General features: G+C 44.8%; 5 protein-coding genes and 2 long non-coding RNA genes across 21 annotated transcripts; 4 read left to right on the top strand and 3 right to left on the bottom strand.

The window, feature by feature from the left end:
• Nucleotides 1-7,720: 7,720 nt before the first annotated feature.
• HELT (helt bHLH transcription factor) lies at nt 7,721-9,542 on the bottom strand (the record flags this gene model as incomplete). 2 transcript variants are annotated; one of them, XM_081128562.1, is made up of 4 exons in its annotated part: nt 7,721-8,220; nt 8,640-8,736; nt 8,981-9,085; nt 9,516-9,542. In XM_081128562.1, the coding sequence occupies 4 exons, from the start codon at nt 9,540-9,542 to the stop codon at nt 7,721-7,723; spliced, it is 729 nt and encodes a 242-aa protein (XP_080984688.1). The 2 variants fall into 2 exon arrangements, with proteins under 2 accessions (XP_080984688.1, XP_080984689.1); XM_081128563.1 differs by having other exon boundaries at nt 7,721-8,217.
• A 25,325-nt stretch (nt 9,543-34,867) lies between these two features.
• Nucleotides 34,868-102,402, top strand: LOC308550652. Its single transcript, XR_013997941.1, has 4 exons — nt 34,868-35,034; nt 95,538-95,657; nt 99,809-100,157; nt 101,334-102,402. It is a non-coding gene; the product is annotated as an uncharacterized lncRNA (long non-coding RNA).
• A 2,081-nt stretch (nt 102,403-104,483) lies between these two features.
• Nucleotides 104,484-162,964, top strand: ACSL1 (acyl-CoA synthetase long chain family member 1). 5 transcript variants are annotated; one of them, XM_081124663.1, is made up of 21 exons: nt 104,484-104,666; nt 123,312-123,538; nt 134,077-134,191; nt 137,891-137,955; nt 140,527-140,628; nt 142,392-142,491; nt 142,713-142,891; nt 146,772-146,804; nt 146,951-147,002; nt 147,741-147,814; nt 150,342-150,419; nt 152,278-152,412; nt 153,785-153,919; nt 154,523-154,618; nt 155,255-155,327; nt 156,860-156,948; nt 157,967-158,083; nt 159,587-159,730; nt 160,670-160,771; nt 160,867-160,938; nt 161,324-162,964. In XM_081124663.1, the coding sequence occupies exons 2-21, from the start codon at nt 123,344-123,346 to the stop codon at nt 161,462-161,464; spliced, it is 2,097 nt and encodes a 698-aa protein (XP_080980789.1). In that variant the 5' UTR covers nt 104,484-104,666; nt 123,312-123,343; the 3' UTR covers nt 161,465-162,964. The 5 variants fall into 5 exon arrangements, with proteins under 5 accessions (XP_080980789.1, XP_080980786.1, XP_080980788.1 ...); XM_081124660.1 differs by lacking the exon at nt 150,342-150,419 and adding an exon at nt 150,201-150,278 and having other exon boundaries at nt 104,488-104,666; XM_081124662.1 differs by lacking the exons at nt 104,484-104,666; nt 150,342-150,419 and adding exons at nt 118,418-118,812; nt 150,201-150,278.
• Nucleotides 162,965-168,536: 5,572 nt separating this feature from the next.
• On the bottom strand, nt 168,537-171,496 carry LOC308553798. The gene is made up of 3 exons (XR_013998287.1): nt 171,219-171,496; nt 169,952-170,535; nt 168,537-168,602 (listed from the first exon to the last, which is right to left on the bottom strand). It is a non-coding gene; the product is annotated as an uncharacterized lncRNA (long non-coding RNA).
• Nucleotides 171,312-193,838, top strand: CENPU (centromere protein U). 3 transcript variants are annotated; one of them, XM_081130101.1, is made up of 13 exons: nt 171,312-171,549; nt 174,957-175,005; nt 176,660-176,777; nt 179,855-179,960; nt 181,362-181,422; nt 181,932-182,159; nt 184,944-185,010; nt 186,112-186,220; nt 188,939-189,017; nt 189,233-189,280; nt 190,296-190,357; nt 191,327-191,483; nt 193,595-193,838. In XM_081130101.1, exons 3-13 carry the CDS (start codon nt 176,735-176,737, stop codon nt 193,706-193,708), a joined length of 1,074 nt encoding a protein of 357 aa, XP_080986227.1. In that variant the 5' UTR covers nt 171,312-171,549; nt 174,957-175,005; nt 176,660-176,734; the 3' UTR covers nt 193,709-193,838. The 3 variants fall into 3 exon arrangements, with proteins under 3 accessions (XP_080986227.1, XP_080986226.1, XP_080986228.1); XM_081130100.1 differs by having other exon boundaries at nt 171,544-171,693; XM_081130102.1 differs by lacking the exon at nt 171,312-171,549 and adding an exon at nt 172,198-172,512.
• A 217-nt stretch (nt 193,839-194,055) lies between these two features.
• PRIMPOL (primase and DNA directed polymerase) lies at nt 194,056-229,195 on the bottom strand. 8 transcript variants are annotated; one of them, XM_081130096.1, is made up of 15 exons: nt 229,099-229,195; nt 227,518-227,684; nt 225,896-226,001; nt 223,734-223,972; nt 221,138-221,235; nt 220,072-220,201; nt 216,387-216,534; nt 212,076-212,372; nt 205,257-205,419; nt 203,407-203,495; nt 201,502-201,591; nt 201,316-201,424; nt 197,051-197,133; nt 196,920-196,966; nt 194,056-194,452 (listed from the first exon to the last, which is right to left on the bottom strand). In XM_081130096.1, exons 4-15 carry the CDS (start codon nt 223,923-223,925, stop codon nt 194,204-194,206), a joined length of 1,695 nt encoding a protein of 564 aa, XP_080986222.1. In that variant the 5' UTR covers nt 223,926-223,972; nt 225,896-226,001; nt 227,518-227,684; nt 229,099-229,195; the 3' UTR covers nt 194,056-194,203. The 8 variants fall into 8 exon arrangements, with proteins under 8 accessions (XP_080986222.1, XP_080986221.1, XP_080986218.1 ...); XM_081130095.1 differs by having other exon boundaries at nt 225,863-226,001; nt 227,560-227,684; nt 229,099-229,171; XM_081130092.1 differs by having other exon boundaries at nt 227,560-227,684; nt 229,099-229,171.
• A 60-nt stretch (nt 229,196-229,255) lies between these two features.
• Nucleotides 229,256-244,384, top strand: CASP3 (caspase 3). The gene is made up of 7 exons (XM_081128873.1): nt 229,256-229,355; nt 235,206-235,272; nt 237,240-237,364; nt 240,417-240,545; nt 240,899-241,074; nt 241,355-241,475; nt 242,607-244,384. The coding sequence occupies exons 2-7, from the start codon at nt 235,220-235,222 to the stop codon at nt 242,834-242,836; spliced, it is 834 nt and encodes a 277-aa protein (XP_080984999.1). The 5' UTR covers nt 229,256-229,355; nt 235,206-235,219; the 3' UTR covers nt 242,837-244,384.
• Nucleotides 244,385-263,564: the final 19,180 nt, after the last annotated feature.

Here is a 263,564-nt window from a genome sequence, read left to right as displayed (position 1 = left end):
AAAATGCCTATTCTAAGCTATCCCTTACCAGGATCATACTTAATTTCTGATCAACTAGACCACTGGATGTGATGATGACAGTGATGGGTAATTATAGTGCTATTTTAAATGACATTAGGCCAAAAGTGCATTCAGGAGATAAAAGGTGACATAAAGCTACATTTCAGAATTTTAAATGAGGTCTCACTGGAACAGTTTAAACTTTAAGGTTAATTGTTTTTCCTTCATTATGATTGAGAATGATATTTGGGAAACAAATGAGGAAGAGGTTGGGGTATCTTGAGTGAAGGAGGAACGTTCATGAAGCTTGTTTTAAAAAGAATTTAAAAATTACTCAGTTTATGTGTGTGCATGGACTATCTTTCAAAGGGTAAATAAAAATAAAAACAAAACAGGAAGTAGTGGTTGGTTCCTAGAAGGGGCACTGGGTGGCTGGGGACAGAGGTGACGGGGGACTTTTCACTATCTACTCCTTGTACTTCTAACATTTTATACCGTATACATGGATTAGCTATTTAAAATTTATTTAAAAATTAGTGTGTGCATAGAAAGGTTTTAAGGGAACATATCCAAAATCTCAGAGCTCACATCCAGATGGTGGGAGTATAGATATTTTGGTATCCTCTTTATACTTTTCATTGTGGTTCCAGCTTTCTACAATAAGCATATATTGCTTCTGTAATTAGTTTGTAAAAGTTATTTTTTTTACCTGAATTTTAGAGACTGTACTTTGGGACATCCAACTGCCCAATTTTGAGTCCTGGGGGACACAACTTTACACAAGAAGGGTATTCCTAAACTTAGATCCAACCCATACTGTTCTAAGAAAGTGTAGGAATATTCCTGATTGTAGCAGCTGTTGAATAGAAGAAAGGGCACTGGACTTGGAAGCATATTATATATTGTTCAAATCCTAGCTCTGCCACAAAATAGCCTAAGTGGGCAATGGAAGACCTGACAGAGAACTTGGACTTTATCCTGAGGGTAATGGGCAGGCATTGAATAATTCTAAACAGAGGAATTTCAGGTGTGTTTTAGGAAAAAAATCACCCTTGCTGCTATATTGAAAATGAATTAGAGGAAGCAAAAATGGAGGCTGGGAGAGTTGGTGGGAAGCTGAAAAGGGACATTGGCAGCCTGGTCTGTGGTAAAAGAGATAAAAATGAATGGATTCAAGACATAGGAGGTAAAATCAACAAGACTTGATGACTGTTTGGGTGTGGAGTTTTGGAGAAGGGTGAGAAGCTCGTCAAGGGATAGTGGTGAATCAAAGGGCAACAGATTGAGTCTACCTGGAGTGGGGATAGATCTGGAAATAAAACTAAAGTGGTTTCCTTTCTATTGCAATGAGGTGACTTTGCCTTGATTGAGGGCCTCAAGAGAATCCTCAGGATAACTGGATCCCACTGTACAAGAGAAAAAAAAAGCTGGTGATCAGGGCGGGATGGGGGACAGGTAGAGAAAGGAGGAGAGTAGGGGAGGAAACATTTATGTTTTGATATATTTATTTGGGGAGGAAGAGTTTGCCCAATAATTTTCTCTTCTATAGCTCCAGGGTGACCGGAAGACCCTACAGAGGGCTAAGGAGCTAGATGTTGATAGTAGTGGCTACCTTTCCTCCCCAGAGTTCAGATCAGCGCCTAAACTCAGCAAAGTCCTTAATGAAGATGAGGTTTGTCATGTCTTGTCAAAGTATGACCGGAAGTTAGATGGAAAAATAGACCACAGATCTTTCTTTTGTGGAAGAAGCTTGCAAACCACAGCCAACACCTGATGCCCTAAACCTTTACCAGGAGTAACATAAATCCATCATATATTCTCTTTACCTACATCACTTTGTTGTTACCTACAGGACTGACCTCACAGAAAGTCATTCAGTGCTTTGTGGGCGTTACTGTTTCCTAAACTCCATGATCCAATCGAAAGCTCTTTCAGCTTTCCTGGTGCCTCTTTTTGTAATACATAATTGAAAAGATTTGCAAGTGTTGTCTTACTGATAAGCGTTCTTTTTATACCAAGGAAACAGGTAACACAATCCTACTTTCAGTAGTGTTTAGAAATTACCTTTTGACTTTCGGTTATGTTTTAAGCAATTCTTCGCTCAACTTCTCCCTCCTGAAATTAGTGACAAACAGTGAACTGCTTTCCCCTGCAGTCTCTCCTCACTAGGTACATTTGGGCCATCATCAGCCTAGGGCTTAGGGTCAGAATAAATAAGGATTATTCAGTTCTAATTTGACAGTTCTAGGGCTTCCAGAAATATGGTAGTCAGAAAGTTTCATTGTATTTGTAAAGCTTTAACTAATACATATTATTGACTCTTAATTTCAAGCTACACATAATAAATGAGACTAGTTGGGAACAGAGAAGCGAAAGGTGCCCAGGTTCCCATTTCTCTTGAGGCCCGTTTACCTTGCACCCTCTCTTTATATCTCAGCCCAGAGCTCCTGCCCCAAGTTCGCCACTGCCGTCTTCTTTGGTTTTGGTAACTTTCCTTGCTATCTCCACGGCGCCATGCAACGCATAACACTGTCTGCTGCTTCTCTAATGCTTTGCTTCAGCCCTTCCTACTGGATAGAGGGTTTGTCAAAGATTATAATGGGACAGATTTGCGGACTTTCATAATGATTGCCACTTATCTTCCAAGTGAGCCAGAAATAGGGGGATCTGTCCAGATCTATCCTAGTAGTTCTTTTCAGTTGGGCAGCCCTTTCCATGTGCACACATGTGTACACCTGCACACACATGCAGGCACGCCTGGGCTTACCACTTGATGCGTGCAGGCAGATGCCTGTGTCTCCCTTCCTGGCTACACACATGTAGGTGCCCAGGTCCTGGGGTTTCAAGGGTGTTCAATAAATGAAGTCATTTTTTCTCCTGTTGGTGCTTAGAATAATTTGAGATGTAGGTGTCAGGTGGAGATAAAAATGTCTATTTTGTGACTGATTGGAGGGTGTGACTTCAATGTGCAAAGAGAGTGAGATTGTAACATTTCACATTGGATTAAACTTGCCCATTAAAAACACAGGGAGAGCTAGAAATCTTCCCACCAGCCCAGCAGGGAAGGCTTGCTTGCTTCCTGTGGGCAGGTTTGCATTCACAGAGGAAGCAGCTGAGGTGAGCGTGCCTGGGTCTGCCTTTCAAACACTCTGACTAGGGAGCTGAGGAATATAGTAGGACTGCTGAGAGATGTTAGGAGTTATTACTCCAGTAATCTCTGTCCACATGGGACGCATACATATACATGGATAAACTCTTACACCAGGCCCAAGGTGCATGGAGATCAGATGTCTGGAGCCAAGCAATCAGAACATGAGGTAGAATGAGAACCGAAGCCAAGTGAGAAAGGGAGGGAGAGCTAGGGGACAAGCTCCAGAGCTGGACACCTGCAGCTGAGCCTTTACCTACACCAAGGCTTGGATCTGGAGCCAGGAGGGGAGCAGGCAGCTGATGAATGGAATAGATAAAAAGAACTTGAGTGGGAGGAAATTAGGAGAAAGCTGAGATGAGCATAAAGCTGCCATAGAAAGTGTAGTTAATGAATATTGCATTGGTTTATTCTTTCAGTAAAGAAATTGCAATGGCCAAGATTTATATGTGATTAGGCATTAGAATGTGTACCTGGAGAGACAGTGTAGGAGTGCAGGTGTATGAGCGGTTGTCAGATAACATGAGGCCAGATTCCATATGTCACAAAGCAGAGAGATGGCCCTCCGTGGTTACTAGAGAGGCTCTGACTACCAGTCATAACTTGGAGTAGGGTTCACAGCCCCCAAATTGACCACAGGATGAAGTTAGAGCTCCCTGCCCCCACTTGCCCTACAGGAAGACTATTGACTTGTTCCAGAACAAGCCTTGGGGTGTAAGAACAGGCCCTGAGGTTTAAAACCTTTTCATGATTTGCTATCCATTTTGTTTTTCACTTGGAGGTGGCTCCAAGGATCTGCCTCTTTGGGAGAAGGGAGGAGGGATAGATCATTACAATAGCAAACAGGTATTGAACATTTACTATGGACCAGGCACTGTTTGGAGGGCTAAGAATGTACCGGTTCACTTAATCCTCATAGCAGCCCTACGAAGTGTACATGCTTTTAATATCTCCATTTTAAAGATGATGAAACGGACATGAAGAGGCTTAGCAATTTGCACGTGCTAGTATGCAGCAGAGCTGGAGTGCAAATCCAGGCAGTCTAGCTCCAGAATCCACACTTTGAACAACTGAGGTGGCAAAAAAGAAGGTGGAATCAGCCTAGTATTGGAGCTTTCCCATGTAAAAGGATCAGAGCCTCCATTAGGCTAGTTCTGAATTCATATCCTGCATATGGGCTCTACATTTAGCTGGGCCTGCAGTTAACCACCTTAACCATGCAGGCCAAGCATCGTCTTCTGCTCAGACCATAGGTAGATGTTTCAGGGAGAGGCAGGGTCCTTGCTCCCTCTGACAAGTCCTCAGAATGTGTAGATTACTCAGCAGATGTCTAGGTGGCTGTACAAGTACTTTCTAGTCTCTCCTGAAGTGGGGAGGGGCAGGTACTGAGGGCCAGAAACAAGAGGTCTAGGGGAGACGCAGAATTCTACATGGCTCAGCACTGTTAGGCAGTTCATTCAGTCATTCCACAAATACACTGTACATTTATTGGGCTTCTAACTGCATGGCCCATCTTGCCTTCCTTTTCTTGGTGTGTTACTGTATGCAGACACCATTACCAGGTTTCTTGGAATACATACTTCTGGGGCGTCAGTTAGGCGTTTAGATAGCTGCTCCTCCACTTTCCTTGCCTGGTATCTTGCAGCCTGACTGGAGGCCCCAGTGAGATGCGCGCTGTGTTAGGCTTGGGAGCACAAGTGAGCTCTGTATTACCGCCTTTTCGCCTGGTGCCTGGAGTGCCTGGAGTGCCTGGAGTGCCTGGAGTGCCTGGAGTGCCTGGAAGTGCCATGGGGAGCCCTGCAGAGCCATGGGGACTGGCCCAAAGCACCAGCCCTCAGCTTTGTTCCTCAAGCCTCTGGAGAAAACCTTTGATTTCATGGGGTGATTATTTTTATTCTTGCCCACTCAAGGATGAAGCCCAAGAAACCAGAGGTTACCGCTTTCAGAGGCTTCACAATGGGTCACCTCCAGCCAAACCCACTGGTTTTTGTGTTTTGTTATTTCTGGGTTTGGTTGAGCCTCTCTTGGAAACCATTACTATACAACTTACTTAAAAGAAAGAGTGGAGGGGTTGGTCTAAGAGACTCAGACAGAGGGGGAGGAGCTGGGGGAGCTTGGGACACCAAGGCTGGGAGTAATGTCTTGTCAGAGAAAGTATGGGAAGGACACACCAGAGTCGCAATCTGATTTGCATCAATGCCATTTTGTAGTGACATTTTTAATCTTTTGCAACATCAAACTACTCCAAGTTTGACTTTTAGCCAAGCCTTGAGAATTGGGACTTTGGATGAAGGTTTCAGAAAAAGTCAACACACACACACACACAGAGAAAGGGGGAGAGAAAGGGGAGGGAGACTTTTATCCTAAAGTCATTGTGAATCCAAAGCAGGGCTTAGCCTCCACAGTTAAATGAGAAGGAAAATCGAGGGTACCAAGCATTCGAGGTACAAAGACTGTCATGGGCCAGTGGAAGTTTGCAGAATTACATGTAAATGACCGCAGTTTTTACTGTGGTGGCCCTGTGCATTTTCAGAGCTAATCCCAAAGAGAAAATCTACTTAGCAAAGGAAAGTTTTGTCTAATTTGGTTAACAGTTGAGAAGCGACAAAAATGCTGAATATATTAATAATTTATACTTACAGGGTAACACTATATCTTTAATGCTTCACTGCCAAGGGGATTCAGATGGGCTTAGTGCTCAGAGGAAGAGCCTGAAAGGCCTTCTTCATATTCCGCACCCAGCGCTGATGAGAATGGGTGTAAGACATGTGTTCCAATAATAGGCGTCATGCAGTCTCCCATTTCTGCCTGATTTGTTTCCGTCCATATTGCTCAGTGTACATTTGTTATCCAGAGGCCTCCTGGCTTTACACCCGCCCTCCTGCTCCAGCTGTGGCAGTTCATAAGGGAGGAGATATTTGTCTACATATCACAGTTTTAGACAAGCACTGCGGCAACATGGAGCGCATGCAAAGAGGATAACGACTCACAGTACCGCTTCTAAAGCTCTTAGGTTCCCCCTTCCCCCCAGACATACACATTTAATTTTCAGTTTATGGGAGATGCAGTGTAATCAGGTGATTTGTTTAGTCCTCTCTGTGTATAATCGACGGTTTACAAATCGCAGGTCGGCCTGTTTCATGACCCCGCTAAACAGCCTGGGCCAGAGCTCCCTCACCCTGTCCACAGGAATGGAATGAGCTTATGTATTGTCCTCAGCTAACCTGGGAGGAGACAGATCATCGCAGTTGAGCTAAATGGCCTCGAAACAAGAAAACCTGCTACATGATTTCGAATTGTTTATTTAATGTGCATCAGAGCTAAAGGGAACAAAGAGAAAAGATGGGAACAAAGAAAAGGGTCAATGAAGAGAAAAAATTTAAATCCCCACAAACACAACTTCAGCTGGTTGGACACCTTGTTGAATTTTACCTGTTTACATAAAACAAATAATGAGGCTTATTTTGCTGTTTGGGTCTTAGAAAAATGTGATCTTAGTTCGCTATTTTAACTGTATGGCTGTTTTGTGGGTAAGGTGCAGATCCAACTGGAAATGAAAACCATAGTCCCTTAAAGGTACCAACCAAGTCTCCCCTAGACCCCAAACCTACCCATGTTCTAGGTGGAATGGAAAGGTTAAAATCCCCCCATCCCCACCCCAGGGAGGGGAAACCTTTTCTTGCCAGGCTGAGAACCTGAACCTTGAACCAGCCCAGCGTCTGGACCCCAAGCCAGTGGCTGCTTAATGGGGATCTGCAGAGGAAACAGTCTGGTGGGGGAGCTCACCTCCTAACCTGGGTGCTGGGTGGTTCACGCTAAGCTGAGCTGACCTGTGTGTAAAAGGCAAGGCCAGTTTCCCTAATCCTCCTGCAGAGAGGAGTTGTCCTCTAGAGATTACAAAACAGAAGGATGCTGTTTTTAAGCCATAACTCAGAAGTGACTTCATATATATATATTTGCAGAGAGGTGTAGAGGCTGTAAACTTCGTCACCCATCCCGCCGGCCTGAGTGTCTCTGCGCTCCTGTTTAGAGGGCACTTATGTCCTGGGGCATTGTCTCAGGGTAGGAAGGGGGCCAGTCCGCCAAAGCCAGTTTGGGGCAAGCCCTTGGATTTGCATTTTCTGAGAGCCAATAGCCATGCTATTTGTGTCTGCCCTTCCCAGAGGAAACAAGAGGTGCGTGGGGTACTGGGGGAATGCAGCCTCAGGGAAGCCGCAGAATCCCTTCCCCAAGCCACACCTTCATTTAGCCCCCCTTCCCCCCCTCAGACTGCGCAGCTCCCCCCCCCTCCCAAATCACTGAGAGCCATTACCTTGGCCCCTGTGAGCCTCTGGACCTCGGCATCTCCGAGGGCATGGGCTGTGGAGGCCCAGAAGGTAACAAAGAAATCCATCTCTTTGGGTCTTTAACAGAAAACATTTATTGCCAGGGGGAGATCTTCAGAAGACTTAATTTGCACTTCTCCTTCCCCCACCCAGCTATTTGTCGGCACGATATATACACCTGTACAGTATTCAATATCTCTCCTAAGCAGCGCCCGAGGCCCAGAGAAACGGGGCGGGCGGGCAGGGGTCAGAGCACTTGGGGATGCTGGGGCGGGTGCAGGTTGAGGCCGCTGGGGTGGGCGTGGCCGATCAGGTTGAGGTAGTGCCGGTCCAGGCCCTGCACCGGCGCCAGGAAGGGGCTGTGCTGCTGCGTGGGGCTCGGGAGCGGCACGGGCGTGCTGGGCAGGTAGGGCAGCCCCGGGCTGCGGGCCGTGCTGTGCGGCCAGGGAAAGGGCCCGGGGGCCGCACCCTGCGGGAATACGGAGGCCTCACCCGGGCTGTGGCCCCCGAACTCGGGCCCCGCTGGGTGCAGCTGATAGGAGAAATCTGGCTCCGACAGCGACCCCAGGGGCTGGAAGGCGGGCTCGGCGCCCAGGCGGGCCTTGGACTGCAAAAAGGCAAGGATGCGCGCGTACTTGGTGTCCTTGGTCTCCATGCGCTCCACCGTGGTGAGGTAGTGCACCAGGTTCTTCATGCACTCGTGGTAGCCGTAGTGAAAGTAGTTGGCAAACTCCGCTAACAGTTCTGCTGGAGAGGCGAGAAAAGCCACAGGAAGGAAAGAAACTGAGTGGCCCCTTCGCTATCGGAACCCGAGGCGGGTGCCAGGCATCTCCCATCACACTTTCTGGACAGAGTTCCCATTTGAGGTGCGCGTTCCCTCTCTCCAGGCTGGAGACTGGAAAAAGCGCAAGCAAAAGACCTCCTTTGCCTTAAGAGGCTCACTCTGCCCCCTCCCTGCCTGAGAGAAGAGGCAACGGAACCAGGAAGCCCCGAAGCCCGTTCTTCAGGCCTGCCCCCCTTAGTTTTTGCAGGACCCCAACCCGCGCCAGCTCTGGTAGTGTCCAGAGCGGAGACCTCTCCCGTGCGCCCCTTCACTCCTACGGCCAACCCCAGGTCTCTGGCGCACGCTCCTTGCCCAGGTTACCGTCTGCCCAGCCAGCGCCCACCGTTTTCCCTGCCCCGGGGAAAATCAGCCGAGTGCAGCGCCCTCAGGTACTGAACAGTCATCTCGAGGATCTCCGCCTTTTCCAGCTTCCCGGAACTCTGCAAAAAGAAGGGTTCCGCACAGGGGCCCGGCAGGCGCAGGCCAACCCCGGCGGGATGGGCGCACGGTTTCATCTGAAGGGGACTAGTCCGCAGGGCGCTGCTGTGGATCTGCGCAGCGGCTGCCTGGGACTCTGAGCGCGCAGGCCCCCGGGACAGGCGGTCAGATTCCCGGCATCTAGGCCGAGCGTGGCATCAGAGGATCCCCAGCACCTAGTACCCTATTCTCGGCGCCCGAGGTTACCTGCTTTGCCAGGGCCATGGGCACCGTCTTGCCCAGCTCATTCAAACAGCGGTTAATCCGGTCCCGCCTCCTCTTTTCTATCACTTTGTGTGAAACGCGGGTTCTCTGCGAACAGAAATTTGTCAGTTTCGGATCGAAATCGCCACGGCAGTAGCTGCCTGCCCAGCGTCTTCCCAGCTCCCAGTGCCGCTCAGGAATCCGCCCGGGAAGGAGTCCCTGCCCCTTCACACTGGGATCTAACGAGCTCTGCCCTCTGACGCCGGTGCTGGCGCGCGCTCCCCTTCCAGCCGCCCTACTCTCTGGGCTACACCGCCGACCTGAGCGCCAGGGCGCTGAGAGGTGGCCACTAGGCCTGGGCTCCTCCTCGGTTCAGGAGTCTCCTCTATCCTGATTCTCATCCCAAACCACTGAGAATTTCCTTCCAGGAGAAGTCACGCGTGGTTACGTCCCTGCCGTCGGCCCGGCCAGGTGGCCGCTCTGGAGTCAGCACCCCCACCGTTAGGGCGCAAGAGCTGTCCAGCCTCAGCGGACTCACTTTGCGTTCCTTGAGCTTGTCTGACATCCTGGTGAGAACGCGCCCTCGGGAGAGGCGGTGGCGCGAGGCACCGGTCCGCTGGCCACCTCGTGTGCCCCTTTAGTGCCCCAGGTAGACTGCAGCCTCCCAGCTCCGAGGGGCTGCCTTATAAAGCGGTCATCTAGGGCTCCAAGTGCATTCACGGGCTGAATTGCTCCATAGGATTAGGGAGCTGCGTTTGGGGGACGCATGCATTCAAGAGCAGTTTTAAAGAAGTTAAGAAAAAAAATTTAGCAGCCAAGGGGGGCGAGCTGGGGGCAGATCAACTCTGTTAATCCACGTGGCCCTTCAAAGGCCACGTGATCGGCGGGGAATAATATTTGCATGGCAACAGCCCGGCAGGAAAAGGAGGCGGTAAACTGGGGCGTGCGGCGAGCGGGCGCCTGCAGCAGCCACAGGCGCGGCGCGCAGGGGCGCAGCGGCCGCGGGCACCGGGGGGCGAGGACCCTCACAAAACCGTGTCGCCTCCTTTAGTCCCACCGCCGAGTCTCACACGATTGCCTGTTTACAAATCCCAGCAAGACCGCAGGCCCAGCGCCGAGTGCGTTTTAAAGCCTGTCCAGAGTCATTAAAGTAATTAAGCCTTTAATAGGCTGTTCCGCTGGGTTCAAGGGAGAGCTCTCGGAGACGGAGGCGCCCCGTTTGTTCCCAGGCTTTTCTCACACGACTTGGTGACATGTCCATCTCCCCCCTTTTTGTTTACACCGCTTTATTTGTCCGGACATCCCGGCAGGTGTGGGGCTGCGGCTGGCACACGAGGCTCCCGCCTCGCCTCGCCCCTCCCGCCGGTCTTTGGCACGCGACGCTGCCCCCTACTCCCTGACCACGCCGCTGGCTTTCTCTTCTCCCCCCCTCGGGCTCTGTTCGCTGGGGGAAGAGGCTCAATTTGTAGCCTCCTACCCTATGCGAAAATGTCCATTGAAAAGTATGAATAGTTTCGTTGGGCTAAATTTTAATAATAACCAGAGGGCGGGAGAGGAGAGGCCGGCAGGCAGGCGTGTGTGTGTGTGTGTGTGTGTGTGTGTGTGTGAGGGTGGTGGTGGGAGGATTGGGGGGCAACACCGAGAAGAGTAGGCCGAGAAGAAAAGGGGGACTGCAGCTGGCCCAGGCGAGCATTATGCAACGTCACCTGCGAGAGGGGGCGCCTACAGACCCCTATTCATTTGCCTAATTTTGGTCAATTTAACAAACTTCAGGAGAAATTATTGTGGCTTTGTCAGAGAGGGTGAAGCCTTCTGATCGAATTAACAGCATGTTTTGATCCGGTAAATGTCATTAGAAAGGGAGAAACAATCGCGCTTAGAGGGCTCTGAGTAATGCGCCCAAGTGGAGACGCCAAAGCGCACGGCTCACAAAGGGAGCAAGTAGCTGCCACAGGGAACTTTTGTACCCGCCCATCGCCCAAGTTTTGACACAAAAAGGCATTATTTCATACTTGAATACGTTTAATCCAACGATTGTCTATTTTCTGCAAACATATTTTCACAGCATTGTTAACTTTTTATGTCCCCCTTTAGCGGGCGCCTTTTCTTAACGTTTGAGGGCGGAGAGCGCAGACACTTTGGGCATCAATATTTGTCACTGAAAAGGGCTCCGTGAAGTTAGGGAAGTTGATCTCTTTTTTATGTTTTTAGAGAGCGAATATATGGGGGAGGAGGAGGGAGGGAAGGCACGAACAGAAACCAGAGAGAACATTTGCTGGACGGGCCGAACGGGAAGGAGGGGGGAGGGGGCTCTCCACCGCCTGCGCCACTGCGGGCAGCCGGGCCCAGCGCCTGGGGCCTGTCCCCCACCCACAGGGCTCCCTCTCATTTGCTGCCTTGGAACCGCACTCTGGGGGCTCCAAGCTTGCGGAGTGAAGGTGGAGGGGGAAACTTTCTTGCAGATGTAAACTATAAAAATAGCTTTTGTTTGGTGCCCTGCTCTGGAGCCACAGAGCTCTCGCCCCTTTCTAATCTGCTCCATCTGAGAAACAAGACGCCTCCTTAGACATCTTTCCCTCCTTTTCTGCTTCCCACATCCCCTTCAATTCTCTCCACTGTGCTGAACTATGGCAAGGCGTGGGGCTCTCCTCTTAGGTGTTGTTAGTCCTTGGCAGAGGTGGCTAGGGCAGAGCCCTGCTCTCTAGTGGGAACCAGGGAGCTCCTAGAGCGCAGCGATCCCCCCGGGGTGCCTGGCCCTGGGAAAGCAAGCAGCCTACCTGCCACCCGCCCACCTGGAAGGTGTGGAGCTCCCCTTGCACTCCTAGGGTGTACCTCTCTGTCTTGCTTTCAGTCTCCTCCTGACATTTCTTTTCTACTTCACGCCAGATTGGACACAACTCGGCACCCTCCGCAGGTTGCTCTGCCAGCCTCCTGTGCTGTCTCAGGGGTTGTCGATTTCAATATATTCACTCTCACACAAAGGGATTAAACAGGAACCCTTATCCAAATTAACTAACGTGAATGGGTAAAATGGAGCTCACCCACTTCTCACCCCCACCCCTTTTTTTAAGCCAGCGGACTAGGAGTTGATCCTCTTATTGCCAGTGTTAACCACCAGCTGCAGGCACAGGCACCTTCCATGGGCCAAATTTCATTCTGTGGGAACTATTGAATTTCCTGTGTTTGCCTGGGAGCTGGGCTCCAGAGCTTGCCCAGGGCTGCAAGTACCCCTCTGTTTGGGGGGGGTGGTGAATTGAAGGTAAGTGTATGGGTGGGGGTGAGGTGGAGGGGTGCACATCCTCATTGTGTTCTCTTGGGGCTGCAGCTCTTCCTGGGAGACAGAGAAGCCTCTTCTGGTTCTGGTGAGGGAAAGGATGTGTTTCATTTCTCCCGTAGCAGCCTGAAGGCTAGAATAGCGCAGATAGAAGGTGGGGTGTGTGGATCCTCATGGCCATCTCTCCTCTTTAACCCTCCTCTTCAGGATGGGAATACAGTGCTCCCTGATCTTGACTTTGTTTTTGCCCCAAATGAGAGCAGAATAATGAAGAGTGGTGGTTGCTGGAGCCAAATAGTCCTTCAGATTTCAGCTCTACCACCTACCAGGGCAAGACTTTGGGCTGGTCACTGAAGCTCACTGTGCCTCAGTTTCCTCTTCTGTAAAATGGACATAATTACTGTATCTACTAGGTCATGAAGTGGCCACTGGAATGAAGTAAGCAAACAGAGGCAAGGCACTCAAAACCAGGCTTCCCTACCCAATGAATGGTGCTATTTTGCATGGAAATCTCTTCTGCAGTGGTTATAATATAGTAGTATTTTGAGGGATTTGCACTGTTGTAAGACATTTTCATTCATTTCACATTTTTATCTCATTCCTAAGAAAGCTTCACTCTCCCTGAAAGAGCCACAGTAATTTCTTAAATTGACCGAAATTAGGCAAATGTACCTTTGGAAGCCCCTCTTGCAGGTGACATCACCTAGTGCTTGCTGGCCAGCTGTGTTCTCCCAGTGTGTGTGAGCCTGAAAAGGGCTCTAAGTGCGCAGCCTCTAACGTCATAGTCATCTCAAAGCCCATAATGGGCACTATTCTCAGCATCTGTAATCAAAATCAGCTAGCATCAAAATCAAAGCAAAGCTGGGAAGTAAGACTACTTAGAAATTAGACAGTACTGGTTAAATATTAGTCTATGTTTGGACTCCTGGAGAAACAGGCAGGCAAAAAAAAAAAATCACTGCATTACAGAGGGAGACAGTGCCATAAATACCCTATAAAATATTGGAACAAGCAGTGCTAGAAAGCCCCCTTTGCTTGTGGGAAGCCTTTCAATCCAGGCAGTACAGCCTGAAAGTCCCCACCATTGCTCTCCTGCTGTCATTCTGGGGTGGTCATTCCTACCTGGGATTTGCCCATCAGGTAGCCATGAGCTGTTCAATACCAAATGGTAGGCTCCAACTTGGCCCAAGCAGTGCTGCTCAAGCTTTGAAGTACAAGCAATCAACTGAGGAGCCTGTTCAGTGCAGAGTCTGATGCCCTTCTTCACGTTTACACTGCTCAGTGTGGTTTTGTTGAAGGGAGGAAAACTGGGCAGGAGCTTCCTGGATTGTTTTGGCCTCAATGTTGCAGCTAATTCTGCAGGCAAACTCTCAGAAGGCCGCTAGGGTCATATTTCACCACTTATTTGTGGACTTTTAAAAGAACCAGGGGAAGTGTAAATATAGCCATGGAGAAAGACTACTTTTAGGGAGATTGCAGGATAGATGAAGGTGTTGCTTTCTGTCTTTTTTTTTTTAAATGTTAACATCATTTAGAAATGTATTACAGATGCTGAGAATAGTGCCCATTATGGGCTTTGATTATTCTAGGCAACAGGCTTTCTTTGGGGGCTGATAATTACCACTCCTTGTTCTGTGTTAGCCTGAGCAACCATCCAGAAGTGCCTACTGAGGAGTTTTGGCTTAGAGTTGAGTTCTTTTTACAGAATAAAGGTTTTTATCTGCTTTACAGGGCAAATTTGCACAGATAACTAGACATATATGTTACTGAAAATAAGACACACTTGCAATAAATAACATAGAGCTTGGGGAAGAGATTCGGGTTGAGGAGAAATGTAGTCACGGGAATGTTGGTAACGGGCTCCACCGTATGGGCGGCAGTGAAGTAGCAGACTTAGGTGGGGAGGTGCCCAGTCCCTGCAGGCAGGTGAGGGACAGGCTCCCCCCACCTTCATTCATTCACCTCCCGCCTCTAGCACTTCCTCTGTGCGGGCACTGGGCCAACAGCATTGGAGCCCCTGAGGAGAAGAGAGTAGAGCTTTTGGAGGATCTCTGTTTCTACAAGTGAAAAAAAGGACCTGACTAAGGAGGTAGCCCTGAGGCCTGACCCCCATCCCTAATTTGCCTGTTCGTTGGTCCACTTCCCTAAATTTATTCCCAGTGGCTTGGACTTTTAGTTCACTTTGTTTCTTTACATTAATCTTACCAATTAGACATTGATTGGAGGACTCATAAATCCTCTCCTATAGGAACTTCGTTGCCTCTGAGAGCGCTAGGGACTCTCATTAGGGTGAATTGATATACACGGGTTTTGTTCCTCTTGAACACCAAATAACGGAGGCTGCCCAAAACAGGAGTTTTGATCAAGATGGAGTACTTTGTAAGACCTGGTGTGTTTGTTTCCTGTGGCTACCATAACAAATTACCATCCTCCGGGTGGTCAGCAGTCTCACAATCTGAGGTCAGAAGTCTGAAGTCAGTGGCACTGGGCTGAACTCAGGTATCACAGGGACACGCTTCCTCTGGAGGGTCTAGAGGAGAATCTGTGTTTTGCCCTTTTAGCTTCATGGCTGCTAGCATTCTTTGACTTCTGGTCGTGTTCCTCCAGTCCCTGCCTCCCCAGTCACATTGCCTTCTCTTCTGTGTCCGATCTCCCCTGCCTTTTGTAAGGATACTTACAGTTGCATTTAGGGGCCACCTGGATAATCTTCCTGGCTCAAGATGCTTAACTTAATCAAATCTGCAAAGTCCTCATTTGCCATATAAAGTAACATTTATGGGTTCCAGGAATTGAATATGGGTGTCTTCTGGGGGCCATTATTTAGCCTCCCATACCTGGTTAAATGCCTTAGTGGAAGCTCAGATAGCACCTGTGCATTCACTGATGCCTCTACAACAAGGCCACCAGGAGGGGGCAGAGGCAAGGGCAAGAGGAAGTGGGAGAGAGGGTCAGAGGAAGACCTGTTCTGCTTCCCAGTTTAGCAGAGCTAAACCTCCCCTCCCTCCCTTCCTTCCTTCTGCCTCTTTCCTTTCTCCTTCCTTACCTCTCTTGCATCACAGGACCCCTTGCTCCCAGGCCTCAGAATTGAAGCTGATGTGATATATTTATGCTGCACGATGAGTCAGATAATCTGTAGTTTACTAATCTATCACCCTCATTACCATTTGCTTACACACACACACACACACACACACACACACACACACACACACAGGCTCTAGCTACTTAGGACCCTGTCTTCTTCTCCCCATTCTTTCCCAGTACCCCCCCTTCTCCTAGTTGGCTACTGGTCTTTTGAAAATGTCATACTTGTGTTTGCTGGTACTTGTGGTTTAAACAGGTCTGGAAGGCATGGGTGGGTGTTGGGTGGGGAGAGGTTAACCAGAGAACTTCTATGCACATATGCATAACCCATGGACACAGACAATAGTGTGGGGAAGGCCTGGGGGAGGGGCAGGTGTAGGGTGGCAGGGATCAATGGGGAACAAAAGGAGACATCTGTAATACTTCCAATAATAAAGATACATTTAAAAAAATAAAGAGGCCCGGATATAAATTCTAACTCTGCTTTTAGATGGTCTTGGACAAGTTGCTGTACCTCAGTTTCTGCATCTATAAAACAGAGATGATGGTACTTCTTAGGCCCATTGAGATGACTCATGAGGTAATATTTGGTAGTTCCTGGTATAATGTCCACACCATAGGAGGTGCACAGGGGCTGAGGTTTTAAGGCGTTGATTTGGATGAGAACTTGCTCTATTCCCAGAGCAGTGCTCATATAACAGTTGGGAACAGAACCTAGCTGCTGCCTTTTAGTTTATTGAGTGAGTCATACAATAGGGAATCTGACATAAGCTGATGGGGGTACAATGGTAGGAGAAACTCAGGGAGGACTTCCTGGAGGAGATGATGCAGGAACTGAGTCCTGAAGGGTGAGTGTATTAGCTTCCTAGGGCTGCCATAGCAAATTACAGCAAACTTGGTAGCTTAAAACAATGGAAATTTATTTTCTCACAGTTTTAGAGGCTAGAAGTCCAAAGTCAAGGCGTCAACAGAACCGTGCACCATCTGAAGGCTCCAGGGGAGATTTTCTTCCTTGTCTCTTCCAGCTTTTGGTGGCCCCACGTTCATTGTTTTGTTGGCAGCATGACTCCAATTTCTGCCTCCATCTTCACATGGCTTTCCATGATCTCTCTTTTCATAAGGACATTTGTCATTTACTTTAGGAGTGGGTGAAGGACCTCAATGGGGCCTTAGAACCTCAGCCCCTGTGCACCTCCTATGCTGTGGGCTTTATACCAGGAACTACCAAACATTATCTATGGAGTCATCTCAGTGGGCCTAAGAGGTACCATCGTGTCTGTTTTATAGATGTAGAAACTGATGTACAGCAACTTGTCCAAGACCATCTGAAAGCAGAGCGGGTAAAGGGCCATCAGAAGGAAAGGAAGGAAGCTCAGAGGGCTCCCGGGATTTGTAGGAGCAAAGGTGCGCATGGCTTCAAGGGGGAGGAGATGCCGGGCAGGGTCTGATGCAGGAGAGATCTGGAGATCTTTATATTCCACAGCCCCCTGGGGACTGAACATGGAGGGCTTCATCAAACACTGCCATTTCTGAAGAGTAGGAGAAACAGAAAGGGGGGCTCACTCTTTCCCTGACCTGGACTGTGAAGATTTGGGTGTTTCTCAGCTGATGAAGTCACACTGCTGCCAGAAAGACAGTCCTCTGAGTAACTTCTGGCTGGAGTTGTGAGCCAGAAATCCGCACACAGCTCAGGCCACTGGCGCCTGTGTGGGCTGTGCAATACTGTCCTGCTCTTCTTTCTCATAGGCCAATAACCATAATGCTCAACAAGCAACACCCTGTACCTCTCAGGCACTGTACGGGTCCTGGCACTGAGTGCCATGCAGATCTGTGCTCATTTAACCCTTATAACAATAAGATACGTATTATGTTTATTTTAGAAAAGAAACAGGCCTGGGGGATTCAAGGACACTTAAGGGTATGTAACCATTAGCCGGTGTAGCTGGGTACAAACTGAGGCAGATCTGATCCAAAACTAGTGCCCTTTCCAGCCTCGCTGCAGCCTTGGTCCCATGGAGATTAGAAGTCCTGGGAGGGATGTCTCAGACAAGATCCTCACCCGCCTTTCAAGGACCTGGTGCAGCTGCTGCTTCACAAAGCAGGGGAGCAATTCTCAATATACCCAGTGACCCTGTAGAGTCACTTTCCCTCTTATAGCCCCCAAAGGTGCAGGCTGCCTTTGAGCTCAAGTCTCTCCCTCAGTCTCGCTCTTCACATTTCTGCAACTCCAGTGAATAACAATGGCTCCCAAGCTCTTTTACTTATGGGAAGCCTTTTGACAACACACATTCCTCAGTCCCCTTCCAGACTTATTAAAAAGAATCTCTGTGGGTATGGTCCTCAAATCTGTGTCTGAGAGAGAGAGAGAGAGAGAGAGGGAGGGAGGGAGAGAGAGAGAGACTAAGAAAGAGACTCCTCAGGTAATTCTGATGTACTGGTCCATGGTCTGGCATTTATTGGACACCACTGCTATACAATAGCTTGTCAATAATGTGAGATTATGTCATGGTTATCTGTAGACATTAGATTTTGGCAGATGGATAGGATAATGAACATGCATAGGTATTCTGATATGTTTTTATAAGGCAGTCTGTGGCCTCTTTTTGTATTATGACAGATTGACTCCCTCACCACTTACCTTCTTATTACTTTGCCTGATTTCCAAGGCTCATTTTGAGAAGGTAAAAGGAATCAGTATTATGAATTTGGGAGCAGAGCAACACACCTAGTGCTAAGACTCTTCAGGATGTGGGAGGATTTGGATGGATAGAGGGGTGGCTGGTGCCCTCTAGTGGATGGAAGTGTTCAACACCTAAAACAAGGGCAGACCCACCGGAGCAACTTAGAAAGAAACTGGATTCAGCCTTGAATTCACTGTTGGGAGGCCGACTGTGTCTGGCCAGGGCAACTTGCCTCTCTAGCTGCAGTATTTTTATGTATAAATTGGAAGAGTTGGACAACGATGTCAGTGAATGGGGAGTCAGCACGTCCAGTGGGCGGCCCGGTGGGGAGAGTCATGTGTGAAGTCTAGGCGAGGGGGCAGGTGTGACAGCCCCGCCCATCACACAGTTCTGCTCCACTGGTGGTGGGCTGTTGGGACAGGGACCTCGGAGTCTGGCACAGTGCCAGCATGGAAAGAGTTCAATAAATGTTTGTTGAGGGGGGAGGGCAAAAGGAAGAAAGGAAGATCGGTGGACTTGCTTATATTGGCTCAGGAGGTGGCAGGTCAAGGTTCAGTCTTGTGAAGTGGAGGGCACTGCAGCCCTTCATATCAGAAGCCTGACCGAGAGGTAATGGCATAGCCGCTGTGGGGGTCACAGTGTCCCCCCACCCCAAGGATGAGTACACACCTGGATTCTGACTCCAGAGGCTTGGAACCCACCTGAAGGCTTTTACACTCAGTTTAAGTCGGTTTCCTTCTGCCTAATGGAGCGGGGCAGGGGTCAGTGCAATGTGGTTTCTCTGGAGTGCAGGTTGTGGGGAGGCAGGTTGTCCTGCCAGGGGCCTCCAGCAACTTCAGACCAGTCCCTACTGGAGTGTTTGGCAGAGTAAGTGGAAAAAGCTCTGGTTGCCAGGAGACCTGGCTCTCCACTGACTTGGCTTGACCTTGACAATCCCTTCCCCCTGTGGTTTCCTTCCCCACCAATAGGAGCCTTTAGGGTGGTTGATGGTCACAGCCAGAGGCTTTTTGCTCTACCTGATTCCTCTGCATTGATGTGACCCCCAGCATGCCTGGGAGAAGCCAGCAGGGGAAAGATACACACAAAGAAAGAAAGAGAGTGGGAGAGTATGGGAAAGGTATTAAAAGAGGAGCTGACAGAGGAGAGAAAGGAGAAGAAAATATATATAAGAAAATGTATATAAGATTAGCAGATTTTATTATTTAATTCCACAAACATTGGCTAAGCACCTCTTTTTACTTGGTGTGATGGTTAATTTATGTGTCAACTTGGCTAGGCCACGATACCTGGATATCTGGTCAAATACTAGTCTAGATGTTGCTGTGAAGGTAATTTTTAGATGGCATTAACATTCAGCTCAGCACACTTTGGGTAAAGCACATTACCCTCCATGATGTGGTGGGCCTTGTCCAATCAGTTGAAGGCCCTGCAGGCCAAAAGGACTGAGGTTCCTTGAGGAGGAAGAAATTCTGCCTCCAGGCTCTATTGGATGAGAACTGCGACGTCAGCTATTCCCTAGGCCCCACCCCTCAGAGTTTGGACTTGCCAGCTTCCACAATTGGGTGGGCCAATTCCTTAACACCCCCCCCCCCGACACCCCCCCCCACACACACCCACATCCACACACACACACACCCCTGTTGGTTCTGCTTCTCTGGGGAACCCTAACTAATACACCTGATACTCTATTTGCTGCTAGGTAGAGTAGTAAACAGACCTGAGAGGCTTGGCTGCTTGTATCTCTTGCAGTAAGGGGTTACAGGTTCGCCGCTAGACCAGTGGGTGGTGAATGGTGGAGACATGAAGGAAGGGTGGTTGGGGCAATAGGGTGTCATCAGAAACGATCTTGAGGAGGCGATGGTTTGAGGTGCACCTTGTGTGGTGAGTAGTGTTGGCCAGAGAACCAGGGCACAGAGATGCTTCAGGCTGAGGGAGTTTTGTGAAGCCTGGAGGCTCACAAGGCCCCTCTTTCCTGGGTAGACCCAGTTCACCCTTCACCACCATGTTCAAGGTGCCCTTTTCCAGGAGTCTCCCTAGGCCGCCTCTGTCCACCGGGCTGGCTCAGGTACTCTTTCTGTGTGCCAAAATACGGCACTTTAAACTGCATCACGTCCTCCTATTGGCTGTCTGTCTTATCCACTAGACTAAGAGGCCCTTAAGATTAGGCTTCATGCTAATCATATTTGAACCCCCAACCCCAAGCGTATTGCCCAGCATGGCGTGGTCCCTCAGCACATACTTGCCAAATGAGGAGGAACCATGAGATTATACGAATCTTGGACCCTGACACCGGGCTGCCAACACACAGTGCCAGAGAGTTTGGCATGGGCGGCATGTGGGACAGCTTGGGAAAGAAGAAAAGGCCACGACTGTCAGAGGAGATTCTAGCATCCTGGGTAGGAAGTTGCGAGCCTAGAGTAAGGGCTTTGAATGTCGAAATAAGAAGAAGTGATCATAAGAGAAGCAAGAAAGGAAAGGCAAAGCTTAGATCACACATTTTTTGGTAGAGGTGGGGACATTTTTAGAGAATATCCTGCATGAGTTCAAATATCCAAGACACAACTGCATACCACATGCTATTGGGAATATCTGGTTATAAATTCTTGAATTATTTTTGGTGAGGAGTTAAGCTTCTATATCTGACACTCCAGTGACATTGCTGTGAAAGGTATTTATCATATTTGTGGCAAATACAGTCTCCTTTATTTGGGGGAGATCTCCATAATATGAATTCTCCTCCTGAAGGTAGAAACAAGAATTCGATATCCCAGTTTCCCTTGAAGTAAGGGCACAGGAACTGGCCCAGGTTCTGTCAGTCAGACTCTTATCTGGAAGAAGGCAATGTAAGAAAGGAAAGCCATGTGGAGTCTCTTTCTAGGAGGGGTGGTGTGGTGTGGAGCAGAGACAGGCAGCTTTCAGAGCAGCAGTGGCAGGGGTCCTGATGGGTCCTGCATTCCAGTGTCACGGTGCGAGCCTCGGGGTCAGTGCCCACGGTGACAGGGTCATGCCTGAGAGAAAGCTTGTGGGGTCAATGGATGTTGTTTTTGACTGCAGAGCCCCCCTGGGCTAATTCTTTGCCTCTCCTGAAAATGCTATGAGCTACTTAATACCCTTTGATAAATTTGTTTTTTGTTTAGACTCACTAGAGTGCATTCTGTTGCTTGCAACTAAAAACCCTGACTGATATGATTGTTTACCTGTAATATAGGACCTAAGGTGTTTAGAAGATACCACGCCTGTTCTCATTTATATCTCAAGTTTCTAACACATGCCTGGTACCTAGCTAATGCTCAGTAGATATTTGCTGGGATTATTTTAACAGCCCCCGCCCCCAGCCATTCCTGGGGAGCTGTCCCTTCACTTTCTGTTGCAAATAGAGCATCCAGGTCAGGGTTTCAGATCACAGATCTGCACCCTCAAGACATTTTAACGGTGCTCAGACACACATTCCTAATCCCGATCACTATTTTAGACCTGTCCAGCACCGCCTCCACATGATCTTTCACCTGCTCCCGGAAGTGTTTTGGTGTCTTACTTCACAAAGAAAATAGCACAGCTCGCATGACCTCTCTGCCTCCTGCTCTCTACCCACACACACGCCTGTGTTATGTTTGCGGTCGCCTCCTCCCCATCTTTCCGATACGGAGCCCCCACTTCTCCCAAGGCTGACTCCTTCCCGCACCTCTGCGCTGGATAATACCGACTTCCTGCCCTTGAATTTGCCCCGTTAGTTACCCCTTCTTTTCCCATGTCATCGCCTCCCTGTGTGCACTCGCTCCTTCCCCTCAGCATATAATAGACACACTCAATTGTCATGTCCCGAAACAAACAACAATAAAAATCCTTCTCTCGCCTCTGCTCGCCTTTCTAACACCTATTCTCTCTCCAGCTCTTAGCTGAGCACCTACCACGACGGGTCCATCCTCTGCCCACACTAGTCTCCTCTTCCCTTTTGGGGTAACCCCTCTGAAGTCCACTTCCCCCCGACAGACAGGAGCAGAACTGCCCAGACGCCTCTGCTCAAGTCCACGGGCTTTCGCTCCTTCTGGCACTGGGCACAGGCCGCACCCTCCTTCCTGGGGCTCCCTGCTCACTTGGTTTTCGTGACACCGCTTTCCTGGTCTCCCTGTTGTTTCTGGACTCTTCTCACTCTCTTCTGTGGATTTTCCTTTTTACCTCTGTCTGTCCTTTAAATATAAATGTTCCCCAGGATCTGTCCCCTGCCATCTAAGTTCTTTGCTAACTCTTCTGCTCAGCTTGAGTGATTTCATTCACTGACAGGTTTCAGCTGTTACCTACATGCTCAGTATGCTAAATGTCTCTCTCTTTCTCCGGAGATCTTTCTCTTGACCTCCAGACATGTGTCTGCACCTAGGCCTCCGGGCAGATCACACTCAGCCCCTGAGGACCTGACCATTTCCAGAGGCATAACTAGGGGCAGTATGTCCATCCTGTTCGCCTCTTGGTGAATTACAACACTGCAGGCAGCTGCCCAAACAGATCAGAGCATATTGCAGGAGCTTCCTTTCCCACACTTCCTAAGCACTGCTGATCCTTTTTTAAAAACATATCCACCCTGCCCTCTAACCACCCTCCCACCCCCAGTCCCACTGCCAAAATCTTGGTTCAGAAGCAGTGAGGCAAGCTGTCCTGCCTCCATTTGCTCTCCCTCCGTGCCTACCTCCGGAAAGGGTCCAGAAAGATCTTTGTGTCCCACATATCAGATAATGTTGGGACCAAAGCTTAGAAAGTCCCTTCTGTGGCACCCCATGCCTCATAGAGGTCCCTGCTGAGCTGCTCGCAGCCTCACTATCTTCGCTCCAGTAACACCGACCTGAGACTCTTTCTCTCCTGGTCCCCATAGCAAATGCTTTCTCCTCCGAAGGACCCAGCCCAGACGCGCCTTCTGAAGGCGCTGAGGGGCTGCCTGGCAGGCCTCTGCCACCACCCGTGATCGCACCTCCAGCCCAGCCATTCTCTTGCAGGACCCGCGCTGGCCTGCAGGCCTGACAGTGAGTCCTTAGAGCAGGTGCCGCACGTGTCTACACTTTTGCCCTTTTCTCACACGGTGCCTGGTGCTAATGCTCAGGAAGCATTTGCTGGGGCTACCTGGACCACCGCAGCCCCTCCCCTAGCTGGGTAACTGTTCCTCATTTTTCTTTGCAAATGCAGCATCCACATCAGGGCCGCAGATCACAGATTGTCTCTTTTCCTCATCACTTAGGTTTCTTCCCTCCAATCTCCCCTTTGAGACAAATCTCTCCTCTTTTATGTCATGTCTTGAATTTTTTTTCATTGTGTATCTTCTCGACATCTGGCTTGATCTGAGACAGTGGACTCTGGGACCCTCTGAGCAGGCCCCTGCCTTGCGCTGAGTCAGAGAGGAACCCGACACCAGGAGGGTTGAATTGTGTCCTCCAAAAAGATATGTTGAAATCCTAATCCCCAGTCCTAATGCTGTTTGGAAATAGGGTCATTGCAGACGTAATCAGTTAAGATGAGGTCATACTGATGGGCCCTTTATCCGATATGACTGATGTCCTTACAGTAGTTCCCCTTTATTCAAAGAGGATATGTTCCAACACCACGTGGGTGCCCAAAACCACAGCTAGTCTGCATGTATATACACACAACCCCAACACACACACTCTGTTTTTCCCTATACATACATACCTATGATAAAGTTTAATTTATATATAGGCACAAGAGGAGATTCACAACAATAACTAACAATTAAAACAATAAAATATGGGTGACTTGAATACCAGCACTGCGATACTGCAACAGTTGACCTGATCACAGAAACGGCTACTGAGCCATTAACGGGCAGGGTGCGCCTGCAAGTGGAGACGCTGGGTGAAGGGAGGATTCATATCCTGGGCTGGATGATTGGGATGTGCGAGCTTTCATCATGCTCCTCAGAATGATGCACTGTTTAAAACTTACAAAACTTGTTTATCTCTGGAACTTTCCATTTAATATTTTCAGGCCATGGTTGACTGAAGGTAAATGTGGTTAACTGAAAGCAAAACCGTGGATAAGAAGATGACCGGAAGGCACAGAGAGGATACCGTGTAACAACGGAGGCCAATATTGAATGGAGTTTCACAGCTGCAAGCCAAGGGCTGCTGGCAACACCAGCAGCTAAGAGAAAGGCATAGAACAGACTAGAGCGAGGCCCTGCTGACATTTTGACTTCAAACATCCAGCCTCCAGACTGTGAGTAAATCTCTGTTGTCTCACCCAGTTTGTGGTAATGAGTGTTATGACAGCCCTAGGAAACTGATATAGACAGGAAATTAATGTCTGAGGCTACATGCTTCTTCTAATAAAGGTGACACATGGGCTCATCTTTGGCCTTGTTCATGGCAGTATCCTGTTAACATTTTGGTAGTTCAGCTGCCCCCAGGGAAGGAGGCATTAGTAATAACACATGGGAGCTCAGGGCTGAAATGGGGGCAAATCAATTGTTTGTAAATTATGGTCAATTCATACAAAAAATGGTGGGTCTTTGCCAGTGATGCCCTGCTGTGACCAGGTACCTTTCTTTGTGAAAGTATGGAGCAGATGTCTGTTGATTTTAGGTAAATGCAGTGAAAGCTGATTTACCAAACTTTGATTTTGTGGAAATAAAACTTACCTAATGATCAATTCATTAAATTCACCATATTTGCTGATTTACCAAATTTATCATTCATACTGAATAGGAATGACTTTAATACCAAACAGAGCTTTCTAGAGAGATTGAGTTAACTGGTTTTCAGCCTTTTTCCACAGTATTGAAGTTTCAGTTTCTTGAAAGTTAACAATTATAAGGCAATATAGTCTCCTTATGAATAAATATATTTAGGAAGCATTTATAAAAACCATATAGCAGTTTATGAAGTCCATGATAAATTGTAGTACTTTTGATAGTTTCAATAGCTTTTGAATCTGTGTTATCATTTTAGTTATAAGCTAGTCATTTCGTTGTGACTTAGTTGTAGGCTTTTCATCGAATGTTTCTTGTGTGTTTCACATTTTAGATTCTTTTTTTTTTAAAGGTTTTCACAAATCTTTTTTAAAAAAATTTAATATATCTTTATTGATTTCAGAAAGAGGAAAGGAGAGGGAGAGATAGAAACATTAATGATGAGAGAGTCATTGATCGAGCCCAAAACCCAGGCATGTGCCCTGACCAGGAATCAAACCCCGATCGCCTGGATCCTAGGTCAATGCTCAACCGCCGAGCCATGCCTGGCCGGGCCACATTTTAGATTCTGGGAGTCTTTTTCTTCTGCATAAAATATAAGCCAACTATTCATTTGATGAAATATTTCAGCAAACATATGAATCAGGGGGTATCAAAAGGCAATGGATTAAGCTGAAAATAAGAGAGAAAATTCAACTTGTCATTAAAAAAATTTTGTACACTTGAGAAACAGTCAACACTTGTAATTTGAAATATACAAGGAATTACTCCCTGGTGTGTATCCTAAATCCCCAAGACCCTGGAATATACAGAACTTTGAGTGGGCTGTGGCTAGGGAAAAACTAAAGCTAAACTAGAAACCAAAACCAAATTTAGATTCAGGAGACAGATTTGAAGGCAGTGTAAATCCCATCATAAGAATATTTTGATGAAGGGTGGTAGAGAATGCTGGCTGGTAGCTTTCCAGTCTCCTTTAGGTATGGCCATGGGCAGGGTTTCTGGCCAGAGGATTGTGGGTCACTTGATGGGTTCCACTTGTGGGCCTGGCCCATAAAATGTCCCCTGCCACTCCTTCCAGTTTCCCCTTTGACTGGCTCCAGTGGAGACCAGCCTCAGGGCAACTTTGGAAGGATGTTTTGAAGATGTGGATCCACAAGATGGAAGGGAGCTTGTTTCCTGTGGCTCCCCTTGGAGGAGAGCTGCCTGCCAATCAGGGACCTGTGCTTCCAATGTAGCCAAGCAGAAATAGGCTTGTATTGTGTGAAACCAATGAAATGGGAATCGTCCATTATAGCAGCATATCCTGACCGCAACATAAAGATCATAGAAATTAATTTTAAACACTGGTCACTCTGAATGATCTTTTACGATGTTACCTTTTTGCTCATCTTTGATAATAAAACAGCCAGCCTTTGCTGACTGTTTATTCCAGGACAGGTACAATACCTCATGCTCACCAGGTCCTCGAGTAGGGGATGTTTCTACCCTCTTCTCCGATGAGAAGGCCGAGGCGGACATGTTTAAGTAGCTTGCTGTGGTCACAGAGCTCGCAAATGACAGAGCTGCATCCAAAACGGGCAGTCTGGCCCTGCAGTCTCCTCTAACTGCCTGTTGGTGACTGTGAGAATTTCCCACGAGACCCCTGCAGGTCTGATGGGCAGGAAGAGCGTCCCAGTGCTTCCGAATGCAAGTCTTGGGCAATTGCATTAAGAGATTTAAATTGTGCAGCTCAGCACCCTCACTCTGATAGTGGCATTCTGGTCCCGGTCTGGGGGCCTGGAGGAGGTGGATCCCTAACTTACGCACAGGGCTTCATGGATTTGTCCGTCCCGCAGGAGAAGCAGGAGAAAGGCTGAGATGCAGTGTCCTGGGAGTTGCTGTGGTGACATTATTTACCCCCGTCCTGTTTCACTCCTCATGGTGTGATTAAATCTAGAGGGTCAGCGTGATTTTTCAGACTTTGCTTTAAACCAGTTCGATTAGCATCCCTGACCTATCTGGAGCTTGGGCAACTCACTAGCCTCCTCTCACATGCTGAGCAGCTCACAGATAGTCACCTCAGATGCCATGCCCTCCCCTCTAGCACCAGCAAACAGCAATGGTGTCCCAGAGCTGGATTTTGCCCACTCATCCGAATTAAATATTGCCCAATATCCTATCTTCAGTGAACAAAATATCTAAGCCAGAGACACTCTTTTCAGCTGCCTTGGCCTCTAAGAAATTCATTCTGCCTTGAGATGTGTTTTGGTGGTTTCAGGTGAAATAATTCCCTGGGCCTCAGACTTGGTGGTGGGATGTTGTATTGTGAAGTATCAGTGCAGGCTGTGCAGGAATGGTAACGATGTCTGAAAGTATTCTGGGACATGTGGCAGAAAATACCCTGGAAACGCTGAAGTGTTTCCTGAGAAGTGCGTCCTGTTCCCAAGCAGACCTAACTTGCTTGACTTGCATTTTGCCCAATGGCTAAGTTGTGATGCTGCCAAGGAAAACCATCATTGAAGGCCACACAAGTGAGGCGTGGTGCCATACATCCATCCCTGCCCCCTTCTTGCAACAGGGACAGATTAAGGGCTCTGCAGGAGGCTCCAATGTTCTGTCTGAACAGAAGCCCAGCCCCTTCCACGTGAAGCTGTGTCAGAGGGCAATGCTTGGAGGAAACCTCTGGGTGGCTGCGAGCAGTGTGGGGTGACTGAGCCTCAGCCCAAGCCTGTCACACCACCTGGCATGCTGTTGCCAACATTCACCTTATCTGGGTGGCACAACCTCCTCAGGGTGAATTGGGATGTTCTCATCAAGCTGATGTAGATTAATTTCCTCCTGCTACTGTAACAAATTACCATAAGCTCAGTGGCTTAAAACAACACACATTTGTTCTCTTCTGGTTCTGGGGTGAGAAATCCAAAATAGTTTTCACTGGGCTAATGTCAAGGTGTGGATGAAGTCTGATTCCTTCTGAAGGCTCCATCAGAGACTCTGTTTCCTTGCCTTTCTCAGTATCTAGTGGACACTCGTGTTCCTTGACTGTGGTCCCTTCCTCTGTCTTCACCATCATCACATCTCCCTCTGCCTTCCCTCTTATAAGGACACTTGTGATTCTATGTAGGGTCCACCCAGATAATACAAGATAATTTCCCCTTCTCAGAATCCTTAATTCAGTCACATCTGTAAAGCTCCTTTTGCATATGAAGTGACAGTCACAGGTTCTGGGGATTATGACATGGATATCTTCCAGGGCCATCATTCAGCCTCCCACACTGGGCCCAGGTGGACCGCCCTCCACCGATGCAGACTCAGTTTATCAAGGGAGGGTTTATAGAGATACTCTGTTACTTTGGGTCTTTCAGGAACTATTCAGCCTCTTTCGGTGGGAATACATCTTTCAATTCCACTGCTACTATCCCTGTAACACACACACACACTCACGTTCTCACATGCACACTTTCATTACTTATCCCCAGAAAGTCTGTCTCATTGGTTACACTCTATGCTAGTTTATTTCCTTGAGTGAAAATAACAGGATCTCTCAATAGAGCTGGGCTGATTCAGGGACCTTCATCAACCTCAATGCTGCGTCGAGGGAACAGCATAGAAAACACACCAGGATGCTGGATTCTAGCCCTGGTTCTGCCACTAACTAGATGTCTGATCTTGACTGAGCCATCTAATCTGCCTGGCTTAGCTTTTTAGCTTCTATATAGTAAATTTGTCTACAGCTGAATTCCTCCAAAAATGTGGTCTATAGAACAGTAGTTGCAAGAACAGCTATGTGGGGTGGGGAAAGGGTGTACAAGTCAGTTGGGAAAATGTTTTAGCGTGAGCATATCTCCAGTCCTCCTGGAGAGCCATATGTACTTATGTAGAGCAAAGGCTCAGAGAAGTCCTGCATGAACACAATTTGATAACTCTTAAACCTACTGTGTCTGGTAAAAAAAGCAACCTTGCTTTTTTTTTTTTAATACTAAAGAGCAGGCTTTGGGAAATACTCATATGATGGTCTCTAGGGAAATCATGAATCCTGCCCCTTTAGGATGACTTTAGAAACTGAGACATTTTGCCAATAAACTGGCCCCTGGAAGAATAAAAAAAGCCCCATGCTGCCCTACTGGGCCCCCTGGAGGCTTTGTTCATCTTCATCATCAGTTTAATGGGGGTGCCAGCCCAAGGGCTAGAACGTGTGAGCCATCCCTGACAGTGAGGTGGCCCAAGAGGGGGCAGACTTTCTCCCTGCCACCTCCCCCTTAACAGTCTCTTTTAGGCCCTGAGTATTTCTTCAGTCTGCTAGGAGTTTAGCCCTGGGGATGAAGGCAACAAAGGAGACCTCAAGAAATGGAATGTTTTTGGAGAGCAATGACCTTCATCTCATAGGCAGCAAAAGGGGAAGAAACCTCCAGGCACTAAGCTCACAATAGGGAGATGTGTTTCTTTTCTTGGCTAATCCTGTGAGGCAGATATTATTATTATTCCCCAGAGAAACGAGAAGCCCAGGGTGGAGAGAAGCCCTGATCAAGGGTGAAGGCCCCATCCTCCAGAATTTTGGACCAAATAGCAAAGCACTGAAAACTTTTCTAATATTGCTATTGAACACAAAGAATTAACATGCCACTGAATCTTCTCTCCACATTTTGACATTCTAAAAATAGGTCAACTTTACCAGTCTCACCCCTTGACTCTCCTCCTCCCCAGCTCTTCTCCAACCACACTGCTGGCCTCCTCACTGGCCTCTGAACCTGGGGTCACCTTTCTCCCTCTGGCCTCTGGACCCTCGCACAGGCGCTCCCCTGCTTGGAATGCTCACCTCGCAGAATCTACCTGACTGGCTCCTCTACCTTCTTCAGGCCTCTGCTCAAGCATCATCTTCTCAGGCCTTCCCTTACCACCTTACAGTTTAGGAGACAGCCTCCTCCTGGTCCCCTTCACTGTGCTCTATCTTTTCCTTTAGCGCTCATCACCTTCCAACATTCCAAACTTGATCAGACTCTATCCAAGAAACAAATGACCTCCTATGAACTGCCTCTCCCCTTTCCTGGGGACCCTCTCTCTTCTGCTCTCTCAAGGACATCTGGGGGTCTCCTTGTGACTGATGCATGCACAAAGCAGTGACTTTTAATATTTGTCACATTTACATGTTGTATTATATGACTTTTGTGAACGTTAATGTGGGAACCAGACTCTCTACCATTGGATATGTTGGGTTATAAATATCAGGGGTTTCTTCCTGTTTAGAACGAGTTCCTCTCAGTGGACTATTCTAACTTTGCAACTAACTAGCTGTGATGTTGATCCAATCACTTAAGTTCATTTGAGGGTTGGTTTCTTTGCCTGGAAGTGGGTGGGTATAGATTAGATAACTTGTAAAGTCTCTTTTCATCTGAAAAGTCCTTGACCTACTCTCTCTAGCAAACAACCTTTCTTTCCCAGCATATCTCCTCTGAGAGGTCAAACCAGCAATTAACACCCCCCCACACACATACTTTTTTGCTGGTAAAACATGAATAATTCATAAGTGGGCTTGCAGAGTGGGAGTGGAGAACCCTTTGGCCAGTTCCCCCATGGCCTATGTGACTAGTGCTCACATACCAGAAAGGTTACCCAGGACAGATTCCAATTTTCTTTCACATTCAGCCTCCAGCATCCAAGATTTCTAAAAAATAATCCATTGTGGGCAAAAACTAAAACCATTTCCATTAAAAACTGGAACAAGACAGGGATATCCATTTTCACCACTCTTATTCAATATAGTACTGGAAGTCCTCGCCATAGCCATCAGACAGGAAGAAAACATAAAAGGTATCCAAATTGGAAAGGAGGAAGTAAAACTGTCATTATTTGCAGATGACATGATATTGTACATAGAAAACCCTAAAGACTCCATCAAAGTACTGCTAGATTTGATAAACGAATTTGGCAAGGTAGCTGGATACAAAATCAACATCCAGAAATCAATGGCATTCTTATACACCAACGATGAACTTTCAGAGAGAGAAACTAAAAAAGCAATACCATTTACCATTGCAACTAAAAAAATAAGATACCTAGGAATAAACTTAACCAAGGATGTAAAAGTCCTGTACTCGAAAAACTACATGACACTGAAAAAAGAAATAGAGGAAGATTTAAACAAGTGGAAGAATATACCATGCTCATGGATTGGAAGCATTAATATCATTAAAATGTCCATACTATCCAAAGCAATTTATAAATTTAATGCACTTCCTATTAAAATACCAACAGCATATTTCACAGATCTAGAACAAACATTTTGAAAATTTATATGGAACCAAAAAAGACCCCGAATACCTGCAGCCATCTTGAGAAAAAAGAACAGAGTGGGAGGGATCACATTACCAGACTTCAAACTGTATTACAAAGCCACTGTAATCAAAACGGCCTGGTATTGGTACAACAACAGGCATATAGATCAATGGAACAGAACAGAGACCCCAGAAATAGACCCACGCCATTATGGTCAGTTAATATTTGACAAAGGAGACAAGAGTATCCAGTGGAGTAAAGACATCTCTTCAATAAGTGGTGCTGGGAAAATTGGACAGATACATGCAAAAGAATGAAACTAGACCACCAACTTTCACCATACACAAAAATAAACTCAAAATGGAAAGAAGACTTAAATGTAAGTCATGAAACCATAAAAACCCTGGAAGAAAACATAGGCAGTAAAGTCACAGACATCCCATGTAGTGGATTTTTCACTGATACATCTCCTAGGGCAAGAGAATCAAAAGAAAAAATAAACATATGAGACTACATCAAACTAAAAAGCTTCTGCACAGCAAAAGAAAACAGCCTCAAAATACAGAGGAACCCCACGGTCTGGGAAAACATATTTGCCAAGGATGTATCTGATAAGGGGTTAATTTCCAAAGTGTACAAAGAACTCACAGTACTCAGCAAGAGGAAGACAAACAACCCAATTAAGAAATGGGCAAAGGACTTAAATAGACACTTCTCCAAAGAGGACATACAGATGGCCAAGAGACACATGAGAAAATGCTAAGCATCGATAATCATGAGAGATGCAAATTAAAACCACAATGAGGTATCACTTCACACCTGTCAGAATGGCTGCCATCAACAAATCAACAAACGACATGTGCTGGCGAGGGTGTGGAGAAAGGGGAACCCTAGTACACTGCTGGTGGGAATGCAGACTGGTGCAACCACTATGGAAAACATAATTTTTTCCTCAAAAAATTAGAAATGGAGCTGCCATTTGACCCAGTGATTCCACTCCTAGGAATGTATCCTAAGAATCCTGAAACATTCCTCAGAAAGAATATATGTACCGTGATGTTCATAGCAGCACAGTTTACAATAGCTAAGATCTGGAAACAGCCCAAGTGCCCATCAGTAGATGAGTGTATAAAAAAGCTGTGGGACATTTACACCATGGAATACTATGCAGCTGTAAAGAAGAAGAATCTCGTACCCTTTGGGACAGTATGGATGGACCTGGAGAATATTACGCTAAGTGAAATAAGCCAGGCAGCAAAAGACAAATACCACATGATCTCGCTTATATGTGGAATCTAAAGAACTTAATAAACTGATGAACAGAAGTGATTCAATGACATGGAAGCATAGATGAGACTGACGAATGTCAGAGGGATGGAGGAGGGCGGGTGGGTGGTGGGGGAGAGAGTAACCAAAGAATTTATATGCATATATCCACAACCCAAGGACATGGACAATGATGGGGAGAGGGATTGGGGAGGGGGAAGGGATGGGGTGGAGTGGGTCATTGGGGAGAAAAAGGGACATCTGTAATATTTTAAACAAACAAGCAAACAAAAAAATCCATTGCATGATTATACAGAGTGGGGCAAAATAGGTTTACAGTTGTTCAGATGGAAAATAATACAATAATGAATCAATAATAGCACAAGAATAGTACATGATGTTTCGTGTACTCACAACTGTAAACCTACTTTTGCCCCATCCTGTACCTCACGAATTTATTTATCATTTTAGAGCTGGAAAGACTCTTAAAGATAGTGTAGTTCAGTGGCTTTACTTGACAATCAGGAAGCTGAGGTTTGGAGAGGTCGAGGGCCTGCCCTCAATGGGTGGGAGTACTCGATGGGGCACAGCAAGGACCAGAATTCTGTTCCCTGAACTCCGGCTGAGGCTGGTTCCTCTACCTCCTGTTGCTTCTATTTTACCAAATGCTGACCCTGCCCCTCAGATTATGAGATGTCTGAAAATACTTTTTGGGGATGATGACAAAGAACTTTGAAAGGAAGAGTGTATTTATTTATTTATTTATTTATTTTAATTTATCTTTATTTTTGAGACTGTTACAGGTGTTCCATTTTTTCCCCCCAATTGACCCCCTCCACCTCGCTTCCACTCCCTCCCCAGGCTTTCACCTTGTTATTAACTGTGTCCATGGCTTCTGCATATATGCATGTAACTTCTTTGGTTAATCTCTTCCCACCTCCCACACCCCCTTCCCTCTTTCCTCTGAAATATGATTGTCTGTTGCATGCGTCAATGTCTCTGGATCTATTTAGTTTGTCAGATTCTTTTATTCATTAGCTTCTTCTTAAAGAAGACCCTTCAACTTTTCCTGTAGTGCTGGTCTGGTGGTGATGAACTCCTTTAGCTTTTTATCTGAGAAGCTCTTTATCTGACCTTCAGTTCTAAATGATAGCTTTGCTGGGTAGAGCAATCTTGGTTGTAGTTCCATGTTTTTCATCACTTTGAATATTTCCTGCCACTCCCTTCTGGCCTGCAGTTTCTGTTGAGAAATCAGCTGACAGTCGTATGGGTGCTCCCTTGTAGGTAACTAACTGCTTTTCTCTTGCTGCTTTTAAGATTCTCTCTTTGTCTTTAACCTTTGGCATTTTAATTATGATGTGTCTTGCTGTGGGCCTCTTTGGATTCCTCTTGTTTGGGACCCTCTGTGCTTCCTGGACTTGTAAGTCTATTTCTTTCCCCAGGTAGGGGAAGTTTTCTGTCATTATTTTTTCAAATAGGTTTTCAATTTCTTGCTCTCTTTCCTCTCCTTCTGGCACCCCAATAATACGAATGTTGGGCCTCTTGAAGTTGTCCCAGAGGTTCCTTATACTGTCTTCATATTTCTCTATTCTTTTTTCTTTTTGCTCTGCTGGTTGGGTGTTTTTTATTTCCTCATGTTCCAAATTGCTGATTTGATTCTCAGCGTCCTCTACTCTACTGTTGATTCCCTGTAAATTATTCTTCATTTCAGTTTGTGTGGCCTTCATTTCAAATTGGTACTTTATTATGTCATCAGTTTTCTCAGTTATTTTCCTAATAGTCTGCTTAAACATCCTTATAAACAAAATTCTGAACTCTGTATCTGTTAGCTTGCTTGGATCTGTTTCATTTAGTTCCTTTTCTAGAGATTTCTTCTGTTCTTTCCTTTGTGACATGTTTCTTTGCCTCCACATTTTGGCTGCTTCCAGGTGTTTGTTTCTATGTATTAGGTAGAGCTGCTATGTCTCCTGGAATTTGTAGAGTGGCTTTGTGTAGTAGGTGTCCTGTAGGGTCCAGTGGCTCACCCTCCCCAGTCACGTGAGCTGGGCCTTCTAGGTGCTCCCCTGTGTGGGCTATGTGCACTATCCTGTTGTAGTTGAGCCTTGGTTGCTGTTGGCATCACTGGGAGGAATTGACCCCCTGGCCAATCGGCTATGAGGACCAGCTGCAACTATAGCCAAAGAGCTGCTGTGCTGGAGACACCCCTGTGGAGCAGGATTACTTCAGTGGGGCTTTGGTGTTCACCAAGTGTGCCCCTTGAGTGTGTCACTCGTGGATATGGTAGGGCTGTAATACAGCGTGTTCGAGTCTGACTACCAGGTGCACTGTCTCTGGGGCCTCCCAGGAGATGCAAAGTCAGCCTCTGCCTTGCCCAGGGCCACCCAGCATGAGCTACTCAGCAAACCGTAGTTGGCTGCTACTTATGCTGGGCTTGGAGGTGTCCAGGAGAGGCCCAGCTATGAGCCAATGCAGCTGCCGCTAGTGCCAGGCCTGGGGCCACTTATCAAGCCGTATGGGGCAGCTGCTGCTTGTTTGAGAGATTTTAGGAAAGTCCTAAGCATGAGGCTTGAGAGGCCACTTGCACAGAAAAGCCCCTGGAAATGGCCTGGATGAGCTGCAGGTGGGGAGGGGCGGGGCCTCCAGGAATCAGGGGGTGGGGCCAAAGGTGTGAGTCAGGTGCTGGCGATTCACATATGGCCCCTGCCTGCCGGCTGTGAGCCCTGAGGACTTGCCACAGGAGCCATGGCCTCCGCCAGCCCTTCTGCCTGGGAGGAAGCCGCCCTCCAGCTCTAGCCCGGATCTCAGGCAGGTTAGTTCCTCCCCGAGTGTCCCATGTCCCTCCCAGGCTTAACCCGCGGCACCGGGTGTGGGCCCGTGGCAGCGTCTCCGGGCTCCAGCCCGGATCCCCCTGTGTCTCCGCCCCTCTTACCAGTCTCTGTGCTGCTTCAGGTCCCTGGTTGTGGGGCTTCTGTTCAGCCAGATTTCAGGAGGCTCTGAGTGATGGTGGTTCTGTATTTTAGCTGTGACTCTGATGTGGTTGTGGGAGGTGGCGGGTGCAGCTGTTACCTACACCGTCATCTTGTTTCTCCTCGCTTTGTTTTTAAATATGCACTCACAGACCCAATGTAGGTGAAAGGGCAGCCAACACCAATTTCCCTAGAAATGCCCAGTTTAAAAAATGTGGTGAGGGTCTGGCCTGTGACATTCCATCTTTAATGACACAATTTACAAACCCTGAGAAGTAAAGGAAGGAGAGTGAAAGACTCAACGTAGTATTTGTCGCCTCAGAGAGTGTGACATTTCAGTTTCTCAAGATGGGTAATACTTGAAATTTGCTTAGTAGGTCTTAAATTATGTCTTCTCAACACCCCCCCCCCCAAAAAAAAAACAAAAGACAATGGTAGCTATGTAGAGACAGTGGATACATTAATTAGCTGATTTTGGTGATCATTTCACAATGTATATTTATCAAAACATCAAGTTGTACACTTAAAACACACAGTGTTTATATGTTAATCAGACCTCAATAAGGCTTTTAAATAAAAGGAATCTTCTTACTGCCTCACTGTTGTATTTCATCACTTTCATCACTAGGTGTCCCCCTGGCTAGCAAACTGTACTGAGAACGCTGCTTCCCTGCACATCCTTTTTGGAGTGAAGGTAGAAGGCAAGAGTCTGCAACAAATCCGAGGCTTTCCTGCCTCATAGGAGGGGCAGAAGGAGGGCGAGAGAAGGGCTTTTGGAGGGACTGTATGTTCTGGCAGAACCGTTCTTTAACATAGAGGCAGAGCTGAAGGTTCTGGCTGTAATTAGAAGGAACAGATTAAATGTGAAAGGAACACTCAAAACCTAATTTCCACCACAGGAAATGAGCATGGCCCAGAATAGACACCAAGCATGATTACACTGCAGGATGGGCCTCTGGAGAGGAGAGTTGGTACATACCCAGCGGGGAGCTGCTCTAGGGAGATACTCGGGCCAGATAGATGGAGTGTCCTTTGCAGGTGATGCAGAGAAACAGAACAGTATGTGTCTTTCTGGGTGGGTTCCTGCCTTACGAATCTGTCAACTGAGCTCACAGAGTCTGGAGTTTGTAACTTGCAGAAACCTTATTTTCTTTAATCTGGCCTTTTATTTTGATATTTTATTTGACTCAAACTGGCCTCACCTAACGCCCTGACTCACCCACCTCCCTCTCTGTTGCTTAATCATTAAGCCCTCAGGATAGTGAGGTTCTGGTCAGCATGTAGTAGTCTTGAAGAAATAAGGTCCTGGGTCTGTTGACCTCTGAGACAGAGTTTTCAGTTTAACTAAACATAATATCTTGGCCTCAGCTGTGTTTTAGCTCCAGACCCAGGAAAGTAGAACTATCCCACAGAACAAACCCTTGTGAAACTGGAAAGATCAACTCCATGGCTGACATCAGGACCAAAGGCAATGATCATTACCCCCTACCCCAGCGCCCACCAGTCAGTAGAGACCACATCCTAGCTCTGTTAGTCACCATGATTAATGATTTCCCCCTATATGACCCATCCCCTGGAAGCCACGGGGGAGCCAGGTGTTTGAGCTTGAATTACCTGTGGCTCCGGGCATGGCGACATCTCCTTAAGGAATCCTTACTTTCTTGGCTGCAAACTTCTGTTATTGGGCTTTGGTGCGTGCAGGCAAAGGGACCCCTTCAATTCAGTAACAAAGTTTTGGCTAAAATAAATGACAGAGATTTATTCAAGGGTCTTAGGGTTTGCACACTGGAAACACAACTAGGCAATACCCAGTATTCCAAAGGAGAGAGAAAATTTGAGGGTTTTTACAGTAAAACTGATTTCTTGAGAAAAATCAGTTCTGCATTCCTGATTCCCAGACTGGTCCATGGTGGTAATTGTCAGATGTCCAGTGGAACATTTTCATACTGAGATCATTGTGTAGGTTTGGGTATGTCCATCCATTAACATGCAATGCACTGATGTGTATCTAGGATCAACGCAGGAGTGAAAAATGTAAAGAGTAATTATTTCCCTATCTCTCAGCCCATGTGAAGTTAAAAATTTAGCTTGACCATAGTGACTCCATTTTATTTCACTCGAATCCAAAGTCATTTTTCTGACTTAATGACAAGTTTTTAGGGTCCCAGCCCCCGTACTTAATCATCAGTCAATTGGCTGGATCACCTGGGCTCCGGATGTCTCTGCTTTGTGGGTGGAATTTAAGGGCACCTAGTAATGAACAGATCAAGCCCAAGATGGAAAGATTCAACTAATCAAAATGCCATTTCAAATGAAAACAACTCACTGAATTTTCCTTCCCCGGCCAGGCTCCTTCCCCTTTCTGTAGCCACCCTTAAACTGTAACAAGTTACTGAAAGACAGACATCTGGCCTTGAGCAGAGCTCATGCTGCACTGTCGGATATAAATTATAAAGACGCGTTCTGGAGCCAGTGCGGTAGCCAAGAGTCCATGCATTGGGCCTCGGTCTGGACATAGCCTCTCTGAGGCTCAGTATGCAATAGGATTTGGTTTCCTATGACATGTGGTAATTCCACGATCTTCAGAAGTTGTGATGAGAGTTCAGTAAGGTAATATAGGAAGTGTCTGGCACAGAACTACCCCTGAAAGGAGTCACTACCCTTGCACCTCTTCAGTGTTTGTAAAGAATTACTTTTCTTGTTCCCTGTCCTGGCCACATGGCACTGCTCAAACCTGCACACATGAGAACTGATAATATCAGGCCAAGCACTGCGTATGGCTCCCCCCCACCGTGCTAGGTGGTATGCCCTGGGCACACACTGTCCATCCCTAGGAGCTCAGAGTCTAGAAGGAGACACATGGAAACAACATGCTCCCTTGCCTAGAAGGTACCCTTATTTATCTGGTAAACACACTCATCCCTTGTCCCTCTTGAAGCCTTCCTAACTCCCTTCCAGAGTGCCCAGAGCCCCTCTGCCGTACACTCTGGAACCGGGAGTTTGCTGCAGCACTTTAAGGGAAAGCTAAATTCCCCGCCTGCATCACGGCCAGCCCTGAGGTTCTCATGATGTGGAGTCCACCCTGGAGTCCACATGTCTTGCTCCAGTGATCCTCTCCTTTATTTTACACGTACCTTCCTCCAGCGACGACCAAGCACCAGGACTTGTTTGGCACCAGACTCTTCACTGACCTGCAATAAGCTTTCCCCCTTTTCCCAGGACCTGCCCTGTCCTGGGGTAGGGCCACTCCTTGCTCGCAGGACTAGGCAGGCACCTTCTCCAGCCTGTAGTTCTCAAAGGAGCCTAGTTGGGTGAGTCCCTGTGGTCCTTGCTTCCGGCAAATTCTGTCACTAAAGAAGAAAGAAAACCCAACCCATAAATTTCACCTCTTTTTGCTGCAACCAATTTAGACCAGTTGTGGAACTCTTTTGACAGTTTGACAGTCAGGTAAAGGGATTCCAGAAAAAGCCCAATAACTTGTCAGTTGACTTCCCCCAATACTCATGTTTCAAATGGTTAGTTTTAGTGTATATTTCAAGCAATTAGATTTGAAGGCCTAAACTAGCAGAAAATTGGTTGCTGAGAACAAATAAGTACTGTTTTACAATTTGCCCTGATGCAGAGACGAGAGCCTTGGCACTTTCTCTTGCTTATCCAGTCAGTAAACATTTATTTAGTGCCTGCTATATGCTGGCTACACAATGGTAAATAAAATTGTACCTGACTCTGGATTGCTTAGTATTTTGCATCCAGAGAGATGACAGCTCTTATTCAACAAATCACACGAATAAATGTAGGCAGTTACATCCATTACAGATTGAGATAACTCCGAAGGAAGGAAACACAGTTTCATGCAAACAAATGACCTAGTTTAGAGTGGGACTCAGGAAGAGTTTGGACCTTCTTATATCTGGAGTGGAAACTGGGATACTCAGACAAAAACAAGAAACTAAACAACAGAGCTATTTTTTCCCTTCAGATTAGTAAATCTTCCTATTGTAAGTGTAGTGCTATTTAAATATCAGCATAAGTCAAGATTCCTATAATTTCTCCATCCCCAGCAGGTCCTTGCATGCTCAATGGAAATAACCTCTCTAAGCAACTGGCTAAGGGGGACTTTGAAATAACCAGCTGCTCTCAAAGCACAGACCCCTCCACTTGGGCCCTGCTAGTTGAAGTCACCCCCTAACTATTTCTGACAGGGTGATGACAACGTGCTGGATATGGGCCCAGCTCTGGCAGGCAGGCGTGCATGGGAACAGCAGGATGAATTAGTGTCCCCTGTTATCTAGGGAAAAGGTTAGATGCTGGCTGCTATCTAGGTAAAAGGTTAGAATAATTTCCTTCACTCAAAGTTTTCTGAAAGTATGTAGGTAACTGGCTGAAGTCAAGATAACTGTTCACTGGTGACTGAGGGAGTCATGCGGTCTTTGCTGTGTACCATTTATACAGGGTATCCCCCCAAAATGTATACATACCGTAACAGCTGATATCTGAATTTTGAAAATGAAATGTATTTTAATACACGCTGCCTTTATAATTATTCAAAGTGTGTGCGTACTTTTAAGGCAGTAGGAGTAAGACAGGGATATCGATTAAACCAAACCAGAGCTATATGAATATATTACTGCCTGAATACTATGCTCAGTTTTTAATGTTAAATTAACATCTGGCTCACAGATATTTAGATACCCCCCAGATATTCTACTGAGTCAAATCTCTAGGCACCAGGAAGTTTAGAGTGGAAGGGAACATGGAGTTGAGTTCATCTAACACTTTCTGGATTTGGGGATTCAGATTGATAAAGTTCCAAAAAACGATTTGCGAGACCTATCTAGAGGTTGCCAACATTTTATTTTCTCAACAAAGTAACTGAAAACACCTAGTAGTTACTGTCACCCCCATGATGTGACATTAAAGTGACTATAACAAAATATAACTTACTGTTTTAATAGATAAGTTAGATTTATGAAAAACTCATTGTATTTGGGGGAGGGGGTGTTTCCTCCTTTCTACAAGGACCTGTGAAATATGAAGACTTCACAGTTCAGCACCAGTTCTTGCACTAGGATTTGAGAAGCTCTGATGGAATTCACGTCTCCCCAGATTCCACAAGTTAGGAAACCAAAGTGAGGCCCCACGTGACCAGAATTGTTGCCCAAACCCAGGCACCAACTCACAGCTGGGAATAGTCCTGTTCAGGGCTCAGCCTTTGAGTCCAGGCCCAATGTGCTAGGGCTTCCGTGAGTCCCTGCAGGGGCCTTTCCTCTCTGTGTATATTGATGGGCAATGTACTGCCCGGGACGCTGGAAGAGGATGGATGGGGCAATGCAGTGAGAAACGGGCTGCTTCCTTCTCGCTCCTGCCCTCTGGTTCCTATATGCCTCTTCCTTGTGCCCGCACCCCCTGAGCTCTTGTAATCCTTTAAGTAGGCACATAGATTCTCAGGCCTCTGGGGAATATTTTGTGTACTACACATTTTTTGTAACATCTATTCTTCTGCCTCCACTCTCCTCTAAAAGTCTTGCGCTTCATAAATTGTGGATTTTTACTGCTGATGTTGTTAGAGCATTGAATATTACTTTAGAAGCACCCTACTGTGTTCTGGTATGTTCAGGGTTTTGTTGCAAAGCCAGGGTTTAATCTAAAATGAAGTGAAGTTTCTCTTGTGCACAGTGCCAGGTATGATGCAAGTAGAACACTTCATTTGGGAATTTTAATTTTAAGCAACAGAAATGGACTGGTTTATTATAAAAGAAAGGGACTTTCTGAAAAAGGGTATTGGGTAGTCAACAGAATGGCCAGGAGGGCTGGAGAATCAGGCTGGAAGACTGCACAGCCAGGAACAACTGCCAAGGTCACCCCTCAGATCCTCTGATGCCACTGGGGGGACTTGAGTCTGCAACAGTGCTGGCTGAAGGGGCTTCTGGAGCTCGGGCCATTGCCACTGCCTGTCACTGCTTCTTCACATCAGTAGCTTCTAGTCAAAGCCTGGGCTACAACCCTCTGGTGGGCAGAGCCCAGTCATTGCCTAGCTGCCAGGGAGCCTGGGAAGGCAAGTCTCTGGCATTTTCTTCCTGTACCATCCAGGGCACACTTTGCCTCAATAGGATGGGAGACTCCTGAAATGTAAAAGTTTAGATGCTAGGCAGCCAAGAAGAATAACAGGCAGATTATTTCCTTTCAAATTAACATCTCAGAAAGTTGGAGCAGCAGCAAATCTTTTCGATAGTAGTAAACAAAATCTATTGTCATGGGTCCAGGTTTGACAGGCATTCCAATATTTTTTCAGGATGGGAGAGTCCTGTCCTAATAGAAACTGTTGCTGGCACCTTAGGGAAACTCTTAGGCACTTCATGGTTTTTTCAGGTGGATGTGCTAAACCCCAGAGCCCTGCCAAGGCCTGCTGAGAGCTGATGGGGTGTCTGACATCCCCAGGCAAAGTGGGGGTGTGGAGTGGACTCTCCAGTGGAGGGTCTGCTCAGGGCTCGTGAACCACGTGGGGAATTCCCCTTGTGGGATTGCCCTGCAGCACGCAAGCTGTTCTTTTGCTTTCTCTTGTGCAAACCCCTTTAGGGCCACTGTAATCCAAATGTGTATTTCCCAGATTTCTGGGTGGGGCCTCCAGTCAGGAGGAAGGCAACCTGGGTCTTTCCAAGACAGGGGATTCCACTAAGAGTTGACATGGGATCGGCCTTCCCAAACCTTTCTGCTAAGAAGCTCCTGGAGGCTGACAGTGACCAGAGCCCGAGGGAGAATCAGCATTTCTTTGAGGCAAGTTTGATCTGTCACATCCATACAGATGTGATAGTGCACCAAGGCCTGCCCGTGCTCGGCCAGGGGCGTAGAGCCGGGAGGGTTTACTCTTTGCCATTTGGAAGTTGCCAGCGGTTTTCTGCACCAGAGGTAGAGGGTCAAGGTGCCCCCGGGAGAATTATTTCATTTTGAGAAGATCCATCAGGCGGGCCTTTGGGTCACAGGCACGTGAAGCCAGCGCCGTGCTTGGTGTTCCCAGAGGCCCTGAACCCCGAGGGCAGTGAACTGCACGCTGCAGAGTCAGCAGAAATATCTTTCCTCTCCCCACAAGTGTACTTAGCCTGATTGGGAAATGTTGTTGGTCTAGGGAATTGCTCATGCGCCTTTCAGTCCTGGCGTGTCACTGGAGAGCTGGAGCCACTCTGGACTCTGCCCGAGGGCCTGGGGCCTGGGCCCCGGCTCCGCTCCTGTGGGGGGCAGGGGGACAAGATCTGGCCCCGTGCAACTTGGATTGTTTTTCCTTTTACTGAAGTAAAACAGACATACCATAAAACTGACCATTTTAACCTTTAAGTGAAGTGTTGTTTACTCACATGATTGTGCCACCACCACCCACCTCCAGAGTTTCCTGATCCTCTCAAACTGAAACTCTGTCCCCACTAACTCTTCACTCCTCGCCCTCCTCCCCCAGCCCCTGGCAACCCCAGTCCCCTCCCTGTCTCTATCCAGGTTCCCAGGAGTGAGAAAATGGGCCGCGGAGCCATGAGAGAGAGGCCGAGGGGAATCCCTGCCTTGAGGAGGGAGTAGAGGAGAGGGAGTGGGCGTGAGGCCGATGCCCTGAGCGAGAGGCCTTCCAGGTGCCGTGACTCGGACTCCTACATCCTTAACTCAGACACAGAACCCTAACGGCACGAGCAGGCATCTGTGACGGCTCGATTTCCCCTCAGATTCTCTCTAATTCCAAGACCCATTCTCTCACCCCTGAGTTTGGGAGTAGAGAAGCTAGACAGATTGCTGCCATGTAGCATAACTTGATTTGAGAATCACGGTGTAATCCAGAATCCCACCCAACGTGCGGAAACTGCCTCTGATAGCAGAGACCCTCCCATCTCTGTTCTAACATCACAGAAGGTGGAAAAGGCACCCATTTCCGTGATCTCCCTTCACTGCAGATATCCTCAGGAGGGGGTGACACATTAAAATGCTGTATTCAAGCAGAAATGTTCATCAGGCCCTTTCCAGGAGACACTGGGCCAAGAGCATGAGTTTGTAGTGAGCCAGGGTAAGAGAGACCACAGGCAAGGTGATATTTGGAGAAAGCAAGTTGGTATTTGTACGCGCTAGACGGCATGATTGCGATACGTCACTGACTCCGGGTCTCGCTGTGTGGGACTGTGGACAGCCGTGGTGGGAGGACAGGAAGTTGGGAAGGGAACTAGAAGGCTGGGGATCAGGCGAGGAGGGAGGGGGCTCCCCCAGAAATCTCTGCCCTCTCCACTTTCCACCCACCCGCCCCTCTGTGAGAGCCAAGGAAGTAATCAAGACCAGCCACAGCCACAGTAGCAAACAAGCTTTCGCTTACAAATTGCCTCCAAATGGCCCAAGGAGTGTGTCCAGGCAGATGTTAAGTCATAGTAGAGCTGCCGGCACACCAGATGCAAACCACGTTCAAATACATCTGGGGCTGATCTGTTACGCACACTGAGTGACAGCAGGGAAATCCTGGTGCAGGCTGTGCCGAAGTTGAAAAGTGACACCAGTTGGGATGAGATTGAACTGAAGCAAGGGCTCTGCCAATTCAGGACAGAAACAGTCTCCCCTCCCTTACCCCTTCCTTTCTTCTTTGAGAAAATCAACAAAATTTATGACTCTCTAGACAGATGAATTGGGGGGCGGGGGGGAGAAAGAGACAACACAAATGACCAATATCAGTATTGAGAATCTATCACTACAGATTCTAGAGATATTAAAACAGTGGTTCTCCCCTGGGGCTGACTCTTCCTCACCCCACCTGCCCCTGAGGGCGTCTGGCGGTGTCAGGGCTTGTCTTGGGTCTGCATAACTCTGCCCTGTGTCATTCTGTGCTGAGGGGCTCCTTCAGAGTAAGACTGTTGGCAGACTTACCCGTCTCTTCCACACAGGGGGAGGCTGATTACTACTGTGACTGTTCACTATAGCAGACCCTTGCCATCTGGGGACCTAACGTTTGTGTTTCTCACTGGTTAAGAACAGTCCTCTTGGGAGAACTCACAGGTCACGATCACACTCATTCTGCACCTGAGGAAGATTGAAGTAATTTTTTCACTTAAGGGAGCCTGGGGGTGGGAGCTCATTCGTCCCCTTGAAACGCTGTCAGGGTTTCCTGTGGGTCTTCCTTTGTCCTCAGCTCTCTCACCCTGTCTTCTCTCTTCCTCCCGCATGTGCCCTTCCTCAGCCTGTCCCCAAACTCGAACCCACCCCCCTCCCTGGAAAGCCCCCTCCTCTGTAGGAAGCAAAGGGCTTCCTACCCATCGCCCTCCTGCGACTCGCACGCTCTGTCCCTCGGCTTCTGCCAGACCGTAGGGAGAATGTCCTCTGCACAGGCTTCTGCGGCCACACGAGCGTGAACTTGCCCGAGTCCCAGTGAGGGAAACAGCAGAAACTTGACCACAGTTTGTCTTCTTTTCACCAGTGATGGCTGAGGCTGCTTTCCTCCTGAATTTAATGGAAAACGAGCTTTACCAACACATGTGAGAATTTTCTTCCAAATATCAATCCTCTAGTCTCAGGTAGAGAATTTATGTTCCTCCTGTGAGTATAACTTTGACTCTACACATTGCAAAAGAAAAGCCCCTACACTGTGGTGCCAAAGGAGCACCAGCCTCCTTCCTGGGGTGAATCTCATCGCAGGTGCCTGAGCCATCTGGGTGGGGTGGGTGGCGAGGGAGGCCTCAGCGAATCCCATCATACTGTAAGACTTGGCGTTTTTCCTGTTTGGGAGATCGTTGCTTCTAGAATGTAACTGTACCGGGAGCAGACGGAACTGAGGAGGTAGCAAGTAAGGGCTGGCGGTGGATTAAGCTTAAGGGAAGCTGTTCCCGGGCAATGGACATAGCCGGGCCCAAGTTACTGAGCTCAACATGCAGGTGTGGTGTGGAGGGAGCAGCCAGTGGGAGGAGGGGGGGGAGAGCTAACGTCGGGAGGACTGTCCGGGAGAGCTCAACATCTGGGAAATCCCTGCAGTTACCCCAGGGTAAAAACTACATACCGGATGCTTTGTGCGTTTATTTCAGTTACTCCCTTGGATGTGCTCCCAAGGTGCAAAGAAAATTTCACTGGTTTGAGGTCAGGAGGTTTTTCTTTATGGCTTTAAAAGTTTTTAATAAGATGGAGTTCACATTCCAACATCAAAATAACTTTTTCCCTTCATTAGGACTCTGTATTGTTGTTATTTCAGTGTTACTTCTTTTCTTAAGCAGTCACATTAGTTGCACAACTGCAGGCAGAGCCCGTAGCCTCCTGGACCTGTTGTCTCACCACTTAGTGGGGGCAGCGGGGGAGGGCATGGCCAGAGAGCAAAGGGGACCCGTTCCAGTCTCACCTCTGTCCTCAGTTAGCCGTGTGATTTTGGGGGTGTAAATACTTGTAGGGCAAAGTAAGTGGGCTTTGTTCCCTCCTGGGAATAACCCCTCAACATGTCAAGACCCTACTCTGGGTCTTCGTTTCTTCTTTGTAAAGTTAGGGGCAGAAATAGAAAATCTGAAGGTATCCTGAGCTTCTGTATCCCCTCATGAACAAATTTCCTTTACACTTGCCCGAGGCAAGCATTGCTCCCAAAAGCACACATGCGGACACTCACACCCCACTGCCCTCTCGAGCGAGGGGAAGCAGCGGTGCCTAGAGAGCTGTTCTCATGTCCCACGTGGCGAGCTTGCAGGTCTGGAGGTGCATCTGAAAGCAGCTCTAACCCCATCGGCAGCACCTGTGAGGCCTGGGGGAGAGGAGGCTTATGGTTGACACACTGTCACCTTACATACATGGTGACTTCCAGAGAAGGAGAGCTTCTAACACTCCCCTCTCCTGAAATCCCTCTGAAATTTCAGCAAAGGAGATTTCTTAAAGGCGTGGGGAGAATGGGAGAGGAGAGAACCTTGGCAAGCTTTTGGAACCTGGAAAGCAAATAAATGATGCGAATTGACTTAGCAGATGGAAGGAAGCCGGATCCCAGCTCAGCGATGAGGAAAGGGGATTAGCACCACAAATCCCCCAAAAAGGCTGGGAATCGGTAACACCGAACCCCTCGGGAAAGGGGGCCCCGGCGGGGTCTAAAGGAGGAGGACTTGTTGAAAGTGTTCGAAGGGGCAGCTTGATCCCCCAGATCACCTTCCCCATGTCATGCAGTCAGACAGCAGGCTCCTTCCCACTCACAGACCTTAGAAGGTTGGTTGCCCTCCACAGAGGCGAAGCAGGGCTCTAGATTGTGGGTGGTGGGCGGAGTCGGAGTGGGAGGGAAAATCAATACATTCTCATTGAATTCTGAGGCCCCCAGGCCTCCCCACCCTCCCATGCCTCCGGGATGCTGGCAGCAGGCATGTCCCCAGGAGGAGACTGGAAGAGCCCTTTGGGGAATCTGACCAGCCCAAGAAGAGAGTCTTCTAGATTCTGATGAGTTTCCCAGTGAAGCAGCTCAGCCAGGTCCCCCTAGTGTGAAGTTTGCTATTGAATAGCCCCAGGCACTATTTACTCTTAGAAGCATATGACCAAGGATTACCACATGGGAGGCAAACCCTGATGTGAAAGAGCCCAACTAAGGCAGACCAACATAAAACAAAAAAAGCAACCTGAGAAAACCTGATATTCAGAGAGAAGAAGCTTTTAAAAAACCTACCAGTTATATCTTCAGGGATATAAGAAAAGACATTTCAACCGTGAAATGGTAACAATGATAATAAAACAGAACTTTTAAAGAAAAAGGAGCTTTAAACACTTAGAAACATGATAAACGATATTTGTAAAAACCATAATAGCCCTGGCCGGTGTGACTCAGTTGCTTGGGGCATTGTCCCATCACATACAGGGGGCAACTGATCCACGTTTCTCTCTCACATGAGTGTTTCTCTCTCTGTCTCTCTCTCTGTGTGTGTGTCTCTCTCTGCTCTCAAATCAATAAAGAAAAAAATGTTTAAATAATAAAAAAATTTAAAAAACATAATAAACCGGAAGACAAAATTGAAGAAACCTCTTAAAAAGCAGAGCAAAACCCAAAAATCATGTAAAAATAAAATTAAAAACCAGAGGACTAGTATTGCCTCAGGCAAAGGAAACAAAAGAAAAAATAAACAAATGGGACTACATCAAATTAAGAAGTTTTTGCACAGCAAAGGAAACCACCCACAAAATGCAAAGACAACCCACTGAGTGGGAGAACATATTTGCCAACACATCTGATAAGGGGTTAATATCCAAAATTTATAAAGAACTTATAAAACTCAATGCCAAAAACCCCAATCCAATTAAAATATGGGCAAAGGACCTGAACAGACACTTCTCCAAAGAGGACATACAGATGGCCAATGGACATATGAAAAAATGCTCAACATCACTAATCATCAGACAGATGAAAATTAAAACCACAATGAGGTATCACCTCACACCTTTCAGAATGGCTCCATCAACAAGTCAACAAACAAGTGTTGTCGAGGGTGCGGAGTAAAGGGAAGCCTCGTGCACTGCTGGTGGGAGTGCAGATGGGTGCAGCCACTGTGGAAAGCATTATGGAGTTACCTCAAAAAATTAAAAATGGATCTGCCTTATGACCCAGTGATTCCACTTCTGGGAGTATGTCCAAAGAAGCCTGAAACACTAATTCGAATGAATATATGCACCCCTATGTTCATAGCAGCGTTATTTACAATAGCCAAGATTTAGAAGCAGCCCAAGCGTCCATCAGTAGATGAGTGGATAAAAAAGCTGTGGGACATTTTCACTATGGAATACTACTCAGCTGTAAAAAAGAAGGGACTCTTACCCTTTGTAACAGCATGGAGGGACCTGGAGAGCATTATGCTAAGTGAAATAAACCAGTCAGAGAAAGACAAGTACCATATGATTTCACTCACATGTGGAATCTAATGAACAAAATAAACTAACAAACAAAATAGAAACAGACTCATAGATAGAGCAGACTGACAGCTGTCAGAGGCAAGGGGTGTTGTGGTGCTGGGTGAGAAAGATGAAGGGATTAAGCAAAGACACTCAAACTCCTAGACATAGACAGTATGGTGATTACCAGAGGAAAGGGGGTTGGGGGAAGGTAGAAGAAGGTATAAGGTAGACGAAGGGGAGATAAATGGTGATGGAAGGAGACTTAACTTGGGGTGAACACAATACAATATACAGATGATGTATTATAGAATTGTACACCTGAAGCCTATATAATTTTATTAACCAATGTCACCCCAATAAATTCAATTAAAAAATAATAAACTAGAGGACTAGTCCAGGAGATCTAATATTTAATTAATAGGGGATTCAGAGAGAGAAAGAACAGAGAAAAGGAGTGGAAGAAATCATGGACAAAATAATCCAAAACAATTTCTCAGATAAGAATGGTGTAAGTTTCTAGATTGACACACAGTAGATAAAAACATATACAAACCACAGCATGTCATTGTGAGACTTTAGATCTCCTGAGATAGAGATCCTAGTAGATTACAGGGAATCAAATTTAAATACTCTCTGGTTTCTCAACAATAATGCTAGTGGCTAGAAACAATAAATCAATGTCTTCAAAATTTTGAAGAAAAATCACTTCTATCTTAGAATTCTATACATATGTAAAACACCAATTATGTATGGGGATTGAATAAAGAGATTTTAGAAAGGCAATATTTCAAAATTGCATTTTTCCACGTGCCTTTATCAGAAAACTACTAGAGGATGTGCTTCACTAAAACAAGGAAATAAACCAAGAAAGAAGACATAAGATACAGGAAACAGGAAATCCTACACAAGAGAGAAGTGAAGGGATCCCCAGGAAGATGGTGAAGGGACATATCAGGATGACAGTTCACCAGATGCTGAGAACAAACTGTCCAGACTGGAACATGTCAGAGAACCTGGGAGGCACTTCTTCAATATGAGCAAATTGATAAAATACGTGGCACTCTGAGTACCTGGAGAGGAAGTTTATGTAATTGAATGAGAGTTTGTGTTTGAAATAGTGATAAGCAATGACAACAATAGTAACAGTAATAATAAAAATTATTGTCCTGGCCCTTGTCTCTCAGTGATTAGAGTATCGGCCCTCGCACTGAAGAGTCCTGCATTTGATTCCCAGTCAAGGGCACATAACTGGGTTTCTGGTTGGCTCCCTCTCCTAAGTTGGGGCACCTGTAGGAGGCAACTGGTCAATGTGTCTCTCACATCAATGTTTTGCCCTCTCTTTCTCCCTCTCCCTTCCTCCCTCCCTCCCTCCCTCCCTCCCTGAAAAGCAATAGAAAAAATATCCTAAGGTGAAGATTAGCAGCAACAAAAAATTATTATCCAGGGAAACAAAAAATTGTTCAGGATGGGAAAAGTCATCGTGATTTACTGCGTGGCTTAATTCAGAGTAACATTTACATGTTCATAATGATAGAAACACCAAATAAAGATCTAACAAAAATTTTATCTGTATGGGAAGAATAAAGGGATGGGAAAGGTATGTGTGTGTTGCATAGGGATAAGGGGAGTATTACTTCAATAAAAATTAAAATAAAAAAGTATAAACAAACAGAAGAAAGCCCACATGGTGTGTCTCTCTGAACTAGTAAATTAAACTGTGTGATAAATGTTTTATAGCATGTGATTTCAACCAGTATCCTTGAGGCACTTTGAGCTCAGAGACAGAAAGTGCTGTTTTTAACCGTGAAGGGAAGCTCAGCAAGGGCTTTGTGATAGACACAGAGGAAGTGGGAGGCAGCACCTTCCCAGAGGTGGGGAAGTCACACTGGATAAGAGGCACCATTTTTATTGCTGATTAGATTCCAGGTGCAACCTGAAATTTCAGTTTTTAATGTGTACGTGCGATGATACTGAGAAAGAAACCTTGAGAACTAGAAAAGATGATTGAACAATTAAATTGACATTAAAAGATTAGCTGATTCTTTCTTAAAAGCAGTGTATCTGCAACTTCCAATTTAAACTTTCTGATGTGGAACGAAGCCAAAAGTAACATAAAGAAAATATTGAGCTCAAGAGTGGTGACTTGAAATTAAAAAGTGTCGACCTGTTAGTCACCTTTCCCCACTGATTTCCACTTTCAATTGCATATATTCTAGTCTTACCCTATTTTTGATGTACTCAGGTGAGAAAGGTTTCAACAGTGAATAAATAAACCTGCTAAAACAGACTCAGGGGTGAGATGGAGAGCAAACTATTACATTCCAACACTTCAAATGAGTCCAAAGAATCAGCTGCTAAATATGAAATGGACACCTGAACCCCGTGAGAGTGAACTGAACACACATTTTCAAGGAAACAGGAAATGAATTCAAATAATGCAACTAATCCCCAAGCTTCCTCCCCCTCTGCCCCCCCCCCCCCTTTTCTAAAACCCTATTTTGGCTTCAAGTTAGAATTTAATTCTAACTTGAACACTTTAATTTCACGGTGTAACATTCAAGCTTTGGTAACCACCCAGCTGTACTTAAGCTAGCTGGTCAATACACCAAACACCATTAAGACTTCTCATTTGTATTGTTAAAATCTAAAACACCGAAGAGATGAAATGTCAAGATAGTCCTTCAATTAATCACACAACCTCAGGGAACTTTGAGTAGAGTCACTATGGGCATTTAAATTGTGAAAACCAAATGTGTAATTTATGCAAAAGTAATCACAGTAGTTTCTTGGAATAGAGGTGAAGTTTTCTGTTTTTTATTGACTTCGTTTTTTAAAGTTTATTTTTAAATTTACATACAGTAAAAATCCACTCTTTTTTGGCATATAGGTCCATGAATTTTAAGACATTGTCAACATTAAAGATTAAACAGCCAGTTGTTTTGCCAGCAAAACAGGTTTATTTGGGAATAGCAGAGGATTGCAATCAACGCAAACAAGCTATAGCAAAGACCACAGGCAAGTCCAGCAAGCAAGGGAAAGGAACATTATTTTATAGAGAGAAGGGAGGAAGTTGGGAGGGGTTGTTTTGAACGAAAGCCTATTGGAGGAAAGTGAGAGTTCAGGGTGATGATGGTTTTTCATTGGCCAAGTTGCAGGACAAGTAAGGAAATCTTCCCTCCTCCTGCTGGAGCCATGAAGTAGTATTGGCTGACAAGGTTGTCTCCTCCTGTCCAGGTCTGTAATTGACAATTCTTCCTTTTGGGGTCTGTAATTGACATCCAGTGGTGGTACATGGGGGCTCCCCTTTAGCCTTCCAACTCCATTTTAAATGAAGTTTCCCTTTATTTATTCTCACATGTATAGATTCATGTGACCCCCACAGCGACAGTTCCATTATTCTGAATTCCCTCATGTTGCCCCACATGTAATCCCTGGAAACCACTGATCTGCTCCATCTCCCTGAAGTTTTGCCTTTCCCAGAATTCCATATAAGTGATATAATTTAGAATGTAGCCTTTTGTGCCTAGCTTCTCTCACTTAGCATAATGTGTTTGAGAGTCATCCATGTTGTTGTCTGTATCATATATGTGTGTGCACTCATGCATGTGTTTATACATGAGCGTGTATAAACTTTTCATTTTGAAATAAGTATAGAATCACAAGAAGTTGCCAAGATGTACCAAGTGGTTCCCTGGACCCCTCAGCCAGTGTCTTACAGCAGTGTCTTCCATAACTATAGTACAAGGCAGGTTTCAAGAAATTGACACTACTACCGTGTGTGCCATTCAGTCACATGCACAGACTCGTGCAGCCCCCAATTCAGCCAGCACATGGAGCTCTCCCCTCACCACATGTATATCCCCAGAGCCGCAACTCTTATATAGTCACCACTCATGCCCCTCCCACCCATGGTAACCACTCATCTTTTCTACAGCTCTATCATTTTGTCATTTCAAGAATGTTACATAAATCGAGTCATACAGCATGTGACCTTTTGAGATTAGTTTTTTCACTCAGCGCAATGCCCATGAGAAGTTGTGTTATCAAAAGTTCATTCCTTTTTATTGCTGAGGAATATTCCATTGTGGATGTGTGACGGTTTGTTTACACGCTCACCTGTTGATGAACATTTGGGTTATTTCTAGTGTTTGGTAGTTATGAATAAAGCCTCTACAAATACTTGCATATAGATTTTCTGTAAACATAAGTTTTGTTTTTCTTGAATGAAACCTAGGAGAGGAATGGTTGAGTCATATTGTAAGTGAATGTTTATCTTTTTAAGAAACTGACAAACTTTTCCAAAGCGGTTGTGTCATTTGATTCCCAGCAATGCACAAGGACTCTAATTTGTCATTCTTTGTCCTTGCCAGCACTTGGGGGGAGTCTTTTTGGGGGGCAGAGGTTGTTAGCCATTCTAATAGATGTGAAGTGGTATCTCATTGTTTTAATTTGCATTTATCAGGATAGATTTGGATACAAAAGAAGAAAACTCAGTCTGAAGAAACATTACTTTGATTTCCCTACAAATCATAGCTTTGTATTATCATTTATCAATGAATCTATAAAAGATCACAGAGACGGGGCCCAAACCCTGCCTTAGGAACCTGAAAATGGAAATTATGGAGACAGTTACCTTCTCTTTTAAATGATTGACAACTACCACTGTCAACTAGTCCCTATGCCGAATGAAAAAAGTTAATCTAGTCGCCATTAATTACCTCAAATAAAAAAGCAAGTTTTCTTCTCACTTCATGCAAAATGTGTATCACAGAAGCATTGTGTGGATGCAAATTGTGTTCCTTGAATTTATTTTTAAGAGCACTGAGAATGCTGTTGTTTTAAGGAATTCCCAGTGGGATCCATTTGTTAAAAAGGAGTCAACAGGGTTTAGTGGAAAGTGCACTGGGGTGGAAGTCTGGAAGTCGTGCTACCTGGTGCTAATGTGTGACCTTGAGCTGGCCTTGGAAACCTCAGTGAGTCTGATCTCTGCAAAGGGAAGGCTTGGCCTCACTTCAGCCACGGTTCCTGGTGCTGGGCAGTGAGGGACCCCTCCTCCACTCCCCTACTCCCACCCATTCCGGAGTGCCCCCTGCATGGGTTTTCTCCCTCCTGTAAGTTTTGGGGTTTTCTGTGATCTGAAGAGTTTGGACTGAAGAGATCAATGAAAAGCTTGGGCGGCTTCATGTAGTGGAAAGAGTGTGGATCAGAAGGGAGTCAAGAGGCCAAGTTCACCTCTTCTACCTGACCTGTGGGCTTTGGTTTCCTCATTCATTAGACAGAGTTTTCTTCCTCCTCACAGGGTACCAAGATTCTAGTGATTTCTTCTGAGTTTGGGAAGGGACAGCCACATTCCATCCCAGAGGAGGAGGTGAGAGGAGGCCTCCTCTCTTCTCTAGTTCAGAGTAGCTGCCGCCTTCCCTTGCTCTCATCCATGTCCAGGAACTGCAGGCACATGACATTGTTTGCAGGCTTGTTCCTGAGGAGACGGGCAGAGCTGGCAGCACTACTGGCAGGAGCCTTGGGACTGAACCTAGAGGGGCCAGAGCCGGGGGAACAGGCTGGAATTGAGCTGCTCCCATCCTGCAGGTCAGTGCGGGAGGGAGGCCAGACCAGGCTGTGGCAGGAAGTATCAGGTGCAGGCAGACAGCTCTGGGTGCTGGATAAACAGGCAGCATGCCCTCACCCTCACTGCATTATCAGGGACCATCCCTCCAGATGGGCCCAGGGACTCTCCAATAACTGGCAGGGGGAGTGTCTTGAAATTAAAATGGGCATGGTAAGTGCCATTCACATTAGTTAGAGGAAGGCACATTCCTGTGTGAGATCAAGACTGGCATCCTGAAGCAGGTGGGCCTTAGGGTGCTGAAGTGTACTTCAGAGCAAGCCCTGTTGTGGTGGGGAGACTGGAGACAGCTCTCCCCAGGCTCGCTGTCTCCTCTCCTCTCCCAGAACATGAGCTTATCCCAGCCCTGAAAAAACAGCTGAAGCCAGACACACGCACACCAACAGGTGGCCACAGCCCCAGGCTACAGTTTGCCAGATCCCATGGGGACTGGAGACCAGACTCCTGTGACATACATCGTGGGAGGGGCTGGATTTCTCCAGAGAAGGTTCTGGCCCCTCGGTGGGATGGGATGTACCTGTGGGGAAACAGGAGTAGGGTGTCACCACAGGTAGAGAGATCTGTAGGAGAAGCCAAAATGCCCTAAGACATGCTCAGGTTGAACACGCTGGTGGGCTCCTCCGGGGAAAAGTGGCCTTCTCAGAAGGAGGGAGGCACCCCACAGACAGCAAGAACTTTAGGAGTCCTGCCCTTGTGGCACTGAAGGCAGGTACATTCAAGTGAGCATGAGGGGACCCTAGTTCTCCTGCCCTAATTCTGTGTGGCTTTATGCCTGGGTACTTTTCCTTAGTCAAAGTCAACCGGCACTGTAGCACCTTATTGAAAACAGAGTTATCTGTGTGTTCCTTTATTCCGGGTGGGTCTCTGCCATTTCCTCCTCTCACAATGCTCAGTGACTTACTCTATCGCTTAATGCATATTAAGTCCCAGCTTCCCATGTATCAGTTAGTAGATTACTGTAGATCCTTATCTTGGGGGAGCCTGAGAAGTGGTGAGATCAGAGCTTCCAGGATTGTTGCCCCTTGACTTTCAGGTAACACATCAAAGACAGAGTTATCCTTGGAGTTGTCACCTGCTCATCTCCTTTCATCCAAGCCAAGGAATGAAGACATCCACTTAGCAAATGTTGAGGCCAAGGTGCCTTTGAAAAGTTGTGCAGTAGCTTCTCATGCTCCCCAGCATCCCTGTTAGAAGATGAGCTGTCTCCCGGCAAGTGCTGTTAATAATGATGGTAGTCTCCACCTCGAGGAGCCCGGCCTGGACATGTACCCTGGGACACGTAAGCCCAGGGCAGTGTGCTGGGGGCCGGGACGAGAGATCCATCCCTAGAGCCCTGTTGCCTCTTCTTTCTGCTTGAATTTCCTTTTACTTGAATTATTCGTGGAGTCACAGGGATGTTGAGCGGCTTCTCCAGCCCAGCTCTCTGGAGTTGGGTGAGGTTACACCAAAGTCCTAGCAGAACCACCTGCTCTTAGCGTTCTCCAGAGAATAAGGCCTCATAACCCCCCCAGACCTGCACGCAGACACCCGTTGCTGTGGTTGACTGTCACACAAGACCTGTTGCTAGGTTTGTCTATCTTCTCTGGCATGTAAACCCTTTCGAATGGTTCTCAGGTCAGTTTTCCACCTGGCATTTTCAGCGGCTAACTGCGTTAACAGTCAGGTGGAATCACCTCTGCATTAAGGTCCTGTCTTGCACTGAAGCCTAGTGGGCTTTATGTTTTACAGAGTCACAGGCAGGCCTCCTCTTTTGTGGGCCATTTGATTGACGGATCCTCCTCAGTCTTCTCTCCACATTAGAGTTTTATTTCTTTCTCCTTGAGGGAGGGCCCCGAGCCCGTGGGAGATGTAGCCAGAGGGGGAGTTCTGTCTGGGAAGAAGAGGAGTAGGAATGTTTTCCCTTAGTGACTAAAGCAGGGGCCGCCAAGTTCCATATTTCATGGGTCCAGGGTCAGCACACACCCAGGAGGTCGGTCTGGTTCTGGCCATTACCAGAGCTGTAAATCTAGACTTTGCACGGCTCTCAGTTGGCTTCTTTTATAGAGTCCTTCCAAGTCCAAGGCAATGCCAGGGAGGCTGGGACAGGCCCTGAGCAGACCCAGCCCTGAGTTATCCTGGGAGCCATGGCAGCCTCCTAGGGAAGCCTTCCAGTGAGGGGCTGCTCGCCCGCTATGGGCTCATTTTGGAAGAGGTCCCACAACCCATCCCTCGTTTCTTCAAGCACAGATCACGTCCCTGAGAGGCACCTGCTGAGCCCCCAGGTCACCCACCGTGCTGGTCAGTGTTCTGGGATGCTCTGTCTTCAGGATGGATGAGGTCTGGCTCTATTTTAAGGAACTGAAATGTGTCATTTAGTTAAAGGATATGATACAAATGGTCCTTCTATGGGAGCATGATTAAGAAGAGGCAGTTAGGGTAAATTTTTCAACTCTTGAGAGATTGATGTAGATGTAAAAAAAAAAAATCCTAATTTCCCTCATTTTCCCATTGGTGACGTGCATGGGCAGACATGCTACTTTTTGCTGCCTCCACAGACAGAATGCCACCTGTGCATGGGGTAGGGGCCTTTCTCAGCTACCTGTGCCCCAAAGTGAGGAGGCTGCGTCTCTGTGTGGTGCTGAGTGACTGGCTCACCTACCCCAGTCTGAGTGCATTTCAGAATTCTTTGAGTTTGGTGCCTGAATTTTTGCTTGAGCAGCAAGGCATAGCTGAGCTCCCCCTTTCAGCAGGCACCCCTCAGTCAGGGGATAGAGTCCTTTCTCTGTGAAGAACCAGACAGCAGGTGTTTAGGCTTGTGGACCGTACATGCTCTGTAGCAGCTACTCAGCTCTGTGGGGATAGTGCTGGGCAGGCGGCTGCGCAGAGTATGCAAACAAAGGGGTTTGGCTGTGGTTCCAATAAACCTTTATTTACAAAAACAGGTGGCAGGCTCAGGAGTCAGAGATGAGAAAGTTTCTTCACCCTCCTTTGCTATTTTCAGGTGACGCCTGGTGATTATGTGTTTGTTCATTCAGACATTCGTTCAACAGATGCTTACTGAGCCATCTGCTACCGTGCCAGGCTCCTTTATGTGAGTTTGGGAGACAACAGAGGCCAGAATATACCAAAAAAAGAGTGCCAGAAATCCTAAACATGTAAGAAATTATAAAAGACATCTTTCTAGTTTTAAAACAAAATAATTAAAACAAAAATAATAATATACTGCTAGGTTTATAACATATGTAGAAATAAAATGTTTGACAACAGTAATCCAAAGGACAGGAAAGGGAACATGGAAGTACATCGTTTAAGTTCCTCTCATTACACATGAAATGGTTTAATATTATTGTAAACCCCGGAGCAATCACTAAACAAGAAAACCAAAGGAGGTATAAGCATTTGCCAATAAAGGAGATAAAATAGTAAAAATACACTGCCCTGCCGGGCATGGCTCAGTGGTTGAGCATTGACCTGGGATCCAGGAGATGCTGGTTTGATTCCTGGTCAGGGCACATGCCCGGGTTGCATTGCGGACTTTATCCCCAGTCGGGGGCGTGCAGTAGGCGGCTGATCAATGACTCTCTCATCATGGATGTTTCTATCTCTCTCTCTCCCTTCCTCTCTCTGAAATCAATAAAGATGTATTTTTTTAAAAAAAGTAAAAATACACTAAATTAACCCAGAAGAAGTAAAGCAAAGAACAGATGGAACAAATAGAAAGCAAATGATCAAAATGATACCTTAAGATCGTACACAGTAGACTTGAGGATAAAGACTATGACGAGGGTAGAGAGTATCCCATACTGATAAATAAGTCAGTTCAGCAGGAAGACAATAAATGAGACAAAACATGCAGAAACTTAAATAACCAGGTTTCAGGATGCGTGAGACAAAAACTGATGGAATTGAAAAAATAAAGAAATTCTCAGTTTTAGCCAGGAACTTTAACACTCCTCTCTTGATAACCATAGAACAAGGAGACATACTTCAGAAGGGACACAAGAAAACTTGAACCATATTATCAACCAGCCTGTCTTAATTGATACAGAGTGGGCCACCCAATAACAGCAGAATATATGTATTTTCAAAGTACATGAAAAATTGACTAAGTAGACCATATGCTGGCCAAGACAAGTCTTGATATGTTTAAAAGGATGGAAATTATACAGAACACAGGAGTGGGCAAAAGTAGGCTTACAGTTGTAATACAAATAAGTAATACAATAATTAACAAATAATAGAGGAATAAACTCTAAGTTTCATGTACTCACAGCTGTAAACCTACTTCTGCCCCACCCTGAATCTTCTCTGGATTTAAATTAGAAGTTAGTGATGAAAAGGTATATGGGCATCCCTAAATATTTGGAAATCCAACAACTCCTTTCTAAATAACCTAAGGGCCAAAGAAGGAATCACAAGGAAAATTTTAAAATAGTTTGAGCTGGTAATAAAAGTACTATATATTTCAGTTTGTGAGGTGCAGCCAAAGTAGCGCTTGGAAGGAAATGCATAATTAATGCTTACACTAAGAAGAAAGTCTAGAAGGATTTAAACTTCTACCTTATGAAGCTAGAAAAAGAGAAGCAAAAAAACCCACCCAACTAACTAGAAAGAAGAAATATTACAGATGAGAGCAGAAGAGGGGCAGGCACTATTAGGGGGGAGATGGTGGGGTTGTCATGTCCGTGTGCCGTACTTTGTTGGCTGGGCCTCTGGGCTGTCACTTGGTTTGTGGGTGCAAGTGACCCTCTTCCTCCTGAGCGCTGCTGAAACTCTGCTGTGGGCTTGTGGAAAAGGCCAGGTCATAAGCTGCAGATGCGAACTGTCTGGATTCATGGGAAAGACTGGGCACAGTTCACAGAGGACTGCTGGTTGCCCTGGCAACCGAACAGTCCCCTAGGATAGGGCTCCAGATAGACAAGAGGAGAGGACACCAGGGCCAGCGTCTGTAGGATGCTGTTTTCCGTGCCCAAGCAGCCCCTGATGACAGCCACAGCTAAACAGGATCGCTAGAGGCCGAGCTGAGGAAGCCGTGTCGCACTCAGCCCCGGGCCAGAGCCAGCCTGCTGTGACTCGCTGAGAGCCAGGGCATCGCACCTGAGGGGGCTGTGCAGGCGGATGCTTGGTGCGGGACTCAGCTCTGCTGCCACCATACTCTGTGATTTCAGGGAAACTACAGACCTCATCCTGCCTCAGTTTCCTCATCAGTCACATGAGAATAAGAATATTGGTTCCTCCTTTTGATAAGGCAGTTGTGGAAAGCAAATGTGATAATAACCGGAGTGGTGCTTGGAGCGCGCAAGTATAATTCCCCAGACACATTGTTGCATCCTCTGTGAGCAGAAGTGGAGACTCAGGATTACTGAGTTCATTAATTCTGAATTTAAAAATGTTTCTTACCTCCCCCCTGCCGAGAGCTCAGATATCACCTATGTGACTAAATGGCTTCATGGTTTTCTTTCTCATGTGAGGTCTTGTTATGGATATATTAGCTTAAGAGTTTTCTAATCCCTGAACCACAGTCTCAGACTAGAGGTCAGCAGAATAAATTCAGTTTGCAAACAAAATAGACTTTGACTCCCATAGTGTTGTGGTTGTTTTTAAACTTCAATTAGCTGACAATAAAAATCCAGACTTTTAGCTCTGTTAAAAAAAAAAAATAAAAAAAAATTAGAAGATCTGGCACACTTCTAGAAATGAAATGGTGAATGAATGAACAAATAAAAGTTCTGTAGCCAGTAGTGGCACTGTCCCCGAGCTACCGCTGTGCAGTCCTTGGGGACATCCCTGGTACCTTCTCTCATTGGGTACACTTCTTGTTCCTGTAACAGTCGGCATCTAGAATGAGGAGGAAACATGTTTAAGACATGGGGCAGCTTCATTGGAACATCAGCATCTGGCAGCCCAGCCGTTATGGGAGATACGATGCTGAAACAGATGAAAGTCGTGCTCTCTCTTGAGCCCAGATCCAAGGCAGGGGTCTTTGATGGTGGCACGGAGTGGTCCCTGGTGTACTTACCAAATGGGCTCCATGTGCACAGGCTGATAGCAGCTGCATCCATTGCTGGATCCTATGACCCCTTTGGCGAGCTCCCTGGCCCTGGCTGGCAGTCCAGTTAGAGAATTCAGAGAAGAGAGGCCCCATGTTGGCACTGGCCTGGGACCTAGCAGATCAAAACACTAGCTGTACCCCCGGCTTTCTAGAAACTGCCTACCTCTTCGCCAGGCCTGCTGTGGGCAGGGTCTCCTGCCAGCTGCACACACAGAGCAAGGAAATTCTGGGAAGAAATCAGACCCTCTGTGCACTTTCCTCTCTTGCAAAACATAGGCCCCATTGGTTCCCTGGGGGCTCTTTTGCTTCATCAAAACTGTTCCTTACTGGGTGAAGGAATTAAGCAAAGGAAAAAAAACAAAAAAGAAAGACTCATGGGCACAGACAACAGTATGGTGATTTCCAGGGGGGGGGGCAGAGATGGCACAGGGCAGGGGAGGTAAATGGTGGTGGAGGGAGACTTGACTTGGGGTGGTGAACACACAGTATAACATGCAGGTGATGTGTTATAGAATTGTACACCTGAAACCTATATAATTTTATTAACAGTGTCACCCCCCAAAATTCAATAAACCTTAAGAAAAACTGTTCCTTATCTGTTTGGGGACAGGACTGCCACCACCATGGCACTGTGCTAAGACCAGAGCCGCATACACGTCTAAAGGCTTCTGCCCTCTGACTGCCCCTTGGGTGTCTCACTGCTTCCTGGGACTTCCTCCAGGCTGTCCACAGCAGCCAGTGAGCCTTCAAGGGGCTGGAGAGAGGAAGTACACTCCCCCCTTTCAGAACAGGTTATTTCTTCCCTTGGGCTATTTGTCCAAACCCACGTATGAGCAGGAGCATCACAATATGTTCCCAAGAAATGCCATAGCAACCTGGGGATAAGATCCTGGCGGAAGAGCTGGGTCTGGCTGAGGCCACGGAGGTAGCCTCCAGGCAGCGGTGGTCTGGGTGATAGGAACGGGCTGATAGAGGCCTTTCTCCTTGTAGGAGAGTCCAGATTAGACCTTTTTATGTGCCTCATTTGCTGTCATTATGTTGTGTTTTTGTTTGTTTGAATGGACGAAGGGAAGAGAACAGAACGATGTTTAGTTCTTACCAAGGTCACCTGATTCAGAATTTAGCCCTGAGAAGCAGCAGTGTGCTTTGGCTGGCTTCTCAGCATAAGGCAGGCGGTGGCGGAGGATGTGGGCCATTCACAGCCAGCCATGCCGGTCCCCTGGTGCTCCGGTCACCCTGCCGCCCTCGGCTGATCCCACTGGGGACACCTGCCCCCTGACTAGAGTTGCTCACACAGGCCAGCCACCCATGACTTGCAATGGCTCCGGAGGTGTCTGTTCTCTCCTCTCCTGCCTCATCAGTACTGGCTTCCAGATATCTCCAGTCTGTATAAAAACTCCCACCACTCCAGTCTAGCCTTTACAACAGGTTCCTTGTCCTGGTGGCCTGAGTCCCCAGGCAAATCATTCTTTAGTTTTGCTTTGTTTAACTGTTTACAAGAACTCTTCTCCCTGGGGTACTTGGGCCCACCACTGGGACGAGTCAGGGCACATCTCCCACCCATCGCCTTGCAAAGACTCGGAGTCCAAGGCCAGCTCTGCAGCCAAGCCTGGCTCACTTACCATTCCCTCTGCACCTGCGGGGAGTTTGTCTTCTGGGGACCTTATGTTTAGACCCTGTGTCTGTCAGGGCTCCCTGAGCCCATCAGACATTTCTGCACGTGTCAAAATCCTGGCTCTGGACAGGATTCAAGTTCCTCCCTGTGGACCTTCAGGCAAATCAAGGGTGTGGCTAGACAGTTGCTCAAGTGCCCTTAACAGCCCTTGGTTTTTAGGAGCTTGGTCTGTCCCTAGCACCTGGGTTGTCTCCACATGTCCACCTTTCAGCATAGGAGAGTCTCAGCTTTGGCTCAATCAGAACCCTGTTCCTGGAGCCTCTATGTTTATGTGATAGGGAAAACTGCCACCCTTTCCCACCTTTTACAAGAAATGGCTCTGGAGTCCTGACACACTCCTAGGGGATGAGAGAGCAGACGTTAGAAGGGAATGACGTTAGTGATTATGGCAGCCCTTAGAAGGAGAACATCAGAAACCAAGGCCCCTCTGCCTGATAACGGGGACACGCTGACCTTGAGGGCCCAGCTCATTGAGGAGCTCCTTAGTATAGCTTTCAGGTCTCCAGGAAAAGTATCTACATTGGTCTCTAAGAGATCAGCAGTAAAACCCTAGCAGGCCTGCAGCCCTCCTGGCCCTTTGTGGGAGGCAGAGCACCAGAGTGAGTGTGCAGTCTGTGGGAAGGAGGGGAGTTTTTGGGTGGATGGGGTGAACTTACAGAGACACTGGAAGAAGTGGGGCTGGGCTGTGTTGGAAAGGGCGGGATATGGATGCAAATCGGAGAATGAGAAACCCAGGTATGTAGGGGTAAGAAATGTCCCGGGCCGCCCCCCACAGAAGACTAGGTTTTGAGGGGCCATGAGCAGGACTGAGTCTTTGGGTACAACCTTAGGTAACACTCACTCTCTTACAGTGTAATTCCTCCTTTTTAAAAAAAGTTTTGTGGGGTCTTTTTGTAGTAAAATATATATAACATAAAATATAACATTTACCCATTTTTAAGTGTAGAATTCAGTGACAACGAATTCATTCACGATGTTGTACAACCATCACCAGTATCCATTTCCAGAACTTCCTTCATCCACAGCAGAAACTCTCAACCCATTAAACTCTCCGTTTGTTCTTCTCAGCCACTGGTAACCTCTGTTCTACTTTCTGTCTCTATGGATTTGCCTGCTCTTGGTACCTCATATAAATGGAATCATACAGTATTTGTTTTTTTGTGTCTGATTCCTTTCACTTAACGTAATGTCATCAAGTTTCATCCGTGTCGTAGCAGGTACAGAGTTTCCTTCCTTTTTAAGGCTGAGTAGTATTCCATTGCAAATACCACATTTTGTTCATCCATTCATCTGTTGATGGACACTTGGGTTGCTCCACCTTTTGGCTATTGTGACTAATGCTGCTTCGTACAGCATTTGTTGAAATTCCTTTTACAGCTGCCCTCACCTCGAAGTCTGGCATGCTGCTTCTGTGGAGATGGAAAGGGTCAGGTTGCAAAGGGAGGTCCTAGCCCTGCACCCCACCCAGTACCTACTCCAGGCTCTGGGTGGAGGGGACCACAGCTCAGAGTCCCTCACAGCAACATGGGCAGAGGTGGAAGCCCATGGTGGCAGAGGATGTTTCAGGAGACAAAGTACGGCCAACCTTCTGATTACTTTTCTGTGTAAGAGAATGCTGCCCACCCCCCGGGGGTAGCCTAGTCCACATCTGTTTGGTGATTGCTTTATAGTACATAGAAAAAGTGAGGAGAGGTGTGAACCAAAACGTTTAGTGTTTATTTTGGAGTTATCGGTGATATTTGCTTTTATATCAGATAAACTATTTCCATTTTTAAAAAATTCCAGTTTATTACTTGATAGAAAATAACAAAATATTCTATTTCAGTGCTTGCATTCAACATATAAACATTGTCAACACTCCAGTTCAACCCTCCTTTCTCCTCTCTGTCCAGCAGGAAGTTTTTCTGCGTCAGGATTTTATTAAGGTTCCTTGATGTCGATCTTTTTAAAAAAACATATCGTTATTGATTTCAGAGAGAAGAAAGGAGAGAGAGAGAGAGAGATAGAAACATCAATGATGAGAGAGTCATTGATCGGCTGCCTCCTGCACACCCCCCACTGGGGATCGAGCCCGCAACCCAGGCATGTGCCCTGACCGGGAATCAAACCTCGATGTCCTGGATCATAGGTCAGTGCTCAACTACTGAGCCAGGTCGGCCAGGCCTCAATGTCAATCTTAAAAGCAGTGAGTCTGTGGCATCAACTGAGCTTTCATTGTGTGCATGATGCTGTGTCAGGAAACTACAAAGAAGACAGAATATATTCATACTCTTGAGTTATTGTTATCAAAAGCAGAGTAAATCCACATAATATAAAATACAAGGTCTCAAATCAAATTTCCATCAACCTCAAAAGAACTGGTTCTCTCACATGCTTTATGCTTGGGAGGTGGAAAGTCTTGTGCACCCCCATGGGCACGGTGTCCTCGGGTGCAGTCTTAGGGAGACCCAGAAGGCCCCTCTTTCCTCCTACTCTGCATGCCCCAGACTGGACAGGAGCACATCGTCACCTCAAATGCTTCCATGGCAGGAACTTAGATGAGTGAAGCAGGCAAGGGCGTAAGATGGTGACCATGTCATTTCTCTTCCAAAAAGAACACTTTAAAGAGTAGGATGGGGTGCTGCTACTAATTGCATGGGGACAATTGGCATAAACTGGAACCACCCAGGCAAATCAGTATGTGAGCTTCCCCTGGATGAGGCGAGAGGGGTAGTGAGAGGTACCCCTTCTCCAGAGGTAGTGAGATCCAACAGTCTTTAAAACGGGGCCACGCCAGACAAGCAGCCACCAAGAGCAGATTTACAGCGTCTGAGAGCAGATTCGTCTCAGCAGGCCCTAAGGGATAGAGCAGGGCGTCCAGCACATGCCTCCCTTCAGGCGTGCTGCGGAAGCGTCGCAACGGACACGTGGGTAAACGCCACTTTCCTTTCCATTGTACTTCAGAGTGGGAGCGACTAAAATGTTCACTAATGTGAAATGAGTGGGGAAATCATGGTCTGTTCATATTAGCTTTTACTGATAATGTCCTTAAAGCTTTTTCAGTGAGATGGACAAAAATCTCACAATATAATGTTGAATCCAAAACAGACTACAAAATGACATATATAATATAAACCCAATTATGTGACATATATATACATATATATTATACACACATACATATATAAATATGAAAGCAAGAAAAAATGTATAAAAGTATAATTTGCCCTTGGGAGACGGGGTGAGAAATGATTTTTGTCTTTTGAAAATTTTCCATGATTTTTTGTTGTTACAGTAAACATATATTACATAACCAGAAAAAAAAAAGCATGTTATATATGTGTATTAAAGCAAAATATACATGTATGTGTTTATATATTCTGTTTTTCCAAGTGGTTTGTCTGGTGCTACCCAATCTGGCCAGAGAATTCCCTGTCATCTTCTTATGCTTGGCCTTGATGGTCACTGCTCTCAGGGTCATAGAGGGCCCATGGAAGAGCCAAAAAGAATCCTCAGAAAATAGGTGCTCCCCCAATTCTCTGCCTAACCTAGTGCCAGGAAGGAGAGGGTGCAATCTTTTCACGAGACGAGCAGGAGTGGCTGTGCCCATACAATGACAATTTTTTCTGCTATTGCAAGATCTTAAAAAATATGCTGAATCTGTTTTCTGAATTACTTCCTCTCTGCCCCTCCCCATTCCACTTTCATTTGGGGGAAGGTTTTTGTTTTTTGTGTTCAAGGGAAATTCTGTTGGTTGGATCCTATTGCCTGGCCACAAAGGGGAACCCCTTCAAATCTCTGTCCCTGTGGTTCCCTGAGCAGGGAGTTGGGTAGGAGACTGTCACCGTACCATCTAGGAAGAGAACCCAGTGTTCCCAGTTCTCTTGTTTGGATTAAAAACATCACACAACAGAGAGGCCGTCAGAGGTGCTGTGTTCTCTTTGGATACAATAGCAGTGTTTTCTTCTCTTATTTTCAGGCTTTGAGATGATATAACAGCATTGATTTTCTTACCAAATTTACAATTTGGGGTTTACCATAATTTATACTTTGATAGATTTTTTCAAAAGGAAGGAAGGAAGTGATAGATGATTAAATCAGAGACAGGGGAAAATACAAGTAGAGGAGGAGACCAGAGGGAAAGCTCAAGCAGAGTGCACGTGGGGAGGCCCTGCGGAGTTGGAACGGGTGGGACACTCAGCCAGAGCTCCATAAAGGTTAAAGGGATTCCAAACAGAAGATTCGCCTTATAACTGGTTCAGTGCAGAGAGAACCAGGAAGCGATCTTGCTTCATGGTTCTGATCTAATCATTTCAAAGTACTGTCAGGAGGTAGCTGATGCTGTGTGGAAACTGCCAAAAAATGGAAAAGAGACTGAGAGAGCCTGAATCACAGCCTGGGGGAGAGCTGCCCACCTACCAGAAATTTCTATTAACTATTTGGGGGGTTTTGTGTTGCAGCAGTTAACCTGCCCTAACTAATACACCCCGAGAACTTAGGATTGCACAGATTGGTTTCATTGCCTTTTATATGTTTGGATAGCCTCTCTTCAATTAGAGTGCACGTTCCTCTGGAACACATTTAAAAAAAAAGATTATATCCCCAGAGAGCCTAGCATAGAGCCGTGCACATGGTGAGCCGTCCGTCAGTAAATGCTGAATGATGGATTCAACAGCTCCCCCTGGGATGAAAGGGAGTCTCTGTGGCTTGTTTCCAATGGCAGTTAGTATAGGGCTATGTGCTATTGGTTACTTTTAATAAAGGCTTTGCTATTAAGGAGCTTGAGACCCAATATATTTCTGGAGAGTGGAGATCTAGGGGAAAGAAATGATACAGGTATGGCCAAAAATCCATTTAGAATTTCACTGAGAGATACTTACCTCTTTAATCCTGGAGGTTATTGAATGTAACAGAAGTTTCGTAGAATGGAAACAGGACTGTGACTGGGAGAAGGCTTGGGTCTCTTGGCCCAGCTGCCACAAATTGTGTGACTTTCAACTTCCTTGCTCATGAGATGAAGCCAGTGGTTCCCAATGGAAATTCTATGCATTAACGGCCCATTGTCTTCCATTCGATTATATATCTATATGTTCCCCATGTGATTTTGATACACAACCAAATTTGGGACCACTGGCCTAGGGTATTCCTACCCCATGAGTCTGTCTTTTATAATGTAGAAATATAAAGTTATATTTCTGACCTAAGGTTATAGAACTTAGACCTAGAAAGAGACATAGGATTGACCAATCCATTTCTTGGGGGGGAAAAAACAAAAATGAACAACAAAAAGAATACCTTTTGGTAGTCCAGAAATAAAATGGAAAAATAAGCATGATTTAGGATGATTGGGTAGAGGAAATATTTTCTTTGACAGGATATTAGAGAATTTGTCAAGAGTTATGAAACAGAGAAGGCAAAGGTTCCATTGCAGGACCTTAATAAATATTTGTTATTTAACCAATCGATTTGCTAATTCAAGCAGAGAAGGAATTTGTTGCTGTTTCACAGTCAGAATTTCTATTTGCCCTGCTCAGGATAGCAATATGCTTTGTGTTCCCCTAAGCAACCCAAACTCTCTACCGCATTATTCAAACAAACACCCCAAAGGGTTTCATGTATCCTTTGGCAACCAAAGGTAGAACTTCCCGCTTAGGCTTTTTTCAGACAGATATTAACAGCTACTTTTAGTTATTGAGAAATATTACACGATTCATGCCCTGTGCTTGACAGAGCAGGTTTAAATCCTGGACCCTCAGAATTTCAGGCAGAACTCCTTCCCTTTGGGGTGGCTTCATTCCCTGCCCCTGCGTGGTGGAATGGTGCCCTGGCAGCCAGAAGCAGGCACTGGGCCCCTTTTCAGGAACTGCCTATCCCTGGGAGGGTGTCTAACACTAGAAAGTTAGAGATTCAGCCCCACAGGTACTGAAGTGGTTGGCAAGAGACAAACATAGATATTCAAGTTTAAGAACTAGGGCAGAACCCAATGATTGGGTCAAAGATAGGGTTCACTTAGGGAGTGAAGCAAGAGCATCCGAGGCAGGGGCTAGAAAAGGGTGTCAGGGTGTTGAGCTAAAACCACGGGGCTGAGGGCAGGGTTGGCCCCAAAGGCTAGACAGGGGTCGAGTCTGCAGGGTCAAAGGTGAAGGCTGCTGCTAACCCTGATGAACTTCACACTGACTTTTAGCCCAGTGTTCTTAAATACTTATCTATTACAAATTCGGTAGATTGAGGGACTTTTCACCCTTTTCCCTAAAAAGCACAAATGGAAGAAAGGCTACAGAGAGAAGATTTGATTCACTCCTGCTGTGTTTTGACAGTTGCATGTTGGAGAATTCAAGCAAAAGTAAGCCCCAGCCCTCAGATAGATCCTGCCATGGCCCAGCTTCAAATTCATCGTAAACACTAGGAAACTGGGCACTTACAAGTAGGACATACATCACCCTTTTAAACAGTCAAGCAGGGCATAAAATGTGGGACTCGGCCAGTGAGGTAATTGTCCTGTATACTCTTCCAGTTCCAGGAGGGTTGAGACCCGCCTCTGTGGCAGGAGAGATTGGGGGAAAAGAAACACTGGTCTTGGAGTCAGAAAACCTGGGTTCCGATCACAGATCTGCCATGGCGATTGCTCTGGGCAGTGCCCTCATCTAAGTCCTGGGGGCAGCACCCCCAGAGAGGAGGACAATTAAGTGGGATTATACCTGCAGGCTCACTGAGGGGAGGTACAGAGAGCTGTTTCCCTGTATTTTAAGTCTGTAACCCCTTCTTTCCCAGCTGCTTGGGTATTCTTGGCTGAGTTGAGGAGTGAGCGCTCCGCTGCATTTGGCCTGTCCAGTCTGAGCCTCGGGACTGCTCCACTGTGACTCGCCTTGTGTCCGATCACACCCACCCTCAGAGCAGGAGAGAGAGGCCCAGATCCCTCTCACTGTCCACGCGCCTAAAATTACTGGGATCAGGTCATAGCGAACTAGAACTGAGGGAAGCCGTTGAGACCCATGAGAAGAGGGTGAGTGGGGTTACGTGGAGTCCCCCGGCTCCTTTGTGACTCTCCCATTACAGACTCTCATCTACAGTACACCTGGGGACACAGCAACTAGTCACCCCTGGGGCCAGGTAGCTCAAGCTGGACTCACTCTGGAAATTCTCAGGACATTGTCGTCTGGAATGGACAAGGAGCTGCCATGCTAGAATTGGGATGGTCCAGCACAGGAATCAGAGCAGGTCCCGTGGGCAGCAGAGCCAGAATTCAAGCTCCAGTTTGCTAGAGAGCAAAGCCCATGCTGTTTATATGAAGCCACATACCTCCTTGTCAGAGGCAAGGCCCAGGGGCCAGGGCTGTGTGCTGCAGCTAAAGATTCAGAGGCTTACAGTCCATTAGATCAAGGCCAAGAGTACAGTCCTGACAACTTAGACCTTCCTTCCTGTCTTCTCCTCCCTCTCCTCCCTCCTGTTCCTTTGTCAATCGGGGAGACCCCCAGAGAGGAGGGGGAGTGTGGGCTGGGTCTGGAGGCGCACTCCGAGACAGAGGCTTGTAGAACAAACCAATGAACCAGAGCCCCGAGCACAATCCTACAGGGAGTCACTGAACGCGTACCACCAAGCCTTGATGTAGACAGCTGGCATCTTCATTAGGGAGCAGGATATTCACCCAAATGTTAAATGACAGTCGGTGCTGTATGTGACAAGAGGCCAGAAGGAGAGCTCTGGCAGTGAGGGCTCAGTTGCCAGTTGAGGTCAGAGGAGTGTGGATGAAGGAAAGGGCTCCCCAGAGGCAAGAGGCACAGGGGCTCCGGCCCTTCTTCAGCCCGTACAGTGTCTGGCTCCGGGTGTTTGTTGAATGAATAAATGAAAACTGAAGGGTGGTTTGAATTCCAACAGGAAAAAAGTGAGTTGAGATGACATCCCAAGAAAGAGGAAGAGCACCAAAGATGTCTTAGGGACAGGAATAAATGTGCAGAGGGAGGAAAACACCGTGGTCCATGTTGGGAGGGAGCGGGGAGTAACAGTGGGTAGTTGTGTGGCCCTGACAAATGGGCTTAAGAAGTGTTTGCTCTGTCCTGTGGGCACACACATCTTGCAAGCTCTCTGGCATCTCCACGTGGTTGCCTAATAAACATCTTGCTTCAGGCTGAGCCCTTGATCTCCACCCCCACCCCACCCCCAAATCCCAGTCTTCCACGTTTTAGTTGAGGGCAGCTCCATCCTTCCACTGGTTCAGGCCCCAAACCTTGGAATCATTCTTGACCCTTTCTCTCACAACCTACATCCAGTCTGTTAGGAAAGAAGATTGACTCTACCTTCACAATCTGTCTGCATTCTAGAATTTAACCCTTTTCGGCACATCCGCTCACCACCCTGGTGCAGGCCCCATCCCCTCGGGCCTGGATCACCACTGTGGCCTCCTGGCTGACCTCAGTTTCACCCTGGCTGCCCGAGCCTGTTACACAAGTCAGATCATGTCACTCCTTTCGCTCAAGCGCGTGGTTGGCTGACGTCTCTATCAGAGTGAAAGGCCATCATCCCCACCATGCCCTCTAAGGCCTGTGCTCCTGTGTACTTCCTCAACCCCCCTCAGCCTCAGCTCCTTGTGCCCTTCCCTCCACTCTTCCCTCTGCTCCAGCCCTGTTGGCCTCCTCGCTGGTCCTCAGATGCTCTGGGTGCACTTCTCCTTCAGGGCCTCTGTAATTGCTATTCCTTCCCCGCATATCAGTGTGGCTTCTTCCCACCTCCTCCAGTGTCACCTCCCCTTTCCTCACCATCTAACCTGAAGTTGCATTACCCCTCTCCCTTGGCACTCTTACCCTTTCTGGATTTATTTACCTTCATAGACTTTGTTATAATCTGGCATGCTGCATATTTATGTCCATCTCCTGCAACTAGAGTATAAGCTCCATGGGGACCAGAATTTTGGTGTTTTGTTTATAGCTGTGCATCTAGCCCCAGAACAGTGCCTAGCACAGTAGGAATTCGGTAAAGCTATGATGAATCAATGAGCGAGTGATAGAAAACTTGGTCAGTGAGAATGTTAAAAGCAAACAACAAGAACAACCATAGTAACACCAAAGCTTTTTAGTTTCAGCTCTCGTCTGCTTTACTGTTTACACTTCCCTTGGGTGAGAAAGGCTCCCTTAGCTGTGTTTCATCTTCCGTCTTCTCCCTAGTCCCCACAGTCAGATGGTGGTTTTACAGTTTGGTTGACAGAGAAAAGGTTTTAGATGGTGTCATGAGTTGAATCGTGTTCCCCAAAAAAGATATGTCCTGCCCTGGCCAGTTTTGCTTATTGGTTAGAGTGTTGGCCCGGGGACCGAAGGGTCATGGGTTTGGTCCCCAGTCAAGGACATGTACCTCAGTTGCAGGCTCGATCCCTGGCCCGGCCTGGGTGTGTGCAGGAGGCAACCAGTTGATATGTCTCTCTCACATCGATGTTTCTCTCTCTCTCTCCCCCTTCTCCCTCCCCTCCACTCTCTCTAAAAAAAAAAAAAAAGGCAATGGAAAAAATATCCTCAGGTGAGGATTTAAAAAAAAGAAAGGAAAAGATACGTCCTAACCCCCAGTACCTCAGAATGTGACCTTATTTGGATATAGTTTTTTAGAGAACTAATCAAGTTAAAATAAGGTCACCAGGGTAGGCCCTAATCTAATAGACTGGTGTCCTTATCAAAAGAGGACATTTGGACATGGAGGTAGACGTGCACAGGGGGAAGTTGGTGTAAAGACACACAGAGGGGAGACGGCCTGTGCAGACGGGAACAGAGATTGAAGTGGTGCTGCCCCCGTTCAGGGATTGCTGGGTCCACCAGAGCTCAGAGAGGTCCCGGGGCAGATTCTCCCTCAGCCCCCAGAGGAACCAGCCCCGCTGACTCCTGATTCATCTTGAACTTCTAACTTCCAGAAAGACACGAGACAACAAATTTCTGTTTGCAGCCGCCCAGCGTATAGTTCTTGTTACAGCAGACCTAGAAAATGAACACAGATGGGATGGTTCCTCTTGGCCAGGCAGTCGGCCTGATGTGGGCAGAACACAGAAAACTCGCCCTGCTGCTGACAGATGAGCTGTGGAGAGGGCCTGGGGTTAACATGGTAGGATGTGGGCTGACTTGGAGGGGCAGGAGAGCCACCTAAGGATGGGTGGGCACCGCAGACCAGGGTTTTGGTTCTCCCCTCTGCATGTCTGGCCCTGTGCTATGGGCAAACCACTCCACCACCGAGGCCACAGCGTCACCTGCAGAGGGAATTTCTGGAGTGGATCTTGTTCACAGCTCCAGTGAGCACTCCTTGCTATGAGTCATGCTCAGAGCTCTAACAGCTGCAGAAGGCAAGAGGAGAGGATGTTTGATTAAACGGTGACTATGAAAACACTACCAAAATCACTTAATTTGCAGAGCCCAACTAAACAATTAAAACACTTTGTATGTTACCCTAAGCTGGCTTTTCATCAGCATTTATTTCCAGCCTGGGCTGATGTCACTGATGGAATGAATGGGGAGATGAGTCAGCGCCTGTGTAGGGTGATAGGCCCTCAGTGGTACCTACTAAATTAAGGGAGCTGTAGCTTCTTATGTTCAACTAAAAAGCAGAAGTGGAAAAAAGAAATCAAGGGAAGGAAGCAGCCCAGAGGAAGATCATTTTTGGTTTGTTAGGGAGTAGATTTGTGCAGAGGGGCCCCCAATAACACAGACCTGGCAAGCTTCTTGTCAACTCTGCTACTTCAGTCCCAGCAGAAGTGTAGGTTGAGTTAATTGCCCACATCCCACTGTTAGAGTGGCCTGGCCTGAATAAAGGAAATAAGCTCAACTGGAAGCTAAAAATCAGGCTATTTAGCTCATTAGTGAAAAGTTGTACAAACTGTGGTCCTTGGGCCACCTGCTTCTGAGTGATCGGAAATACTTGCTAAAAGAGTAGATCCCTGGTCAGCCTTTATATCCACTGAGTTTCTCTACACATCTTTTCACGTAATCATTGTCCATAGTTACTGACCAAAAGCCATGTGCAGTAGGTTCCTACATCACTGCTCTGTAGGAACCTCCTAGCTCCTCTCATCCTGACTTTTAGATTTCTTTTGTGTTTTTGTTTTTTTACTGTCTTATGATTTTAAAAAAATGTTTTATTATGAACATTTTCAAACACAGATGAAAGTAAGGAACTATAGTCAGTAATATTGTAATAACTATGTAGGGTGTCAGATGGTTACTAGACTTACTGGGGTGATTACTTTGTAAGTTATATAAATGTCTAATCACTATATTGAATACCTGAAACTAATATAATGCTGTATACCAACCGTAATTGAAAAAAATTTTAACTAAAAAGAAACATGAAAGTAGACAGAATAGTGAAGTGACCTCATGTATCCATTATCAGCTTTAACTCATCAACTCATAGCTAATTTTGTTTTATCTGTGTCTCCACTAATGTCTCCCCACCTCTGGACATTCCAGACATCCTGTATTTCATCTGTAAATATATTTTATATGTGTCAAGAATTCCTCCTCCCCTGGTAGATGAGCAGCCCATAGAAGAGGGGGCTTGAGAGGCCCCTGGGGTGGGTGGCCAGAGAGCATTTTAGAGGGAAGATGGCTCCACTGGGTGTCCGCTGCGTCTCCTTGGGGCTTTCTGGGAATCTATGAAGAGTGTACCAGGCGCATCTCAGGTCTCTCTTGGCTCTAGACGCAGTGTTGTCCTGCCTCCTGAAGGGACTGACCCTGCTGGGCTGTTGGGAGGACCAGCTGTGAGGGCATTCACACTGGGCTGGGGAAGAGGAGAGAGACATCCTGGCATGGACACGGCAAGACACTGGGGGATGAAGCACAGTTTGGTACAAGTGAAGGGCTTTATGGTTTGAATATTGTGCCAGACTTTTTCTGAATTTCATTGGCATTTTGTCTTCACTCCCTTGCCCCATACAAATGCTTAATTTCAAAGAGCATCCACTCCTCTGCAGTCCTCAATATCTTGCCTAAATGGAAGTAAAAACTTCTCTCTCCTTTTAGAGAAAATGATGGCCAGTGGGATATAACAGTTTCTGTTTTTATAGAGAAAACCCAAGCTCTTCATCGACTGCGTGATAAAATGCTACTTTAGGCTTTTACAGCCACGGTAGGCTCTGGTGCGCAATCCCCTACAACCCCAAACAGCCGTCAGTCCGTTGTGCCACTGCCCGGGCCAGCTGGGTCTGTAGCAGACAGTGAGGCAGCCAGAGAGCTCCCACCGCGCTGTCAGTCATGGGGGTTTCGGGGTAAACCACACGCCCAGACCGCAGGCCCCACAACAGAAGTCATTTCATCACCTCAGAGGGAGAGTTTCCTCCTAAGTTAGAGGGGCTGTGTGACGATTAGCAGCTCCATTGATCTTTGGTCCAGAGAGCAAAGGGCTTCTTGCTGTCGGAACCGCTTTGCCTGAAGTTGCCAGTTTCGCATTCTGATTTCTACTCTAACCCATACCCAGTAGCAAAGGTCTTTTATCATTAGGTAAACTGTTTAAAAGAGCTATTCTTTCTTCAGCATTAGGACACCATCCTGTTGTCTTGTGAAAGACCATGGTTTCTGTGGAAGGAGCAAAGGGTTGGGAAACAGGCTCTGATTCCAAGGCCTTGTCAGTGCCCTGCTGTGCGGCCGCCCAGGCGCTTGGGTCCCTAAGGACACGTGGTAGAGGCCTCTTGGATGAAATCTGCCACTGTGCAAGGCACCCCAGAAAAGGGAAGAGGCACCAGCTTCCGTTTCTCTTGTTGCTTCTTTAGCAGCTGGATAAATTGGACCAGAATAAAAATGTGGAAAATGTAAGCAAAGAAATGTAAATCATAACCTTTTCACCCATCTCATTGACAGATATTTCAAAGAATGATGACACCCTAAGTTCGCAATGGTGTAGGGAAAGGGGTCGCTGACACTGGGAGTATAAGTTGGCGCAACATTGCTTTATTTTTTTAATCCTCACCTGAGGGTATTTTTCCATTGACTTTTTATTTTTAAGAGTAGAAGGAAGGGAGGTAGAGGGAGGGGAGGGAGGGAGAAACATCAGTATGAGAGAGACACGTTGATTGGTTGCCTCCTGCATGTGCCCCACCCGGGCCTGGGATCAAACCTGCAACCCAGGTGCATGCTCTTGACCGGGAATTGAACCCTCGAGGGGCCCTTAATCCAAAACACATGCAGGAGAAGGTAGGTATGGCAGCAGGAGAGCTTCTGGAAGAATTCCAAGCTCAGAGTCGAGGGAAACGGAGAAGTAACCCAGTAAATAAGCAACTTCACAACTGAGCACTAAGCGAGGTGGTTCCTCCTTCCCCCTCGGTGTGGAGCAGCAGCAGCAGCAGTTGAGCACCAGCTACAGCAGGCTGGCCAGGCAGGACCGAGGGGCTGTGCCACTGTCCTCAGAGAGGCCTGAGACGCTATTAGATGTCCAAACGGAGTTGTCAGATAGGCAGTTGCAAATGTGATTGTGGAACTCGGGAGAGGTGGGGACCGCGGAGACAAATTTTGAGCTATAATATGTAGGTGGTATTCAAAGCCATGAGATCACCTTGGGAAAGAATGCACATGAAGGAGAGAAAAGGGCCCAGGACTGAGCCCCTGGACACCCCAGTATGTGGAAGACAGGTTTTATCTATGGACACTGGGTTATATGCTATTGTGTGTACTCACATGCATGCAGGGGATGGAACCAGCTATATTTTAAATGGATAGTGACATGGTGATGAATCTGTATGCATATGAGCATATTTGTGTGCATCCATGTATGTGTACGCATTTGTGCAGATATCCACAGGCACAACACATATGTGCATCTGCTGTATACACCCTTTGTATACACATGAAAAACACACATTGAGATTTATTAGAAAGGGTGGTATGAAACAACGAAAGTAAAATTGCTTGGGGCATTTACAATTATAATGAAAGGGTGTGATGTAATGTGTGTAGGAGAGAGTCTGCTTATTCAGCATTTAGAACAGTAGCAGGGGTTGGAAAAAGGTTTCCCAGATTACTTCTAAATTTGTGATGTTTTACCTTGAAACAAAGTATTTGAGTTTGTTTAAGCTGAGAGCCTACGTTTGAAGAGAGCACTATCTAATCAAATTGTTCTGTTATTTTCAGGGGATGGGAGGAAAGAAAAGCCTAGAGCAGAGCTATGTTAATATCCTCTGCTCTTAATGTAGAATACCCTCCTCTACTTTACTAGCTGGGCAAGAGGGTTGTGATGGCTGTTTTATGTGTCAGCTTGGCTGGGTCATGGTGCCCAGATATTTGGTCAAACATTAATCTCAATGTTTCTTTGAGGGTGTTAGGATTAAATATATATCTAAATCAGTGGACTTTGAGTGAAGCAGACTGCCCTCTATAAGGTGGGTGGGCCTCATCCAACCAGCTGAAGGCCTTAATAGAACAAAGACTGACCTCCCCCAAGCAAGAAAGAATTCTGCCAGCAGATGGATTGAATTGCAGCATTAGCTCTTCCTGGGTCTCTAGCCTGCTGACCCATTCTTCAGATTTTGGATCTTCCAGCATCCATAATTTCCTGAGCCAATTTCTTAAAATAAATGTCTTTTTATAGTATATATAGACAGATAAAGATATGTATTTATATAAAGATGTATCTTTATATCTGTCTATATTTTATATGTGTATGTATGTATCCCCTAAATTGACTTGGAATCCTTGCATATTTTCAAACTGAGGGGTAGATGTTACAGAAATACATGTATTCATGTACCTGCCTTGGGAATAGAGGTCAAAATGCCTTCTCTAGAGACCCTTTTGTGGATCCACTTGCTCATTACTGCCTTTGTACACTTTCCTGGACTGTGCTCTCTATTTGTGCACTAAAAACCAGGCCGGCAGCCTTGCTTCTAGTCTGTTGGGCACTTCCTGGATCTTGGATTCAGCTTAACCACCTGAATCACTACACACAGCTATGTCTTCACACCTTTACTTAGTTCCTAGAGTTTGCACTTGCTTCCATCTCCTAGTCACTGGACTGGGCCTTCATGAAGATAAGTAGCATTCACTCATTTAGTCTTTAATCAGACTCCCAGTCCCAGTCAGTCTAGGTGTTCTGCCCTGTTTTCCACCAGTGACCATGGGTGCCCCAAATCTTACATGAGTTTTTCCTCATTGTCATGACAACCTTGAAAATTGACACTTATGTGTCCTTTGCTTTAATTTCTAATTTAGTTCATATGTTATATTCTATGATGCAAATTTGGCCTTAATATGGACAAAATATTACAAATAGGAAAACTACAAGGTGTCCCCCAAACATGTATATGCACTTTGAATGATTATAAAGTCAGTGTTTATTAACATATAGTTCATTTTTCAAAATTTAAAAGAATCTACAGAAATAAATAATTTTTGTCAATGCCTGTTTTCAAACTGATGACCGTTCTGGTCCAGGCGGTGCTGATAACGTGAAGCAATGGAATCTCAAACATCAAGAATCATTTTGTTCAGTATTTGTGCGCCCTCAATTCGTCAACTGTTGCTGGATTTGTACCATAAACTTTATTTTTTATGTATCTCCATTAAAAAAGTCTAGTGGCACTTAAGGATAAATTTTCCTTGTTTAAAGCTTAGTCTGGCTCCATCCATTGTTTCGAATCAGTTAAACCTGAAAAGGAATGAAAATTGAGTTATCAGCTATTTAAAGTCTGTATACATTTTTTGGAACACCTTATATTTGTAAAAATTCAATGCTAAGTACGTCATCACATACTTCTGTTCACCTTGGAAGGTAGATTTGAGGCCTGAGAATATGAATTAAATGAATACCTGCCCAGTACTTAACCTTTTAATAATACAGAACCAGACATGCGGATTCTGCTTGAGTCAGCCGGGGTCAAGTCAGGAGACACAAACCACTGCAGTTATTCTAACAGACAGAATTTAATATGCAGTATTATTAACTGGGTAACGGTAGTAGATTCCTGTTGCTGCTGCAACAAATCACCACAAATTTTGTGATTTAAGACAACACAAATTTACTACCTTAAAGTTTGGAAGGTCAAAAGCCCAAAATCAGTTTCGCTGGGCTAACACCAAGGTGCTGGCAGGATTGTGTTCGCTCTGGAGGCTCTAGGGAACAATATTTTCTTGCCTTTCCTAGCTTGGAGAGGCCTCCTGCGTTTCTTGTCTCCTCGGCCCCACATCACTCCAACCTCTGCTTCCACTCTCATGTCTCCTCCAATTCTGACCTTCCTACCCTCCTCTAGTAGGGAGCCTTGTGATCATTGGGCCTGTGCAGATAATCCAGGACAATCTCCTAGCCTCACGATCCTTAACTGCAAAGTCCCTTCTGCCTCGTAAGGTAACGTATGCACTGGTTTGGGGAATTAGGACGTGGACATTTTTGGGGGACCATTTTTCTATCCATCAAAGTAAGTGACAAGACAAAAATAGAACGCTAAGGTATCACATTTTATAGACTGAGCAACTGCAGGAAGCAGCAACCCCCTAGGGTTCCCACAAAGGGAAGCTGTTCGAATGTTTAAAACTTCGGAGCTTGGGAGAGGGGCCCCCAGAGCAGAAACATCGGCCTCTGAAGACAGGGCTGGGCTGGTGTCCAGGAAGGAGCACAGTGAGGCTGTTTCCCTAGAAGTTAGGGAAGCGCAGACTCCTGCCTCTGGGATGAAGTACCACAGAGGGGGAGGAAGCCAGGCTTCAGATGCTGATGCTGCCGGGGCACGGAGCAAGCAGAAAGCCGGGGGAAGCCACGGAAAGGCGCAGGCCCCTTTCCTTCTCTCCTCCCAGTCTCCTGCAGCGCTCTGTTGGCATTCTGAGGGTGAGCCAGCTGGCAAAGGAGCACGGGATCTGGAGGCCTAGCCCCGGCCTTGCAGGGCAGAGCCCAGAAGGTAAACAGAAAGCATACCTCAACCTGAGGGAAAGCAGAAAGCGTAAGTCACCCAATTGTTCTGATTGTTTCCTTGAAACATGAGCTTTTCCCTCGTCATTGGTTTTTGATAATGATGCAGTTTCAGACATACGTATGGAAATCAGTGTTTTTTGATATAATCTAGGTAATGCAGCAATTACCAAACTTTTTAGAAAGGATGCTCTCTTGATTTGTTTGGTTTTATGGCACCCCTCGTGATCTCTAAAAATCCCTTCTGCTATGTATTTAGTTTTTAATTAAATCAAATTAAAACCATTTGTTTGTTTAAGGATTTCATGCCATTCTTTGAGACAACTGCAGACAATTTAGGATAACTGAAAACAGGAGGCACATTCCTGGGTGTACAGTGAATGATTTCATCAAACCATTTCATAGGAATAGTGAAAAGAAAGCATGAAGGAAACGTCCTGAGTCAGAGGTCAGATTAAGAAAGACCTATTTCAGGAGGGAAGATGGCGGTGCTGTGAGAAGCAGCAGAGCGCCCCCGCTCCCAGTCACGGACTCAATTTACCCCTAAAATACTATGTGGCCACCTTGGAAAAACCAGAGAAACATACCTGAGTGGACAGAGTGCGAATCGGGAGCACTGAAGAGACATCATAGAGTCTGGTAAGGGGGGGGGCGTAGAAAAGGGGAGTCCGCCTGAAGCCTGTGCTGGGCTCTGAGCCCCAAGCCTGCAAAGCTCCCTCCCCTCTGGAGTGCGGACCAGCCTCCAAAAGTGGGATCTCACACCCGGAGCACAGGGCAGAGGGACCCAGGGGAGCCGTGTGTGCGAGGAGGGGACAGCGCCTTCCTAGGAAACAGAGCTTCTGATGGCGGCAACCGGTGTCTAATGCTCGGGGCGCTGACCATAGGGAAGGCTGTCCCAAGGTGTGTGGCACCTGTGTGGTAAGGGACCAGAAGTTGGTACTGAGCAGCTGCACATGGGGACCCTCTGCCTGCCTGTGGGGCATTGTGTTGAGCCCCAGAAAGCATCTGATCTGTGTGGCGTGGGGGAGGGGAGGAGCCCTCCCGCCCTGAGCTCCGGGTGTGGAGAGGCTGGGATGGGTGATCAGCCCTGAGGGCGCTGTGGTGGCCTGTGAAGCTGCCCCAGCTTTGCTGAGACCAGCGGAGCGGGGAGCTGCGTGGAGCTGACTTTGGGTCCCCTCCGCTGGGTACCTTGGTGTAGGGGCGGCAGGATCTTGCAGGGCCGTCTCTCTGCCCATGTGTTGCTTTGTGCGGTTGTGAGTCTGCTCACTGAACGGGCTCCCACCTTCCCGGCATGCATTGGGGACAGACCAGTGGAGGCTGGGACTGGCATCTCCACAGTAGACTGTCTGAGGGGCCGGCTTGGTGCGACCAACCAACCAGAGCTGAGCAGGGAGGGGTGGAGCCCGCAGGCCTCTCCTGCAGCCGAGAGCACCGCCCCCAACAGGAAAGGGGCGGGTCCCGCTCACTGAGGTCCCAGACACACCCGCAGGGCACAGTCCTGGGGGGGGGCGGGGGGGGAGAGCAGCTCACTGGAGGACTTTGCAAGAATAAGACTCTCAGGGACTGTTGTTTGGGAGCTGGAGGAAAAGCCGAAACCCCTGCTGGGGGCTGGGTATGGAAAGGGTTCACTGGAATGTTCTTTAATCGAACCCACTGAGCCCAGGCTGCTGAAACGGCCCATACAGAAAAGGCAGCAGGCTGAAATCAATCTGAAGCTGCAGCAGGCCAGAGCCTGGGGAACTCGAATCAGAGGACAGGGGTGGGACTGAGGAGCTGGCTGTGGAGCAGAGACTAACTCCCACACAGTGAGCGCCTGACAGCGACACCTCTACGGGGAGTGACACCCTGGGCTACACTAGCCACCCTGCACCCTAAAGACTCTACAGAAGACTCTGGAACAAGACCAGGCAACTATAAGGTTGCCAAACAGCTGACAAGAGGAGGTGGTCCACAGAGAGCCTCAGATCAACCATCTATCTAAGGACACCAGAGCCAAACCTAAACGGCTCCTCACATTGGGTGATACACAAGCACCTCCCAGGAGAACTGAAATCAGCACACAAAACAGTGAGCCTCAGACAACACAAGCTGCCCAGAAGAAACTCACCTGATGGACTGTCTTTTTGTTTTTTTGTATTGTTTTGTTTGTTTTTTCTCTCTTTCCCTTAGGAAGAATAGAAAGGGGGAAAAAATCATTTGTTTTTTTCTTTTTTAAAATTTTATAATAATTTAAAAAAATTTTTAATTTTTTTTAAAGAATTTTGTTTTGCTTAGCTTGTTTTTTGTTTCATTTCTTTGCTTTGTTTTGTTTTATCCTTGCTTCTCATATCAAGACTTTCTTGATATTCCTGCTTAATGACTGTGACTTTATCGTTATACCCAACAAGTTTACTGCTTTTCTCTACAGTTCCCCCCAAATCTCTTATTGGACTCCCTCCCTGCCCGCGCTTTCTCTCTCTCTCTCTCCTCTTGATCCATTGGCATAATTTTTTCTTTTTTCTTCTTCTTTTTCTCCTTTCTTTTGTTTTCTTCCCTTCTGTCTTCCTGTCTTTTTGTTAGATTGTTAGTTTCTCTTAATCTCTTTAATGTATTTTTAGTTTTTCATTTTCAACCATTATCCTATTCTTATTCTCTCCCTTGTTTGCTGGCCCTTCTTTCAGAATATTTTCTCTGCCTCTATTATCCCCAAGTAGCTTCTCTATTTTTTACATTTTAGTTTATTATTATTATTTTCTAAATTTTAGTCACTATTAACAACAATATACTTCTCTCTCTAAGCTTTACTTTTCTTTCTCTTTCTTTTTTTTAAGCTATTTTTTTTCTCTAGAACTTGTGTTCTCCCTTCACTCTCCCAGTTCTATTTTCACTTGGGTTGTTTCATTGTGATTGTCAAAATATTTTGTAAGATACCCCTTGTTTCCTGGAAGTTTACTTGGGTATTGTCCTGCCTTGCCAGCACCCGTACAACAGCTTACACGATGAGGTTGGGGCTGAGACACACAGATAGCCAACCTGAGAAGAGAGTCCTCCCAAGGACTGGTCAGCAACACTCTAGACCCAAACACAACAGGAGACCCCAAAGAACCCACAAAAGGGACACCCACAAAAGGGACATGCCTAGAGCAAAGAGCTCAGAAGTATAAGGAAAACACACCTCTGGGCTCCACTGGTCTCACAATACAAAATCCCTCCCCACAAGACTGGGAGACAGCAAATATACCTAATATATAGATACAAACACTAAGACCTACCAAAATGGAGAGACAAAGAAACAACCCCCAAATTAAAGAAAAGGAAAAATCGCCAGAAAAGGCTTTGATGAGATGGAGTTAAGCAAGTTATCAGAAACAGAGTTCAGAGTGTTGATTATGAAGATGTTCAAGGAACTTAAGAAGACACTAGATGATAAGATCGAGGACCATAGTGAAAACATAAAAAAAGAGATACATAACATATAAATCAGACAGAGATAAAGAATGCTGTATCTGATATCAAGAATGCACTGGAAGGAATTAAAAGCAGGCTCAATGAAGCAGAGGATAGAATAAGTGACTTAGAAGACAGGTAGAAAAAAATCAATCAGAGTAGCAAAAAGAAAAAACACTTAAAAAGCATGAGGACACTCTAAGAGAGCTTTGGGACAACATGAAGCGAAACAACATTCACATTATAGGAGTGCTAGAGGGGGAGGAAAGAGAGCAAGGGATAGAGAACTTGGTGGAGAAAATAATGACAGAAAACTTCCCTATGGTGGTGAGAGAGAAAGCCACACAAATTCAGGAAGCACAGAGGGTTCCAAACAAGAGGGACCCAAAGAGACCCACTCCAAGACATGTCATAATTAAAATGGCAAATGTCAAGGACAAAGAGAAAATATTAAGGGCTGCAAGAGAGAGACAAGCAGTGACCTACAAGGGAACCACCATAAGGCTGACAGCTGATTCCTCAACAAAGACTCTTCAGGCTAGAAGGGAGTGGCATGAAGTTCTCAAAGTAATGAAAAGCAAGAACGTGCAACCAAGATTGCTTTATCCAGCAAGGTTATCATTTAAAATTGAAGATGAAATAAAGAGCTTCCCAGATAAAAAAAAAAAAAAAAAAAGGCTAAAGGAGTTCAGTACCACCAAACCAGCATTGCAAGAAATGCTAAAAGGACTGCTTTAAGAAAAAGAAGGAATAGTGAGAGAAATGTACATCAGCATAAAGGGGAAAAATGGCATTAAATAAGTTTTTATCAATAGTAACCTTAAATATAAACGAAATAAACAGTCTAATCAAGAGACATAGAGTAGCTGAATGGATAAGAAAACAGGACCCAAATATATGCTGTCTACAAGAGACCCACCTGAGAGCAAAAGATTCACACAGGCTAAAAGTGAAGGGATAGAAAAAAATATTACATGCAAATGGAAAGGAAAAGAAAGCTGGAGTAGCAATTCTTATTTCTGACAAAATAAACTTCAAAATAAAGACCATAAAAAGAGACAAAGATGGTCACTACATAATACTAAAGGGATCAATCAAACATGAGGAAATAACCCTTATAAACATTTATGCACCCAATATAGGAGCACCTAAATATATAAAAAATTTCTTGATGGACTTTGAGGGAGTGATTGACAGCAACATAATCATAGTGGGGGACTTTAACACCCCACTGTCAGCACTGGACAGATCATCAAGACAAAAAATCAACAAGGAAATACAGATCTTAAATGACTCACTAGACCTAATGGATTTAATTGACATTTATGGAACATTTCATCCCAAAGCAGCAGAATACACATTATTCTCAAGTGCAAATGGAACATCCTCAAAAATAGATCACATGTTAGGGCACAAGGCAAGTCTCTACAAATACAAGAAGATTGAAATCATATCAAGCATCTTCTCAGATCATAATGCTATGAAACTAGAAATCAACCAAAAAAAAAACCCTCAAAAGTATTCAAACACACGGAAGCTAAATAGCATGCTGTTAAACAATGAATGGGTTACCAATGAGATCAAGGAAGAAATCAAAGACTTCATGGAAAAAAATGAAAATGACCAGACAACAACCCAAAATCTATGGGACATAGCAAAAGCAGTCCTGAGAGGAAAATTCATAGCATTACAGGCCTATCTCAAGAAACAAGAAAAAGCTCTAATGAACCATCTTACACAACAACAACTAAAAGAACTGGAATGAGAACAGCAAGAAAAGCCCTGAGGAAGTAGAAGGAAGGAAATAATAAAGATCAGAGCAGAAATTAATGGCATAGAGACTAAAAAAACAATAGAAAAAAATCAGTGAAATTAAGAGCTGGTTCTTTAAAAAGATAATAAGATTGATGCACCTTTAGCCAGACTCATCAAGAAACAAAGAGAGACGACCCAAATAAATAAAATCAGAAATGAAAGAGCCGACATAACAACTGACCCAACAGAAATACAAAGAATTGTAAGAAAATACTATGAGCAACTATATGCCAACAAACTGGACAACATGGGTGAAATGGACAAATTCCTAGAAACATACAACCTTCCAAAGCTGAATCAAGAAGAGGTAGAAAACCTGAATAGGCTGAAAACAACTAATAAAATTAAAGCAGTAATAAAAAAAACTCCCAGCAAACAAAAGTCCTGGACCAGATGGATTTACAGACGAGTTTTACCAAACATTCAAAGAAGAATTAACACCTATTCTATTCAAACTATTCCAGAAAATTCAAGAGAAGGGAAAACTACCAAACTCTTTTTATGAGGCCAGCATCATCCTAATCCCAAAACCAGATAAAGACATTACAAAGAAAGAAAATTACAGGCCAATATCCCTGATGAACATAGATGCTAAAATCCTCACTAAAATACTAGCAAACCGGATCCAGCAATACATTAAAAAGATCACACACCACAACCAAGTGGGATTTATTTTGGAGATGCAAGGCTGGTATAACATCCGCAAATCAATAAATGTGATGCATCACATAAACAAAATGAAGGACAAAAATCATATGATCATATCAACAGATGCAGAAAAAGCATTTGATAAAATCCAACACCCATTTCTGATAAAAACTCTCAGCAAAGTGGGAATAGAGGGATCATACCTCAACATAATAAAGGCCTACAATATATGACAAACCTACAGCCAACATCATACTCAATGGTGAAAAACTAAAACCATTTCCCTTAAAAACAGGAACAAGACAGGGTTGTCCGCTTTCACCACTCTTATTCAACATAGTACTGGAAGTCCTTGCCACATCCATCAGACAGGAAGAAAACATAAAAGGTATCCAAATTGGAAAGGAGGAAGTAAAACTGTCACTATTTACAGATGACATGATATTGTACATAGAAAACCCTAAAGACTCCATCAAAGTACTACTAGATTTGATAAACAAATTTGGCAAGGTAGCTGGATACAAAATCAACATCCGGAAATCAATTGCATTCTTATACACCAACAATGAACTTTCAGAGAGAGAAACTAAAAAAAAATACCATGTACCATTGCAACTAAAAAAATAAGATACCTCAGTATAAACTTAACCAAGGATGGAAAAGACCTGTACTCTGAAAACTACGTGACACTGAAAAAAGAAATAGAGGAAGATTTAAACAAGTGGAAGAATATACCATGCTTGTGGATTGGAAGAATTAATATCATTAAAATGTCCATACTATCCAAAGCAATTTATAAATTCAATGCAATTCCTATTAAAATACCAACAGCATATTTCACAGATCTAGAACAAACATTTCAAAAACTTTTATGGAACCAAAAAAGACCCTGAATACCTGCAGCCATCTTGAGAAAAAAGAACAGAGTGGGAGGGATCACTTTGCTGAATGTCAAACTGTACTACAAAGCCATTGTAATCAAAACGGCCTGGTACTGGTACAACAACAGGCATATAGATCAATGGAACAGAACAGAGACCCCAGAAATAGACCCACGCCATTATGGTCAGTTAATATTTGACAAAGGAGGCAAGAGTATCCAGTGGAGTAAAGACATCTCTTCAATAAGTGGTGCTGGGAAAATTGGACAGGTACATGCAAAAAAATGAAACTAGACCACCAACTTACACTGTACACAAAAATAAACTCAAAATGGATAAAAGACTTAAATGTAAGTCATGAAACCATAAAAACCCTGGAAGAAAACATAGGCAGTAAAGTCACAGACATCCCACATAGTGGACTTTTCACTGATACATCTCCTAGGGCAAGAGAAACAAAAGAAAAAATAAACATATGAGACTACATCAAACTAAAAAGCTTCTGCACAGCAAAAGAAAACAGCCTCAAAATACAAAGGAACCCCACTGTTTGGGAAAACATATTTGCCAAGGATGTATCTGATAAGGGGCTAATTTCCAAAGTGTACAAAGAACTCACAGTACTCAGCAAGAGGAAGACAAACAACCCAATTAAGAAATGGGCAAAGACCTAAATAGACAGTTCTCCAAAGAGGACATACAGATGGCTAAGAAACATATGAGAAAATGTTCAGCGTGGCTAAGCATCAGAGATGCAAATTAAAACCACAATGAGGTATCACTTCACACCTGTCAGAATGGCTCCATCAACAAATCAACAAATGACATGTGCTGGCGAGGGTGTGGAGAAAGGGGAGCCTAGTACACTGCTGGCGGGAATGCAGACTGATGCAACCACTATGGAAAACAGTATGGAGTTTCCTCAAAAAATTAGAAATGGAGCTGCCTTTTGACCCAGTGATCCCACTTCTAGGAATATATCCTAAGAATCCTGAAACACTAATCAGAAAGAACATATGCACCCCTATGTTCATAGCAGCACAGTTTACAATAGCTAAGATCTGGAAACAGCCCAAGTGGCCATCAGTAGATGAGTGGATAAATAGGCTGTGGGACATTCACACCATGGAATACTATGCAGCTGTAAAGAAGAAGGATCTCCTACCCTTCGGGACAGTATGGAGGGATCTGGAGAAAATTATGCTGAGTGAAATACGCCAGGCAGAGAAAGACAAACATCACCTGATCTCACTTATATGTGGAATCTAAAGAACTTAATAAACTGATGAACAGAAGTGATTCAATGACATGGAAGCATGGATCAGACTGACGAATGTCAGAGGGATGGAGGAGGGTGGGTGGGTGGAGGGGGAGAGAGTAACCAAAGAATTTATATGCATATATGCACAACCCAAGGACGCAGACAATGGTGGGGAGAGGGACTGGGGAGGGGGATGGGACAGGGTGGAATGGGTCATTGGGGAGAAAAAGGGACATTTGTAATATTTAAAAAAAAAAAAAAAAAAAAGACCTATTTCGGCCCTAGCTGGTTTTGCTCAGTGGTTAGAGCATTGGCCTGTGGACTGAAGGATCCCAGGTTGATTCTGGCCAAGAGCATGTACCTTGGTTACAGGCTTGATCCCCTGCCCTGATTTTGGGCATATGCGGGAAGCAACCAATTGATGTGTCTCTTTCACATCGATGTTTCTCTGTCTGTCTCTCCCTTCTACTCTCTCTGAAAAGCAATGGAAAAATAAAAATAAAAGTATAAAAATCTATTTTACTTTGAGAGTGTCCTCTATGCATTTTTCACTCATGTTTTGGTCGCATATTCTAATGGCTTGTGTGAACAGTCTTTCTAGACCTAGTTTTCAGTTTCCCTATACCAGGTTTCTGTTCTACAATACTATCTATATTTTCTGTAACATACTCTCCATTTTATCAAGCTGTTCTTTCATTATAAAAGCAAGACTGGAAGAGCTCAACATTCTTGCCTCTACCCTAGCACCTAATCTCCACGTTGACTTGTAGAATGACCAAGCTTGAGCACCACAGAGATGTACTGAGCGCATTTTTCATTCTCAAGTGAGCTGATGATGGTGCTCGTAAAGTCTGAGCTAGTTTTGGTTGGCTAGTTTTGTTTTCACTAAAACAAAAATGATATCAGAAATTCATTCCAAAAACATGGTCCAGGATAAAGCAGGTCTCTATAGATTCACCCTCTTCCCATATATGTTTTATATTCCCATCTACTCAATAAAGATTATGGTTCAAAGTGGTGGTCCCAAAGAACTGATTGTGACATCCTAAAGTTAAAAAAATTCCTGAAATCTTTGATATGCAATGTAACTTTTGAGGCAGGAAATAACAGATTAATTTATGCAAAACTGATTTTTCAACCAACATTTTTATTTAAGGGAGTTTTCTGCTTAAGAACTTGTCTTTTGTTAATTCCTATTTTACCGCCGCCACCGTTGACTCCTCTACTGCTGTGTTGTGATTGCTGCTGTGGATAAACACAGATATTAGAGAACATGTCGGAGTGAGGCTGAACACATCAAATACAAGGGAAGTCCGTCATTTCTAATCAGTCACATTAAGACATTGCAAGTGACATCACTCAGTGTTGGAGAGAGTACAGTAAACTTTCTGATGTGCATGGGGAGAGCCCTGCACCTTTCTGGGAAGACATTTGATGGGCAAATTAAAAAAAAAATATCCAGAGAAGTTTCAATAATGTGATTGCCACGGTAATGCCTCTTCAAGGAATCTGTCCTTAGGAAACAGTATCACTCCCACCCTTAGACAAAGGCTTGTCTCCCAGGGTGTCACAGCCTTATTTACTGTGACAAAAGTCTGGAATGGCCTCAATGTTCAAACACAGAAAAGTGATTAGAGAATCTGTTGTACACCTATAGGGAGACTGTCAATCAGATGAAATGTGTCCCCCAAAATAAAACAACAAAGTGGGTAAATATACGATAATTATAATAATATTTATTATGTTTTTATAATATATAAAGATATATTTATGATACATAAATACATAATGAAATAAAGAATGCTCATGGAATATTTTACAGAGAAAAAAAGGAGATGCAAAACTGTACATACTGGAAAAACTGAACTGTCCATCAATAAATGGATGAATGGATAAACAAAGTGTGTTATATACATGCAGTGGAATAGTATTCAGCCTTAAAAAGGAATGAAATTCTGATGTATGTTACAACATAGGTGAACATTGAAAATATGCTAAGTGCCTGGGTGGTGTGGCTTAGGGGTTGAGCGTCAACCTAGGATCTAGGAGATTACGGTTCGATTCCCAGTCAGGGCACATGCCCGGGTTGTGGGCTCAATTCCTAGCTGGGGGCGTGGAGGAAACAGCCGATCAATGACTCTCATCATTGATGTTTCTATCTCTCTCTCCCTCTCCCTTCCTCTCTCTGAGATCAATAAAGATATATTTTTAAAAAAGAAAAGAAAATATTATGCTAAGTGAAATGTCAGACACAAAAGGACAAATATTGTATGATTTCATTTATATGAGGTACTTAGAATATGTAAATTTATTGAGACAGAAAGTAGAATAGAGGTTATCAGGGGTGGGGGAGGAAAGAATGGGGTGTTTTGTTTAATGGGTACAGTGTTTCAGTTTGGCACAATGAAAACAGACAGTGATAGGGGTCGTACTACATTGTGAATGTACTTAATGCCACTGAGTTGTACACTTAAAATGCTTAAAATGATCAATTTTGTTAGGTGTATTTTACCACAATAAGAAATGCATAGGAAAAAATTATATTCACAAGTTTACAAAAAAATTCATGCTTTGAAATATAGAATAATGTATAGATATTAAAATGTAATCTCTGGATACTGATTGGTTCATTTAAAAATGTGGATTGAAAAAATATGGATTGATTCATATAGAAAATGTGTTTTATTGAACAACTACTATGCGCCAGTGACTATTATAGGGTCTGGGATAAATTTTGGTGAAGAAGAGAAATGGTCCCTTATTGTTAGAGCAGTGGATGTGAGATATTGAGGTGATAAGAAATTCTTTGTTTTTGGACCCTTTTCTGTATTTTCTGAATTCTTCTCAATGAGTTTGCTATTTTTTTATATGGGAAAAAACATAAGTGAAAGAAGGGGAACAATTATGAAAAACAACATTGGCTTGAGATGGACCTTCTCCCCTGGTATAAACTCATTCCCCGTCCATACAGAGACCAGGCCTGATGCTGATGGGCAAGGGCAACCCGGCCTTAAGGAACGAGAGAGGCCTGGGGCGCACGTTCAGTCTCCGGTCCTGCTCTTCTTGTTATGTTTTGGGCTTTCTGACTCCCAGAAGTATCTGGAATGGCGGTCACTCTGTTAATCCTGCTTGCTTCACCCCCTCCCAATGGTAGTTTACATCGGTGTTCAAAAGATTAAGAGCTTTGTTTTTCTGGTGTCCGGATTCTCTTTCTTTTAAAATAGCCCCACAATAACTTGAATAATTGTGTTGGTCCTCTCTCTACCTTCACTAGGCAATTAAACACCTTCTAGAGACTCACAAAGCTGATCTGAAAATGTCAGGCAGAGGTTAGTAGACTTACTGACTCAGCACCTCTCTGCCAAGAACTGGTTGCTAATGTTTTGGTTTCTCTTACAACAGAGCAAAACTGAGAATAATTCCATGGCTTTTCAATGTAAAAAGTCCTCAGTAGCCTCATTTCTACATCCCCTCCACACCCCCAAATAACTGAACCTGAATTTTTGTTCATTGTTGTCTGATCCTGGCTGGGATTGGTGGAGGGGCCTGGCGAGGGCGAGTGGAACTGGGCTTTCTTGATCCCCTGCTCTGCGTTTCCTTCCGTGAGAGAGGACAGATCTACAAGACGAAGCCCTTCTGTAAATCTCTAACCTTTGGCCTGGGGATCTATTTTAGGCAGTAATTTCCACACTGTCAGCAACCTCTCTTGCCATTGAATTAGATTTTGGAGGTGTGTGAACAATGGCTTTTAGACGGTGAGGGGACTCAAGGTTAATATCATGTTTAATTCTAGCTGTTCGATGAATGTTTAATTTGTAAGTATCCGATGCATGAATAAAAGCAGCTGTGATGACTTCATTTTAGTCTTTATTCCCAGGACAATTTTACTCTCTGTTTTCCCCACAAATCCGCCCTTTTATGCTCTTCACTTTTTCTATCTCCTCCGCAAACCTACAGTGATCAGTTCTTCCCGTTGAAAACCCTTCTCTCTCTTCCTTCCTGTTCATGATCTAGTAGCTTCCAGGAAGGCCCGTGGGGTTTGGAGGTTATGAAACAGGCTGCCTGAGTTCATATTCTGATCCCACCACTTGTTTGTAAACTCTGTGTGCCTCCGTGTCTCCATCTACAGATTGGGGCTGATGGTAGGAGCCACGTGATGGGTTCTTGGGGGAGGCGTAGGGAATGTAAAACGCCTCCCACGGAACCTGGCAGCTGAGGGATTCACTAAATGTTCATTGTTAGTGATGTTGCCTAAACGGGTTTAGGCTGTAACATTATTTAGGTAGGCGGCCTTTTCTTCATGGCCTTTGTCCAAATCTGCCATGCTCATATGAAGAGAAAATGGTGAAGAAAAATCTGGAAGAATGGGTTGTTTGCCCCAGAGAAAGGTGACAGAAAGAGTAGCAGCTCCCACCTGCCTAGCACCTTCCAGCTCTGCGAGCACTTCGTGTGTCTCAGCCCCTTCGGTCCTACAGCACCCTGACCATCTGCTCAGAGTGAACAGGAAATCGCTGCGATTCAGTGTCCCTACTTATCAGCTATGTCATTCACCCTTTAAACAGAAGAAGCTGCAACCTACGTATACAAACGATTTGTCCAGGGTAAAAAACCAATCGGTGACAAAGCTGAGTTGAGATTCCAGGTCTCTAGAGGGCCCACCTAGGAACTCTTAGAGACAGAGAGCTGCTGGTCTGTTCTTTATTTCCACGTAACACACCCTGCTTCTGGGGGCCTTGCTTCCTAATCAACTCACAGCCACAGCCTTTCTCACCCTCAGCCCTGGAGACTGTCCTGGACACCACAGATGCAAAACACGAGTGTCTCTACCCCTCCTCACATAGCTGGTGGAGCTTGAGAATAAGTCACCAGCCCAGACCAGGTCTGGCCATGGCTGCTTGGCTCAGCTGACTTCCTGAGGGACTTGTTGTCTGTCAGACCTAAAGAATTGATGGCCCTCTGTCTCCCTGTGCTTTTCTCTAGCTGGGCACGTCCTCCTTGGGTCTGATCTCTTGCCCTGTCTAGTCTCCAGGCCATGGGGAGGCAAGCTTCATTCTGAATCCCAGTTGGCATCCAGCCTGGCCCCATCTCTTGGGCTTTAGCTGACCCATAGTGTCACTTACTTCCATAAACAGGCAGATTTCAGGGAGCAAAGCGTTATCCTCTTGGCTCCTGAGCATTTGAAGGCTGTCTGCACCCCTAGTCCTAGACCTTGGCTGTGCAGTTGCTGATTCTCTTTTATCCACTGCTTCAGAAGCCAGAGCCCACCGTCTTTCTTATTCTCCACCACCCGTTTCATCAAAAGGCCTGTGATGTGTTGCATCCAAGTAGCCTTGATTTCAACACAACCATGGGATTGCTAATGCTTCTTTATGGAGTAGAATTACACTATCCACTCCAACTGTGACATTGGGCAAATTGTTCTACTGCTCTGAGACTTCAGTTCCTTCTAGTTAGAATGGGCATTAAATTAGATGACATTTTCCTGCCACAAAACTCTGTGCATTTGGAGCTGAGACATCTTTTCTGTCACCTGACGACTCTGAGGGAGAAAGCGTGGTTATAGGGCTAAAGATGTTAAATAGTCTGGCTTCCAGGAGGAGATTCTGAAAACTTTCTCCATCATAGATAAAGAGCTCTAGTCTTTATTTCCAATTCATATCCCTCAGGCTATTGCTTGAGAATGACCTTTTCTATCTACGGAAGCTATATTATACTGGTGGTGGGGTTTTTTTGTTTTGTTTTGTTTTTTACTTCCAAAACTACCTTTGACACTTCTGTAAAACACCCTCAACTTTGTGCATTCAGCTACTTGCGTGAAAAGCATGATACTTTCTTTCCATTGGAAAGTGGTTTGAAGTCCTAAACCAATGAAAATAACATCTAGAAAGAAATGCCACGTTGTGCTGTTCCGGAACATTGAGGTCATGGGGTTTCAGCTTCTGATGTTGTCTCAATATAAGCTGTTGTTGTTGGCTAGATGATTGATTTTCATAGTTCCTCTCTCATTTCTGCTTCTTAGATATCTTTTTATTATTGTTTTGGTTTCATAATGTTTTCCTGCTTTCCTTGCATTTATCCTGCCTTTGGGCAGGTACAAAACGTATTTCCTTGTTGGAAGAATTCCCCACAGACTAGCTTCGGTTTATGCACATTTCAAACTTTGCTTTTCCCCCATGGCCTATGTATTTTTTCTAATTCCATATACCACGGGACACAGCCATGCCACAATATAGCCTCTTGTCCTGGACTCTAGAATTGCAATGCTCGGGGGGGCAGCAAGGAACCCAGAGGAGTGTTCCTGGAAGTCATTTCTCCCTCAGCATGCCCAGTAATAACTTAACTGTATGCTGAAGTTACTGAAAACCACATCAACATATCCCTCTCCACCAGATCTAAACGTATCCCGTAATTCAGTTGCCTCTTAACAGGATCTCCAAAATGCCCATAACCATTCCCAGGACACCCGACACAGGAGAAAGGTGGTGGCGGGGAGGCTGAAGTGGAAAAGTGCAGTGGACTTAACCAACTGCGGTTACGATAGCTCGCCTCTGAAAACGCACAGAGCACATTAGCGTATGGACACATCTGGGTCCCTCCCAGAGCTTGGAGGATGGTGTCATCGCTAGGGAGGGGCCAAGAAGTTAAAGCTTCGTTAAATTCATGGCCAGTCTACCTTTCTACTCCACCTCTCTAAGTTCTGTTTCCTCGCCCAGAAAAGCAGAGTAATATTTCCCTTGCCTATTTGAAACTAATGAAGTCATCTAGCTTTTAAAAAACTACTTTATATTGTTACTTAATGTATCAGTAGGGCCTGTTCTCACACCGTTCCTTCCATCGGAGTGTTCTCTTACCTTTGAAATCTTACCTGTCCTTAAGGTCTCACTCAGCTGAACCTTCCTCTACGAGCTTCTCATTGCTCCATTTGGCTGTGATATCTTCCCCTTCAGAAACCTTGGAAAACTTTGTTTCTATCACTTATATAGTATTATTTCTGGGATGGATATCCAACATATTTACCAACTGGCAAGGCCAAGTCATGGCCAATCAGAGGGAGGCCTCCTGAATTCTTGGTCCTGTGATTTCCTTACCCGGCAGCCAAGTTGGTGCCCCGCAGTCCTAGCTCCTCTCCTGGCCCAGGAGCTCGCGGACCCCTCCCAGGCAGGGCATTTCATCCCCCGGGGGTCTTACATGTGATATACTGTGTATATTATTTTATGTGTAATTTGTTGAGACTTAAAAAACACATCTCTGACTAGTAAAAGAGAAGGTCCAGAGAGAATACCTATAGGAAAAAGGAGCTTAAAACTTTAAAACTGCAAATAACTAAGAAATTAGGTAAATCTCCTCAAACCAGGGTCATGAAGCCTGAGAGCACTGGTTCTCACACTTTTGTGTGCAGAAGAATCACTCAGGGCAGATGGGTGGGGGTGGGGGTGGGGGTGAGGGTGGGAATGTGGATTCTGGACCCGCCCCCAGACATTCTGGGTAAGTAGGTCTGGGTGGGGCTGATGAAATCTCCTCCCTAATGAGCTCTCCAGGCGGCTCTGATGCTGGCCCTCTGAGGAAACACCCTTTTAGGAGCCCTGTTGAGACCAGGACTACTCCTCGGTGTCTGTGTGTCCCATGTGCTGCAGTCCTGGGCCCTCTGAGCTCGCTGTGGGTGCTGAACTGCCAAGGGCAGAAGAGGCGGTGCGATCCGAAGGACGGGAGTTGGGAAAGCCATAGCTTCAGGGCTCTCTTCAAGGAGAACCACTGCCTGTAATCTGTGGGTGGTAGAAAATGAAATGAAACACATCATGGGGATCAGCAGACAGACAAGTAGCCTGGCTGGTTGGAGAGTCTTCTGTCTGAGAGTGTCCTGATGTGGGGTGACCTGTTTCCTCCCAGCCCATTAGATTGTGAATGGTGTGAATCACTCTGTGAGTGCAGCCTCCACCCTTGGCCACCCGGTTCCTACCAGCCCAACGTCTAATTTCATGTACTTAGAACCCAGAGCTCACATTAGAGCCACAGATTCTAATACCAGATTATCTACTTCAATCCTTTTTTTTTCCAGAATAAAATCTACACAGTTCTGAATCCTTCAACTATTTAGAAATAAATCCACATCTATGAAGTGACTGAGATGCTGTAGGATTTGAATACTGGAGTAGTGTGCAGTGTTGTACAAATGTGACCACAAAGGTGGACACTCCCTGTCACTGCCACAGACTTTCCTTATGACAACAAACGAGCTCTTCCTGTCATTGGTCTTTAATAATTGTGCTTTGTTGATTTTATTTTCAGAGTGAGCACTTATACCGACACTGTACACAGTACTCTTTACTATGAGTTCATTTCCATCTACACAACACTGTGAGATAGGTATTAGTTTAAGGCCAAGGAGCCAAAGCCCTTAGATGTTCTTCTATCTAAGGTCACAGAGCTAATGAGTAAAAATCAGGGCCTTGACCCAGGACCTCGATGCCAATTCCAGGGCACATTCCACCATGTCAAGGGGTGTTCGCTCAGTGTATGAGCTAAGCCAGGCCCACACAGCTGATAGATGAGACAACCTGAGAGCAACCACGAGAATGCACCTCATAGACCTCCAACTTCTGGGAGCATAATTGGGCCAGGGCACCATCCACTGTCCTCTGCTCTAAAGTCCATCTCTGCCCTTGCTGAGGTCCTCCTTCCCACGGGCTGCCCAGTGCCAATGACTGAGTGTGGCAGGGGCACTAGGAACAGGCCCCTTCCTAGGACACATGGGATGCCTCTGACTGGTGACTTTGTCTCAGGACTTCCTGGCCTTGCTCAACTTTCCTTAGACTGCGTGGGAGCCAAGGAAGTCACCCCCCTCACCACCTTCCTGCCTTGCCTTCACTCCAGGTCAAACACATGAAAGTCTGATGGCAGTCCCACCTGTCTGCAGCTTCCTAATCAAGTCCTTGGCTGCTGCTTCTCAGAGACCCAGGATTATCACAGGCTGTTTCATTCCTTTGTGCTGATGCCTCCGTGAGGCATGACTCCAGGCTCAGGAACCCGAGGAGAACCTAGTGTTCAGACTCTAGTGACGCAGCAGGTGAGCCAAGACGACAAAAGATGACAGATTAGGCAAATTTCAACATGCATGACAGTGCGGGGCTGAATGTGTCCTTAGACATGGAATCTTAGGGAAAAGTTTACACTGTCATGGGCACCTTGCAGGGCAGACTTCCTCAAGGGGTCAGGAAGACGTGGCGGTTCCTAAGCAGGGTCCCCCGATGAAGCCCCGCCTTGCTGTGGAAGACCAGTTCTTTCTGTTTGACCTTCTGTATCCCTCTTGTTTCAAAAGCCACTGTCCTCAAGACCTGCTCTTGTTGACCTTGGAACCACATGTGAAATAGAAGAGGCAGCAGCTGTGGTGAACACTAGTTCAAGAAAGAAACAGCCGTGTTGGGTCCACCTGAGAGACGTAAGAGAAGACATTACTCTTTGTCTGTATCTGTCATTTGAAGAAGGAACCAATTTCAAAACCTATGCCACACTCTCGCCTCCCGAGGCACAGAGCAAGCGCACCATTCCTGTGTTCACTCACTGAACACACTGGGCGCTGCCGTGGCCGGGCGCTGGGATTCAGAGAAGAAATACCATCTGTGGAGTCGCTACCACGCGTCAGGGAAGCAGGACAAGGGCGGTGTCTGGGGAGACTCGGGACTGAGACAGCTTGGTTCACTGAACACAAAGTGTTTTTTTTAACTTTGCCAATAAACATATCTACCATGGTGCCAGTGCTCCCATTTGAAACACACAGCAGTTGTCCTCTAGTGGATCACTAATTATTAGGTGTGGCCGGGACAGCCGGATACCGACCTGTGTAACGACGGCACCTGCAATATCAGGCTGCCTTTCCTGGCCCCTCGGGAAGTGTGGACTGACAGTTTTGCTCTGGGCCGTGATCCTCAGAGTTTCCACCTCACTGTTGTACAGCTTCCTGGAGCTCCAAACAGTCCCCAGTGCCTTGAGAGGACCAGTGGGCAGAGGGATGGGTTTCCAAGTCAAGAAGCAAAGTCATACAACACCCTTTAGATCTGTCTCGTCCCAAAGCCACCTGTGGCTGTTGAGTACTTGAAATACGCTTAGTCTGAACTGAGATGCGCAGTACATATAAAATACACAATGGATTTTGAAGGCCAATTTTTAAAAAAAGAATGCAAAGTATCTCACTAAAGTTTTGATAAGGATTACATGTTGAAATACTATTTTTTTGAAATATTGGGTTAAATAACACATTAAAATTAACTTCATCTGTTTCTTTTTACTCATTTAAAAAAAAATGGGCCCTTTCAATTCTCTTTATAATAGAATAAATAGTTCTCTGGGTGAGTGCAGACATGCACGCTATCTGATGGTGCTCAGAAGCATCACAGTAAGGAGTTCTCCTGATTGGTACATAGTCTTCAATAATCATAAGGCGCTGCTTGCACGAAACTGCTGTCAAACCAGTAAGACTGCACTTGTGCATCTATCATTTCCAGGATTGCTGGTAACCTGGGCATATTTTCCCCAAATGACCTTGGCCCCTGGTGTCACAAGGCCTAACACACATTCACCTCGATGATAGTACCTTTGCCAATAACACCCAGAGTTGTATAAGTGGGGATGAGGGAAAGTACTTTGGCTCGGGGCTGTCCCTCTCTGTCCAGCAGATAAGCAGGTCCTGCCCCTTATGGAGTCCTCTCCCCTCCTTTTGTTTGCTGTTTCTCTTTTCATGCTTCCGGACAGTCCTTTTCATCTGTATTTTCTCAGCACGGCGCTGTTTAGGGTAGAGCTTAGCCCTCAGACCAGGGGTCTTCTTTGCCTCCTTTGAATATTCCTGAGCCTCTCCACCCCCCTCCTTTCTCTTTTTCTTCTGGCAATCCCCACGATGTCCCTAGCGCTGGCAGTGTAACTCACTGTCCTCATTGTGTGCCGCGGTTATGGTTGCTGGGCCACTGGGCGCAGTCCCCGGGCACAAAGCTCTCAACTTTTGGGTCTCAGAGACCTGCGAGCCAACTCCATGCAACTCGCTACAAGAAGAAGGTCTTTTTACGTTTGTTTTTTAAAATATGTTTTTATTGATTTTAGAGAGAGGAAAAGAGGGAGGGGAGAGAGAAACATCATGTGAGAGAGAAACATCAATTGGTTGCCTCCCACACCCCGACCAGGATTGAACCCGCAACCTGAGCATGTGCCCTGGCCAGGAATCCAACTGGTGGCACTTTGGTGCACAGGACAATGCTAAACCGGTGGAACTCAGACTCTAGGAATGGAGCTATTGGTGAATTAAATACTAAATCTAATTTTACTCTGGACTTCTAGGCCACAGGCCTTCCTGGGCATAAAAGGAATGGAGATCTGAACCACTGTTTTAACTTATTTAACACGCATTCGTAGAGTGGTACTCACTGCTACCACTAGGTGTGGGACTAGGGGCCCTGTGTAACATGAATGTGAATAAAGCACATTCTCTATGAGCATGTTTCCACAAACAAGTGATCACAATCGAAAGGTGATAAGCCCTGTGCCAGAAACATTACGAAGAGCCGAGGAAGCACCTCCGGGGAAAAGAATGATTATACCTAGGGGAAGGAGAAGTGCTTCTGTTGGAGGTGACATGCCAGTTCAATTAAATAAACACGTGTCAGTGCCAACTCCTATATTGGTGTAGGGATGGAGGAATGTCTGGACACAGAATATCTGCTGCCCAGCAGCTTGAAGGCAGCCTTCAGGCCTAGGAACATGGAAACAACAGCCTGCTCCAGCCAAGGCTGCATCTGCAGTGCAGCGCAGCGTAGCTCTGGGAGCGACAAGGGGTGTGTGTGTGTGTGTGCGTGTGGGTGTGCGTGCTGGAGAAAGTGTGCCTGAGTTAGGCTTTGGTGAGTAAATAAGAATTTACAGGGTTGCAGGTGGAAAGAAGCATGGATATAGATACAGAGGCTTTCCAAAGAGAAGTGAAAATAATAGTAGTTACAGAACATTCACCTGGGGCCAAGCGCTGTGCTAAGGGCTCTGCAGACGTTCTCTCTGAGTGAGCTTTTCTTTTCTTTTTTGTACATAGGGGTCCTTTCTTGGGTAGGAGATGGCACCTGATTCAAAAAGGGCCTCCCATACTCCAGGTCTGTCTGTCTATCTATGTCTGTCTGTCTATCTGTATCTATCTAGTTATCTATCGTCATCTACCTATGTACCATATCTATTCTGGTGCGTATTAAGGAATCAGATAGAGGATTTTGTTTTTGAGAAATACTGGTTTTCTTCTAATAAGCAGAAAATACACTTTGAAAAGTATCAGCTTGGCTGGCCGGCGTGGCTCAGTGGTTGAGCACTGACCGAGGATCCAGGAGATTGCTGTTCGATTCCTGGTCACGGCACAGGCCTGGGTTGCAGGCTCTATCCCCAGTCGGGGGCGTGCAGGAGGCGGCCGATCAGTGACTCTATCATTAATGGTTCTCTCTCTCTCCCTCTCCCTTCCTCGCTCTGAAATCAATAAATATATATGAAAAAAGAAAAGTATAGGCTTACGTATTCCTCTACTTGTGCCACTGAGTGATTATCGAGTGAAGAGAGAACGCCATATTTGGAAGATGGGAATGTGATTAATATTTCGGTGTCTTGAAAGTGACATGCCAGGTTTTAAACTCGAGAGTCATGGTTTGTCAGCTGTGGTGGTTACGAATTGGGAGCTCCAGTTCTGTACACCCTGCTGACTCAATAAAAGGCACGTGAACTGGAGGGCTCAACGGGCGGCCCTGCGGGAGTGCTCAGGAGCAGAATCTCCTTCCAGACAGCAGTACACACCATTGTTGTCCATTCAACTGGACAGTCTTACATGTTTTCACATTGACCAAGGAGCTGTTTCCTTGGCTAAAACTGGTGGAGCATTATTTTTCCTGTGAAAACAGGACTTGGAGACTGCTGTCTCAGAAGGAAGTGGGGGCAGGGAACGGCACTGTGTGTGTATGTGCTCTCCAGACTACAGACTATTGGATTTACTTTAGTCCTCAGAGTGAGGGCAGGATTTTTTCTCTTTCAGCTCTACTATTTTTGTATTTTATCTGTATCTACTTGTACCTCTTTCCCTCAAGTTCTAGAAAAAGGTCATTTCCTCTGCCAGAAGGTAATGGCTTAACCTGTTTTCAGAAACATTCGCCTCCCATCTCTTCCATCATTGGCTTTCCTTCCACTGACAATCCCTGTTCCTATTTCGTTTTCAGTCTCTTCCATGTTGCTGCTCTAATCGCTCCCATCTTTATCAGCTAAAGCTACAAAGTAAATATTCTTAAACTCTGTGTTTCCTGTAGCTAATATGTTTCTTTTCTCCTTTGCTTTTAAAAAAAATTTAGATATAATTGACATATAACATCATATTAGTTTCAGGTATACAACATAATGATTCGATATATGTATATATCGCAAAATGATCACCATAATAAGTGTAGTTAACATCCACCACTATTACTATATTTAGTGTAGTCTTAGATGTGTATTTTTCAGATTTTAACATCTTTGGAATCAGGATGTGTCATAGGTTGTGCGTAATATGGCCGTCATAGTTCCCCTCACTGTATCCATGCCCTTGGGCAGTCCTTTCCCACGCAGGCTCTTGACTTGGTCCTGTGGCTTGCCTTGGCCAGTGGAGCAGCAGCAAACATGATGCAAGCAGAGGTTTGAAAAGCAGTTGTTCATTGGGCTTGTCTCCTTTGCTGAGCCTGGAGCTGCTAAACCACTGTTTGAAAGCACTTGAACTAGCTTACCAGGGGGCCCTGAAGAAGAGAACGAAGGGACCCCAGCAAACAGCCTGACAGCCACCAAACGTGTGAGGCCATCCCCAGACCATCCAGTCCCACTTTATTCACCAGCTGACCAACTGCAGGAGAGACCAGCAGAAGAACCACCCAGCTGAACCCAGCCCAAGTGTCAACTCACAGAATAGGTGATTGTTGTTTTAAGTCGCTAAGTTTTAAGGTTACTTGCTATGCAGTAAAAGCTAATCACCCTAGGATGGGTCTTCCAATTGATGATGTCTTACAATTGTAATGGGCAGCATTTATTTTCTTTCTCAGAGATACATAAAATAATGGTGCTGCTTACAATTGATTGTGATGTAGATTGTGTGCGATGCAATATTATACTCACTTGGCAGATAAGAAAGCTGGGGATTAGACGGTTTCTTGCCCTAGGTCTGTAACCAGTAAGGTGTGGGATTTGAATCCAACAATCTTACTCCACAGCCGTTGCTCTTAACCTGCAGGTGATTCCGTGGGGCTGGAGAAGGGTGTGGCTGGGGAGCTGGCTGGTGAAGAGAGCAGGAACAGGTTATGAAGAACATCTCAGAAGTTCTTGTAAAGAGTTTGAATTTTACTGGTCGACAATGAGAAGCTAGATGAATTGGAAGATTGGGGTACTTATATTTGACATTGACTAAATAAAGTCATATCACCTCAAGACACAGAAAGTCGGGTGTTGTGGGGGAGCAGGATGAATTCTGGAAGCCCTCACCTCATCCAGCACCTATGCTGGGAGAGGGCCTGAACAGTGAGGCTCAGAGAGCTGGTGGGCCCCCTCATAAAGTTAATGAAGTCAGTGGATCAAGTGCGTTTAAAAAAGAAAAAGAGTGTGAGAGAAGGGAGGGCTACAGCTTCATTAGAGCCACTGAGGACCATGTGATAATCATCAGTGGTTACAGAAAAGTATCCGTTTGATGGAAATATCACTCTTCCTTACTGCTGGAAGCCCGAGAGAGCTGTACTAGCAAATCTGAGCAGTAGCACAATAATAGTAGCCGCAAAGAGTGCTGCCGACCACGGGTGCTAACGTGGCTTCACTTCCAGGGCCCGCGCTCACAGAAGGAGCCACGTGTTCACATAGTTCAATGTTTCTGCAAAACTTTTAAAAGTAAGATCGTTTAGCTGCAGTCAGTTAATCCTGTTGCCACTCTGTGCTCCAGGTCATCTTGGTCACCACCCCTCCCTTGGTAGTGCTGAAGTGACCAGCTTATTTCTGAAACCCAGCTAAGGGAACTGGAGTTGGGAATATATTACTTTGTGAGTTTGGAGAGAGGTATTTATGGGGTTTCTGATCCATGCATGTGTATTTCTAACTTTCCCAGTGTAGGAATATCACCAGGACTACCTGTCCGCTCTCTCGACTCCCCAGAATCCTGGGCCCAGAGGACCAGCAGTTACATCTCCTATCGACCTGTCCTGAGGCATCTGGAAGTATTTGGGGAGTGAAGAAGCCCAGGATCAAAGGTCCACAGCCAGAGGCTATACCATTGGAAAGTCTTCTGATCAGCACTCGTTTACAATGAAAAGCAATGGACTGGGCTCTCATCAACGTCTTATCAAAACTGTCAACTTAAAAAAATCCATCAACCATGTTGAAGGAAAAAATGAATTTTTCTTCTCTTCCTTGTATAGAAAATTGTCTTATAAAAGTGACTTCCTCTCAGAATCCCATGTCCCAGCCTTATCATGAAAAGAGTATCGGTCAAATCCCAGTAGAAGGACATTTTACAAAAATCAACTGACCACTAAGAACCCTTCAGAGCTGCCAAGCTTCTCAAAAAAAGGACAATCTGAGAAACCAGACACCAGAGCCAAGAGAATATGTCACCAAAATGTAACGGGCTGGGAACAGAGCAAGGGCGCTCGGTAAACACCAAGGAAATCCGAACGACGCCTAACTTCAGTTATAAAATGTCAATCACTGGCGCTGAGGGCCAGAACCCAGGGAGAGGTGTGCGACTGGGAGAAAAGTGCGATTGGAGTGGGGAGGGATAAGGGGTGAGAGCCATGACAGTTGTCACATGTTATTAGTTGAATTGTGACCCCCTACCCTCCAAATTTATATTTATATGTAACCCCCAGGACCTCGGAATGTGATGTTATTTGGAGATAGAATCTTTACAGAGGTAATCAAGTTAAAATGAGGTCATTAGGGTGAACCCTAATACAACGTGACTGGTGTCCACGTAAGAAGACATTTGGACACAGACGCATACAGAGAGAAAACCATGTGAGGAGACATAAGGAGAAGACGACCATTCCCAAGCCCAAAAGAAAGGCCTGGAACAGATTCTTCCCACACAGCCTTTAGAAGGAACCGCCTCTATTAACACATTGATTTTGAACTTGCAGGTTCCAGAACCGTGAGACAATAAATTTCTATTGTTTAAGCCGCCCAGTTTGCGGAACTTTGTTACAGCAGCCCTCGCAAGCTAACGCATCACAGAACTTGGGAAGGGCCTGAGGCCACACCGGGCTGGAGGGCTGGTTGGAGAAGAGGGAAAAGGAGGGGCTAAGACGCCCAAATCACGGGTGGGGAGAAGGAGACCTGGGCAGAGAAACCAGGATGAGCCAAGTGGAAACGAATCAAAATGAAAGTGGAGATCTAGATTTAGAAGAGGGTCTAGGAGAACTGAGCTGCTCCAGAGCCCACTGGAGTGTTGGCAGCCTCAGCCACAGTGTAACACAAAGCTGTCACACCGCGGAGGAAGCGCTGGTGCCATGTTCAGATGCTCTGGAGCAGTGAGAAAAGCCCAGGGCAAGTCCTTAGTATGTTGTAGGGTGGAGTCCACTTGACTATGCTTGAGGCCTGGAGTGAGCACAGTCACCTCCCAGTGTCAGTGGGGGATTGTTTCCAAGACTTCGGAAGCTGCCAAAATCTGTGGATGCTCAAGTCCCCTATATGAAATGGCATGGTGTTTGCATATAACCTATGCACATCCTCTCATGTACTTTAAATCATCTCTAGATTACTGATAATACCTAATACAATGCGAATGCTGTGTAAATAGTTATTATGCTGTATTATTTAGGAAATAATGACAAGAAAAAAATTCTTTACATGTTCAGTATAGATGCACCTGTTTTAGGCCTAACTACAAAGTCCACATCAGCAACATGACTTTTTTTCCCCCTCTGAATATTTTTAATCCATAGTTGACTGAATCTGCTGAGCCACCTATACCAAGGCAATATATTTTCTTTTTTTTTTCATCATAAGAAAATTTTAAAACTTTATTGGACTTTATTACACTTCCTTTACAGTTTAGTATTGTTTTTATTTTGAATTACATAAGGGGGTGTGTACAAATATATAGGGCATCCCCCAAAATGTATACATACACTTTGAATAATTATAAAGGCAGTGTTTATTAAAATACATTTTATTTTCAAAATTGAGCTATCAGCTGTTAAAGTGTGTATACACTTTTTGGGACACCCTGTATTTTCGTGGTTATTATGTGCATGCTCCGGAGGCAGGTTGCCTGAGTTCCAAGTGTAGTTTTGCCCTCATTAGCCTTCCACCTGTCCGTGCCTCAGTTTTCTCATCTGTAAAAGGGAAACAATGACAGCACCCCCCCCCCCCCCCATAAGGTTATGAAGATTCAGTAAGATAATGTGAGTGAAGGGTTTCGATAAACGTATCTGTCATTACCAGGGGCATTTGTTATAACAAGAATTCCTCTCAAGACAAATTCAAAGCAATACTAGATGCCAGGCCCCCCCTCCCCTGGATGCTGGGCACGAGCACCGCTGCGACTGGGGTCACCGCTATTAGAGGGTAGGGATACTGGCAGGCCTCAGGAGCCAAAAGAAAATAACATTTGGGATACCAGCCTGAAAAGAAATTGCATTGCCCTCCGAAAAGCAGACGTAGAACCCCTGAAAGCCGCACAGCCCGGGTGGAGCAGGGTGGAGGGACCCCAAGAACTCGGCGGATGACGGACACCCTGAGCGACGTGGAGCCTGCCTTCCGCTCCATCCCCGGGGGCTGCCGGGGCGCCCCACGTCCAGGGCACTGCAGAAGCCCAGGCGAGCTGCGGGGCTGTGCCAAAACCCCACGTGGGGAACGCGGGGACCTCGGGTTGAAAGGGGTCGCGCACGTGGCTGCGGAAGAAAACGGGACAGGAAAGCTCCGGGGCTGTCGCGCCCCCTTCTGCAGAGGCCCGCAGGGCGCGCGTGGTCGGTGAAGACGCGCAAGGGCGCCTCCCGGCCCCGCGGACCAGCAGACCCCAGGGCTGGCGGGGCTCCTGGGCCGAGGCCCCGCAGTGTACCCTTTGCCCGGCCTCGGATCCCTTCCGACACCAGGAGACTCGCCGGCGTTAGCTCTCCAACGCCCCGCACCCGCCCGCCGGCGTCACGCTGCCCGCCTGCGCGACATGCGCGCTTGGACGGGGAAGCGGGCAGGCCGAGGGGCTGCGGGGGCGGGGCCAGCGGTGGGCGGGACCAGAGGTGGGGCGGGGCCAGCGGCCGGGCGGGGCGCGGCGGGCGCGGCGGGCGCACGAGCACCAGCCCGCCCCCGCGGCCCGGAGGCTGGGACGCAGCCTGCGCGCAGAGGTGACGGCGGCGCCTTTAAATAGCATCCGGAGCAGGCGCGGGGCAGGCAGAGGTCTGCGGTGACAGCCGGCGGCGCAGCGGCGTGGCCAGCGGAGGAGGTGAGTGCGCCTGCCGCCGGGCGTCGCGTGCGTCCCCGCTGCGGCGCCCGTGGGCTCCGCGGAGATGCTGAGCTTAGGCTGCCCGGCGGCCCGAGCCCGAGCCCGAGCCGGAGCCCGAGCGGCGGCCGCAGCGGAGGCGCGTGAGGCGCGCTCGGTTCCCCGGGACGTTCCGCTTTTCCGGCCTCTGCCCTGCGGCCGCCCTGCCCGAGGCAGCCAGGCCTCGGCGCCGCGGGAGCCGCCGCCGCCCGTGCCTGAGGCGAGGATGCCGCGCGGGCGCGGGGCCGGTTCGCCGCGGGGCCGGTGATGTGCGCGGCGGGGCCGGCCCCTTGTTTGCGCGGCGGCGGGGACCCGCCGGGCCTCGGATGAGCGCGGGCTTCAGACGCCAGATGACCCGGGAGGCAGGTGGCGGTGGTCTGCCGGCCGCGGCATCCCCCTGCTCCCGCGGCAGGGCTTTCGGGGTGCACGCGAGCCGCTGCCCTCTGCCTGCGTGGGGCGCTCGCAGCGGGGTCGGATGCGGCGTCGGCAGCCGCCGCCACACGGACAGTCCTCGAGGTGTCTCGGGAGGAGCGCCGCAGCCTCTGCACACCGCCCTGGTGGAGTCATTGATTGAAGGAGCCTGGCTTTTCTTTCCTTTTTTTTTTTTTTTAATTAACAAGCAGAGATGCTATCTGTTACTTGGCAGCGTAGCCGGAGAGTGCTGGTAGATGACTTGAGGGAACAGTGTGCTAAAGCCTAGAGACAGGTGCTCCGGGTGGTCGGTGTCATTGCAAACCCCTCCCCACCCCACTTACTTTTTCAAGGTTAATTTACTGACCTCTGCAGAGCATGAGAGAAGCTGGTGAAATGTGACAGTTTCTGACACAGATTTCACCTCTGTTATCCCAGTGTAAACAACTGTTTCTAAACACAAACAAAGCCAGTCTTCTGGTTGATTCTGCATTTGCACGTGGAGGTGGCGGGTTAGATTGGCGTAAAACGTAAGGCTGGAGTTGACAGCCTGCTTTGGGTGCGCTCCAGAAGGTGGACCTCTTTCCTTCCCATCAGGGTCGCCCTGCCTTGTCCTGACTCAACTGAGAGAATCCCTTCCCATCCTGAAACTGGACTCCTCATTTGTGAAAAGACTAATGTGCATTAGACTAAAGTCTTTCAGGAGCTAAAACTCTAGAAAAAAAAAAAAAAATCCTTAAAAGCCACACACCTCACCTCCCTACCTCCCTTAAAATAATATAGATATATTATAGACGATATACTATAGGCCTCTATTTTCTGCATTTACTGTAAATAGAAAATACTTTATTAAAAAAGAAAATCACCCTTCCACCACAATTATAAGTATTTTGGTAGATTTTCTTCCTCTGTTATGCATATTTTTATTATTATTACAGGCAGCCTGACTAAAGAGAAGGCCCTGGGCTTTTTAATTTTTGGCATTTAATTGATAGATAGTTGTGACAAATGCAGGTAGGGACAGGTATCTATTTATACTATACATGTAGAGTTTTCATGGCTATGTCAGCTTTTGAAGCTTGGAATAACTGGAAGTGTACTAGCTGGCCACAGTGTCCTGCTTAAGGTCCAGGTCTTGATGTAGCCGTCTTGTGAAAAAGTTGTCCTGTCATTACAGCTGGGAATTTTCTGTTCTCTCTCCCTTTAAGTTTCACTCTTCTGGAAAGAGCAAGATTATAGAAATAGTAATTTCTAGGTGATACTCAGTAACCTTAGAGAAATGATGAATTTTGCCATTATTCTTTTGCGTTTACTGTCTCTTATAACCAAGTTCTGTTAAGTTAGAATGCATTAATAATGTTTTATGAAAGGTCTCCTTTGGATGATGTCATGAATTAGATTCCTGTGTTACAGAATACAAAAGAACGTTTTTCGGGGTTTTTTTTTTAGGCAGCTCAAAACTGTTGGTGTCCTCTGGCTACTTCAAACCTTACTCCTCTACAGGTTGTGGTTAGTCAGGTGGTAGACTGAAGGTACCAGAGTTTTTATTGAATATTGTAGTCCAACCGGCGGTCAGACAAACACATAAGGGTCACTTTGACACTCAGGCCTGGAGACTTAAGTCTCAGCGAACAGAGCTGATCTGGAACTGCCAGTGGTAGAATTTGAGTGTCAACATTCTAGTACTGAAGGGGCTTCTGAGAGCTTTTAAAGAAATACAAGCCCTAAAGTAGGAGCTGGACTTTACAAACTAGAAGTCGAGGCAATTTTATCAGTGTTTGTGGCCGCAGCTCTGAGATTGTTATATCTGCAGTTCTTTACCTAAAATGCCAAGTGCCAACTCCTAAGAAATTCTAGGTTGTGTAAGCCCAAGGTGACTCATAATCTGAAACAGGTACCCATACCACAGTGATAAGAGAAAACTCACAAAATCTGAATTATGGTCATTTTCTGCTTTTTGACATCCTGACATTTGGAAGTTATTGAGTGTGTTGGAGATGGCACAGTATTCTGTTTGTTGTAAACTTTGTGAAGTCTAGAGGGAAGGAGGAAATATAATGGAGCTTTCCTTGAAACGTAGCTGGTGTAGAGGGATGACATGTTCTTGGGACAAAGACTCAGGTGGAATGAGGAACCTGCTCCACTGTGCTACCTGCCTCCCAAGAAGACATTTGGCTGGAGGCACACGTCCTATCTCCAAATCTCAGATTTCAAAACTGGTGGCTCAGTATAGGTACCTGGGCTAGTTCTCTTCATGAGTCAGCTGCCAGTCTTCAAGTTTTAAATAAAAATTTGAAAGCTCTCCAATATCTAAATCAAAACTATTTGTCTCAGAAAACTTATATATAATATATAATTTTATATTATATACTTTATGTATTATAATAGGAATCTATGCTTATTATAGAAAATCTGGGAACTATAAAAAATAAAGGTCTTAAAGAGATTCAGTACTGTTAACATTTTTGTGTATTTCCTTTTTGTTTCTCTAAACAATTTTTTAAAAATTTAAGCATAGCCCAGCCCGTGTGGCTCAGTGGTTGAGCATGTTCCCTGTCAGGGCACATGCCCAGGTTGTGGGCTGAATCCCCAGCAGGGGGCGTGCAGGAAGCAGTCAATCAATGACTCTCTCTCATCATTGATATTTCTATCTCTTTCTCTTTTTCCCTTCCTCTCTCTGAAATCAGTAAAAACATATCTTAAAAAAAATAAAAATAAAAATTTAAGCATCTATTTTTCAGTGAAGATAAAATTTTGATAATTTAACTTTAATGGCCTAAAGTATACTGTGAATATTTTTCCATGTTTTAATATATCTTTTAGAAATTAGGGCACGTTCTGCTTTAGAGCTGTTGAAATTGACAATGATTTGAAAATTATTTTTATTGATGAATGGTTTTAATGAACTTTTGGATTTATGTGTTCTAGTCAAAAGCTATTAAAATAAAGATTTCATGGTCAGGAAAGATAAGTGGAAAGAAGTCAGGGCATTATGTGAATTGCCTTTTGCCCCATTTCCTCTCCCTGGGAGGAATTTCTGATACATGTATTATCTGTCTATTTACAGAGTTTTGGCACTTCGACCTTAGGTTTGTTGAGGGAGTGATGTCCCTAATACATAAGGCCAAAATGCCCTGAATACGTTCATTCTTTTATTAACCAGAAAGGGAAAGTTGCCATAGGAACTGGTTTCTCCCTCAAGGTTCAGCTGTCATCTACAGAGTGGGGCGGTGTCAGCTGACTGACATGGTGGCCACAGGCCAAGCATGGGCACTTGGGACACGATAGGTGATGATAAACAAACAGTACCAGGCACTGTTCTCAGTGCTTCAGACGCACTCGCTCAGGGAATCTTCCCAACAGCCCTGTAGGGTGGGTCCTACTATTATCCATCGTTTACAAAAGATAAAAGAGCAGGTGCAGAGATTAAGTCACCCAGCCCCAGTTTGAACCTAGGCAGGGCCAGAGCTCCTAAGTGCTTGGCTCTTCCAGGTTAGCCAGCAGGTGGCAAGACTGAGGACAGAGCTGCTGCTTCCTAGTGTCATTGCTCCTTGACTTGTCCCTGTCTCATTTGCACTCTGTCTTGGACCATCAGAGTGGTGAAACCGACAGCAGTCTTTGATTCAGCTGAGTAAGAGGATTGCCTGCTATACAACTGTGACTTTCTGGAGAATTAAAGAGTAAAAGGCTTTGCCTGCCCTGGAAGTTGGTCCTGTAAGACTGGGGAATAGCGGAGACTGGTGATTCATGCATGGTGTGTGGAAGGGAGAGAGCACGTGGTGGGAACAGGGACCCAGGCTTAGCTCACTTAAGCAGGAGATTGGCCTCAGCATGGCACATAGGTTTGCTTTCTGCCACATACCTTGGGGTATTTTTACCAGAAACAGACCTTCTCAACAAGTTCTAGATCATGCTGTAAACTTAATAGACAAGAGAATGGAATTGAGAATTTCCAGGGTTGGAAGGCACAGTGGTATCGCCTAAATGGCCTCTTTCCTAGTACAATTTTAGGCAGAACCCCAGTGTATAAAATAAATAAATGCAGGGCTGCGATTTTTGAAGAGGGCAAGGGGCTGAGAATCCCAGGCCACACATACATGGGAGGTACTTTGCTCAAACAGCCCAACTCACTGGACTGACACCATCCCTGGTGGAAGAGAGAGTGCCTGAGTCCATCTGGCACAGCCCGTGTCCTCTTGGGCATCACAAATGGTGGAGCTTGTTCCTGAGCCCGTGTCTGTTTAAGGAATGGCTGGACCTTGATTTTATCTTTGATTTGTGCCCTGACATCCAGTCAGTCAGCAGGTTCTGCTCATCCTCACTTACTCTCTGTATCAAACTGCCCAACACCCCCCATCTCTCTCTTTCATTCCATGTCACAGACCTAGTCCAGAGTCTGTCACCTCTAGTTTAGACACCAAAGCCCCCAGTTTAAAAAGGGAGAGGATGATAACTTTTCCACGCAGACCTCTGGTCAGATCCCTCCTCTGCCCAGAAGCCACCCAGGGCTCCATTTGTAAGGCCCCCAAGTCCTCCTTTAGCTTGGCTGTCGGCGCTTCTAGAGTCTGGATCCATCCCACTATTTCTCCTGCTTCCCAAACCACCACCTACTGGGACCTTTGGAGCTCAGAGTCTGCTGGCACAGGGTCAGCCAAGGTCTCTGCACCCCTAGACTCTGCACGTGGGTTCTCTCTTCCTCCTGACCAGCCTTTGCGCGTCCTGGAAGGGCCTCCCGGACTCTGTGTGCCCACCTCGACCTGTCAGCAGTGACGTTCCTCATGACCCTGCTCCTCAAAGGCACTTGCCCAGAGGGACTCCCTGTGCTCAGACTCCAAGTCACTTGCTAGAACCCTAGGCTGACATTCAGCTGGGATCCAATAGTAAGCACACTGGTGGCAAAAATGGTGAAATACTCCCAGACTGGTTAGAAAATAGGCCGCAGCCCCAGTTCAGAGGCTGGGGCTTTGTGCCTGGATCCCGCTCGGGGGCCTCAGCATTCCTACCCATTGCTTGGTGCCCGGCCTTGCTGGCGGTTCAGTGTTTGAGTAGCTCCCCTTCCTCTGTCCTTCCTTTGGCTTTTCACGTGTGCGTGTCTCGTGTTTCCCAGTTCAGCGCCCCGCCACACCCCCGGCTCTACGCTAGTCCTTGTCATGGTCTAGGAGGAGACCTGGTCCCGGGTTTCCAACAGCATTTAACATAGGGTCTTCACGTTGGTATTCGGTACTGTCTGCTGGGTGCCTGAGACTCGGAAACACTCAGATGGCCCATGTCCCATAGAAGGGTTGCTGACAGATACATACGTTTAAATGTTCAGGTTCGTATGTTAGGATGCTGGGCAAGCTTAGATCTCCAGAGCAAAGCCTGTGCTTCCCCTGGGCCGCACTCTGTGTTCTGGGTGCTTCCGAGGTCTCTCTCAGTTACGTTTCAGCCGCAGGTAGTGTGCGCCTCGCAGGATGTGGGGAGAAGGGGATCAGTGTCAAGTGCTTGATAATCTTACATATCTGTACTGCAGTCTTCATTTACCTGGTGTTCCTGCTTAGAGTTGCACCTGTTTCTAGACCTCGGGTGAAATGGGCAAGCAGCTGTTTGCTCCTTCTGTAGGACAGTTACCCACATTGTGCCTCAGATGGGCCTGTGAGGCGGCCCAGGTGAGGAGCTGGCAGGGACCTCGCTTGTCGAGCAGTCCAATCAGCCACCTCACCGAGGATGGGACCAGGATTCAGAGGGTGTGGCTGAGCAGCCCAGAAACAGGGTAGACTCTGAGAACAGTGCCAGCCTGTTTTCTCCTGACATGACTCAGAGATAAAGCTGCCAATGCCGGGACCTCTCTAGGGTTCAGGGGAACTAAAGGTCCTTGGCCCTTGATGCAGGAGATGGAGCTGTGGGCTCCCCAGCACAGAGCCTCTCATATGAGGCCAGCCCCTGAGGCTGCTGTGGCCCCAGGGCTATGACTCTCCTTCCTCCAGATCAGCTACAGGCCCCTTGGCCAGGTGACAGTCAGGGGCACTGTCCTGCCCTCTCCAGCACTCTCCCTCCATCACAGGGCGAAGTCCAATATCTTTGTCTCCCTCCCGGATGGCAAGTCTGTTTATAGGCTTTGGCAGACACTGCCACTCTGCCTGCTAGGTGTGGCAGGCTTTTCAGGGTGTTCCATTTAGCAGTTTTGTTTATTGGCTGCCCATAGTTGGAAGCTGCCAGAGACTAGCCAGGCAGGTGACCAGAGAGGTTGCAGGTACTGCTCAGGAGATGGAGTGGGGTATAAAGTGCCCCCAGTGGGTGGGGATAGACCATCCATTAGAGTGCAAGGTGGATATACTAGAACTTCTATAGATACTTATTTTTTAGCTTTCTTTTAAATTTTATATTTGTGTGTTTTACAATGTTCAGAAAATATATGTACATAGTTTATATGTTATTGCATTTACATATTAAGGATGCATTTATTTATTATTTTGGATGCATTTTCAAAAGTCTAGGGAATCAGACCTCCTGTGAAACTGGACCGTGATTCTTGTTGTACTGGTCTCTGACTTCAGGCGAGTCCGGTGAAATCCAGAGTGTGCTCTTGGACCCAAAACTTGACAATGTAGAAACCTCATTAGGATAGGATTTTATTATTTTTTCTTTGTTGACATAGATTGAGTACTCAGTAACTATTTGCACTTTGAATATAAGGACCTTCTTCTTGCATGACAATTAAATACTATGCTGGGTTGAATACTCTTAAGTCAGTATGTAAGTTGGCTTTCTTTGTTTAGCCTTTCAGGCAGCTGGCAGGGTGCAGTGTGTGTTGGTCCGTTTTACTCCCCACAGGTGAGTTCTCAGGCTGTAGGACTGCGGAGCTGCATGGGCCTCAGAGTGCCACCTGAATGACAGGATGTTTGGGATTTGCTTTAAAATCCTTTTTAAAAATGGGCATGGTATCAAATGAAACAGTAGTAGCAAAATGTCGACCATTGTCGAAGCCGAGGTCATGGGTACGTGGTGGCTCATTATACTACTCTGTCTACTTTTGAATAGATTTGGAAATTTCCGTGATAAAAGTTTAACCGAAACGTAGAGGAAAATAGAGATCCAAATTAGGGTCAACCAAGCAGGTAATGCCCAGACTGGACAATCTTCTTTCTTTCCCTCTCTTAAACACTGGCTTTAGTATTCTATAATTCTTGCAGCTTGGTAGACTTATTTTCTGTTAAGCCTCCCCTGGGGCCAGTCCCGTCATCTTATAGTGAGTTACCTGAACGCTTGGTGTAACTCTAGCTCATGTGGTTGTCACCAACACCTTCTTTATCCCTTCTCAAACAGTGAGCTAGATCCTGGTTAACCTCTCCTCTGTTTCGCATGTTGCTTCCTCCAGCACCACCCCTGAGCGGAGCTGGCAGAATTTAGAGGTCATCTGTCAGGGCTCTGGCAGGTCCTGAGGAACCATGCAGCCTGAGAATACTTTCTAGGTTCCACTCGCCTCTGCTTTTTAGGGTCACAGCACTTCCTTGCTGAAGTGAGGAGCTCGCTGTCCTCCCTGTGGGTTCAGGTCTTTGTATCCTGTCTTCCACTTACCCTGTTCTGCTAAACCTTTCTCTAGTTTTTCAGGACCTTTGAAACCTTGATCTATTTTAAGGGGTGTAAGTAACTCTACCCAACCTGTGTCCCTTCAGCCTTCTTACCCAGGTCACTGATATTTGATCTTGGGGACTACTTCCAGCCTTAAGGACTGGGTCTCTTCTGTCTCCTGCACCAGGCCTTGCCCTGGCTGGGACCTGGGGGCTCCATAAGCGACATGTGGCTATGTGGGACCAGCCTCCCGCAGCCAGCTGCGTCTCAGCCTGTCGACAGGGTGCTGTCCCAGGAGAGAGACGGTGTCCGTGGCCTCTGGTTTAGGACATGGTTGTTGCTAACCCACCTGTGATGCAGACTCCTCTTTGCTCCCCACATCCCCACCTATCGCTGCCTGTTCCCACCTGGCCTGCTTCCATGGACTCTGTGGACAGCCCTCCCTCCAATGCAGCCCATACTGAGAGCTGTGTCCCGCCTCTGCATGCCTGGCGCTCGCTGGCTGCTTCAGTCCTCACGCTCTGTCGTACAGCTAGGTCAGCTCCTGCAGGTGTCTTTTTCCTTGTCAAAGGCAGAGGAGCCCCTGTAAGTGCTGTGTTTTCATGCTGATGGCCTTCTGCTTGCAAGGGACTAACTAGAGAGAGTTTTTCCCCCTGCGATTTTCAGGGTATTATTTGTTTCTTGTGCAGTGGGACCCTTATGTGGGAGTTGCCCATATAGCTAGCTGGTCAGTGGCTGCTCCAGGGCCCAGCACAAGACAGATGGTGAGAGCTGGATGTGTACTTGCTGGGAGGGGCTGGTTCCTCACTGTCACTCTGCTAGAAGGACAGATTGCCACCCTAAGCCATTTCTGGAGCAGGTGGGAAATACATAAATATCAGAAGAAATGAACTGACCTAGTTATAGCTTCTTTATCTTGAGAAATTTTAAAAAATACAGCAAAGTACAAAGAATAATAAGTCATAAAACAGACACCATGTACCCACCATATAGAACTGATGGTTTTTAACACTGGTGGTTTTCTTTGCGTGTCCTGCTATCACTTGCAGGTTCTGGGTGTAGGGGGATCCTGGAAGCCGGGGATCCTGGCCGTCCTCTACCTATTCTGGCATCGTCCTGGAGGTTCTCCGTGGTGTTGGTGATGGAGGGGACATAGCTCTTCTCAGCTCCCACTCCTGTGTCTCCCCTGAGTTCCACACAGGCAGCACCGAGAAGCTGACTCGAGCCTTTGCAGCTCATCGCAGGCACAGCCAGTTCCTAGAGCACGAGCTTTTTGCGTTTGAATCTGACGTTCTTCCCGTCTTTATGTCCTGTCTCTTGTATTCACGACTGGAAGCAAGTAGTTTGGGACAAAGCATCCAGTGGGCCCCAGGACTTGGGTGCCTTCTTTGTGTGCAGTTTCCCAAACAAATGGGCCTTCCTCCCCTCAGCAGAAAAGAGTCCTGCCTGGTCGGGTCAGCTTTGGCTACTGTGCAGGGACATTTGCCCCCTTTCCCTTTAAGTGGTTCTCCCGTCTCTCAGTGGAGCCTCTTGTTGCAGGGTCGACTTTGGTTGACTGGAGGCCAGGAAGGTCGAGAGTCTCTTCTTCTGGATTGTTTTAGTGGCAACAGGACTTTCCTTCTCCAGCTGTTATCATAACAGGCTCTGCAGGTCTTGCCCACACCCCCAGACATTGTGTCAAGGTCTTTAACATGCAGACCTACAGATGTGATTAGGGCTCTTCCTGTAGGGTATCAACTGAAGTAACACGCCTTCTTAGGTCCAGGTGATGAGTGGGCAGCTGAACACACGGAAGCCTTTGTGTCTTGGTTCTTGCAGAAGGGCAGGCCCAGCCTAACCAGCAGGTCTCTTTGTCCCCACCCGCTGGAGCAGAGCCCACTGACTGAGGCCGTCTGCTCTGTCCCTGCCCCCTCCCTCTCCAGTTCTTACCAGCAAGCTCTCTGCATCGTCTCGACATATGTACAGAAATCACTTAACAGTATTAAATCAGTGTTTAAGGACCAATGGAAGCATCTTCTCATAGGGATTTTCTTGAATGGAAACTTTCCCTCTTAATTCCATAGCAGTAGACTCTAACCTTGCTGGCCCACACAGGGGCTGTTACGTGGATTTCGTCATCAGGCCTGTCCTAACTATAATTACCATCTTCCCAAGCGGATGTACAGGACAGGTCTGTGTGTCTGTGTTGAAGAAGGAAGGCAGGAGAAACCTGTGGTTGGTTGGGTGGTTTTTTTTCTCTCTGGAGAATGTTGGGCAGGTCCTGGCATCAGCATTCCTTTCATCTCAAATGGCCACCCACCAGCTCTCTTGGTATCACTAGAGTCCTGCCTTTACCCCAGCTCCTGACTGTCCTGTTTGGAGGATTCGCTTCTCTGACATAGACACTCACTGAGTCTCCTCTGACATAGACACTCACTGCTCTGGGCTTAAGCCCTCCTTCTGACATTTGCTGTTCTTCTTAAGAAAGGTATTTGTTTACTGTTTCCTTCCCTGTGGGCAGGCTTGATATATTTTAAACTAATCTGCAGTCATAAGGTCTAAATGTATGTGTAAATGTCTGCTAAGGAGAAGAGAGGACCCTTGTCCTTGGATGACCTTGGGTGGCATTATACATAAGTGAACAGTCTGAGAAATAATGAGAAGAGGGCAAGACATGTGGACTTTCAGTCAGTGGCTTGAACCTTTTTTCCCTCCTCACCGCCTGGGAGCTGCTCGCACTCCCTCTGGCGCTGTGACCTGCTGTAGCCCCACGGCGTGTGGAGAAGGCTGAGGCCGGGGATGCTTTGAATAACCCTTGCTCTTTGGACAGTCTCTGTTCTATAAATGTACCCACCCCGGCTTACGGTAGAGAGTTGCTCAGAATCACAGAGGATCGTTCCTGACTCAGTAATATGTTTATGAAGCCCCTGTTCTGGGCAAGGCACTGTGTTAAACACCAGGGCATATGAAGACAGATGGGAAGGCCTTGGCCCCTGGGAGGGCAGAGGGGCATCTCCATAGGAGTGTAAGTGCCCCTGGGTGTAAGGTAGGACGAGCAAAGGGCCACACGAGGGCTGGAGTGTTCCTGCAGTCAGGGAAAGGACTGACGGCTCTGACCCGGGGGTCCGGTAGGAGTTGATTACAGAACGTGGCCTCTGGCCTATTTGGGTACGATTTGGGCATGTTAAGCAGGGTCAGGGCATAGAGCTGTAGTGAAGCAGACAGAACGGGGGTGCAGGGCGCAGATAGGCACAGGGAAGACCCCAGGGGCTTGAGGAACAGCAGGAGTTGGGAGGGGCGCAGAGGTGGCGTGCACCAGGGACCCTGCCTCTGTGGCCGAGGTGCGGTGGGGCCATGGGCCAGCTTGCCCAGGGAAGCGTGGCAAGAGGATGGGACTCCTTCCTCTGTCTGCCGCCCCCCCCCTTCACTGTTCTGCATCACTCTCCCAGGCTCAAAAATTCAGCCCTCCAGTTTTGTTTCTTTTTTCCATTGACATCCATTTAGTTATCAGATCCTGGTGTGTGTGTGTGTGTGTGTGTGTGTGTGCGCGCGCGCGCGCGCGCTTATCCTCATCTGAGAATACGCTTTTTATTGATTTTTGGAGAGAGAGGAAGGGGGAGGAGAGAGAGAGAGAGAGAAACAGCAGTGTGAGAGAGAAACATCCATTGGTTTTCTCCCATACCTGCCCTGCCCAGGGATCGAACCTGCAACCTAGGTATGTGCCCTGATAGGGAATCGAACCAGAAACCTTTTGGTGCACAGGACAATGCTCCAACTGACAGAGCCACCCAGCCAGGGCCTGGTGTGTGTGTTTTAACTGATTTAAAAAATCTTATTGTGGTAAAATATACATAACATAAAATTTGCCCATTTAACCATTTTTAAGTCTATAAATCAGTGACATTAAGTACATTAAGTACATTCTCTGTGTTGTATAACTATTACCAGTTTCTAGTTGCAGAATATGTCACCATCCCTCACAAGCACTCTGCCCTTCATTGCCCACCGCTCCCCCACCCCCAGCAGCTCCAGTCCTGTCTCTGTGAATTTGCCTCCTCCAGGTCCCTCATGAAGGTGGAATCATACAATATTTGTCTTTCTGTCTGGCTTCTTTCACTTAGTATAACTTAGTTTTCAAGGTTTAGCCGTGTTGTAGCAGAATCAGAGTTTCCTTCTCTTTAATGACTGAATAATATTCCATGGTATGCATATTCCACATTTTGTGTGTCCCTTTATCTGTTGATGGACACTGGCATTCATCCTGGCTTTTATCACTGTGCATCATGGCTTTTGGTCATCCTTCCTGTCACCTCCCACCTTTATCTGGATTTGAACCACCGCATGCCTGGGCCTCTGCACTTGCCTCTCAAGGTCCATAGGCTTTGGTTTCAGACCTGGGCTCCAGTCTGTTCTTGTGCAGAGCTGGGGAGGGACATTGAACTTCTGGGCATAGTTTCCCAATCTTTGGATTGAAGGTAGTAACTAGGGCTGGGAGGACTCCTGTCCTAGTCTTGGGTCTTCATTAAGGTCAGCTAACCAGATTTTACTTTTTTTCTAAGACAAATTTTTTCCATGGGGCTAACTATACAAAGGCAAGTGTTGGATGTTATTGTAAAAAGCTTTTAAAAATCAGTTTAAAGAGCAATAAAGTATGTGGTTTAGTTCTATGAATATGCACCCATAGGACATGTTTTTAAAACTTCCCTAACATTATACAACTGTGTTCCTGTGACTTAGGAGACTTTTTCAGTGGTAGCCACATCCATGACTTCGAACATGCTTCGACCTAGACAGCTGAAGTGGAAGAGAGAAATGTGGGATAGGCCACAGAAAACCACTCATCCTCAAAGGTGGCATTAGAGATGCCAAAGACCCTGTTGGAAGAAGCATGTTCAAAGAATTTGAATAAAATTTTAATAAAATGTGAATAGAAAAAAGGAAATGTTTCTAAAATAATGTATATTGTCATATGATTTGACTGTATGTATAGCTTAGTGAGTACAGAAACTATTGTAAGTAGACATTTGACCATTTCATCTAATCCCTAATAGTTTATCTGTTCAAGTTGACCACCTTGTATTTGGAATCTCTTTATTTTGGGGCATCTTTTTGTGGTCTGTGGTCAATATGAACGAGTGAGGTATGTCCCTAATCCTACTGGTTAAAAATTAGCCTAGTCTTGTACTTGCCCTTCAAAGCATTGTGTCCACTCTTTCTCTGATAACTTTAGGGGAGATAGGTAGGGAGTGGGTTAGTGTAGAAATATTCAACTCGACTCGAATAGTTTAATAAATCAGGTTTCTGAAAACAGAGTGTCTCTGAGCTGTTTTTCCATATACAAATCTTCTGGGAAATTGACTTGGGGATTCATAGAATTGCTGTACTGAAAATTCAGAGGGTTGGAGGTTACTGTACTTGGGAAGAAAGGCTCCAGGCAGTGGATGGGAGTAGCGAATCCCCTGTGGAATGGCTGGTTCATTGTCATGGGATCCCAGGTTACCCAAGTGGTCTTTCCCCTTCTCAGGCTCAGATGGGGAGGTGGTCCAAGGGCGGCAACCTGTATGCAACAATTGGCAATTCCTGTACGGGAAGGGACGGGGGCAGTGGCCTCTGCTGTCCTCCCTAACTCGTGGCCCCTGGCATCTCGGCGTTTGTGCCTCCCTCTCTCCAGGAAGAGCCTGACTGCTCTTTTGGTTCAAGAGGGGATGGCTTAAGCAAATCTAGCTTTAGGTACTTTGCCAGCCTGGGTTAAGGAGCATGGATCCGACGGTTTGGAGTGGCGCTCTGAAAGAGCAGCACGCGGCCTGGCTGCCGCTCTCTTGTTCTCCTGAGGCCGAGCTGTGCCCAGCTAGTGTGGGACAAAGGGGGAGCTTTCAGCCTCTGTAAATGGCCTATTGTGCCAGGGAAGGAGGTGGAGCAGGGAATGGCAGCATCTTGGCAGCTTGGCTTGCTGCTTTAAGGAAAGATGTCAGGATTTCTTCATTTGCTGCTGCTGGGGCAAGGGTGCTATTTATGTGGGATTGTTTGAGAGCTGCATTCCAAGTAAAGTATTTCTTCAGACTGCTAGTATTCAGCTGGGTGAAAGCTTGAAGGACTTCAGAAGGAGAGAAATATCCAGATCACCCGTTCTTTTGGTTTGTAAATAGCATGAAGAAAATAAAATGCTAATGTAAGTATAAGTTTGCAGAATTGCAGGAGCTGTGTGTGTGTCCGCGTGTGTCCCTGTGTCCTTAGAGAATGATGCCCTTGTGAGTCACCTCTGACGCTGGACCACATTTTTCCTGGTTCAAACAAAACGGTAAAAGGTGAACCTTTGCGTGCAGTGGATCTGGAACCCACATGTCGTTCAGAGGTCAGGGTGATGGGATAAAGGCTGGTGATTATGTAAGGCATGGAGAGTTCAAATGGATTTCAGATGCCAGTTCTTCTAATACCGTGTGTGTGTGGGGGGGGGGGGGGCGGTGCTGGAAAGACCTTTAGAAGCCACCTGCTTCTAAAGGTTCCTAACCTGGGATGGGCTAAAGGGGACTTGTGAGCCCCACATGCAAAGAAGTATGTGGATGTTCTTAGTGGAGAGGGTCAGCGGCCCACAGAAGTTAAGCACTGTTCATGTGGAGAAAAACACATGAATTTAGAGTCAGATTAGTGTCCAGGTCTTGGAAGACACATTGGGGAAGCCTTTTACGTCTCCAGCCTTGATTACCCATCATCATTTGTATTGTGATGTTCAGGTAAGACACCGGATGTGAAAGCCTTTCTAAAACAGCAAATTGGTGCTAGTTATGTAATGAGCTGTTTTTCTTCAAGTTTGGGTAGCTGGGAAGCAGACGCTGCTCTCTGACAGCCATGCAGCCCCATATCTGTTCCCCTGCCCTGTACATGTTCCTCTCCAGGTCTATTTAAAGGCAGTCTGCGCCTGGTTCTTTGCAATGGGCTTGTGCCAGATTTCCCTGACCCTTGCCACGTCCTCAGTCATTCCGTGGTTTTAGACTCCAGCTTTATAGGAAATTCAAAAGACCCAGCTGAGCAAACCCCCTTTTTGTGGGTGCGGAGAGGAAGGGTGCAGGAGTAGCTGAGGGGAAGGAGACGCTGGCTGCCAGTAGTCTCCTGTGTTCTAGCCGAGAAACACTGGCTACCGACTGCGTAAACCTTTAAGCCGACTGAGTGGTATTCTTGGCGACAACAGAGTGATTATATGCCTGGGCTGTAAACTCCCGGAGATCGTGATGTGCAGATTGGCTTTCGAAAGAACTTTAGAAATATTCCAACCAGAACAGTATTGGAACAAGAATCAATTCTGAGTTTTAACCACTTGTTGGCAAGTTGATGAGTCTCGATAATCCTTCGAGACCAATTATTGATTGAGATTGTCTTAATGGGTGGTGCTCATGTTTGCCCACAGTATTTGAAGACTGTTTATTGTGGCTCATTTTCTTTGAGTGAAGGTCTGTGTCCATTTCTAAATGTCCCGGGTGCCTTTTCCTTAAACAGAAGGGGCAAGATTTAAAATGCTCTTGGTTTCACATTTAAGAATTGTTCTTTCCACGGATCTAAATGAGGTATTGGCTTAATCCTTTACTGCATAGGCTGTAGTTTCCTACATACAGCACTAACCAGTTTGTTCGGTATGGTTGGTTTGCAGCTGGTTGCTGATTGCCAGCTAAGAGGCATGAAGTAAACTGCTGTAGCTTGTCATTATCAACACAGATAAGAATTTAGCTGGCTTTAAACCCTTACTTAGTATTATACATCAATATCTGATAAAATGCTTTGCATGAGTGCTGCTGTAATTTTCTGAAGTTTTTAAAAAGTTCTCTTCCTTAGACATTTCTAAAAATAGACTTCTTTCATTCTTAGTATCATGCTGTCTACAGCTTGGTTATTGCTAATGCTTAAAATAGAAAAGAATTACTCACCCGATCATGACTGTATTTGTTTGTGAGGGAATTATTTAATATTCTCACACAGGGACGTGATTCTGTTGAAAAACCCGTGTAAATTCACACAATCTAGGTTTTATTGAAATTACTTTAAGGGAAGGCAAGGGTGTTGGGTCAGGGCTGGGCACCTCCATTCAGACTTAGAGTGCTGGGGCAGGGGTAACAAAGACAACTGGGACATGGATTGATTGAAGGGGAAGGCAGATTTGCACATTAAATGTGTAAGAGTGCTTTGTGGTCGTAGGATTGCAATACTGTATGAAGTTTGACAGCTCAGTGCCGAGAGGACCAACTCAATTTGTCTGCTCAGCCTCAAAGTCTCATATAAGCATCTCCCTCAGAGAGGTCTTGCCTGATCCCTGGATCTTAATGGTGGGAACACTCATCACACTTTATAGATATTGCTTGTTTAATTTCTACTGTATCTTCTGCCCAGCTGGTTAGTCCCCTGAGAGCCCTGCCCTATCTTTAGCACTGTCTTCCCAGCTCCTAGCACATGCCTGGCACACACTAGATGCTCAGATATGTTAAATGATGAATAGTTTAATTCCTATGAATTCATCTAGAATAAAATCCACTGTGAGTGTATATTGACAGTCTGTTTCTTTCTTGGTTTGTCTTATGTTGGTTCAACATACCACCCAACATCTGATCATTTCAATGGCTTTTAAAAACATGCCCATTGTCTCTTCTCATTGTGAAGCTGAGCAGAAAGAAAACAATGTATGTTTTCAGAACTGGCACTGGTAGTGACACTAGCTGATGCCTGTTCCTGCCCATGGGTGGAGTAGTGGGGTGACTCTGCTCTCAGCCTCTCATTGGCCCATCCTTCGTCCTGTCTTCTCCTGGGAAGTCAAGTATGGATTTTGTCTGCTAGTTACCTTTAGCCCAGTGGGCAGCAGCACAGGACTTGGCATGTGACTAATGCCCTGAGAGACCTTGGCAGGCCGGGTAAGCACCGGCTGAGCTCCTCCAACCCCTGCCCCACCCCCACCCCACCCCCACCCCCGCCGCCTTTTCTGTTTCTGCAGTGGTGTGTCACCTGCAGTCAGCTCTTGGTGGCACAGATGGTGAGCGATTTTGTAAGTGCTGGTGTTTTCTCTCCAGAATTATGACCTAAAGAAATTTGCTTATCTGTTCCTTCTCTGTTGTCATGTCAGACCTCCAAATTTCCTGTGTGTGTGTCTGTGTGTGTGTGTGTGTGTGTGTGTGTGTGTGTATGTACATACACTTACATGGAGCTGTTGTAGCACAAGATTGCATGAGCTGAACAAATACACTATATTGACCCCTGTAGTATTGATGGCCAGTGAGAACCCTTGACATGCTGCTACTCTGTAAAGAAAAGAATACAATAGTACAGATTGAAATTTAAAGAAGATTTCTGTATTTGAAAAAGGATTATTTTCAGTCTCTTTAAAAGAACATATAATAAATAGCTCACAAATATCTGAACTTAGAGCTAAACTAACACCGAGTGGATAGCCAGGAAGTTTTCAAGAAATCTCTTTCAGGTCATTTACTGTTATTTTCTCCCCTTTACTGCCATACTGCAGGGCAATTACTCATCAAGAACTTTCTAATGAGAATTATTCTTCTATCTTATGTGTACTTCACAGTTTTTATACTGACAAATGTAAATTGTCTCTAACATGCAGTTTGAGGCTTTGATATACATTGAGTTCATCTGATCTTCTTCTCTGCGTCTTGGCTTCTAAATTTTGTTTGTAAACTCCTTGTAATCAAACACTGTTTTTCATTACCTCTGTACCTTACTGTTCTGCACGCAGGAATAACTGCAGAGTATTGGTATAGGAAATAATAATAATGCCTCCCAGTTATTGAGCACTTTCTGGTGCCTCATACCACTCTAAGTTCTGTGTGAATTATTTAGTCATTATAAAAGCCCTCGGAGATAGGCACTATTTTCATCTCCATTTATACATGAGGAAACTGAGGCACTGAGAGGTGAAGTCATTTGTCCTAAATCATACAGCTAATAAGCTGGGAAGGCAGGATTTGGTTTTAGAATCTGGGATCTTAAGTACTGTTCCATACTTTTTCTCAGATACTATGCTATAACCTCTCTCAAGATATGTGGTGGTTGGTTTAAAGTTTATGCACAGCAATTTATTATTATATTTTAGCTATACTATGTTGAAGAGTATAATGGAAACTATTTCATCAGAATAGCCAACTATAGTTTCCTGCGCATTTATATCGTTGCTTTCATGGTCAGAGGATGGGGAAGGAGAGAGGCACATGGACATCGAATTGGTCTGTTTGACCAGGTGGGGAGCTTGTCCTGAGCTTTGTGGGAAGAAATGAAAACCAATGGCCCCAGGTGTTTCAGGCTTGTTTGTGCCTCTTTGCTGTTCTCCCTATTGGCTATGACAATGACAGTTGAGTCTGTTTGATTTGATGGAGGAAAACAGAGAATATCAGGGAAGAAAACGGTAACTTATGCCACTTATTTGAGCATTTTATGGCAAGAATTCTTTGTGAGTAAATATTTTTAAATGTGGTTAATGAAAACTTTACACAAGATGATAGAAGTAAAGTGAATTCCTAAAGTGATTTTTACAAAAATGGAATCTGACAGCCAGGAAGAGCCCTAGACTGTCAGACTGTGGGCTTAGTGCCTTGGTTAGTCGGACGGGTGGCCTTCGGGGATTCTGGAGGAGGGTCCTGCCTCCTGAATGAACTTGACCTGTTTCTCTCCCGACAGAAGTCAGCTCAGGGCACCACCAGCACGGGAAAATGCAAGCCCACGAGTTGTTCCGGTATTTTCGGATGCCAGAGCTGGCTGACTTCCGACAGTACATTCGTACCCTTCCAACCAACACGCTCATGGGCTTCGGCGCGTTCGCAGCACTCACCACTTTCTGGTACGCCACGAGGCCCAAGGCCCTGAAGCCACCATGTGACCTCTCCATGCAGTCGGTGGAGGTGGCGGTAAGTGGAGGTCTGGCCTGCCTGTGGATTTCCCCTGCGTGTCCCCAGATGAGCCAAGCCCCGTTGAATCCACATTGCTTGGGAGGGCACTTTGTAAGGGAAAATGTACTCAACAAACAGAAGTTTGCCGATGATTGTAAATGGAATTGGAGGCCAAAATGCAGGCAGAGGGACAGACGAGGCGGGTTTGGCTGGGGGTCTGCCCATAGTCACAGGGCTCGTTCCAGAAGTCCCACAGAGCTGCCTGTGCTAGGCACCGCGGTAGGCCCGAGGTGTATGAGACACGAGGGTCAGGAGGGACAGGTACAGGGCCCCAGCTCTCGCAGGGCACATGTGCTAGCAGAGAAGAGGGCTGTCAAGCCAGTGTCACAGACAGAGGATTTCGCTTGTGCTGTATCCCATAGTTAGAACACATCCCCCAGCTGCTGAAAGAGACCCCGGGGTCTCAAGGAGGAGGTTAGACTGGGAACCTGCCCGAATAACGTGGCCACAGACTCGACAGGACACCCAGGAGGCGTCTGAGGCTGAGCTGTCCAGTGTCACTGTCGTTCCTAACTCGGGCAAACAAAGGTCATGCTGTCATCGTCACGAAAATTACAGCAGAGCGTGCATTCCAGTTAGGGCCGAATGGGTGGGATTGCCGAGGAGATGCAAACACCCTTCCAGGCAGACCCTTCCCAGGGCCCTTTCCCGGCCCCCGAGTCTGCTCAGGCGCGAACCATGAGGGCTGAAAGGTGAGGCCGGGCTTCTCCTCTCCACGCGGCCCTTTCTTGCTTTCCTGCCCAAGTCCGAGTGAGTTTTCAGTGCGTATTACTTTCGACATATATGGAAACAATGTTGTAAAATGCAGAATTGCCTCACTTACTGCTCTTGGATGTAGGCGAGCTCCCCCCCCCCCCCCCCCCCCCGCCCCGGCTGGCAGGCACGTGAGGGAGGGTGTCCTTCCAAGTAAAGCCCAGGCCGGAGTCATGGCTTCTTGTTACTTAGAGGATTTTAGTTCTTTTAGACAATTTCTTGGATTCATTAATGTGGAACTCCTAAAATATATAAAAGGTACGTTAGTTTTATTCATGCCAAAATGTAAAAATAGAAGGACTGAACTGCTGAGGAGAGATGGCTGTAAGATACTTTATTTCTATATAGAAGGTCAACTGAATATTTCATGTCAGCATATCATATACCAGTAATGAGTGGAATTTAACATTTCCTAATAGGTACGTGTGAAGTTCGGGACATTCTCCTCTCCTGGCAGGGACCTGATGTCTCAGTAGCGTTGCCATCACTATGGAGAGGACTTGGCAAGTGCAGATTTAAGATGTTTATAATTTAGCAGTAACTGTAAAAAGTGCCTAATTCTTATTTCTTATATGAGAAATCGGGGAGACACTTACAGTGTGATTTTTAAGTTCCAGCTTAGCATGAAGTCATCGAGCCTTATTAAAATACTCATACACATTCTCTGTAGGACAGTTTAAAACTACAGATAAGCAGAAAGAAAATTAAAATCTATAATTTCACTATCTGGTATGTACGCTTCCTGGCTTTTCTGTTTGCTTATAGAAATGGATTTAGCTTGGATTTTCAGAATTTGTAGGTCTTAGGTATACAGAATTTGCTTTGCATTTCTTAAAAAAGAACTTAAAATATTGAATTTGAGATTAGCTTTGGCGTTATGATATTTAGTGATTATAGATGCTTTCCTAGATGTGGCAGAAAGAGGAACTTAATTCATTTCATTAAGTATTAATCAGGAGCTTGTATATCTGCCACTGTTGCAGGGGCTGATCACCCGATGAAAATATTGTTGCTTCGGTCCTACTTTGAAAACAAGTGAGCACCGTGTGCCAGTCCCCACTCTCACGGCCCCCTCCCATTTCCTATATGCGGTTGTTTCACCCTCCCCTTCCCATTAACTTTACTTGGATATTAAAATGAGGAGAAGCTGCTATTTTTGGCTTGATTGCATCTCATCACTGTCCATACTGGCTGTTTCCCAGATACACTCTTTTAAAGCAGCAGCACAGAGGTGTTTTTTTATGTTGCAGCTTGGAAAACGTCCTTTTACCAGTCAGGGTTGTAAAGAGGATGTCAGCGCCCGTGCTCTGCACCTGCGCAGGAAAAGTGCTGAAGACATAAGCTGCAGAATGGGACAGACCCGACGGAGTTAGCAACAGAATCCAGAGGCGTTTTAAACTTGTGAGCGAATTTGATCAGCACCCTGTTTAGAGAGCTGTGTCCCTCTGTCTGTACCTACAGCTCACCAGCCTGCAGCAGTGACAGAGAGGTGGGCCTTTCCCCACGGGTCAGGGAAGGACTTCCCTCTTCCACAGAGTTTTTGCTGCTGCTCCTCCAGAAGTAAGTTTCTGTGGGTAGAAGCAGGTTTCTGTGCGAGTGTCTAGCTTTTGTTTTTTTTCTTCAATCACTTTCACCAGTGATAACGCAAGTTTTCCAGTTTTCGCTGGTCTCAGCCTTTTCTCTGGGATTATGGTCTCCATGGCCTCTAATGAAGATGATCTTCACTGGAGTGACTGGGAACCCTTTGGGATTGATCAGGGCGCAGACCATGGTGGCTGCAGTTAAGGGACACGAGAGCATGTTGGAGTTGGAAGGGACCAAAGGGGCAGAGAGACGTGGCCGAGGCTGGACCCTGCTGCTCTGCTTGGACCAGGCAGCCCTGGGCTAGTGCACCTGACTTTTCTGACCTTCAGATTCCTCATCTGGAAGGTGCCAGTACCTTCCCCATGTCACTGTTGTTAAGAGGACCATGTAGAGCTATGCAGAGCATCTGCCTGATCCCTAATAAGTGTTCAGTAAATGTCAGTTTTCTTCTTCTGTAAAGGTCTCCTCTTTCAGCCCTCACATTTTATACATAAGGAAGCACCTGAGTCCAAGGAGGTGACGTGTCACACAGTCAGTGGGAGACCTGGGGCTCGGGTATGCTGTCTTCATCACAGTGATTGAAAGTTATGTATTATGACTACGGTGCTGTGGGACACATATGATTAGCAACTTTCCTTAGAGCTTTAACCCTGTGTCCCAGAATGTCTGACACGAACAATGTGCGCTCTGGATGTGACCCTCCATAAGTCACAGAGAGGTAGGCATTCATTCAGCAGGTACCCAAGCGTCTGCTGCATGGTGTGTACAGTACCAGGGATGAAGAGGCTGCCCTCAGGAAGCACACAGGGGGGCAGGAAGTTCTGCTGAGGATCCTTCCACCCCTGGCAGAGGACAGGGGTCATCCTTAAACCAGGAGTAATATAAGGGTCTTGTATTCACGCCATAAAACCAGAACTGTGGTTCAAGTAAATGGGACACTTGCCTGTGGAAGCAGCGCTCAGTAACTAGCACAGTGTTAAAATTCAGAAGTCACAGCCCTTCTCAAGGCCACGGCTTGCCCAGGCAACCTCAGACCTCCAAGCTGACATGCACATTGCGGCAAGGACTAGCATTTTTGTCCATGTCAGAGGGTGCGTGTGGACACTGCTACTGAGAGGGATCTTCCCGTGTGGCTGGCAGAATCACTGGTTTTACGCACACGTGTGTCAAGACCTACTTGCAAACTGGCATGAGCAGTGTCTGCAAGAGAAGAGAGAGGTCACTGAGTCACAAGTTTTTATGGAGACCCATACTGGACTGTGCAGACAAAGTGTCAGGCTATGGGGATAGTGACAGTGTACAAACAAAGATGGTGATGTCAAGGGAAAAGGCTAACTCTTAGGAACAGGGAGTAGAAGAGTGATTGTCAGGTCTGGGGGCTGGAGAAATAAGGAGGGGCTGGTAAATAGTACAGACTTTCAGTGAAAAGATGTTAAGGTCTGATGATCTGATGTATCATATGGTGATTACAGATGACAGCACTTTATTTGTATAATTGAAATTTGCTGAGAGTAGAACTGTGTTCTCACCAAGAAAGAAAAAAAAACACTGGTAAGAATGTGAGGTGATGGATGCGTTAACCTGATGGGGGGACCCTTTCACAATGTACACGTGAAATATGTTGCAGTTTTGTCAGTTATGCCTCAGTAAAGCTGAAAAAATAAAACAAAGAATGGTGGTGCCCTTCTGGACTTGAACAACTGGGGCTGAGTAGGGGTGGTGGTGTGAGTTGGGCAGGACCAGCCAGCTCTGTGAGGCAGAGATGTACAAATGGGTGGGTGCAGGCAGAGGTTGGGCCACCCCTCCACAGACACCATTGGGGGTCTGTAGGAGGGAGGGCAAAGTCATCTGTAAGAGGGGGCCTTGGACTGACGGATTCAAACCAGGCAGGAGGTAGCAGGTGAGCATGAAGAGGAAGGGAGAAATACTAGGAACAGTCGCATTGTTTCCGCAGTCATCTGTAAATACAAGCATAAATATAGACATAACTCGTCTCTGGAACCCTCGGAACAGTCAGCTAGACATGTGTGTGAGATTTGGAGGAATCTCCTGGTTTGATGGTCTGGCCTCCTATCTGTCAGTCATCCCCGTGTAAAGCTTGACTGTTTTTAGGCATTAACTTTCGTTTATGTACCATCTGTAACTACAGGCTCTGGTTACTGTTCCCATGGCCTGCTCCCCTGGTGCTGATTACAGTATAACTGTCAGTCACAGATGTGTGCAGATTTGCCCCTGCAGCCCCACCTGGGGCAGTGTTTGCACTGTCATGCTTGAGAATCTGCGGACACATTCTCCTGAAGTGTCGCAGCCTCTGGGTATTTCAGCAGGCCACCCTGCGGCTGGCACAGTTGGGGCAGTGCAGGTGGGATGGGTAGAGGGTATTGGAGGGGTGTTTTTGTCTAGACATGTTATTCTGGGAGTGTGCAAACATCAGCACTTCTGTACCTATAGGAAACTTTCGCCCCTTTTCTAAAACTTGGGCTTTTTAATAACAAACTATGAAAACCCTGCTAATATTCTTTTTCTTACTAAACTCACAGTATAGGAAACAGCTGAGTTTCCCTGTGTTGCTGGGCTTGTCTGCTAACTTGAAAGTGACTAGTGATTTGAACGTGGTGGCAGAGGGTTCGTGCTGGTCGTGGGCAGCGGCATTGGTACACGGGCTGCAGGGTGAGGGGCGGGCAGTACAGAGAGCTGGAGAAAGAGTTTCTGAGCTTGGTGCCAAGACCAGGCCACAGAAGTATCACGTAGCTGCCTTCAGGAATTCCAAGCAGGGAGGGTGAGTGCTTTAGAAAAGAAAAATATTTCTGGGTTCCTTTTAACAGGAAAGAAAAGCCCAAGGTCACTCTATGAGGAAATGGTAGTGCGGGTCTAAAAACACAGTTTCGTATTGTAGAAATGATGCCACTTCCCAGGCCCCATCACTCAGGGGCCGTGTGTGCTGCAGCGTGTGTCTCAATGCTTGTTCAAGCTTCAGAATAGCCTCCGAAGCAGGTTCAGCTGCGCCACCCCTGTAAGCTTTCCCAGCCTTTGGACACAAATCCCCGTACCCCACAAGGTCTCACAGGCCGCAAAGGGCAGAGCTAGACCCCGGGTCCCTGCAAACTTCACCTCAGAAGCAAAGCACATTCAGGTGGCACACTCAGAAGTGCATAGCACATTCTAGATGGCAGGCGTGAGGAGGAGCCCCAGGCTGTTGTGTTTTGCTAGGTCACTCTGTGTTTGTGGGGATTTGGATTTGGGGACTCCAAACTTTCTCCCCTTTCATGGGGGGCAGGAGGTGCTATTTTCCCTTCTGTGGGTGGCTGACTTTCTCTGGGGATGAGACTGAGGTGGGTTTAGCAGCGCAGAACTGGAGTTTGCTAAGTACTGTCAGCCTTCCCATGCCTAAGTGAGTCCTCTGATGGGGACAGTGGGAGCTCGGGAAGTTGGAAAACGTTTCAGAGGATCAGGGGAGAGCACTGAGGAACCAGAAAACCCAGTCAGGCTCAAGCAGCCTGGGCCTGTCCCCTCGAAGATGAAGATGACCAACGTGGGGGCTGTTTGAACCTGCTTATGAGGCACAGACAAATCTCGTAACCTACCAGGTGGCCCAAGAGGCTGGGTCTGAAGCTCGGCTCCCCGCCGCGTTTTGGATGTGGGACTAAGACAAGAAAGCCCCCCTCTCCGTCTGTTTTCTCACCTGCAAAGTGGCTGGCCTGTAGTAGGTGCTCAGTAAGCACTCGCTCAGATGACAGCACCAGCTGTGACAGTACTTGGGAAGTTAGCTAGTTAAATGGTGAGCACAAATAGTCAACCTGAGGGTCCAGTACTACCCTGTGACATTTACAGGTCAGCATAACAGGGCAGTCTAAGTATTCTTTTAAATATTCTTTCCATTGTCGTTCAAAAAGCATGGTGGGAGGGTCACCTGGGGGCTGGCTTTCCTAGGCCCTCTTTTGATCTATCAGAGATCTGGTGCTGCTGGATAGGAGAACTGATGGCCAGAGAGCCCATCTTGAGGTCCTTGGATGAGAAAGTAGTTTTGCGCCTGTTGACAGGAAGAAGCAGATGATGGTCTGGGCAGGGCAAGAGGCATGTAAACTGTAATGCTGGGAGGAGTCTGTTTCACATGGAGGATACTGGAAGTGGGGGGGAAGCCATTTTTACCCCTATAGGACTGTGGTTACACCTGCTGCTTCCCCCCCCCCCCCCCGAGATAGATTTCACATTAAAATCCAGCCAAGTCGCCAGCAGTCTCTTTAGAAGTTACTGCGTCCTCTCCCCTCTTTCTGCTCTCTCTTCCTTCCCCTCCTCCCTCATCCAGAGTCCCTCTTCTTCCTGCCCAGCCCCCCCTCCTTGGAGGGAGTAAACAGGGTAAGGGTTGCCTTGTGGCCTGTAGCTATCCATCTTCTAGGTGGAGATGGGCAAGACCACAATTTATAAAGCTTGGGCCTTCCTGTCCCCCAGAAATCTTCGAGGGTGGGATTTGCTTTTGCATTTAAATGTGGGAGTGACTCAGAATGCCTCTGACCATCAAGTTCCCTTTTGTCAGGTGATGGCTAGAGTCCTAGTCTGGGGACCACTGACACAGGTGTTCATCAGTGTCCTGCTCTTGCTGCCCCTCCCCCGCCCCCGCCCAGAGGGGAGTTGGAACTTACATTTCCTAATTCAGCCCACATGGGGAGCCTTGGAGGGGGGGGAACCTCAGCCTGGGTAGAATATACTAATATACTAATGAATACATTAGTATATACATCAGAATATACGAATATACTAATGACCCCCGATTTGACTGTAGGAGGCTTGACTCACCATCGTTTGTGTGTGTTTTTTAAACTGGGAAACTGTATGGTCGCATTGAAGGGCGTAGCAGAAGTAAAGGCCTATAACCCTTCGTGACTCACAGTCTTGCTCACTGATTTCCAAATGTTTGATTGGGGTTATCTGCTTACCTCACCCTGTTTCTTGAGCAAAACTGACACCCCCACCTCCACCCCCAATCTGCAGGTTGTATCAGAAGTCCAGAAGGCCAAATTTGAAGTATTTTTTAAAATTTAAGTGGATGGTCCTAGAAATACGCATGTGTGCTTAAGTAACCCCAGAATTAAATGCCCAGCTTTTGTAATGGCTTGATTTCTGTAGCACATGCAGATGTTTTGAGTCCAGTTGTTACAAACAAGCTTCCCAACACTCAGCTGCAGTCCCTTGCCCCTGGCAGGTGTGACCAAGGCCCTGACCCCCAGTGTTTACTTACAGGGGGGAAAATGGCTGCGTGCGTGCACATAAAAAATAATTATTTACAGGAACACGTACGTGGTCATTTCACAGAGCCACACATTTCAAAGCATGCTGCTTGGTCTCCGCTACTCCTGTTTCATTGTGTTTCTTCTCGAAACTATGGAATGTGCCTTACAACCAAGGGCAATGCGACATTGACCCAGTTTCACCTATGCCTTAAATTGGCATAGAACCAATGTACTGCTTCATCTTCAAACTTTTGCTAATTATTCTACTTGCTAATTAGAATAATAATAAATAGCTTGTCTTCAGGATAGTTGTCAAGAGGATGGCTTTATCTGGGATATAACTCCTTTCACTTCTGTTTGACTGTTTTATCTCCATGTTTCTCAAAGTCCTGAGCATTATATGCCACCAAAAAATTAACCTAAGCAAATAATTATTTAGCCAGAAGTTTATTATCAGGTTATACTCTAGAGCGGTGATTCCCAAAATGAGCATTGGGAAGCTGACCTCCTATCTTGAAGGGATATAGTCTCCATGCATCGAAAGCTGAGCTTAATCTCTTTTCTTAAACCTACCCCCAACCCCCAGTCTTCTATTTTTGATAAAATGGAACTACTGTCTTCTTGGTCCTCCAACCTTCTCCTCCTTTTCTCAGACTGTTACTTGCCAAACCCCATGCCCTGGGGCTTCATTCTCCGGTGCCTGCCTTCTCCCCACTCCCACTTGCCACTGCCCTAGTCGGGGCCCGTGTGTGTTGGTTTTTCCCTAGACGCTTCCCTCCGTCCTGCTCTGCACACTGCTCACACTCCTTGTAGGTTTCTTGCTAAAACACAGACTGCTGAGTCACACCCCCAGAGTCTCTGATTCCATGGATCTGGCCAAGGACCAGCTCTTTTGCTTTCCTTACAAGGACTGTGTGTTCCCCGATGAGCCTTCGAGGGCCTTAGCTCTAGGGTGAGCCGAGCTCCATAGACTCCAGGCTGCTTCTCTTGGTCCATTCTGACTTCCTCCCCACTCTCCTGCTCAGCCAGTGCCCATGGGAACAGCTCTGGTCACGTAAGGATAGGCGTCAGGCTCCGTAAGAGCAAGCTCTGTGTCTTACCCCCCGATTCCAGCCTTCAAAGTTGACAGCTGTGGGCACGACTCAGCAGAGGGCATGGGGGGAGGTATTGCTTTTACAGAGAAAATGCGGCCAGGCTGCCTGCACCGCCAGGCCACACACTGCAGGCCCAGCAGGCAGGAGGCCTTTGTTTGTGGCAGCTGTCCCTCTTCACCCGGCTGTTCCCATCTCTTACTTTTCTTAGCTCTTTCCTGCTTCCATTCTGTCATTTCATTCCCAGCCCTTTCTCTACCTTCTTAGTCACGATGCCCTGGGTCTTTTGGTGGCTTCCTGGGTTGAAGAGGTTTCTGAATCTTACTATAAAGCCACAAAATTGCTTCTGAATTTTCGTCTGAATATTTTTTGTAGCAAAGAAAGATATTGGCTAAGGTGGACTGGTATTGTAGTTAGAGCATGTTACTGGGTGTCTGAGTAATAGTCTAATATTCGTATTTTACAGGAAACAGGAAAGTTCTGGTTAAAGATAGCCCTGGACATGGACACATGGAATCCCCATTTTACAGAAGAGAAAACAGACTCAGATTAAGTGACAGTGATGCATGATTCTATTTCCATCTTTATGCAAAGAATAACTGCTTTGTTTTCTAAAGCAGCATGTTGTATAATAATTATATTTGGAATCATGGCTACAGGTATTAGAAAGTTTCTGCCAAGTTAGAGAAGACCATGCGAACATTGGAATATATGATGGGGTGATATTTACTCCAGAAAATTATTCACAGTTTTAGATCGAGTTAAATACACATATGTAGCAACTAGCAGATACTGAAAGAATGTATATAAATGTATAAACATAGAAAAAAGTCGAGAAGGGACTCACCATATTGGTAATAGGGGCTTGTCATTTTTCCCTTCATATACTACTGTGTTATTCAAAGCAATTTTCACTGTATAGATGGAGGGGAGGAAAGAGAGCATGTGGGAGGAGTAAGAATTCTAATTCAAAAAAACAAAGGAAAGGAAGCCACTCAAACGTGTGGCAGCCGTTACCGTACGAGGGTCTGCACGTGGTCCTCCCCCCGCAGTACGTCTGGTTCCCACCAGCTCTGCCTGCACAGCCTGTCTGCTCTCTGAGACCCAGCCCTTTGCCTCTTCTCGAAGGCTTTCCTGTCTCCTTTCCTCAAACCTCAAGCCAGAGACGATGTCTCCCACTTTTGAACAGTCCTTTCTTGTGGTACCAGAAGTCCCTGTATCATAGTCTCATTTCCCCAAGAAAGTGTTTCCTGACTGTTGCAAATGTGAAGCCTGTCTCGGACATGAAAAAAGAATCATAGGCTCTGGCATCATAATAGCTGAACTTTTATTCATCGGACTCCGAAGAATGCTTGACGTTCCTATGGACATCTGGACCCCGTGTAGTGTCTCTCTGGCCCAGGGTGAAAACAACTGCCCCTCCAGGTGGCTCGGACCACTGGTCAGGAGCTCTGGCACCGAGCAGGTGTGCTCACTGAGCCACCGGGGAAGGCGGGCGCAGAAGGGCACCCCGCGGCATCAGATCTGCCACCTGTCGGGGCTGCACATCACACGGGCACAGACGGGCCTGCACACCCTGTGCCTTGTAGCTGATGGTCGCGACTGGTAGATGCTCTGTGAGAAACCGAAGTTCCTAATGAATGATAGTGCAGTTGGCAAAGAGGAAACGCAAAATCAGTGGTCTGCGCCACAGCCTGCACCTCAGTTCATTCGACAAACGCTCCACTCGCTGGGCAGCTGCTCCACAGGGCCGCTGGGGGATCACGGGTGGGCGAGTTAGGCTCTTATGTTTAATGCTTTCCCCTAACATGCTCATCTGTCTCTCTGTCTTTTTTTATAGGGCAGTGATGGCGCTCGGAGATCCACGCTACTTGACAGTGACGAGCCCTTGGAGTATTTCTACGATGATGTCAGAACCTTATATGAAGGTTTCCAGAGAGGCATCCAGGTGTCAAGTAAGCAGCGTACTGAATTTATGTGCTGATGCTTGAGGATTTTATTCAGAATGCCTGGCCTTTCTTCATGTTATTCAGGCTGCCCTCTCTTCCCATCACTTCTCCAGAGTAGTCCCAGAGCTCACTAGCCCCTCGAGACGTTGCCTGTGGCAATAGAGTGGGCTCCACGGTCACACGTATGTTCAGCATGTCATGTATTTTATGGAGAGTTACGTGTACATTAGCTTACGAGACCTGCTTCTTTGGGCCCTGTTCAGTATTGTTCAAAGTTACTGATCAGGAGACTCCTATTTCAAGAAATAAATACTGACCTCCCAAGGAAGCAGTGTTCCATCAGCAACACTTTGGAAATGGGACTACCTGTAATTTCTACCTGTGGCAGCAGAGACCCCAATATCCCACACCTGCTTTCCCTTCCAGCCTCCCGTCCAGGCTCCAGTCTCGGGGAACTTCCCTCGAAGCCACGACCACCTCTGTGTCCACCCCCCCCCCATCACAAAGCCTCTTCTTTCCTACCCTTGGCCCAGGGCACTTGCTATGTCCTTACTCACCCTGCAAACTCAGATGGCATTTCACCTTTACTGGGAAACCTCCTGGTCTGTCATTTTCATCCCATTCCTTCAAGTGAGGCCTTTCCCCTCCCCTCCCCTCCCCTCCCCTCCCCTCCCCTCCCCTCCCCTCCCCTCCCCTCCCCTCCCCCTGCCCCTCCCCTCCCCCTGCCCCTCCCCTCCCCCTGCCCCTCCCCTCCCCCTGCCCCTCCCCTCCCCTCCCCTCCCCCTGCCCCTCCCCTCCCCTCCCCTCCCCTCCCCCTGCTCCTCCCCTCCCCTCCCCTCCCCTCCCCTCCCCTCCCCTCCCCTCCCCTCCCCTCCCCTCCCCTCCCCTCCCCTCCCCTCCCCTCCCCTCCCCTCCCCCTGTCCCTCCCAGCATCCTGTTCCTGTCTTTACCTGGTCTTCTGTCCCATTAATGCTGCTCCTTGAACCGGGCAGCTGTCTCCTCTCTTGGCACTGACACAACCTGGCACACAGTAGGCACTTCATTCATTTGCCCTTAATAAAGGGGAGGACACCCTCAGCCTCCTCCTGTCCCTCTTTTTGTTTTAGTCTCTCTATTTTTCCTTGTTCCAGGTACCTCTCTGGAAATGGTCCTGGGGGTCCGTGCTTTGCTATTTAAATCTTTTGGTGGTTATTAGCTCTTATTTTTGCCACTGCTCCCTGGATTGTAATCTCCTTCCAGGTCCCCCACAACACACTGCAAGCATGTGACATGTGCCGTTTTTTTACTTGATACTGGCAAAGTTGGACTCTCGGTTCACTGTGTTTGCCCAAGTATTCCTGTAGCAGATTCATTCAGCCCCACTATAAAGGGAAAGAAAACTTACTTCTAGATCATTGAATTTCTGGATTTCTTCAGAGTTAGTTTCAGGGTCAGGGTTTGCCTGTGAGAATAAATATAAGGTAGATCAGCCTAACATAAGGGCACATGAAAAACATCTGTGTGCGTGTGCGCATGCATGTGTGTGTGTTCTTCACCACTACCACAAAGCACGTATGTGTATAGCTGTACATACATGTTTTCCATCATTAGCAGACGATAGGATCCATGTAGGCGTGTGGTGACTTACATTATACTTCTGAGCGTCCCCTGATGTTAAGTCATGTAACTTTTTTGGGGGGGTCACTTTCTCTGCTTGGAAAATGAAGGACTTGCATGAATGTTTCAGAGGAGCTGAATTAGAGGAAGTTCAGTTTTTTTAGCCTACAGAGATTGAAGGGAGCTGCTTTGCAGGTTATTTTATTCCCCCCCCCCCCCCAGAGGAGCTGTTTATTCTGAGCTTTAATTTTCCGAGGCTACCATAAGATTAACCCCCTATAGAGAGCAAAAACCAGCATCTAGATGAGGTAGTTGGAGTTTGTTGAATGATGGGAGAAGCCAGCCCCGAGTTTTTAAACCCAGTATTTTAAAGCTGTGCCTGGGAAGCCGTTTGTAAAGATTGAGTTCCCTATGTCGGTGGTTCTTACCCCAGCTGCACCTCAGTGTCATCTGGGGAACTTTTGAAAAACACTCAGGCTCAGTCCCCATTCCCTGTCCAATTATGTCAAGAATGCTGTTGGCAGGGCCTGGGTATAGTATATATTTTTAAGTCCCCCAGGCGAGCCTGGGCTTAACTATACTGTTTAAAGCTAGAATCCTTGAACCTTGTCAGGGAAGGGCCAGATAGTAGATGTTTAAGGCTTTATGGGCCATCTGGTCTCTGTTACAAATATTCAACTGCAGCCTCAGATAATACGTAAATGAATGAGGCTGCATTCCCAAAAAAAAAGTGTTTACAAAAACAGGCAGCAGGTCTGATTTGACCTCTGACTGTAGACAGCCAACTCCTTTTCTTGAAGAATAAAGTAATATTACTTCTTATGGCCAATGTATATATATTTTCCTTCTGAAAATAACATCTGATGGGACTTGTCATGTTTGGCCCGGTCTTTTGTATTTTTGGAGATAAAATTGGCATATAACGTTATATTAGTTTTGGGTATACAACATAGTGATCACCGCAATAAGTCTAGTTAACATCTGTCACCTCACGTAGTTACAGAGTTTGCTTTCTTGTGATGAAGACTTTAAGAGCTACTCTCTGAGCAGTTTTTAAATATACAGTACAGTTTGGTTAGCTGTGGTCACCATGCTGTACACTGTGTATTACATCCCCAGGGCATATTTGTTTGATCACTGGCAGTCTGGTCTTTAGTATGGTCCCTGTGAATTGAAGAAGGTCTGAGAATAAGGCCCCCGTGGAGCTCTTTTCTGTTTTTGTCAGGACCGCCTTAGAGTCAGTCAGGAAGTGCGCATGAAGGAGCCAGTCTGTTCAACCTGAGTCCTCATGACTGATCCTGGAACCCACATGCACACCTCACTTCTCAGGACCCCAGAGGGGGCCATGCTCTGCTTTTCCTCCTCCTTCCCCCAGTTCCCCAGCCCAAATCTGAACATCTTAGCTGGCGATCAAACCGAGAATGGTGAAGCCAGATGTCTTAGTTCTCAAAGCAGAAATATAGATGCCTCAGTCAGATGGGAGATGACAAAACTTCCAGCTCTAGATGTCTCGCCTCCCCCCCCCCCCGTAGAAGGAGCTATGCAGGCCCAGCAGACACAGAGCTGGTGGTAGAGCCCTTGTTTCTAGTTAGGAGGCATCCCTGTGTGTGGTCAACTCTGATCGTCTAGACATGGCAGCTTTTTTCCCCCAGGTGAACATACCTTTTCCCTTCAACAACTACTAACTGAGCATGAAGTTCACTTGGGATTGATCTGTAGAAAGGAACTTGTATAAGTCCAAATGCCAATGATTTGGGTTTTATTTATTACTGCACTAACCTTTAGTGTGAATAATTAATATAATTAATACGGGGTTTTTTTTATTCCTGCCTATTAGGTACCTCAGTTGGAATCAGGACACACTCTGACACTTCTTAAATTTTGCATTTGCCTTCTCTCATTCCCCTCTTCTCCGGCCCCATTTAAGAAACAAAATGGAAATAAATAAACAAGCAAAAAGTCAAACCAAGGGAAAATTATTTCCAATCTGAACTCATTGTGTCTAATCTGAGGACCATTGGAGTCCACCTGACACTTTGTAGAATGAGGCAGAATACAAATTGCGATGTTTATGCGTGTTACACCCATTCTTTGCTGTTTCCTTTTTAGATAATGGCCCTTGCTTGGGCTCTCGGAAACCAGACCAGCCCTACGAATGGCTTTCCTACAAGCAGGTGAGTTTGCTCGTTCTGTGCATGGCTAGTGCTGTATTGTTCAGTTTGTCAGTTCTTGGAGCCATTGAATGTTTGGGCAGGAAGGTCCCTGAGAATGTATGTGCCTGACTAGCTCAGAGCTTTAGGATAAATGTGCAGCATCTGGATGGAGAAATCCGACACAAAGATTTAGGGAAAACTAGGGAAGTGATTTAGCTGGTAGTTCAAAGGACTTTATTTTGTTTTTATTGATTGATGATTGATTGATTGATTTTTAGAAAGAGGGGAAGAGGGGGGAGAGAGAGGAAGGGAGAGAGAGAGAAACATCAATTTGTTGTTCCATTGATTCATGCACTCGTTGGTTGATTCTTGTATGTGCCCTGACCAGAGATCGAACCTGCAACCTTGGTGAATCAGAATGACGCTTCAACCAACTGAGCTACCTGGCCAGGGCCCTAAGCACTTTATTTTGGAACTATTGTGGATGCATTGTGCAGTAATACAATTTTGAAGATAAAATTCTAGAAATGTGCTTGAAGCAGGTAACTTTCCTCCCAGACCCGTGGAGGGATAAGATTACTCCCCTCTGCTGTGAGAGGTTCTAAAAAGATTGAGAAGCCTCAATGTAGAGTAACCCTCTCATTTTATAGATGAGGCAGATGGGTCCCAGAAAGGGATGGGGCCACCCACGGTAACAGCTGGTTAGTGCCAGAACCAGGACGGAGTGGCAGAACACAGTGCGGAGTGTGCCATCTGGTGTAGAACTGTTCAGTGCGGCACAACTAGCTTGGGACCGCTGTGACGTTTAACCCTGGGGCAGCCATCAACATCAGCACAGATGTTCAGAGATGATATCTATGTTCATCATAAGTACAGGGGAAGCTGGGATCTGGGTGTTCTCACTCTTGTCCCTCTGCAGCCCCAACTCATCCATGGCCTTAGCTGTTTAAGTAGCGGTTTGTGAAGGGCAGGTAGCAGAGCAGGAAGACACTGCTGTTATTTTTATTTTGCTCTTGATTACAATACAGCAGGAGCAGCTGGACGGCAGCCTCCCTGCCTTTGTCCCCGGCACAGCTGTTGGGGAAGTGGCTCCCTGCTCCGGGGGCGGGCACCCAGAACACACGTGCGCTTCCTCCTTCCAGGCTTTGTGTGGACGGGGGGTTCATAGTTAATGTGTTCCGGGGTGTGTATGGGAAGGGATTGTCATCAGGAGCCACAAAGCCAGCTCAGGAGTCAAGCTTTATGTCCCCCTAGACCAACACGCGCACTTTCCTCCCTTCCCTCATCTGAGGACCCGCGAATTGCCAAAGATTTTCTGGGGTATCTCCCCGGAGCGGGCGCAGAGAGGCAGAGGTGGGGTACCTTGCTTGTAGGGGTGATGAGCTGTCGTTCAGGTGACTGTATGGATTTCGCTGTTTTTATTTGGCCCTACTGAACCAGTAAGTGTTCAAATAGTAGTTTTCAAGGCCCCTCCTTTTTGCGTGTGGTGTAAAGACTGTGTGTGTTGCACACCCAGAATTGCACAATGGTCTCAGGGCCTCACAGAATCCTCAAGCGCTTTCTGGATTGCCTGCGTTGCATCACGTACATTTTCCCATGTTATTTCTGCTGGATGTCAGCGGGAAGAGAGAACACCTACCATTGCAGGTTAGATTTTTCAGAGCAGATTGAAGATCACTGGGGTTTCTAAAGGTGCTAATCTACATGTTGTACCTATTCGTCAGACTGTGAACGTAAAAACTGGGCTCACTTGACGCCAACTTTGGATTTGTACATTTCAGTCTTTTTTTTTTTTCTCACTATCCCAGTAATTCTGACCTTTGGGGGCCAGCAGCCCTGTTTGAAGGAAGGTGCAGACTCTCTTTCTAGAGGTAGAAATGCGCACGTTACCCCAGGGAGCTCTGCAAACACTGCAGGCAAGGCTCCCATCCCTTAGTGCCAGCTGTGGTTGTGAAACAGCCCACAGGGTGTGACAGTCATTGGCATCCTAATGTTACCCTCTGTCACTCAGCATTGTCAGCTCGTACTCCACGCCCATTGGCAGAGACAGGATGGCCGTATGTGCCAGAACCAACCAGGTTCGGAGGCAGGATTAGGTGTGGCTCTACCTCCAGTGTGTGTGTGTGTGTGTGTGTGGGAGTTCAGGGCGCTCCTGAGAATCCACCAACTGAAAATAAAGAATCCCAATTTTTAATATTTAAAAAGCTTTTTTTAGTTAATTTGGGATGGGAATGGGGAGAAGATGGGGGCAAGTATATAGTCCTGCCTAATTTTTATATATCTACCTATTTTTACTTGGTTCTAATAATAGTATGCGTTTTTGTATTTTTTTTACTTAAAGTTGTTACACATATTCTAAGTTTGGTACGGCTTTCATAACTGTAATATGTACTCACTATGTGGCATTTTCCCAGACATTTGCCATCATGTACTTAACCACCCAGCGAGGAAAACTGTGTTGTTCAGAATGTGCCCCCAAAGGCGCCCGTCCGCTCCCATGCCCCTCCTCTGTGCGGTGCTGCTTCCACTCACCTGTGAGCTCCGTTCCTGGAGTAGGGCCTGATGCTGCCCCTGGTTTTGCTCCCACTTCAGGTTGAGGAAATGTCGGAGTGTGTGGGCTCGGCGCTGCTCCAGAAGGGCTTCAAGGCTTCCCCCGACCAGTTCATCGGCATCTTTGCTCAGAACAGACCTGAGGTAACACCCGTCAGACCCGAGTGTCCGTAGCTTTGAGCCTTCTCAGAGGGAAGGGCCACTCAGGCTCATACCCACCTCTCAGACGAGATCTGTGGTTTGATTTGTACTGAGAATGTGGCTTCGGTTGCACCTTAGAAAGTTACACATGTAAAACCCAAACCAGGGCCTGCTTAGCCTTTAGGTGGGGGGGGGGAAATAACTTTTTAAAAATTATTGGTTTTGTTTTTTTAAACCAGATGCCCAAACAAAATCCTTACAACAGATAACTAACAAAGGAGTCTTCTGTGTTTAGAAAAAAAGTGTTAATGGCTTACAGAGACACTGGGATGCAGTTTTGTCAGTAGCAAACTCATATTTTCTTTCTGAAAGGTTTCATTTTTCCCATTGATTAGTTTACAAAGTTTAAAATGCCACTGACAACAGGGAAAGTCCTCAATCTGGCCCAGCCTTAATTTAGTCTCACAGTCTGTTACTTTGCTACCTAGGCCTAGGCATGGTGCTTCTGTAAACCCATATATGAGAGTAAATTGAAGTGAGAAGCTCTTTGGGGGCATTGCTCATGGGGTCAGTGAGCAAATCAGGGGCAGAGCTGGCTCGGAAAGTTCAAGCACCTGGCTGAAGAAATAGAATTGATTCTTAGATGTATTTGTGTCTAGAAGGTGTGTTCACTCAGTCCATGTGCTGCTGACTATTTTATAAATTAGAACGGTGTCTTAGTGTTTTACCTCCTGCTAAGGAGAAAAACAGCATTTTCCACAGCTGGGCCGTTTCCAGGCTCATGGAATTTAATTTCTTTCGTTAGAAGTGAAACCTGTTCAAATGAACATACCCAAAAGTTTTGTTTTAGGGAAATTTTCTAAGGAATCTACAATTAGGACACATATTCCTTACTTTAAGGAGTAGTTTCCTTCCTCTATTTATGAGTTAGTTCAACAAGTGTTTATTGAGCACCTACTATGTGCCAGGCACTGTGCAAGTCACCAAAGTACAACAGTGACTTGGATCTTCTCTCTGAGGTACTGAGCCCCCCAAAATAACCCCCCAAAACTGATGCTTTCTCTCTACATACTAAATGTGGACAGAAGCAAGAGGATTATGGGAACTCAGTCAAGGGAGGACTTCTTGGAGATGGCAGTTGAGTAGAATCTTGACAGAAGTGAGGGTGGGGAAGCCAAAGAAATGTTCTCACCAAGCAGCATATGTATGGGGGGGAGAGCTTGGAGTCGCAGGAGAAGTGGCAGGGAAGAGAGGACCACATGTACCCCTGTGCCTGCTCAGGGAGGTTGGGCCTAACTCCTGGGAATCGAGACCGCAACCTGGGCATGTGCCCTGACCTGGGATCGAACCACAACCTCCTGGTTCATGGATCAACACTCAGCCACTGAGCCACACCGGCCAGCGCAGTCCCCACTCTTGAGGTCTCCTTGCCTTTATCTTTCCAAATTGTGCGCTCTTGTAAGGGGCAGCTCATTCACCTCCCCCCAAAGGTGGCCATCAGGTCTGTGGATCAGTCACTAACTTGTATTGTTGACTATCTTCACAGTTGCCTCGGTTCTTCTGGTAGGTCGCACTTCCTTTTAAGAAGGGGCTGGTATTTTGTCCTTAAGAATCCCTCACAGTGCCTGGTGTGTAGTAGTAGATGTGCAGAGGGTAATTTGGCTACATCAAGTGTTTCCACTTTAAATCTAGTGTTGGTCCCCAGGGAGTGGTTCCCTGATGACATGTCGCTCTCTCTCCTTGACCCTTTCTTACTGTGTGTCTAGTGGGTGATCATTGAACAGGGATGCTTCGCTTACTCGATGGTGATCGTTCCCCTCTACGACACCCTTGGAGCCGAAGCAATCACTTACATAGTCAACAAAGGTACGTCCATGGCCTTTGGGGGACAGTGGCCTCACTGTTGGTTAGATTCAGTGATTTGCATTTGCTTATATTTGATTTGATAGGGATTTTATATTTAAATGTACATCTACCTTTCTATTTTAAAAATGTGGTACTTAAAATAACCTTAAAATTTAAAAATTTATACAGTCAAGCTCTCAATATTCCAGAGCATCTTGCTCACTGTATCTCTTCATTTCCAGCTGAACTCTCCCTGGTTTTTGTTGACAAGCCAGAGAAGGCCAACTTGCTATTAGATGGTGTAGAAAATAAGTTGACACCAGTCCTTAAAATGGTAGTTCTCATGGACTCCTATGGCAGCGATCTGGTGGAACGAGGCAAGAAATGTGGGGTGGAAATCCTCAGCATGAAGGCCATGGAGGTGAGTCCTTCCACCCTGCCCGCTTCTGAGGGGGTTTCCCTGAGGTTATCTGGCTCAGAATATGGTATCCAGTGTGACTACCGTGTCTCATCCCTCCCTGGCTGTCTCCCAACCCATGGAAGACACAGAGCAGAAACTCCTGTCTCATATGCAAAGAGTTCCACGTGCATGCCCAGAGTTAATGCATCTCACCTTCCAGACAGTCCTCTCCTAAAGCGAGTTGCACTGCACACCTATTTATTCTGGAGCCCTGACAGCCATGCCAACAAATGCTGGAAACATGAACTTCAGATTCAGGCAGAGATCTAGGCTTTAATGCCGCTTACTTACTGATTTGTGTCTAAAACGGAGCCAGGTATGGACATCTGCCTCCTTAGCCTTTTTCCCCAAATTGCTTTTGTGGAGGCCTGGTGAACTTTCCAGCAGGGATGTTTGATTTGGTTTATTTTCATGTAAAATTTCTTCAGATTCACCTTCATCACAACCTTAAAGGTAAACATTGTAGGAAAATGAATGTGGCTCATATTGAAATTGACTGTTGGGCATCAGCTCACGTAAGAAGCTGATTTTCCCCCTTGGCTCTGGATTAGGGTTTAGTCCCAAGGAGCTGGCAGGAAGAGAACCTTGCATGTACACAACATAGCAAGTAATAGGCTGAGTAGAGTCAGCAGTTCCCTTTCTGCAAACCTTATGTGTTTTCCTGGACCTGTTATAAATAGGGTTTAAAATTTATTTATAGTTTCCTATAAAGCATTTGAGGCTATAAATAGGGAAACTGACATTTGTTGTAACAGAGCCTTTTGCCTTCCTCACAGACATATACATATGCACACTCACAGACACACACACACTTTCACACATACACTCACACACACAGCTGCATAGAGCATGAGTCCATAAGAGCTAATGGATGTGCTGTATTGTTAAACTGGGTTTTACGTTTTCGGGCTTTTTTACTTGTAATCCCCTTTCACAATGTCATCTCTCGTTCCCCATCTTTCCTCCTTCTTCCTAACCACCCCCCAACACACACATGCACACAGAATTTTTTTTCTTTTTTGACTACTGCATGATAAATAATTTTAAGATTAAAAAATTTAGATGAGTGAATGAGATTATAAGATAAAGTTTACATTAAATTTTTTATTTATAAAAGACGTTGCTTTATACTTACCTGTGTAGTGATTCATATTTTGTTTTTAAACATTTTATAAGCAAAAGATTAAGGTTTTAAGAAATGGGGTTTTTGGCCTTGTAAAAGCTTATGTTTATTGTAAAAGTTATTACATATATCTCTAGTTGACGCTTCACATCTCTGTTGATTTCACTGTTGCCTTATCTTTTTTAAAGTTAAGTATAGTTTGTATTCAGCATTATATCATATTAGTTTCAGGTGTAAAATATAGTGATTCGACATTTTTACACCTTACCATGTGGTCACCCCACTAACTGAAGTAATCATCTGTCACCATGCAAACTTATTTAAAGTTAGCTTTGTGGTTAATCTTGGGATCTGTTTTATATTACTATATATTTATGGGGATCAAAAATGGAAATATTGGTATTTGGAATTTTTGCATTTTTCCCAATATTTTACTATAAAAACTTTAAAACATGAAAACAAGTTGAAAGAATAGTACTGTAGATGGTTATGTACCCACCAAGAGTCTACAATTAACATTTTAATGTATTTGCTTAATCACATATTAGTCCCTCACTCTATCCCTCTATTCATTCATTAGCCTATCTTTAATTTAATACATTTTCAGTAGGTTGTAGATTTTATTATCCTTGAGTACTGCAGCGTGCTAATCATTAACTAGAATTCAATGTTTCTTATATGTATGGTTCTTTCTTTGGCATTTGGAACCTAAAGATGGCAACTTGTTTATTTTTATGATTACTGTACTTTTTTCTAAAATGATGACATAAGACAGGTTTTAGGCAGTGAAATGTTCTTGGCAAATAGTGCCCTCATTTGGATAACGTTCTGTTGGCAGCAGAGAGAATGACACCAGATATTGTACCAGTGGGGTCAGCCTGGACCTGGGTTCAGCAGCCTTGGTACTTGAGTTCTGGCTAGGAAAGAATTCAGAGGCAAGACTCAGACGATAAAGGAACATTTATTTAGAAAAATCACAGCGGTAGAAGAAATGGGTTCAGGAAACAAGTTACAGAGGCAAAAGAAGGGCCCTTGGAGCTTAGGAGAGAGAAAGGTAAAGTTAAAGGGTCTGGGGGGAAGAAGATGAGTGGGAGGGGAAAGGCGAGGGCGTGATCCTGGGAGGGGACAGAGAACTGGGTCCACCATCCTAAAAGCTTGTAAGGGTGGGGATTTCAGGGGAGGTGCCAGAGGAGGATCTCAGTAGAATGCCCATCAGCCTTTCAGGTGTGTCCTTTCAGGGTTGTGGTCTCTCCTGATTGCTGGGTGCCAGGGAGAGGGTCATTAGTCATTGCAGCTGGTCCAAGCATCACTTGTCTGGTTTTATTGCTTTTCTGGGCCTGGAGCTGAAATACAACTGAGGCCTAGATGTTATCTCTAGGCTAGGAAAAGTCAGGGGGTTCTAAACTGAATGACCAGCAAAATGCTAAGGGAGGAAAGGTCACCCTGGGGTGAGGTCCCAACCTATAATTGTCCACTGCTGGGCACCTGGAGGGTTTTCCGCTCTGGTGACCTTCTGTACCTGGCCCATCGTCCTTTCTCTGCTCCTATCTAACTGCCTACCACAGTTCCCAATAAATTGAAAGCTAAGTTGCATATCCTACTACTTTATTAGATTTAATATCAATTTTTGAAGAATTAGAGATCTCAACAAGTGTGAAAATTTTGAATAGATGAGTAGGAATTTAAATCTGATAAAGATTATTTTGAAAAACAATTGAGAGAATTCTTATTGCTTTAGCTCTTAGTTGACTTCATTTTGGACGTTAGTATTCCTGTTTTTAATCAGTGACCTGTTACGTATATAACTTAAAATGTAAAGATTAAAAACTGTTGAAAACTGTACCCTGGACAGAAACTTACTGAGCGCCAAGCACACCCATCTAATTTTCACTCATTCTAGGCGTGCTCACTCCATGTGCTCACTCAAACTGTTCAATTTTAATAAGAAAAGAATATAATACAAAGAGTTCATTTTTAAAATTAATAGATACTAAAGTTGCCACGGAGACTGCCTTCGTGCAGGAAACTGAACAGCATCTCAGTGAGCCCTTGGTCCTAGTGGGAGCAGCTGTTGGGAAATGCTGCACCCTCCAAAATAAATCCATTGTTCTTAACCTTCCGTCCATTCAGGAGTGGCCATAGGCCTTCTGTCCTGGCCTGTGTTATAACTGGAGGTCCCAGATCCTTTCTCCTCTCCCTGTGGGGAGTACAGACACTTGAGCCTGTAAAATGGCTGGCATTTAAATCAGGCAGAGATAGACTTTTCCGTCCAGATTGGTGTTAGTTCTGCAGAATTGGGTGATCGCTATCTCGCTGTGCTCTGATTTGGGGACGGTGCTGAGCACCCAGTTAGTTCTTTGATGATGGTTGAGAGCTGGGTTTCATGAAAGGCCAGACTAGGAAGTGGGGGTGGGGAAAAGAAAGCCATCAGAGAACACTTTGAGTCCTGTCTTTTGAGTAAGTCCTGGTCAAAGGCCAGTCCTAATGCCATTTATGTAGCCTTGCGTACGAGAGAAGACACCTGGAAAAGGCTGATAGAGCAGTGGGTACGTTTATCGGTCTGGGTTCACTGAAGTTGCTATAGTTTATTTAATTGGAAATTTGTGTTGTCTTTGAGCAGCATCATTGACTCCACAGGAAAGTCAGCTTGAAGTGATGTGATGTATTCTTTACATTTAGAAAACGTGTCCATTTAAGATGCTTTTCTCTTCTAATTAGGACCTGGGAAGAGCCAACAGAAAGAAGCCCAAGGTAAGACTCTATGTCAGGCCCTGCCTCTGTGTCCTTCCCAGTATCTAACCATCTCGGAGATGAGTAGAAATGTGGATGATATCTTGTGGCTTACAGTTTTCTATTCTGATTTATACCACCCTTTTTTTTTTTTTAATGTGCTATAGCCTCCAGCACCTGAAGATCTTGCAGTAATTTGCTTCACAAGTGGAACTACAGGTAAGTTTTGCAATGGAGTTGCTTCTAAGTGGTACCTGTACTCCCTGCCCCCTTTTTGGGATGACTTTTTTGAACTGCAGATGGACTGAAGGCAGAAGAGACGGAAGTGGTTCAGACACCATCTTCTTGTCAGTCCGTAAGACATTCTCAGAACCTGAGAATGTCATATATTTCCTCAATCAGTTATTTGTGATGACACTTCATCCATCATCCTGGGACAAGTTGTACCAGTGATTTACAGAAATATAAAAAAAACTCCTGGTTTTTCTTCTCTTATTGCCACACACCCTCTGAAATTTCCCATATTGATAAAGATTGCTTAAGATACTAAGTTTCATTTATAGGATTTAATTTTTTTAAGAAATATGTCTTTATTGATTGCAGAGAGAGGAAGGGAGAGGGAAACAGCCATGAGAGAAACATTAATTGGCTGCCTCCTGCACACCCCCTACTGAGCATCAAGCCCAAAATCCAGGCATGTGCCCTGACCGGGAATTGAACTGCGATCTCCTGGATCCTAAGTTGATGCTCAACCGCTGAGCCATGCCAGCTGGGCTTAAAGGATTTTTGATTGCTCAGGAATTTAGTGTGACTCAACATTTGGCTGTCCTGGGTGTACCTAACACTAGAAGCATTTGAGGCCCCAACTATTTAGGGTTTCTGGGCTTCCTTTGTGTCTGTCACATTTGGATGGACTTTCTGTCCTCTGACTTTGTTCTGCTCATGTGTGTTCCTCAGGCAACCCCAAAGGAGCGTTGATCACTCATCGAAATGTAGTGAGCGACTCCTCAGCTTTTGTGAAAATGACAGAGGTAAACTTTTGGGATGTTGCCATTTTTCTTCATATCCATTGGTTGGCATTAGGCCTCAGGAATGAAAGGGGTGAAGGCAGCCCCACCACGCCAGGTCCACGCTGTGTTTGGAATGCTCTGAAATGCAGACGAGGCTGGAACCGTAGTGCAGTTTACTCACATAGTTCCCAGGGTGGGCCTACTCTCCAAGTCCTGCCTTAATCTTTAAGTGAATGGCCAGAGAGAATTTATTACAATGTTTGTATAGTAAAACTTTATTTGGCTACTGCCCTATCCACATCTCCAGGAAAGGACAGAGAAGAAATGACTCTCTTGTGCTCCTATCTCCTGTTCCAGTGTGGGGAAAATAACTTAAGTTGACAAGGAAATGTTAAATGCTGCTGAAGGTTTTTGTTATTATTATTTGTTATGGTTGGTTTGGCTTCCATTTTATGAGAAGGACTATGGCCTTGAACTTCAGTTGCTACCCCAGTGTCTTAGTCTACGTGGCTGCATACAAATTAGCACAGCCCAAGTGGCTGAAACAGCAGAGTTCTGGAGGCTAGAGGCCCATGATCAAGGTGTCAGCAAATTCGGTTTCTGGTGAGGACTCTCTTTCTGGCTTGTAGACAGCCACCTTCTCGCTCAGCCTCCCCTGATCTTCCCTCCTGTGCACAAGGAGGATGAGAGAGGTCTCTGGATGAGAAGAGGTCTCCTCTTCTTACAAAACACCGGTCATTGGTCATTTTGGATCAGGGTCCCACCCTTGTGACCTTATTTAACCTTAATTACCTCCCAAAGACCCTATCTCCCAATATGGTCACATTGGGTTAGGGCTTCAGCATATGAATTTGGCAGGTGGGCTGGGGGGCAGGGGGGACAATGACAATGCAGTCCCTCACACCAAGGGTACATTTCAAACTTGCCTTTTAGAAAGTTGCTATTGGACAATACGAAGCCCCTCTCTCATACCCTTTGCACATTTTACGTAATTTGGTCTCTTGGTCTCTGGGAGGGTTTCTTTTGTGGCAGGAGCCTGTGCTTATTGCTTTTGGAGAATGGGCCTCTCTGGTGGTGCAGAAGGTCCATCTTTCACTTATACTCACACCTGCTGAGTCCCACATACCTTTCCTGGTATGTACTTTCTAAGCAGAAGTCAACATTTAGTACCTTACCAGACTGAATTTTAATTTTCTCATGGGCCTTCAGAGAAAACTTCAAATGCATTAGTGGCTCATTGAGGCAAATGATTACAGAACTTGGTTTAAAAATACTGTATTACCAGGTGCATTCTCAACTTTGTAAAACTTCTAATCAGACTAATGCGTATGATATGTTGCACTCAATTAGAAAACTGAAGACTATGAATGTGATTGAGTCTCATTTCTCATTATATAGCAATTTCCCACAGAAATTGACGTGCAGGTCATTCTTGAATAAAATTAATCTCAGACTGTGGCATGTTCAGGCTACGTCACATGCTCTGGGACTCCTGTGCTTGCTCAGGACTGGTGCTGTCACCCATTATCACCTTATTATGAAGGCCGGCCCAGCTTTGGGAGGGGAAGGGCAGGGCTCAGAAGTGGGGTGCACCGCCCCCTTGGCAACTTCATTTATCTGCTGGTGTGAAGCAGCTGCTGTTGGCAGCCCCTGTTTCAGCCAGAATTCATGTTAATGACACGAGCACTCCATGTAAATCCCCGCTGTGCTGGCCACGCAGAGCCATGACATGGAAACCAGATGTCCAGACTCAATCCAGACACAGACCTATTGGGATCAGCGCTGCATAGGAAATCAATCCCTGGTGCCAGACCAGAACTTGCATTAAACAAATGGGTGTGTTTTATGGGTATATTTCATGGGTAAAGGAGGGCTTTACGGTAAAGCTGCTGATCAAACTAAAATACTCCAGATGCACTTATACTATAGATAAAAGGAGCTTGGAAATCCAGTTTCTCTTATTTTCTTTCCCCCTTTCCCTTTACAGCATAATATGCTGTCTTATGTTGGACTGGGTCTCATATTTCCACGATATAACATGCTGTCTGTGTTGGACTGGGTCTTATGTTTCTTACTCTTAGGTGGACTTGAGCTTGCTGGGTACTGGGGTACTGTAATCTTGAAATACTAAATGGTTAGAGCACACGATCCCTTAACATCCCAATCTGGGCAACATTTTTCTTATTTTGGCTAATGTCCTGAGTGGATCCACTCTCATTAGAAGTGACCTCCACTCTCTCTGAGTAATTGAAGTGTTGCTTTTCATTTCATTCCTTGGTGAGAAGTAAGCACAGGTCGTAAGCAGAAGCCTTTCTCCTTAGTGTTGAGGTGTCGTGTGCTCTACAGTGACGCGGGAAATCACTGGAATCTTAACGTCTCTCCACCTTGCTGGTGTCTTTGCTTACAGAACATTGTCAGTCCCTCCCCAGATGATACTCTCATCTCTTTCTTGCCTCTTGCCCATATGTTTGAAAGAGTTGTTGAGGTAAGGCACTGAGTTTATTTTCCTTGCTTGTCTGTTTGTGTTCTAAGTTGTTGTGTTTTACAGAAGGCACTAACCCTGAAGGCCAGTGACACACACATTTCATTTTTACCACTTACACACATGTATGAGCAGCTCATGCTGGTAAGTGTGACCTCACACCCCCATCCCATACTTAGTTCTTTGCCGAGCCGCATTTTAGACGTGGTGCTAATTATTTAAAAGAGTGTAATTCTTTTTCTGGGTCTGGATACTTGAACGTTAATCATTCATTTAAAATTAGAAGCTCTGACTTTTAAAGGATGAGAATATGGCCGTGGCTGCAGAAAGACTAACTGTGGAAGTAGAATTTCTATGAACGCCACTCTGTGAAGGCTCCTGCCCTGTGAGACGCTTCTGTTTTTGGTTGTGCTTGTTCATGAGTACACAAGTTGGCTTGAGACTTTTTCACCAAAATTCTAAGTGACCTTGGAAAAGCAGCAGGATCTTGAGCTGACCTCTGCCTGGGCTCCCTGTACATAGCCGGGGGACTAGCTTAAAAACCGGCCCAGAGCCGCCCCTTTCCTTTTCGGACAGCTCTGGATTGTGTATCTATAGGAAAGATGAGCACCGTTCATTCGTTCACAAGCATTTATTATCAGGTGCCACGCGCTGTGCTAGGTGTTGGCAACAAAGAGGTGATTACCTACGGGTCCCCCATTTGATTGCCTGCTGCCCTGAGGGCGTTACTCACTCATCCCTTAAGGACCGAGCATCCTTAGCTCCCGCCTTCTGTTCGTTTCTTCTGCCTCCTGCACACCGCAGGAGAGCTCGTGAGCTTGTCAGTGATGTCAGATGAGTTCGTAAGGGACCGTTTGTACCTGAAGGCGGTTTTAGAAGTGTGCCTGGCGACAGGCCACACTGAACGAAGCCTCTGAGCTTTCATTTTTGAGCAGTGAACCCTGGAGTGCCTGCCTAGTGGTTTTTGCATTCAGTCTTGAGACCATTTGTACTTCTGTTGCATCATCTTTTTCTTTTTTTAATTAATTCTCACCTGAGAATGTGTTTATTGATGTTTTAGAGAGGAAGGGGGAGAGAGAGAGAAACATCAGTCGGTTGCCTCCCCTACGTGCCCCGACCGGGGATTGAACCCACAACCTTTTGGTGTCTGGGATGACCCTCCGGCCAATTGAGCCACCCGTCCGGGGCCTTTGCATCATATTTCGAATCTTTCTTTTTAAAATTTGAAGGCAGCCGACTACCTGCCAAGTGCATGTGGCTTGCAGTACAGTTTGCATGCGCCATAGAAATACTCATGCAGCAGATTATAGCTGAATGACAAGTCATGCTGGTGCTAGATGTCCTGGTGCTAGATGTCCTGGTGCTAGATGTCTCAGCTGCAGCATACTCAGTGACTTTTCAGAAATTTTTAGTTAGATTCAAATAAAAGAAAATGAGACTTTGATAAGGTTGGACTGTAGATAAGTAGCTAAGTTTTTGTTTTGAGAATAAATTAGGCCTAAAGTTTCTGGAAGACTAAAAATATTTGGATTATATAATACCACGTCATTCAGTCAACAGATTATTTATCATGAAGCTGAAATAGCAGGATCTCTCTGGTCCTCACCAGAAGCAATATACCTGGCTTCTGGCTCAGTTCTCATCTTTAGGATGATCAAGAGAAATGCCCCATTTCCATGTTGTACAATGACCGAGGAATGCAAGGACAGTTTTAAAAAGCTGCCCACGTTTAGGAACATTAAGATTTCTGGAAACTGCCTTGAAATGCTGCAGCTGAAGCCTGTGTATATCTGTGTGTGTGTGTGTGTGTCTGTATGTGTGTCTGTGTGCCTGTGTGTATTTCTGTGTGTGTGTCTGTGTGTATTCGTGTGTGTGTCTCTGTCTGTGTGTGTATCTGATTGTCTGTGGGTGCCTCTCTGTGTCTGTGTATGTGTCTGTGTGTGTATGTGTGCAACCCCCATGGTGCTGCTACAGTGTTACTCACATGTGCTTCCCTCTTCAGTGTGTGATGCTGTGTCACGGAGCGAAAATAGGATTTTTCCAAGGAGATATCAGGCTGCTTATGGACGACCTCAAGGTGCTCCAGCCCACTATTTTTCCTGTGGTCCCGAGACTGCTGAACCGAATGTTTGACAGAGTAAGTTCCAAGCACAGAGCAGAGGGCAGAGCACTGGGCCTCAAGTCTGAGACTCGGGTTTGAATCGATCTCGGTCAGGCACCTCTATGTGACCTTGTACAGTCCTCTTAGTCTCACGGAGCTAGAGTCTACTCATCTATAAAACCAGAATACATTTACTCAGAGCTGTTTTTTTAGGATTATAAGAGAAAACACATGAACATACTTATAAACCTGAAGGCACCATGCAAGTGTAGGTGGGAGGTCATTTTATTTTTATCATTAACTCTCTGAGCCTCTGTTTTCTCATTTGTACATGGGACTGTTACTTCCTTCCCCTGCTGACTGTCTCATAAAGTTGCTGTTTGCATTATATGAAAACAATAACTGTGAAATGGTTTTATAATTGGAAAGCTCCATGCAAATGTAAAAAATTGCTTACTATGCACCTTGAGAGAAATGACTAAGCCAAACCAGGGATGAAGAAGGCCAGCCCCTCTGTGGGACCATCACAGCGGGGACCACACAGCCAGAGCAAAGTCACTGTGCATGAGCACCTCCACAGTGAATTTGCACTGGGCAATGTCATGCTCTTTACTTTGAGACCTGGCTTCTGCTATCTGTGAGAACTAACTCATTTTTTAATGGTTCTTTTAGAAAAACTTTTAAAAACAGCTCTATTGAAATATAATTCACATTTCATACAATTTACCCATTTAAAGTGTTCAGTGCAAAGGTTTTTATTGCATTCATGGAATTCTACAACCATCCCCACAGTCCATTTTAGAACATTTTTATCACCTCAAAAAGAACCTCTTTTCCTACCCTTTAGCTCTCATACTCCACTCTACTACCCGCCTTCACCCCTAAGCAAAAAATAATCTATTTTTGAATCTATAGATTTGCCTCTTCTGGACTTCGATGCGAATGGAATTATGCGATATGTGTTCTTTTGTGACTGACTTCTTTCACTTAATGTGTCGTAGGATATATCTGTACTTCATTCCTTTTAATAGCCAAATAATATTCCTCTATATGGATATAACACGTTTCATTCATCCATTTGTCCATTGATGGGCATTTGAGTTGTTTCAGCTTTTTGGCCATTACAAAAATACCACCATGAATGTTCATGTACAGGTTTCCGTGTGAATATGTGTGTTCATTTCTTTCAGGTAGATATGTAGGAGCGGAATTGCTGGGTCATATGACTGAGTTTACCTGTTTGAGGAACTGCCGGTTCTCTTTTCTAAAGCTCTCCCACATTGTGTTCCCACCAGCAGGGCGTGAGGGCTGCAGTTTCCTCACGTCTTCACCGCATTTGTTAGTATCAGACAGTTTCATTTCAGCCACCCTAGTAATTGTGGAACCTTCTTATTTCCCAACCCATTAGATTTTTGGGCAGGCGAACACCACAGTGAAGCGGTGGCTACTAGACTTCGCCTCCAAGAGGAAAGAAGCAGAGCTTCGCAGTGGCATCATCAGAAACAACAGCCTGTGGGATAAGCTGATCTTCCACAAAATACAGGTGACAAATAGACTCACACTGTTGTTTGTAACGGAAGCTAACTTGGGTTTCAGATTTTCTATGGGGGGAGGTATGAAGGCAAGAGAGAGAATGCCATGTTTTTATTAATGCTGGCATGATTCTAAGAAATCAGGACAAGCCATTACGTAAGCCTCAGGGTCCAGGATAAAGCAGTAACATTGTAGCTGTTGAGGGCGGAAAAGGAATCAGGACGTTGGAGCCTTTCTCAGAATTCTCCACTTGGCTTTACTTTTCTGGAACAAGAATGTCACTCTTGAGGTAACTTTTTAGGCATGAGTGATAAAGAGGAATCTTATGTCTAAAAAAATACCCAGAGTGTGGTAGTTGCCACAAATCCTTAAGATACCAGCATGTGGGGGTGTTGGCTTATTTCCATACCAGTTAAGAGCAGATGGTAGTGTCAGGTGGAAACAGGCGCCACCCAGGTGTTTCTCAGGAACACATGAGTCCTCGGGCATCGGCGAGTTCTGTGCGGCCTGCAGAGGAGCTGGGGCCTGGGGAGCCAGGCACCAAGGGGATGCCCTTGAGGAGACCACCGACCTCCAGCTGTTTAACCCTCCTTCCCCCCTCCTGTCTTCCAAGTCGAGCCTGGGAGGGAAGGTCAGGCTGATGGTCACGGGAGCCGCGCCTGTGTCCGCCACCGTCCTGACGTTCCTGCGCGCTGCACTCGGCTGTCAGGTGAGTGGCTCCACGCAGCCTGTGGTCTGAGACTCATCCTGGCCAGGGGTCTCCTTTCCACAGTCACTCTCACTCACCCCTTTATTTAGGAGATCGTGTTATTCCTAGGTTGCTTAGAGAAAGAGGTAGATAAATCTGACCCCAGGCAGGGAAAGGTGTGTTTGTGTCCACCACTGTGTCGTGTTCTCCAAGGAGTCAGGCATGGGGGTGTGGGATGGGTAGTAAGTGACAGCTGAACTGCACCCTGTGCAGAAAACCTGTCTTCAAGGGGGCGGGAGATAGCAGAGACCGGCTGACACACAGTACGCGTGGGTTCGTAGCCTGAGCTGGCAGAACGAGTGCCTTCCTGGGCGGCTTGCGTACACTGGGACCGTCCTCCATGTCATGTCCTCTCTCACCTGTCCGCAGGATGCTGAGTAGAAAGTGGACATGGATGAGTCTGGGTTTGGTGTGAGGGTGAAGACGATTGGGTGCTATAAAGCGTGTTGTACTATTGAATTAATTTACCAAACAGAAAATATGAAAAGCGGTTGCACCCCAGTTGGCTATTACTCAGGAGTTAAGGGAACTTAATTACTGTACACTTCCAGCAAAGGTGTCCCCTGTTTAATAACGTTTCATCTCCTGGTGACCCAGTTCTATGAAGGCTATGGACAGACCGAGTGCACGGCCGGCTGCTCCCTGACCATACCTGGCGACTGGACAGCAGGTACGGCAGATTGGTGGCACAGTCCTCGCTGACATCCCACTATTCAGATGGGAATCAAGTGCATCATTCATTGGTTCATTCACTGACTAACACAAGGGCTGCGTCCAGATGCTTACGCCTGGGGTACACAGTCTTGTAAATCAGGGAGCCAGAGGCTGGGTGGCAGGAGAGCTTCACCCAGATCCTGAGGTGACCATTGCCAGAGGTGATGCCTTTGGACCAGGCTCAGAGTGTTTGGCCCACCGGAGCTTTCCAGTCATTGATGGGGGTCTAAGGTTTTGCTGGTGAATTTTAATTAACTTTACACTGTGTGCTGTACTGGATGCTGAGACCACAGAGAGAAATAAACTCCAGCCCTTTTTGCTAAAAGGACATAGTGGAGACAAACACAAAAATAATGAGTTGAGCACCTGTCAGGGGTGAGATTCTTTGTTAGGGGCCTGAGATGTACATTGCATGCATTTCATCCCGACAACGTCCCTGTGAGATAAATCCTGTTGCTCTGAGAGGAAACGATGGGCTGTGGATTAAAAAGCATGTAAGTAATGTACAAGAATTGACACAGCATCATGCTTTGGAGCCAGGGTTCCAGCCCAGGCCTGACTGCAAACCTACGGGCCTCCCCCTGCACCATGCTGCATTCTGCACTGCAATGAGCCAGTGCCCTGGTCTGAATGGTGTGCTCTAAACATGAGCATTACGTACTGGCTCAGGCTCGAGTATCCAGCGTGATCTACCAGCATAATTCTGCTGGGATGGGCACTAACAGTCTCTGAACCTTTTCCGTGTGTTTAATTTTTAATTCCTGGCTCCTTACCAGCTAAACACTTTGGAATAGGGATCTCTTTAAGCTGAAATTATTTAAACATAGGAAGAATTATTTGCGATGCTTTTGCAACACATCTAATTTCTGGTATTTTTGCTTTGGGAAAAGAACCCAATCCTAAGAGCCTTTGGCAAGACAGTTAAGTTACGCATAAAAAGAAGCATCGACCCATCTTAATAAATTTAAACTTAAAATGTGGCCATCCACAAAGGAAACGAAGGCCATGGTGTTCAGAACCATGAGATGTGTGAGAGAATAACCCAGATTGGCCAAGCTGCCTGTGTTCTCTTCCTGCAGAGAAGAGGGACATTGAGAAGTCTTCGCACACAGAATAGGGGCACTCAGAAGACTCCATCAGGGAGAGGTGGCAAGTGACCGGCAGGGGCCATCAAACCAGAGGGGCCAGGGAAGCGTTTGTGGAAAGTTTGCTTCCAGGTGTTCATGGGAACCCTGAAAATCAGCAGCCAAATTGTTTTTACTTTGAAAAACAGTTCAGAGCATCAAACTTGGGAAAGGTCCCTGGGAGACTTTTAAATATTTTGGTCTCTCTTCTAGGAGTAAACTCTCTAAATTAACTTGCATGGGGGAGACCAGCTCTAATTGCAGAAACCAGAAGTTTATACCAGCTGTTCTTGTTATAAAAATAATTTGGCCTAAGGATAGTACAATCCCATCAGGAATAACCATTCTTTTACTTCACACACAGGCCACGTTGGTGCCCCAATGCCTTGCAATTGGATAAAACTCGTTGATGTGGAAGAAATGAACTACCTGGCTGCCAAGGGCGAGGGTGAGGTGAGTGAGGTTCCATCCTTTGTTCACCATCGTGTCCTTGCTGTTTCCTCCAAAGTGGCCAGGACAACTGGAGTGCCCTTCCCAGCACAGAGCCACCCAAGGACTCTGAGCTATTGAGCTTGATTTTATTGGTAGTCCTGGAATCAGACTGGCTGCTTTTTGAAAGTACATTTACATGTCTCTCCCCAGGGGTGGGTGGGAGGGCCACTAACACCTGCCTCCTTCGGCCAGGCAGGGTAGGGACTGGGGCCCCAGGAGCCGGCAGAGGCTCCAGAGGCCTGAGTCCTGGGCACAGCTCCTGTTTGCTGATTGCTCTGGGCACCTACCTGTTAGTGCACTGCCACAGGCTAGCAGGAGGAAAGCTGAAGACTTCAGAGGAATTTCACCCTCTCAGGACTTTCCAGGAGCCCAGAGCAGCATTGGCCCTGCAGCTTGACTGCATATGAGTCAGGAAGACAGGGAAACAGGTGTGGAGGTCCTACTAGGGTCCCGGTAGGGCTCAGAGAGCTCCCTCTAGACCCTGGAATCCAGGGCTTCCTGCTGAAGGTTGGGACACACACACACACACACACCAGTTTTCTCTGGAGAAGCCCAAGGTTGGGACACACACACACACACACACACACACACACACACACACCAGTTTTCTCTGGAGAAGCCCCAGTGAATGCTGCTGACAGATCATCTTCCCCCCCAGTTTTACTGAGGTACGATTGACACAGCACGGGATAAGTTTAAGGTATACAGCGTTGTGACCTACCTGTGCTGCGCAGTGATGACCACAGTAAGTTAGTTACTATCCATCACCTCCTATAGGTACCAGAATTAAAGATGTTTTTTCCTTGTGATAAACTCTTAGCATCTCCCCTCTGAACAGCTTTCAAACACACCGCCCAGCAGTGTCAGCTGTGCTCATGCTGTGCGTTTCCCCGGTGCCTGCTCGTCTTATAACTGACGCGCGTGCTGGACCCCTCCTCCAGTTCCCACCCCAACCCTGAGCCCGATCTCCTTCCTTCAGGTGTGTGTGAAAGGGCCAAATGTATTCCAAGGCTACTTGAAGGACCCGGCGAAAACAGCGGAAGCTCTGGACAGAGATGGCTGGCTACACACAGGGGACATTGGGAAGTGGTTACCAGTAAGTGGTCCCCTCCCTGCTCACAGACGCTTTCATCGCTCTGGGGGGAAGAAAGTCTCCCATTTGCTGTACACCTGCCATGAGCGGCGCTCTGCCTCTGCGCTTTCCCTTTGTCCTTGCTGGGTGGTGTGGTGTGGACACTCCTATGTAGGATTTTCCTGGAAACTGTTTCAGATGTTTTGTTTTGATGTTTGCCGTCAATTCTGGCTGCTGCTTCCTGTTTGAAAACGGAGAGCCTGTGGCTTTTTACCTGTCTGTGCTGTGCCTTGAGGTTGAAGCCTTAGTTGAACAGGGGTGGGGGCCGTTGTGTAGACTGCCAGGAACAGGGGGCAGGAATCTGAATAGGTGGGTTTCTTAGGTTATTCGTCTGGTTAAAATACGACAGGTGTTTCACAGATTAGACCACCTTCTTTCAATTTAGTCTCAGAACCATTTACTGTAGAGAAAGTCCAGAAGCCATCCGAGGAGCAGGAGGCTCTGCAGAAGTGCTACCCAGAGATAGGGCCAGTTTTGCTGCTGCGGTAGCAATCACTGCTGTTTACAGTCGTTACTGTGTTTAACTGCAAGCACTAGAATGGCTAATGCAGTGTTTATTGTGTGTTGTTTCTTATACATACAAGGTGCCGAATACTGTGAAGTTTTTATTGATTTGAAAAATGCCTCCCTAATTAATTCCGATTTCAGAATACCCAGCTGTTTAGAAATAAGTTAAGTTCCTCTTCCCAGGTCCAGGAGGGGTTAAGTATCCCTTCTCGTCCTGGCTCTGGCCCTAGTGAACACAGCCTGTAGCCTCTGCACTCCGTCTGCTCCTGCTGAAAGTGGAGGGGACGGATGTGGAATGAGAGCCGAGGACGTTTCCAACAGATGGCTGACTTTCAGAAGCACGACAGTGGCCCCAGGGTGGGGATGGCTTCACAGTCGGGTGGGCACTGCTGGCATTTGGCTGGTCTGGTCCAGAGATTCCAGTGTCCCTGCAGTTATTATGTGGGCAGTTGACCATCTCTTCCCAAAGGGCCAGGAGCACCCCATCCCCACCCTGAAACAGTGATAAAGACTCTGGAACTGCCTTTGGGTAGGAAGCATTTACTGAGCCCTTAATCTGTGCGCAGCACTGTGGGAGGGTCAGTCTGTGTCTCTGCTCTCAAAGAACTCAACTCAGTGGGAGAGGTAGATGTGTGTCCCCTGTTCAGATGTGAGGCTGCATGGAGCTGGCACGCGGAAGGCTGTGAGCAGGGCGCTGCCAGTTGGCTGACAGGCGGGAAAGGGAATGAGGGTGAGCTCTGATCCCTTCTCTGTCTCCATACTTGGTTCAGTGGCCTTGGGCAAGCTACTTAATCACTCTGAGCCTCAGTTTCCCTCTCTGTAAAAAGGGATGTTAACTGACCCTGCCAGGCATGATTAGGATGAAATGATGGTGCACATAAAATGCCCTGTGTTGTGTGTGATTGGTCCTGGGTAGAAACCAGCCTGGCCCACTCACAGCCCCTTCTCTCTGGTGAACAGAATGGTGCCTTGAAGATTATCGACAGGAAAAAGCATATATTTAAACTGGCACAAGGAGAATACATAGCACCTGAAAAGATCGAAAACGTCTACCTGCGGAGTGAACCTATTGCTCAGGTGTTTGTCCACGGAGAGAGCTTGCAGGTAGGTGCTTTCTGAGCTGTGAGCGCTGATGAACGGGCGTGGCGAGGGCCTGGTTTCCAGGGGCAAGTGTGATGCGTGTGAACGGATGGGCTTTCCCGTCTCACATGCTGGAATGTTTCAGGCGCTTTGTTGGTTATTGCTTTAGGGAGTTGCTTGTTCAGAAAAGTTTTTCTCTTTAGTTTCTACATTTTTATTTTACTCAGAGTGATCTGATGTGCCAAGGGAGGTTGGATAAAAGATACTAGGGAGTGGGTAAAAATATGCTTCCAATTTAATTATGAGGGGAAATGTTGACATATGGATTATAAGAAAGTTTAGAATATGCAAATATATTAAACCCAACTTATTTATCATATGCCCCGAGTCATCTTTGCGTGAATGGTGGTTTTGAGGCAACATATACTTGAAAACCAAGGTCAGTATTGTAGTGAAAGTCTCTTTGCCAAAATGTTGGACAGATGGTGACAAGGGAGAGAAGGGGACCTAGTTTCCTGAAGGTTAATCATTTTATAAACCTCAAGGTTTTTAAGTAACGTTAGAGGAATGTTTTGTTATAAGAGAGTGTGCCTAGTTTTTTTTTTTTACCTAGAATCTTACTATGCCTTTGATTTTTATTTGTTTATTTATTTCTCTGCTATCTACCACCTTTTTGCTTGACCGTTTTTTGTTTTTTTAAATATACACAAAAGTAAATAAAAATTAGGGTTTGTTAGATTTTGCTTGCCGGTGGTTCTTTTAAACCGTCTATTATAAAATTCCTGATGCTGTGTATATTTTAGAGCCAGGAGTTGTGACCCTGGTCAGTGGACTCCCGGTGCTGGTGGTATGTTCTGAAGAGAGGATCTGTAGCGCTTGTCAGTTCCTGCCAGGGGTCTCAGGGACCACTGTTCTAGAACACGTGCATCAGGCCAGGTAGTGACTCACTTCTCTGTGTTAAAGGCGTTTCTCATAGCGATTGTGGTCCCCGACGTTGAGACGTTAGCTCGCTGGGCCCGGAAGAGAGGAGTGGAAGGGTCCTTCGAAGAGCTGTGCCGAAGCAAGGTAAGGCTCCGAAGCCCACAGTCTGCACGTCGGGTTGAGTGCAAAGCACAGGGACCTCCAACTCAGGAAGCGTCTTCTTTCTCTTACCTTGTTAGGATGTCAAAAAGGCTATCCTGGAAGACATGGTGAAGCTTGGGAAGGAGGCTGGCCTGAAACCATTCGAACAGGTAAGACTTTCATGAAAGTGCAGGAGTTCTTGTAAAACAGGTGTTTGACTTGTTGAAGACTTTTTATGAATAGGTCACAGAAGAGGGTGAGGCGACCTAAAGAAGTCCATGAGGAATGGCTAATGGAATAGTTTGGCAGGGGGAGGGGTTCCCTTAACCAAGGGCATGAATTCTCTTTCCTGGAGGTCAGGGTACAGTCCTGACTTCTGTCCTAGGAGTAGGCCACCACCCTTGCCGAGAGCACAGCTGGCCAGAGGTGAGAGGTGGTTTGGACCCAGCATAAGGGTCTCTATCCCCTCATCTGTGGGTGTGGGGGGCTGAAGTGCTTTTCAGACTCGGTTTCGTCTGTCCCCTTTCCTCCTGTAATAGCCTCGTTTATCCGCAGGTCAAGGGCATTGCTCTGCACCCTGAACTATTCTCCATTGAAAACGGCCTTTTGACCCCGACAATGAAGGCTAAGAGGCCAGAACTTCGGAACTACTTTAGGTCACAGATAGATGAACTGTATTCCACCATCAAAGTCTAAAGGGAGGAGCAGAACTCAGAGGAAACCACACGCCTCCGCGATCATCTTCTTCTGGTGGCCTTCACTTGGAGGTTTTGACTACAGCGAGCATAGGGAAGGGCACGTCCGTGTTTGACTTGTGCGTTCGGGTTCTTGTCATAGGAATTTTAGAGGAAATGGGACTCTGCCTTACAGTCACCTCGTGTGGCAGACCATGTACATATGTAGTGATACACAATTTCCAAAATGAGCCTTAAAATTGTAAAGGGAAACTATAAATGTGCTAAGTTATTCTCGACCCCCTTAGTTGAGAAGGCGGGTGTGAAACTGCTGTCTCCCTGTTCTTCTAACCAAGGGATAGGACTTTGCTATTTCTGAGATGTCTGCTGCTTGCTGCAAATCCCGCAGCTGTCCACTGCTCGGCGGAGTGCAGTGCGCTGGAAGGAAGCTGTCCCTTACAGACAACTGTCCCGGCTGGAGAATGTCACAAGTGGACCAGAGATTTTTTTTTTATCCCTGTCACCCCCTCCCCCACCTCACACGCACTCTCACGCCCCTTCTGATGAAGGTTATGAAACACCTGCGCCTCCCCACAGCCCCCATTGTTCCTGCTGGAGCAGAAGCTCCCCGTGAAGTGAAGGACAGGCTGACTCAGAACAGTGTAGACACTGAGTCTCAGCAGGCGGCCCCCCGCTGGAGCGAATGGGTTCTGGCGCCCACGGAGCAGAATATTCCAGAGCCACCTCTCCAGGCCTGACGCCTCCCTCCATCCCGAGGGGACATGAAAAAAATCTGCCTTAGACTCTGCAGTGAAGACAAGCATTTCAAGAGAGAATCACCTAGGAAGACCACGCTCAACTGTGACACCCACGTAACTGTCTGCTTTGTCTTCACTGAACCGTCCCTCTGTCTGCGATGGCCAACGGGTTTTTAGTGTGGTTTTCATATCAGGTCCATGTTGTGACTAACTGGCTTTCCCCCAGAGTAGACTCTCAAGCAAGGCGTGTCATCAAAGCGCCGAGGGAGTCCACAGCTGGGCGCTCGTCGAAGCGGACAGTAACGAACACACGTTCCCCATCACCATGCTACCGGATTTCTACGAACTGTTTCTGAAGCCAAAATTCTAGGGTGTAGAAATCTGGAACACTCACTCACATCCTGGGAGGAACTTCCCCAGGGATGTTTTTTAATTTGGAAAATCAGCAGCATTTCACTTACTGCGAGCCTTTGCCACATGTGACTGAGTTGTCATTCGTGCACCCGGAGCGGTTGCTTCCAGATGTGTGCGCGCACGTGTATCACAGCACAGGAGGGTTGCACCGGAGAACCACACCCTGGTGACGCTGTGCGGTAGCTAACTTCGTATGTGTATTCTTAATCGCACCAAAAGTCAGTAATTCGTCACATTGGGGTTTTGAATGTTTGCTTTAAGTGTTGGCTATTTCTATGTTTTATAAACCAAAACAGAATTTCCAAAAACAATGAAGGAAACCAAAATAAATATTTCTGCATTTCACGTGAGTGACGCCTCTGTTTCCAAGCGCAGCTGTCGGTGCGCCCCAAGGAAAGAGCTCGCTGGCCTGGGCCTCGGAGGCTGCTGCCCCCCCCCCCGGCCGCCCCAGCCTCCTTTGCTCTGCAGTCGTGCTCACGGCCCCCACAGCGGTCCTACTGGGTGTGGAGAAGCCACTCACGGTGGGAATTGCATGGCTGCTCTCGAAAATGCACGTTCTTTGCTGGAAAACTACATTTCAGGAGACAGCGGCTGTAGTCGGTGATGCTGTGCGGGGGCGAATCGGCTGTTTTACTCGACCCCGTACTGTTCTTTCCTCCCCGCGGGTTTAGAAGTGGTTTCAGAGAGCAGCGGCCTTTTCCTGTTTCTTCCCCTCTGTCCCCATCCTGTGCTGTCATTTTAATTGCCGATGGCGTTAATTACTCAACCCCCAATTTCTTAGGCGCCTCTTGGTGTAAGTGGGTCCCCTCCCTCCGCCCAGGTTTGCTGTGGTGTTTGGCTCCTTCCCTACAGCTCGAGGCCCGCACACATCTCTGCTGAGGCTCCTGGTTCTCCTGCCTTTTTCTTTTGGTCCTCAAGACCCTTATCTTGTCTCCCCTCACCCCCCTCTTCCTCTCTTGCCCTATTACCTTCCCTTTTCCCTCCCTCAGCGCAGAACACAGCGCTTGGAAACTAGTAGGTGTTCAGTAAATAAGTCTTGTTTGAACAAATACCTGAAATTTTGAGCAAAACCCTTCTTTGTAATGAAGTTGATATAAACTCGTGTTTTTTTTTCTTTTTAAAATTATAGTGAAATACACGTAAAATTTACCATCTTAATCATTGTAAGTGTACAGTTCAGTGGCATTGTGTTCATATTGTTGTGCGACGGTCCCCGCCATCCATCCACAGGGCTCCTTTCACCTTGCAGACCTGAAACTCTACCCATTAGGAGCCAACCCCCCTTCCCTCCGCCCCCCGCCTGTGACAACCACGTTCTACTTGTGTCTCCGTGCATGACTGCCCTGGGTATCTCACGTAAGTGGGACCGTCCGGTGTTTGTCCTTCTGTGACTGGCTTATTTCACTCCTGTGTCCTCAAGGTTCACCCACGCTGTAGCATGTGCCACGCTGTTTTCTACATTGGCTGCACCATTTTACATCAGCACTGCACGAGGGGTCCAATTTCTCCACATTCTCTCTATTACTTGTTGGCTTCTGTTTTTGTTGGGTTTTGGTTTTTTGATAGTGGCCATCCTAATGGGTGTGCAGTGGTATCTCGTTGTGGTTCTGATTTGTACTTTCCTGGTGACTAGTAAGGTTGAGCGTCCTTCCATGTGCTCATTGGTCATCTGTTTGTCTTTGGAGAAGTATCTATTCAAGTTCTTTTGCCTATTTAAAAAATTGGGTGGTTGTTTTTGTCTGTTATTGTGCTATACAAACCGAGTTCTTTATATATTATGAATATTAACGCCTAAACACTTCTCGGTCCCCACTTCCATGGCGCACGGCTTGGGGCCATGCCTGCTCAGCTACAGCAGGTGCACAATGTCCTCCACTCACAAATCAACACTGCACCTCAAAGGCCCATGGTCTCTGCCTCCGCCCTTCTCTCCAGCCAGGACGGAAGTGGAGGAATGAAGCAGTCCTTTCTTCCACCAGGCCCCGTGCATGCTAAGCTCCTTTCAGTAGCTGCCTTTCGGTAACTCTGGGCACAGCCTGAGCCCGGAGGCCCAGGTGGGAGGTGCTGATCTAGCCAGTCACCCTGCTGCCCCCAGCTCATCTAGCCCCTCCCTGCAAGCCCAGCCAGGACACACCCTCACTATCTAAACTCGAAAATACAGTTTGGTTTTAAGTATGTTTGGTAGTTACACATTTTAGCCCCACTCAATTTTTAGATCATTTGGAATAATATGAGAACTAAAATGTGTAGTGTTGCTATATGCCAGGCACTATTCTTGAGATCGCCATCGGCAGGGCACTCCTTCCATCACAAAGTGTGTGTGTGTGGGGGGGTGTGAATGGGTGGGGGAGATGGAGAGTGTGGAGTTGTATAAGTAGAGATGTAAGTAGACCCATGGTGATGGGTGGAAACATTAGAGAGCCTCTATCTTTTTCCCACTGAACAGACGAGAAAACAGAGCCCTGGAGAGTTCAGCTCCGGTGTCCAGGTGAGTGGCGGAGCTGCAGGTTCTGACCCCAGGCCTCTCTGTGCCTGGGGTCGTCTTGCTGTCCCTTCCTCCCCAAGGCGTGGTGCCTTGTGCCCTGAGCATCCTGAGCGCCCACTCACGGTGCCCGTTGTATTTTCTTTATTAGCCAGCCCTCAGGTGCAGCCAAACCCTCCCTGGCAAATGTACCTGTTCACCGTTTAAATAGCGTTAAGTGTTGGGACCCTTGGAATTTCCTTTCCATGTTTTCATCCAGATTTCCAGCACTTGTTTTTCATGGCAGCAGAAGCCTAGGAGAAGCCTGTCAGCCAGTGCCCAGTTGCTGGGCAGAGCAGGTGGCCCGAGGACAGAAGGTCCTGGTAGCACCTGGAGAGGGGAAGGCGGTGGTGGGTCTGTTAGAGGAAGGAGCCCGAGTGCCCCCCCATCCCTCTGCACTCCCCCACGTCTATGTGGAAAGTGGGTGGGTGCTGAGTCTCACTGCAGGGGGCTCTCTGACGTTACGGGGCAGCCCCTCCTCTCTCAGCAGCACTGCCCAGCTCAGGTGAGCTGGAGCATGCAGATCACACCCAGGCGGGACCCACGCCCCACCCCAGCCGTCCTCTCTCCGTGTCCCAGAGCAGATGACCACGTCTGTGTTTGTGTGGGACTCGCTTCGTCACTCAGCCTGGACACTTGGGAAATTGACCCATGTTACGCACTATCCATGTATTTAGCATAAAAACAATCCAGATTTTTCCTTCATGCCTTTTCACTCTTTCGCAGTGAGTTGCTGGGACGGTGGGAATCTTGCTGGATGAATTCTGCTTCCCAGCCCTGTTCTTCAGGTCAGAGGGATTCTGTTCCTGGCTGGGAACAGGGTGGTTTTCTTTCACAAATATATTTTACAAATATATTATTAGCCGCCCTTTTGCTGAGATTTTTAAATGGGGCGGGGGTGGTGGTGGTTTTGGCTGTCAGATTTCTCTAACAGAAATCAGCCTTGCTAACTACCAAAGGCTGCTGCATTCCCCTCCCCCCCCCCCAGAACTGCGGGCGGGCTTCCAGCTTTGCATATGGCCTGTTCAGGTGGAAAGGAGTCAGGAGTGCCAGTCGTGCCAGCCGTAGGGCGCTCAGCACCCCACGCGGGGCAGGACACACGAACCCAGCGCATGTGGAACCGGTTGGCTCACATTCTGCATTGGGCAACGTGCAGACCGGGAGGGCCTCCTGTCTCAGCCCGGCTTTCCCACACCCCCGATACTGCCTCCCTCCGCCCTGCCGCCCTCCCCGCCCTCCCCGCCCGCTGCGCTGTCACTGCGCCCTGCACTTGGGAGAGGCTGGGGTGCCCCGGCCCGCTCCCGACCACAGCTCGCAGTCTCTCCGTGAATCGGCCCACTGCCCTCTGCCCCTTACTCCTGCGGCCCATCAGGGCGCTGGCCGGCTCTCACTGGGACAGCGGCATCAGTCTCTTAATCGACTCCTGTCTCCTATACTGGTCTCTAGTAACTCACTCACTTTTCCCCTGCTCTGCGGAGAGAATCATTTCCTAAGTCACAAGTCCTGTCATGTGATGCGCTGCTTAATCATTCGGAGGTTTCCTAATGCGCACCCCCCCCCCCCATCTTAAAGTTCAGATTCCGATTCAGTAATTCTGGAGTCAGGCCTCAAATTCTGCATCTCGAATAAGCTCCCAGGTGATGCTAACACTGCAAGGAACTGGAGGGTCTCTGCTTGTCTCCCTAGACTCATCCGCCACCTCCCCAACTCTTCCAGCCACACTGGGCCTCTAGCTCCCAGAATGCTCCCCGCGCTTGCTCCCTGCTGGGACTCTGCACACTTTGTCCCAGGAACACTCTCTTTCCCTGGCCCGGCTGGCTCCTGCGCCTTCATTTCAGTCAGATCAAAGGTGCTACTTCCTGTAGGAAGCCTTCTCTGGTCCTCCAAGCCCAGGAAACACACTGCCCTGGCAGTGGTGTGAGGTACAGGGGTAGGGAGGTAATGATCTTTTCAGCTGTGACAAGGTCAAAGGGGAGAGTGAGCGAGCCAATGAGATACAGGGCAGCGGCCGGAGTGTGGGGGGAGCTCTTTCCTCCTAGAGAAGGTTCTAGCAAGGCTTTCTGTGTCACCCCGGGGGTTAGAGAGGAAAGCCTGTCTGACCCGAGCTTGTCTGATGGTTCTCCCACTACTCAGTTCTCACTGAGCAGGAAGGGTCACTGCAGTAAGGACAACAGCTGCTGGGAACTCTGCACAAGGTCGGCCTTACACTGTCTGTGTCCTCAGGCCACCCAACAGTAGTGTCAGAGTGAGCAAGGTCACACCAAAAGGATGAAAACTATCTCAGAAAGTTCTCGACCAGCCTGAGTGTCCTGGGGACAGATAGACTGCAGAAATCTTATTCCAGCACCCTTTTCTCCCTTCTTAAGAAAATATTTTTCTTCTGGCTGTCTTTTCATTTCATTTTCCCCATTCACTTGAGTTATAAAATTACTTCCCGTGCAGGCTGGAAGTCAGCTACTCCCTGACTAGAGAAATCCTGGGTTTTGGTAGGATGCGCAAGCCGGGATCCCTGAGCCAGCCCCTCAGCCCCTCAGCCCTGCAGGGGGCTGGGAATGGAAGCGGGAGCCCTGAACCCGCCCCAGCCCTGCAGGGAGCTGGGAATGGAATCTGAGACATGTGACTCTGCATGGTCAGGATGTGGTGCTCAGACCGATTTAGCCATGTGACCTCAGCCTGGGTCGGAGCAGTGCCAGTCCGATCTGGAAAAAGTAGAACATTAGTTACAGAGCAAATAAGTTCAGTCGTCGCTTAGAGCCAGGGAGATGTCAGAAGCATGTGACACACGGAGGCATCTCATGTCACTGCCGTTTGGTGGAAAAACCTTTCTGCCCTCCAACTTGAACGGGCACCGAGTAAGACGTCCTTTCTGAATTTTACTTCCCGCTTTCTTAAAGGGAACATCCGAGCGCAGGTCTCCTCCCTGGCTCACCCTTGCCCCCCGGGACGCTTCCAGTTTGTTTTGCTGCGTCATAATTACAGATGTTGAGCAGTTGGTCTGTTTAAAACAGATAATGACTTTTCGTTTCTTCCTGATGAAAACTGCCAAGTTTAGTTATTCCCATGTACCCAGTAATTTGTTGGTGCTGTAGAAGGTTAAGAAGGAAAGTTGGAAGATCTGAGAACTCAATTATTTTCTTTCTCACACTCGAAAATCATATCCTTTGGCTTAAGGGAAACTTGCAGGAACAAGGTGAAAAATGAGTTGAGCAAGGGCGTTTAAGGCTTCTAGTCTTATCTTGAACTGACTTTGAACTAATGTTTACAATGTCTGCACAGGAGCAGCTCTGGTCTCCAAATACATTCTCAAATTTCCTGTCCTGTTCTTTATCTGCCCTCTAGTGGCCACACACTGAACGGAAAACTCAACAGAAGAGCTTGCTAGGGAAAAAAGCAACCGGGCTCAAAGAAACGATAAACCCTTTTATTTATCTAGGGGCCTCTGTTTTCTTTACCTCTTCACGACAGTCCTGTAAGATAAATAAAAATATTCCTCTTTATATTCTTACTTAAACATCAAACTAATAATTCCCAAATATGGAACTAACATGTACATTAACCCACTCCACAGGGAAGATATATTTCCACAGGGAAGTACCCAGACCCAACCACTCAGTTTATCCCAAGGATCTAAGATTACTTGTAGTTGTTATTTTTTGTATTTGTATTATAAAAGCCATGGTGTGTTTTTTTTTTCATTTTCCAAACACAAAAGTTAAACATTAAATTGGCGCATAATTTAAGGATCCCATTTTCCAAACACAAAAGTTAAACATTAAATTGGCGCATAATTTAAGGATCCCATACGTATATATGTCCTCCAGCTTCCTGCAGTCACCCGTTTGCTGGTATCTCTGAGCTCCCCTGTGGTTGCTCACACTGCTCCAGGTGCCCCTGGCCTCAGGACCCTGCTGCCTCCAACACCCCTCCTGATCACTCTCTGTTAACTCCTCACAATCCCTGGAGGCATACCAACGCGAAGCTGAGTTTAGCGCAGCACATTTCTTTTAGGGGGGAAGCCATGGCCAATGTTTTGTTTTACAGCGGTGCCTGGGTTGTGCTGCACTCTTCCCACCACCGTTGGCCTTTTACAAATGTTTGCTGGAGGCATCTATGTGGAGAGTCCTTAAGTTCTGTAGGATATAGACATATATAGCTTATATGTGTATTTATAAAACAAATCATGTATAATATTTATATGTATACATTAGGAAGAGATTTTATATATATGAAATATATATATTATACATTTTTATATACACACACACATATATATATCCTCTTAGTTCTGTTTCTCTGGAGAACCCTAAGATAGGTAGGCATGTCACCAAAGCTGCTCTAATTAGAGTAAATCTTAGGCCCTTTCCTGGGAGTGCTAGGACAAAGCTGCTCTCTTTTTCTGAATGGTGGAGTTCACATGAGTGACTTGGAATGGCTGTCAGGTGTGAGCCCTGAGCCAGAATCCTAAGACCTAATGCAGGCACCCCACTTACTATCTGTGGGACTGCCCCTTAGTTTTCTCATGTGTATAGTGGGATTATAGTACCAACCACATAGGGTTATTGAAAGGATTAAATGCCCCAATGGGGACTAAGCACTTAGAACAGTGGCTGGGTCATAGTAAATGCTCAACAAAAAAGTGGTGGTGATGATGATGATAGGAACCAGCCTAAGGAAAAAGCTGGTATACAAGAAGGGCAAGAATATGGACTCAGAGCCTTGGTGGCTTCACAAACCACTAGCTCAAACTTGAGAGGCATCCTACTCCCAGGGTTTTCAGTGCCATGAGTTCATAAATTCCTTTATTGAGTAAACCTACTTGGGTTGAGTTTTTATTTCCATCCCGAATGCTGAACCTCTTCTTGACTTTTTTGTTTGCTTGAAGTTTTTTTATTTTTATTTTATGTACAAAGAGCTACCATTCTGCAGTAAGACAGATGTCTTGAATGGTCCATTCACAGAAGTTTGCTCAGTCCAACTTAATGAAGCCCATGTCCTTCAAGGACTCGTGGAAACGCTGGCAGCACATACTGAGGCCATATTTTTGGATGAGACTGTGCTGGTTGGAGCAGACGAGGCAAGAACGAGGAACCCTGACAGAATTTTCTCCCATGGCTCCAGGAGAGCTGCTGGTGACCCATCTTGCTCTCTGATGCAACGAGGCAAAAGGGCCCTCTTCTTGTCTTTCCAAACCCATAAACACAAAAGGTTTGACTCTAACCTTTCCCAGAAAAATGAAGCTACCTATCTACTCTTAGGGGTGACAACTTTCCTGCCCCAGGAAACCCAAAATTGGGGACCAGCCTTCAATACCTCAAAGGTGATTCCCTCTTCTCTTCAACTGCCCCAGTGATTCTTGGGTGGGGTGAACGGGCATTTCACTGAAGAGGAATCAGGAAGGGCCTAGAAGCAATGAAAAGATCACCAGCTCAAGGGAAATGCAAATCAAAAGAACAACAGGATACTATTTCGATTCACTAGTGAGGTAAATATCTGAGTCTTAAAAATTCTAAGTATCAAAAAGTATATGGAGCCAAAGGGACTTTTATATACTGCTGATGAGGGTGTAAACTGTAGTCTACAGAACAACGTGTAAAAACTGGCATCGGGTAAAGCTGAAAACGCCTGTAGGTGATGAGGTGATGATATTACTACTGAGTCTGCCCCTAGAAAACTCAGACGTGTGCCCTGCAACGCGAGAAGGCTCAGCGCTGAGACGCGGTAATGGCAACAAACTGGGGGCTGACGTATCCTTACCCAGGAGGACAGAGAAATAAAATGTGGGACATTTCCTTAATACAGTCCAAAGAATGAAAATGAACGAGCCGCAGCCCCCTGCACCAGCGTGGATACAGCTCGGCTGCGCCCAGCCCGTCCTCCCGGCCCCGGCGTCCCTCCGGCCGAGGAGGCACCGCCAAGTGCAGCGTCTCCCGGCCGCTGTCCTGGGCTTTCTCCTAAAAGGGCCTTGGCTTGAGCTCTTAGGTCTACGCCTCCGATCCCCCTGGAGTCGTTTTTACTAAGTCGCGCTGAGGGTCCAACGCCACTGTTTCGCAGGGCCGTCCCCACGGGGGAACGAGGACACTCACCGAGTCCACGCCACCGGCCGAGGGCGCGGGCTGCAAGGCGGCGCCGGCCCCCCCGCCTGCTCCGCGCTCGGCGGAGGCCAGGAGCCCCGCCCCGAGTTTGGATCCGCCTCTCAGCCGACAGCGCCCGGGTTTTTCGGCGGCGGGGGCTCCACTTCCAGGCTCCGGGCTTTGGAGCCGAGAAACTGGGCGCAGGACGCCGGTGGGAGGGAAAGCTCAGCAAATTCGGGCTCCAGCTCCGCTTTTTGCTGTGATCCAGGCCGCATTTTCCCTCGCGCTCTAGGACGGGGCGGCGTCCCGAGGCGCCTGGTAAACGTGCCGAGGACTCAGCGTGGTGCGTGCTCGTGCGCTCAGCGCGGATTGGCCGCTCGGAGCGGCGCGGGGGTTGGCGGGAGATTCGCGGGTCCGCGGGCTGGGAGAGCGGTTGCGGCGGGGACATGGCCTCTCGGTGGCGGGTGCGGGCGTCGCGAGGCGCGGGGTGAGTGGGGCAGTCCTGGGGGCGCGGGCCGCGGGCCGGTTCTGTCTCCTTCCCGTCCTGCCGCGGTTTGGGCCTCTCGCAGCTGTGCTGCGTAGCGAGGCGCCCCGGCGCCGCCACTGCGTTAGTTTCTCCGTGTGACTCGGGGCCTCGGTTTTCCCGTCTGTAAAATGGGAATAATAACCCCAACCTTTCAGGATTCCCGCGAGCCTTATAGGAGTTACAGTTTAAAACTGCCGAGCGCGCAGGAAAGAATGTGAGCTGGTGTTAGCGTTCCCCTGGGTGGGTGAGTGGAGTCTAAAGTAGTGCCAAGACAGTTTGAAACAAAATGTCCAACAAGTACTTATTGAGGGACTGCGCCTTGCCCGATTTTTCATTCTCGCGACGTGTACTCTGGCGGGTGGTCAGTGTCCTCAAGCCCTTGCTGTCTTTGTAACAAACCACAGCCCTGAAAGCTGAACCGGATCGCGGCGGGATGGGGGTGGAGGGTCGACGAAGCTGCCGCTCGTTACTCCTGAAAGGGGCCCTCCAACTAAAAGACATCTTTCGTTAAAGTGTAGTTGGCATAGGACATACTAGTTTGACGTGTACAATACAGTGATTTGACGTTTATGTACTGGGGATGTGATTATTACCGTAAGTCCAATAGCCATCTTAATTTTAATCAAAAAGGGCATGCACTTAAAAATAGGCTGCAGAACTGCGTTCTAACATATTCGTGGATTTATTGGCAAATATCTGGCTGGCGGTGCCTGGAGCGCCTTTGAAGGCCCGGCCTGCTGCTGCCTAGAGGGGCCTGGGCTTGCTGCGGTGGCGAACAAGGTGAGACCGAGGACTTCCACCGGCTGTGGGAAGGCTGCCTGGAGAAGGTGCCTTCGTAGCTGTGGGTAGCGGGTGGAAGGCGAGCCACGCAGAGCCGAGGGAAAGGCTGGAGCAAAACAGAGCAGGGAGGTGGAATAAACCGAGACTGTGCCCCGTGGGGAAGAGCCAAGACTCCTCGGATTGAAGACAGGGATTGGAAAAAATATACGGGGGCCTAAAGGGCAGCAGGCCAGGGTCGATTTGATTTGATAGTCCAGTGGTCAGTGTCTCCCCACCTCTCTTTCTCACTCACTCTCACTCATATAACATTTTATTTGTATGTAATATATAACTTTTATTTATATATTACATATAACGTATTTTATGTGTTTATATATAAACATTTTTACCTTAGAGACTCACAAAATCTGTTCATTCCTCCTAAAATGCACTGGTGAGCATGCACCAAATTTTTACATATGGTATCACAGAGGTTTCCATATGGTATCACAGAGGTTTCCATCTTTTGGGAGCCCCCCCCCCCCCAGCCTAAGAAAAGAAGGGAACATTTTTTTAAAATTTTTTTTTTTAAAGCACGGTCAAGGTAAGAGACAGTGGAAAGAGTTTAGGGTAAGAAGCTATGCATCTGGCTTTTCTGTTTCTGTTACTTGCCTGTTGTGACCATTGGTGAGATAATAAGTCACTTAACTCTTCTGCACCCTGAAGTCATAAATGTCATAAAGTAGATACCTGTTCTGTCGTCTTTGGGTCTGAGAATCAAAACAGTGTTTCTCCAAGTGGAGTTCCTTGACCAGCAGCATGGGCAGCACCGGGAACTTGTTACAGATGCAAATCTCAGACCCCATCCCAGACTTAATGAGTCAGACACCCTGGGGTGGGGCCTAGCAATCTGTTTTAACAAGCCCTCCAGGTGATTCTGATGCTGGAAGTTTGAGAACCACAGCTTTAAACAGTTTTGCAGCTGCTTGTTCACTGCTGTTAACCATTAGGATGTTTTAACGTCACAATTAGTACACACACGTGCACATATATAACAGTAGGTTTATGAACCTACTATGCCCAGTGCAATCTTATATTCTCCTGTGTGTCCTTTTTAAAAATGTTGGGAAGCCCAGCTGGGCATAGCTCAGCGGCTGAGTGTCCACCTAGAATCCAGGAGATTCCCGGTCAGGGCACATGCCCGGGTTTCGGGCTTGATTCCCAGTAGGGGGCATGCAGGAGGCAGCTGGTCAGTGACGACTCTCTCATCATTGCTATTTCTCTTTCTCTCCCTCTCCCTTCCTCTCTCTGAAATCAATAAAGATATATTTTAAAAAAATTAAAATGCTGGGGGAAACACCTTAAATGACATTATGGGACAGATGATGATATTTGGATATAGATTGTGGATTAGATGATTGTTAAATTTCTTGATATGGAAATTATACTATGAGTAGGCCCTTTCCTAGGAAAGACACACAGATGCAAAGGTAAAGGTGCACAGTGTCTCCAGTTTACCCTACACACACACACACACACACACACACACACACACACACACAGGAAGCAAAGGAGACACAACAAGTGTGAACCTGGGCAGTGGGTATACAGACGTCCTTACACTGTTCTTGTCACTTTCCTGGAAGTTTGAAGTTACATCAAATAAAAAGTTACCCAAAGAAACACTGGCTCAGACACACTAAACTGAGTTTGCTCTTCCCGAGTGGGTGTCTGCACAGCATGTCTGCCAGTCAGGGCACCCTGTGCCCCGAACAGCGCCTGGTGCACAGAAGACCCTTGGCACATGCTCACGGACAACACTATTTCCAGTTTTTATTCTAGTCACTGTTGTTCCATCTGTTAACTTTCAGGTTGTTGAAGATACGTAGCTTTTCCCTTTTATCCTAATGCCCAGTGCAGAGAGGTAGAAGGGTTGGCTCTGGGTTTGAACAGATGCAGATTTTAATGCAGGCTTCTGTCCTGCCTGCCGTGTTGCTTTGGGGAAATACACATGTGTAGCCTGGGATTCACTTCTGCCTCAGGACTGTTGGAGTTAAGTGAGAAGATGTAGGGACAAGAGCCAGACACAGGATGGAATGGGTGTCAGGTGCTTAGTAAATGCTAGTGTCCCTCCCTTTTGCTCAATTATACTATTGATTGGGACTTTGAGAACAAGAGTTACAGCAGGACAGGGAGGTTCCCATGTTCCTGAGGGGAAATGGATGCTATTTTATACATAGGTAATACCATTTGACCTATAAAAATACAACTTGTGAGATATGGGCTCTGCTTTCTAAAACAATTTGCCATAACCTGAGCTTCATTGGGTGCACACCATCAGTGTAAGTAATGAGGACTATAATCTGGAAAGAAAATGCTGGGAAAGGGTTGCAAGTTACGGTGGTTTCCCCAGTTATTTTTAAAATATTTCCTAACTTTTTTGTGTGTTTTTTGCTGTTTAATAGTGGGAGATATTCAAAGAACACTGCAGGAAGAACACATGCCATAAAAGATGTAAGTTATCTTTTTACATTTTAATGTGATTTTCTCATAATTGACAATACAAAGTAACTGCCATTTGGCAGGAGCCTGAGTTTCGGGGACTTCACTGAGTGAGCTCAGTGTTTGTTGTAGTGACTGAGTGTGTTCCTCCGCCTCCCGCTTTTTCCAGTATAATGGAGAATGTTGTCAACGCTTTGAATCTTTTCCCCTGGACCTAGCTCGGTTTTAGTTTCATCTGGATAACAGACACTATTTAAAACAGTACAGCTTTCTGTATGTTGCTATTTTAAAAGTATTATTATAGTTTTAAGTAATTATGCTTTCACAATACTGCACTTAGTCTACATTATAGTTTTACTTTAGGGGAGGGTCTTAGAATAAGTCTGTGTTAAAAGCAGGGACATTTCTTTAACACTCTTGATAGCTAATTTCAAATTACTTTCCAGGGTTTCTCCACTTGGCTTTGGCAGTTCACATTAAGACGTAGAAATGGTGTAGGTGGGTGCCTGCTTTCAGGATGCCCGGTCAGGGAGTCCTCTCTGCTCTCTGTTGCGCCCTGGCTGGCTGGCTCGTGTGGTCACTCCTGCCCGCTGCCCTAACTCCCTAAGGCGAGCAGCTCTTCTTCCCGGGACTCTCCTGCAGGGGTCACTCCGCTGTGCGCTCCTGCCAGCCCTGGGGTGCTTCCTCCCTGGAGGGGTTTCTCTGAGCTCTCCATGCTGCTCCCAACTCTCTTCAGCCAGAGTCCAGCGTGCCTGGGCTGGATTTCTTTAGCTCTCCCGCCCTCCCCCTGGTGGAAGGCGGCTGTGTGCTGGGGCCCGTTTGCCTCAGGAGGGTGGAGGAGCTGTTGGTGCCTCTTCTTGGACGGTCCACCCCAAACACTCCAAGAATAATTTTCACTGGGGGTCTGTTAGTGGTAAAGTTTTTGTTTTCTCCCATCTTCTTTATATCTTCCTGAATTTCCTCATCTGTTTTCCAGAGCTACTATGGAAGTTTTTCCTATTTTCTCTAGGTTTTGGTCTTTCATGAGGATTTGGGGTGGCAAACTTCATGGGGCTTATTAGTACATTGAACCGCAAACCCTGGTCTCTCTGCTTCAACCTTGTCTATCCTCAGAACAGTTGATGACCTTTCAGACCTGTGGGCCTATTTCTGGGCAGAGGCCCATCACTTTCCATAGATCAGGAGTTGGCAAACTGTGGCCCCTGGGCCCAGTCGAGCCTGCCCCCTGCTTTTGTACAGCCCTGAAAGCTAAGAATGGTTTTTACATTTTTTAAATGGTTGAAATAAAATCAAAAGAAAAATATCCCATGACATGGGAAAATGGTGTGAAATTCAGATTTCAGTCCATAAGTAAAGTTCTATCGCAGCGCAGTCATCTGTGCGCTTTCACGCGCGGAGGCTGAGCGGAGCCATTGCCACAGGGGCCCCATGGCCTGCCAAGCCTAAGGTAGTTACTCTCTGGTCCTTTATAGAAAAGTGTGCCAGCGCCCGCCTTAGATGATCAGAGGCGTGTGTGTGTGCCTGTGTGTCCCCACCCCGGAAGTGTCAAGGATCACTTCTTTAGGCAGCAGCGATAGCAGGGGTATCCTTGCTAGTAAGTGGATCAGTTCTGTGATGTTCTTGCTCATAAAGCCGATTCAGTGACTTTGACTTCATTCACTCTTAGAAAGCCGACCAACTGAGCAAGCCCACTGACCTGTATGATTTTTCTGCTCATTCTGATGTCTCAAGCGTGGGCAGGATGAGTGAAAATGAGAAAGATGAAGAACCTTATGAATGCTTTGGTTAGTATTTCTTTTTCTTTTTTTAAAAAAATATGTCTTTATTGATTTCAGAGAGAGGAAGGGAAAGGGAGGGAAGGAGAGATAGAAACATCAATGGTGAGAGAGTCATTGATCAGCTGCCTCCTGCACGCCCCCTGCTGGAGATCGAGCCCACATCTCAGGTATGTGTCCTGACCGGGAATTGAACCACGATCTCCTGGATCATAGGTTGATGCTTAATCGCTGAGCCACACTGGCTGGGCAGCTGGCATAAAATTTAAGAGAATTTTGAAAAAACCCTCTCACATATTTTTAATTTGGTATCAGTATTTTTCATTCTAATTTTCTGTTAATAAAGGATAATATTGTTCATTTTATAAGATGAAAGTAATCATTACCAGAACACATCTTGTATTATGACTTGATAGAGATGTTTTACTTGCCTAAAAATCTGAATGTAAAAGACATGAATCTAAAAGAAATCACATAATTTAAAAAATTAAGATGTAATTCACTTACCCTAAAATTCACCCTTTCAACAAGTGCAATTAAGTGGTGTTTTAGTGTAGTCACAAAATTATACAGCTGTCGGGTGATTACTTCATAAATTAAATAAATGTCTAATCACTGTTATACACTTGGAACTAATATTGTTTGTCAACTGTAATTGAAATATTTTTTTAAATTGTACAACTCACCATTATTCTAGAACATTTTAATCACCCTACAAAGAAACTCCATACACATTAGTAGTCATTCCCTATTCCTTCTTCCTCCCAGCCCCCGGCAGCCATAAATCTACTTCTTGTCTCTGGACTTGTCCATTCGTACAAATCCAATCGTACATACTACATGGTCATTTGTGGCTGGCTTCTTTCACTTAGTGAAGTGTTTCCAAGGTTCACCTGTGTCGTAGCGAGTATCAATGTGCCATCCCTAGGAATGTTTAATCCGTTGTTTGGAGGTACCTCATTTTGTTGGCCATTCATCAGTTTTCACTTTTTGGCCATTATGAGTTATTCTGTGAACATTCATGGACAGGTTTTTTATGGACATGTTTTTGTTTCTCTTGGATGTTCACCGGAGGGGAATTGCTAAGTCATACGGTAATTCTGCTTCAGCCTTCGGAGCAGCCGTCTTACAGAGCAGCTGTCCCACGTTCCATCCCCCAGCAGTGTCCGATGCTCCAGCTTCTCCACATCCTCACTAACATGTGTGTTTATTTGACTACTGTATTCTAGCCACCCTGCTGGGTGTAGAGTAGTATCTCATTGTGTTTGTGTGATAAAATATATACATAACATAAAATTTACCATTTTAACCCTTTTTAAGTGTACAGGTCTGCGGCATTAAGAGCGGTCACTCTGTCATGCCACATCATCACCCTCTGTCTGCACAACTTCATAGTCCCCCAGCTGACACTCCCCGCCCATTAAGAGCAGTTCCCTTCCTCCCCACCCCCCAGCCCAGCTTTTTGTTTCTGCAAACGTGACTGTACATACCTCACATGGGAGGAATCTTACAGTATTTGGCCTTTTGTGCCCTTTTTTTTACTTAACTTGTTTTCAAGTTTCATCCACATTGTAGCACGTGTCAGAATTTTCTCTTAAAGCTGGATAATCCTTCATCCTATATGTATGTTTACCTATTCATCTGTCCATGGGCTTTTGGGTTTCTCTTACCCTTTGACTACTGTGACTAGTACAGATACCTGTTCGAGTTCCTGCTTTCACTTCTTTCGGGTATAAACCCAGGGGTGGAACACATGGTGATTTTTGTGTTCAGTTGTTGAGGACTCACCATGCCATTTTCCACAGTCACAGTGGCTGTGCCATTTTACATTCCCACTGGCAGTGAACACAGGTTTCAGTTTCTGCGCATCCTCACTTGTTTTCTCTCTTGACGGTAGCCATCCTCATGGCTGGGAAATAGCCTCTCACTGTGGTTTTGAGTTGTATTTCCCTAGTGACCAATGATGTTGGGCATAGTTTCCTTTGCTCATTGGCCATCTGTAGATCCTCTCTGAAGACGTGTCCCTTCCTGTCCTTTACCCAGCTTTAAATTGGATTATCTTTTTGTTGTTGAGTTCTAAGAGCCCAGTTTGTATGACTGGTTACATATGGAGACTCAGGATTAATCTGTTTCTCTTTTTTCCTTGTTATCCCCAGTAGTATAAATAGCTCCCTTTGGGTAGTTGAGGGCAATACATAGTATATTACTAACTTTAGAATTGTGCAGTTGATACGATTGTTATTTAAGCAGCTGTTTATTTCAGAATAGGTGTTACATTTGCAGCCATGCTAAAATTTGAGGGTGTAGAAATGGTTGTTTGGCTCTCCTCCTGCACCCCCTGCCTCCATTCAGCTCCACCACTGCTGGCCACCTACCTTCCTTCCCCCAAGTTCTCCGCTGTCCTTAAGCCCGCCCAGCGAGATCTCTCCGGGTAGCCCTCCTTCCTGAGCAGGCAGGAGCGCCCCTCCTCCCAGAATCTCCTTTCTGTGCCTTTCCGCCAAGGCCGCTCGGTCTCCTCTTATCTTCTTTTTTATTCAGGTTAACTTCTTATGCTGGCTAAAGGCTCTAGCAGTGCAGAGTCCAGTAGAGAGCACGGGAGTGCGGGAGGACTGGAGTCCCCCTCTCCAGTGGGCCATTCATGCACAAATACTCACATATACTCGAGTACCCTGAGCTGGGCACTTCGCCAGGCAGTGGAATTGCAAGTGCGTGGAGCACTCCAGCCCTGGTGTTGATAATTCATGCAGTGAGCTGATGCTCCGTCAGGGCACGAAGGGGAATGTCAGGCTCCCTGTTTGTAGTTACCTTTTATCTCTGAAACATTTCATGTAAGGACAGTAACACAGGTGATAATTGATAAATATCCACTGATGGCTAATCTATTTGTATTTATTAATGAAATTGTTTAAATTTTTCATTGTTGAGGTGTGAGATCAAAAACACGTGGTAAGTAGGTTGTGTAACTGATTTTGATTTTGTTAGCCATTTAAACAAAGGAACAACCTTAAACCTCCTTTGTAAAGGAACAACCTTAAACCTGCCCAGGCCAACTTTTAAAGCTGCACTTTTTAAAAAATCTCTTATAGAGCCCCCTCTGCACAGCACTGCTATATACGCTGATGAAGCTGAGCTCTCCAAACACTGTGGATCATCTGTCCCTTCCACTCCGCAAGGAGAGGAAGCAAAAAGAAGGTACGCTCGTATTTCAAGCACTTGCTTATTTTATTCATGGGATCCTAGGCGTGACCCTGCCACGTGATGGGCACTCAGTGGCTGTTTGAATTCGTCCTTCATTCATGCGGCGCCGTGGTTAAGGTGATCGGGCCTCAGCCCCTTGTGCTGGTTCAGATCCTTATTCTGCCCCTGCTGAGTCCTTGACCTTGGGCCAGACACTGCCTAAGACTTACCTTCTAGGCTCCTTCACCTGGAAGACGGGCTAATACAAACTGCCTTACATGCTTGTTTTAAGGTGAATTTACCCTCCCAGGCTTTTGAAGCAGGTTGGCATATCGTAAACTTTGAAATGGTAGTTTTTTATTACTGGTATTTTTTCAACAAGCATGTATTGGGCACTGACTAGGTACCAGGCCCTGTGTTAATAACCCAAAGTGGACATAAGCCTGTCTTCGCGGAGCTCACGGAGCAGGAGATACCAACGAGGAATCGCTGGCGGATCTCGTGGGAAGGGCGCGGCTGAGTTGCGGTTAGGTTGGTGAGGGTGGGGAGAGGAGCATTCCGCACATGAAGGTGGTCCTGATGGCGCTGCGGCTCAGGCTGTCGGGCAGCTGCGGGAGGCTGTGGGCCACTTCCCAGTGCCACCCCTTGACCTCTCCCCAGCGCCGCCTTCTCCGTGCAGCTTGTTCTCCCTACTCCGTTGTGTCAGGCGCCTCGAACATGCATGTTTCACACCACCACGCTTTACATTCACGTTTCCTCCTTCCTTAAATACCCTTCCCTTTATTTCTGTGCCTGGAAAAGTATTTTCAAAAGTCCACTCAAGTGTGGCGAGTACAATGTCTTCCCCAGGCCCCCTGCCTTGTACCCGCATCTCGTCCGTCGCTTACTGAGTGGTCGCTCTGGGTGCCTTTGCCTGTCCCCCTACACAGCGAGCCTCTCATGGCAGACTCTTGATTTGTAAAGGAGGTTCACTCACTGGACTCTGCATTTCGCAGTTGGTGTTAAATGCTTGTATTGAATCGAGTGAAAAAGTGAAAGAATTCACCTATCATCAGAAGTTTAGGCTTTTTCCTTTTCAAAGGACAAAAGGAGTATTTCACCTAGTGATGGGCCCAGAGTATGCACATTTGCTTTCGGTACAAATGATAGACCCGGGAGTGGTAGCTCAGGAGGGTGTAGTTCTCAGACGCGACCGCAAGGTGCTGCAGTGATGGGACATGTAACAACAGCACTTGCCTGCCCAAGATAAACTCATGTGGCCTGGGTGTGGAGTGATGGGGGGGGTGGCCCCACCCATGACAGGTGGGAAACCTCATTAAGTTGAGTTTATTTTTCTGGTGGGCGAGCAACTTAGAGAAGACTTGTGAATACAAATGAAATGTGTGCAGGATATTGATGGCTGCTTCTCTGGTACAGTTCGAACACTTACGAAATTGAAGAAAGTGAAAACGAGTCTGTAGGAAGGAGTGCAAGAAAGGTATGTAGGAGTGCTCTCTCTTCTACCTTAATTTGTAAGATATAAGTTCATATCGTACTTTGTTTAGATGGCAACATAGAAAATGTTCCATACTGTATTTCACATCCTGTTTAGATTGGATGCAGAGAGAAAAAGTTTTGTAGCAGCATTTTTCATAGAGAAAGTATTATGTTTCAGGAGGTACTTTTTAAATTAAAAAGTGAAATATTTTTGTATCTGAAGTGTTTTTCATTACAGAGGTCTCATATCTCTGTACCTTGTCAATTTTAACATTCATGTAATGTGTTTAGGTTGTGATTTACAAAGGCAGACTGATGTATTGAGAATATTCATTTGGAGCTTTCTTTAATCTAGGTTCCTGTCCTATCCACTAATCATGTTGTCATCTCCCTATTATGTTCCATCTTGAAGTTTAATAATGAGAAGTGTGGACTTTGTGGTTAGCTAGTACTGTAAGAATGATAAGCATTTGTATTTTCTAAACCAGTGATGCTGTTTTCTTCACATAGCGAGGAAGAAAACTCAGGCCCGTTAGTGATGAATCTGAGAGCTGTAACGAAAGGGATGTGATGAAAGAAGGTAAACCAACAGAGAAAATAAGTAGCCAACAGCAGGAAGCTACCTCATCTTCAGAACTTTCGGATGAATCAGCTGAACCTGGCACTCCTAAAAAGACAGGGCCTCTCAGTGCCAAATTCTCTGTTGAAAAAGAGACCCGGGCAGCAGAAAGTCGGCTGGTAAGAGAGTGTCTACATCCCCTTGGCAAGAAAAAATGTTTAGGAGGAAAATAAAACATTTTTTTTCCCTTCCAGTTTTTTAAAGAGACTTTTTATATCTTTTATTATAAAAATATTTTTATTTTAGAGTATAGGTATAGAAAGGAAGATAACATTTCCTACAATTCATCACCCAAATTCGGTCTTCAGTTCTTTTACTGGGCTTTTCTGTTCCTAAGTGGGACCAGCACAATTTAGTATTGTAGAATATCATTTTAATGAATGCATGACATTTCATTCATGATCGTGCCATAGTTAAGTCACACTCTTACTTGTGAATGGTTGCATTTAAAAATTTTCAGTGCTTTAATGAATTTCTAGCGAAATCTTTGTGTGCACCTTGATCGTTTAGGGAAAAAAATTGCTACGATAAGATTTCTGGGTCATATGTGTTCTGTTTTAAGATTCTTGACATATAATGTCTTTTGATCAAGCTCTTAATATGTCTTCACCAGCACCTTGATTTTGGCCCATTGAAGCTGATTTCGGACTCTGACCTCCAGAGCTGTTGGAGAATACATTTCTGTTGTTTGAAGGCACCAAGTTGTAGTAATTTACTACAGCAGCCACAGGAAACTAAAACACCTTCCAAGGACTTCTGTTTAGTTATGTGCTTTTTGGTTTTAGAGTTTCTAGGATTTCTTTTTTTTTTTTGTATGTAGTTTCTACTGAGATTTCCTATCATCAAGACCACATTTCCTTGACTTACTTCCTTGGACACACTTATGACAGCTGCTTGTGTTCATTTCCTAGATCAGATATCTGGGCTGTCGGGTCAGTTTTGTTTCCTGTCTTGACCGTGAGTCACGTTTTTTGTGTAGCATTTTAAATCTTGTACTTTCTAATTTTTATTGGACATTGTTGTTGATAGGCTATGGGACTCTGAGTTCTGTTAACTTCGAGTAATGTTGGCTTTTGTTTTGGTAGGTTGCTTGATCTTTGGCTGGGCGTTGGACTTTGCGGGCTTGATTTATCCTTTGATACAGCCAGTCTTCGAAAAGCCTAATGTGTTTTTCAGGCTTCTGTAGCTTAGCAGGACTCAGTCTCTGTGTTAGTTTTCAACTGCTGCATAACAAATTACCACAAACTGTGTGACTTAAAACAACGTGCATGGTTTCCGTAGGTCAGAGGTCCAGGGCCCCTCAGCTGCATTCTCCACCCAGGGCTTCACAAGGCTGGACTCTTCGCCTGAGACTCAGGGTCTCGTCTAGGATCATTCAGGTTGTTAGCAGAATTCGATTCCTTGCTCTTGTAGGCCTGAGGGTCTTGTTTTCTCTCTGGCTGAAGCTGGGGGTCACTCTCAGCACCTGTAGGTTGCCCTTTGGGCCTAGTCATGTGGCCGCTGTGTCCTCAAAGCCAGCCAGAGGCTCCATGTGGCTCCAGTGGAGTCTTATATAATGTAACCTAGTCAAGGCAGCTGTTACCCCATCGTGTTCACAGGCGTCACCACACTCAAGGGGGAGTCTTACAAGTCATCGGGATCATCCTGGAATCCTGTACCCCAACCTCAGGTCCCTGTCTCCCAGTGAATCTGCTCAGGGATTGGTTTTAGGCTGTTAGGATGGGTCTTGAGTAGGCCTTAGTCTAGTGCAGCGTTTCTCAACCCTTTGTCATTTTTGTCCCCCTTAAGAAGCCTTTTTAGACTTTTTTTCTCCTTATTACACCCCCCTATACACACACACAATTAAATTTTAATACCACAAGTATACTGCATACTGTTCACGTACATTACATGGATCCTTTGGAGGTTTACAAACCATTGTAATATCTAAGTTTTTTAATTTTTTGCATCCCCCTTTAAGAATCAGTTTTTGCCCGTTGGGAACAGTAATCCCTGTTTGAGATTGCGTACTCTCGGGTGTGGTTCCCACCCAGAAGTAAGCTGTGGTCTTCCTGCTAGCTCAGCTGCATGAACAGATGTTCACTAGTTTTAATGAGGTTTGTGCATTTTCTGCATCTGATTTTCTGTTACCTGTGACGCTCTTAACCCGTGACAGCCACTCTCTAGTGAGCTATGTAGTCTCTGCACGTGGAGTGCTCGCCAGGGGCTTGCGGAGACGCACCTGGACTCCTGTGGCTCCTCTGAGCAGCTGATTCTGCCTCCTCGGCGGCTCGGATGACGCCCTTGCTCTGCTTGGACTGGCTGCTGTCTGGACGTTGTCCCCTGGCATGGGGTGGGGTGGGGACATTCATGGGGTCCACTTTCTGAGTTGCCTCGTCTTGGTTTGCCTATTGTCCAGTGCCTAAGTACAATTGCCACCCCCACCCCCATTTTATAGTTGTTTTTGGCAAGAAGCTGTTACTCCATCATAACTGGGAAACTGAGCCGATTCCACACCTTATCTTAAACACCGGAAGTTCAGCTTCCTCCACGCAGCCATTGTTAAATACCAGCTGAAAGGTGGTTTCTGTGGGGGCACAGTTTAATTTTTGTGTGTTTCCTTAGATCAATTTAGATAATTTGTAGAATTAACTAATATAGTAACTTAGAAGTAAATAAGAATTGTAGCTAAAGTAGTAACTGACACTGTTTGATAAACTGTCTTAATCCTTTTAAGAAGAAGAAAGCATTTGTGATCTTGCTTCCCAGCAATTGTCCTGAGCTTGGCTCAGATAAATTCTTATAACCGCACCTCCCCCCTTGCCTGCGCCCCCCCCCCCCCCCCCCCCCCCCCCCCCGCCGCCAAAAGAAAAAGGAAAACTTAAGTAAAATTCTTCGGGATGTGTGCATGTGTTTTTCTGTAGAAAACTCAGGAAAAGAAGATGTTTCGTGGCAAAAAAAAGAAATCAAGAAATGAAGCCATGGACCCAGGTACAGAGAGAGGTTTATGCTTTGACAGTCTCTCAGTAATTCCATTTAAAAATTCTCAAGTTAAAAATATGTGACTTTGGAGTAACTTGTTTCCCCCCAGCATCTATCATGAAAATTTTCAACATACAACTAAGGTGAAAGAATTTTACAATATATAGTTAGACTCACCACCTAGATTTTACTGTTAAAATTCATTATATTTGCTTTGTCACCTATCCATTAATCCAGTTTAATTTTTCATCATCTAGAATATATTTTTCATACCTCATTTTGTCTGTGATCTTTCTACAAGGCTTCCTTCATTCTGCATAATTTTTCTCAGACTCATCATGTCATTTTGCATCATTTTATTGACCCAAAAAGTTTATTGAAAAATGTTTCAGAGGAAAATAAAGCATTTTCTCTCTTTCCTTCGGTTCTTTTAAAGGAAAATTTACATATTTTTCTCGTTATAAAAATATTTATTTTAGAAAATTTAGGAAGTATGGAAAATATAAAATCACCTATAATTCCATCACCCAAACGACTACCATGTTTTTGTCTGTGCTCTTTAATCCTGCACTGAGCATGTCTCACCCGAAACGGGACCCCATTCCTGTCATCTTACTGTACCCTAAGTACTTTGCAGGACCTTTGTAGGAGATACTTTGTTCAAGAACTGTAGTTTTGTTCATCTCCTACTATATATTACTACAACTGTCCAGATCAATACACTGGGTCATCTGTTTGAGTTCTGGAAGTGGCCTGTTGGGTTGATGAAATTAAGAAAGTATAGTTACCAGAGGAGAGCTCTGTACCAGCGGTGCCAGGCTCTTAAATAGAGGCACAGCGACATCGTTGCAGGCGGCGCGCTTCAGGCTGCTTCATCAGAGGTTGGGGAGCCCCGAGACAGCAGTGAGAGGGACGGACGGGATAGACAGGGGCCTTGGAGACCCCGCATTGGGTTGGAGAAGTGAGTGTGTCTCCTCCCACATGCTGCTTCAGCTGTAGCTATTTTTAGCAGTTTGATGGGATGGTTTTTGTTGTAGGCTTGTAGAACCCTGGACTAGAGCCAGATTATTGGTAATCCGTATATTACATTGATTTATCTTGATGTTCCAGGTGTTTCCAACCTTACACATATTTGGTGTCTAAAAGGAAAGACAAGCAGTGACATCATGGACTTAGATGTTGTTTTGTCAGCATTTGAGAAAACCCCCCCTGAGTATGGGTAAGTTTGGATGCAATATGTGTACCTCATAAATTTCCCTTGAAACACCACCATGCTTACCCCGCAGCTTTTGATGTGTAGTATTTTCATTTTTCAGTTTTCCACACTTTTACATTTCTGTTATAATTTTTTCTTTAATCCTGTGAATTACTTAGTAGTATGTTTGTGTCCAAATATGTGACTTTTTAATTTATATTTTTGTATTAACCTTCTATCTCAAATGTGTCATCGAATTTCATGGACTGGTGATACCTGTTTTTTGAAATATTGAGGCTTTCTCTGTGACCTAGCACCTAATCTATGGGACTCTAACTAGAATCTCTCATTATTAGAACCATGTAGAATCAGTAATTTTTCCTGATACTTCATCAATTTATGCTGTGTGTAAAAACTTCTATTATGACATCATGTTTAAAATTGCCGTCTTGGTCGAGCACTTTATTCTTCTTAGTAACCCTCTCCATTCCTAGAAATAGATTTTTGTCTTAAAATCTATTTTATCTAATACTAATACAGTGTCACTAGATTTCTTTTGCTAGTAGCATTTGCCAGATTTAATATTCCTTTTACTTTCTTTTACTTCCAACCTTTGTCTGATCTTAAACTTTCTTATAAAATTTTTTTAAATCAAGTGTGAGAGAGAAACATCGATTGGTTGTCTCCTGCACGTGCCCTGCCCAGGAATTGAACCAGCGACCTTTCAGTGCATGGGATGACGCGCCACCAAATGAGCCACCGGCGAGGGCTGATGGGAGGGTTTTGATTACTGGTTCAAGCTCATTAGCTATAGGTTTCTTCAGATTTTTAAAATTTCTTCATGATTCATTCTTGGTAGGTTCTAGGTTTCTAGAAACTTAGGTGTTTCTTCTAGGATATCCAGTTTGTGGCCATATAATTGTTCATAGTAGTCTCTTATGATCCTTTTATTTCTGTGGCATCAGTTACAATGCTTCCCTTCTCATTTATGATTTTTTCCCCAGTCCTTCCCGAGTGCATGCTCATCAGTTTGAGAGAGAGGCAAGTGGTGTGGGGGCAGGGGAGTGAAAGAAAGAAACATCGATTGGCCACCTTCTCGTTCTCGCCCGGCCAATGGTCAGCCTGCAGCCCAGGCCAGCACCCTGACCGAGAGCCGAACCCGTAGCCCGTTGGTGCAGGGGGTGTGCTGAGCCCATCAGGCCACACTAGCCGGGCTCGTTCTGATTTCAAGTCGCCTTTTTTTCTCAGTGTCTATGAGGATATGTCAGTGTTGTTGATCTTTTCACAAAACCAGCTCTTAGGTTCACTGTTTTCCTCTTCTCTATTTTGTGTATTTCTGCCGTCATCTTTATTGTTCCTTCCTTCGGCTAACTTTGGGTTTGGGTTGCTCTTCTTTCTCTAGTTATTTGAGGTATAAAATTGGGCTTTTGATTGGAGATCTTTTTTAATGTAGGTTGTTCCTGCTGTGAACTTCACTCTTTTTTCAGTACTGCTTTTGCCGCATCCCTAAGTGTTGGTACATTTTTTGTTTTCATTTGTGTCAAGATAGTTTCTAATTTCCTTTATTTCTTTGACCCATTGATTGTTCAAGACTGTGTTGTTTAATTTCCACATATTTTTGAATTTTCCAGTTTTCCTTTTGTTAATGATTTCTAGTTTATTCCACTGTGGCCTGAAAAGATACTTGGTATGATTTTAATCTTATTAAACTGGTTGACTTGGTTTGTCTCCTAACATGAGATTTATCATGGGAAATGTTCTGTGTGCTCCAGAAGACCATGGGTTCTGCTGCTCTTGGGTGGAACGTTTTGTTTAGGTTTATTAGGCCCAGTTGGGTCCAGTGTTGTTCCCGTCCTCTGGTTCCTTATTGAGCCTCTGAACGGTTGATCTGCCATCGAAAGTGTTTCAATGTGCTGTCCTTGACTTTGAACTTGTCTGGTGTACTGCAACTTCTTAGTGGTTTTGGGAATGCTCATAAAGGCTTTGGGGCCTTGTATAGCTGTTAAGTTGGTTTTCTGTGGGGAAATGAGGTCTGGGGCTTCTTCCACTGTCTCACTGATGTCACTAGAAATACATTTTCAACATGCGTTTCACGATGAGAACTTATCCAAAGATTTGTATTGGGAAATGCAGGCCTTCTCTTGTGCACTCCTAGCTTCTAAAGAATTAAAAGGACACTTTACAGTGTCCTCTGTGCCGAGGCCTCGCAGGAGTCCCAAGCAGGAGTCTGCTGCAGCCCTGACAGTGTCTGCTGCTGAGTCACAGTCACTGCATCTGCCACTTGCCAGGAAGAATCCAGCCTGGGAGACTGCACCCCCTTCTCTCTTATCACAGGGACCGGAATCTGTTTCCTTTTTGGGTTCAGCTGTATAGTTTTTGAAGAATTGGACAGCTGGCTTTTGGCTACTAACTTGTTGATCAGTCCAGACATTGTAGGAGCTGAAGTCTGCTGGTCATTGGATAGGGGCAGGAAGACTGGGATTGGCTGTGCCTTTCCACATCACAAGGTATCGTGTGGACCTGGTCCCCGAGGGTTGAGGGGAAAGGATTTCCTGTTCTTTTTCTTTTATTGAGACTTTCCAGTATTTTTTAAGCCTGAGAGCGGGCTGCAAGCTGACCATGCCATCTTAGATACTCAGAATGCTGTGTGTAAAATTGTGTTGATGTGCTAAGCAAATGAAACACCTTTCACAATCCTTATTTTGATACCTAGTTTGATCTTTTAAAAAAATTCTGTTACAGACAAAATATAGAATCTAAAATTTGCAAGGAAGCAATCAACAAATTTCATGCTAGTGTGAAAGAAGAACTCATCAAAACGGTAAGTTCATGGACATGGGTGTACTGGTCTAAATCTGTCACTAGTCCTGAGGCTGCATAGTTATCTTAGAAGGACTGCATTTGCTGGCAGTGTGGCAAAGACCTCACTAGAATTATCAGTATTTCACGTTTTAAAATAAATGTGGTATAGTGTAAGCTAATAAACATTTAATTTTGGGAAATGCCGTGTGAGTATTTTTTTTCTGTTTTGTGTAGCTTACGCAAGTCCAGATGTTGAAAACTCTGAGAAGAAAGAATGCTAAGGTAAGTCGTGTGGTTAGAAGCAGGCGGGCACGTAGCGTTAAGTAGAGGCTTGCCTCTGGGTTTGATGCCTTCAGTATGTAGAGATTTTTCTCTCTGTAGTCAGGCTTTTATCTGGTAGATTTGTGGCTGAGTACTGTTCGTGCACACTGAGGAAGGGGCACCCTTTAGCCTAGAAATGGCTAAGAAGCCCAGAATGGATAAGCCTTAAGTAATGCATACTTACCACTTCTGCGGATATAAAAAGCAAAGCCTTTCAGAGTAAAGGGCTGTCCCATGTCCTAGGTGAAAGGACAGCCTCGGGGAAATATTGGGTCACGGGTCAGGAGAGCTCATTCCTTGCCCTTGCTCTGCTACTTGAGTGTTGTACCACCTTTTTGAAAACTGTTCACCAGCAGGTGTGCCACGGGAAAGGCCAGTAGCACCAGGTCCATCTGTTTATGGTTGAGCTTCTAGCTCTAACTTGTGAGTCCAGGAGCCAAGAGTAGCTTCCCCTCTACATTTAGATAGAAATGGATTGGAAACATACACGTTTTCCAGAGGCGTGGTACAAGCCTTTGCTGTTTTTATCCTTAAGCTTTCATCTTATTGGCCAACTCTGCATTGCTTATAGTGCGAACAGTCTGAATGGCCAGCAGTGGAATATTACATAGTGAAAGTGGTGGCTCAGATAATAAAGTTTATTATGCTGAAATGTTCTTTTAAAAAATGTATCAAGACCCTGCGAAACCATTCCAGTATTTTCCTAGTGTACCTAGATAAAATCGAAGCTTCTTTACTGTATGCCTCAGTGAAACTGGACCCCACTTCTTCAAAGCCCTGGAGCAAATAGCCCTGCTGTTCTTTCTCAGAGTCCCCTGGTTTCCTTCAGAGCATGTTATCACAAGTTGTAATTACATACTGTTTGTATGTAATGGAGTCTGTCTTGTTTCCCACTGTATTTCCAACACCTGGCACAGTGTACATGGTGGTGCTCAAAAAGTTATGAAATTAACAAAGAAATTATTGCCTTACTTAGATGATCTCAGATATTGAAAAGAAAAGGCAGCGTTTGGTTGAAGTCCAGGATGAACTGCTTTGGTAAGATGATATCAAAATCCTCTGAGAACTTACCTGGAAGGATTGTGACATGTCCTGTGGGGCTAGGAAAACTGCTGCTGTGCTGGATTAAATCCCAGCTTTTCTCTGGGCTTGGAAGTTCAGTGAAGGTACGTTGCGCTGCAGAGTTGGAGCAGCTTTTAGCAAAGGAGAATTCGGCACTGATCTCTGCCATCAGCGCTCTCAGCTCTGGCCTGAGCAGCAGCCTAATCAGAGACAGCCTGGGGTTTGAATTCAGGCTCTGCCACTTACTGGCTCTGTGACCTTGGGCAGGTTATTTAGCCTCCCAGGCCTCAGTGTCCTCATTTGTAAATGAGCATAGTACCTACGCCTCAGTGTTGTGAGAACTAGATGAATAAACATACAGGAAGTGCCTCTTAGCGTTAACGGTTGTTAATGTTACCAGTGAAACATGTACCTTGGGGTGGCACTCATGTGAATCCATTCCCAAGCCCTGGGAACTAAGCCGCCGAGAGAGAGCAGTTTTCCAAAGGCCACACATTTTTCATCCAGGAACTGGGGCAGTTTTTCCCCCCCACTGGTTTTATTGGACCTTGGGAACAGACAAGATTTTGATAGAAGTAGGGGCAAAAGGGAAGGCTTTTTGCCCATGCTTTTCCTATTGCCTGCCTCTTCCTGCCTGAGGCTATAAAATGTTAACCAAGTTGTTTAAAGTCAGTTCCCCAGACCCTAAAAAGGACTTGAGTTTAGGATATGTAGGGCATATTCTTCTGTGGGCTTCGTTGCTAATTACTCATTGTGCATCGTATTTCAGAGTTTTAAACAGAAAATCTAGAATCTTTCACACATTCAGAGCCAAAGACATCTGAACTACCCAGACCACCTCCCTGTTTTTTCTAACTCACTGGGCATACTCAGTCTCTACACTGTGTAGGCTGTTACACTTGATTATTTGTATCTATTTTTAGAAAAACTGTTCTTTTGTTTTAGTTTAGAACCACAGCTGAAACAACTGCAAACAAAATACGATGAACTGAAGGAGAGAAAATCTTCCCTTAGGAATGCAGCATATTTCTTATCTAATTTAAAACAGCTTCATCAAGATTATTCAGATATTCGAGAGAGAGAACCAAATGTAAAGGAAACGGTAAGTTCAGTGTTTACTTTTCACTGTGCCTCCGAAGCTGTAGGCCTTTGAATGCAGTGCCAGAAGCTTTGAGGATTTGAGGAAAGACAAACAAACGTAGATGCAACATAGTAACAGTTTACCCAAAACAGCAGTACTCTAAATCCATGAAAATTGACATCATCGCTTCTCTAGCCACTTAATTAAGGCTAGAAGAGTAGAGGAGAACCCTGAAACACCTAGTTTATGAAGGTATTGGCCCTTCAGAGAACTGAATCTCATTAAGGGAAGTGTACCCTTTTGTACAAATTTCAGATGAAGGACTAGACTTTATTATAATCGTCGTCAGTGCGAGACCACTCAGACGTGTCTTTAAAACCAGCCTCCTTGGTTCTTTGTTGAGCCCACGCTTGTATCTTTATCTGAAAGACACATCATCCCATAAAGCGGTAGGTGTAAAATCAGAAGTTGAGAAACATAAAAAGGAAATATAGTAGGAGAAAGTGTGGTATATTGTTTTAATAAATTTCATAGTTGCTTCTGGATTGTTGCTGCAGACTTTGCCACTGTTAGGAGAACCAGCTCAGGTTAATAGGGATGTTTTAAGTTTCAGAAGGAAATTTACGTATTTGTACCATATGCACATGTCTTACGGTCACACTCGAGTTCTCCGCTTCCGAGTTCAGTTCTAAGGTGTTTCTTGTTGCTCATCCTCACTCAAGGGTATGTTCATTGGCTCTTGGAGGGAGGGAGGGAGGGAGGGAGGGAGGGAGGGAGGGAGGGAGGGAGGGAGGGAGACAGACATCGGTCACCTCCCTTACACACCCCCACCAGGGATCGAACCCACAACCCTTTGGCGTACTGGACGACGCTCCAGCCAATTGAGCCACCCGGCCAGGGCCAATTTTAGGTTTTGACAGTGTCTAAAAGTCAATTCTCCTGAGCCTAAGGTTTGTTTATAGATTAGAGATCTGGAAATACAATGTTTTTATATTATTTTTTTCCTGTGACAGTACCTAAAGCTTGTCATCTGGAGTTGGAGATTTAGGTACTAAACTTGGAGAAATTGGTGAAACTGAGACACAGTGACTCTACCTTCTTTGAAATACACTCTGTTTCCAGTGTAGCACTTACCCTTTTTTTGCTTTATAGAGTATAGATGTTTGGGTATGTAACTTACCTCCTTTCCCAAACTAAAAATCTAGTGCCTAAGGTTAGTTCTCCCGCACCCCTCCCTGAAAGCAGGTGACCCGTGTAGCTCGGACGCCTTAGGGTCTCAGTGTTTGACTGAATTCCTTTATTATGTGGGTGGTGCAGTCTCACAGCTTTTCTGCTCAGTTTTCATTTGTTAAGAAAATCACAGAAGGGACATCTGTAATACTTTCAACAGTAAAGATATATTAAAAACAAAAAAACAACTCAAAGTGCTCATATAAATGGATCTTAGTAAAAGTCTTTTTGAGTTAAAGAAAAGAAAAAGAAAACCACATAAACACCAAACTATCGTAATTATAAAATTCTGTAAGGGGAATTTGGTTCCTTTCCCTTAGATACAATTTACAACGTGAAGTTTGACTTTGCTAATTATTTTAAAATCAAGAGTTGGGTTTTGTATTCTAATTTTGTCTTTAAGAAATCTGGATTGGCAACTTTCAAGATTTAATTGATCTTCCCAACAAACAATTTCTCTGGATGATGGATTTTTTTCACATGAATTTTTAAGGGCCTGGTGTGCTCATGCCATCAGTTCTTGCAGTAAAAGTAAATCTTAGTTACACTTCCTGCTTAAAACAGGATGCAATCCAGTGAACGTGCTGACACCGGGTTTGATCTGTATCAGGAATGATGTTTCCAGTAATTCACATGCCTCGGTTCTTTGAGCCAACTGGGAGGAGGTCATGACCTCCAACCGCGCAGAGCAGTGCCCTTGGGGCCTTATCCGTCACTCACGTCCTAAGGAAATGGGTCAGGACCAAATTAATGATCCTCCTTCAGCAAAGGAGAGGAGGACGGGTTAATGGGAAGCTCTAATAAAATTGGCATTTGGTCATAACATTGAGCTTTTTAGAACAAATAGGGATATAAAAGTTCTTAGTATTTGTTAATCTAAGTAAGTTATTTTCCTCCAACAGTATGATGCATCCAGCCTTCCAGCTCTGTTATTCAAAGAAAGAACCCTTTTAGGAGCTGAAAGTCATCTGCAAAATATCAACCATCAGTTGGAGAAGCTCCTTGACCAGAAATGAGACCAGCTGCTGAAACATGCCTATGTAAAGATAAGTCCCATGAGCCTGCCTGTTGCCTCATGAAGCTACTTCTTATTGTTAAAGCAACACTGATACATGTGAGAAAGTAAACTAAACTTGTCTAGCTGTTCAGGCTGGTGTTTGACTGTATAGTAGTTTTAGAGGCCATAATTAATTTTCCTGGTTAGTGTTTTGAGTGATTAGTTAAATGTTGACAACTAATTCCAACAGCCACAGACATACAGGCTTTTAACCTATAAATAAATATGCGAAATTAAGTTGATATGAACACAGACTAACTTTGGTTAATAAGAGATTTCTACTGAATTTAAATGCACTGAAGCTAATTTTCAGTAAAACTGGTTTACTTCAGTAAAAACCAAGAATTGGAAAGCACAGTGATAAAACTTAGTTGATATAAACAGATTTAACAGTAAGTTACTATAATTTAATGTTTGTTAATTAGTGTGATTATAAGTATCCATAGTTAATTAGCTAGTCTTGGAAAACTTGTACAATTAGTTCATCAGGAATCTCATCCACTCCACCATTATAACCTAGAAGACTGTTCTCCGCAGCTTCTGCTAATTCAGCATCTTCAGTAGCTTCCCAAAAATAAGTGTCGTCAAGGCCACTGTCCCAGTCAGGGTCAGAACATACAACTTTTGACGCTGTACTAGATGGTGGCACACGAGGATTCTGGGTCTCATCGTTCATCGCTTCATGTGTTGTAAACTCTCCTTCCTTTAGTTCCAAGGGGGAGGGGAAAGAAGAGGTGACAGAAGAATATACTGGTTATTCAGTCAGAATGGGATGCTTCACTAGAGCAATCTTTGATGAGTTAAGGTATTAAGACCAGGACAAAGATATTCAAGTGAGGATGCTACATGATATTGTCTTTGATACAATCACCTTGGGAATGAATTCGTTCATTCAAATATTGCTGCCACTGTAGCCCACACACTGGAAACTCCCAATCTGGAGAAGCCTGCAGTTCCTACAGCACATCCTGCTCAGTAAGTACAGACGGACTAGAGCAAGGGTACATTGATTTTTTTTTTAAAAAGTGGATAGTCCAGCTGAAGGCAAATTAAAAAATATATCCGCTATCTGAAAAGACTTATTTCCCTATTTACAAAGTATTTAAAAATCAAGAACATAGGTTGAAAAAAATTGTTACAGAGAAACAGTTTTGAGACCATTACCAGTGTTGTATCAACATGAAATTTCTGAACATAGTAGCTGCAGCTCTGTGCTTATATTAAGAGATGAAGGGTTTGGTGTTTGCAGCCTCTGTTCAAGAGATTTGTTACGGACTCACTGTCAAATCCTAACACCCCATGTGATGGTCTTTGGAGGCGAGGCCTTTGGGATTTGATCACATCATAAGGGTGGAGCCCTCATGAATCAGTTTAGTGCTCTTATAAGAGAGACCCCAGAGCACGCTCCCTGCTGCCACCTATGACGTAGAAACATAACAGTTGCATCTCTTTATGACCCAGGAAGCTGGCTCTCATCAGACGTCAAGTCAGCCAGCACCTTGATCTTAGATTTCCCAGCCTCCAACACTGTAGGAATGAATTTGTTGTTTATAAGCCACCTGGTCTGTAGTATTGTTACAATAGCCCAAGATGGCAAAGATAAGATTCAGCCAAAGTAATGAATGTGTGGACAGTAGAGGGAGGTGACAAACATGGCCAAATGTTAACAGACAGCAAATCTAGGTGAAGGGCATGCAGGGAAGTTCCTTGTTCTTGTGCAACATTTCTCTACGCTAAAAACGTTTATAAACTACGATGACCAATGCACCAGAAAAGCAGGCGAGTAACACTGATTGGTAGTCAGTTTAAAATACTAAAAACAGGTGAAGCAGAAATGACAAAATGTTAACATTAAAACTAAGTGATAGGTACAGTGGGTGTTCATTATACTGTTTTGTTTTTTTTTAATAAAAAACCAAAGTGAGCTATACAGCACTGTATACTGAAAGTACTTTCAGTCTGGCATTTTCAAGGTATACCGGATAAGCAGAAAAAACAACTTAAAAACCCATTGAAACCACAAACATGCATCACAGTAATACTCCAGATGAACAAGGATGACATTTCTTTCTCCAGAGGCAAAGTTTATTTTTTAAAAATTACTTTATAAAAAATTAATTTGTTCTTGGTTATTTCAAACCACTTCATCAAAGACTGTGGCTGTCAGCTATTTTATGTCCAGTTTCTAGAGACCAAGAATGAGATTTCTATGTTTCTACCTTAAATGTACGAGTTTTTTCAGGAGACTTTTTTTATATTTTTAAATCAAATTGAATAGGTACCAGACCATTATCTAGAATGTAAACCCAAGCACTTACTCAGCTTATATTGGGTAACTTTTATTCTAACCATAAAACCACTGAAAAGTATAGAAAATAACATGACAAAGAGTATTTAACAAAAAACTTCTTGTAAAATAATAAGACCACATAGAAAAGTGGACAGTTACAGGCAATCTATTAAATCTGAAAAAAGTTCAACCTCATTAATAAATTAAGAAATGCAAATTAAAGCAACTAAAATACCACTTTCTTGCCTGCTCGGTTGATAAAGATTAAAAGTTGGCAAAAATGTAGGTTAGCAGGTGCTGTCATAAATTGTGGAGAGCAATTTGGTAACAGGTATTACTGAAAATATCTGTGATTGTTTAATAGGAATTAGAGCCTACAAAACAGTATATACATGAGCATACAGACACAAGTTCTGGAAGATACTACCAAAACATTTATGTCAGCTGTATCTGAGTGGTCAAATTATAAGTAGAAGTTTTTAAAGGAAAACTGGTAGTTTGGCAATCTGGTAATATCTACCAAAATAAAAAATGTACATATACCCTTTGACATAATTCTACTTCTAGAAATTCTTCCTACAGATATAGTTTGAAGGAACACAAAAATAAATATTTTGGTAATTTTGGTATACTTTGTTGAGTAAAACATGAGAAAGTTTGTAAACATGTGGGACTAGTTAATAGATACCTAGTTTCTTATGGAGCAGCACAAAAGAGGCAAGCAGAGAGAGGACGGTCACTGCAACTTACTTCCAAATGAAAAGGCACCGGCCGTGTGTTTAAAGGTATCTGGACACATTTGGACACTACTCACAGCTCATTTAGACGGTTGTACCCAGGACAAATTAGTAAGGAGAGAGAAACTAAAAACCACATTTACCTCTTTGAGAAGAAACGGGAGACATATTTCAGCAGGTAATGGGAAACCTGAATCAGAAAGATAATGAAACTTTTATTTATGCAGATGTCTTAATTTTCACTTTGTGGTCAATATGAAAATTAATAACTCACGGTCAGATCTGAAGTTTTCTGCTTTACATACGGGGTCATGACATTTTTGATACCAAACTTCATTTTTCAGATCAACCAGAATCCTTTATGTTAAAAAGAAAAATGTTACTTAATAGCCAGACTGGATAGAAAACAAAATTCAGCTACATGCTGTTTATAAGAGATATGCCTAAGACTTAAAGATGGAGAAAAACTTAAAAAGTAAAAGGATGGAAATAGATATACACCAAGCAAAAGAAAACTAGTTGCCAAAAATATCATACAAAATGGATTTAGGGCCAAAAAATAATAATTCCCACTCTGTAACCATCAAATAAGATAGATTCAAAATACAGGATGGGGCAAGAGTAGGTTTACCATTCATATAGAATATAGCATAAGAATAAACTCGGTGTTTTGCATACGTACAACTGTAACCCTACTTTTCCCAGCCCTGTAAGTGAGCAAAATCATCAACTTCAAGGATGGATAAAGCTTCTACCATAAGTTGAGATCTTAAAAAAATACTTTTGATTGGTTATTTGTTGTATCACTTATCAATGAGGATATAGGAAATCTGACATAATTAAAAAGCACTTAAGTTTGCCATTGTAATCCTGTATGAAGACTGCTTCAGATCAGAGCAGCTCTTCACAAAAAGTAAAACCTGACTGTGAGGGACTCTATGAATCTCATTAAATTTAAAAGTATTCATTCACACAACACATTCTCTGATAACAAAGCAAGTTATTTAGAAATAAATAGAAAGCTACTAGAAATCCATAATTAGAAATTAAAAACTTGTAAATAACCAATGACCCAAGGAAAAAAATGATGGAAATTAGAAAATGATTAGAACTGAATGGAATTGAAAGTACATATTAAAATATGTGAAACAGCTAAAATGATCTTAGAGGGATTTCAAGTCTTAAAAGCTTATTTACAAAAATGAATGGCTAAAGACAAATGAGTTGAGTAACTAACTTGGAAAATGAACAGTAGAATAAACCCTAATAAAATAAAAGGCAGGAAGTAATAACATTTTTTAAAAAATCAACAAGGGGCCAAAATGTGAAAACTGGTAGAATTCTTGTGGGATTGATCAAAAAATAAGTAAGGTGGAGACACAGATGTTATTAGAAATTAATTGTAGATGCAACTACAAATGCAGAATATACTAAAAATATAAGAATATTATGAACTTTTTCCAGTAAAATTGAAAATTTTGGTAAAGTAGACAAAGTACTAGATAAAAATATACCAAACTAAGCAAACTTTTAACAGTTACAGAAAACCTAAATAATCCTATAACCACTAAAAGTAAAACATAAGTAGTATAAAATCTTCCCACATTTCACAGAAAAGGAAACAAATGGCTAATACTCAACACTGTAGTCAGGTACCCAGGAGAGAGAAACGCAGGCAACCCAGTTAACTGCCTCATAAAAATTCCAATAACAGACCTGCTAGTAAATGACTAGTGCTGCAGTGCCCAGACCATCCACCAGAGCCCATGGCCATGTAGGCCGGTTACATTTTCCTAAGGAAACACTGACACTGGATACCTGCAAACTGCTTGCAGTTCACAGCTTCATTACATCACCCTTCATTCCTTTCCCTGGTGTCCTCTCTTTATAGAGCTGGGGTTTTTGGTGGTGGCTGTGATAAAAAGTATCATAAACACCAATGTGGAAGGAGATGTAACGGTGGGGTGAAGTGTCCCACCTGATTCCAGTGTGTAAGAGGTTATGCAGTGCTCAAAAGGACACCTATCCCACTAACAAATGATTTCATTTAAGGGTCAAAAGCTACAAACTTCCAGTTATAAATAAATTAGTCATGGGGACATAATGTATAGCATAGATTATAGTTAGTAATAATGTAATGCATATTTGAAAGTTGCTAAGAGTAAATCTTAAAAGATCTCATCATAAGAAAAAAAATTCTGTAGCTATGAACGGTGACAGATGTTAACCAGACTTACTGTGGTGGTCATTCTGCTACGTGTGCGCATACTGAATCATTGCACACCTGAAACTGATGTTATATGTCAATTACACCTCAAAAATACGAATGAAGTAAAAACATTTCCTCTCAAAGAGCCACTAAATTGTTAGGACAAAAACCTGAAGCTGTTTGAAACTATTTCACAAACAGAACTTAGGTATTTCTTTTGGCCTCAGAGCAATGTGAAAAAATTACTGAGTCTCTAAGGGTACCGTGAACTAAGTCTGGGAACCTCTGGACCAGTGATACCTGCTGGGCAGAGTCCTTATCCACAGAATGCTCTTTGCAAAACGTTTCTGGTTTCTGCAAACAGTAAGTAAACCTAGTCTGTGAATTATGAGGCGTGGTTCCCTGGAGATGTCACACCTGCTCGTAACTATAATATGCAGATGTTACGTAACCTCGTGCTCCCTGCTGGGAGTCATGCCAGGTGTCCCCCGGCTCCGTCTGCTTCTCCTGTGCTTTTGATTCCTTGGACCTTTCAGTAAAGCTCAACCATGGGTAAGAATCTCAGATTCATGGGTGCAGTTTGATGATCCAATCCTCAAATTCACTAGTATCCAGGGAAATTCAGGTGAAACTACAGTATCAGTTTACACCCACCAGATCAGCCAACCAAATGCTTTAAACCTAACCACACCAAAGTGTTGGTGAGAGTATGGAGTAGTAGAAAATCTGAAAATATTGCCGGTGGGAGAGTAAATTAGCATGACCATTAGGGAAAATGATTATTACCTGGTAAAATTAAATACATATTCTATGACAGCAACTATTTTTAGACACATATTTTGAGAAGCTCATATGTGCAATAGGCAGTATGTACAATAATACTTGTAGCTTCATTATTCATAATAGCAAGCCAACGCCCACAGTAGGACAAATAAACTGGCATATTTATATAACGACATACAATAATGAAAAAATAAGCAACAGCTACATGCTGTGAGGATGACTTCACTAATGCAGTGCTGACCAAAGAGCAAGTCGAAGGGTGCAATTTGCATAACATTAAAAATCATGTAAAATGAATATACTGTTCGGGGATATAAATACATAGGGAAAAAACCATTTTAAGAAGCAAGGGAAAGATTAACATAAAATTCAGGATGACAGCTACTGTCCCAGAGGTCCAGAGAAGAAGGACAAGCTGGGGTTGGGCCCACAAGGTGCTCCTGAGGCTTTAGTCAAGTTCTTTTCCTTCCATTGCTGGCAGATGTGACAAGCAGTCGTTTTAATGTTAGTCTTTAAAATGTGCATGTACATGATATACATGCTTTTTCATGAATATTTTACAGTTAACAAAAAGAATAGATTATGGATACATAATACTGGTAATTCTTCAGAAAGAAATATATAGCAGCCTGACAATTTAAAAGATGGTCATCATATGACAATAACTTCCTGGTAAATATATGCTCAGAAAAAGACTAGAAAGACACACCAAGATCATAACCATAGTTATCACTGGTTCTGGGACTCTGGGTGACGTTTTCCTTTGTGTTTTTCTGTTACAGTGTCGTGAAATAAGCGTACAGTTTTTGAAGCTGTTTCACTGAATTAAGCTACATATACAAGCACAGCACGGAGTTGGGCTCCCAGCTTTCTGGCTTTCCAGAAGCTGCGTGACCGTGTTCTCACATTTGCCAGACGTGCTATCTGTGCTCCATACACAGAAGTCTCAGCTTTGACAAAGACACAGCAAAAATCTCTTACATAGCATAGCCACTGGGCTTCTACTCTGTCCCTGCTCTAACCATACCCTTTGATCACTTGAAATTCTATTTCTGTTTTACTCTTCCTCTCCTTTTGCCGGGGCATTAAAACTAAGTGAAGGAAAACCCAAAGCCAGGGCCTGGCATATACAGTGAGCTTTCAGCACCACTCTTTGTCTTGAACATGTTAACATAACTTTACCGCTCACTCTTAACGCTGCGTCGTTTCCTTCTTGCCCAAGTATGCTCCATTCTGATTTAGACTGGAGAGACACACTTCCATCACTGTCTCATTTCTTTCAGCCCCCTGAATTCTACGTTAGTCTTCCCGAGATTGTACTGTCTACAGGAGTATTTTACCAAATAAAGTACAAATAAAGATGATAGGTGCTAGGTAATAATTAAAATATTCAAATTAACTATTATAACAAACTAAATACAAATATAAATGAAATTATAACTAAATTATAAAAATCATTTTTCTATTCTCAACTTCAAAAATTATAAATATTAAAAATGTAATATTGGTTCAATACACAGAACTTATTAACAAACACTCTGACTTACATGATGTTGTTACTCTTGTGGGCTCTTCCAATGTTTCCACACCAGCGATATTTACAAATGTCATAAACCAGTAATTCTTCTGGAAAAAAGTAGTTCCAACGCCGAATTCCTAAAATGCAAACAGTGCTTCTAAAGACATTATTACTCTACCACATAACAGCTAATAAAGAGTAAGATTATCTTTACCTCCTTTAATGCCATTTTTATTCACCAAAGAAAGAACAAATTGATCTATTTCAGGGTAGGGCGAACCCTGGAAACCTTCAATGCTTTCTACTGCAACAGAGAGAAAAAGTAATTAGAAATGATCATGGCTAAAAGTTGAGTTTAATTTTAAGTTGTTTAGAACAATTATGTGTTCCCTCCTTCCCCCTGGGCCCCCCTTTTTTACAACTTTCCTTTCAGTTAGTCATGGGTTCTTACAAGGAAGCAGGTAAAATTCAAACCTCTCAGTTAAGTCGGATGTCAGCTAATTATTATCAAAAGTATTTATAATCACGTCAGTTACATTCTTCACTCTGATAAAGAGCTGCAACCCCTTACGCCCAGGAGCTGGCCAGGTGCTGTGACGTAGGCCTGGGTGTTGCTACACGCTGGCGGGCACACAGCTCAGGCCTTGTTTTCTGCTAATCATAAACTATTTCACAGAATTTCTATATCAGATAAGGCCATTCTGTGGCCATGATGATTCAAGACAAAAACAGAAACTGTAATCACATCTGAACACAGGCAAAAGGAAAGAACATTTTCCAAGCCACAGAAATGATCGATGACCCCCTTATCTTATCTAATAGGAGTTACTGTTGCTGCTTTACCAACTATAGCTTTAGTCTCCCTCTAGTCTGCCTTCTTTCTAGGTAAGATTTATCAAGATACTCACGGAGCTGTCCCTGAGGGCACCCAATTCAAAACAAAGCCACACTTTGGGCCCTCCTCAAGAGCCCCTAAGGGGCCTGAATCCTAACCTTTCCCTGAGATGCCCCATTGGTTCTCCATCACTGAGACCAGTAATAAACTTGATTGCTCAACGCAGACCTGTTTTCGGGTGGTCTTCAGCTGTAGGGCATTGACAAGTCAGTTATATTTTGTATCTAGGAATCTCCTGGAATAATTTACAGAATCTACTTTTCTAAAAATAAAGCTTATATTTCACTTATAAAAGTAATATACATGATTGGAGAAAATCTGGAAAATACAGGATGTCCCCCAAAAATGTATACACACTTTAACAGCTGATAGCTCAATTTTGAAAATGAAATGTATTTTAATAAACACTGCCTTTATAATTATTCAAAGTGTGTGTATACATTTTTGGGGGACACCCTATATATTAAAGCAAAAATAAGAGAAACAAACTCCATGTCTAGAAATAACTGTTAATCAGAAGAAACATAATAATAGGTTATTCATATTTTTTAATAAACTTGTGATCATACCTCAACATATAATTTGAGTCACCTTTTCTCTTAACATCATAAATGGCCATTTTTCCATATTATATAAGCTTTATAAATTTTAATTAAATGACTACAGAGAATTTTATATCATGTTGCCAATCCCATTTTGTTGTGCACTTAAATGTTTTCAGTTTTTCACGCCCAAAATGTGTACATAAAAATGCTCACTGGAGGGTATGTATGAAATCTTAGGAAAACATGTACATATTCTTCAGTACAGGAATGAAGAACATACATATTTCATGAAAACCGGGCAGCCATTAAAAGAACAGGACGCCTCCATATTACTGGAAATACAGGAAAAACTCCTGGTTAAACAGGAAACTATTGACAGTGGTTTACCTATCACTATGGACAGGGGATGAAGAGAACTCTTAGTTTTCTTAATATGTGTTTATTTTATTCAAACAATCTATAGTATTTTGGTTTTGTGTGTGTGTGTCCCCCCCCCCCAAAAATGCTATAAAATGAATTAGTGAATAACTTTTAAAAACATCCTTTTTTACATTTTTTTCATTTTGGATAGGAACCTAGTCATTTTTAAAGATCAGCAGGTATGAATACTTAAGATTTTAAAGGCAAAATAGATTTAGTACCCGTAAATTTTCATAGAAAATTATTTTCGTAAAATTACCTGAAGTGCTGGTACTAGTCAAGTGCCCAGCCTGTTTCTGTTTGTTCTCAGACGTGTCACATCTAAGAACTCGTAAAGTATCTGAGAATCTGAAGAAAATATGTTCACGAAACAAAGATCATATTAAAATTAAAGAGATATGGCTACAGAAAGGGAAACAATTTCAAATAATTCTGTATGAAAGTCATTTGTTCAACAGCGATTGTTCTAGGACATTTATGCCACATTTGCCTATAAAAGCACCAATCCTACCCCTATAAGGTGATCATTTAAAACACTTTCCTCAACTGCAGAGAGTCAGGACTCGGGGACTGCTGGAGCCAGGCATGGAGTGTGATTCTGCTCCAGCTACAGAGCCTTTGAGATGTTTTTACAATGACTTTAAAAGTGAGAATAATGGGAAGAAAAGAGAAGGAAAGGAGGGATGAGAGCAAAGGGAAAGGGGTTAAGGGAACTGCATCAAGAGATGCAGTCACAGCCATCAAGAAGGCTGCCTTCAACTGCAGGAAGAAAAATCCCTGGTGTTTACTGGGACACAGGACAGTGAAGGAGCCCTGCTCAGGAGAGCTCTACATGTCCATGGAAGTACTGCTGGCACGGCAAAGGAATGGGGCCTGGTACTCGGGGGATGACCTGTGCTTCAGACTGTTTTCTAGGCCAGCGTCTCGGTACGTCAGGCCGTATTACAGGTCAACTGAGCTGCTCTGCCACACACGACAAGACCTGATCTTGTTCTGGTGCCAGCAGCGGGCAGCAGTTGCCACAAGGTTTTACACCACCACCATGCCACTAGCAGCATCTCAGGAACTACCACCACTACCAGCATTCACCAAGCAGACGCTATGTGCCAGGCAAGACTGCAAATATCTTACATGTAGTTTTAACTTATTTAATCCTAAGAAAGCCCTAAGACAGATGTAAATATTTCCATTTTAAAGGTAAGCAAACTAAGGCTTTGACATTACTTCTGAGATGTGTTATGAAAGAACTCAGTCCAGAAATACATGAAGAAAAACGACCAATCTTCCCATCCTCCTCGAAAACTGTTAATATCCGGACACAATTTTCCCTACAGCAAAGTATTTTAAATATTTTTATTAAAATTCACTTCTATGAAGTCTCTCTTTAAGCTTGTATCTACGGAAGGCAAAGGAAGAAGTTAACATGGTAACTTAGTGTGACCCTTATGTTTTGGACACAAAGCTGCTAGCCCAGAATCAAGGGAATAAAGGCCAGTGTTTCTGTTGGAAGATGTCTTTCGTACTTTCTGAGAATGACCAAAACACGTAAAACCAAATGTTCAACAACAGAACTAACAAGTTAGAGCATATCAATATAATGGAACATTATGCAGGTATTAAAAGTTTTATTTACAATTAACTGCTAGCAAATTATGAACTTGGCAAATATTCACGATATGTTGAGCAGATAAAACAGGTGATATACTATATCATCTCAAGAAGTATTTTTTGAATGAAGGAGTTGCATAAATTATATATGTATGTGCAGATATGAAAAAATGAAATGTTCATAGTAGTTATACTTCCAAATACATAAAACTAGTTTTTATTTTCTTCTTTATAGAAATGTTGATCATTTTAGAAAAACTGGAAAAACATATAAAATATAATTATAAAAAGGACATAAAAAGAATACTAAGTGGTTAGAAAATAAATTTTACTATTATGTTTCCAGTTAGTAGACAAAAGGAAACAGTAACCTAGAATTTTTAAGAACTGACTTTTCTTTAAGATAGAATGAATTTACACAATTTACAGTTTAGTGCTGTACACTGCCATTCTCTGCTTAATATTCATGAAAACACATGGTTTAATTCTGATACTACATACCTGACATTGCTGACTAAAGAAGAGAAGAAATACTGACTTTCTTCAGAAATATTCTTTGACTGTGTAAGAGAAAATCTGTTATCTTCAGCGACCTCCAAAGCCACAAACTTTCCTTTTTTTGATGATTTGTACAGCCGAAAGTTTCTATTTCTTGTATAAACTCCTATATCAAAAATTAATAAAACATATGAATGCATGTTTTCAGTTATTTGTTTATACAGTCAGCAAATATTAATTGATTTGTAAAGTAGTTTTAGAAGAAACAATAGTTCTGATTCAACTTGGCAACATACAAACATCCTGAACTCACCTCTTCCCATGCAAACAACGAACCTACTGCTATATATAGAAAAATTTCCTCTGGAAAACCCCAGAATCTGGCGGAAGGCCCCCTTCACATAAGAGAAAATAAAAGAAAACCACATCAAAGCAAGTAGGAAAGGCCCACCCCTGGCAGGGCAACCCACATCGGGGAGGAAATGGAACCCTGAGCTTCTCCTGGGGAACCCCAACTTCTAAGGCCAGCGGCTGAGACAAAACCTCAAAAACATCTGGCTCTGAAGACCACCCGGGCTCACACCCATGAAACCCATGGGGCTGTAGCCACTTGAGGCATGGCTCTTGGAGGGCTCACATGCAGACACCCTCCCCAGGCCCCAGCACACAAGCAGTCCTTTGAAAAGCACCAGACTACGTGAAGGAGACCCATGTGCTAATTTTAGTGATGGTCTGTGGAGCACGGCCCTGCTGAGATACCCCTTTGGGGATGGAGGCTGGTGGGCACCATCTTTCTGCTGTCTTCTGCCTTGTTAGAGCCCACGGGGGCCTTCCCCCCCCTTTCCAACAGGCACCATCTTCCATGTTCTCACCCCTGGCCTTGTTAAAGCCAGTGGGCACCATATATCTTCTTTTTCCTTCCTTTTTTCTTCAGCAGGTGCCACCTGTGAACTCCCCCTCTCACTCCAGCCAAAGGCCCCACCTCTGTGCTCCAGAGCTCCACTGTCTCCCAGAGGGGAGCTTCTACATGTCTGGGGCCCCAGTTTGCCACTCAAGAGGTACCCCTTGATTGCCTTGTGTTCCTGGATCTCGCAGGATGTAACAACTGGAGGTTGTTGTTGACTGGCTACCACCCCTAGGGCCCTGCACAGACTCATTTTACAAGGCCAGCATCATCCTGATAGCAAAACCAGAGGACTCCATAAGAAAACAGAATTACAGGTTAATATATCTGGTAACATAGATGCAAAAATCTTCAAAATAATGTTAGCAAACCAAATTCAACAATACATTATAAGAATCATATCCTGTGATCAAGTTAGCTTTATTCCAGGGATGCAAGGGTGGTTCAATATCCAAAAACCAATCCATGTGATAAACAAAATGAAGGGTAAAAATCGAGACCCTCTCGATAAATGCAAACCCCCCCACAAAACCCCAAAAAACAACTGACAAAATTCAACATCCACTTATGGTTAAACTCTCAACAAAGTGAGTATAGAGAGACTATATCTCAACATAATAAAAGCCATGTGTGACAAACCCACAACATCATACTTGGGGGAAAAGCTGAAAACTTCCTCTAAGATCAGGAATTAGACAAGGGTGCCCACTTTTGCTACTTATCCAACATAGAGTAATCAGGCAAGAAAAAGAAAGAAAAGGCATCCAAATTGGAAAGGAAGAACTCTGCAGATGACATGATATTATATGTAGAAAACCCTAAGGATTCCACCAAAAATCTATTAGAACTCTAAATGAATTCAGTAAAGTCGCAGGATACAAAGTCAATATGCAGAAATCTGTTACATTTCAACACATTAATAACAAACTACCAGAAGAGAAATTAAGAAAATCCTGTTTACAACTACATCAAAAAGAATAAAGTATCTAGGAATAAATTTAACCAAGGAGGAGAAAACTTCTACACTGAAAACTGTAAGACACTGATGATGAAGGAAATTAAAGACCAAAAAAAAGAGGAAAGATTTTTTCCAGCTCATGGTTTGGAAGAATTAATATTGTTAAAATGTCAGTACTATCCCCAAACGATCTACAGATTCAATGCAATCCCTATAAAAATTCCAATGGCAGTTTTCAAAGAAATAGAACAATCCTAAAATTTATGGAACCACAAAACACCACCACAACAACAAAAAACCCAAATAGCCAAAGCAATCTCAAGAGAACAAACCAGGAAGCATCAGCTCCCTGACCTCAGGAACTCTTACAACCTGACAGTAATCACAACAGTATGGTGTTGGCAACGAAAACACACACACACATACACGGAACAGAATGAAGAACCCAGGTCAAAACCCACACATGTGCCATTTAATTTACAACAGAGGAGCCAAGCACGTACAATGGGGAAAGGAGTCTCTTCAATAACATAACTCAATAGCAAAAAATCAAACAAAAAACCCCCAAACAATCCAATTAAAAAATAGGCAGAGGTTCTGAATAGACACTTTTCCAAATAGACACAGAGATGGCCAACAGGTTCATGAAAATGCTCAATATCCCTAATCATCAGGGGCGTACAAGTATCACCTCACACCTGCTAGAATGGCCTTTATCAAAAGACTAAGGAACAAGTGCTGATGAGGACCTGGAGGAGAGGGAACCCTGTGCGCTGCTGATGGGGTGCAAGTTGGTGCACACTATGGAGAACAGTATGGAGGCTCCTCAGAAGATTAAAAATAGAGCCACCTTATGACCAGCAGTTCCGCTTCTGGTATTCATCTGAAGGAAATGAAAACACTAATTCAAGAAACATATGCACCCCCATTTTCAGTGCCACACGCACAAACGGCCAGGATACGGAGACAACCTGTGTCCATGAATGAGGGAGTGGGCAAAACAAGGCGATGTACCTGGCAGCCTCCCCTCACCCGCTTCCTGCAGTTCCAGCTACCTGCTGTCAGCCGTGTTCAGATAATATTAAATGCAAAGTTACTGAAATAATTCATACGTTTAACCTGTGCACCGTCCTGAGTATATGATGAAATCCCACTCCATCCTGCTTCGTCCTTCGAGTCACATGACTCATCCCTTCACATGACCGCCTCTTAGTCACTTAGTAGCGGTCTTGGTTATCACATCATTTCCCAGAATTGCAGAGCTTGTGTTCAAATGACCCTTATTTTATTTAATACTGACCCCAAAGAACAAAAGAGCAATGATGATGATGATTTAGATATGCCAACGAGAGCTTCATTTAAGTGAAAAAGTGAGTGCAGTACAAGATATTTTGAAAGAGAAAGACCACATTCACATAACTTTAGTATATTGTTATAATTGTTCTATTTTGTTAAGAATTATTGTTAATCTTTTACTGTACCTAATTTATGAATTAAACTTGATCATAGGTATGTATGTATAGGCAAAAACATAATACATACAGAGTTCAGTATTATTTGCAGTTTCAGGCATCCACTGGGGTCTTGGAACATATCCCCATCAGTAAGGGGGGACTACGTACAATAGAATATTAGCCAAATAAATAAGGAAATACTGTCATTTGTGACAACATAGATGGACCTTGAGGGGAATTATGCTAAATAAAATAAGTCAGACAAAAACAAATACCCTATGACCTCACTTATATGTGGGATCTAAAAAAACAAAACCCAAACCAAAACCAAGCTCACAGATGCAGAGAACAGCCACCTGTGATGGTTGACATAGGTGGGAGGTGGGCCAAATGGGTTAAGGGGAGTCAAAAGATACACACTTCCAGCTACAAAACAAGAAAATCCTGGGGATGTAAGTACCGCATGGCAAATATAGTTAATAATACTATCACATATTTGAAAGCTGCTAAGAGAGTAGATCTTAAAAGTTCTCATCATAAGAAAGAAACATTTCTGTAACTATGTAGTGATGAATGTCCATTAGACTCACTCTGGTGATTACTTTGCAATATATACAAATATTGAATCATTATGCCATACACTTCAAACTAATGTGTTAATTAGACCTTAATTTAAAAAAAAAATAAAATGGCCCGGCCGGGCGTGGCTCAGTGGTTGAGTGTCGACCTAGGATCCAGGAGATCAGGGTTCGATTCCCATTCAGGGCACATGCCCGGGTTGTGGGCTCGATCAGTGACTCTCTCGTCATTGATGTTTCTATCTCTCTCTCCCTCTCCTGTACTTTCTCTGAAATCAATAAAAATATATTTAAAAATAATAATAATAATAATAAAATGATGGTGAATAAAATCACCTCAAATGAAAATATATAATAAATATTTTTTTAAAGAAAAATTTTCTATCAGATGTAAACAAAAGCAATATATACATTAAAATAAATTGGAATTGGCATGGAAGAATGCCACATCCAGAAATAACAAACTAGATTGTTTTGGGGCAACCTCCTATGGTAAATAAATAGAAAAGCTGGACAGATGTGTTTGAGAAAAAAGTCTGAGGCTATTGGAGAGCTTTCAAGGCGGAATGGATTTGTGGCACCAAGTCTCAGAAGAGGGAGGGATCTAAACATCAAGCATCTCTCTCAGCCACGTGAGGAAGCGATGAGAAGGCCGTTATCTGTAATCCAGAAGCAGGGCTCCCGCCAGAACCGACCATGCTGGCACCCTGGTCTTGCATTCTAGCCTCCAGACAGTGAGAAATCAATGTTTATTGTTTATACAAACAAAAAAATCAAATATCTAGAATAAATCTAACAAAAGATCTACAGGATCTCTATTCAGAAAATTATAAAACATTATTGAGAGAAACTGGAGAACAGCTAAGAGGGACAAACCATGTTCATGGACTGGAATACTCAGTATTATGCAAATGTCAATTCTCCCCAAGTTTCCAGATTCCTGACAAGCTGACTCTAAAATTTACACGGCAACACACATTGTCAGGAACAACCAAGGAATTTCAAAAAACAAAGTTTGAGGATTTGTTCTATAGGATATCAAGACTTTGAGAAAAGCCATATTATGACAGTTATGGTACTGGCACCAAATAGATAAAAGGAACAATGGAACAGAACACAGTCCAGGAACTGACCAAACACGAATGGACACTTGATCTTATGACAAAGATGTTCTTTAGAAAAAGGACAGTTATTTCAACAAACAGCGTTGAAGCAAATAGAGACCCACATGGGAAAAAAGTGAATTTTGACTTCAACCAATAAGCAAAAATCCATTCCATGTGGATTACAGGTTTATATAAAAGGCAAATGATAAATAAATAAAGCTTCTAGAAGATAAGCAGAACATCTTTATGACCTTGGGATAGGGAAAAATTTAATGAGATACAAAAAACACTAACCTAAAAAGTAAACATTGATAAGTCAGACTATTGCTACTACTATGTAAGGTGCACAACTTCATTCATCAAGGACACCATTAGGGGAGGGAAAATGCATGCCACCAACACACTACATGATTCTAATTATAAAAAGGTCAAAAATCGGCAAAACGCACCTTTGGTGTTAGTGGGTAGATTAGTGATTAGCTCTGGGGAGCAGGAGGGAAGAGGTTCTGGGGTCCCAGTCACCCATTTCTTGTCTTGGGTGGTGTGGTGACAGGGTGTGTTCATTTTGTGGTAACTCATTGACCTGTACACTCAAGTCATGCATATATCTGTCTGAATGTTATACTTCAATAAAAATGTTTTCTAAAAAAGTCTTGGCCTGTACTATTAATCCTCTGAACTTTTCAAAGGATACTTTAGGGAGTGATTTCCTGATCCTTTGTTACATAAATCTGGGTACACCTGCAACATTTCTTTTAAGCATATCAGAGAGATTTCCTTGCTAGCACAGTAAGCTAACTTTCAAGGCCAACACTGTCATGAATAGGGGAATCCTGTTTAGGGTCTTTAATATAATCTGGGGTAGAGACAGAGTAGTGATTGGGCATTGTGCTCTCCCTGAATCAACTTCCTGCTGGCATTTTCCCTAGTTTCTTGCATGTTAATCCAACATGGAGAGAACGTTTTACTCATAACATATAAGTTTGTTCACCCAAATCAGTACCTTACACCTATCTGACTATATTCCCAAATTATGGTACTTGGTTGTTAGGGTGCTGGAAAAGACATACAATACAGCAGGAATGCTTCCCTGCCTTGGCCTGGCTGGCATGATAATCTCGTCTATACCTTAAACATACTTTCCCTCAACTGTAGACACTGATGCTCTTTGAGTTGCTTTAACAGTCAATGGCAAAAATGTTGCATTTACAGCTTGTCAACTCATCAGCTAGAAACGCAATATAAAATGAGCTTTAGTTTACCAAATTGAAGCTGGTTGAATGAAGAGTCCTGATGTGCCTATGTGTTCCTGACCAGGCGGAAGTTGCTGCCAGTACTTTTCAGAGACCAAACGCCAGAGGGCAGCAGAGAGCAAGGCTGAAGAAGCCACCAGCTGGATCACGGTTGGAAAGCTGCAAAGCCCGTCAGTGGAGGAAACAACAGCCTTGTTTTGCTAAGAGGACTATTTTTCTGTGTCTGTGTTTTAAATTATTTCACCTTGTTAACCGCACAGCAGTGTTGAGAGAGCTGGTATGCTGTCCTCCGCCAAGACTCTCCTGATCCGAATGTTTTGGACAATTCGGACCAGGCCCCAGCCCCAACCATTCCTTCTGAAGCTCAGGCCAGCCTGGTGTTTACGCCCACAGGGACCTCTCAGACCTCTGAACAGAAACCCAAGCTCATCGGCCACATTCTGCTAGTGACCCCACTGTCGCTGTGGACCAGCGGTGGTAGCAAGAGCCCTCAGGTGACAAGTGGGCACTGACTAGTCTCTCAGCAGCACACAGGGACAGTCTCTCGGAGAGCTGTTGATGTTACTCACCTAGATCTACAAAGAGACGCCTTTTGCCTGCAGGATCCTTCACAACTAGAAATGAGAGGTCAGGGCTGTGCAGCTTAGCTGACACTGGCCTCTCCAGTCCCTCTGAATTCAACGTCCAGCTCTCTGCTATCTCCTTATCTGTGGACATTTTGCTGAAGGAAATTTCTTGTTTAACTGGTGGTTCAGAAAAGTGGGAAAATCCATGGCCTGTCGTCTCTGGAATACCACCATCATCTTCATCATCTTCACTGGCAATTAAATGGAAAGCAGGCTGCAAAATTTTTCTCACAAAATTCCCTGGGGAAAAAAGTTATGATTAACTTAATTCTTCTTTTTCACAAACTATAACTTGAGATCTAGGCACCAATCTACACATGGCAATTTTATTTTATTTTAATTTTTTAAAATATATCTTTATTGATTTCAGAGAGAGGAAGGGAGAAGGAGAGAGAGAGAGAGAAACATCAATGATGAGAAAGTCATTGATCGACTGCAGCCCGCATCCCGGGCATGTGCCCTGACAGGGAATAGAAGAACCCTGATCGCCTGGATCCTAGGTCGATGCTCAACTGCTGAGCCACGCCCAGCTGGGCTACACATAGCAATTTTAGACAGCAAGGCTTCTTTCTCTACTTTTGGTGTTAACATTGAGTTGTTATTGCAAACTGTAATGTGCCTTTCCTCTCCTGTTACTTCCTCCCTCTTGCGCAATCTTGAACTCTTTCAATTTCCCACTGACAGGCAGCCTGGTCACAGGGGAAGGTTTGAGATGTGTCATTGTTGCTCGTATGGGTCTGAGCCTAATGTACGATCACCAAAACACACAACTTTTATTAATACAAATTGAGTAAAATGTATCTTCACAATCAATGATTAAAGAATGAAAGGATTTTTTTTCTTTTCAAAAAGAATGAAAACTTTTCCAATAAAAAAGATGGTTTATGTGAGTAAATGGTGCTGCCAAGATAATGCACAGAACACAGAGAGTCGCTGCCGCGCTCCCTGCGTCAGGATGTCAGCATGTTGCACGGGACCTTGCTCCCTCCTTTTCCTGCCACAGCAGCCCTGAGAACACTGAACTCACAGCCATCGGTTCAACCGATGCTCCTCCCGCCTCTCCCTGTACCTGGTCATGGATGGATTGTGGCCTTGGAACTAAAGCAATTATACACATGTAGTGTATTTCAATGTTTAGTCTAAAGCTCTAAATAGTGGTCCTATCTTTACCAGGAACAGATAGTATGACAATCTGGAATGTTTTCAAACTGTCATATTATTTATTCCATAAAATCAAGTAATTTGGTAAAGCTGCTTCATGTAAATAATACTAGAGCAATGCAATACTGTAAAAAAAAAAATTAATTTTAATCTTTTAAACTGGTATAGTCTGGGTTTGTCACTTTATTTACCAGTAGTTTGAACTCTTAAGTCATAAGATATACATGTTCTAAATTTAAAAATCTTTCTCCAAATTAGATTTAATTACTTCCCTACTCAAAGAAACAAATCCAGTGTCTTAAAAAACACCATCAAAATGAAAGCAGAAGCATTCGATCCTTGCAATGATACACAGGCATGATTATTTCTGGAAAGAGGGAGATTACGTAAATACTGAGTGAAAAGAAATCACGATGTGTCCAAGGACAACAGAGCAATACAAATAGAAAATGATCAAGTTAATGTTCTTGGAAATGCAAAGTTACATCTCTCTGATGGGCAGGAAGAGAAGAAGGGCCACCGTTGCAGAGCCAGGTGCAAAAGTAGCGCTAAGGAGGCCAGGGAGGCCGCGGACCTTTGGCAGGGAGCTAACAGGCCAGGATATGACAGTGTAACTAATACACTAAATACTAATGTGGGCTCCCAGCAAACTACTCTGCTTCCTACTTCCCTCCCCAATATTGTCCCCCTCACCTCATTTACACAGGGACACTTTATGGCTGGGAACAACTCGAGAAAGTATCAATCACAGACATTTTAGGTCCTATGACAGGCAGGCAGGCAGAAGAGTATTTTAGGCAGACCCAACGTACACATTTTGCAAACATTCTGTGATCTCTTACTCTTCCCCTAATTTCCCTTTCTGAAGGGCTAACAATAGGAACTAGAAATGTCACCAAGAGATGCGCGCAAGAGGGGAAAGTGCAGACCCTCCCACAACCCCTGCATCTCTGCTTCTGACAGCCCATGCTTCAGAGGAGAGAGTCCGCGATGCCAATGCACTGGTCAACTCTGGTTAGGCCTCGCGCACCAGCCACACCGGACGCCCACTGCTCCCCATGGTCACCAACACCCATCTCTACAGCTCTGCTCAACGGGGTGAATGTGGTTCTGAGCCCGGCTTGAATGCACCTGCTTTCAGAAGGCGAGTATAGAGACTGCCCATCGTGTCACATTTTTGTCCCCTCTCCCCTAGCTCTTAAACTGTGTTTAGCCTGTGACAGGAGTCACAGAGCCAGCTATAAGGAGTCTAAGGAAACAAAGAACTATCTTGCTTAGGGCTCTGCCTCCACAAGCTTGACAGCAGAACCCCCTTAATATTCAGTCATCCATTCAACAAATATTTATTAAATGCCTGCTTGTATTTATTACTGCTGCTCCTGCTACTGTCACATTACTAAAGTTGTTGATAAAGATATTATGTAATAAGCTCTAAAAATACAGGCGTGAATAACAGTCCTACCCTAAAGAAACATTAAGTAGGATAGACAAAAACAGAAACAAAACACCAGGAAATTGCCTCAGGAAGTGGTGACTGCTCTGACACAAGCGCTGGGCAGTCCCTGCACCCAAACACCCACCTAAGTCCAAGGGCTGGACAGAAATGGCTTCTCAGATGATGGTATCTACACTGAGTCTTAACAGACCAGGAGAACTGAAGACGTGCACATTCAGACAGCAGCCTGAGAAACTGCAGAGGCCCCGGGCCTGGAGAAGACTGGCCCCAGTGGGAGCCAAGTAAAGGAGAGAGTGGGGAGAGCTGAGTGGAGAGATGAGGCTAGAGCACAGTGGGCCTCACTGCAAACTCGGACGGGGACTTCTTCCTGAAGGCAATGCTTTATCCTTGAAGGGCTTGAGGCACTTGAGTGGTGTAATCAGATCGCTCTAGCTGGCTGACTAAATACACAAAGGTATCTAGAGGTCAAAGATGACACCACTTCCACTTGGGTAATTGAGTGGATGGTGACACCACTCACTGATATACATACCACAGGGGAAACAGCAAGCTTTAGGGGAAAGGCGAGGAGCCTGGTCTAGGACATGTGAGTTTGAAGTTGACTTATGGTTCTGGTGTCAAGAACAATAATCTTGACTGAAGACAAAGTTTTGAAAGTCCAACACATAGATGGTACCTGGAGCCAACAGTGGATGACCATCAAGGTTACAGACTGGGTAAAGAGAGGGACAGGATGGATTCTATAACTACTGATACCTGCATGAGAGAGACCAGAGGATCAGTGAACTAGGCTAACAGAAAACAGAGCTAATCAGGAGCCCTAGGCACACAGTGCACAAGGTTCCTGACACTTATGCCAGAGCTTTAGTTATTATGTTCATGTCTTTTACCTTTGAAATTGTCAGACATTTGCAGTCCTGAAATGCACTACCTGTTCCTTGAACTTCAGTGGATCTGCTATCTGAATTTAGGAATACCTGCTCTACCCCAGCATGATAAACACTTCTATTTAGACCTTGGTTTTGGGTGTTCCCATTCTGCCTACTTGTTCCCGTTTGGACTGACTTCATTTTATACCTGGAACTCTCTCTCTAAATTTCCAATCCTGAAACAAATACTCTGGTTACATTTTCAGGCTTAAACATCTAGATTCCTTCTGAACCCTAAGGTTTGGTCTGGAACAATAACCAAGACTGCCTGGATGTAACCTGGAAACCAAGCCCCAGTTCTCATGCACTGAAAGTTCAGGCTGAAGTGAAGGTGAGCGATCCAGACCTGAGGTGCCGCATGCAGGTAAGACCAGAATTAGGCCTCTCATGTTACTAACCAGAAAACTCTTGAAATGACTCCTGTTGGAGCAGAAATCTGTACTGGGGCATGGCCATCCCAGTATCTACACCAAGAGGCACAATACCAAGAATATCCTGGGTAGGCTAATGTGTCTAAAATGTGTCTAGAATAGGAAGATAGGTCTAGAATTAAAGGCAAATCCTAAAACCATGAAAAATCACGTTTCATTTTTTTAGAATAGGTTAACACCCATAAAACCTGACAAGTACTTAACAAAACTGAAGAAGAGAGTGAAACTATGAGCTTTTACTATTACTCCATGACTGTTTAAAAAACAGGATACTTACCAACATGAATGTTATCTTTAAATGCCACATCATGGAGTTGAAATATTAAATGGCGGCTAAATTTCTCATCAGTGCTAGAATCTAAGTTGAAAACATCTTCGGCTGAACAGTTAACGCTGTATAACTCTTGAAGTGCTTTACAAACATGCTAAAAACACAGGTAAAACATAAATAATATTTTAAAATTTGTTTTAAATGTTTTCCATGAGCAAAATTCAAATATCTTGGTACAAATATAACTCATTTTTTTAAACTCGTTTTTTATTTTGATTTACTATCAGAATATTTACTATACAATTTTACCAAATTACTTATGTATTGAATTACATATATTTAAATTAGGCATGTTTATATTAAAAAATTCATAGGTTCTCAGCGTTAAAGTCTTCTTAGAAGTTGAACAATTTAATTTATACATTAATCTCCTCTAAATTCACAATTAAAAATATTTCTTTTTAAGCATCTCTTTAAATATCATCTATGAGTTAAAAAGTCACTAATCCTATAGTTTATAATTTTAGTTTTCAAAAAGTTCCTCAGGCATATTGAGCCCAAATCTACCTCCAAGAATATAGCCTCTGGGGCTAGAGGATGCTGATACTGAAGGCAGCTGTGCATCATAGTAAGGCAACACACTTGGGTTAGGAGCACAGGATTGGAAGTCAGAAAGACCTCAGTTTAAGTTCTGGCTTTGCCACTTAGCAGCTCTGACTTTGGTCAAGCGCAAACTTTACATTCCTCAACTGCAGAATGGGATAATACTAGGACCTAACTACTGGGCTTGTTGTAAGAAGGGAAAGAGAAAACGAGGGTAAAGAGCGCAGTGCCTGGCATGTGTAGCTGCTCAAAAGCATTAGCTGCGCAGCTATAGGACAAGTCGCTTCTCCTGAGGCCTCAATCTTCTCATTTGTAAAACAGAGCTACCAAAAATGAAGTTACTAAAACATGCAGGGTTAAAATGTCTATAAACTCCCAAGCATCTATTAGCTAATAGTTATGAAACAAAATGTATTTATTAATGCTATTTTGGCATTATTATAGCACCTCCCCTCCATGCTCTCTGATCCTACACTCCAGTAAATTTTCACTTTCTCAGAGATGTCTTCCCCATCTACATCAAATTCCCCCTATAAATTCCATCTCAACTTGTAGTACTTACACAGCTACAATTTTATGATAATTTGTGATTATTTTGACATCTATTTCCTCTGTATTACAAAGGCTATATATCTCACTAATTGTTTTCTCCTGCTACCATAGAGTGGTCTCTGAGCTGACCACTGTGTATCTAGTCTAGGTACAGGGACAGTCAAGGCTGAAAAGATTTTGATAAATGAATAAAGTCTACTTTTATACTTTGGAGCTGTTCCAAATGTACTAAGTAGCTAATAAAAGTAATCATGATCTCCTAAATTCTCCTTCCCAAGTTAAACTTTAAATAAAATTTAAGTTATTTTCCCTAGCCTATATTTAAGTTGTAAAATCCAGAAGTTAAAAATTTGATTATCTGAGCAATGTAACCTCTCAACATAGTTTTATAACATGCTTTAGCACCAGAATTCATTCCAGTTGCAGAAGTGGCAATCTGAATTTGTCAGTTAAGTCATTAAATCAAAGGGCATTATATATTATCACTAGTAATAATTAGCCAGTTATTTATTAACCATCTGTTAATATAAGAGCTAACCTAATTTATTTATTTATTTTTTAAAATATATCTTTATTGATTTCAGAGAGAGGAAGGGAGAGGGAGAGAGAGAGAGAAACATCAATGATGAGAGAGTCATTGATCGAGCCTGCAACCAGGGCATGTGCCCTGACCGGGAATCGAACCCCGATCGTCTGGATCCTAGGTCGAGGCTCAACCAGTGATCCACGCCTGGCCCAGCCTAACCTAATTTATACCTCTTCAGGGACTAAGAAGGAAATGTACCTACTGGATTATATACTTGTTACAAACAAAGTAACAATGAAGTTAACTACAATATAATCATTTATGGAGGTTATATTAAATGGAATAATCCTAATGACTTCTACCAACATAGCAAACATGTTAAATAAAAAAGGTGTATAATTTTAAACTCTTATTTCTACAATTCTTTCTGACTTTTGCTGTTGTAGAAGATGAGTTGTTCAAGACTAATTCTGAGAAGATTATATAAAGAGTCAGGAGGAAAGAACTTTTAAACACCTACATGATCTCTACCACAATCATTGTTTTAATCTGTTACAAATGGGATTTGCACCGGTGCTGATTCCATTAGGAATAGTTCTACTTTCTGATACAATGCGGTCCTTCTTCTTTAACAGTATTACCATGTTAATGTGCCAGTGAAAAATCTTTGGTCTTAATTCCTTGTAGGTCACACAGAGCCTGACCTTGGACAGAAGTGTATATTGTGCACCAGAAAAAAGTCAATACCTATGAATTATTAAAAACATAATTAAAGTGAAAAATTAAACACAATTTACCAACTATATAAAGTAAGTGCTCGCTTCAGCAGCAGTTATACTAAAACTCTAATAAAACAACACATTTAAATTTATTTTTAAGGATCCAATGGCCATTTTAAGAAAAACATAACTTTTTGTTGTTATTGTTTTTTTGGGGAGGGACTTATGTATATTTCTTCTTCTTCAAAGTCAGGAGGAAACTAACATGATTTTTTTTAAAAACAGTATTTGCATACATTTTTCAATTAAATTGAAAATAAAACATGTAAAGATGCAACAAAATCAGCAGGTATCCTTTACCAACTCCCCACCCTGGCACTTCCAAAAGCCACCTCATTCACATAACAAAAAACACCCCATCGCTCTCAGCACTAGGAAATTCCGAAGGTTTGGGGATCTATGAACCAAGGGCTGGAGGAAAACCAATATACACGAGAAGTGTTAGGTTATCTAATGATCAAATATCTATTTTTTATGAATCACAGTATCGCATGGTACAAGATAAGATGGTTTCCAAAATTCCTGCCAGCTCAAAAATCTGGATACTATTTTTATCAAATCTTTCTTAATATTCACCTCAATACCCAATTTTTACAGTAAAATTACTTTGCTGAATCGTTACCAAAGTCAGCTACTTATAATGTAAATCAGAATTAATTAAAAAACAGGCCCTAGCCGGTGTGGCTCAGCAGTTAGAGCATCAGCCCGAGGACTGAAGGGTCCCAGGTTTGATTCCGGCCAAGGGCACGTACCTCAGATGCGGGCTCGATCCCCGGCCCCAGTCGGGGTGAGTGCAAGAGGCAGCCCATCGATGTGTCTCTCACATCCATGCTTCTCTCTCTCTCTTTCTCCCTCTCTCTGAAAAGCAATGGAAAAAATATCCTCAGGTAGGATAAAAAATAAAATAAAATAAAATAATAAAATTAAAATAAAATAAAATATTAAATAAAATAAATAAAATAAACAGAAAATTCCTCAACTATCACCGTTCTCAAACCTTCTTTTTCACTGGATATAGTAGTATTACAAAATATACGAACATGAACTAAACCTTCCTCCTTTTTAGAAGTTTACTCAGAGAAGCAATATTAAGAGATAAATGTCAAAAGGAAGAGTCTCCAGAAACAGGAAAAACACAGAAGCTACAAATCACATAGGCTGGATTCCCTTAACGAGTGAGAGAAAGGAGAGACGGATGGATACAAGGGAAAAACCTGAGCGTGTAATTTACCTCAATGAGTAATGCCACCATCTTTTTTCCATCAGCTCCTGGGTTGGCAAGTTTGTTAAATTCCAGGTCAAAATAGAGCTTGCAAACCGCATTTTCAGGAATGACCTCATAGCAGTGTAGGAGATTTTTCCTGAATTGAACAGTTCATGATTGTTAGGTTTTTATCTTATACCTTTTAAATCACAGAACTCGATCTTATATCTCAAGATACCATATTAACTTTTAATTACATATAACTATGACATAATGAAAACATAAACTCACCATAGGTTTATGGATCAGATTATTAAGAGTTTCCATCAAACAAGATGTAACAATCACATTCTATAACATTATTTAACTGGAAAATATGGTCAACTGTTATTTATTCACAGGTGACTTTGATCTTGTGTAACACTCCTATATTTGTTTCTGGTGTCACTATAAAGCAAATTTTGTTTGAGATAAGAACTTTCTTTCTCAAACTGGGATCCTAAGAATTACATATTCTTGGGATTCCACAAATTTTTAACGAGATTTTAAAATTTACATATTTTCATTAGGAAAATAATATTTTAAAAATTAGTTAAAAACATATTCGGAATCACCTGACTTGAATGAGGTTTCAACGCTCATGTTCGCAGTTCCATTCTTGCTGGCATCGGTAGGTATGACTTTAACACAGGTTAATAAGAACAGATGTTGACTTGATAAGTAAACAATAACCTGTGCTAAGTGAACCTCTGTACTAATTTGAACAAGGAAAAGTGATGAGGGAATTGTGTCATCATGTGCACAGGTAGTACAGAACCTCAACACACACACACACACACACACACACACACACACACACACTCTCTCTCTCTCTCTCTCTCTCTCTCTCTCTCTCTCTCTCTCTCTCTTTTCTTCTCCCAGCACCTGGTGAGATAATTCAATGTTGCTATGACAAGGAAGCCTCAGAATTCAATTCTAATAGTAAAGGGACTATTACTATTAGAACTATCAAAGCCACTTCAGCCTGAATTCGCAAACATTACTAGATGAAGGAAATGTAACTTTAATGTGTTGTCCTTTACAAACTACTTACCGGGATTTATAATAAAACCAGAGTTGAATATAGCTTGTTACGAGGTAAATACGTTGTCCACTGCCCACTTTGCATTCCAAAGCAAATACATGAACATCCTTTATAAAATCAAAAAAGGATTCAAAAACTAATAAAATGAAAATCTAAAATCAACTATTAAATGTTTGTAAAGAATTTTACTGTTCAAATTTTCAAACACTGGAATTTGAACATTTCTATTAAAAACAAGAAAAATAATCACTAGATCCATGCCAATCAAAATCTAGTTATTTATATTTATCTATTTTTAGTCACTCAAGTAATATACATTCAAGGCAGAAATAATTAGAATATTCAAATTAAAAAGAGAAAAAAGAAAAATCAGTTTTCAGTCCGTCTAGTCTGACTTCCTATTATAATTTTATTTGCTAATTTATGAAATTAATTTTTTAAAACTACCTAAACATACATGATTTGGGATGAAATTAATAAATTCTTTAGTACATATAAAAACATGTGGGAACCAGTTTTTTAAAGGGAATATTTGTAATTTAAACTTAAAAACTTAGAGGAAGTTTTAAAATGCTTAACTTTAACAAGCAACTATACATTGTCATTTCTATGATAAACCAATCTTTGTGAAGTTAATTGCTGTGGCACTTGATATAACTGTTTGTGCCTGCTGCCATACAGAGTTTCTTGTAATAAAGGAATACTCAAGTTCTTCTGTACCCACTTAGCTAAAGGTAGCTGTTGAGCCTATAAAGCAGGGATGGGGAACACCGGGGCTGTGTAATCACTTGGTCTGGCCCTGCCAAGGCAACCGCAGACAGGACTCAAAATTCAGTAAATCCAGGAGCTTTTTTCACAGCTAATATTTAAGTTGATAATTTTGTATGGCCCACGAATGATGTTATAAATATCAAAATGGCCCTTGGCAGAAAAAAGATTCCCCACCCCTGCTATAAAGGAACTAAACTTCCATTTTCATGAGAGAGATCATAGGCGGACTACACTGCCTCACCCTATTAAAAATCTTCTTGAGCTAAATTTTATAGACTGCTGCTTGTTTAAGTCCAGTAGTCATACTCCTCTATATATTTTTTAACTCAAGATCAAATGAATGTCATTATTTTAATTTCTGACACCTGAATTTGGTTTACACAGAATGATCATAACAAGTGTTGCTTGTATTTCCTGCACTATTCTGATAAGAGCTAAGTGAGCTTCTCCCTACTAGGCAAAGAAGGGACCTTTCCCTAAAAACGTTTATCACTGAGATTTTATATAGCATCAGTGATCAGAACCACAATGTTTATGCTAGATTTCATATATGTATCTTTTCATTATAGTTGACCTCTGAACAACGCAGGAGTTAGGGGTGCTGACCCCCACATAGTCAATCTGTGTATAACTTTTGACTCCCCCAAAACTTAACAACCAATAGCCTGCTGTTGACCAGAAGTACCCTAACACAAGCAAAAAAGATTACGACTAGCTTTACTGAGATACTCACTTTATTGCGGTGACCTAGAACCACACCCGTAATATCTGAGGTCTGCCTGTCTTATATACTGTATTCTTACCCATAAAGTAAGCTGGCAAAAAGGAAACGTTATTGGGAAAACTATGAGGATGAGAAAACACATTTACAGTATATGTTGAAAAAAAACAGGAGCGCCCGGCCGGGCGTGGCTCAACGGTTAAGCATCGACCTAGGATCCAGGCGATCAGGGTTCGATTCCTGGTCAAGGCACATGCCGGGGTTGCGGGCTGCAGCTGATCAATGACTCTCTCATCATTGATGTTTCTGTCTCTCTCTCTCCCTCTCCTTTCCTCTCTCTGAAATCAATAAAGATATATTTTTAAAAAAAAAACAACAGGAGCAAGTGAGCCCACACAAGTCAAACCTGTTGTTCAAGGGTCAACTGGACTTTGGAGTCCCCATAATGCTCCTAAAACAAATGATGTGCAAAACACATCCGAGTCTGGCTACTTTGAGCAGCACAACCCTTGCGAGGCTAGCAGGTAGCAAGAAGCACTTCCTCCTGCTTGCCCGATGTGCTGGAAGTTGCTAAGATAAATCCACTGCACGGCTCCAAAGCACAAAAGGAGAGAGGAGGGTACGTGCACGGGAGCTCTGGTGCTGACTCACGTAAGTTCTGGAGCTTGCTGAGTCTGAGCTGTACTATTTGAGACATTTGCATTTCCTAGTGCCTAAATTCGATTCTCCTTTTCCTAATTTTGTCCTTAAAAATCTCATGCTCTACTCATTCATTTCCTTGTATTTCTGTATTGTTTTAGTTTTACTCTTAAAATCTCAGTCATTCCATTACTTTTTAGTCCACAAACATAGTCACTCTTCCTCCAAGCATTTTCATTTAAATGTTATTACAATTTATTAAAACTAATTGGCATTAGATATGTCATTCTTTTTCATTATTAATATAAGCTAAATGGCTCATGATTCATGGGGATTTTTCCTAAATCATGTAATCATAAGATCGCAATTAAATTCTTTTGGTAGATATGTGGCCTAAAATAAAGAAAATGGTATTTTTTTTTAGAAATCTTAAGTTACAGTAGCTAAAAAAAAAAAAGGAGATGAAAAAATTACCTCTTTACAGCTTTGAACAAAATTGAAAGCTTGACTTTGCCGAGGAAATAGTTTCCAAACAGAGGGTGGTTCCTCCAGCTTTGACAGCCTGGGTCTGTACACTGAGGACAGGGGTTTTCTTTCATAGCGGGCCGCTCTTTCTTCAATTAGCTTCAGCTTCGCTTCCCAATTTCTCTTCATTGGTTCAGACATATGGGGAGACTAAATTCTATCCCAGGTAAGATTTCCATCAATTACCACTAAAACAAACAAACAACAAACAAACAAGGACATCAGTGTCTTTGTTATGTAGACACACTTTGAATGATTATAAAGTCAGTGTTTATGAACATACAGTTCATTTTCAAAATTTAAAAGAATCTACAGAAATGAATATTTTTTTTGTCAATGTCTTTTTTCAAACTGATGACTGTTCTGGTCCAGGCATTGCTGATAACGCGAAGCAATGGACTTGCAAATATCAAGAATCATTTCGTTTGGTGTTTGTGTGCCCTCAATCTGTCGACTGTGCTGGTTTTGTACCATAAACTTTATCTTTTATGTATCCCCATTAAAAAAAAGTCTAGTGGAACTTTAGGATAAATTTTCCTTGTTCAAAGCTTAGTCTGGCTCCACCCATTATTTCAAATCAGTTAAACCTGAAAAGGAGTGAAAATTGAGTTATCAGCTATTAAAGTGTGTGTATATTTTTTTGGGACACCCTGTATTTTGTTTGGTAAAACTTCAAAACTCATTTCCTAGTCTGCTTTGTATTTTACGTTTGCATGAAGTTTTCATGTAAATGAGAGAAGAGCTGGTTATCAGAAACCTTTAGATCAGGAACCTGGCCCTTCCATCTGTGCTAAGGTTTTGGACAAGTTAATGAAGCTCCCTGAATCTTACTCAGCTGCAAAATGGGAATCAACATCTTTTTGAATACTTTATGTAGTTACCTTGAGGATAAATATGAAAGACATATGAAAATGTTTTATAAATTACAAAGTCTCATGTAGATGTGTTTTTGTATCAGTATGGTTTTCATTATAACCATTTTATTGCATCAACGGCTATCCACCTTCCCCAGCTGACGCTACTCCCTTGGCCATCATTCTTGTGCTATTGTTTGTTAGTGTAGGGTTCATGTCTAGGCACCCCTGTGCAGTTCTTGGCTCCCTCTTCCTGTTTTTGTTCATTGCTCTTATGTCTCAACACAATTGTTAGTTGGGAGGATAACTCAGTGCATGAATGTGAATTAAAATATTGGCTAGTTTTGCTTTGGGATGTCTATAGTAATTGCAAATATGATTTTAAAAAGGAATTAATAAATCTTTACTTATGTCTGCTAATTTAATGGCTGTATTTTGTGATAAGTCGATGTGAATGACTGTATTATAACTCTTGTTTATTAATGACATTTGTTTTTGTTTGCATACAATGCTTTCATGTTAGCCACACCAAGGTAAGGAGGCCAGGAGATATTTTTCCAGTTTGGGATTATGGTTTACCTATAAAAGAAAAGGGATAGGTTTTTAGAAGGGGTATGTGTGTGGGGGTGGGGGGAGGTCCATTGTAGATTAAAAAATGGCCACAAATTCTTTGCTATTCTTCTCATCAAGAGATGCCACCTAAGCACATTGCCATGCTCACTCTGGGCTTGGCCATGACTTGCTTTGGCCATGCTACATCAACAAATGTAAAGCAAACAGAGGTTTTAATAAGTGCTTTTGCATTAGATTTGATTATCTCAGGGTCCCTCCTTGAGATGCTATAACTCTAGCCTCAAAGAGAATAAAAGGCTGTGGAGGAAAAGCAAAGTTCCTGAGCAAACAGCCAGTACCCACTGTCAAGTTGTGTGAGTCAGGCCATTTTGGGTGATCCGCCATTATGAGAATCCAATGCGAGTGAGCCCAAGTAAGTTCAGACCTCACAAAGAACTGCCCAGTCGGCCTACAGAACTGTAAGAAAAAACTTGTTTTTTAAAGCCAGTAAGTTTTGGCCTGGTTTTACACAGAAATAGATAATTGACATAGTTTCCCTCTTCATTAATATCATCTATAACATAATTTATCTATGTAGAAAACAGATATATTACTTTTTTAAGTGAAATAATAATATATGCTAAAGCATTTGAGGGTAAAATTCCTCTTTACCTTGGGCAGTGTCTTTTCAGTACTTATACTTACCACGCTGATCAATATTCTCTTGAATTTTAGCAGAAAACACTGAGACAACGCAAATTCACTGGCAAATAATATATGCATTCCATGGAATAAAAAAATAGAAATCACCCTAAAAGATTAAGAGAGGGTAGGAATGTCATCAATGGTTAAAAAAAAAAAAAAAAGACATTATACAGATTCCAAATCTGACTTCAAACATAACAGACCTAAGATTCTTCTCTCAAAGTTACGGCTAATCTACATGAAAATTTTAAATTATAAGCCAAGAAACAGAAATATAATTCTAAAGGTATCAACATAAATTTCATAAAAGATATGCTTAGAAAAGGAATGTAATTTCATTGGATATGTTAGGCCTTCATGTTCTTTGCAGTTTGAAAATTTTAACAGCTGGGTGGTGGGTTAGAAGACAACTGGGGCTTGGACTGTCCCAGCAGGACGGCTGAAGGACAAAAGCCGTGGAGAGCAGAGTGCAACTGGTGCTCTGGTTTCCAACTGTCATGTTCCTCATTCCCACCCCATGGGAGAGCCATTTCAGAAACGCTTTTAATTCCTGGTGGGGAAAGAGTTCTGTTTTTCTTTTATATAATTGTATGGCAAAACCCCTTTTCATATAGAGACCATAACTACTTTTGTTAACAGTTCCCAAATTCCAAAGAAAAATATTTGTTGTATTTTAAAATAGCAGGCTTTAAGAGCTCTATTATTTATTTATAAACATTGTGCCAGAATTTTTATTTAACCATGTTTGATACTGATTTTACAACTAAAGGTGGTCAGGCTAGAAAAAAAGGCTACCTTACTCTAAAAGGATTAGCTGACCAGTGGGAGAAGGGGCAGTGGGGAGAGAGGTGGAGAGATGACTCAGACGGAAAGCTAAACAGCCCTGGTTTCCCCAGGTTTATGCTTAGACTTGCCCAGCTATGGCACTTGATGGCCACAGAGGAACAGCTGGAATAGGGGGTGCATGCTTCATGATTACTGGCTTCTGGGGAGATCTGAAGCCTGCCTTGCCATGGCTCTCCCTAGCCCAGCTTTCCTGGTTTCTTTGTTTGACTGTTTTTGTCTGATCACCAGTCAATTCTTATTCCCCAGCTCCACTTTTCCCTTTGCCCCAAGAACAGATACATCAGTATTTTATGTTTTCTGACATGTATGTTCTAGTATTTACAAGTTCTGGTATTTCACAATGTTTGAATATAACCCTTTTATGGCTTCTTTGGAATATATTTATGCTATTTCTCCCACTGCTAAACTATTCAAAATAAAGTATGTGATTAAAATCCACTTACAGTAATATTATTATATACATTTACTTTCCAGATGAATAACACCTTAAGAAATTAAGTAAAACTAATTGACTGAATTTTGGTTCCCCCCCACTTCAGTCGCTCTGCCTGTCTGTGCTTGAACAGACATAACGCCTATTTAAATTTCCCAAAAGTCTCCTACAAGGGGTAAGGCATATCGTCCATTTCCAGTTCCCCCTTCCCACTATCCGCACAGGATCTCCCACTCAAAAAGCCTCACTCTGCCAGACTCATCCCCCTGAAATCCAGTCTCAAAACTCTGCATAGAGACGCACTAATGACTCAGAGCATGGACCAGTTCACATCTTGGTTCACCTCGGGAAGCTGCCCGGCTTCTTTCTTGTTCAGCCCTCTCACCAGGTGAAGGACAATGACCACTGGCTCTGGCCCCTCGCCCAGGTCTCGCTCAGGAGCTGGCCTCGCCAGCCTTTGCCAGTGTCTCCCCTTCAAGGGCCAGATCAAGCGTTGCCACCCGTGAGACGCTGTGTACAAAGAAATACCGACTCAGAACGCTGACAATGCCTCCAGCCAACTGTTTTGATACAAAGTTTCTCTAGACCAAGTAGATTAGTATAATTTGCAAGAAAACAGAAACTGCTGCTGCTGCTTTGACTGGAGCATCGTTTCGGTAAGAAAGGTTAGCACAGAGGGAGCCGGGCACGGCAGAGGGATACACACCGGCGCCTTCCGTGCGAAGCAGGGGACGCTGAACCACTGTTAGGGGTGGGGGTGGGTCCAGTTCTTCAGTTTTATTGCAGCAAAAAAACAAAACAAAACAAGTGTCCAACATTGGTCCTCCCCACCTGGGAGAGATCTAGAAAGGCCTACGTTTGATTCCTGGGGTCCTACAGGAACACTCCTGCCCACCCCCCTTTTTCTTCCCCCCGCGGCTTTTCAGACAGAGGGAGGGAGAGAGACACATCGATGTGCCCTCCACAGGGATCGAACCCGCGACCGGGGCCCCGGGGCCGACGCTGCAACCACCGCGCCAGGCCGGCCAGGGCTCGCTCGCTCCCCAGGAGCCGGCCGCTGAGCCCCCGTGAGTCTGGGTGGGCCTGGGGTTCCCGCCGCCGGGGGTCGTCGAAAGAACAAAGAAAATGTGTGAAAAGGCCCGAGCGGGGCAAGCACGCGGCGAACGGCGGCTGCAGCTATAGGACGCGCGTTTGTGCTGGGAACCCCGGCCCTCACTTGCGCCCCAATAGCCACAGCAGTGCTGGGCGCCGCGGGTTCCGGACACGGGGTCCCTGAGGGGTCGGAAGGTCAAGAACTCCTGGAAACTTGACCCTGAACTCCGCCGACGGCGCCCGGACGTCCTGCGGGGAAACGAGTCGGAGCCCGCGCGGAGGCCTGGGAGGCGTGCGAGACGCGAAGCGCGGGGCGCGGCGGGCAGCTCGGGCCGACCCGGCCCCCTGAGGGGAAGCGCGGGGGGCGCGGCGGGCAGACCCGGCCCCCTGAGGGGAAGCGCGGGGGGTGGGGGGCGGCGGGCAGCTCGGGCCGACCCGGCCCCCTGAGGGGAAGCGCGGGGGGCGCGGCGGGCAGACCCGGCCCCCTGAGGGGAAGCGCGGGGGGCGGCGGGCGGCGGGGAGCTCGGGCCGACCCGGCCCCCTGAGGGGAAGCGCGGGGGGCGGGGGGCGGCGAGGAGCTCCGGCCGACCCGGCCCCCTGAGGGGAAGCGCGGGGGGCGCGGCGGGCAGACCCGGCCCCCTGAGGGGAAGCGCGGGGGGCGGCGGGCGGCGGGGAGCTCCGGCCGACCCGGCCCCCTGAGGGGAAACGCGGGAGCCGGGGCGGGTCGCGCTCCGCTCCCCTCCTCCCCGAGCTCCGCCCGGGCACCGCCGCCCGGGACTCCCTCCCCTCCGCCCCCGGGGCCCGACGCCGCCTTCGGGGCCCCGGCGTTTACCTGCAGACACCCGCTCCCCGGGCAGAAGGCCCAGCGCCACCCGCAGCCGCGGCCCCCCCGAGGCCAGTTCCCGCCTTCAAACAGCGCGCGGGGGCGCGGCGTCCGGGGCGTCCTGGCGAGGAGCTCGCGGGCCAATGAGAGGGCGGGGGCGGGGCGGGGCGGGTGACGTGTCGGCTGCGAGCGGAGCGACAGCACCAAGCTCCGGCTCTGGGTCGCGGGCGCGGAAACTGAGCTCGGGCGGCGCTGGGTGGAGGCTGGTGAGTGCGGTCCTGGTCCCGGCTCCCGCGGGCCGCTAGCCCGGGCCCGCTCCCGCCGTCTTTCTCCGGCACGCGCCGGGCCTGCGGCTGCTCCGGGTGGCGGGGCAGATGGGCACCGGCCTTTCGTTTCGCCACGACGGAGGGGGCGGTGGCGAGCGCGGATGCCGGCGGAGCAAGACTCCCTGCTGGGGGTGGGGGGCGCGGGGCCGGGCTGCGGACGCCGAGCCGGGGGCGCGGGAGGCCGGGCCGGTGATGGAGCGGCTGGGCCAGTGATGGAGCAGCCGGGCCTGGAGTGGCCAGGCCGGTGGGGGGGGGCGGGGCGGGCCGGGCGCCGAGGCCCGGTAACCGGGGGCTGGGCCCTGGAGCGGGATGCCTGGGAAGCGAGGGCGGCCGCGCCGCGGCCTGAGGTGGGGGCGGGGCGCGGGCCCCGGACGTCGGACGGGAGACGATGCCCGGAGGGCAGGAGGCGGGGCGCGGGCGCGGGCCCTGGCCTCTGCTGCCTTCTCCGTCTTGGGCTTCGGTTTCCCCGCCTTGACTGCGTGACTCAGTTTTCCAGAGAAGGAGTTTGAAGCCTGGACCTGCAGTTCCTCCTCGGGCCTCGCGAATCCTTACTCCCCCCCCCCCCCCGCCGTGGGATTTTGTATCCAAGGCCAAGGTTCCCCGGGAGCCGCTCCGAGACCCGCTCCCCAGGCCACGCTGCCCAGCTGTGCCTGTCGCCCCCCCGCGGCGTTTCCTGCGGGCTGTTCCCTCGGTAGCTGCTGCTTTCCTTGTGACAGAACCAGCCTCCTCAGGGGTCTCCCAGCTGCTCTGCGGGTTAGCCACCACCGGGAGCCCTGCTTCCAGCTCCTCTGCACCTCGCCCGTCTGTTTACAGCACCGGCTGAGGGATCTTTACAAAATAAAAACCTAGAAAGCCGTTCTTTGGCCCTTATGATAAACGCAGTCCCTTAACGTGGTTAACAAAGGCAATCCCAGGTTGGCTCCCTGGTCCCCTTCCCTGCCTTACCTTTTATTATAGCACCTTTTCACTTTCTGCATAGCCTTGCAGATCTTAATGCCTGTTCTCTGCTTGACACCCTTGCATTCCCTCGCTCCCGCCATCACATCACGTTTGCTTGAGGAACTCTGATTTATGTTTCTCTTCTCACTAAACACTCCGGAGTTGTTTTCCTTTTGCACGTGTCACTCCCTAAGAAGAAAAAAAGCATACCCTTTGCAGTTGCTTGTGTACTGCCTTCCCTGCTAGCTTCTAAGCAAACCCCAGGAGTGACTGTGTTTATCTTGTTGTTACCTTGTTGCTCCTTACTGCCTTTCCCCAGGCCCTGGCACAAGTGATAATTATGCCCTATCCAGAAAAAAATAAAGTGTTTCAGGATTACTTAGCAAATTCTAATGAAAAGATGTGGATTAGAAAGGAATGGTAGGGGTGAAATACGGAGTTGCTGTTGCAATGGGGGGGGTGCAAGATAGTAACAGGTGCTAAGCCAGGTGGTTAGACCCGCCTGAATCAAAGTGTGCACAGCCAGTTTGTGTTGTACATGCATGATCTTTAAGAATGAAATGTAGAGCTTAAATCATTCCTATCAGCAGCCTGACGTTCGGTTGGAGCTTTGGTTTTGCTTTGCTCTTTTGCAAAAGACGGCTGTTGAAAGTTATAATGTGTTTTAGTGAATGGAAGAACAATTTATTAGAGTTTGGCAATAAAACCTGTTCACAGTAAAAAAAGAAATGAAACACTGTACCTAACTTAATCAGATTTGCTTTCACTATCTTGAAAAAAGGCCTCGCCTCCTGCCATTTTAAAAGACTGACATGTTACCTGATAAGGACTTTTACAATGCTTCTTTGCTGTTTTGCTTTCAAACCTAATATAACACAGTCTCCTACTGCTTCATCCCCCTTCTAATAGAAAGCAGTCTCTATTTTCATGAATGGCATTCAGTCGATTCTGGAGGCTAGATTAGTTTCTTAAGCTCTGCCTCAAAGATGGGAAGCACTGGTGTTTGTAGGCCTAAGAAAGATGTGGGAATTCTTAGACTGTTAGATACTGTTTTGTACACATTAAATATTAAACAAATACAAATGTAATGGAGGGGAATAGGGAATAGGTCCTCTGTAGTCAGAGGACCTGAGGCCAGGTCCTAAGGGCTACACTTACTAGCTCATCCATAAATTAGGCATAATATACAAACCTCATGAGGTTGTTTTGAGTATAAAATGAGTTATCTGTGACAGTGCTTTGTAAATCTCTGTAAAGTTGTTTCTCTGCCTATTTTGTCCTTGCCTTCAAATTGCTAACAGAGTGTCTCAGTTAGGGTAGAGTAAGGTAACGTTATCTGGTACAAACTTGACCCAGCCTGGCCTCTGCCTTGTTGAGCCACTTTTGAATACTAGTGAGCGTAGGTGTAAGTCCCACACAGAGATAGGATCTTTGTCTCTTCCATTACTTGATGCACTCAGGGTTTACTACAGTACTATTATGGGACGCATGAATCAGTACTACTGACACTAACTTTTCTCAGTTTTAAACCTTCTCTAGAAGGCAGGATTTATTTAATCAGGTGGTTGTAAGCCTGAATCTGCTTCTACAGAAGAGTGGTTCTCCGTGGGAGGGAGGAGGCCGTATAGGTTATGTGCGGTTTTTATGAAAGGTATCCGAGACCCTTCACTCTGCCTGTCTGCAATTACTTTCCCATTTCTCCTTTTGTCCCCTCAAAGATACTATCTTAGGACTCAGGTGAGGGGAAGACAGACCCCTTGCAAGGCTCATGGCTTTGAATAGTGGGGAGCACTCCAGTCTGTCTTTTTGGTTTTTGTTTCTTTGCCACAACTGAACCTAATTTTGTTGTATTTAATCTTATTTGCCAACAGTGTGTTTTCACCTTGAATACAAAATAAATATTAAAAGACCAACTCTACCAGGTCCAGTGACAATATCCAGTTTTGGTGCTTCTTATAAGTCCCCAAAGAAATTCAGAAACCAGATAGGAAACAATTTCAACAAAACCTCTAGCACGTTATAGCTGGAGTCTCATCCAAACCACTGTGAAGTGTATGTTTTTTCTGTTTCACTTACTAAATCTGAAGATGTGACTGCTTTTGAGACTTTGTACTCTGACAGATAATACAGTCCTGGTGGTTTTCAGGTTCTTTGGCAGAGGTATGGTCTTCCCAGAAGCCATCCTCAAAAGGCTTTGCTTTTCCTGCAGAGGCAAGTGGAGATTTGAAAATATGTCTTCATGACTTACACTGACTGCCTCACGTGAAAGTAGTTATTTTACTTTTTGAAGTAAATTTCCCAGAGGCATCAGAAACAGCATAACCATCATTTCTGTTTTCTTCGTTAATCCAGGTAGGCCTACTCTGCTATTTCCATGTCTCTGCAGTCGGTTTCTGTCATGTTACTTACGCTCTTCGTGTCATCCTAATTAGAGCTCCTAGGCTACAAATTTTTGTTTCCTTCCCTGAGAGTATTGATAGGGTTACCCTTTCTGTATATGACTGAGCTGTGTGGAAGGGTGGGAATCTGCCCCTCATTGCAAACAGATCCTGGTCTGCATCCTGCCTCTGCCGCTTAAAAGTTACTTAATTGCTCCAAGCCTCAGTCTACTGACCTATAAAGTGGGGGTCATTATGCCTCAGCGTGGTTGAAAAGACTAACCAGAAATACATAAAAAGTAATACATACATAAAAGGACCTCTTACCCGAGTCTTGCCGTGTGAGCTGGCAGTGAGAGGAACTGCTGTTACCTAATAACACTGGAGTCACACATGCACTAATTTTTGGGGGCCTTTTCTTTGGCTAACCATTTTGGTAAATCTTATAATGTGGTTTTTGGGTGTTTTTTTAAGTATTCATATTTATGGAGGTGATTCAAAAGTGGGTTAGCTGCGTAGGAATCAAACTGGTTATACTAATTTAATATTTCATCTTGAAATCTCTACCATTTTAATACCAGGGGTGGCTGTTTGTTTTCCCAAAATTTTCATACTCTAACTTCATGTTGAAATTTTAATTTTAGCAATTAACTTTATTCCTCTTCTTAACTCTGCAGGTGATTTATTCTGCTTTGCTTATTATTGCATTAGTTTTGAAGATCTGATCCTTGTAGCTTCAGTGCTAAGTGTTAAGGGGATCTAGGAACTAGAGGAGCTTCTAAGACCTGAGCTCCTGTTGATGTCTCATCTCAGTCGGTATACTTAGAACCTCTCCGGGACCTAATACATGCCTTGAAATTTTATTTATTATCACCAGCAGCCTGAATTGATGGAAGTCATTACGTACATCAGTACAGCAAGAAACAAACAGTGTTAAGTAATTGCTGTGCCAGGATATATTTTTAAACCTCTTGTATATTTTCCTATTTCTGCTTTGTCACATGAAAATGTTCTAAGAACTTAAACTCTGGTTATCATTGAGGGTGTTAAATTTTCCCTTGGGGGGATAATTTTTTATCTTTCTAAGATGAGCTCACCATCCCCAGAACCATGTGTGTGCAGCCGGGCATTAGCTAATGGGTGTGAGGTAATGCTGAGTCTGACACTAGGTTCTGCAGGAAGCAGGGCTGTGCTCCCAAGAGTGGAGCTGGCGCTTTCATGTGGGACAAGCAGATGGTGACAATTAGAGAGCAAATGTGCACGTGTCTGATGCATTGAGGATTTTATTTACCATATATAATCTTTTAATAGTATATGAGGGTCGACTGATACTGTTGCAACATATATTGCTCAGATACTAATAGTGAAGGAACGAAATACATTATAGTGTTTGCTCCTGAAAAATTCTTCTCAAATAATGTTTTTAAATCCTATTCCGAAAGAATTCATTTTTTTTAAAATTTCAGCCACCAACTACCTTACTGAAACAAAACTATGTCGTCTCTAATATCAGAAAGTAGAGATGGCACCCCCATAAAATCAGATAATCCCTGAGATTCCTGTAGACAGTGCCCGCCAGTCACCACACTGAAATTATATATAGTAATTTCTTTTACCCATTTCCAAATCTTAGACCGTTTTCCCTGGCAGTCCCCACTATACCCATGACCTTAAGCCAGTGGTCTTCTGCCCTCCTCCGAACTGACCCCTTGGCAAGGGTTTTAGCAGCGGAGCCCTCCTCGGAAGACTGCAGGCTGTGGTGCAGCTCGCGGCCGGCCCGCCCTGCGCCCGCCACTGCTCCGGAGTCTCCCCGAGTTCCAGCCTCGTAACCACGCCGGGGCGCTGCTCAGCCCTAGTTCAGGCCACCCCATCACCTGCAGGAGGGTTGCAGAGGCTTCACTGGCCTGTGTGCCTCTGCGCCAGCCGTGCGGTTGCCTCTCTTCCCCGGCAGCCAGGGGAAGGCTCGCTGCCTCCGCTCAAAGCGCCCGCGGCTTCTCCGGGAGATGGACCGGCCGCGCCCTGCTCCCCGCGCCTCCGCCCCGCGCCCGCGGGGCCGCGCTGGCCTTGCTGCGCCGGGAGCGCAGCGCAGTCGGGACCCTGTCCTCGCTGGGCCTTCCCGGCAAGCACAGCCTCTCACAGCCGCATGTCACTTAGGTCTCGCTGTACGGGTCGCTCAGAGGTGGCTTCCCGCCACCGGGGCTCCCGCAGCCCCCGCCGCGGCCTCTCTCCCTGAACCCTGCCCCTTTCTTCGTAGCCCGGTCCCCCTGCGGTCAGCCCGCGCCCGCTCTGGGGGATGGGGTACAGCACGGCTTTGCGCAGGTGGGGCCGCAGGACGCGGGCCCGAGCGGCAGCCTAGCGTGGGGACGCCCGCGCCATGTGTCCGTCTGGAGAAACAGCACTGGGAAGGGTTCGTGTGATGCAGTAGAGTGACGGCGACCGATTCTCACTAACTTCTGTTTCCCTTATATTCCAGTAATAAACGTCTCCATGGAGAACACTGAAAACTCCGTGGACTCAAAGTCCGTGAAAAGCTCGGAAACGTGAGTGTTTCAGGGGGGATCCCTACGTTGTGAGAGAAGGGCGGGCGCCGCAGACTGGGGGGGGGGGCTGCAGGAGCGCGGCTGGCGGGCCAGAGACCAGCTCACTTCTGCCCCACAGCTGGCGGCTTCGCCGTGTTGGCCCAGCCCCGCGGGCCCCCCTGTGAAGTAAAGATTCGCGGGAACTTGGGTGAGACCCACGCGCGCCCGTGGGAGCGGGGCCTTGCAGGGGCGCAGGGCCCCAAAGCCTCTGCATCCGCGCCGCCTGAGCCGCGCTGCGCGGTGGGAGCTTCATGGTCGGGGAGTTTTTTGGCCTCTTGTTTACTCACGAGTGAGTTTGAAGACGAAAGGAGGTGCCAGTTCCCAGGCTGTGGGGAACTGCCAGCTTGCAGGTTACCGGTTTTACCTTTCCTTGGCGGTCTTGCTGTTTGGGATGCTCTGTGCACTAAGGCTTCCAGTACCCAGCAGACAGAAGGAAAAAGATAAAACGCCAGCACTCTTCGTTTAATTCACATCTGTTACTATCCATTTGGGGTCTCTCGTGACACTTTTAATTCTAAAAGTTTATTTCTGAGACCTAGTGTTATTATTCTGGACCATTCAAGGAAACACAGACTAATTCTAGGACTGAACAGTAGTAATACTGTGAATAGGTTACCAATGAGAAGTAGCTATGGTTGTTTAGCAAAGGAATTTTCCTAGAAATTAAACTTTGAAATATGACCTTGTTTTAGAGGGTGTTTTTTTTAATCCATTTAAAGTGATTTACACATTTTCATATCTTTTTATATTATACAGAACATAACTTAATAGCAAATTGCATGGGAGCCCAAAGTAGATTTAGGTCTGTATTGATCCTATGATAAGTTATCATGTCCCTAAGCTTTTTGAGTCTCTGCTCTTTATCAGGCATGGCCCCTCCCAGTCTGGCTATTTTGTTATTGCCCATAGAGGAGCACCTATGTCTTCAGGGGGCAGCAGGAGGTGGTGGGGAATTACAGTTCCTCCATTCATTATCTGTATGACCTTCAACAAGTCACTCAGCTTTCAGAATTTTAATTTTCTTATCTTTAAAATGTGGGGGGGTCTTCACCTTTAGTGAAATATAATAGTTTGTTTCCGACATTGACTTCTTTAATTTACAATTTACTGTTCTAATATTTTCCCAACAACTTTTTTAGACTTGTGTATAATGTGAAATGCTCTTACAGTGCAGAGTACATAGACTGTAGATACCAGTGTTTTTCTGTTCCTAAACCTGTTATTTCCTGGTCTGTGCTCTAGATCAGAGGTCAGGCTTGCACTCTCTTTTGGTCAGGTTTTATTGGAACATAGCCACACTCGTTTTTTTTAAATATTGCCCTGGGCTACTTTCACCAGCTGAATGGAGTAGCTGCCAGAGACACTGTGGTCGGCCCTTTTGAGGAAAAGTTTACTGATCCTGGCCTAGAAAACAGGGGTTTTTGGATAAGCGGTCTTCAGACAAGTATTTTCAGTTATTTACAATAGTAAGTCTATGTATTAATAAATTATTAATTTGTTCAGCTCATAGGTTTTAAGGAACAATTTAGGAATTGTGATAAATATTGTGCTTTGACTCACATTTGCCTTTTGTTGGTTTATCATTTCAGGATGATTTTTAAGATCTACTCTTACCTTGAAAGATAAACTATTTCACAGACTTACAAGAAGTTTTTAAAGTGTAAAATGTATTTGATGAAATTTTAATAAAATTTAGAGGAAAACATGAAGTATAGAGATAAAAGCTTTCAACCTTGGCTCTGACACAATATCTGCAAGACCATCAGCATGTTACTTAGCCTCATGGTGGTCATTTCCTTTTCTGTGAAATGGATTCTACAAATCTTAACTGTTCTTAATGTGTTATAAAGTTGTATTAATGTTATAAAGTTGTAAAACAGCCACATTGGTCATTTCTACTGTTGTAAACTTGTTTGATTTCCAAACAGAAAACCCTTTCATGGCAGCAAATCAATGGACTCTGGAATATCCTTGGACAATAGTTACAAAATGGATTATCCTGAAATGGGTTTATGTATAATAATCAATAATAAGAACTTTCATAAAAGTACTGGTATGTATCATAACACAGTTTTTAACTCTTCCAATATTTGTACCATTTACATTTGGTATAATAGAACAAATTGTATTGATGTTATTAACCTATGACACCGAATATTCATGAAGTAGAGATAGAGCAGGACTCTCCAGGTTCTACAATACAAGTGAACTCTTAATCTTCTGCCATCGTCAGAACCTCTCCCAACAGCTAGCCTCCTACCTGAGTGTCCGCCTTCAGCCCCACTTCTCTGTGACCGGTGCTGCTTAATCCTTCTGTGCCCTCTTTTATGCTAGTGAAAGGATCACAGCAAATAGTAAGTAGTAGTACTTTTCCTTTCCTGGAACTGCAGGGTACCTCACAGGTGCTGTCTCATCTAGTTTTTACAACAACCCTAAAAAGTAACCCCTCTGAGATGCTGAAAGATTAAACTCCCTGTGGAGTCCCCCAGGTAGTTTAGTGGCAGAGCTGGCCTCAGCCTCGTGTGCCTGGCCCGGGCGCTCTGAGCCAGCCTCTGTGATGCTTCACTCCTATGTCTTCCTGCGCTCCATTGACAGACTCTGCATCTTAATGGGACCTTTCTTTTGCCCTGCTTCCTCTTCGGCTTTGATCTGATTTTTGTCTCCTTCCCCAAATTTTGAAAGCTTGTACTTTAAGCTTGCCAACTTCGCTTCCCTCCAATCCCCTTAAACCTGTTTTCACTGTTTTCCTTCTCTAACACTCTACTGGGCCTCCTTTTAGGGTCCCATGGCATGATCACCAGATCCCTTCCTCAGCCTCTACTATGTACGATTTGGATCTAATGATACCTTTCAGAATTTTTTTAGAGAATATAAAAAACAAAATTCCTCACAATCCTAAAACGCTAACATTGTGATGTGTTGCTTGACATTTTTTCCTTGACAGTTTCTTTCAAACATTAATTTTATTCATAATATGCAAGCAATATTGTATCCTGCTTGTTTCACTTAATATAAGCATTTTTTGTGTTGCCAAATAATTTTTGTATCTATTATTTTAGTGATTATATAATATTCACTTGATTTGCTTAATTAACCATAAGAATAAACCTTTTTGGCTATTTACCCAATTTTTTCATCTTTGAGTTGATGCTCTGATAATTCTTTAAATTGGCATATTAATCATATTAGAGTTAATTTTTATTTAAAGAAACTAGAGGCAGCAGATCTAATTTAGGAGACCAGAGTGGTGGTGAATATGGCAGAAAGTTAGATCACACTGCAAAGAGAAGCGGGATTTGGTGTTAGATTAGCTATAGAATTGAGGGGAGAGCAGTGGGAAATGGATGTCTAAATCTGAATGGCACCGTTTTATTGCCTTTATTGGCTATAAATTGAGATACCACCTTTAGTTATTAGATGTTGTGCCTCATATTGCTAATAATGATTCCTCTTTCTATGGAATTTTACGATGAACCTATGCTTTAAAAAAATAAGAGAAAGATTGTCATTCTCTAAAAAATACTTAGCCCAGTAGTCATACAGTCATCGATACCTTACACATTTAGGTTTTAGCACCTAATTGGTCATTTCTTTCTTTTTCTGATGCAGAATGTTAAGTGGTTTTTACTGTATATCTGTGCACATGCCTGACTTTAGCCTTAGTGAGCTGCTTTTCTGCTTTAAGATTTCAGGGTCAGGTTTTCACAACAATCTCTCACAGCCTGGTGTTTTCTGTTCTACCACTAAGTGCCCACAAACCAGGACCAGAATTCAGTCACGTTGTCACACAGCTACATGTCCTTAGCCTTTCCAATGGTAAAACCTTGAGAAAATTAGCCCTGGCCAGTGTGGCTCCATTGGTTGGGCGTCATCCCAGGCACTGAAAGGTTGCAGGTTCAGTTACCGGTCAGGGCACATGCTCGGGTTGTGGATTCAATCCCCCTGGTAGGGGGTGTGCAGAAGGTAGCCAGTCGATATTTCACTTTCACATAGATGTTTCTCTCTCTCTAAGAATCTTAAAACAAAACGTTGGAGAAATTATAAAAATAATATATACCCATAATAGAAATTTCAGAATTTACAGATTAGCCAAAGAAAAAAATTTAAAATCAATCATAATCACACTACTCAGAAATAATATTTTGGAGATACACACATTTATTCTTTTCTCTATTCATGCACCTTAATTTTACTCAATTCTAAGGTGTATTCCCCCTAACACTAGCATTTTTAACCTGAGTGCCTGGTGGAATCAAACTTTACATTTACAGGGAAGGGACTATAGAGAAGTGATAAAAGCCTAGGACCCCCGGTAGAGGTCTGTCACTAACTTTGTTACTTTGGACAAGTTCCTGGCGTTAGATTAGCTATAGGAGTGAGGAAAGAGCAGTGCACTCCATGCCCTACATCTGTACAAATGAACCCAGTCAGAGCTGTCTCATGTGGTGGGAAGGAAAAAGGAGACTTCCCATAGCAGGGTGCCGATGAACAATATTCGTTGGTAGTGGTTTGTGGGTTGGTTTGTTTTTTCCTGAAAAGGCATTGTGAAAGTAGCCATGTATCTTAAAATTGTGAGGAACACAATTTCTTTGTAAAATCAAAGAAACCCAGTTCCTCTGAATGTGTGAAATGTGTGTATTGTTAGACAGATAAAATTTTTTCTTAAACAAAAGTGGGATCCTACTGTTTTCTAGTCTTTTTTAAAAAATTACCGTTTCCCATGGCAAAATTTTGTCTACAAAAATTTTAATGGCAGCATAGTATTCCATTATATAAATGAATCATAACTTAGTTAACCAAGCCCCTTTTGAGGATTTTCAGTTGCTTCTATTTCCACTGTCTGGGCAGCTGTGAAAGGTCCCCTTGTGGCCAGGACACACTGCACCTGCTTACATTGTGATGCTGTGGGAGCTGATATCACGAAGTGTGTTACACGCTAAGGAATTTAAAAAACGATGTCACTGTGATAATAATTGAATTTTCTTAGCATTTGAAAGGAAAGATCTATTGTTGATTGTGTGAATCATTGAATAGTTCATTTCATTTCAGAGCAGTTAATCTTTTTAAAAAAAAATACAATTCAAAGTAATTTTTTCTGTTCCAAGGAATGGCAGCTCGGTCCGGTACAGACGTAGATGCAGCAAACCTCAGGGAAACGTTCAGGAACTTAAAATACGAAGTCAGGAACAAAAATGATCTTACCTGTGAAGAAATTGTGGAATTGATGTGCAGTGGTAAGAAATAATTAAAAGAATGACCCTCATTGTCCACTGTTATCCAACGACAATTTTATTGTCCAAGGTCTAGCTGTAATCATACATACGATAATAAAATGTAAGAATCACAGAACTATACTGTCCACAATCCAACTTATATATCTTATATAAGTAAGCTAAGAGCTCTTCCTGCCAGCTCTCTGAAAGGGTTTGAGGTATGTTGCTCTGTCCCCAGTTGGGTTTAGATGATCCCTTAGTTCTAGTCTCAGATTTCTTTATCTTATCCCCATATTGTATATATGAGATTGTTGAATAAAGTTGTGTTGGTTTTTTTGTTTATTTGTTTCTCTTATTTGTAAACACTTTTCCAGTTTCTAAAGAAGACCACAGCAAAAGGAGCAGTTTCATCTGCGTGCTTCTGAGCCATGGCGAAGAAGGAATAATTTTTGGAACAAATGGACCTGTTGACCTGAGAAAATTAGCAGGTTTTTTCAGAGGAGATTATTGTAGAAGTCTAGCTGGAAAACCTAAACTTTTCATTATTCAGGTAACATATAGCTGACAACTAGGCTATTGAGGGTGCGTTGGGGATTAACTCACTCAATTGAGGATTAGCCAAAGGATTTTCCCCTGAAGCTGCTGAACTATTGTTATCCGTTGTTCATTTTAACTACCACTAGGAGATATAGAATACATTTTCATTTTAGACTTGCATCAAAAAGATTCTGCATAATTAACATCAACTTTTACATAGCCTTTACATTTCTTATAAATCAGTTACGTGTGCACACATTTAAAAAAATAAACGTTTCGTCTCTAACCTCTAGGCCTGCCGAGGAACAGAGCTGGACTGCGGTGTTGAGACCGACAGCAGTGTTGATGATGACATGGCCTGTCAGAAGATCCCAGTGGAGGCAGACTTCCTGTATGCGTACTCCACAGCGCCGGGTAAGAAAGCCGCAGGCCCTGAGTGGTATGCGGAACTTTTAAACAGTGGCGAGTGTGTTCCAGAGGCTGTCAAGATTTTGATATCCATAAAAATTAGCTAAATCATCTGTATTTTAGGGTACCTTAACCATAGAGAGGCTCAGAAAATGGTTTTTAGCCAAGTTTGGCTGGAAAATATACAAGAAAGCAACTTACACAGTGTCATTCATGAACTTAATATCAGATAGGATACTGTATTGTAATACACCCAACTCAGGGCTTCACCCACTTCTTGGAATAGGGAAGAGGGGTGTTTTCCAGGAATTCTTCGGAAGATGGGAAATAAAAAAGATAAATATGAATAGCACATGAGGGGTTAGAAGTGAAATGAGGGAAGATAAATGATACGTGGCTAGGTTATTAGCCTCCACTGTTTTGCATTTGTGTTGCACATCTAGCATGTAATTAACATGAGCATACAATTGTGTATTTACAACCAACTTAGGATGTCACAGTTTGGAAATACAGGATAAATGTATTTTTAAACAGTGCTACATTTTCAAATATGCTCAATATGATTTTATTTTTAACTTCCAGGCATCTTTCCAAGTAAAGTACTTCTAAATTAAAAGTAAGGGATCCAATAGTCAGTCTGTAAAAAGTACAATAAGTACACTATTTTCCCACTGTGGACTTTAATACTCTGTAATGTGTTTATTACACTTCATTCGGATGCCCTGTAGACAAATTTAGGACACGGAGATGTGTGTACATACATGGCAGTTTATTCCTTGGATAAGCCCGTAGTCTGAGTGTAACACCGCGCTCCCCGTAACTATCCTTTTGTTTCTCTGCCTGCGTGTTCAGCTGTTCTTCCCCTTTGCGGGGGAGCCCAGGAAGCAGAACTCTCAGCAACCCAATGGTGAAGTTCATCCACACTGTTTTTTCTTGTCGAAAGCAGTGGTGTGCGCACAAGACATTTCTGTTTTTGTTTTCTTCCCCCGGCATCATTTCCTGACACTGAGTGTGTCGTCTGCTTGTTTTCTCTCTGTGGCTACTAATTCCAGCGGAAGTTCATGCTTGCTTTACCTCGATGGTTCCGTATGTATAGAACCCAACACCCATGGTACTGGGCTGTGCTTTGCCTTGCAGGCTACTATTCCTGGCGGAACTCCAAGGAGGGGTCCTGGTTCATCCAGTCGCTCTGCGCCGTGCTGAAGCTGTACGCGCACAAGCTGGAGCTCATGCACATCCTTACTCGGGTCAACCGGAAGGTAGCCATGGAGTTCGAGTCTTTCTCCCACGACTCGACTTTTCATGCGAAGAAACAGATTCCCTGCATTGTGTCCATGCTCACAAAAGAACTGTATTTTTATCACTAAAGAAATGTATGATTTTTTTTTTTTAGTTTGTACACCAGGTGAGGAAAGTTACATTGATCCTGTACTTCTCCTCATTTAAGTCTGGTCTGGAACTCCGGCTGCTGCCTTGGACTCAGAGTCGGGTAGTTAAGAAACTGAATTGAACTGAATTAGGAACAAATAAATGGTAGTACAGTTATGAGAGAGACTGATTGTAAATGAACAACTCCCATAATTAGCAAGTTTTAGTGGCACTATGCTATGAATTTTCAAGTAATTATGGAGAAAGTTAAAATTGCAGTAATGAATTTCAGTGATACTGATGTACTCTCATTTAAGTATACATTTTAGTTTTTGTCAGACTGTAGGAATGATGGCAGAATAATGTATGATGTTGGAATAATGTATCCTAAAATTTAGAGAGTTGTGTGCATCGTCAAAGGCGTGAAGACCTGGACTTTAGAATTGATATTTGGAGATAAATTAGCTGTTTTTAGGTCATTTATCTGAGTGTGTGGCTTTGTGATGTTTATCCTGAGCATGTATTTGTTGTAAAAAAATCATGTTTATTGAAAAAGAAACTAAATATTGTACTTGGAAGTGTGACCAATCTAAGTTGACACTTTTAAGGTTAAATGTGTCCTCACTGGAGGGAGACAGAGTTAGAACTCTAAGGTGCTATAAGGCAGCTCATCTACCAGCAGATGTATCCTGGTTTGTCCCTCTGCAATCTGAAGAGCTGTTAGGTAATAACCTCAAACTGTTGATCAAACTGGTAGCATCATGAATTGAAATTCCATGGGAGCATACTAAAATATAGCTTAAATGATAAACAGTGAACTTTAGGGAAGACATAATAATTCAGTCGGCTGGGCACTTTGTCATTACAGCGTGGTTTGGGCCTAAGCATAGATATAGCCTAGCCCATGTGATGAAGGCAGGACCACAAACTCTGGCTTTAGGAAAGGACCGCTAGTTTCTTCTATGTACCACTATGCATGGAGACTGTCCCCAAGGCAGGACTCTCTGAGAAAGTGAACCAAATCAGAAACTTATGAAATGGAAACTTTCCAAAGATGGTGAGAGTCACAGTAAAAACCATAGTCCCCTTTTAGTAAAATGTTTAAGCATGTTCTTTTCTGCTGGAGTTTATGATCAAAGAAAAATGATACTGTTTTAATTGTATACTGTTCTCTGAAATGAAAGGACTGTAACACATAGGACTGGACAATCATCCAGTCTTCCCCACCTTGGTGCACAGGGAAACGGAAGGCTGGAGAGGAGCAGCGCAGCCCAGCGCTGGACGCTGCCTCCAGCTTCCTGGCTCAAGGCAGCAATGCCCACCACAGTGTCCCCTGTCCTGGCTTTCATCCTGACATTTCATGTGAGCTTTCTTTTGCACAAAGAAAGAAACTCGCATTTATAAGTGACAACTATTTTTTTTTTACTATGTAACTTTTTCTAAGTAAACAAACCATGTAACTGTATCTTAAAGTGTGTTCCTATGTGACAATTTTGTAAAGATTTGTTATGAATTTTTATTTCAAAATATCAATTCTAACAAAATTACCAACACGTTCAAGTGTCTTTTGTTGTTTCCGTTGTGCTACTAATCAAAGTTAAAATATTTTTAAACTAATAGCTTAAACTGGAAGGGCCAAAGAGGCTGCTACAGGACCCTGTAAGCACATAGTTTGAGATGGTAGCAAATTACCCAGTTGGATAAGCAGATGTCTGCTCTTCCTGGGCCCTCGCAGAAGGCCCTGTTCCCAAAATGACTATGATGCCAGGAAGGATACTGGGTTTGCAGAAACCACAGTCCCTTAATATGAGCATCTTTTTGTTTGCTTTGTGAAAGTAACAGTAGAAAGGATATTGCTGAAATGGAACATTTTCCACCACATAAATTTTAAATATGACTAATGGGGGAGGAGAGGATAGAACTAGGGGATCTGCAAGAAACCATTGCACCGATGGCCACCTCTGGGAGGTGGTAGTGTGACGGGTAGAACGGTCCCTTTTTATTGTATGTACATAGAAAATGAATATAAGAAAGTGTGAACATGGTTGTTTTAAATTTCTTCCATTCTATAATGAATCAGTATTACTTTTAAGGTAGAAAAATAATTAAATTCTGATTGGGAGGGAATAGGAGACTCCTGTTTCCAAGGAGTAGAGGGAGCGTGAATAACTTAAGACTCTTACAGCAATAGTTCTGTAATGTGTTGAAAAAATCAAGCCCATTCTAATGTCTGTGCTATATAAGAAGTGTTAGATATTAAAAATAAGAAGACCAATAGCTCAGTAGAAAAATAGACCAGGACATGAACAGGCAGTTCACAGAAAAAGACCAAGTGTCCCTTACAGTCAGGTAAAGAGCTTAATCTCCATCGTAATAACAGAAATGCAAATTGAACCTGTAGGATGCGGCACTGTCTCCAGGTTGATAGTGCCAGAATTGAGCTGAATTGTAGGACACCCAGCTGGTGTCCAAGAACTGCTCGGTGGTATGGGGGGAAATGTTGAAATTGATGTCAGAATCTGAGTCCTTGATCTGGCATTTGGGAAGCGCTACTGGAGTCGTTACAATACAATTCTACTTGCCAATTGAAATAAATGTGTACTCTTAAAAATGTTCTTCCCTGAGAAGACTTGGGCAGTGAGAAGCAGCTTGGCTGGAAATGGCGTAGAATTGTCTCTTAACAGAAATGCTGTTTCCAAGACTTTTCCTTGTGCCTCATTTCCATGTCATCATCAATGGCGATTTGCCAGAACTTTCCATAGAGAAAATGAAGAGTCCAATTTAAGTCTTGTCTTTTCAGATTTATCTGACATTTAAGTTGATCCCGAGCAAGAGAGCAAGCTGAATATTGATGTGGGAGCCCGCTGCATGGACAGATCAGAAATAATAGATACAGATTCAAATCAAAAGCAAGCATGTGGTGGTAGGAGTGGGGATGTCTGGCTCCCAGTCTCTGTTAGGCTACTCATAGTAGAGCGATCTTGGCGAAATTATGACTTTTTGTTCCCAAGTGTCCACATTTGTAAAGTCAAAGGATTTGTAAGGACTGTCAGTGCTAACATTGTGTATGAAAGTCATCACTTTGCGCACGTCTAGAGACTTCACAGCTCTCCACCTTGTCGGGCTGTAGTTTCTCAAACTTCAGCATGCATCTGATGACCATGTTAGAAATGAGAACTTTTAACAGGGCTCCCGGCTCAGATTCTGCTTCAGTAGGTAAAAGACAGGGCCCAGGAAACTTTGTGCGTAACACGCATTTCACATGATTCCCATGTTTTTATTCCCAGGATCTCACTCGGAGGACACTGCTTGGGGGGGGGGGTCTCTTTAATTGTCCTCCGTCTTACCCATGAACCAAATGAGAGGAAAGCCTTGGCCAACAGCTTTCCTGCTATCCTCTCAACTCAGGTTTGGACTTTAAACTTGCATCTCCCTTTTGCTCCTACTCTAAAGATGTATTTCCAGTTCTGTGACTAAGGACTTATCTCAGTACCAGTAGGCGGCATATACAGGGATCCTTCTCAGTAGCTGAAAATAACTGGCCAGAGCAGAAGCAACCAGGTAAGCACGGAGAACAGAGAAAGCCGTGGTGGGAGATGGCAGAGGTGATCCAGGCTTGGAGGCCCAGGAGGTGGCGGCAAGGGAGATGCAGGAAGGAGACAAAACCTAGTCTGTAATATATCCATGTCTAATGCCATCTAACAGTCTTCTAAGTGAGTTTACGACAATGTTTCCAGATCCTATTGTTCATTTATACTTTTTCTTTCTAGGCCTTCAAGTTTTCCAAAGCTTTTAAAGTTATAAAACTAACTGAAGATTCTGCTCAAAACCTTAATATTTATATCTCCAATTTTAATCAGAACATAATAGAGTCAAGAGCACCACGCAGACATAGTAGTTCCTTGTTTCCAGCCAGTGCTGCTGCGTCTATCTGCTGTGCCTCCGTAGCCCTTGTTGCTGATGCAAATTGAGGTGGAGAGGACTGAAAAGTAAAATTTGCAAGGGATGTCAGGGATGTCTTTCCTTCCCTAAAATAGGGGCAATAATATTTTCCTTCCAGTATAGGAGTGACATGAGAATTTTTAAAAGTTATAAAACTAACTTGGAAAAGTTGTCTTAACAAATTAAAACACTGTAGAACCATGGTAGGTTATTCTAGGTATCCATCAGTTTGCTGTCATTGTAAATGTCAGTAGAACTAGGGAAACTATTTACTTACGAAGACAAATAGCTCTCCAATTTGTGACCCCCATTCTAGTGGTTTTAAATATTTACTCATGTAATTCTCTTATCAACCTTATGAGGTGTCCCCAGTTTTCAGAGGGGGAGACAATGAAGTAAGCTGACCACAGATACAGTGCAGTAAGTGGCAGGGACAGGATCTGAACCCGGGAGTTTGTAAGATCTACTCACTTAACGACTATGCTGAGCTACCTTGAGAGCCTCCTTGACTATAGCAGCCATGTCAGCAGGATTAGCCCTAAGTGTGCAGATAATCCCTGGAGAATTTAAAGTTTTCATTCTATAAATATTTCTTGTTTACATTTTCTTTGCCAGGCATTGTGCAAGATGCTAGGACTATAGAGATATGCTCTTGAGAGTTGGTGGGAGAGTTGGGTGGTATAAACAGGGAACAACTGATAAGAGGCTACTTCCCGGTCCTTTCAGGTCAATAAGAGTAAGATGAGTCCAAAGAAAATTCCAGAACCCCTACCTTATCCTAAGTAACCTTTTAAGGGGCTAGCCTCCTAAACTGTACCTATTTATTTGTCAAAAAAGAAAGCAAAGGAAACCTGGATGACTCAGTAGCTTAACAAATAGAAACTATTCTGGCCAATTCTAAATCAGGTCAACTGGTAGGTATTGGTATACCCTGCTTCCCACAGACAACAGAAGTTCCAGGCCAAGCTCAGTCAGCTTGCTCAGCTTTTTAGGGACTGTCCTTAACACCCTTGTGAGATATACCTGGGACAGCTTGTTCTGGAAGGAATGCCTCAGGCCCAATGACCTTAGAGCCTTTTCTATGGCTACTGTGATGGAGAGGGCACCTTGGGAGCTTCCCTTTCAGGGTTCCAAGCAGGAAACAGGGCACCAGTCCCTTCTGATTTGCAGAACCCAAGTCCAAGGGGCTGAAGAGTAGGGCCCCTTCTCTGAGGCCCAACCAGTGACCCACTCTGGTCCTCTCCTCCCCAGGTCACCTTCCTCCCCCAAACCAGAGGACTTTGACTTAGTAGCAGGGATGGGGGAAGGGAAGAAGCAGATCAGCCTTCTCTTCCAAGGTCACATGAGACTCCGAGTTCCAGCCTAGTCTTAACATGGGGTAACAGTCAGTAGACGCCTGGTGATTCAGCTCTTGATTCACTTGAAAACTGGCCAGGTGGTTTCTCTTCTTGCTACATTAACATATTCTACAGAATCATCGCAAAAATTCCAGAACCGCACCCTGAAAGAATATTGTCCTGGGAAATGTTTTGCCCTGGAATGAGCATCTCTTACCATCTCAGACCCTTTCCATTCTCTGTCCTGCAGACATCTTAACACCATAACGTGCATCAGGAGGAATGCAGGTTGCATGCGGCCTGAGATCTGATTTGAGAAATGCTGTCAATGTAAATATGGGGAAACCAAGGCTTAGGACCAACTCATCGGGCCCTCTGCTCTGGGCCTCTTGCAGTACACCAGAATTTGTCTTGACTAACATGTCCATGGACTTGTTGAGCCTGGCTGTCAAAGAAGAAACGTATCAGTTGAGTAGGATCCTAGCAGGTGATCTAATGCGTATGTTACAACTAGAAAATGGAAAAAATAACTGGCCGTGTTGGATGGGTCAAGGCATTTCCCAGATAAAACTTAATTTCCTGCATTACTGTAAAGAGAACAATATTGGTAAAAATTCTTTTCAAATTAATTGAATTTGAATTAATAGACTTAATTGAGGAATTTTTTTGCATGTAGCCTTTTTTCATTTGCACTGAAAAAAAATTTTAATATTAATAGGCTCCATGAGACAAACCACATTTTGAAAGTAAATAACTTACAAGTGTTTCAAAGCCTATTAGGATTAAAACAGCTACAAATTTATCTTGTTCGTACTTCCTACCCAGATTACTGATCTCTGACTGGCCTGCTGGTCTCTCCTGCCCCCAGCCCTCTAAGTGATGTTCACATCTCTTTCAGGCTAAACTTCTAAATGACACTGGGCAGTGTTAATTTTCCTTAGAGAAGGATTCCCCAAGCCGACAAATACTGGGGTTAGGCCTGAGACAGACTTGTTGGATTCCAAACCCAGAATTCAAAAGTCAAATGGGAAGTTTGGTTTTCGGGGGGGGGGGGGGAAGACCCCAGATCTGGCCTGACCCAGCCCTCTGGAGCAAGGGAATTGAAAAAGCCAAAAAGGGCTAGGTTTAGTAAAAAGTGCCACTGGCTGAGCCTAGCACTGAAGCCACAATGGCTTTGGAGGGATCCTCGCCAGTGCTGGTGGCCGGGACCAGAGCCAGAGCCTAAGGCTATGGCGTTATCAGAATCCTGCACTGCTTCCTGTAATGCAAAATTGGACAGCTACTTGGGAAACCAAATTGTCCGTTTCCTTTGAAGTTGAATATCCACTTACGTGGGAGCCGGTCATTCTACTCCCAAGTGTTCATTCAAGAGGAAAGAAAATATCTGTCCACCAGAAGTGAACACATGACTGTTCACAGCACCTTTATTCATAGTGACGTGAAATGGAAACCGCAGTGTGCACCAAGAGGTGAGTGGGTACACAAATTGGTCTGTACATTACTGTCTTCTGTGACTATTGTGTGGCTAGATCTCTCATACAAACCTTTGCTATTCCTCATTCTCAGAGTGGACTCTTGATTTTAAAAAAAAAATAAACAGTCTTCTCTGACAACCCTACATTCAGTGGGGGAATACTTAGCAGACTGTCAGGGTGACTTTGTCCCCAGTTATCTCTTGCACTCCCTAGATGGCCACTTGGTATTGCCAAAGCATTTACACCCACTTGCTACTAACTTAACTCCTGGCCTGGCACTCAGGAAGAGAGAAGGAATTCTAAGAACAATTAGACATGATGACATGTTCCACAGTGTTACCAGGGTAGCTCAACAGTACTGTAAGAACTGCCCTATTTTTCAGGCCCACATTATGAAAAAAACTTTAAAGACAAAGAAGGCAGCTCATCCCTCTCCTTGAAGGGTATTTCTTTATAATTATTCATACTTAGTCTATTCAAAATAAAATGTGATCCTTATAAATACAAGCTTTAGTAGTTGTACCTTTTCAGGATGGGCAGAAGCAACTCATATGCAAATACCTGTTGGCAAATGTTGTCAAAGACTTTATTACAACGTTTGAAATAACCTTGCCCTTGAGGTGTTAAGTGGGCTCCTTAGAGGACGATGTGACACCAACAAGGCCCCCACCACCCACATCATCTAGACCCAACAGGAATAGGGATTTTGAAAAGCAACCTTGCGGTGATACGTGTTAAAACTGGCCCCACCCATGGCGCTTATGAATGTAAAATCTATAGCTTATAAAAGATAGGCACTCTCTCTGTATGAAATATTAATTTGTAGAACTTAGAATCTCCTGGGCACTTCTGGCAGAATATACATGACTTAAAGGGTATTGTGTTGGATCATAACAATACATATGAGATGTGACATTTCATTCACAAGTAAGGGAGGCTCTACCAACTGATCTAGATAATCATGAAAGATCAGTTGGGTTCATCCATTTTCACACTTTATAATTTGATCAAGTCGCACTACCTAATATGGCTGTCAAGCACTAAATTCTTACATCTTCAACTCCTCCTACCTCCCACAATGAGCAGTCCCAGTCATTTTATAACTTTTTGCTCTTAGTGTCTCTTTTTCTCCCTAGGGTTAGCAACCCACTCTCCACCAAGCTCCAGATCAGTAGTAGCACCATGATGTGTCCCAAGGGTGATCCAAGGACAAAGGACAGGCCTGCTACTCTAACCTAGGCCTGCCGAGGAGCAGAATTCAACCTGTGTTCCTATGTTGTTCAACAATCTTCCTGAACCTTAAGTATTGGAAAGACTCAGGAAAATCTACAAGGAGACATTTTTCAACCTACCTGTTGTCAACAAGAAGTCAGGTTAGTGGCCGTGACAAGTACCTGCAGCACACGACAGCGATCACATACACACCATGATGTTTGCTATTTTTCTGCTCTGCTCCACCTGAGCTTTCTGGTCTGATCAATGAGTCACAACAGGGACGTAAAAGGGATTCACTCTCAAAGACTAAGACTGACCCTCTCCAGGTGCCATATCTTGACATAGTTACGGTCACGGTGGTCCTGTCTTCAGGAACTAAAAGATACCAGGTTATTCCTTTAATTGTCATGTTGATATGCCAAATATTTGAGTGCTTCTAAGTGGAGAATCTGTTCTCATGTGCCACAGGGCACTAAGGGAAAGTCCCCACAATGCAAGTGCCTTTCACTTGAGATGCGATGTGTGACAGTTAAGCAGCAAAAGGTTAAAAAACAAGGCTCCCCAAATGTTATGGGTAACACACTAGTCTAACTTCACACAGCCGTACTTTCTCTTTCCAACTCAGTGGGAAAACACAGAGATAACTGGCCACTGAGAGATTAGAGTGCTAGCTGCCGAGGAATCAGTGCTGTTAAACACCTACGCTTAGTTCTATCCTGGGCCACCTGAAAAATCAGCCCAAACCCATGTAGAGCATCGTGCCAGTTTCTAGATGAGTTATAACTGGACAGGAAATAATAATACTGAAAAATACTTAGAATATGCTGCAGAAACTGAACTCTTAAAAGAATGTATTCTGAACTTTCTTACCAGGACACTAACAAATAGTGAATTCTATATATTTAAGAATCTGAAGAACCAAAGGTAAGACATTTTATGAAGATTCAAATTTAAAATAAAACCTTGCTGAAGAGGCAACAGAGAAAATGCCAAGGAGCCCTATACACCACTTACTAAGAATCCTGTTGCTTGACTTTTCTCTCTTTTTAAAATGACTTAAAATATACAAAATGGGTTAATCATAATCCTTGGTTTATAGCACACCTTGGTTGACGGTTCATCCTGGACTGTGCTTAGGCCCCTATGTAAATATGTTTGAATGTATTTAAATAATATAGTGGTCACCTGTGAACCCACCACACAGCCCAGGACTAGAACTCTGACCCTAACACCTACTAACATCTGCTCTTCCCCAGGGGTAACCACTATCCTGAATTTATGTTTATGATTTCCTTGCTTTAAAAAAGTGTGTTTTTTTACATACATATGATTGCCTAAACAACACATTGTTTAGTTGTTTTTTTAAAACTTACCCATTTCCCTGTTAATTTAGCCAGTCTCCTATCCATGAACGCTTGGCTTATTTCCAGCTATTTACTATTACAAATGGCACTGAGTTTTGTTGTTTTTGTCTCCTGGTGCACATGGGCAAGAGTTTCTCTACAGCTTATAGTAGAGGAATTCCTACACCATAAGATATTAGACTGCTCAACTTAATGAGATGACCCAGATTGCTTTTCAAGGTGGTGATTCTACGTTAAACTCTCACCAGATAATAAAGAGGTGCTCTTTTTGACTCACAATGTCTCCATAGTTGGTATTGTCGCACTACTTCATATTTGCCAGTAGAATAGATGCAAAACGTCACATTGTTCGTATTCCTGATACCCAATCAAATTTTTAAATTTTTATTTTTCTATTACAGTTTACATTCAATATTATTTTGTATTAGTTTCAGCTGTACAGCATAGTAGTTAGACAATCATATACTTTACAAAATGTTCCCCCCAATATTTCCAGTACCCACCTGACATGCATAGTTATTGCAATACATCATTACTAACTACTTCTTATGCTGCACTTTACATCTCTGTGACTATTTTACAACTACCCAATTTGTACTCCTCAAGTCCTTCAGCCTTTTCACCCAGCTCCCCAACTTCCCTCCCCGCTGGCAGCCATCAGTGTGTTCTCTGTATCTCAGTCTGCTAAGGTTGTGTGAGTTTTATGGCATCTCTACGTACCTGTAACACAAGGTGCCCCAGAACACAGATCAGGATGCTCTTCATTCAAATGAGGAGTTGACTCTATTTCATTTTAGTTAAATCAGTAAATAAACAATTATGTACATTTAAAATCTGGTTGGATTTGCATCCCTTTACAGAGCAAACTGTTTAAACCACAGGCAAATGCAGAGTTAACGTAAGCTGAGCACATCTGCTTTCTCTGAGATACTCTTCAAGAATCTAACCCAAATCTAATTTGGAATGCCAATAAGAAGTTTCAACCGTCAACTCATTAACTTATAGATTTTAATTTAGTTATTTATTTTTATGACTTTACTATTATAAAAAAGGGCTCATCTAAAAAAAATCAACCAATATAGCAGAAGACAAAGAAGATAGTAAAGAACCATTCCCAACTCCACAACCTAGAAATAACTATCATTCATATAGGAAAATGTTACGCCACTCACCACTCTGGGCACATGTACAGTAAATAGGAAGGTGGAAAGATAGGTAATGAAGGAATAGGCTAAATAATTCTGTATAAATGGGATCACTATAACGCCAATTTTGATGAAAAGTTTTGCATTTGCATTTGTTTGAATTTTGAAGCTCTATTGTTTGGTGCATACACATTTAGTATCTCTATGTCTTCTTGGTGGATTTTACGAGATCATTATATAATGTTCCACTTATTCTAATTTTTTCTCTGAAGTTTACTTTATGTGTTATTAACATGACCACCCTTGCTTTTATTATTATTAATGTTAGCATGATACATATTTTTTCATGCTTTTACTCTCAATCTACCTCTGCCGCCGTGTTTGAAGTGAGTTTCTTGTAGACAGCTTATAGTTGTCATATTTCCTTGTCTTTTTTCTAAAGTCTCGGGGATCTTCTGTATTGAAGACTTACTTCCACTTAGGTCCTTTTACTCTCCCTCCTTTTAAAATATAATTGTTTCAAGTATTCTCTCTACTTATATTGAGCACCAAACAGATACTGGTATACTTTTTGCTTCAGTCCTCAACTGTGCTTTCGGAAGTTCATGAGAAGAAGGAAAGTTTGTTAAATGTATCTCTATTTTTGCCCATTTTATGGTTCTGTTCTTTTTGAAGTTCCAAGCCTTCCTTTGTAATGATTTTCTTTCTATTTGGGGAACTTTTTGCCATTCTTTAAGGCTAGGTCTGCAAGCCACACATTCTCTTCGTTTTCTTTAATCTGAAGATGTCTTTGTTTCTCCCTTCCTCTGATAAGAGGGCTTCCCTGGACACAGAATTCACAGTTGCCTCCTCTTACTTTTCAGCACTTGCAAAAGATTGTGCCACTTCCTGCTCAGGTCCGTGGTTTTGGCTGAGTAATCTGTTGCTATTTGAATTGGTGTTTCCCTGCAGATAATGCATTGTTTGGCTGTTGCTTTTAAGATTTTTTTTTTTTTTGGCTTTAGTTTTTAGAAGTTTGATTGTCATGTTTCTTGGCACGAATTTCTTTGATTTGGCACTCAGTTTTCAGTTTATGTATTAAAAAAAATTTAGTAGGTTGCAAGTCATTATTTCTCTACATACTTTTTCAGATCCTCATGTTTCTTCTCTCCTGGAATGCCAATGATACAAATATTATAGCCTTTGTTATTGTCTCACATGGCCCTGAGGTGCTGCTCATTTTTTTCCAATCTAGTTTGTCTTTGTTGTTCAAGTTGAATAATTTCCATTCACCATCTTATGTTCACAGCTTTTATCTTCTGTCATTTCCATTCTACTTTTGGGCCCATCCATCAAGTTTTTAAAATTTTAGTTGTGTTTTGCTTGAATGTTACATTAAAAAAAAAGAACTGAAGTAAAAGTGAAATCAATGCTGACCTTTCGAGGAATACTTGTTTCACTCCAAGGTGAGATAAAGCTATTTCCTTGGTTCCCTTCTCTTTAACATGGGATATAGTAGCAGACCTATTTAGAAATTACGGTAGGTTTTGGAGAGACTCTTGTTTTTTAGCATATCAAACATACTGAAGTGACCACATATTTCACATTGAAAGTAATTTTCCTATAAAAATATTTGAAGGAATTTTAAAAATACAGCACTGAATTTTTTGTTAATTTTATTTTTTCATTTTGAAACAATAGCAAACATTCTTGGAGGACTGTATGGTTTTTGGTTTCAGACTCTGCATCTGTACTTTCCAATGGCTCCAGACTTTTTTTTTTTTTTTAAGAGTTATTTTGACACCTGGCAGAGCCTTGCCGAAGTTTCTTTCTCTTTCATTTGCCATCATCTCCTGAAGTTCATAGCCTGACATTATACTTTTTACCATGTTTTGTTGACCCAGGGGAATTGTGCCGTTTCTCTTCGGGCAGTTTATGTCATTAGATACTGAGGGAGGTAGATCCTGTGATCCAACTTCCGTCAGTCATCTTTACTCAAAAGTGTAATATTTTCTTAACAAGTAAAAACTATCATTTTTGGTCCTTTCTCAGTGATATCTACTAAGACACTGTTAGCTTTTACAATATGTCTGCCATTCCTTGGTTGACACTTACTTAGGTAACATTTTCCCCTAAATTATTAATTGAATCCTAGTTAAATTAAATTAATCCTAAATTTTGGCTTAATTTAGTGTGAATTATTTTTTTAAATGGCTCAAAATTGCTTCCATCCTTTTAAATAAAGTTGCCCAAATCTAAAGCATTATTCCTTTTGTTCATCTACTAAGGATGAATATATTTCACTTTACATTTTACTGAAGTTTGTTAATATATTCGGATCAATGCATATAGCCTGTTTTCCATCTTCCATTTTGCATGACAAATACACCCAAAGCTCACCATCCTGTAGTTTCCAAGTTATTTTTTTTCTTCTCTGGTATCTCTGATGTTTGATGCTGTTAATAATATCAGTGTAAAAACACATTTGTTGCTTCCACTCTGATACTGGAAAAACAATAGAGTGATGAAGTTAATAGGTGTTTTTAAAAATGTGAATAATAGGAACGTATTTTATTGTTGTTGTTGGTTTTGTTTTGTCTTCCAAGCCTTTCACAAACTAGATGTAAAGCTTTATAAAAGATGGGAAAAATGATCTGATGAAAGCTGCATCCCGTGACCTCAGGTTGACCTCAGGGGAGGGAGAGTGGGTTTGCTAAAGACTTCATACTTCTTGGGGCGTTGGCATCTCAAAAGAGGAGGCTGGAGAGGCAGCTGTGGAAGGTTTGTGTTAGATGTTGGGGAGGGAATAGAGCATCCCCACGTTCCTCCATTTACATTTTGCTGAACCGCTGCTGTCTAGGGGAATGTGAAAGGCGAGAGGCCCTTCCACCCCTCCCATGCTGCTTAGTAGAGAGCACATCATGCTGAAGGCAGTGATCTGTCGATTGTTCCTTCCAGGGCTAGAACCATGACTTCCTCCCACCAAAGGCCCTGTATTACTGATCTTTTCATCCCAAGGGCCCAGAGCAGTGTCTGGCTCGTGGTTCATGTCAATAAATGCTTGCTGAATAACACTTGGAAGGTTTAAAGCATTTGTCCACGTCTTTCTATCTGGAGGTTAATATTTGATTTTCCAGGGCTTGCACATAAAGGTGTTTATTCATAGCTGTAGGGGTGGCGTTCTAACTTCTGAAGAGGAGGGTCAAGCCTCCGAGGTGTGTAGCAACGGTCAGGAGAGGGTCAGCTGTCTAGTCTGTGAACCTGTTTCCTGGATGAGCTACCCCCCCCCCCCCCGCATGCGCCTCTTCCCTCTGCCACTGGGGGTCAGCAGAGATGATGAAATCAATGCTCCCAGTTCACACTTTGCAGGGTCCCCTCCACACCAGCTTAGGGTACAGGATGACCCTTTGCTTGTAGAAAACACTATTAAATAGCCACCAGTTGGGGGCTGAGGATTAATTTTCCCAAATCTATAGAAAAACACAATACATTGTTTTAGGCTATAATCCCACAGCAGAGTCTCATCTGTTAAGTGAGGGGGTCAGTCTAAGATTCCTTCCAGCCCTAAGATTAATGTTCCTAGGTTGATCCTTTCTCTGCCACCCACCCCGATTTTGGGTTTTAAAGCTTGGGATAGATAGCAGATGGCCAGCTTCACCTTCAGGTCGGGAGCGGCTGAAGCCTAAGGGCAGAACCAGGCGCCAGAAGAAGAACCAGCGCCATGACCCTACTCAGGCTTCTCTCGTTCCATCGGGACACTGTTTTCTTTTTTCCCTTTTAAAAATTTGCCTTTCTCTTTTAATCATCTCCCTGTTTCAACTCTCAAAAAATTACCCAGAAATTAAATACAAGGAAGCTCAATGAGCCAAGGTAAGCCAGCCCAAGAGCAGCAGGCTCCCTCCCATAGGGGCCAAAGTCTGGGCCAAAGCCTGGGCCCTGGGGTCTCCACTCAGAGCCCGACAGTAAAAGCTGGTGCAGAATAAGGTGGTTCCCTGCAATGGGGCACCCTTCCCGGGCCAGGCTGTGTGGGAAGCGGTGGTGTTGGCCTTGTCAAAGAGCTCCTTCCCATGCGCATCCAGGACCTAGGAGCTCGGGCCCCGCAGGAGGCCGAGCCTAAGGCCCTGGCTTCGGCCATGGCTATGGATGGTCTGTGACTCTATTTTCTGAAGCTTAAATCTGGAAAACGGTCTGACTAGAGGACTGTGTTTATGACTCTCACGTGAAAATGGGTTATGGACACACACAACAGCACGGCGATGGCCAGAGGGAAGGGGGGGGAAGAAGAGGGTGAATGGGGGATAAGTGGTGATGGAAGGAGACTTGGGGGACGAACACACAATACAATATGCAGATGATGTGTTATGGAATTATACACCTGAAACCTATATAATTTTATTAACCAATGTCACCCCAATAGATTCAATAAAATTGTTAAGACAATCGAAATGGAGACTGCCTAGGAAAATCTGGTATACGCAGTCCTTGGCCAATGGTCAGCTGTAAAAGGCGCTATTTGCAATTTCTCTTGTTCACTGTGATCTTTGATGTGAAAATTAGTAACAGCTTTTGCTTCTGGTCTGCTTCCCTTCCTTACTCACGCTCCACAGGCGGCTTCCTCCATCCTGCCTCCCGACAGGCCGCAGCAATTCGGGAAATTTTAACCATTGAAGCGAGGTTCCATAAAGGGAATTTAGACATTAAAACAGAGGAAAGAGCAAAGGGACCACCCTCTCAAAGAAAAAGACTCACCTAAAAACCTCTTTAATAGGCGTTTAGGTTATAATACAAATGTGGGGATAATACTTTCACCTCAAGAAAAGTTCCCAGATGATCGTCGGTGAAGGACACCAGGGAGACTGAGCTGACGCTGTGATTGGACTTGGAAGGGGCTGGTCCTGCTGTTCCCCGTGTTTTTCCCTTTATTCTTTCGAGAATCCCTGAAAGCAGAGCTGGGACTTGGGTGCAGGTGCTTTATCTGGGAAGTGGTTCCAGGAAGCAAGAGGGACACAGCAGGGAGAGGGAGACGGGCAAGGGGAAGAGCCGGAGAAGGGTGTGTTGCTGAGGTCGCCGCTGTGAGCCGTGGGCTTGTTTCTACCAGGATCTTAGAAGAAACTCACGAAAGTTTTCCAGAATTGTCTACATGAAACAAGGGCAGGCTTGAGCATTTGCCGGCTTGCTCCTGTCTTGCATGGGTGAGGCCTCCTCCGAGGCTGTTAACTTCCAGGTATTTCTGGGCTGCATTTGTGTGCGGTGAGGTGGGAAATCCTACAGTGTTGGAGATGCCCTGGGGCAGAAAGTTTAGCTGAGCTTGAGCTTGAGCTTGAGGGAGGGTGCTGGCAACATTAGAAAAGCCTGCACTTCGTGGAACTGTCCACTGTGGCCCAGGCTGAAACGAAAAGGTGGGCTGAGAGGACACGGTGCGCCATTGGGTTGAGCCGTTGACTTGGGCGAGAGGCCCCCGGCCTGCTCCCTGTGCTTCAGAGAGCACCTCTCTGGACTTCCCCCGATTGTACCCCTTCCCACCTGGACCCTGCACTCCCTGTTCCAGGCCACACTCTGGGACTCGGGACTCTGTCTAAATGGCCCTGAGCCTGCGTGGCCTCTTCCTTGGGTCCATCTCCAAAGGGCAGGCCGTGCTTGCTCAAAGGGTACACAAGGTGCTGCTGTCTGAAGTGGGTGAAGACGTGTCGATGGAGTTCGAATGGGGCTTAGGGGTCCACACAAGGGGATGCGAGGCTCCTCGAGTGAGGAACAGAGCTGGGGTAAAAGGGAAGGTGTTGGCCCAGGGTTGGGGGCCAGCTTTCCCTCTATCACTGCATTATTGCACCAAGGAGCTTGAGAATTTTAAATTCAACCACAGCCTTTGTAAAGTTAGGAGAAGAGAACATTTTTAAATTAACAATTCGTTAGCTTGATTTAAAGCTCATTAGTATTTAGGCACAAGGCAAATGCGGGCTGGATGTCATTTTTCCACCATGTTCCAATTTTTGTCACCTTGAACCACTTTTGTCACCAAGAAAAAGAAACCTTGGCAAATTGGCTTTATATGCTTGAATAATTTTATAGAATTCCCAAGTTCATTAGCTTCAGTGATGATTCACAGTTGTTACTAAAATAAACTTTATATTATCTTTAAAAACCTAGGGATGTTATCTAGGTCAGTGATTAGAAAGCGATTGACTCGACATTTCTGTGAACCAAAGGGTATGAATGACTAAGAGCAGGAAAATTACCACCTGAGGGTTGAATATCAGAATATTATCTGTGAAATTTTTCTTGTTGATTCATGCTGGCAGAAGGCGGGGCGGGAGCACCGGGAGCGATGCCTGTCTGGGACAGCAGGGAATGTGGGCTGAAAAGCAGAGAAATGGGCCCTGTTTTAAACAAAGAAAGATGAATCTTACAAAAAGAGATGAAAACTTAGAAGGTGTTACTGGCTCGAAAGACCCAATTTCTCACTGGAGGGGTAGAAACAAGAAGAGAGTTCCTCAGGAAGCCCCCAGTGTCCTGACACTCCTGTACGTGTCCAATGTCACTGTGTATTTGTCTCTTTTGATCCAGGAAAGATCGGTGCTGAGCGGTTTTAAAACTCCTGAGTGGAACAGTCGGAACACACATAGGAATTAGTTTCAACCAAGTAACTTGACCCGTATTTCCTCACGTTGTCTGTGATATTTGAATGGTTATCAGGTACTTTCACGTCCGTGATCTCACTTGCTTCTCTGGAACTGAAATAGATTACTGTACTTCCCGAACTCAGCAGGGAGCTATCAAAAGGTAAAGGGCACACAGCATCAGACAATGACCTTTATGGTGCTTCTACACTGGAATTTCTTGGTCAAACCTATGTCAAGTTCTTCTGTGACAATGAGACCTCTCTGTGGCTCAGATGGGCCTGAAGACTGCCGTTCAGTGGTGTGCTGCTTCCCTGGATCATGAGAATGGTTGTGTACATTCCTCCCCAAGTCTGCATTCAGTGGAGTCCTGTCTATTGGCGCTGGAAGACTCAGTGTTTACACCATGAATATTCATTTCCTAGTGCTGCCTTAACAAAGCACCACAAAGGGCCATAAGTGAGAGTTAACCATTACTATTTCACGTATTTATTAGTTCTTTGTTATGTAGTATTAATTATATTCTTAACCAATATAACAATGCAACTAATTGACATTATAAAGATAATATCAGTGATATTAATGTACTATATATCCTCTTACAGTTCTGGAGACTAGAAGTCTGAAATCAAGGTGTTAACAGGGCTATGCTCCCTCTAAGATTTCCCTTAGATTGATCTACAGATTCAACCCAATCCCAATCAAAATCCCAGCAAAAATTTTTTTGTAGAAGTTAATTATAAAATGTGTATGAAAAGCAAAAGAATGAGAAAACCAAAGCAATTTTGAAAAAGAAGACAACACTGGAGAACTTGCAGGGTACGCAAAGCATAATACTCTATGTTCGTTGACATAATAGCTAAAAACAAGGCAGCCTTAGGCAGAATGCATTAGGAATATAGTGCTTTCTGCACTATCAGGGAACTATTGTTCTTTGCATACATAAAGAAAGATATTAAAAAGTAGTATAATAACATTTTTAAAAAATTAAAATACAGATGTGATACAAAGCATTATGGAAAACATGGAATAGAGAGATAAAGACACTTATCTAAACACCTTGTAAATCTAGAATAAATTATTCTACTATTATACAGTAGTCCTTCCTTAACTGTAAGGAACACATTCCAAGAATCCCAGTGGATAGCACCAAACCCTATATATACTATGTTTTTTCTTGTACATACAAACCTATGATAAAGTTTAATTTATAAATCAGGCACAGTAAGATTAACAATAACTAATAATAGAACAGTTATAACAATATACACTGACTCCCAGTGCAGTGAAAATCCACATATAGCTTTTAACTCTTCCAAAACAGTATTTTTAATCCACAGTTGGGAAACAGCGGTTGAGAATGTGAAAATACTGTTTTTGATCTGGAGTTGGTTGAATCTGCAGATTTGAAACCACAGATACAAAAGGCCAATTGTATTTATTGGGGAAAAAACCACACCCTGCATGTATAAATGGACCCACACAGTTCAAAATCATGCTGTTCAAGGGTCTACTGTACTGTATGTAATAAAAGTTATGTGAATGTAATCTCTCTCTCAGCGTATCTTAATCTGCTATACTCGCCCTTGTAATGATATGAGATGATACCATGCCTTATTAAGTTGAGAACTTTCACCTTTTCATTTCAAGGAAGCCTTTTACAGCTTCTCTTTGGCACATCCAAATTGCCAGCAGCACTACTCTCGCAGTTTGGGGCCATTAAGTAAAATAAAAGGGTGACCTGCACACAGCCTCTAAGATAATGTGACAGTGGATCTAATCACCAAGGTGGTTACTGAGTGACTAATGGGCAAGAAGCCTCTAGAGCATGTAGACGCTGGACCAAGCGATGGTCACATTCAGGATGGGCTAGCACAAGATGTCATCCTGCTCCTCAGAAGGGGGAGCAATTTAAAACTTATAAATTGTTTATTGCTGGAATTTTGGTAGAGTTAAAAGAGGTTCAACCACTTTGAAGAGCAATTGGCAGCATCTGGTGAAGCTGAAAATACGTATACTGCCAAGACCTGGCAATTTCACTCACAAGTAAATACCATAGAGAAACTCTTGCACCTTTGTTTAAGAATGTCATAACAATATTCTTTGTAAGAGTAAAATACTTGTAACGGGGTAAATATCCTTTATCATATTAGATAATTACATTGCATCATTGTCACACAGTGCGATAGTATATTGAAGTTAAAATGAATGATTTAGAACTACATGTATTGTGTTTTTTGATAAGTCTCAAAAACAGATTGCAGAGCAGGGAGGATCGTAAATTGTAGAATGATATGTACAGTACATAGAACATCATTATTTGAAAAACACAGCATGCACTCATATGTATGTAGATATATACACAGACATATACATAAATACTCTGCAGAAAGTATATATCTATATCTAAACATATCTGTAGAAGAGAAAGGACTATATATTTATAAAGCACTTTTTTTCCTGTAATTTTTTTCATTTGGAATGCTGGAAAGAAAGAAGGAGGAAAGGGAGAGAAGGAAGGGAAGAAGGAAAGGAGGAAGGAAGGAAGGAAGGAAGGAAGGAAGGAAGGAAGGAAGGAAGGAAGGAAGGAAGGAAGGAAGGAAGAAGGAAGGGAGGAAGGAAGGACCTAAACGAAACACGATGAAGCTTTGTGGCAGAATCCAGGGTGTTAAATGGCTCTATGTACTTTTCTTCACATTTGAAGTATTTTATTCCAAAAAGGAATACTTAGCTCTTATAAACATTTCAGAAAATACATAAAAGGGTGAAACAAAGTAATCCCTCATTCAAAGAAAATTAATCTGAACATTTTACTGCATGCTCTTCCAGACTGTGCTGTATTTTCATTAGCCTGCACCTCATATACATAATTTTTTTGGTGCCCTTTCTGAAGAAGCCAAAATTTCTCCAAACTGTTCTTCTGACTCATGAGGTGAATGACAGTGACGCCTGCTCTTTTCTGAGCCTTTGGGACGGCTTCCTTTCCTTAGTTCTGCAGTATTTTCTCACGGTTCCATAGCCCCGTTGTCAAGCAGACTGCGTGGCTTGTCCTTTGCCCACTCTCCACTTGGGGGCCATCTCAGTCCATCCCAGGTCTACAGTTGAATGAAGGACACCGTTCTCAAACCAAGTCCCTCTGTCCGACAGGCACTCGTTGGGACCACCTTTGCTGTTCTGAAATGAGAAGTCTCCCAAATGCACCACCTGACTTCTGACATCCTTGAACCAGTATAGCTCGTTGATGAAAAACTACAATCCCCGTGGGGCTCTGCTCCCGGGAGCCCCGCCTTCACGGCTGCGCCTGCGTATTCTGAGCGCGGACTACAAGTCCCAGAATGCATCGTGCTGTCGTCAGCGTGGCCGTACTTCCTGCCGGGACATTTCCTGGGTAACTGCGGCTCAGCGAGTCTTGGGAAAGTTTAGGGTGGGAGGGGTTTGTGGGCCGCTTGGGAACTTTTGGGAGCGGCTTTTATTTTTCTGTCCCAAAAAGTAGCAGGTCTACAGCAGCCAGGCGGCTTCCTAGTTCTCTGTTGCTTTTCCGAGCCGGGAGAGGGGCCGTTGCGCCGGTGGTTCCCGGCCGGCTCTGCATCCCTCCCGGGGGTGAGACAGGCTGACATCCCCGCTTTCGTTGGAGCGGTGGATTTTATTTTATTATT

This window comes from Miniopterus schreibersii, assembly GCF_964146895.1.
Source record: "Miniopterus schreibersii genome assembly, chromosome: 2".
In the NCBI taxonomy this organism is placed as follows: domain Eukaryota; kingdom Metazoa; phylum Chordata; class Mammalia; order Chiroptera; family Miniopteridae; genus Miniopterus; species Miniopterus schreibersii.
Note: the sequence above shows the minus strand (reverse complement) of the source record. Positions and strands in the feature narration are given on the sequence as shown.

What these genes read in the sequence shown, in the direction of transcription:
- CENPU (XM_081130100.1), top strand. Translation starts at nt 171,653, where the DNA reads ATGGCCTCTCGGTGGCGGGTGCGGGCGTCGCGAGGCGCGGG. An exon ending in AAATGAAGCCATGGACCCAG is followed by an intron (nt 185,011 to 186,111) that starts GTACAGAGAGAG and finishes TTGATGTTCCAG; the next exon opens with GTGTTTCCAACCTTACACAT. An exon ending in AAAACCCCCCCTGAGTATGG is followed by an intron (nt 186,221 to 188,938) that starts GTAAGTTTGGAT and finishes ATTCTGTTACAG; the next exon opens with ACAAAATATAGAATCTAAAA.
- ACSL1 (XM_081124663.1), top strand. Translation starts at nt 123,344, where the DNA reads ATGCAAGCCCACGAGTTGTTCCGGTATTTTCGGATGCCAGAGCTGGCT. An exon ending in TGTATGAGCAGCTCATGCTG is followed by an intron (nt 150,420 to 152,277) that starts GTAAGTGTGACC and finishes TTCCCTCTTCAG; the next exon opens with TGTGTGATGCTGTGTCACGG. An exon ending in GCCTGAAACCATTCGAACAG is followed by an intron (nt 160,939 to 161,323) that starts GTAAGACTTTCA and finishes GTTTATCCGCAG; the next exon opens with GTCAAGGGCATTGCTCTGCA.
- CASP3 (XM_081128873.1), top strand. Translation starts at nt 235,220, where the DNA reads ATGGAGAACACTGAAAACTCCGTGGACTCAAAGTCCGTGAAAAGCTCG. An exon ending in TCCGTGAAAAGCTCGGAAAC is followed by an intron (nt 235,273 to 237,239) that starts GTGAGTGTTTCA and finishes ATTTCCAAACAG; the next exon opens with AAAACCCTTTCATGGCAGCA. An exon ending in CTAAACTTTTCATTATTCAG is followed by an intron (nt 241,075 to 241,354) that starts GTAACATATAGC and finishes TCTAACCTCTAG; the next exon opens with GCCTGCCGAGGAACAGAGCT.
- PRIMPOL (XM_081130096.1), bottom strand. Translation starts at nt 223,925, where the DNA reads ATGTCTGAACCAATGAAGAGAAATTGGGAAGCGAAGCTGAAGCTAATT. An exon ending in TGGTTTTATTATAAATCCCG is followed by an intron (nt 220,202 to 221,137) that starts GTAAGTAGTTTG and finishes TGTTCAATTCAG; the next exon opens with GAAAAATCTCCTACACTGCT. An exon ending in CACAAGAGTAACAACATCAT is followed by an intron (nt 197,134 to 201,315) that starts GTAAGTCAGAGT and finishes TTTAACATAAAG; the next exon opens with GATTCTGGTTGATCTGAAAA.